The 202284-nt window shown below is 34.9% G+C and overlaps 4 protein-coding genes across 8 annotated transcripts; 1 reads left to right on the top strand and 3 right to left on the bottom strand.

Annotated features, from left to right (window-relative positions):
- Positions 1-2890: 2890 nt before the first annotated feature.
- On the bottom strand, positions 2891-38695 carry LOC143252496 (serine/threonine-protein kinase 17B-like). The gene is made up of 8 exons (XM_076504719.1): positions 38337-38695; positions 36587-36735; positions 11496-11708; positions 11065-11203; positions 8278-8404; positions 7937-7985; positions 6041-6220; positions 2891-4249 (listed from the first exon to the last, which is right to left on the bottom strand). The coding sequence occupies exons 1-8, from the start codon at positions 38337-38339 to the stop codon at positions 3823-3825; spliced, it is 1287 nt and encodes a 428-aa protein (XP_076360834.1). The 5' UTR covers positions 38340-38695; the 3' UTR covers positions 2891-3822.
- Positions 38696-46576: 7881 nt separating this feature from the next.
- On the top strand, positions 46577-83223 carry Elp2 (elongator complex protein 2). 3 transcript variants are annotated; one of them, XM_076504716.1, is made up of 19 exons: positions 46577-46752; positions 57129-57216; positions 61185-61249; positions 62250-62397; positions 63603-63683; positions 66115-66249; positions 67169-67333; positions 68219-68314; positions 70278-70378; positions 70649-70771; positions 71533-71685; positions 71887-72078; positions 73276-73429; positions 73529-73659; positions 74737-74917; positions 75122-75246; positions 75969-76108; positions 78476-78580; positions 80512-80818. In XM_076504716.1, the coding sequence occupies exons 1-19, from the start codon at positions 46612-46614 to the stop codon at positions 80672-80674; spliced, it is 2487 nt and encodes an 828-aa protein (XP_076360831.1). In that variant the 5' UTR covers positions 46577-46611; the 3' UTR covers positions 80675-80818. The 3 variants fall into 3 exon arrangements, with proteins under 3 accessions (XP_076360831.1, XP_076360832.1, XP_076360830.1); XM_076504717.1 differs by having other exon boundaries at positions 46578-46752; positions 70281-70378; positions 75119-75246; positions 80512-83223; XM_076504715.1 differs by having other exon boundaries at positions 46578-46752; positions 75119-75246; positions 80512-83223.
- Positions 82486-125981, bottom strand: LOC143252494 (plasma membrane ascorbate-dependent reductase CYBRD1-like). The gene is made up of 5 exons (XM_076504718.1): positions 125839-125981; positions 106287-106510; positions 101092-101297; positions 97308-97477; positions 82486-84718 (listed from the first exon to the last, which is right to left on the bottom strand). Exons 1-5 carry the CDS (start codon positions 125847-125849, stop codon positions 84580-84582), a joined length of 750 nt encoding a protein of 249 aa, XP_076360833.1. The 5' UTR covers positions 125850-125981; the 3' UTR covers positions 82486-84579.
- Positions 125982-138184: 12203 nt separating this feature from the next.
- LOC143252492 (protein Loquacious-like) lies at positions 138185-163236 on the bottom strand. 3 transcript variants are annotated; one of them, XM_076504712.1, is made up of 6 exons: positions 162610-163236; positions 161635-161926; positions 157509-157723; positions 151174-151283; positions 147362-147599; positions 138185-139399 (listed from the first exon to the last, which is right to left on the bottom strand). In XM_076504712.1, exons 2-6 carry the CDS (start codon positions 161919-161921, stop codon positions 139263-139265), a joined length of 987 nt encoding a protein of 328 aa, XP_076360827.1. In that variant the 5' UTR covers positions 161922-161926; positions 162610-163236; the 3' UTR covers positions 138185-139262. The 3 variants fall into 3 exon arrangements, with proteins under 3 accessions (XP_076360827.1, XP_076360828.1, XP_076360829.1); XM_076504713.1 differs by having other exon boundaries at positions 161635-161923; positions 162610-162851; XM_076504714.1 differs by lacking the exon at positions 162610-163236 and adding an exon at positions 162341-162532.
- Between the last annotated feature and the right edge of the window lie 39048 nt (positions 163237-202284).

Genomic DNA, 202284 nt, shown 5'->3' with positions numbered 1-202284 from the left:
CCTTCATGTACTCGACCTGTCATTTCTGTACAGAGAAAACTGCCGAATGGAGACAGTATCAGCAGTTTTGAGAAATGTTTCTTGTAAAGAAAGACAAACAGGATGGTAGGAAGCAATCAGCGTTTTGATATCATCCAGATTAGAACGTAAACCTCGACAGTTCCATTGTATCAAGGTGGCCATTTTTAAGAACGGGGGTAGGCGAAGTGGCTGGAGAACCCTTCTGTTTACGACCACGTCTTTTTTCTTTACTGTCTTTAGTCGGAGGAGGTCTATCAACCTCCATGGATCCTGCTCTGGGTCGGGTGGGCAGGTTTTTGTTATTGGAAGGGGAATCCAGTGACTGAGGACGCGAACGAATAATTGTTTTGTCTCTTGTGGTGGGAGAAAAAGATGTATCAGAAGAAATGCCTGTATTTGAAACTGAAGGACGTGGATCTTGAGGTTTGTTGGAAGGTATGGGAAGAACAGAGATGGGTGTAGAAGTCGATTCATCAACCTTTTTAACCACGGAGGTCAAAAGGCTTTTCATTTGTTTTGAAAACGATTCTCTTGGAGGCACAGAGATCTGTCTGCACTCCCACTGTAGTTGTGGAATGAAGTGCAGCAGCATATGTCCGAGATGGAGTTGTGGACAGCAATTTCCGAGCCTCAGGATAACTAATGTCATGTGTCGTTTTCAAACGCTGCACCTCTTTTTCCTCCAACCATTTTGGGCAAGAATGAAAGTAAGAGGGGTGAGAACCATTGCAGTTTACGCAATGTGGGTTCATGTCACAGTCATAGGCATCGTGGTCCTTGCCTCCACAACGAGCACATGTCAGGGAACCACGACAAGATGTCTTTGAGTGGCCGAATCTCTGACATTGGAAACATCGAAGAGGGTTTGGTATGTATGGCCGAACCCTGCAATTGAGATAACCTGCCTTGATGGTGGCAGGTGCAGGTAGTGAAGTAAATGTTAAAACGAGGGTATTTGTTGGCAGTGTAACTCCATCTTTGCGACTGGAGATGCGCCTCACTGCAGAGGAGTTCAGTGTTGGGATGTGGATGTTTCAACCAATATGTCACCAGATCGAAGTTTCTTTACTGACTTTGGAGAGCCAGCAAGTCCCTCTAGTCCCTTTTGAATAAAAAAAAGGGGACACTTGCCCTAAAGGTTTTTCCAAAAGAGAATGTAATATAAGAAAATGAGGTACGTGTGTTACTGATGTTGAAGATTGCTGTTCTGAGTATTCAAGACGTGGTCGCTTACCCATTGACTGTTTTTTTTCAATTTTATTTAAATTTTTTGGAGGATCCATAGGAAAAAGAAAAAATTTCGGTACCCACTGACCCCACCCACCATGGAGCCCTACAAGGGGACGCACTACAAAGTCATGCAAGGACAATGCAGCAACGCCAGGGTTTCGTGAGCACTATACCCAAACACCAGCATCAGGCACAATGTCCACAACACCCGTTGAGAACTTCCAACACTGGTACTTGGTTCACTCTAGCCCAAGTGGACCAGCCGATTGACCCAAGGGGGGCCACCCAAAGGCCGCCCGTCTACAGGAATTCGAGGCCAAAGTGGTGTGTTAGGGTCCTCTCCTCCCCTTCACGGGTCGCCACGCACGGCAAACACGTGGGTGGATGTTTAGATCCCAGAGAAGGTAACCAGATAGAACAGAACCTTCCCTGGGAGGTCCCCTCACCACGTACAGGAATCCACACCGAGGGGCGAAGCTACATGAGGGGGTATCTGGTACAGATACAACAACAGGAATCGAGATCTGGATTTCAGAGTTATAAGCCTTCAGATTTATCCCTAAGTCACCAGATAGAACTAGCTAAGTAGAGGAATGTTTTGATGCAGCCATGTTTATCTGTATCTGGTCTGATAAAGGACAACATACATGTTCAAAGTTGTTTCTTATACTAACACATTCTCTCCTTCCTTACCAACTTTAGAGTGAGCTTTTGACCACTTCAAAAATATAATCTTGAAAAAAGTGAATTTATGAAATAGAACTATAGTAATAGTTGCAAGTATAATTTAAAGGATTTTTCAATGTGAAATAAAAATGCATTATCATAGTAGATAAAAGAATTTTGATTATTTCGTTTCTCTGGTAGCTGAGCCAGAAATATGTAGGGTTATAATTCCAAATATCAGGTTTTGATAGCCACACAGTGGTTAAAGCACAGATGTCCCTTTGCAGGGTTTTGAATAATCAACAAGCCAATTACATTCCTGGTTAAACTTACCATTATATATAGACACACATACCTTGCATTCCACTAAGATCATTCATAATCCAAACACTCACTGACTGTTTAATAAATTTCTCGAGAGTTTATAGTAAAATGTATAGCATTATTTGTTTGAGAGAAGTTTTAATATATTTAAAACAAAATGAATCTTTTTGTAAGAATATACACATTTCTATATATTGAGTAATTACAATAAAAACACGAGACCACAATTTTTTCACAATTCTCTTTACCCAGTTAATTGCAGATTTTAAATTAGAAGCATATAAAGACATTTTAAATATAGCTGTTGTCTGCCCAGGTGGCACTTTCCTTTACACCAAATTGCTTTTAATGTATGGGTAACTCTTAAGCATATAACATGAAGAAAACTTTCGAAAAAGTCACTATACTCAGATTCACTGCTTAAAAGAGTTGAGAAAAAAAACATGAAGCCACTTATCTGGTAATTTATGTAACATCAAATATTCTGCATTTTACCATTGAAACAGGTGAAACTTCTGAGTGTTATGTCACAATATTACTGTACCACTTTCACACTTAATAAGTGCTGCTAAAATCTGTGCATGTGTGATAACAATTTGACAAGCAAAAACAACTGGGAAGTTTCCTTAAGTAATATTACCAATAGATCTATTTTTACAAACTGTTTATTCACAGAACCAAAAAGATTACAAAGACACACAAGTCGGAGGGAAATATCTAATAAATTAAGACTAACTGCTTATTTCGTATTATTTTTACAGCTTAGAAACTGATAAATATAAAGATATTATCACACTATCATACTAGTCTAGATAATAAACTAATAAAGCAACAGAAGAAAAGGATATTAAATTTTATCTTCACTTTCTACAGAACTAGCCACAGGCTCTTCATGACAGTTATTTACAATATATTTACACACCGTGACCTCTTGTTTTAACCGCAAGTTTTATAAATGCTGTGTCAAAATCTTAATTATTACTTCTTTTATATCAAACTTCAGAGGAATAAATATGCCATTATAAATTCACTTAATATTATTGGTACATCAGTTTTTTCCTCTGTGAAATATACTGTCTTTCAGAATGGTATACTAATGAACAGCTACTAAATACATGCACAAAGTTACATTTATTTCAAATAACAGGTTTGTCTGTTCAAAATAAATGTACAAGAGTTTATTTTGAAACTAAAAATATAATATTTTGCAGAAATTCACTTCTTTCAACTAAAGTGAACTAACTGGATCTAAATATTTTTTTTCATACTACAATGCTGGTCCCTTAAGATGGATGAAATGAACACACACGCTTCACATTTTCCTCTTGATTCAACCCACTATATCTACGATCATAAAAGAACTAGCTAACACTGCACACATATTTAACCATCTACTTCAATGATAACACTAAACTAGCTAATCTTGCCTACATATTACCCAATTACCCATCTACTTGAATAATGATAATACCGTTTTATTAAACTGAAGGATTACCTGATGAAAAACTACAAACTTGGGCAGTGGGTAGCTTTTGAATAAAACACCAAATTAAGTTACATGATGTCTTTCAAACTGACACTTCAGTACACCATACTCATCCTATCACCCCCAATAATGATATGTTTACTTATATTTAGTCCTTCCAATTCAACTATTCTCTCTTCTACTTCAGAAACAACCCTATTTTTAGTGGGAGTTCGACTAGCTAAAGATGGGCACGTTTTTTCAGAACCCCTCTCATTTTTAGACTGGTAATAATTTACTGGAAGCAGATGTGTGTGAGATTGAAATGTTCCCTCTACAACGTTTACAGAGATTGCTTCTTCGCACTGCTGTAACAGAGGCATGACTTCTTGTCCAGTAGTCATTTCTTCTGCAACTTCTACAGAGAAAACAGAAACATTGGCATTCCTTGATGACAGTGCTACGTCAGACCAGGAGTTCTCCGAGTTACCGCCACATCTGATCCAGGAATGTTGGAGACATTCTTTGACTGTCATTCGCTCACTAAAAGAAAAACGATATTTGTAGTTAATAATTAAAATTATCTCACATTTTAATCAGTATCAGACGAGAAAAACTCACTACATCAAATTATTTCACCATTTATCACTAGTACATGGTTTTCATAATGTACAGAAAAGGCTAACTATGTTTATCCCAATATCAAATGTTCCATTTTATCTAGAATAAAATAATATATTACTGTCATTAAAGAAACTTTGGGTGATGCCTTTGTGTTATAAAATCATCTTCTAGACAAGAAAGCTTAATGACATAAATGATTGCTACATACCTTCCATATACAAGTTAACACATAAATGACTGCCACAATATTTTCAATACATAATTCAATACATAGTTTTCATTAACTAATTAATTAACTAATTAGCCTGTAGTTCTTGTACATCCATCAACTGGGAACAAATGAGATTATTTTTCTAAGTTTAATATTAGTTTACATAAACCTTTTGAGTTCCTAAAAATAAATCATGTTCTGGTCATGGATTTTATAAATGTTCATCAACAGTATCCTAACTTGAAAATAATGTTTTTAAAAAGTATACAAAGTTTAAAATATTTTAGATTTTTGAGATGACATGAATTAATCAATGTGGTTTATACTAATTATATCAGCTTGGTTTTATGAACACAGTTCATGCCAGATATACTGATAGGAACAAATCTACTTAACTTGCTCTCAAACCAGTTTTGATGACTTGGTTCAATGAATGTGGTTTATGCAGTTTCTTATCATGCTGGATATACTAACTTGTTGCTGTCAGTATGGTTGGTACAACTAGTTCTTATGCTGGATATACTGACTTATTGCTGTCAGTAGGGTTGGTACAACTAGTTCTTACGCTGGATATACTAACTTGTTGCTGTCAGTATGGTTGGTACAACTAGTTCTTATGCTGGATATACTGACTTATTGTTGTCAGTAGGGTTGGTACAACTAGTTCTTACGCTGGATATACTAACTTGTTGCTGTCAGTATAGTTGGTACAACTAGTTCTTACGCTGGATATACTAACTTGTTGCTGTCAGTATGGTTGGTACAACTAGTTCTTATGCTGGATATACTGACTTATTGTTGTCACTATGGTTGGTACAACTAGTTCTTACGCTGGATATACTAACTTGTTGCTGCCAGTGAGGTTGGTACAACTAGTTCTTACGCTGGATATACTAACTTGTTGCTGTCAGTTAGGTTGGTACAACTAGTTCTTACGCTGGATATACTAACTTGTTGCTGTCAGTTAGGTTGGTACAACTAGTTCTTACGCTGGATATACTAACTTGTTGCTGTCAGTTAGGTTGGTACAACTAGTTCTTACGCTGGATATACTAACTTGTTGCTGTCAGTTAGGTTGGTACAACTAGTTCTTATGCTGGATATACTAACTTGTTGCTGTCAGTTAGGTTGGTACAACTAGTTCTTACGCTAGATATACTGACTTGTTGCTGTCAGTAGGGTTGGTACTAATTCTTTTGATGGATATACTGACTTGTAACTGTTAGTAAGGTTGGCTCAATTTGTCCTTATGCTGGATATACTGACTTGTAACTGTTAGTAAGGTTGTCCTTATGCTGGATATATTGACTTGTTGCTATCAGTTTATTTAGTACACCTTATTTTTATGCTAGACATACTGAATTATTGGTTTCAGTAGGTTTGGCACAACGTATGTTGGTAAAGAAATCAATCTACACAAATTTAACTTAGGGCTAACTCATCACAATAACCAGATCAATATGCCAACTGACATAGCTTTAAGGGTATCTAATGCTTACCTTGGTTCAGTAATCAATAACCTCTGAATGAAATCTTTTGCATCATTTGATACACCACCAAATAATTCTCCTGGGAAGTCCAGTATTCCACTAGTGATATTCCAAAATGTCTCTTGCTTGGTCTCACCAGTGAAAGGTGTATGTCCTGACAAAAGAACATATGCTAGGACACCTATGCTCCTGAAAAAGAATGATTATTGGTTGTGTAATGTACATTTATAAAAACTTCTAAACATCTGACTTAGGACTTAAACACTTCCATGAAATAAAGCCCAAATTCTAAAATTGAGCACCATATAATTTAGTCTATGTTTGAATTGTTAAAAAGAAATGTTACCACTGTTCCCTCTAAGTTGCATGACTGTACAACAACCAGTCAAGTACCATTTACTTTTTTATTCCAGCCACTCAAATTACCGAGGATTTTCAACATGCGGACTGACTTAATAATCCTGGCATTTGATAGGCCTAAAGCCCAAATAATCAGCTAGTAGCATTGCAAAATGGTCTGATGATCCAATAGGATCAATGGTCTGAAAATATTCCCCCCCACACTAAATAAAGAAATGGTAGTGCACATCTGCATGTTGCCTTTACACTGGTGCACATGAAAAAATTCATTCTTCACATGAATAGAAAAATATTAGAAGAAACATTCATCATTACTGCTAAAACTGACTCAAGCTTGATTTTTTTTATAAACCCTTGACAAAGACTAAATGAAACAGACTACAATAATAATAAGTTTACTATTAGATTTGTTACTTTTTCAAAAATAAATTTTACCTAATACACAACACATTATTGAGGCTGGAACATAATAAAGATATAATAATGTGATAACATCACAGTATGTTGTTTATGCAATACATTAACAAAACAGATCAGTCCTATTACTCTGTATATAAATTACATGGTGCACTGCTCTGTAGAGGGTTTATAAAGATTACATACCATTACAGATAGCCTGTTGAAGTCAAGATGTCATAACTGATTTTCAAAGTAGAATGATTATTACATCAAAATCTGTGATCCGTGTGTGTGTGTGTGTGTGTGTGTGTGTGTGTGTGTGTGTGTCAGCCTGCCTAGTCTCATAAAATACACTTTAAGTATCATACTGAGAAAGAGATAAGAGTAATGGTTCACACACTTAATATCAAGCAGTGTTTTGCCACTCAAAACTATGAAACATATTGTTTCAGACAAGTAATGAAGTGTAGTGAGGTACACTAGTTTGGGCCTAGAAGTGAAGTATTGTAGGTTAGTCCAAGCTTCTGGCCCTAACAGTGAAGTATAGCAGATTACTCTGAGTTTCTGGTCCTAACAGCAAAGTGTAGCAGGTTAGTATGATTGTTTAAGCCCAACAGTGAAATGTAGCAGGTTAGTATCATTGCATGGACCTAATAGTAAAGTATAATTAGATGTTACAATTGTTTGGGCTTAGTAGTTAAGTATGACAAGATAATTCTTGGGCCTAATTTACATATTCAATTAATTGTTGGTGGCCAAGGTAACCATTTGGTGACACTATACACAATGCCCCATTACCTGCATCAGAGGAATTCTGTGTGAATGGGTCATGTTTCTTTCAGCAAACTGATATGGCAATGGTTGGTTTGGAATGTTGCCTCATGGACAAACTATGAAATCTAAATAAATTTTAAAGTGGAATGGATGTCTGTTTCATCAAGAGTGTATCAATGGTTAGTGAGAAAATTTAGTAAAAGATCCATGTTGGTTACATTTAACACTAGTCCAATACTTATTAATATGGGTCCTAGCGGGTAAAACATGACATCTCCTTCTGGGAAGGATGCCTCGCTACTTCAGGTAATTAAATGTGTAAGGAATTTCTATTAAAATATTAACTTAAAATAAACAAGTCACCAAACTTACCACATATCTGTAGCTAGAGAAATAGGTTCATACTGAAGTATTTCTGGTGCTGAAAAAGCAAAAGATATAATTAGGAATCACATAATCTGATTAGTGCATAAAGTAAATGAAAAAAAACTGTAGCAAAACAGTGTCATAACTGATTCTACAGAACACAATTTATGTTTTAGTAGGCTTAAGCACAAAGAAGTAATATTTCTGTTATCAGTAGTTTTTAATAAAAAAAATTTAAACCATAAAAAAATTCAGTACTTTATTACAGTGGCAAAAATATTAATGGTGAAAGCCTTAACAAGATATTTTTTAAAAAGGTATTAAATATCAGTAAATATTCAACTTACAAACATAATCAGGTGTTCCAAGAATCTCTCGAATCTCGGTTCCTTTTGATATCAAGCGAGAAATTCCAAAATCACACAATTTCACATCACACTGAGGAAACGTATTTGTAAGCAATAAATTCTGTGGCTGAAATAACAAATGAATGTTTACACTTATTGAACACAAATGTGTAAAGTGTTTGTACACAAATAATATTCATCTAATACGTTGTAAGTTGTGCAAGAAAACAAATGAGCAAAAGAACAAAGGTTAATTGAGGAACTGGTAAATGGTTCCTTATTAATTGCAATAATGGTTTCAGAATTTTAAATAAACAATAATATACAAATCAGCTTTAATTAAAAGATACGCTGTTGTTTTAAAATTTTAAAAAATGTATTGTTATGCACTCATATCAGGTACAAAAGAATATCCTCGAGATCTGAATCGCATTTCACGAAGTGTTCCTGGAAGATATTACAAGTTACAGCTTTTAAATTGAAAGTGTACAGGTTTAATGTTCTTACACACATAACCATAGCAGCTAAGCCTAATACCAGCGCAACAATACCATGATATAAGCCATGTAAACATATATAAAATAACTGCAGTACTTTAAAGTAAGTAATAATAAAAAATATTTTTACATTAAATAAATATGCTATATATATATATTGCATTAGTCATGAAATACTGCTATATTAAATACGTATAGGCATGATACAGTAAAGTATAATAACCAAAAATTGTTGTATTGAATTAAGCAAGTATAGGATAACTGATAGGTTAAATAATAAAAAATATCATTCTATTAAATATGAGAAAATAAACGAAAAATTTAAGGCAGGAAGTCTGTTATACGACAAAAACAATTGACATTATTTTTACAGCGCTTGCAGGCCTAAGTCTTCAAGTCTACATTCCACCACGTGCCCCATCTCGTGATTCGTGTACCTAATGTACATAAACAAGGGCCTCATTGATGAGAAACTTCTTGTATTCAAAACAACAACAAAAAAGAGAAACGACCAACTTCCATCCGCTCATGACAAGCATCTTAGGCCCACGTGACCGACCAAAGTGTGGAAACAAGTTATACAGTGTTTTCTAAGCAGTAATTCTTAAATAGGTTGGCGCCAAGGCTAATGGTGTTGCTTGGAGCCGATTAATTAACTCTTGCAATATGAAATCACACGAAAACCAAAAACGATTAATGTTCATGTTGTATAGCACATCTAATGAAAATTAACTCCCTACAAACTATGCAAATAACAATATTCAATGAAAAATTCCAGAAAGATGAAATGCACTAACTAATAGATGCTTAACAATATTTGTACAGTAGAAAACAAAATTGTCTATGCTATCTTTCATTAGCCTAACTATCGAGGTAAATATCCAGTCTTTTATTAGTATCGTGCAAAAACGACAAACTTCAAACAAATAAGACACTTTATAAGTATTTCTAGACTCTTTATTGTATAAAATTAATTTCACCACTCTACACGTTGTGTAAAAGACTATTAATTAGTCCGTTTGTTGTATAGAATTAATTAACAGGCTTGGTATTAGCCCTCGCCTATACGGTTTACTTATCGTTAGGCCTAACACATAAAAAGGGGAGAGAGACTAGTGCCCACTATTGATAAAGAAAGAAAAAAAGATAAGATTCAAAACAAGAAATCGTATAACCCACGGTTTATCTTCATGGGTTGAGTGACGAAAAAACTTTAACGTGTCACTAGCATAATTTCTCTACAGTGATTTAGCCAGTTTGACAGAGTGGAAATGTAGGGCCATGAAATTCTCTTACGGAGAATTTCGTTGGTAAGTGTGTCAAGAGAAGAAACCCTTCCACGCACTAAATCGGTATGGTACGTTTCGTAATCCCCCGACACCACGCACGTTGTTATTTTGTTTATTTTCGTGTTGAGCTATGAATAATGCAACAGAAATAATGAAAACTAAAAATACACATGCGAATATGAATAATTCTATCAATGAATATTTACAAATATGTATTTTGTTGACACGAGTTAAAAACTCAAGTGTACCTTGAGCACAACGGTACTCGCGTTAGCAGGGAGAACACCCCTGAAATCTCCCCCCAACTAATATTATCCATTAATAAACAAATTTAGATTTGGCCCCATTATCATCATGTGTCTTATTGCCCCACCCATCCCACTTAAAAAAAAGTTGAGACATACCGTGTTTCTCCGATAATAAGACCTACCAATAAAATAAGACCTAGTGTGATTTATGGGGATAGTTTTAATATAAGCCCTACCCTTAAAATAAGCCCTAGTTAAGAGTGGCAGGAAGAGGAAAGAAATAAAAAAATTAATTTATTAATTAGTTTAATAGTTAGTTAATTAGTTTGTTTAAGTATTAATCAGTTAGTTTAATAGTTTAATAATAGTTTATTTTAAATGGTAAATTTAATAGTTTTACTTTGTAACTTCATTTTTTTAATACATCAAAATAAGACATCCGCGAAAATAAGGCCTAGTGTCATATTTTGGAGTGAAAATTAATATAAGCCCTGTCTTATTTTCGGAGAAACACGGTAGACCTGTGTACAAACTTTATGACCAATCCCAAAGTGCAATATATGTATCATAAAAATATAATAACCCAGAAAAAAACTACCATAAAAAGAGTGAAATGTAACAATAAACCTTAACTTTTTAATGCATTTTACTCGCTGTTGAGGTTGTAAAATTAATGTTAGGTGTTTGAACAAAACACCACACAATTCCATGTAAAATGGAGTTTGTTTCGATTATTAAGTTTGAAAATCCTACCTTAATATCTAAATGTGCTATATTACGTTCGTGCAGAAAGGTCACGCCCTCAAGAATTTGGCGCATCAAACGAGCTGCCTCCTTTTCAGATATCACTTCATGGTCTTCCAAAACCCGATGAAGTTCGCCACCTATTGCCCTAAAAAAATAATCCAAACGTGGTTTGTAGTTTCGGAAAAATATTAATATTTTTGCACTTAAAAAGTCATTCAACTAAACACACTGAATTTGCATATAAAAACAGTGTGTTAATTATTATAATACTAACTGTTTTATTATTTTAATGGGCAAGTGTCAAGGTAGGGCTTAACAATACAATATATTTCAAATAATAATCGAGTTAAAAGTCCATATCCTATTAAAACACAATTTATAGTTATTTTAACGAGTAATCCTGTTAAAAGTCCATATCTCGTTGAAACACAACTTACATTTCCAATACAAGAATAACTTCCGTCGATGATTCATACACTTCGTGAAGACGTATGATACGTGGACAGTGTTCACTCTGTTTTAATACAAACATTTCGTGCATTATTTCGTGTCGAACATCTGTTGTTCTTCGTCGTTTCCGTATACACTTCGCTGCGTATTCCACACCAGTTTCATTGTTTCTGCAGCGACGAACAGTTGCAAACTTACCCCTAGGACGAACACAATCAGACATTAGAAAAAAACTTGTTATCAATTCTTGCCTAGAAGTATTATTTTTAAACGACTTAAATTTAAATAAAGAGTAGGTCACTATTATCTGTCTCATCCCAGCCACCCCAATGAGTTCTGGTACTGAGCAAAATGCTCCTTGGGCATTAAATACAGTAGAGGTAATATAGTGAGTTTAATTCTTTATTTTCACTCATGTCTTTAGACTCAACTTCAAAATATGGCATCTAATACTGCTACATAACTGTTCAGAAATCTTTTGAAGATTGTGGGCGTGGACACAGTCTGGGTCTGTAAAGTTACGAATTATTTGGTGACTGCTTGAAAACTTTCACGTGTAAAAAGAGTTTGAAAATACTGAGTACCTCACAAATGTCAACAGATCAAACCTCTCTGTATAAACGGCCTGAAACTGTATGAAAATCCTACATATCTTATCTCAGTGTTAAGATACCTCTACGTAATTTGTAACAACAGTGTGTTTAACTCTTAAACAAGGTACCTGTACAGAAACATGAGCAAACATCGATATCCCAGCCTTTCACTGATACACGCATTTTCAAGACAACCATAGGTAATAGCAGAAGGATGGTCACGAATAAAATATACATGCATAAGACATTTGTTTAATATCCATAATAACTTAGCACACAAACCAACGTGCAGTTGTAATAATAATGATGAAGCCACACATAAGTGGAAAGGTACAAGGAAAAGCTCCAGAAAGGTGGAATTTGAAGATGGAACGCATTTATAGTTTCTAAGCCAACCTACAAGACAATGAACCTTATGATTAAGACGTGTTATAACAGTGTTCTAGATACTTTAGTAGCTACAATATCAAACATGTAACGTAAGAGTACCAGCTTGGCCATTGCCCTAGGACATTTCCAATAATGACCCAACGGGTCACGAGCAGGGGACGGGTCCTTTGGCAAAAGTCAGGTCGTGGACAGAAGGATTTCAAGCAACACCTGCACGTACACGCGCTGCACGATCTTTCCTAGAGGAGGCTGGCTAACTTTCACCAGGAACACCGGAGACGTGAGGACCCTTAGGGTTGCTCACGAGAATTTTTTTTTTTTTTTTTGGGGGGGGGTCTACTTTATACCATACTGCAATAGACAAACAATTATTTTTACAAAAAACACAACTGAATACAACATTTTTATACACGTCGTCTACTCTAGTGAGAGTAAGGGTTCAGTAAATTTGTAGTGACCGTCGACAATTCCATATTTTGAACAATCCTGTCCAAAAGACTAGTGTTAAGAAACCAGCGGCTTAAGCAATCCTCTTGATACTAATGATTTATAGGCTTAATATTCACTCGTTATAAAAAGGATCTTATATCAGTCAATATCATTTTTGGAATTGGAAGAAAAAAGTGTTGCCATGAAATTGAAACTATCAAGACTGAAGGGTATTTAAAATTCATACTCATGTAACACACATGTATATATAATATCCAGCTGACACTGAATATTATACGTTTGTACAATTCGAGAAAACGAGCTCGTAATTAACTGATAAAATGATTATATGCCTTCTTCAACACAGATATATCTAACAAAGGCTCTTCATGAGTGTATTTCCTGGTTTTGGTTATTTTCATGAATATGTTAAAAAAGGTAGTTTCTTCAACCAAGTTCTTTAAATCGGAAGAATGGGGATATTTTTGACATAAAATATCTCAGTAAAATAAGTTTCCTCCAGATTTATCCTTGCCGATCTTTAATTGTTTGCAATGAGAGAATAAACAGTGCAGTGTTAAGTATCTAACTCGGTTCATTTAGGTTTGTTTATTGTCAAGTTTAGCACAATGGGGTATCGGTATTTCTGCTCACAGCGGGTATTGAAACCCACTTTTTAACGTAAGCTCTTAAACGTACCGTTGAACAACTAGGGTACGTGCACTGAAGAGTAGTTTGCAATGAATGGATCTGTTAGGATGACAATTACTCCTGATGGACATCCATTTACAGACTAGAAGAAAATGGCACCAGATAAATATGGCAAGTGAAGTAAATAAAAAAAATAATGTTGTGACGAATTTATGATTGCAACGGGCTTCATAAAATATGTTTGTTGTGTGCCCTTGGAGGGCACGGGATAATGAAAACAGCGACTACTGGTGAAAGGTGAAAGAGTACTCAGGAAGTACTGTTATCATCTAGTGAGGGCTGGACAAGGGTTGTCATCACTCTGAGCTATTTTAATCTTAAAGATGTTAAAATAACAAGTTTTTCGTGCTAACCAACCGCTTTTATATTTTAGTACAATAAGAACGGTATGTATTAATGGAGAATGTTTTAGGCTTCAGTGTATAACTTTGAAACATTGAATCGTTGCAGAGATATGAACAAACATGATTTAAACCACAGATCTCTGTCTTCTTCTAAGCCTCCACCATTGCAAATCATCCTCAACACTCCATGTTGTCCCATGCACACCGAGTCTTCTGTTTTCTTCCTCCTACTTTAAATAAAAGGCCTCCGATAACCAGTCTTCTTCACTGTCCCTTTATTGCACCCGTTGTTAAAATATATTCTTGATGTTGGAGCTTCCCAAAGGAGTAGAGCTTCTGACGCGCTTTTCCTTTAGCCAATTCTGGGTCCAATTTCGTTACTACAATCGCATCCTGCTGTGACTTTGTGCCCCAACTATGGGAAAATGTCCACTCCATCCTTTATCATTTTCTTTGACTTCAGGTGGCAACTGATTAAGCACAAATATGGTAAAAAAAAAAAACCGTAAATATTCTTGCACTATCACTTTCTGTAGTGAGACGACCATTCTAATTTGAAATCTCACGAGATCAGCGAGTATAGTAATAATTAAATATTTCTCACTCCCAATACAACACTGCCTCTAACTCGTTATTTTCAACCATAAAAGCAATATGTGGGACACGTCACACAGGAGAGGGTCGTTCACATCGGTTAATCAGGTCATCGTCGAAAATTTCTACTTTAAAATCGAGAAAACGATCACAAGAAAATCATTAACCTCAAAATTTCAACCAAATTTTCAAGCGCCCCCGTTCGGAATTTGTAGTGAACTAGAATACTAGTGGGCATTCTTAATGTAGTTGTTAACTAGCACGTTTACGAACAGAGACTCGTGAACAAGCATTTCTTAAACAAACGTAATTAATAATCAAGAAAATACCCAACGGTTACACCAGATATTAACGACTATACTGCACAAATCTCTAATCCATCTTAAACTGGATTTGAAACTTATTGGTATCAAGTGTCATGTGTGACAGCATTTTGTAAAAAGCCACGGAGCATAGTATTACTGCAATTTCTTCTATGCTTGAAGGGTAAAAATATTTTAATGTCAGTACAAGTATAGTGTTTATCGGATTACACACAGTGTAAAAGAAAATCCGTGAGGAGTTTATGTTTTGTTTAATTTTATAAATGAACACGATTCCTTATTTTGTGGAACTGACGGTATCTATATTGAATACTAAAAAATTATGTGAATACTCTTTGCAGGAAAATCAAACTTCATAATTACGAAACTTGATGAAAAGATGAACAACTGATTCACAGTTTGGGGGATATGTACACCCACGTCAGCAACGCGTATTGGTGTAAACAGTTCAGTGTGTTCGTAGTCCTGGGGATAGGTATACCAACGTCATTAAAGCGTTGTATTGGTAAACAGTTTAACGTGTTAACAGTCTTGGGGATGCACGTATCTATTTACATAAAGTTAAAACCGATTCTTATAGCTTCCTAATAAACGTTTCAGTGCTTTTGAAAGTAACACGACGACTCCACCTTGTGACACCCATTTCTTAGGGAGTTCCCACTGATCATTCACCCACCAAACCCAAACAACTATACGTAGGTTTGATTACAGATGTATCTGTATTCCAATTATACTACTAATATACCAGCATAGAAGTACGAATTTCTTTGGAAAGCCGTTTATAGAAAATTAGGCCAACAATCACTGTGACCAACAGATTTTCTTCTGGTAATATTGCTCAGTACATATCATTTAAACCATGCTCGTGCAATGGTCCATGACAATAAAACCAGAACGGCAAATCATGTTTCCAAATATTCCATTACAACGTGAAACGTTTTAATACGAGCTAAACTACTAACTCTATCACACGAGCTCGTTAAGTGATAAGTATCGCTGTGTGTGTCAAGCCTAACATTTAAGTGATTCAATAATATGAAACAAATATAGGGAAATAAAACTAGTTATGCTAACATTTCAAGACGAACTTTGCCTAAAAAATATTTTTGTAACGTTTTTGTAATTCGATACCCGAGTTATACAACGCAAATATCTAACCGATTAGGCTTATGCTAAGCTAGAAACAATGGTTCATACTGCATAATGTATGCATTAACTTCTATGTATGTGTTTATTCTAGAAGCAAAGCCACACTGTGTCCACCGTGGAGAATTGAACCACGGATTTTAATGTTGAAGGTACATAAATTTATCACTGTTCCACCGGGGGCCAAAAAGCACGACCAGACTTTCCAACCTTTAAATCATTATTAATTTTATGCAAAGAGACAAACAAAGGGGTCTCTGTCATTCAACTTAATCTATAAAGCACTGTTTATTCACGAATAAAATATTACATCCGAGAAATTCAGGCCTTCTTTCATTAATTACTAAGTATGTGGAATATAAAAACTGAAACATCGTAGTTTTTTCCTTTATCTGGAGACGTTGCTTTCTACACTTACTTGATGGATGAAATGAAATTTCGAGAAAAAGAAATATATATGTTTGTTGACCCGCGCTCAACACCACTGCAGAGCGGATGCTTGGGTTTTTGTTTTGTTTTCACGAGTTTCTTGTATCGAATCACGTGGTCGCATGAATAACTTGCGATATTCAGTAGTTTGGTTTGCGACAAGAAAGTTTTAAACGGTTCGTTTCTCAAGTCCGTATTTTAATATCTGGTGACCAGTATACAAGCTTCTATACACAGTGTCTTGACCATATCTAAAACGTTTAATTGACGTTTAATCTAAAATCCATATTCCTATAGTTTACGTAGGTCAAGTTGATGTTTTTTAATCGTTGTTTCTCTTACAGAATTCACGGTTCCAGGATATTTCATGTATGGAACAAAAGTATAAATGTATATATTTTTTCAAGTGTTACTTTTATTTCTTTTAGTTTGATTAACGTTGTGGCAAAAAGTTACACTAGAGACTTATTTTAGTACTTGTAATGTAAACAGTAAGACATTAAATATCCTCTTTAGGATCTTTGTACCTTTAACGACATTGTTTATTATAAAACACAAAAAGTGTTTTAAAAAGTCGTAAACAGTGTCGTTACTCTTACGTCACTTAAAGACCTTCGTTTCTTGAAGTGAGTAAAAGCTTAAATTAAAGCACAGGAAGTGTTCAGTCCATCAAATGTAAAGAGTTTGTTTCTGAACACTGGAAAAATAATAGTTGTTCGTTCCAGTAACAAGACGTGTGCGCTTCGTATGTAACGTTTCAAAATATGATGCATACCGGACACCCTTATTTTTAAGGAACATTCACTAGGCGCACCTCTTCAAAAAATAGATCTTTAAAAACAGCTAGACCAAAACGCTGTTGGCGCCATCTCTGTTGGAGATCTTCAGTTATGTAAATAACTGGCCACCACATCTGTCGCTGTCCTGATTGGGGTCAGTAAAAAATAAAACCTGGAATGTGAGAAACGAAGGAATGCAATGGTGTGGTTTACACGTAACTGATTTAGTGACACGTTTGATTGGTCATATGGTTCGCGATTAAGTACTGGTCTTCTAGATGTCAGCTATGGAACGAATATCTTCCATAACCCTAAATACAAGTGCACTTCATATCTTCATATTCTTCTTTAAAATACTGACGTCAGCAACTTAAACATCTTACGATAAAATTCGGATAATTATACCTCCAGTTATTTAATATGTTCTAGTGTATGTAGTCAATTTGATAGATCGTTTTGATGTGCAAGTTGATCAGTAGTTCCATTTATATACACATAAGAAATCACATTAACACCAAATATACATCCAGTCAACAACTCCTTTGTTTAAAAGAAGCGACAAGACCTAGAGTTAAGTTGATACTCGATTGTTATTTAGAACGTTATAAGCATTTACCTTCCCACCCACGAAATCATTCATTCCAACCAAGTACTGTGAACAATGTAAAGTGTGTAGGTATGTTTCAAGAGACAAGTAAACCTACTTAACACAGCCAAGATCGTAAATTCATAATTTAGTTCTTTCTTTCAAAGTCCAATATTAACACGCGTGCTACAGTCACGTGACACGAGCATATTTTGTAAATAAGAACCACATGTTGCCACAAATATGTCCCACTTTGTGAACAATGGAAAAATAAAACAGTATTATTAACCACGTTCTTTCAAGTGTCATTTTTATACCTACAAATAAAACGTCATTTTAGCCTCTTAAACCTAAATGTGCACCTTTAGCTAATATCATCCCAGCTTTGCCACGTGTCCTTTGTTCAAACATTATACCAGTGTCAGTAAGGTAGGAACAAACAACTAGGCCAACACTTAAGTACTATGACAAGATGTATTAGATATTCCAGTTTTCCTTTATGCGTCATTACCTAAGACACTACTCTCATCTCGCCCATTGGAACATGCAAGAACATATCTTAGTGTTGTCTAATATGGGATTGATCTTGTGATCTGTTTCACCCCACCTATTAATTACAAATGAGTAAAATCTGGCCTTTGCGAATATACATGTATTTACCGCTACAGAAAGGAAAGTACATACATTAAAACATTATCAGAGCTCTAAGTTTATCTCGTCAATTGCCACGAGTATGTGACACAAAATTTCGCTAATAATATCCTAACAGCCTTCTTCCATGTCATCACGACTTACTTGGCAAACGTCTGTTTGTTTTTACAAAGCTATACGAGAGATATCTGCGCTAGCTGTCCCTAATTTAACAGTGTAAAACTAGAGAGAAGGCAGTTAGTCATTACCACCCACTGCAAACTCTTGAGCTACTCTTTTAACAACGAATAGTGGGATTGACCGTCACATTATAACGCTCCCACCGCTGAAAGGACAAGAGTGTTTGTGACATGGATTCGAACCCGCACCACTCAGATTACGTATCGAGCGGCCTAATCACCTGGCCGTGCTGCGCCTACTTCGCAAACAACTGATTTCGTGTAAAAAGACATATCGAGACGAACAGATATTTTGAATAACATTGAATGAACAAAACTATACAATACTTCGTGATTTTAATGTTTCTCATGTCTTTCTTTGGTTCGCGGTGTTTACATTTTGGTTTCTTCACTTTCAGTATAATAATAACCCTTCAAAAATGATTCCCCGCCTACACCAAACCACATGTATTTTCAGCTAATAACAACCGTCGCACCAATCTCTTATCGTTTAAACCAGTATAAATCTTCCTGCGACCTTGAAACTTGCATATAACCGGTACAAATCGCCAAACAAAAAATCAGTATCATGGATTTTTCTAGCCTCTCCCTCGAAGGTGTGGTTAAAGGGAGGGAGTGTGGAAAGTCTATGCAAAGTAATTTCCTTTTCATCTAACTATTATACATGCGACTATGAAAAAAAAAATGTTTTTTTAAGTTATCAGTTCACAAAGGGTGTCCTCGATTATACATTTTTTTTATATAAAAATCAACAAACACACTTGGAAGAAATAATATAATTACATCAAATTGTAAAACAATAATAATAAAGAAATACGAGTAGAATGAAGTACCAGCGAAACAAATTACGTGGAAAAAATCAACGGGAAGTAATTTTAAAAATGTTCATAACTAGTTGATGGTGAACAATGTCTTGTCAAATATCAAGGAAATGCGTGGAGCGACTCTTGAGAGCTCTAAGAATCTAAGTGTACGCATTGTGGAGGACTTTTGCAATGTTAGTTTTCATGTCCAAACAGTCACTCTCCCTCCAAAACTTCACTGTCCCCAACCGTCAGTGCTCAAACATCAAAAATAAATACCTGAATTTAGTCATATTTTTAGGAAATGATTTTCAAACTTCTTCCTCTGTTAACCATTTAGCTGGGGTAAAAGACCCCACAGACTACTTCCTGATCTACCCCACCCACTTTCCCTTGCCACCACAAAAATATTCATCTGGATTAACATGAGAATGGCCTTAGTTTGAACGAAACTTAAATTTTTGAACAGCCTATGAACCACTTAGAGGATCTTTGCAGGACACCACTGGGCTTAGAACCATCAATCATCACATGCTAATGAAACATTTTGCCAACTCGAGGGCTCATAGTTTACAGCCACACACAAAACACTTCGCACTTAGGGGCTGTGTGTGTGTCTATTATCAGACTGACGGACAAATCCCACTGACCATTCAGACAAGAGAATCCTAAGAGTTAGCGGTGGATGTTTATGGTTATCACCCTTCCCTCATCTTTAAGTTCAGTATTATACACGGCTATGCGCAGATGGACCTTTATAAGACTTTGCACGAAAGATATGAAACAGATCCTTGCGGTGGTGATATAGACATGAATTTTCGTATGCGGAAAAAAAAAAAGCGAACTATGACAATTCTGAAACGACCTCTTGCGGTGTTCATATAGGTGCCTATTTCCAAACGAAGTGACATCAAACAACGCCAAAGACTTACCACTTAAGTCGCCGACTTAATATACAGATACTTCATAGAATGCCAAACAACCAAATCAGCGTACACGCGTCAGATAAAAATCTTTGTTCCTGGGGTACATTAATGAAGTACTTCTCACCCTTATCACATACAGATCGTTTTACAAATTGTATTAAATACAACTGTATTTGGTGACGTCGTCGGTTACATTTTTCTCTTTACAGTCAGCAACAACTAATAACTTAAATAGTTACTGTTGGCCTTGCATTGTATTGTTTGTTTGTTTTGGAATTTCGCACAAAGCAACTCGAGGGCTATCTGTGCTAGCCGTCCTTAATTTAGCAGTGCAAGACTAGAGGGAAAGCAGCTAGTCATCACCACCCACCGCCAACTCTTGGGCTACTCTTTTACCAAAGAATAGTGGGATTGACCATCACATTATAACGCCCCCCACGGCTGGGAGGGCGAGCATGTTTGGCGCGACGCGGGCGCGAACCCGCGACCCTCAGATTACGAAGTGCACGCCTTAACGCGCTAGGCCATGCCAGGCCCCCTTGCATTGTTACTACTTAAATAATTATTTACAATGTACTATACTCCCTAAAACCAAATATCTTTAACATGTTCTAGCCTCTCCCTCCACTTATTTAAAGAAACATAATTTTATGTGCGAGATGCGTAATTTATACTTACATATGTAGACAACTTTACTTGGTTGTTGTTAAGGTCACCTAACGAAACACTTAAGAATTTTAGCAACAATGCTACTATACAAGAACATAGTTCTAAAATAGTGAATCGGGCTAAAACAGTACTTCAGTAACAAAACACATTTCACTAACAATGGTGTTAGTATACATATACCATAAGTACTGTTTGTTTGTTTGGAATTAAGCACAAAGCTGCACAATAGGTTATCTGTGCTCTGCACACCACGGGTATTGAAACCTGATTTCTAGTTGTGTGAGCCCGCAGACTTTCCGCTGTGTGCACTAAGGGGCTACCATGAGCATAATCTAAGAATCAAAGAGTGAAAGTATCGTTTGTTTATTTTTGAATTTCGCGCAAAGTTACACGAGGGTTATCTGCGCTAGCCGTCCCTAATTTAGCAGTGTAAGATTAGAGGAAAGGCAGCTAGTCATCACCACCCACCGCCAACCCTTGGGTTACTCTTTTACCAACGAACAGTGGGATTGACCGTCACATTATAATGCCTTCACGACTGAAAGGGCGAGCATGTTTGGTGCGACCAGGATTCGAACCCACGACCCTCAGATTACAAGTTGAGCGCCTTAACCACCTGGCCACGCTGGGCTTGAATGTCAGTAAAGAAACATGTTATATCTGATATGTCTAATGAAGGCGAGGCTTTTCGCCCAATCCCCGCCCTCAGCTGGTCAAATTACCTGTACCACAGATATTACAACGAATATTAAGCTTACACTTTCATAATGAAAAGTAAAATATTGATATATACAGTAGTCCTTAATGACCCCATAACAATCGCCCGTTCAAAAAACACCTTTAAAATGTCTGAACACTAACAATAACTATTTCACAGTATTGACTAAACAAAACAAACCTATTGTACTTAAAAAACCGCCTAAATTGCTGCGTGTGTGTTTATAGAGTAGCTCAAAATCTCAAAGAATTTTCATCCGAGTAGATAAACGGACTTTTCTATGTAAGAGTGGAGAAAAAAAAAGATTAATGTTGTAGCTTTAATTCTTTCACAGAACTGTTGTATAGTTATAAAACGAACGGTGCACTATTATGTACATAATTAGATTTGAGGGTAGGATGACAGAGATACAGTTTAGATATAAAAGTTTGGTATTTATTGCTAGTCCATAAAATACACCTAATACAAAAGAAACAACCAAGTATAATAAAACAATGTGATCGATACGATACAAACTTTACCTAGTTAGCTGTCGTAATATAAAAACATTAATGCTACAAAGTATAGAAACAAGAAAGCCAAAACCACAGAAACTTATTTAAGATTTAATTTTTTTTATGTTATACTTATTATTAGTTAGAGAAGACTAGTATAGGTGACACAATAACCGTCATCAGGGCTAGTGTCTACAATGTAGCTGATGACGGTGTTACCGAAACTGATCGGTTCTGAGTAAAACTAAATATTTTGCCTTCAATCGTGGCAAAAAAAACAAAAAACTGTTTGTTTTCTACTCTTAACATAGTAACACAATGCCCCTTAAAAGAAATCATTAAGCCTAAACATTTGAGTCGTAAAAAATTGTTATTGTTATTGTGAACAAACCTTTTTGTATTAAATTAATAAAACTTGTACGATAAATTACTACTCTAAAAATGTGCCCACACAACTGTAGCAGACACTATATAACAAAAAAGAAAGAAAAAAGAAGTGACTGGGGCTAAACAGGAAATCCCTGTCTAACTGAACAACTAAACGACATTCCAAAGATAAACAATGAAGACAGCTACTAGCTGTGACGAATTCTTCCAACAAATACGACGTTCTTTAGTTATGTATGATAATTGTATATTTTTACGAAACTTCTTTACATTGGTTCAACGAAGGTATATAAAATGTATTATTTAACACATTTTTCAAACTAAGATTAACTTTCACGAATACAGTCGAGATAAAGAGGGGGAATTTGAAACATAAATGTCAATGAACTGAGTACACACGTGATTACTGTTGTTAAGATAATCAAACAGAACTGATATGAACCACAGTACACAATGGTTAATGTTCGTAAAACAGCCAACAGAAATAACTGATGTGGTTAGGTTGGGTTTGAATATCGCGCAAAGCTACTCGAGGGATATTTGAGCTAACCATATCTGCATTTAGCAGTGATAGGCTGAAGGGAAGACAACTAGTTAACACCACCCACTGTCAGCTTTTTTTTTACTAACAACTAGTGGGTTTAATCATCCCGTCATAACGTTTTTACTGCTGAAAGGATAACTATGTTCAGTGATGGGTATTCGAACTTGCGACCCGCAGATTGAGAATCGATTACTCTAACCATTAGAACTGATTAGAACTAAAGTACATGCACTATGATTACACACACACACGCAGTCGACACCTTTATTAATAGTAATTCTACAGGGTGTTCGGAAAGTCACTGTGCAGTTTTGTCTGTTAATAAATATATAAGCGCACAGTGACTTTCCGAACACCCTGTATAACTTAAAGGATTCAGTCAACTCTGTATAAACAATACGACTAGTATTCTCAAACCTCGGGTAATAACCAGCAGATGTTGAGTTTATAATCTTGTGCGTGACACAAAAAGTTGTTTTAAAATTTTATATATGTATATATATATTTATTCAATCTACAGGTCGATCATTCTGGAGTAGAATAAACCAAGCTGGTTTATATATAGCAGAAAAAAAGCGTGAGTCAAGGGGCCAATCTTCCCTGAAGTAATGTAGGTCAGTTGCTAGGCGGAACTCGATTATCTTCATTTTTCATCACAGGGGCAGAATTCTTGCCAAGATACAAGGTCGACTGACAGTACAACCTTCATGTTGATAACACCGGTTATATATACAAACACTAGAGTTTTCAATGTGGTGAACCAATGTTGATAACACCGGTTTTACACACAGACACACACTAGAGTTTCCAGTGTGGTGAAACAAAGTAACCTTCATGCTGATAACACCAGTTTTATATATACAGTGGTACCTCAGTTCTCGAACGACTCCCTTCTCGAACAATTCGGTTTTCGAACATATTGTTTGTGAAAAAAATGTCTCGGTTGTCGAACATAAATTCGGTTCCCGAACCAAGCTGTCGTGGCCCGAACCCCCGAAATAATCCGACTGATGACCCGAACGACACTTCAACCGTTTTCGGCCCACTCCAAGCTTGCCCAAAACATTTTACCCGCACCTGTCGCTCAGTCCACACCCCCGCTAAAATCTGATGTGAACGTTCTCGTTTTTCTAAATATTCTGATTAAATAAGCCACTATGGGGTCAAAGAAGGATAATGAAAGCAGCACACCAAAAATAAAAGTTGTTAGAGCCACAATAGAGGTGAAAAAAGATCTCATAGCGAAGTATGAGAGTGGTGTTCGCGTGTCTGACCTTCCTACACAGTTTGGTATGGCAAAGTCTACAGTCTGCAGCATACTGAAAAATAAAGAGGTCATCAAAGGAGCTGATGTTGCAAAAGGAGTGACAGTGCTTACGAAACAAAGATCACAAACAATGGAAGAGGTAGAAAAACTGTTGTTGATTTGGGTAAACGAAAAACAGTTAGCTGGTGATAGCATTACTGAGACCATCATTTGTGAGAAAGCAAAGCAGTTGCATGCTGACCTCCTGAAAAACACCCCTGGAACGAGTGCTGATACAAGTGATGCCTTTAAGGCTAGTAGGGGGTGGTTTGAAAATTTTAGGAAGAGAAGTGGCATACATAGTGTGGTGAGACATGGGGAGGGTGCCAGTTCTAACAAAGACGCTGCTGATAAATTTGTTAGAGTATTTAAGGACTATGTAGAAGCTGAGGGTTTTATTCCCCAACAAGTGTTCAACTGTGATGAGACAGGCCTTTTTTGGAAGAAAATGACAAAGAGGGCCTACATCACCAAGGAGGAGAAGTCACTGCTAGGACACAAGCCAATGAAGGGCAGGCTAACTGTTGTTATGTAGTAATGCAAGTGGGGACTTAAAACTTAAACCTTTACTTGTGTACCATTCTGAGAACCCGAGGATTTTTAAGAAAAATAATGTCCTGAAAAGTAAACTAAATGTCATGTGGAGGGCTAATAGTAAAGCATGGGTAACCAGGCAATTGTTTATGGAGTGGGTACATAAAGTGTTTGCCCCAAGTGTAAAGAATTACCTCACGGAAAAACAGTTGTCACTCAAGGCCCTTCTTGTGATGGACAATGCACATGCTCACCTACCAGGCTTGGAGGACGGGCTGATTTGTTCCTTTATTATTCACCTCATCCTTACCCATTAGTTTCCTTACAACTCACCATATTTTGACCTATCGGGTTGCAATAACGCCCCGCAACTATCACATGATCAATAGCAAATACTGGAGGTTTCCATATCCGGGGTGGGCACAGCATAGATTACCCAGTATGTTGCTCTCTGCTTAAAAACAAACTTTAGAGTCACCACAGCAGGATGAAGAGAAAAGATTTATCTACTAAACATGTTTTGGAAGCTTCAAATACTTAAGTCATCTTGGTGCATTCAAGCATGGATTAGTTTAATAACAAAAAGGTAATATTTTATAATTTTATAAAAGTCCAAAACAAAGTAGTTATACATTATTTGAAACATACAGATACCATGTTTGGCACGGAAGCATTAAGCTTATCAAAAACATTTTTAAAACAGTCTATTCGTAATATCGTACGTGCAGGGTCCCCAATAAGCAAGTAGTGTGTCAGACAACATGAAGAATAGAGGGTGCTATTTAGGAACACCAGGTAGCGCTGCCTCTACAGTAATTGTTTAGTGATGCCACTACCAATTTCGTTAAATTGTCCATTCTGGTAATGGTATAAGATGAGCAAGATTTCTCCGAACCTCTTTCACAATGACATCTTTCAGTTGAGAAACAATTGCTAAGTTATGGCCAGACCTTTAAAAACCTTATAAGCACTAGTTATTGTACTTAAAGTGAAACTTAAGATCAAGCTAGCCATCAACATTGCTAATAGGTACACTCTTCTTGTTTTTCTGCTTATAAACGTTAGAATGTAATGTTTCATCAGACGGTTACCAACTTTGCTGTTGATGACATTATTGGCCGCAATCCTAATAATATCTCACAAGGGTGGGCCAACTTAGAGGATTTTGGTCAGTCATGAACTCTATGCTAATAATGCAAAACAATCTTTATAATAAAAGTAAGAAAATTAGAAGTGGTATGCTCTGTCTGTGACTCCTTGCGCATGCGTGAGAAATACTCCATCCATAAGTTACACGGTTCGCCCTCTACTGACTGTTCTTAATACCAATGCTGGCATAAAAAAAACACTTATGGTGTTCTGAACTATTTTACAAATATCTTACTTTATTAAGTTCAACAAAAAAATTAACAATCATAAGTGGCAAATAAGAGGAAATTAGTTTAACAAAGAAATGCCTATTTAAAATTTATTCAGTCGTAAGAAATTTACATTACTAACCACAAAAGGTCATGTGTGTTTCACCTCAATGTGCAAAATGATGTTTTATTAAGTGTTCAATGACCTTCGAGACAGCGGCTTTATAATTAACTTATTTTTTTTAGACAAACGCAAAGTTTGTTCCTTTGTAATTAACTGTAGTATTATGACATGAAACGTTTGTACTGTACCCTTGTGGATAAAGGGTTGTTTAAGAAGACGCGGAGAAAAAAACGGGTACAATTAAGACCAACTTGTCTGCGGCGTTCATATATCCCTTTTAAACATATTTTACTAATCAAAACTCATATTTTATTATACTATAAAAATAATACGATCGTTGTTAAACGTTTAGGGATCAAATCCGTGTTTTGATTAGTCCATAATTTTTCATGTTAACGTGCAAGCAGTTTCAAATACTATGGATTTTACTTTGAGTTGTATATGCAGTTTTTACCTCTCACGCACGCACACACACCAACGAATAATTAAATTAACTGTCACATAACACTCCACTGCAGATTGAATAGGCATCTTCATTTACAAGTAAATTTCTAGGAAGCTCGATTTAGTTATAACTTTACTTTCTCTCCCATATAGCCTGGCATGGCCAGGCGGATAAGGCAATCGACTCGTAATCCGAGAGTCGCGGGTTCGAATCCCCGTCACACCAAACATACCCGCCCCCTCAGCCGTGAGAGCGTCATAATGTTATGATCAATCCCAATTTTCGCTGTTAAAAAAGGAGCCCAAGAGTTGGCGGTGGGTGGTGATGACAAGCTGCTTTCCCTCTAGTCTTACACTGCTAAATTAAGGACGTCTAGCAGAGATAGACCTCGTGTAGCTTTGAGCAAAAATTCAAAACAGATAAACATCGCAACAGAATAATAATATCAAACTATACTGAACAAGTTAGTACAACTGTTAAAAAAACGAATACTTATTACCCATAAAAACCTATCTCACGTAAAAATTATTCTAACTTTCCCCCACCCCACTAGCTTGTTTTCCCAACAGTACTTTGCAGACAGCAACCAACAGAGAAGGAAAAAAAAGCTCTTAAAGAAACCGAATCCAACTGAATGCAAATTAAAAATAGATACAATGCTAACAGCAGAACGAAGACATGAAAACAGATATTTACTGACTGTTAGACACTTGTCTGTGGGGGTTCCCCTCTTACTTATCTCGATGGTAAGAGAACAGTCCTACACCCTTGACCTCGAGCCCGTGTATAACATTTTTCTCAGCCCTAAATGTCCTGGAATAATGATGTCATTTAGGCACGTTCCAACGGAAAAACTGCAAACCATATATGAGCATGACGTAATACGGGATTTTATAAAACGGATCCGGTTATTTCACCATCAAAACCAACATGGGTAAAACTGTTCAACAAGCGCCGAAATCAATCACACACATACACACACGCACGCACGCACAAATACGAAACGTTTTCGTTGTTACGTTTTAGTGTAATCTACGCGATGTCCTCATCTACACTCTGTTCATCGCGAGGAATTGAGCCCTGGATCGTAACCCTGTACGGCTGTAAACTTACCAGACTCGGAGATTTGTACCTTTACTGCATTAAAGTACAGACACGTATCTTGTTTTTAAAAAAGTCCATATTTCATGTTTCTTTTCGAACATTCCTACTGCTTCTCAGCTTATGAACCGTATGAAATGAAGATAATAGAATAAACAGCCGTTATTACAGCAAAGTACTCCGATTAAATGGTTTTATTGTTATTTATATCACGTGATAAAAATAATGAAGAAAAATTCAAGTAAAGTAAAACGGCACACTTCACTTCAAACACTTACAAGCATTTAAAAACTTAATTACACTTCCGTTCTTAAACCCCAGATACTTGTTGGAGAAAGTAAAGACGAATGCGCTGTTACATCTCGTGATGTCGATCGGTAAAATTCCTAAGATACGTAGGAATACTTAAGGCTTTATTGAAGTGCTTAGAGAGATCATCTAAGGCCAGTTCCTGTACTAGAAAAAAAAAATCTACAACAGTGTTGAACTGGGAGATTGTACAGGGGAACTTCTCCCTATCCAACCCCCCGTAGAGTCAAGTAGTTTTAACTAAAGTACAGTATTTTCCATTTTGTCGCACTTGAATTTTAATTCAACTCCCCACCAGGTTAAAAGGTCCAGTTCAGTACATAGTTTTCACAGTCCATTGGACACACTTTATTTTGGTGATATAAGATTAAGGTAAGTTTCTTTCGCACTAGTTACTATACATATTGATGTACATGTTTATATTTTCTATTACCTAATACGAAACGCTTAATTTCAACTACTAATAATATACTAATATATATCATATATAAAACAGAAGTTTGTAACACAAAGACATAGCGACAGGAAACACTGTTATTTTGGGCTGGGATGTGAAACTTTTCGTGGGACAGGTTCATCATGTTTGCTCGTGTGCACTGCACATTCATGTCAATGGAATTAAAAGGTAATACCAGCGTCATACCTAATCCTAGGACGCTGCACCCAGCCTCGTGCCACGTGCATACCACTGTACGGTACGTGTAGGTGCAATTACAACAGATTTTGTGGAACGGCGGCAGGGTGGCGTTCGGTACTTCCGGTTTCAGTGGCCTCTGGTGCACAGAACGAACGAACTACCCATCTAAAAAGCGACAGTAGTATTACATTTCCGACGTTCTGGGTCTCTTATGATAAATATACTCGCAATTAGACTGGTAAAGGTTCATTCACTCATCGATTTTATTTATTCATATATACAATACTGAGGGCCTCGGGATAAAACATTGTCAATTTTCTCACACTAAGATAAACCTTTTCACGTGTTGATAATGTAATCCGTTCAATTCTCGGTATTTTAAAAGGAGACGCTTTACATTGTTTTATATAATAAGGTTCATGTTCTAGGGCCTAGACTTATACACTGTAACCCCACTAACAATGCGAGCACGTGTTTTTAAATTACAAACACCTTAGCATCCGAGATTGAAGTAGAGTCTACATATATAGTGTGTGTGTGTGTGTGTGTGTGTGTGTGTGTGTGTGTGTGTGTGTGTAAAATCAGTTTTGGACATCACAACGTTATTATAATCCATGTCATCACGTTCGATCACGATCTATCTGATGAAGACTATCACGTTTAAAGCATATCACTCTTCCGTGTTAGCTTTCCATAATTCGTCTAGGGTATCAGGACAGTGATTTCATAGCGCTTGTTTAAACTTCAACAATCACAACGGAATTCATAAACGTGTCTTTATGAAGAACAGTATAAATGCATCTCATTATTCAGCTAACTGATGTATGCGACAGTTGAACATACGCCACGTGGAAGCAACATGTATATAGGTTAATTAAGTTGCTTTTGTAGGTGGAGATCCATTTTGGTTATTTTGCATCTGGTTGTCAGGGGAACGTAGACGGCTTTTGCCTCTTACACAAGACACTTTATTCTGTTTAGAACGGCTGAGTTACGACTTGCTGCACGTTCGCAAATCCATTAATATTCCTTTGTTATACATTACTATTAAGTAAACAGAAATATCTCTCTCCTTGGAATTTCTAAATGTCCATCATAAATACATCATTATCATTTTAGTATATGACTATTTTGTGTGGAAAAACAGCTATTATCAACCATTTCCATAAGCAATTCATTTTCGGTGACGTCACACTAACACAAAACGCTTAACGTCAAAACGTAGTTCTGATATTTTCCGTTCACAGCGACTTTGGATCACCTATAATTTTCCTGCTGGTTAATATATTCACCAGTGTTGTAATACAATATACTCGTACACAAAATTGTTTACGCTCATTTGTTTTAGATACCCTGGTCACAAACGAAACACGTATAGAAAAATATGAAGAACATTCCAACTGCCCCACTACTGACTTTACACTTTTTTTCTTTTGCACTTTGCGTTTTAGCAGCAAAAACTCTACCATTCCCATTCTATACTACAGGTTTTCGGTGGTTTATAAATTCTTAAAATTTTAAAGGGACATAAAGATGTCCCTTTCAACTCCCAACTGTAACCACTCCTTACTACTCACGTATTTATACAATCTTTTGTTGAACTCCGTTAAATTTTCTGCCTCCACCACTCTTGAAGGCAGCTCATTCCAAAACCCAACCACACTGTTTGAAAAGTAATACTGTCTAAACTGTAGACGACTCCCACACTGCTAAAATTTGAACTTATGCCCCATTGTCCCGTTATTTTCACTGCTAAACACAAACGAATTTCATGTGTCTAAAATTTGAACTTATACCCCTTGTCCCGTTATTTTCACTGCTAAACACAAACGAATTTCATGTGTCTAGATTATCGATACCCCTAATACAGTAAAACCTGTCTAAGGCGGAATCGTACGGAACCGAGTAAAATATATTTAACCAATACTTTCTGTAACAAGATGTCCGACAATTTATTAATATTTAATAAAATTATTAATTAAATAATAATTTATTAATATCTAAACAAATAATTAATTAAATGAGAAATTAATATTTAATCAAAAACATTTTTCCGCCTTACTCAGGTTCTAATCCTACTTGTTGATAGATGAGGTAGGTGAAAAATAGTTTTCCGTCCACGTTACGCAGGTTCTGACATAGAGGGCCTTTTATTAGAGAAATCTTAAGATAATGCTACCAAATATTGATATTTCCGGCTTAGACAGGTTTTACTGTAATATTAAACACCTCACCAAATATTCTCTAATACTTCTCTAAATAAAAGTTTAAATGTTTTAGCTCTGCCATCCCAGATATCATTGTGATGACTATTTATCTAAATTAGACTATCTGGTCGCAGAAGTTTCACATAAAACCAAGTTGTTAAGTTTCAAAATATTTTCCAAATATCAAAAATTTTAAAGCTATGTAATTCAATATACGGAGACAAAAAACTCCATAACTTAGATCTTTCATGGCCCAGCATGGCCAAGCGTGTTAAGGCGTGCGACTCGTAATCCGAGGGTCGCGGGTTCGCATCCCCGTCGTGGAGGCGTTATAATGTGACGGTCAATCCCACTTCGTTGGTAAAAGAGTAGCCCAAGAGTTGGCGGTGGGTGGTGATGACTAGCTGTCTTCCCTCTGGTCTTACACTGCTAAATTAGTGACGGCTAGCGCAGATAGCCCTCGAGTAGCTTTATGCGAAATTCAAAAAAACAAACAAATAGATCTTTCATTACGTATAACATTCAGAGTACAATAACACATATGTATTAAATTCAGTGACAAAACTTTTTCTGGGCCCCCTGTCGTTCTTAAGATTCAACTGTTTATCAGCTCATCTTTAAATTCAGCACAAAGACATGATAAAAAATGAAATTTAATCTTGTAAACTGAAGTCATATCCAGATATTTTACAAATTCGCCATTTCATACGCAAACTAACCTACACAAACAGTGACTGTGGTATCACATAGTTATGCACATAAATCATCAACCCACCCAGTCTCGTTAACATAACTCCGTATCGGCTATTGTACCATTGCTTTCACAATATCAACGTGGGCCTGGAAGGAATTAAGGTGTGGCTAATTTGTGACGTAGTTACCAAACAATGAAGTACAATAAAACAGCGGTAAAATGGTTGTTAATAACATGCAGTATAAAACATTTTAATGATATCAATGCTTGCGTATTCTGTTGTTAGAATGACTAGGTATCGACAACAGTAGCATCTATTGAAGCGTGTATGTCCCTAAATTGAGTTGTTTCTTTCTCTAGCATAGGCTATAGATCGCTACATAGAAAAATATATACAAAAGAACATGTGACAAACCTGTATATTTAAATAATGATAAAATGCACGATTGAAACGGGATTATTGTACTGTACTTACGACGAATGTGGGTCTTTTTCGAGGGTGAAAAGTAAGCTTTTTTTTTAAAAGGGAAATAACAGTTATCAGTAGAATGTTTTCAGGGCAAATTCTGCTGATGTACTCTCGCTGGATTGAGAGGGGGCCCCTTTTCAAAGTACTTGCCCTTGGTACCAAAATTCCCGGCCGCGACCTTGACCCAAGTTCTATGATAACACTTACTATTTCAACTCAATACTGATATGTATATCGTTTGTTTTAGAGCAAAGCCACTTTGGGCTACCTGCTGTGCCCACCGTAAAGAATCGAACCTTGGAATTTATCGTTGTAAATTTATAATCATATCGTTGTCACACCGGGGACTGCCTTACACGCAAACATACAACTTCGAAATATTTTCTGTACCACTATTTCTATTGAAAGTTCTATCAAAACAAATATATTTATGAACTTCCTTTAACAATAAAAATATTCAATGTTTGGAACTGTGTTATTTATGCAAATACAAAGACGGCCTTTAACTTATACACGACAACCGACATGCACGAAACATTAACTAGCGGTATTCTCATCAAATGAACTAAGTTCTGTCAAAAAACAATTACTATAATAATCGATTTATCCCATACCATCACGATTCTTCTCGCTTCAACCCATTTTATTATCAATTATTAGTAAACAATTAGAATTACATATTTAGTCATAACGTTTTTCGGTTCTCGATATTACAAATAGCAGTCTTGATTCTTATTTGCTTTTGCGGTAATACAACGTGCGCTGATGCCAGTCTTGTGTCTTGTTTTCCCATCATTGCATCATATTTGTTCGTCACTTGCAGAATTTCATCATCCATGTCGCCCCAAGTTGGCACCACCATCATTTATCACGAGCCAATCTGAACCGGAAAAACATACAAACTGAGCTAGCATTTCGGATCTGGTTCATGAACAACCATTCTACTCTGAACAACAACAACAAAATATTTCGTGAACTTTTTCTTTTATTTTCAAATCACATAGAGCTTAGTCATACCGGTCACATTTTGTTTTGTCCACTGCAGTCGGATAAACTAATTACAAATACGTACCGATGGCATTAGGTGTATGCACGTGTTAAAATTATGCTACAAAAAAAAAAAGCAAGTAAACAGGGCAGGTGTTCCACAGGCATTCCAAAGAATGACCTTACAGCAGCCAGGTCACGTCCTTGCCCCAGGGCGCTTTTGCATACAGACTCCTTTGTTACTGACGTGTCACGTGACAATCGAATTCTCAGCTAGGATAGCCTACAATCGTTCTTAGACAGGTCACCTAGCAACATGAGTCACTGACACTACACTGTTAAAAACTTGTTACTCCAGGCCATATAGCGTCTGTGGTTGGAACAAGGCTTTGTTTTAACTTAATTTGGATTAAAGTGTAAATGAAAGACTGCCAAGACTTGGCCTTATTTGGTTTCTATTATTCTACGTGTAATTGTTTTGTTTGGGGACAAAAATGAGCTCCTTTAATAGGCATTAGGGCTATCCTCCTGGAAAAAGAAACGTAATTCAATCAAGAGTTCGATTTCCCTCGGTGGACACAGCAAATAGCCCGATGTGAATTCGCTACAAATACACACACACACACACACACTAAACCTGTTATACTGAGGCCATCGTAACACCAACAAACATTTTAATTTCGTATCTTGGGGCTAAATGTAACAGGTAGTGAATACGTTTAAAGGTATTTCAAGTGGACAGTGTAACCGGGTAGGTTTCGAACCAACGACTTTCCCCTGCCAGTAAGTTTTAACCAACAAAGAAAGCTACATTACATCCTGATGCATATATTACCAGATTATACATTGTTAATACACATAGCATGGAGTTACAGAACACTATAACGTGAGAAGTGTACTTTCACATTATCTACTTTATAGAAAAACAAAACCAAACTTAACTCAACATGGAATCCAAAACGTTATCAGGAACATCGCGGAAAGAGTTTAAGAAAACACCTGTTTATATCAGTGTAGAGTCAAATAAAACTGTTTATATCAGTGTGTAACACTGTAGGTGAATCTACACTGGTACACTTTTTGGAGCAGGTTATTGGAAAAATTTAAAGATAAGAAAAAAAAACAGGGTGAAATTGTGTACCAATTTTATATCAGTTACATATTACCAAGTATCATCACAACCCACCGCCAACTCTTGGGCTACTCTAACCAGCGAATAATGGGATTGGTCGAACAACACAACATCTCCACTGCTGAAATGGCAAGCATGTTTGTTGTGACGAGGATTCTAACCCACGACCGTCAGACAACGAGTCCAGCACCCTAACCACCAGGCCATTCAGGGGCCCCAGTCGTTTTTGTTTCAATAGTTGTTGTCACTCAGACAATTATACTTCGCCAATCTATTGTCACTGGACTTGTGAAACGTTAAATGTAAACCTGTGATATGTATACAGATGTTTAAAAGTGATTAAGACAATACGTGCCAGTCATTTATCTGTACCGAGGATTATCATACACAGACAAACAGCTACTATATAAGCTGTCCAATAAAATACAGCTTATCCAATGGCGTCCAAAGAGCGCCTAATAATGTTAAAAATTTAGCGTCAGATGAAGATTTAATACATGTACATATTTGCGGTTTACTATTAACCAAATAAAACTTCAAGACAAACACACCAATAACAGCGTGTTTAATTAGTCCACCCAACGCCCCCCATCCCCAGTATGCGACCTTTTTCGTGTTCGTTACATTTTGTTTCATGGTGATTACTGTTTGCTCACTTAATACTCTGGTTCTAAATTTATCTAACAACAATAACAATTGTGAGATAAGTTCAGGAATAATTAATATTGCAAGAAATCACATGATCTGTATATATGAATTTACAATATTTGTCTTTTAAGAATTTCCTTAAACCATTCTTTCCAAAGGTAAACTTTCACAGGGTTAGTATTTCAATATGAATTATTCTGTACTTGAACTTCTTAAAACAAAGTCGAACAAAAAGAATAACAGACCAACATCTGTAAGTTGCACCTTCAGTACATCCGGGTTTGTAAGAAGCATTAGAACTTTACATCTGATAACACCATTCCAGTACTTCAGATAGTCTCCGCCCACTCGTACTTGTTATAGATACCCAGCAGTAAACCTTTCTTGAAAGATCACAATCGAGAAACCAGGTGACGAGTAATATAAAAATATTCCTTTTTTTATTTTGTATATAATGTTCACATATTAGTGCTCCCCCCCAGTGGCTCAGCAATATGTCTGCTGACTTACAACGCTAAAAACCGGGTTTAGATACCCGTGGTGGGCAGGGCACAGATAGCACATTGCGTAACTTTGTGCTTAATTCAAAACAACAACGACACATATTAGTTGAAACCTAAATTAATGTAAACTAGTAACATTTTATCCAACGAATCCAAAAGTTTGTATTACCAAAGCTTTGCATTCCGTTACTTATATTCCCAATAAAATACACTAAGTTATCCTTATCTGGGTGTTGATTTAGGATGGTTAGACAACAGACGCCCCACCTTTCCTAAGTAAGGAAAATCAAATAACAAGGGGGTTATTATAATAAATAAATAAGGGATATTAAAATATGCTTCCAAGCCCTGTCATATCCGTAAGTTTTGGAATCAGTTTGGTAGTACAGTTGAAAATGTTTTCCAAAAAAGCATGTCCCAAATTGCATCAAGTACAGCGCCCCTTCCTTTCTCAATAAAATCCTGGATCAGCTGGTGCTAATTCACTGCGTTCAAACGTATCCTAAATCAGTTGATCAGTTGTTTCTTATTATACTGCCTTTCGTACGATTGAACGACTCTGGGACGTACGCATCACTCTCCGAAGACAGCTGTCACAGAGCGAGATTACTTACTTACCAGAAATTCAAGAAAAACTCATTAGTAAAGATTTAAAATTAATGAAGTTTAATATATGTAGAAATATCATACATCTATACCTTAGAATGACACATACACACGCAAGAGAGTTACTGGTCATTGTGTTACTTTAAATACTACAGTCTACAAATCCTCAATTTGGCAACTCCGCGATCAAAAATTATTTATAAAGCATACTCAACTTAATACTTAGGACAATGAAAAGTGACTTATAAGACTGTGAAACTAAAGTATTTATGTCCCAATTAGAGAAAATCCAGAAATATACGTACAACAAAACATTTATTTACCTTGCAAATGGTTTAGGATCGACCGTATAAGTATCTGTAAGGGGCTGTAAACGGACTGGTACAGTCAAAGGACAGTGATCCTTGGTGATGAAACCATTTTGATAACCCACCTTTTCATTCATTTCAGGTCTCTGACCTGCTGCTAAGATCTGAAAATGAAGAATTTCACATGTGAATTGTCAAACAAAGATTCTTAGCCACTTGTTCGCTTCAGGAATGAACCAATACAATAATTCGAGTCATTAAAACGATGTTTAAGTGTTTCTTCTTTACTGCTTCCCTCTACAATGAAAGAAAATTTAGGCTTAGCGAAAATCGGGTGTTTTAAAAAAACAGATAATTTTAGATACCAAACTTACTGTTAACTATCCGATTACTTGAAAACTAATTAAATAACTTGTAGATATTACAAATTTGACAGTTTCAACTAATGTTTATCAGTATATATTTATTAATGTCTTAACATTTTGTCTACTAAATCTCAAAATGTTTTACTATAAAAGCAAAATAAATCCAAACATTGCAATAATCGCTATTAAATATAAGTTTTACAGTAAATATTCTACATAGCTTGATCAAAAGTGTTTTCCTTACAAGAACATATCTTACGTAAATTACACTACTGGAATTAAACAGTATATTTACTACTTATAATATTTCACTACAGAATTATGGTTACTATGGTGATATCTATGTTTACATTCGCAATTACCATATTAATATTTGCGGCCAAAAAACTCGACAATACTAAACTGACAATTATTAACAGTATTTTTTAATAACCAACACGAGTGGGTGGATTCTTGCTCGTCCTATTTTAACTCATAGATGCTATAAACTATAAATAGCGCCATTCATGTCTGCATTTACTAAAATGTACAACTTTTATTAAACTTCGATTCTATTTTAGAATTAAATCCACTCAAGTGTTTTATTTGCTTATGAGCTTATGCCGATTTGAAATGTGTTCTGAATTTTTTTCCAGAAAATGTGCCATATTATTTTGTAACACTAACAAAATACCTAAAAATTATATCATAAAAATGTATTATTCAACCGAAAATTTAAAAAATGTAGTCAGTTCTCATATGAAACAAATTACAAGGCTCGTTTATATATATAAATCCTGCTGACCAAGATTTAGTTAGTAACACGGAATTAAATTACAGCGCTTAGTTAGTTTTGATGATATATAAATCTGCATTTGTCACGAATACATGCCAATATTGTCAAAAGTCAAACACGGCTGGTATGTCATACGAACACCAAAGAATTTAGACATAACATATAATATATATATTAACCTGAAACATTAGAATCTAGATAAATAGGTTATACACTTGAAACGCAATTAAATGGTTTAATCAGATTAATCTACTTCTTAATTATCTCTACAAATTACATTCATCAACCTAAAATCTACACATCAAACATTTGAATATGCTTCTCGATTAGACCACATTACAACCATAAATTACTTATAAGTCTAAGACCAACTAAAATTTTCTTTGAATTAATGAACTAGTCACAATAGTTTTTTTCTATAAAAACAATTTACTGTTAATTCTCTGCTATCAACATCAGGGTAAATTTAGAGCAGAACTAAGCTTAATTGAAACATGACATTTCGATAAGGAGTCAAAATGCTCATAAATAAATGTTAAAATTAGTCTATTCATGATTTTAGCCTTAACACTTTCTTATATAACATGTTGTACGAAACAAAAACATCAGATTTCAATATTCCTACCATAAACGTGCAGAACACACAAGCACTGTGACCGGCTCGTTTCCAAATTCTTCTGTTCCAACGGGAATAACCAAGGAAAATCCTACGTTGCTTTTACAAATATATCAGTGTAGTTATGTGACACCGAATCTTTTAAAAATAAGATATGCACACAATATGTCACAAACATATACAAACTTTGTACAGTAAGCCGAGTAAGACACTATTAATGGATAATAGTCATGTTATCTATTGTCAAATGTTAGGCTTAAAGACTACAGGAGTATCTAAGCCTCCAACCGTTACAATCACATCAACCGACTGCAAGCTATCCAAACACTGTCAGGAAAAGAACCGCTCCACAAACCTAGTATCAGTACTATAGAACCTAATTGGCAAAATATCGCGATTACAGTGACATCTATAGGTAAAACAATATCATTTATTTCATGTCTGTGTAAATCCGTGAAATAATTTTTGTAATTTAATATAAAAAGCACATATAATTTAGGAAGTTATGTCTGTTTTATTAAAAAGATTCAGAGTGAATTTATCCAAAAGTTGTTTTTTTTTTCAAATATAATATATATTTCAGCATTTCTGTTTCTCTTGATGACGAGAAACCCCACTTGAAATAAAAATGTGTCTCAGAACGGTTGGTATGGGTATAAATACTTTTACTAATCAAGTAGATAACAACGTTTCAAACTTCCTACGTCACCTTCATGTTAACTTTAGCATTTCAGTTTCTTTCGCCCTTTAAGCCGTGGGGCCGTTATAATGTTCAGTCAATCCCATTATTCGTTGGTATAAGAGCTGGCGGTGGGTGGTAATGACTAGCTTGCCTTTCCTCTAGTCTTACACTGTTAAATTAGGGACGGCTAGCGCACATAGCCCTAGAGTAGCTTTGCGCTAAATTCAAAACAACCAAACCAAAACTTACGTTTCAAGGATTTTAGTGTCGTATGTTCATGTATTTATCACTCATCCACTTGGGGACGTTTGACGAAAACTTGTTTTTATCTTTGAATTTGGAACAATAATGGGAGTGAGACCACAAAATGTAAAGGTCAGAAATATCACCGGGAGGCTATGATAATAGTAAATATGATATAGTCAAGGTCACAAGTAGACGCCGTTAAAATTTCAAACCCTTATTTGTTGCGATCCACAATAAATGTTTCGTTAGGTCTGTAAAACTTTGAAAAGCTCAAAATTTCACTTATTTTGTGTGTGTGGGTCTGTTTCCTTTTGGTTACAATTACTAAAATGTTGATATCTCGGTAATGCCAATAAGGATTTAGAAATCAATCACAAATTAGTTGCCATTGTTGTAATGTTCATTCCATTGATGGGTGAGTGTTTTTTTGTTTTTTTTTGGGGTGGTATTTTGTAAAATAATGCAAGTTAGATAGACAAACATAATGAAATAATTTATTTCTTTTACAACATTTCTACAAGTTACATTCTCTGTGACAATTTCTCAGTTGAAAAAGAACATTTCAACAAAAAATCCTTGCTAATCGTAATTGATCTAACATAAAAATAAACATACATGTAGAAATTCTACTGAACTTTGTATAACTATAAAAATCGTGACATCATCATATCTGAAAATACACCGCTACCATTTTGTTAAGGGGCCGGTTAATGTTGTAGGTGTGTGTTAATCTGCCTTGACACGCTTAGAAAGTACGTAGATTTATATGTCTGTTGTGTTGAACTTTACGTTTGAGAGATGATTATAATAAGAAACGTACTCTTGAAAAGTGAATTTTCGGTTGACTAAAGTTGAAACATTTTATTTGCCATTTGAAAGAGGAGAATAGAAATGTCTTAAAGTGAGGCAATATTACTTAGATTTGAAAATAATAACAATGTATTACCTCTGTTAGGCTTACAAACTGTGAAGCGGATTTTATCGAGGCTATCACTTCATTGGCATTAAAGTTTAATGTTTGTGACAGTTTTGAAATTATTGTTATTATTGTTTGTTTGTTTTTTAAGTTTCACGTAGCTATTCAGTTCTTACTTTGTAGCGTTAATTCAGTTTTTCAATGCCTTTATTTCGCCACATGCCCATTAAATAATCAATTATTACATATTCTTTTAGTTAGCTTCCTCAGGTTTTGCCCCCCAGTGGCTCAGCGGTATGTCTGCGGACTTATAATGCTAAAATCCGGGTTTCGATACCTGTGGTGGGCAGAGCACAGATAGCCCATTGTGTAGCTTTATGCTTAATTCAAAACAACAACAATCCTCAGGTTTTAGGAACAGTTATAATTTAGTGTTATATCAAACGATACTTCTCTTGAATATCTTTTTTTTTAAAAGTTTATACATAAGCATCAGTCATTCGGTGTTATGCAGCAGTCTTTTCTCACCAAAAGCAATAAAAGACACTGCACAAAACCAAACCAAATGGATCAGGTTTCTGTAGCTGGTTAGTAAATTTTTATTTATGCTGTGTTTGTTTGTTTTTTGGAAAAAGACACTGGACAATATATATATATATATTACATTTTTTTATATATATATATATATTCTTTTATGAGTTTCAGTAGTTAAATTATTGCTTCTACCAAAAGAAATAGTCACTCACCACAATTAGCCATATAGCTATGATTATTTAGCATTATTTTCCATAGAAAATATAATTTTATTACCACAGTATTTTTACTTTAAGGTGTTATTTCGTATATTATTGTTAATTAATGTAAAAAATTGGTTGTCTTGTTACAAAGTTTATTTTGTTTGATCTAAAGAGTTTAAGTACTGCATAAAACACCACATTAGTTCTTATTTAGGTAAAATAACATTTATTTTGGATTTCAAAGAATTAATATCAGAGAAATATGGGAGAAATAAGTTAATATTCAACGCCAAACTTGGAAATCAAACAACGGCCGAATGTGTTCAGTTTGTTTTCAGGTAGGCCCAGCATGGCCAGGTGGGTTAAGGCAATTGACTCGTAATCTGAGGGTCGCGGGTTCGAATCCCGGTCGCACCAAACATGCTCGCCCTTTCAGCCGTGTGGCTGTAATAATATTACGGTCAATACCACTATACGTTGGTAAAAGAGTAGCCCAAAAGTTGGCGGTGGGTGGTGATGACTAGCTGCCTTCTCTCTAGTCTTACACTACTAAATTAGGAACGGCTAGCGCAGATAGCCCTCGAGTAGCTTTGCGCGAAATTCCAAACAAACAAACAAATCGTTTTTAGGTGCCTTGATTTGATAGAAGTGGACGAATCGCGAGGCTTGAGGAAGACAACTGTTCCTGAGAGGCCACTAACCGTTTTGATTGAAGTGTACAAACTGTGTGAATTAAAAAAGACAGCTGATCTCGAGTGGCCACTAGCCCAGTTTGATAGAAATGTACAAACTGTGAGACTTGAGAAAGACAGCTGATCCCGAGTGCCCACTAGCCCAATTTGATAGAAATGTATAAACTGTGAAACTTGAGAAAGACAGCTGATCCCCACTAGCCCAGTGGCCTGTGACTTGAGAAAGACAGCTGATCCCGAGTGGCCACTAGCCCAATTTGATAGAAATGTACAAACTTTGAGACTTGAGAAAGACAGCTGATTCCGAGTGGCCACAACCCGTTTTGATAAAAGTAGATATACTATGAGGCTTGAGAAAGACAACTGATCTTGAAAGGCCGCTAGGTCACTTTGTTCAATATATATATGTATATATACTGAGGGATTTGTATCTTAGTCTTTGATAATAAAATTATCACATGAAATTTGTAAAGAATCGCTGTGTGGTAGGAATCAACATTTCACTGAAATACACTCTGATGAGACGTCATGCAAAAAAACAACAACAACAATGAATTGTTAAAATTATCAGTAGATGTAATAAAGATATATAAAACATCTCAAATATATTTTCCTTAATTTATGTATCAACAACCAAGACCTCCATTGAATAAAAACCCAAAAGGTGATCTTGTTGTTCTCTTGCATCTGATAAAAAGCGAGCTATTCATATGCTTACGTTATCATATGTCAGATTCAGTAGCATTTAACTCTCATCATTTCTCATTGGTAAACAGTACCATGAAGTACTTACTTGGTTGTTTTACTATAGACAAGACAAGATCTTTGTTGAATAAAAGTGTTGTTTTAAAAGGCAGTGACACCAATTATAATCGTAGTAGACCATAGACAGTTGAAATCAATGAACTTAACAAGTTTAACCTAACCATCTTCAATATTTTGTCTGTAAGTAAAAGCCTTGTCGGTTTGTTTTCCTTTCTACTATGTTAAAATAAACTCTTTACAGTTTTTATCGTGTAAATTGTTTAAGCCAAATCGACATATAAAAAAAAATAAGTATTGTAAATTATTACAACTTGAGTAACAAATCGTTATAAAATATGAATTAGAAATTAAAATTGAGTACTTATATAATTGAAACCTTTGTAGTTAGTATGCAAACATAAAGTATTGTTTTGAAAACAACTATAGATGTGAATATCTGTGCAATTAAAGCTTGAGACAAGTAGGGGGAGCAGTTTAAACACGAATTCATTTTGTTGTTGTTGTTTTGAATTAAGCACAAAGCTACACAATGAGCTATCTGTGCTCTGCCTGCCACGGGTATCGAAACCCGGTTTTAGCGTTGTAAGTCCGCAGACATACTGCTGAGCCACTGGGAGGCAGTTCATTTTGAAACAAAAGCAATCAGAGAGATTGAATAATTTGACCAGCTGTTCCTTTTCAAATTTGTAGTTGTTTATTTTCGATAATATCAAATTTCTTTTTCGAAAGCACAGATAATCTTTTTCAGAAAAAGAATGACTGAAGATCCGGATCGATTTTTTTTGTGATGTGAAGAGAAGACTCAACCTTAATGTGTCTATAAAATTTGATGCAAATCCAATCACACTTTGCAGAGTTATTAACCCCAAACCGCGTAAATGTCCTAGCTGCCCATCATAAAAATGCTTCAAGATGATCCAGAATCTGGATCCGGATTTGGATTCTGACCAAATTTCTGGGTGACTGTTCCATACTGGCTTCCCATTTTGTGTAAAATTTTCGTTTATATCGGTCTTTTAGTTTTCGAGGTATGTGCGAATAAACACAGATAAACACATATACACAATTATTAAATTGCAATACCCATCCCCAACATTAAAAAAGTTTGCATGACAATTGTATATTTATATATTTGCACAATCAATATAATTAATATTTATGTAAACTAAACTTCTACTTATAAAAGAAATATTCTAAAAGTTACACTTTCTTCATTATTCAAAAATATAGTGATGTATTTTTTCAACGTTTATCGCTGACTTTACTACCGTGAGATACCGTCAGCAATCCACCCTTAAAGATGCAGACATACTAAACCTTTGAAAATGTTAAACTGTAGAATAATTTATTGAAAACACTATTAAATGTACTTGGTATCTTCTGGAAGAGAATAGCTTTATCGGTGCAAATGTTACTTGTACACAGATTAATGAAAATTACTGGATTGCAGGGTCCGACATGGCTAGGTGGTTAAGGCACTCGACTCGTAATCCGAGGAACGCGGGTTCGAATCCTTGTCACACCAAACATACTCGCCCTTTCAGCTGTGGGGGCTTCATAATGTAATGGTCAATCCCACTATTCATTGGTAAAAGAAAAACTCAAGGGTTGGCGGTGGGTGGTGATGACTAGCTGCCTTTCATCTAGTCTTACACTACTAAATTAGGGACGGCTAGCGCAGATAGCTCTCGTGTAGCTTTGCGCGAAATTAAAAAACGACATCAAACCAAACTGAATTGCAGTGTCTATTCTTAACTACAATTAATTTATATTATGTCAAAATAACAGTTTGTACAACATTTTCAGGTATTTAATGCCATTATGTGTATTCTAGTAATACTAACACTACAATAAAAGACTGATAAGTAACGTGTCATTATAAAGGGTCCCAGCTTGGCTAGCTTTCAGTAAAATGGCTGTGATTTTGCTTCACTTAAGCCTGTGTTAGGAATGATGCCATGCTGTTTCCACTTATACAGACTTCATCGGAGAATTCCATAGCTAAATAATGGAATACCTGAATAGATTTGATAGCTGTCACTACTGTTACAAGCTATATTTTTAATGTCTTAATTTATTTGTTTGTTAGAGGGAACTACGGGTTGTAATAATATTGTTACGATTGAAAAGTTGGTTATTTAGGCCTAGAACGTCTAGAAAGTCCTAAAAGTTTAATGTCAAGTTTTATTGTAAATTCGATAATAGGTTATTATTAGAAGTAGTTGTAAATATTGTAGCTTTATTTCAATAAGATGCAGAGTTATCTCTAATTGATAGAATGAATCAGTTAGTTTGTTTTTAGTGAAATTTGTGTTAACTATCCAGTATATTGGTTAACTGTGTAGAAGTTGATCATTTTACGCCACTGTAATATAATTAGCATGACTATAAACGTGGTCTAAAACGCACTTCAATGTTTTAAGATTGTATAAACACTAGAAGACAACATAAACTTATTAAAGGAGAAATAAAACTTCTACAATGCTTGTGTGTTTGTGATATTTTCAGGTAAAGTAAACATATTTTTGGTTTTATTGGATAAGTCCGCCAAAAAGAGATTCAAGGAGAACTTCAGATCAGTGTTATAGAACAATGCTCAATGCTTTTCAGTTGGATTTAAGCTAAATAAATAGCAAACATACTAGTCACAATGTGTGATATATATGAAGGAGATTGGCCAGTAATGTTCATTGTTAGGTAATGAATACCTTTTATTCATGCGTTACATGATTTCATTCTTGCCAGAATCAGTATAAGTTATTGATTACGAATATGCTTGAAACTTGGTAATACTGAATGGTATAATAATTTTGTGTTTGCTTTGAGGGGTTATTCTTAACTTTAACAATTAATTTTAAAAAAAAAGTATATTATTAATATCTAGTGTAAAATTGTTATAGTGTGTTTGAGTATAATATTTTAAAACGATTTCTTGTCTGTTGTTATGGTCCGTGTCACATTGTCCGGCAATGTTCAATCTGATGACCATTCTTTCTAACAATAAAATTGCAGTAAAACTTTCCATTGTGAAAGGCTCCATTTTAAGACAGCCATACTGAATGTATAACTTTCTTCTCGCTACTTTTCATAGACCTTTTAGTATAAGAAGATAACAGTTTCTCAGATATTGTTTCAAGATTCTGACAGCATAGATATTCATAGATATCTACACTGGAATCAATTTGTGTGGTATAACATAAATGCTTATTTCGTTATCTAGTTGCATAAAGTATTCGACAGTTGAAGTGATACGTTTTGGAAGTTAGTTACTTACAAGTGACTTACGTCGCTTTTTCAGATGAAGATTCTTTTTATCCATGTTGTGCAACTGTTGCTAGCGACTTTTGTGTTCATAGATTTTTCATCTGTTACAAAAGACTTAACACTGCTTATATCAAATGAGTACAACTTATTGCCAACTTCTTTTTTAGAGCCTCGAGTTGATCCATATTACTTTATTTTTCAATGCCCTTTAGTAAAAAAATATGTGTCTTGTTTTAGAAATCCACGATCTGTTAAAATCTTCATTATTTGAATGTATGAATATTTTGTGTTGAAAGGGTTGTGCATGAATTTCTTAAAAGGGTCAATTTTCTATGGGATTATACTGTTTGAAAATGCCAAAAAATGCCGCATGTAATTTGGATTCATTCCGTTTCACAGAGATTTTCTGATTTGAATATTCAACGTTGTTTCAATATAACTCATTCAACCACCTATTACAATTTGGTGTTAGTAATTATAATTTAACATCAGGTTGAATTAATACCAAAATAAATAATTTTTTTTTTTGCCTATATCAAGTAGAACTTTGTAGTTATCTAAAATTGGTATGTGTGACACAATAATTATAATGTTAATGCTCATTTATGCTGTAATTATTCTGTATGGATGATATGGAGAACAATATAAGATAATTGTTTTAGTTGAAATTCATAAACGTGTTATTCCTTTAAAAATTGATCCTTGTACTATACACTAAATATCCTCACACTATTTTTATTCCTTAAGAATCTTTGCTTTTTATGTAAAGAAGGCTTTTTAGATAATTTATTTTACCGTAAAAAGTGTCGTACAAGACGTCAGTTAATAATTTGTTTTCTTATCGAAGTAGTAGAAAAATTAAGAAATACTATACTATGTTAGTGTACATCCTTCGTATACATTAATAACACGAAAACTGACGAACGTAATTATCACTCTTTAATAGCCATGAGGGTGCTGTTGTAGCTTTGTTTAGTAACAAATGAACATGGAGTTTGTTGTGGAGGTAGAACACGTGAGTTCGTCGTGTAACCGTTGTTCAAATTCATTAGATTGGGGTAGAAATGGTTTAATTTGTTATGGATCTGGAAGCTCTATTGTTTTATTAAATCCACGGAAAAGTGTAAGTATCTTGTATGTTGCACTTATACACATGATACAGGATACTTTTATCATGATATCTGAATTCTGAAGACATTTGAAGTAGGCTAAAGGACCATTACTGTATTAGTAATAATCCCATTTTCGTAGTGATATAATACTAATATTACTTCCATTATTGAGATTTGGGAGAAATTTTAACTCTGTAAAGATTGAGATTACTACTTACTGCCTTCCATTACAAACAGTACCAACGTTTGTTTAAAATTAAACAGAATCCAAATCACTAGGCAAAGAAGCAATTTAAGATTTACCCTTATTTTCTTCAGGCGACACAAAGCATTTTCATCTAATTAAGGTTGTAAATATTTGTTTTAACATGTTTAAAAAATGTGAAAGCTACATTAGGTTATACTTTGCTGTAATGAATTCTGACAGGTTGTGAGGTAGATGTATTTACTTAGTAATTTAGTAACAAACTCTTTTAAATCTCACTGTTCAGCAAGTCCATTGACTTTGTGAAACAGAAAGAATATTGTAACCTCTTCATCTTATAGTATTGAAAGGTTTATAATATTCAAAACTGTATTATTGATTATAATAAGGGTTTACACCTTTTGTTTTATTAATTTATTCTTGTGCACGTATTTTTATGTCACCTAGAAGGCATGCTATATAATTTCAAAACAGTTTAATAAAATTATTGAATTATTAAATGCCTAATGTTGTAACAGTGTGAAAAAGGTCAAAATGAATATCTCAAACTGTGTTTGAACCCATATCCCCTTATTCATAGTGTGTAATGATTCATAGTAGAATTTGAAAAGGAAAATAATGGAAAAGTGCTTTAAAATCTTTTATTTATTTCATTTTAAAATTTCCAAATAGCTGTTTCATATCACCACCATGTAATTACAGATTTATTCATCATATACATTTAGTAATATCATAGTGTATATCTGTCATTTCTATCAGTGTATCACAGTATACATATTTTTAAATTTTATTTTATATGCCTATTTAGTGCACTCATAATATCACAGTCAGTATGTCTGAAACTTTACAAAACTATAATATTATTTTCAAATTTTTATTTCAACAATTTAAAATTAAATTAAAGCAATGTACTCCAAGAAGGGATTAAAGCCATTATACCAAGCCCACTCCTGTGGCTTCAGGCTGATGTGTTACCAGGGATTAAAGCCATTATACCAAGCTCACTCCTGTGGTTTCAGGAGTGGTTTCACAGGGTTTAAACTCATTATACTTAGCCCACTCCTATGGCTTCAGACTGATGTTTTACCATGGTTTTAACCAATTATACCAAGCCCCCTCCTGTGATTTCAGGCTGATGTGTTACTAATTTGAACCACCAGGGTCTTTAGCATTAAGTAGCTAATTCTACATATATGATCATTAGTACTTAAGTACTAATGCATCAGAATGACATGTTTGACTATATTTTCTTCTGAACTTAGGACAAGATCTAAAATTACATTTTCTTTAGTGGTATCTTTGACATTCAGTATGAGAAGACAGTTTCCTGTTTGTCAAAATATTCTGGTACCTTGCATAAAAAAAAGCAACTTTCATTATGTTTGTATGATATTAAATTATCTTATTACAATAAGCCTATATTTTTTGGAAGTATTACTAATTTGCCTGTTTTCACTCCTGTTGGTTGTAATACCTTAGTTCAGAGGCCACAATTATTTTAGCTTCCTTAATGTGATATCAAAGCTTCAGTTATTTTACACAAACTCAGTGTGTGTTTTTTTATTTTTGCAGTCTCCATGGAAACACTTAAAAACTATAGCAAAATCTTAATGACCTTAACTTAATCAAGAATCAAGGCTTAACAGTATCAAGGACAACTAGAATATTTTTTGTTGTCATTAAAAATTTGTAGTCCATACTGGAAGGATTTACATGATTTGATTAAAGTTGAGAAAAAAACACCATTTACATTCCAGATATACAAATATATTTGTTAATATTGTAACCAATGTTTCACTTTTGTAGCTTTTTTAACCAAAAAAAAAAGTTTTAAAACCAAGTTTTAACCAAAACTTGCTAGAATTAACCTATTCTAGGTTAATATATGCAACTGTTTGATTTTAGAATAATCATTAAATTATAAAACTGCTTGTAATGTTTATTTCTTGAGCTCTAATGTGGGTCTAACAATGTATACAATATTATCATTGTACTACTTTTACACATCTTGATAAAAGTATAGAAATGTGGCAACCTGAATATGTGCAAGAAAACCTCTACATCACTGTCAGTTTAATTATTGAATACATTAGCCTTACATCTTCCAAAATCCAAGATATCATTTTCAAAGAACTGTGCTCACTCAGCCCCCATCCAAACTTTGTTTGAGTATTACCCCTAATAAAGTTATTTAATTTATCCCTTCCCCCCTCGGTGTGGATTCCTGTACGTGGTGAGGGGACCTCTCAGGGAAGGTACTGTTCTTTCAGTTTATCTCCTCTGGGATCTAAACATCCACCCCCAAGTTTGACGTGCGTGTAGCAACCCGTGAAGGGGAGGAGAGGATCCTGGTGGTTGAGAGATCCAACCCTAATACACCACTTTGGCTTTGAATTCCTGTAAACGGACAGCCTTGGATCAGTCAGTTGGTCCACTTGGGCTATGGTCAACCAAGTACCAGTGTTGGAAGTTCTCAACAGGTGTTGTGGATATTGTGTCTGATGCTGGAGTTTAGTATAGTGCTCACAAAACCCTGGTGTTGCTGCAGTGTCCTTGCTTGACATTGTAGTGCATCCCCTTGTAGGGCTCCATGGTGGTTGGGGTCAGTGGGCACCAAAATTTCCTTTTTTTCCTCCTGTTGGTGTGGATTTCTGTACTTGGTGAGGGGACCTCCCAGGGAAGGTTCTGTTCTTTAAGTTTACCTTCTCTGGGATCTAAACATCCACCAATATGTTTGCCGTGCGTGGTGACCCGTGAAGGGGAGGAGAGTATCCTGGTGGTTGAGGGGTCCAACCCTAACACACCACTTTGGCCTTGAATTTCTGTAGATAAACAGTCTTTGGGTAAACCCCCTTGGGTCAATCGGCTGGTCCACTTTGGCTAGAGTCAACCAAGTACTAGTGTTGGAAGTTCTCCCTGGTGTTGTGGACATTGTGTCTGATGCTGGTGTTTGGGTATAGTGCTCATGAAACCCTGGCATTGCTGCAATGTCCTTGCATGATATTGTAGTGCATCCCCTTGTAGGGTTCCATGGTAGGTGGGGTCAGTGGGTACTGAAATTTTCCTTTTTTCCTGTGGATCCTCCAACAAAAAATTTAAATAAAATAGTGAAAAAGAGTCAATAGGTAAATGACCACGTCTTGAAGACTCTGAGCAGCAATCTTCAACATCTGTAACACCTGTACCCCATTTTCTTATATTACATTCTCTTTCAGAAAAAAACTTTAGGGCAAATGTCCCCCCTTTTTATTCAGAAGGGACTAGAGGGACTTGCTGGCTCTCCAAAGTCAGTAAAGAAGCTTCGATCTGGAGACATATTGGTTGAAACATCCACATCCCAACACAGTGAACTCCTCTTGAATTCAAAGGCAATTGGGGATGTACCTATTGAGGTTACCCCTCATGCTACCTTGAATTCATCACGAGGAATTATTGTTGAGAGGGATTTGAAGAATGTCCCCGAGTCAGAGATTCTTGCTGGTCTCTCCACTCAAGGAGTTTCTGCAGTAAAGTTCATCTCCACTCACAAAGATGGAGTTACACTGCTGACAAATATCCTTGTTTTGACATTTACATCACCACGTGCACCTGCCACCATCAAGGCAGGTTATCTAATTTGCAGGGTATGGCCATTAATTCCAAACCCTCTCCGATGTTTCCAATGTCAGAGGTATGGCAACTCAAAGACGTCCTGTCGTGGTTCCCTGACATGTGCTCGTTGTGGTGGCAAGAACCACAATGCTTATGAGTGTCACTTGAACCCACATTGTGTCAACTGCAATGGTTCCCACCCTTTCTACTTTCCTTCTTGCCCAAAATGGTTGGAGGAAAAAGAGGTGCAGAGTTTGAAAACGACTCATAACATTAGTTATCCTGAGGTTCAGAAATTGCTGTCCGCCACTCCACCTTGGACATATGCTGCTGCACTTCATTTCACAACTACAGTGGGAATGCAGACAGATCACTCTGTGCCCCCAAGAGAATCATTCTCAAAACAAATGAAAAGTCTTTTGACCTCCATGGTTAAAAAAGTTGAGGAATCCACTTCTACACCCATCTCTGTCCCTTTCATACATTTCAACAAACCCCAAGATCCACATCCTTTTGTTGCAGGTACAGGCATTTCTTTGGATACATCTTTTTCTCCTACCCCAAGATGCAAAACAATCATTTGTTTGTGTCACCAGTCACTGGAATCCCCTTCCAACAACAAAGTCCTGCCAAATCGACCCAGGGCAAGATCCACGGAGGTTGATAGACCTCTCTCAAATAAGGACAGTAACGGAAAAAGACGTGGTTGTAAACAGAAGGGTACTCCAGCCAATTCACCTGCACGTCATTAAAAATGGCCACTGTGATACAATGGAACTGTCGAGGTTTACGTTCTAATCTGGATGACATCAAAACACTGATTGCTTCCTACCATCCTGTATGTGTTTTCTTACAGGAAACATTTCTGAAACCTGCTAATACAGTCATCTTTCAGCAGTTTTCATTGTACAGAAATGACAGGCTGTATGATGGACGAGTGCATGGAAGGGTGGCACTGTTGGTTGATCACCATGTGCCCACCCTGTCTTTGTCACTCAACACATTCTTGGAGGCCTTAGCCATCCGTGTTTCCTTGGGTCATACCATCACTGTTTGTTCTCTCTACCTCTCACCTGGAGAGAGATGTGATCAATCAGGCCTTGATGTTCTCATTGAACAGTTGCCTTTTTATTCCTGTGGGACTTTAATGGACATCATCCCCTCTGGGAAAGTGCTGTTATTGATAGGAGGGTTGCTCTGAAGAGCATACACTCTCTGATCACAATCTTTCTATTTTCAATACTGGTTTTCTACTCATTTTCATGCACCTAGTCAGTCGTTTACTGCTATTAATCTCTCTGTTTGCTCCCCTTCATTATTCTCCCATTTTTCATAGAGGGTTGACAATAATCCATGAGGTAGTGATCATTTTCCTATAATTTTGAGAGAGATTGGCTGTGGTTGATGCCACCCAAACCATGTGCCCCAGTGGAAGCTGGATCAGGCAGACTGGCCCACTTTCACTGCTCTTGCAGAACTTGATTTTGCCATTGTCTGTCAGCCATCAATAGATGACTGTGTGGCAGCAGTAACTGACTGTATTATAGAAGCAGCTGCTCAATGTATTCCTAAAAGTCGACATGTTTTCCACTATATCCTCGTCTGTGCTGGAATCCTGCCTGCCACGTGGCATGGAAGGCTCAAAATGGGCCTGGGATACTTTCTGCAGATATCCCATACTTTCAAACCACATCACTTTCCCATTCTTTCCTACAGGAACTTGGAGTCCCTTAGGGCTATGTTCTGAGTGTCACATTTTTCAGTATAAAGATTTATGCCATCACTGAACAACTCCCTCTCACTGTTGCAAGCGGGCTCTATGTTGACAACTTTTACATCTCATGTCAGTTGTCGAACACGAGATATAGTGAGTTGCAGCTACAAACTGCTCTCAATTGTTTACTGAAGTGGACCACAGCAAACGGCTTTACCTTCTCTCTTTCTAAAACCATTTGTATGCACTTTTGCTGCCAACAGGGTATTCACCCTGATCCTGAACTCCATATCAGTGAAGTTGTGCTGCCTGTGGTCCCTGAAACCAGGTTCTTGGGGCTTATCTTTGATCGTAAGCTGGCCTTTATACCACACATCAAGCAGCTATGGGTCAAATGTACAAGAGCAATGAACATCCTCCATGTCCTCTCTTCCACTACTTGGGAAGCGGATCGATGTTCTATGCTAAAGATATATTGTACTCTTATTTGACCAAGACTTGATTATGGATCACTGGTCTGTGGCTCTGCCAGATCTTTGGCCTTAAAGATGCTGGACCCCATTCATCATCAAGGAATTTGGCTCTGCACTGGGGCTTTCTGCACTTCTTCAGTTTAGAGCTCATACATAGAGTCTCATGAACCTTCTTTAAACCTTTGCCATTTGCAACTGTCTTTACTATATGCTTCGAAACGTTGTTCCATATCAAAGCAACCCTTTGTGTTTTCCTTTCTCGGTGGGCCTTACTTTTTCAGAACAAATGATCTGTCATTGCTAATTTTGGCCTTTGTATCCAGGCACAGTTGGATGAATTTGGTCTGTCCTTGGATAACATTGTAGTATCCACTGGTCAGCCCATCCCACCATGGCTTATTACAGTCCCAAAATGTGACCTTTCTTTAAGTCATCTGGGAAAAGTAGATACTCCCAATTGGAAGTACCTTCTTTTATTTACTGAACATCTTTTGAACAATCTTACCATTCCTATTTATACGGATGGTTCAAAATCAGGTGACTCTGTGGGCTCTGCCATGGTTTGTTGCGGTTTGGTGGTTGCAAACAGAATCTCCTCTACAGCTTCTGTGTTCACTGCTGAACTGTATGCTATTTCTCTTGCCCTGGATTGCACTACTTATACTGACTGGGTTAGTTCTCTACTGGCCCTGGAATTTCTTCATGTTGGTTCACACCCTGTTCTCGCTGCTATTCAAAACTGACTGGCCCATTTCTGTTTAACATCTACTTCTATCCGGTTTTTTTGGATACCGGGCCACGTTGGTATTCACGGGAACAAGCTCACAGACATGGCAGCCAAATCTATCTGCTCTGGCACAATCACCACTGTGCTTATTCCATACATGGACTATGGTCCTGTATTCAAGGCTCAGTTCCATGCCAGCTGGCAATCGATTTGGAGTGAGCAATGCTAAAACAAGCTTTTCCAAATAAAACCCTCTATTGGACTTTGGCCACTTGCTTCCATAAGGATTGGAAGGGGGAAGTTGTTCTAACTGGACTCTGCATTGGCCACAACTTTTCAACTCATCGTTTTCTTTTATCTGGAACTGATGCACCAGTGTGTAGTCTGTGTAACACTCAGATCACAATAAGCCACATTTTACTTTCTTGCAGTTGTTCTGACTCTCAATGACAGCACCATATTAAACATGTCCCAAGGTTTGTCCCTTAAGTTAGACAGTGTTATTGGTGATTGTGACACTGTCCACCTTGATTAAGAGTTTGGTTTTTTAATGGCCATTAATCTTTTTAATGTCATTTAAGTTTTTTAATTTATGTATTACACCTCTTTTAATGTGGTTCCCTTTCAAGAATCACAGTTTCTCTAGTTCGATTTAAAATTAGAAAATGGCCGTAATATTAAATAACTCGACACCAGGACTGGAAAGGCCAACTTCAGGTGACTAATGCTGCTGTTTGAACTACCCATTAATTAACCTAGCAAGTTATTATTACAATTTTGCTGCATGTCTTTTAAAACTTGTATTACTTTACCTTTTGATAATGGCCATAATGACACAACACCTGGAACCAGGACTGGAAAGGCCAACTTCAGGTTCTTGGGCTTACCTGTTAGTCTTTCTGGCGGGTTATGATAATTACCCTTATGCTACAGAAAGCCCTTTTCAACTTTTCTTTCTGTAGTTTCTCTCTTATTGTTGTAGACTAGATGTCAACATTGGTTTTATGCTATTTATGTTTTTAAACTTAGTTTTGTGTTACCTTTATTTCCTTTTATGAATTTTACTACAGTTTACTTTACTTTTACCTTTTCACCAGATGTTTGGTGCTGATAGCCTAGTTGCTATGGGCCATAAAACACTAAATCAACCAACCAACCAACCAACTTATCCCTTCCTCAAGCTTTTCATAAATTCCTAAGTGGAACCAATTTGTGTAAATGTCTCAGCTTTCATGTTCATCAAGATGTATTTCTCACATTCTTAAATCCTGAAGATAACTATTTGTGCCTGATTGATAAGTTGTTTCACCAACATTATAAGCTACAGTGTACACAATAAAAACAACATTATTCTTTGTTTATATCACAATATTTTTTTTATCCTTTCTCTACTTGTGAATATTACTATACATAATACGTTAGTCCTGTTAACCTTCAAAATAGTGAAGAACTATCCAAAAGTATATTAGGTATAACATATATACCTCATATTACTTGGGACAAATTGAAATTTTTGTCATTTTTAAAACAAAGATCGTGTTGTGCTTAATACCTATATAATGTGTTCTGAACAATAAAAAAATTGATACAATATAAGGATATATAAATACGTACACAATAACTTTTTTTAAACACAATTATGAGTTAAAACACCAAGTTTATGAAAAGTGCAAGGGCTGAAATAAATAAATTGAGAGGACAACCAGTAGGTAATATTGTGAGGCATGGTGAGACAAAGTAAGGACAACTTAATCAGTATTATCGACTACCTATAAGTAGTGACTATTCCAGTTATTATCACATAAAGTAATGATTAATTGAAATTACAATGAAATTCATTAATTGTAATTAGTGTATGAAATATAAAATTCTATTTTTATTTTTTTTTGGTTTTGTTCGTTGTTACTTCTATCATTTCATTTAAATCCTGCTTTAGTTTCTTACAAACATTTCCAGTTACTGTATTTGCCTGAATATGATGCACTTTTTTCCCTCCATATATCTCCCAAAATATTGATTGGGTCTTATATTCACACACATTCAATTTTATTGGATATGTTAATAGAAGCTACCACCAAAAATCAATGAAACATCATTAAAGGTTTCAAAAAATGTTGCCGTGCAATGGACGGGACAGATGGTGTCACGTTGTGGAAATGAGAAAACAATGAAGTTAAAGTTAAAGGAAGGAAATCTGATTAATGCAAATGAAGTGACAGTTCTAGCAATGGCAAAGATTTATGTGAAGATGAATTATCAGCTTAGTGTATTACCACACATATTTTTGTAAAATTGACACACACAATTTAAAATTTCAGTGCAAGGTTTCCCAAAATGATTTGTTTACTATATGAGGAAACTGTTTAATACATTTTGTAGAACTGTATGTCAGAACAGCTGGAATGGGTATTAACAGATTAACCTGAAGATGACCTAGGAAGGTCAAAACATTGTTCTCTGCTCATCAATAAAAGTGTTACTACCCATACCAGCCATTCTGAGATGTACTTTTGTTTCAAGTGGGTTTCCAGTCATCAAGAATTTTGTACAATTGAAATGTGAAAAAAAAAAAATCTTCAATTTAACCTTTCAAAATTAGGTGTACTTTGTATTCAAGCAAATAAAGTATTACTGATTTCAGTTATTCCAACAGTTGAGTAATCAATATTCTGATTATTTTTACTTTTAGGACAATAATCAACTGGCTTAAATTAAAGCTGGGCAGTCAGTGATATTTTCTAATACTTGATGGACCTATTTGTTGATTAAACAGTCAAGAAGGAAATAAAAAACATTGCCTTTCTTCTAGCTAGTAGTTTGGACATACTGACAGACATTATTTTTGGCTTTGTCATAATAGGATGGGTGAATGCATCATATTTATGCTTTATGAAAGTTCTTTTATATGGTATCAAGAGCCATTAAAGACAGATATTATATATAAAACACTGAATGCGTCTGGCTATATTTATCAAGACTCAATTTTAGTTTTATGTAGAATTAGTTAGAAAAGTGTTTACATTAAAAGGTCACAGTTTGCCACTAGTTAAACTAATGAACCATGTGTGCTAAATTTAATCAGTTGACTGCTTGGTGACAAGAACTTCATCATAGTTAGAAGTAGTTTACTGTAGAAAAATATTTTCATATAAGTATTTGAAACACTAGTGGTTATGTTTCATATCATATTTTTTCTACTTTTGATGAAACAATTAACTCAGAGTGTATATGTTTGTATTTTATCTGTCTTTTGAAACATTGCCCTGTTACAATTCAGACTGATAAATCACATGTTAAAGCTGAATAATTTATTAAACTACAGTAAATTTTATAGTTTTGTGGTCATGTATTGAGGATTTCATTTTGATCAATAAATAAATTAAATTTTGAAAGGGAAGTAAAATTTTCTGTGAGAGAATAGATGTCGAAAATATACAGCTATCTCATTTGAAGGTTAATATTGACATAATTAGCTACTGTATAACACGTAAATCCTTACACACTTTAAGTATCCAGACATGCAAGGTTACTTATTGATGTGTAGTAATTGGAGCATTCTAGATTATACCACAATAAAAATCACTGAAATTAAGTTTGTTGTGAATATTTTTTGTTCCAATGTAAAAACATATTTTGGTTGAGTAGCAGATGAATACTTATCTTTTTTTTTTCCTTAGTTTTCAAGCACCACAGGGCAGCCTATTCAGACTGCTGCAATACATACAAATCAAGTAACTTCAGTTAGGTGGATACAGCATGATCAAGGTACTTTACGGTTAATTTTTATGTCAGTATTTTACCAAACATGAAATTCTTGTGTAAGACAATATTGTTGTTATTATATAATGGCATTTAGTTCTGTTCCAGTTAAATAACTGATAATTATTTATATTTATGGTAAAATTAGTATCTTGGAATTCTTGGTGAGGAACTTTTGTTTCAAATTAGTACATTAGTGTCAATAAAAGATTATAAAAGTAGGGAAGTTCATAATGTGTCATTTGATCACTCAGAATCATCTATAATTCATACAAAAGTTAAGATAGAAAGTATAAGCAAACAGCTCGTACTGAATTTAGCTCTTCAGATTCATATTTTTATTAAAACAGTGTGCATTTAGTTAAACATAACAATATATAATTTCAGATAGTACATTTTATATTTAGAACTGTCACAGGTAACTAATTTTACCAAATAAAAATTATGTTTGTGCTTTCCAAGTTTTTATCAATGGTCTCTGTTGAAACCTTGTAATGTATTTCACAGAACCAAAAAGATAGGAGGTCTGAAGACCACCAGAGGTTTCTAATAAGCTTCAGGCATATCCTCCTTTCTTATTAGGTTGATGGTTGAAGCCAATCTCCCAGGTCTTTAATGTTATATATGGAAATCAATAGCTTCCTTATGGTTACTTTTGAAGTTTATGAGAGATTTTGCTATCAAAATTGTTCTCTCTACAAAATGAAATTCTGAAAGTCATCAAGCAGAGCAAATAAAAGGTTCACCAAAGACCATTTCTACTCAAATGGTCAAGTCAACTGTTTTTTGAAAAAAAATTACTTCAAGTACATTTTCCTATTGTTACTGTTTTTTTGCAAGTAACAAGGTGTAAACTATTTTAAAAATTAGTTATGGATTAAGGTCATAAACAGTTTTGTGTTTAGTTTGTTATGATGACAATCATTCATTATTGAGTTTATAAATATTTGACAAAAATGTATTTCAAGATATATATTTTGTTTAAGCTATACATTCCTACCCCAATCACTCATTAATTGTATTTAAAACAAAAGGTGTAAGGTGTGAAACAGCTGTTTTCTTCATGGATCTTGGTCTGACAGAAAAAAACTTGTGTATAAACCCAAGTTGCTTGTGTTTTACAATAATGAGGGGAAGGCATCAAGAGTAATGTGACAAAGAAATTCATTATAAAACACACTAAAGATACTTTGATTTTACTAAAGCATTTTGGGTAAAATAATAGTGCATCATTTCATGATAGTTTAGTGAGCTTTGTGTTTGTGTCTATAACTACAAATAATTTATTTTTCCAATCATGTTTCACTTCACTTGTCTTATATGTTGAACCATGCTCTAGTCAAATGTCTCAGAACAGCTGGTATGGGTATTAATACTTTTATTGATCAGCAGAGAACAACATTTCGACCTTCCTAGGTCATCTTCACCTAATGATGACCTAGGAGGGTTGAAACATTGTTCTCTGCTTTATTGGTAAAAGTATTAATACCCATACCAGCCATTTTGAGATACATTTTTATTTCAAGTTTGTTTCTTGTCATCAAACTTTCTAATCCCATAGATATCACATTATTTTATTTTTTCAATATTGAAACTTATGACTTCTTGCTTAAGCCTAGACATTAAGCCTAGTCAAAGCTCCTCTAAGCAAGAGAAATTTCTCAGCACCTCCAACCATTTTCAATATCAAGAGATGTAGATTTGTCATTGTGTGATACATTACCCAAACTGTTAACCCATTCACTATAGCTGGTACATGTGTGGCCTCTAAATGTTTTTTATGTTTGCTACATCAATTTATCAGTCAGTGCTATGTAGTAAATCTTATGATTCATAAGAACCAACAGTGTTACAGTTTTCATGGTGGGCAAATCTGTTGGAATGCCAGAAAAATGTCTAGCACAATTTGAGAGTCCTGGAAATATGATTATGATTTGTGAAAAAGTCATGGAATTTTATTTTGTAACGTGTGTTTGAGCCCTACTTTTTCATTTGCTATCTTCTTTTTACTTTTTGATATTTAGTAAATGTTTAATCCAACTTGCTGATTAATCCTTCAGAAGCTTAAATACCTGTTTAACACTTTTTTAGGGAAGACATAAGGACTCCTAGGAGGATACAACTGACGACATAGAACTCTTGGGAGGGGTGGGTGTGGAGGTTAAGGTTACCTTCATTAATTCCAAAATGAAATGATATAAAAAACTAAGATGATGATGAGAGAATCTTTCTGAGCCAAGAACTGCAATGAGTAAGATAGAGACCTATTGATCTGGGTGGTTACTCAATTTTTATGCATGTTAAATCTGTTTCAAAATTTCAGACTTGCTGATTTTTATTCAACATTATCAACATTAAAAAGAAAGCTCTTTTGATGTTGAATAAAACATGCATTGGCCAGCATGGCCTAGTGGGTAAGGTGCTCAATTTACAATCTGAGGTTTTCAGGTTTGATTCCCCATCATGAGAAACATGCTTGCCCTTTCATCTGTCGGGGATTATATTGTGATGGTCAGTCTTATTATTCATTATTAAAAGAATACCCAAAGATCTCCCAGTGGGTGGTGATGACAAGCTGCCTTTCCTCTAGTCTTATACTGCTAAATCAGGGATGACTAATGCAGGTAGTCCTTGTGTAGCTTTGCACAAAATTTGAAACAAACAAACATGCATTGTGGATAACATACATTTTATCTGCAACAGTACAATGTTAAGGTTTTATTATAATAAAAAAGGCCATATACCAAAATCTCAGTTCAATACATTGTTTTAAAGAAATTTCACAGCACACCTATTTTCTCAAAGGGCTGATAAATGTCACTAGGAATACAAGAAATAAAGCAATATAATCATTGAGAATGGTACACTTTAAGGGGCAATATCAGAATAGAATAATTAATAATGACTGAAAGCAAGAATGAGAAAAATGAAATGAGTGAAAAAAACAATTATATTAGTACAAGTCTTGTGGTATTGACGTGTCTCTACAGGAAGTTGTTGCGATAAAGAAACAAAATATTCAACTGAAACTTTTGTAATATAAATAGAAACAAGTAACATGATGATTTAAGTGTTTTGTGCAATTAACAACAGAGGCACAATAAATGATCACTGAAAAATTGATAAAGACATTCATTATATGCATCTCTATGTAACAGGCCCTGAGAATGTTTTAGATATGGGAAAATTAGGAGTAGATTTGTGTAAATTAAAAAAAAAGAATGGTTGTATAGCAATAGAAGGATGCAAGGACCAAATAAACCTGAGCCTACTGAGTTCTACTTCTCAAATCCTAAAACTGAGAGAAGCAATAAAATATTGTTTCTTCTTACAAGGGGACTCTGATGCATCTTTTCACCTCTACCCCAAAATTTTTTGTGATGCTGGATGAAAAACTGAAAAACAGAAGTGGGTGTGGCTCTTACAACCAAAATATTATACAGGGGAAGTCACCTTTAAAGTGCTGTTTACTCATAGGTCTTACCCAATGTTTGTATGAATGCTTCTCTGAAAATCTTTGAATATAATTGGCTGGACCACAGCTGTGCAGTTGGGTATCTAGTGACTGCGCTAGGCTTGAGTATGCTTACCCTCTCAGGTGGGCCTGGGAAATCAAGTGGGTGCTATATTAGTATGTATAAAAATACCCTCATCCCATGTTGCTAAAGTCTTACTTATTAACTGTTTAATCTATACTGTTAAATATCTTTTCAATCTCAGAATTTATTAGTTGAATTTATTATTTTTGGCATTATGTGTTTGTTTCAATACTTTAAGTTGAAATTACATGTACGAGTAATTCTTAACATTTCACACAGTTGTTTTTTTGATAGTTTAGTCAAACATGGTTTTAGTTTATTTTTATATAAATTCTTATCAAATTTGTGATATACTGTATATACATGTAATGAAATTTATATTTGACATGTTATGTCTTATACACGTTTATTATAAGATCATTTTTCCTTATATAGAATTTTACGTTCTGTCCACATCAGTTGATAAGACTGCTATGTTATCTAAACTGAAAGATCACACTGTAAGTAGTTCTGTTACATAACTGAATGTTAGTAAGTTAGTGTATATTTTATATACAAGTGTCATTTGTAAATATTTGTATATAAAGACTTAAAATAACTGTATAAACAATTACCTTCCAATTTTATGGTTCTTTGCAAGATAGATGATGGACAAGGTCCGTAACTTCAAAGAAAGGATCCAATTTTATGTGGAAATGATAAATCTTTGACTTGTTTACAAACATTCTAGTAATACAAGTTTTGATTTGTCAAACCATGGATTTCAAACATAAAACTCATCTTAAACTAGAAGCAATCACACATGCTGGCTAAATCAAAAAATTGGTTAATTTACATTTTTTCTGTATTTTTTTTAAAAAAAGAAAGTTAATTCTGTTTTTGATAGGGAACTTTTTGTGTATCCAGAATCAATATAATATATATGGTTGAAGCTTTAAATGATGCTGTTTTTGTTTTCCATTGCTAATGATTATAAAAAAACATTGTTTACGAGGGTTAGCAACATAATGTAATATAACTTCACAAAGAGTTAAATTAGCCCTTCTGTTAGTTTTTAACTTTCTCCTCTTGTAACTTCAAAGTTACTTTTCAGTTAGATTTAGAGTTTCTTCTCAGATAATTTCTAAACTTATCTTTAGATAGTTTCAAATTAGGCCTTTAGGTATATTGCAACTTCTTCAATTAAATCCAGTTTCTTCTCAGCTTTAAATTTGCTTCTCTGATAGATTCAGACTTACCCAGTCATTTAAGGTACAATAAGTCATAGGTAACATGGACAAAAAAATATTCAGTCAGGTTTTGTTTTACTTTTTAAATTACTCAGTAGAGGTGAAAATTATTTTCTTACCAGCAAGTTTTTATAAACATGAAATCAAGAAGATAGCTTTGTTATGAGCTAGTTGAAGTATGAATAAGCTTTTCAGATAGTGAAGAAGTGAATATCATTGAAACTGTTATAATTGCATGAATTAAAATAATTGCTCATAATTTTTTTCCCAGCTTCAGTGTGAAGTAATATTTAGTGGTCACTCTAGTGTGGTGTCTACTGCTGATGCAGTTTGGTTGCCAGGAGATCCAGAAATTTTGTTCGTGGTGACAACCTCAGCTGATTCAACAATGAAAATCTGGAAGAGAACTGAACAAACTGGTAATCAGTATAGTAATTTATGGTATTTTAATGTTGCACTATGTTCTTTAAAGAAAATAACTTTTAAGTACTTGTTTTAGTCATATTCACAAAATGTTTTATAACTTTCTATAAACGGTATTAACAAATTACATTATTGCCTGAAAGTAATTATTTCAAGATGAATACAAGGAACATGTAAATAAGCATGCATAAAAAGAGTGAAAGTTAATCTGAACTGCATTCAAAGCTTAACAGAAATGACAATTTACACACCTAGTAGCTCAGTCTTCCACTGTGATGATGAGTGGCCTAAATCATTTTTTGCTAGTTCTTTCATGTGTTGTCCTTGAAGGAAAGTGAACATGTCAGCATTAGTAGTCCTTGCTACTCGGTTACTGAAACCTAAATTCAACTACTGAATGTTATTATATCACACTTGTGCCTACCCTGGCCTGGTGATTAGAGTATTTCACATGCAGGCCTTGTGGTAAGAATAATTGACTTGCAAAACAAATCAACCAATCCAGATTATATTATATTTAATACATTGATAGCACTGGTCATTTCTGCTGTAGTTATAAACTGAAAACGACTATTTTTTTTTAATATGTTGCCTGTAATTGTAAAGTGCATATGATTGTCCCTTCCATACGTAAACATGAAGGACAGAAATTTGTTCAATCTTGGTGTTATTCAATGTTTGTTTATTGTCCAAGTGACTGTGAGTTATACTGGAATTTGGTGCTAAATGTTGAATTATGGAAAAACTTTTAATCACAAATTTATGATATGTGATATTAATTTAAAATGAAAATATTAAACCTTATTAAACCAATCATTAAAAAAATATATCCCTTTTTTGTTCAGGGGCAAACTGTAAACCCCTTATTAGGATTTCTCTGCATACAGCAGCAAATCAGAAGCTAAAATGTAGTATGTAAAGTAATCAGTTACTAGTATTTAATAACCAAAATGTGTTGTTATTATATTTGTATTATTGGAAATAATTATAAAATAGTGAATAAATTGAGTGACAAAAAGTAACTATTATTGAGTCAACTCCCCCATTGTTGTATGAAAACAGACGTAAACTGTTATAAAATATTAATTCACAAAATAAAATGATAATAACTACACTAAATAGTCTTTACATATCATAACAGTATTGATATTATATGTTTTGTTTGTGTTTGAAAGTGACTAAAGAGCATTTTTTCTTCCAGAACCAGACTGTTTACAGACAGTGTCATTTGGAAATGCATTTGCTTTAAATGTTAAATTAACATTATTGCCTGGAACTACAGGTGAGAAAACATGTTTATAGAATGAAAAGTTGTTTTTGAGATTTTAGTCTTTTTAGCATAATAATGTATGTATGTGTATGCATGTGTATAATGTGTGTGTGTGTGTGTGTGTATCTTATCAAAGCAAGCTTTAACAACTAATACAAAAGTGCTGTATACTTTAAAAAGCTTGGTGGGACACAAGATATAATGTGGGAGTTGGAGTTAACTGTGGAAGTAGGACCCACATAGAGGTGGGGATACACTATTTACCAGTCTTAATTTCCATTTGCTAGTTGCACATGTTTAAGAAAGAAGAAAAAACAAAATAATTAAAAAGTATATATAAGAGTAAATTAAGATTAATTTCGGAGATCCAGATGTAGGTGCTGAAGCCCCCCAACATCCTACATTTATATCACTGTACACCACCTGCAGACTTTTGTTGGAAAGTGGCTGCTCTCCAAATAAATATAAAATGAAAGAAAGAAAATTAATAATGTCCCACTACTGGAGATAATTAAGTAATCTTACCTCCTGACATTGACGTTTCAGCTCCAATTATACAGTAAAAACTGAAATTAATTAGTAGTAAAGTAGATAGATTATTCCAATATAAGAGTATAAAAAAAACCTACCCAGTTACCCAACTAATATAACTCCCAACCTCCACCCATTAACATTACCTATACAATCCAATGTAATTAACAATTTCCGAACTGGTAGTTTTCACCCAAATCTGTCTCAATCCTGGTTTGTCCTCTAAGCATTGTTAAAACATTTTAGCTTACAGTGTACTAGCCTTTCATACCTCTTTTGTGCTATTTCTGAGCATATGACTACCCTCCACCAGTCGTACAGAACCATCTATACTTGTGCAGCTAGCTCCTTCTACTGTTTTAGCACATTCCTAACTTTCTTAGTTGGCATTCTTGTGTATATACATGTGACTACAAAATTTTGATTGTTTCAACCATAAATTTTGATATTTTACTGACACTTGTTAAGAACTGAAAATGTTTATTAAAAGTTTTAAGCTAAAGGTTTTTAGTTCTTACTTCCTTATATTTATGTAATACATTTTGTTGTATTTACCACAAAATATTTTAATAATTTTATTTGATGTTTTTCTATCAAAAATCCATTAAATATTAGTGTTTATGTCAATATTTTCACATTAATAATGATATGTGGTAATTTATTGGAATTTTTACAGAATTTGAGTAACTATCAATTTATAATAGGCTCTTTTTTTCTGTTACGAGTACAAGATAGTTTGCATGTTTTTACATATGTGATGAAAGTAAATAACATTTGTTTGGGGTTCAAATCCTTCACATTCTTTGTCACAGTAAGTTTCAAGTGATTGTAATGATGTTTTTAGATTTACTCATTTAGTTTAAAAGTTATTTTTTGGAAGATTATTTCTACTATTTTGTAAATAGAAAGATTGTTTTTAATTACCCATGGCGTCAGTGCATTAGATCCACGTGTGACATTTTCATGACATCATACCTGCACCCTGAAAATGGAGAAAAAGTTCTCTGTGGTGAGAAATGGAAGTGAAACGGGGAAATTGTGATCCCTATTGCAAATCTACATGCACGTAGGATAAAAATTTCTCAAAGTTTGGGAGTGCACAAATTTATAATAAAAATTTTTCCAGTATCATATGAGTTCCATTACAGTATGATTATAAGTTCACAGTTACTCAGATTCTATTACATTTGTAATAAATATTACAGTATTTAATTACTAATATGGAAGTATTGAAAGAAAAATATATGTATGTACATATAAATAAATACAGGTGATGCTTAGATATGTTTACTGCAGATACAATATATTAAAAATTTAATATAGTGGAAGAAAGAAATTTATAATAAAAACAGAAGGAACCATAAAAAATACTTTGAAACTTCTGAGGGTAAAGTTTAATATTATTTATTAAAGTGTGTCTCATGTTTAATTTGTATTTTTAGCCCTATTAATAGTTTGATGGAAAGTTTGTTTTTTACTGGAGCATTGCATTGTGTTTTTACCACAGATATGATAATTATATTTACAAACCTCAATTATCTATGAGTTTTAAATATATTCTGGAACACTCATCTCCCACCAATGTTAAGCAGAAGCTAAATTCCTTAACCCAAGTGAACTGCAATCAATAATTTTGATTTATTCTGTGTTTTAATAGTGTTTTCAGTCCAAATTCATCAAACAATTGTAAGGAATACTAACATTACAAAATGTTAATTTCTAATTTACACAGGTGATGAGTCATAACTCTGAGGGTTCTAAGTGTGTTAAGAATTCATATTGGAACCAAGAACCATTACAGCTTTTCAATTCTAACTACTTAATTATTATATTTTTACCTGTTAAAGAAGTTTTGTGTGTGTGTATCATGTACCAGAGTAACCAAACTTGTACATAATTATACATTTTGCAGCACCATTGCTGGCTGTGGCAAGGGATACCGGGCAAATACAGCTGTTTGTTCAAGATAGCAAAGAATTGTTTTCTTGTGTACATTCACTAATTGGTCATGAAGACTGGGTCAGGGGTCTAGATTTCTGTATCGATGGTAAGGTGCTTTAAGTTTCAAGACACTGAGTTATCAAATAATCTTGAGAAATACACGATATTTTTCTCTTGTATTAGACTAGGATGAAAATGGCCTAATCTAATCAGAAATGACAGTTTTAAGAGAGTTAACTATAAGACTAGTCTTTTGATCTGATTAATGTTAAAAGTATGTACTTCAATACAATACCATTATTTCAGTATTTAGGCAGATCTTAATTGTTTATTAATTTTTAAAGTTCCATATTCCTTTATGTGTTCTTCTGTTACTTTGTACTGTTCATCAGTATATTCTCTATTGATAATATTGTAACTTCAGTATTGTGGTGGTGGTTCTGGTGGTTGAGATTAAGAAGATGGTGATTAAATCACTTCACCAAAACCATTTGAATATTGTTTTTTCTCTAGCACCTGTTAATGTATAAAGAGTTTTATAACTTTTTTATTCTTGTACTTTATACAAAACTGTCTTCTCACAGCAGTCGTTTCAATTTTGTAAAAGCTGTATGTTTTGTGTACAGAATATAATGACTGTTTCTAATCTTTCTGACAAATCTTATGGATTCCAGTCATTATTGATATTAATAAAATTTGGTAAGCCAAGTTTCTCCGTACCTCAACCTCAAAGCATGTTTGTAGTAAACTTGTTAAACAAATTACATTTTCACGAATAATAAAAAAAAAAGTGAATTTTCATATTTATAATAATGTGATGATTTGCTGTGTTACACATAGAACGACACATTTTTTGTCACAATTAATTATACTTGTGTTTCAAGGGTTATTTCCGTAGTTAAACAACTATGAAACTGAAAGAAACAATCTGAAAACTAGGAGAGTTGATGTGTTACCATGGAACATTTTGTAATTCATTTATGCTTTATAACTATGCACTAACGTAGTTTAGGTTTCCTTTCTAGAAATGGGTGATCTCCTTCTATCATCCTGCTCACAAGATTGCTTTCTTAGAATATGGAGAGTCTCTCCAAGGCAACCTGGTTTTCAAGATGTTTCTTCTTCTAATACTGTACATGCAATACAGGAAATAAAACTGAAGGAAAACTTGCTGTGGGCATATAGTGCAGGTGGGTATTTGGCTCAGAAGAGGTTTAAAAGTCATTTATCACAATGCTGATGATTAACTATCACTGAAACACTGACACATTTTTAAAAGAACACTTAACACTCACCAAAGTGACTGGAATATGCCTTATAAATAAAATAACATTAATGAAGAGGGAATTTTCTAAATTTTGTATTACTTACATTTCTTTTTCATAGTTATTACACTTTTTATAGACAGAAAATTTATATTGAAGTGTGCTTCTTGAGCTGATTAATTAATTGGTGATGAATATTGTACCATCAGTTCTTTAGTACTTCATGTTTGTTTGTTATTTTTACATTTTAATGCAATGTGCTCGTTGTTCAGCTGTGTTTTTATCATAGGTGATAACTAATGTATTGTGAGAGTCATTTTCTCTGCAATTCGTTTTAGAATGTGAATAAACCAATTAATAGAATGGTCTTTCAAGTATTGTTCATTCATGTATTTAGTGAATTGAAGTTTTCTCCATATGATTGTTAAAGCACATGAAAGCAATTCTTTTGTTTATAATATATACAAAGGGTTTAAAATAAATGTATAATCCACTTTCGAAGTCCACACTTAAGACATAATACATTTTATATATTAAACCATAACTATACTTGCATTGTTGTTATTAAGATTTATTGTGTTATATTTCATGAGTGTGTGATATTTATGGTAGATTGTAAAGTTGTATTTGATAATATTTATGTTTTATGTAATATGGGAAACATAATTGATAAAAGAGGACTATTTGAAGTGAATTATCATAGATGACTTTTAACTGAAACTGACTAATTGTAATTTTGTTTTAATGGAGTTTTTGGAGGTGGGTCAAATAAGAATGTTAATTAATTTGGATCATGTTTGTGAATTCCAGGGAAAGAATACTTGTTTGCAGTTTCCCTAGAATCTGTTCTTACAGGACACGAAGACTGGGTATACAGTGTACACTGGCAACTTCCACAACAGGCTGGTAAGGAATAAGGAGCTTTATGACAGCATTTTCATATAAGTGATACTTCTGTTTGGCATGTGGTGTAAATTTATTGTTCTATGTGTATGTTTTTGAATATGCAAATTGAGTTCTGTTTTTTATCAACATCTTAAAATGAATTCTAGAACAAATTACTTATTTCTTCAGTTACTATGGGATCAGTTACAACTGGTTCAGTATAATATACATGAGTTCGTATACACATGTTAAGTATTTATAACGTTTGATAGAGCAACTGTATTTTCACAAAACTTGTAATGTTTACTAAAACTCTACCACTAAATATCAGATTCCTTATCAAAGTACTTTCACTAAAGATGTGTTTGTGAAAATTTCGAGTCTGTTTTGTTATTAGTCTAAGTGTGAAGTGATTTCAAGTTATGATTAAAAAACCCAAAATCTTAAATATTATTTGTGTAATCTATAAAACCTCCTAAACACATTTCAAACGTTTGTTTTAAGTAAGACTTTATATTTTTTCTATTATTTTCTCTACCCTAACTATGTAGGGTCTGTCAGTTTGACTGACTTTGTAATCATCATAAAAAAATTTAGGAAAAAATTATAAATTATACTTCTTTTTGTGCTAGAATGACTACAAATTGTTACACAAAATAGAAATGTTTAACATTACATAACTTTTATTGATGTGGTGCATGTGAATTCATGTTACCGTACCTAGTAATACAAGACTGACCTTTAATCTTTACAAAGTGACCCTGTAGGCTGTGGACTAGTATTTTATAAAATGCAGTCACATTTCAATTATTGTACATTGTATATGAATACAGATTATTGTAATTTAGAAATGTGTCATTAAACTTGTTTTTCATGAAATATAGAATGATAAATAAAGAAAACAGTTATCTCATCTAGCTACAACATTTAAACTTGGTTGCAAAGGCTTTTAAAATTTTGCAGAGGATATGAAACAAAATATTTTTTAGATTGTTTATTTATGCAGTCAACTAACCAAAAAAGTCATAAATTACTCGATCAATACAATAGAATTCCACTATAATTTATCAAGCTTAGTAACTAAATTGTGTTTAGGTTTAAAAAATATGAAACTTTGAGTAAACTAAAGACACAACCTACTTCCATGAAACCTTGGTTTGAAAGAACAAGTTAACTTTTTGACAGGTTAAAACGGCTGAGAAAACCACTAGGGGACATTAGAAGCTGTCAATTTGTCATTCTCATCTCATATATTAAAATAAGTGTATGTGAGGGACAGTTTCCAAAAATTGAAAGAAGTGAACTGGGCCATTGTGTTTGATTCAGTACACAAGACATATCTCAACAAAATAAAGAGATATGAGGTTCTTATTTTATATTTTAATTTGCTAATATTAGGAATTTGAATTTGTATACAAAGCTATAGACCTAGTATTTTGACACTGCAAACATCTGACATAAACCAGGAGTGCATTCAACATATCACATGACTCACAAAAATCTATATTTAGGTGTGTTATTTTAATATTTACTTTCAAATTAAGAAATTAACTCCAATAGAATATTAAACTTAGAATTTTAATCTACAGTTTTATACCAAACTTAATGACATAAATTCCTAAAATAATAGTTTAATAAAATTTTGAATGCAAGCCAACAGACATGATGACATACAGGTTTTTGTCTTTGACCTTTCACGAATGGGTTAAAAGTAAACAGGAACCTGTTGCAAATGTTAACAATTTTAGCTACATTACTGTAAGTTTTAATTCAGTTTTTACTATGTACAGAATGTGCTACCAGTTATAAGGAAAATAAATAGTACAACATTATGAGAATGTTTTACCATCATTAGGTTGTAGTAGGATTTTTGTAGAAGAACTTTCAATTGACACTTCTGCTATATGCAACCTAAACTAGAAAGTTTATGAATAGAAAGGAGCACTTTTCTTTGGCAATTCATACAGAGGTAATGATTTTTCAGAAGATCGGACATTTCAACCGATGAGACTGCTGTCATCATCAATGGATAAAACAATGATTTTGTGGGAACCTGATGAAGAATCTGGAGTGTGGCTGGAAAAGGTAAGAAACTACTAGAACATGTTGTGTAAGGAATAGTAACCTGAGTTATGGTGAGGTAAAGGAATTGTAATTCCATATAATTAGTGCAGTTTTTTTGTACAGCAATTGCAAAATGTCTCAGTTCTCTCTGTAAACATTGTTTACAGTGTCATTAATGGTTACTAAACTGCAGCTAAAATGGTCTTAATGGATATATATATATATATGTATAAAGTGTTGGATAAAAGCATTTAGGATTTCTCTGGAAGTCTGTATGTTTCTGTGTTCCAGGTGAGGGTAGGGGAAGTGGGTGGAAACACACTAGGGTTCTATGGAGGAGTCTTCAGTCCTGATGGAAACTCAATTCTTGCTCACGGCTACCATGGAGCTTTTCACTTGTGGCATTACAATTCAGTAAGTTGTGGCTATCAGCCTTTCTACATTTCTGGTAGAAGACTCACTATACCTTTTCACAATGATCATGAACATTACACTTTATTATTATAAGGCAATAATTATGTTTCAGTATCATATGTATGCATCATTTTCCTAAATTTTTATATTATAATACCTAGGTGTATTTCAGTTTAAGCATGTGTGAAATGAAAAGCTACAGTGGAGAAATTTAGAAATACAAATCAAGTAACAATTAAAATAAATACAGTCTTTGTCATTGTAATGTCTTGTTCCTCATAAGGTTGTTAGTCATGTGTTTTAGTTAAGAAGATGTTAATTATTCTATGAACCATCACTTTGTATGGAAGTTTTCTGTGCAACAAAGGAATGATGTATAAATTTTAAACTTTTAGAATCATCAAGATAAAAGGGCCTGGCTTGGCCAGGTGGTTATGGTGCTCAACTCACAATCTGCAGGTCATAGGTTTGAATCCCCATCCCACCAAACATGTTTGCTCTTTCAGCTGTGGAGGCATTTTAATGTGATAGCCAATCCCACTATTCACTGATAAAAGAGTAGCCCAATTAGCTAAATTAGGGACAGACAGCCCTTGCATTGCTTTGGACAAAATTCAGAACAAACCGAATCTTAACACTATTAAGGTTATTAAACTTAGCCATCAAATGTTATTGTAAAGTATTTGTGTCCCACACCTTGCTGATCAGTATTAAACTATATGAAAGGTTATTACTAGTTTATGGTAATATATTTTCTGTAGGAAAGTGACAGTTGGGATCCAGGAGTTGTCTGGGGTGGTCATTTTAGTGCAGTTCAAGATTTAGTCTGGGATCCAGAGGGGGAATACCTGTTGAGCTGTAGCAGTGACCAAACTACACGACTTCATGGCCCTTGGGTTCAAGAGTCTGGAGAGGTAAGCTGTTGTAAATGCTTAGTTAATCTTGTTATTAGTTTTTAACACCTTGGTGACTAGACAATTTTATATGTGTTTATTAGTAATGAAGTATGTTATTATCAGAGTATAAGACATATATAATTACTAGGTTTTAATCATGTTTAAAGATTAGTTTTCTATACTACATGATTTATTTAATCCTTATTCATTATTTTGTAGTTGAGTTGGTACGAGATTGCAAGGCCACAAGTCCATGGCTATGACCTCAGTTGTATAGCTGTTGTTAACAGGTACAAGTTTGTATCTGGGGCTGATGAAAAAGTTCTTCGTATATTGGAAGCACCAAGAAACTTTCTAGAAAATTTTTATCAGATTTGTAATGTTGATGTTTCAGCTGATACGTGTACTGAGGTAACACTTAAACATTTGAGTTTTGAGTCTAAATGATTCTACACTTTCACTGTAGTCTTATAGGTTTTAATATCTGTTCAAGTATATTTAAAACATTTCTGTTGTCAGCTCTCTCTCATTGAAATATATATATATATATATATATATAGGTAGCTGAGCTTTTTACTCTGTTAAAGAACTGATCTAATAAAAATACATTTCTGGTTTTTATCTCTCTTAACAGTTGTTAAATATCAAAGAACTTGAGAATATAGGTTTGGCTACTACTATTTTATGTATCAGAATTCTATAAAATAATTGCATTTAACAAAATATTAATCAGTTTTAATGATACAATAGTAATCAGGAATCAAAGAATTATTTTTTTCTCTAAAATAGTCATATGTGAACTTTTCTGTGATAAAAGCATATAACCATTGTAATACAACAAAACATATGAGACTAATCAAAATTTTAACTAGTTTTAATGCTTCAGCACAAAATCAAACTAAACTAGATGATAAAACATGGCAACCAATCTTTATTCAGTCATTTAATTATTCAAGTTACTATACATTACACAACCAACATGAAAACTGTTTTCATTAATTAGTCTTCAGCCATTTCAAATAATTTAGCTTGCAAATAAAAGATAAAAAATATGGTTAATATTTCTGCCAAACGGTAGAAGTTATTTGGTTGAAATGTTGTTCTCCATGGTTTTAACAATTTTTTTCTAGTTTCAGGCTTTATTACACTTTGGCTCCATTTACTTACCTTATGTGTTACTCCTCACTGTTCAGGCTGCTTTTTGCCTTGTTTCAGTCTTTAAGACATGAACATAAAAGGAATGTTGCTTGAACATAAGAAAAACAATTACAAGCAGCTAATAAGAGTTTCATATTTTGTCACACATTTCTCTCAGACTTTTGTCCATCAACAATGTATAAAATTATAAAAATATTTCACTTTTGACTTCCTAGGTTTATCTGTAAATAAATTATTGAATCTTTGTAATTCTTGCTTTACAAATTTTGTTGTTGTTGTATTCACTTCACAATCTCAGAGGGTTAAATTTTTTACCATACTTTAATATTCCAGTTTCTTAAAACTGTAGAATTTGATTTCACATTTACAAATAGTTTAAGAAGCTATGTTATAAAGTTTGTTTGTTTTTTTACATGGGCTTTCCATCATTTATAAACACTTATTTTGCAGCTTTCTAACCTGCCCAAAGGGGCAAATGTTCCATCACTGGGGCTTTCAAATAAAGCTGTCTTTGAACAAGATCTTATTACAAGTACTAACCAAGAAAAGAAACACCCAAAAGACCAGTATCCTGACAGCTACTTTACACCATTGAGTCTTAAAGGTAAGATTGTAATAATTGAAATTTACTGAAAATTACTTTTCACACAGCTATCCTTGATAAAAACATTTAAATACCATTTTTTTACCATATGTACTTCAGCTCCACCCAGTGAGGAACACTTGTTACAGAATACACTGTGGCCAGAAGTTCAGAAGTTGTATGGTCATGGTTTTGAAGTATTTGCTGTAGCCTGCAGTCACACAGGGACCATCATAGCATCAGCTTGTAAAGTAAGATTATCATTTGATAGTATCATATCTTACTGTCATATAAAACTTGTGTTGGAAGAAGTAATCTAATTCATACATTTTGAATTTTTCTTCAGTATACTTGTTTGTTGTTGAATGCAAATCAAATAAGTTACTTGTATTTGTTCATTATGTATATCTAAACTTAATCTTTATAAACTGACATACTTACTGTTGATTCACCACATAAACTGAATGTTATATATAGTACACTTCAGAAATTTAGTATTTTTATACTTGTAGCAGAATATAAATCTATACTTATCCCTGCAGAGAACATAATGCAAATGGATGTGTTGATGTACTCAGGCACATATCAGTATTTCCCCCATAATTTTAAACCACCCTTTCTTTGTTTGTTTGAGTAAAATGAATTTTAATGTACAGGAAAATAATTTTATAGTTTTTGTTCCTACAAACAAAAAGTAGTTGTTTACCTTTTTGTGTAATACCAAACTGTTAGAAAATTATCTCTTTTATTAACATGAATCAAGTGAATTAAAATTAAATTACCACATTTACTACTTTTTATTTGCTTGGCAGAAAAAGTATTTTTGGTAAGTTACCTGAAACTTTTTTTATTTAACTTATCTGCATCTTATGTGCATCATGCTGTCTTGTAGAATGTTAGTATTAATTTACAATGTTACGTTACTGATCAAACTGTATTGAGATGTTAGGATGGAATAACTAAGTTAAAACTTTATTAAATAGTTCTTATAAAGAAATCTAGAATATTGTCAAGTGTATAAAAACTGTATAATAAAAGATGTTTATACAGTAACTGCAACTCTTATTTGATTTGGTGTAAATTTTCTTAGAAACATAAATAAAGAAGTTTGTGTCCTTCACCTCAATCTGTAAGTTACTTGTAGGTGTTGTCATTTATAAAAGTTGGGGAGCAACGTATGAAACTTGTTAGCCATCCTGAATAGGCTTACCTGTTTGTTAGTATCACTTAGTTTATAGCTTATAAAAACAATTAAAATTCATGTAGCCTTTTTTTTTTTTTTTCACTCCTAACATTCTAATAAGAGTGTGGATTAAAATTATATTTAGGCAAATAAACCAGAACATGCTTGTATTATATTGTGGAACACGTTGACGTGGAAACAACAGGGACAACTGTATAGTCATTCTCTGACCGTAACTCAACTTGCTTTTTCACCAAATGACCAGTACTTGCTGGCTGTTTCTAGAGACAGGACTTGGTCCCTGTTTGAACAAAAACTGGATAAGAGTAAGTCCTTGTTGAACAGTGTTTATAACTTAGGAAACCAGTTTGTGCTTTGTTTCTGAATACTTTAAAGTAGAGACAAGATTTACATAACTTTTACAAATATCTGAAAAATTAAACACTTTCCATTGTGAGTAACATTAAGAAAAAAATAAGTATTAACATGAACATTATTGAGTTATAAACCTGATATTATTGTTATAGTAGTAGGTACAGTTTATGAAAGAGTTGCTTACTCTGATAAGAAGACTGGAATTCATGGACGTATTATATGGGGCTGTGCCTGGTCGCATGATGGTCTATTCTTTGCTACTGCTTCCCGTGATAAGAAGGTAAAACAAACTTCTTTTGTTCTGTAGTGCAGTGCTTGATAGTACTAATATTTCGTTAACATTTTTTTTCCAATTACAATTGGATAAATCAGTGTTTAACTTAAAAATAATAATAATTTATGGTCTTAATTTCTTTTTCTTTCTGTATAATAGAGGATGTCAAAAATAAAAACTTGTAATGGGAATGTTGTATGAACAATGAAAATGTGTTTTGGTTCCAATCATTTGTACACAGTATGATTGGTTATACACTTTATAAAGGCACTGGGTGGGATTAATAACTAACATTTATCTGGGAGTATATAGTGTTTGTTTCAAGTGTGCCTTAAAGTAATACAAACAAAAAGTTTACATTTTACAGTAAAACAAGTAGAAGCCTCTGAGACTCAACACTTTATTTTTGTTAGTTAGCAGACTTAGAAATGTTTCATTTTAAACAGGTTAGCTTATAACTTTTTTTTACAACATTTCAAGATTATGTATCTCCACAAACAGTACATGGTTTGATTCCATTATCAGATGTAGCTTATAACTGTTGCAACAATCACAGACTGATAACAGCATGCTTCTACTTTTTTATTCTTCCTTTAATTTGGGATTATAGCCCAAGATACCATCAGAAATACCTTCTCCCATTATAACTTGTAAATGTCACTTGTTTAATACAGAGTTTGTTTTATAATAACGCATCAGTTGAAAATCGAATAATTTTGTTTCATTAGGTCATTTTGTGGGGAGAAAAAACTGACAAAGAGCAACAAAAGAGTTGTTTAGGAAGATTTGGAACTCGGTCGTCTGTCCTAGGGTTAGAAGATGCTGTGACAGCTGTTGATTTTTGCCCTGTTTCTATCCAGAATTCCAGGTATTTAAAATTAGTAATATAACCACAAAAATCCGTGATGACAAGAAAACCCACTTGTAGAAAAAGATACATACATAAAAACAGCTCTTCTACACAGTGCTTTCTTTACCCATACCAACCGTTTTTACATATATATTTTTCTCTACAAGTGGGTTTTCTCGTCATCACGGATTATTATTTCATCATGGCGATTCTACAAGAAGTGTAAGTCTTTGTGTTTTCTTTATGTATTTGTACTTATCTATGTAATCATTATGTCTGAATTAACATACCTTACACCACTATTAACAGTACACGCTCATACAATCATAAAGAAACTAAGAAACTTAAACCAAAAAATTATCAACAGAAAAATGACATTTATTTCATTCAACAATGTAGAAAGGAACAACTAACCCCTAACTTTGTAAAGGTAAAACTATCAAAAAATTTTAATCAATGCACAAACATTATCCAAAATTTACAGAAAAACTATTTAAAGCCATGTTGAACACGAAATACAAAAAACTACAAGACTTACAGAAACAAAAAATAAACCTAGACCATCAACTGCCATGCTGCATTAAACAAGAGATTTATGGACTTGTACAACGAAACATAAACCAAATCAACACTAGGAGCAACAGGGACAAAATGATCTGCCACAACAAAAAAACTAGAGAAACTAAGATGCAAACAACAGAAAGACACCAACACAATAAACCATTAACTAACCTCATAATTAACAGATCCGACCGACAATTAAACACATACGAGATACATCTACTTAACAAAAGACTGAACTTTGCAATAGCACCTAGGTACATTACAACCTTAGAAATTAAAGCATGTTTAGAAGACCTAGCCAAGAGACTTGTAATACTTTCCACAGAAAGCAAAAACAACAAGAAAACAGCCAACAGAAAGAAGACAACTTCGACAATTCTGTTGATATACAACAGCCAAACTTCCTAGAAAAAAATTAAAAATTTATATTTTCTAGAAACATCTAAAAACATCTTAAACAATTTTTTCAAAGAATTTTCTCACAAAACCATCAACATAATTTCACAAAACAGAAAACTAAAAAACAGCCTTACAAAAAGAGACATTAGTTCCATTAAAAACCTAAAACAAGACAAAAACATTAAAATTCTAAAAGCAGATAATGGAAAAGCTATAGTTGTAATGAACATGAATGAGTACATCCAAAAAATGAAGAACATCCAATCAGACACAAACAAATTTAAACCAATACACATAAATCCAACAAAGACACATAAAATGCAACTAAACAAAATACTACTAAAAATGAAAAAAGCCAACATAATTTCAAAAAACACTTTATTCCTACCTATGCAAGACTGAATCATGCACACCACAAATATATGGCATCCCCAAACCTTGTAAGGTTTCTCTTCTACATAGTACTTTCCCTGCCTATATCAACTGTTTTTACATGTATATATAACCATGAAAATGTCAAGTTGTAGCTAGTTTTAAACAATGGATTTTACACCAAACATTTTAAACTATTTCACAATTATATAGACTGGTACCTTTTAGTAAGTATTTATGAACTTATTTGAGAAACTTTAAGAAATATTGAAAAGCCTTGGACTAGTTATGAGACTCGTTTTTTATTGTCTGCTTTTATAATTTCAGTATGTCTAATTATGAGAAGTGATACCCTTGTTCCTGTACATAAAGATTCCTTTCTTTTGTCAATCAAGCAGTTATTGCACAATTAATAAAGTTAGAAATGAAAATATTGCCACATAGATTTCTGTGCAAGTGTTTGGAAGCATCTAAATCACCAGTGTAATAACTGCATGTGTTTTACTTTATGATCATTTTGTAATTGTTTTATTTTTCTGTCTTGAAGAACATAATATAAACGTGATTACAGCGATCTTCAAAATGAAATTAAGTACATCTGTATTTTGGTATTTGTGATCTAAAATGTACTTTTACTGCCATCATGGCTAAAACATATTCAAACATTATATTTATATATTTTATTCTGTAAGTGAAATGTTACTAGCTTAATATAATGTAAGCTCTGCACATGGTAAATTAATTAATTTTTATAGTTTGCATTTAATTAATTATCATAGAAAAATATATATTAATTCCTTTAGAAGTGGACTTGATTTCTTGCAGAAACAATAACAAAAGGAAACTTTGGTAATGTTTTAAAACAACCTGCAAGCTAGTAAGGTTGTTTAAAGTAGAAAATCTATAAATTAAAAATTAAAATTCCTGAAAGTTGATAAATACAATTTAGGCTTAGAGCTCATTCCTATTATTTATAGCTTTGAGTGTGGATAAAACATGGTAAGCTGACAATAATGTTTGTGTACTTAAATTATTATTTTTTTACATTAGGTATCTGTTGGCTGTAGGTCTGGACAGTGGCTTAATTTATTTGTACAAGTGGTGTGGACATCAGGGAGGTGACCAATGGCTGTGTGTTACAAAGCTTGATAAATGGTATCCTTTACATATATGTTTCAGTAAAGTAATCCATAACTGTAATTGTTAGCTTAATCACATTAAAACAGTTTGTGGTATAGGTATTGTGAGTGTAATATCACTCTCAAAATGACACAAGGGGACCACATTTAAATAGACCTTCTTACAAACTTTTCTCAAAAACATTTGAATTAGAACCTGAAGTTTTCATTAGTTACTCATGTTTTTGTCCTAGCTAATGCAGTATTTTCCTAATTACAAGGAGTTTCATTAATTACTAACACAAATATAGTGAAAAAATATGTTAGTTATGTGACAAAGAAATGTAGTTTGCAAAGATTTTCAAATACTCGTATACTGTTTGAAACACAATACAAAACACTGATAAGTTTGGAAAAAGATTTAACATGAGTGAGACAGGTCTCCTAGACCCCATAAAATGGAGAAAAAATGGGTTTCAAGTTATTCAGAAATTTTTAAAATCATGTAACTTATGCTAAGTTTAATTACACCACAACCTTGCTGGAATAGTAAATCTCTATTCTAGTCTAGAATAAACAATAGTCTAGAAGAAAATAAACATCTACTTCCAAGAAACATATGTTAATTATTATAACAAATGCTTTTATGAATCACATGAGGCATTTAAGCAAAATTGAAAACTTTCTAAACATTTGATTTATATAATTCTCCATAAGAGGTTTGCACAAAGTCATGAAAAATTTATTGGCTGAGATGTATATAGTACCCCTCTGATAGCATTTACTAATAACTTAAAGAATTATTTAAAATGTATTATGTTAAAATTATAGATTTAGAGGAATTTGGCCTTCATCTCATTAGATATCCTTATGTTGAGTGACCAGATGATCTAATTTCACCTGGATAGTCCTGTTTTTCTGGTACTTTGTCCCAGTGTCCCAACAACATTTCTTGTGATACACAAAACATCTTAGTTTTATTATAAAGACATCAAATGTCAGTCACATTAAACCATAAATGTGACTGACATAAATGTAAGAGTCCTACTTGACTTCATTATAATAACATGTGTTCTCAAGCCACAAAGATCTCTCAGAAGTTTCGTCTGTGTATGGTGTGAAACCCAGGTATGCTCAGGGTCTTTAGTTATTAGTATTGTAATAGACATATAGCACTTACTAAATGTGTAGTGGACAATCAAACATCAGGGACCATTCTCTAAGTTATTTATACTATTGAAAATGTTTAACCCATCACAGTGTCAAAATACCACAAAGAAATTTTCTTTTTCAGATACTTTGAAGACAGGTTTCACTGTTTTTAAAGGCAAATGGCTTGGATAACAAAAATTGAGTGTATTATTCATAAAGTTGTGTTTTCAATAACACCTGGTCGCAGATCAGACTTTACTGATCACACTAACAAGAAAAACACACAATAACTATTTTTAAATTAGGGACAAAGGTGACCCCATGAACCTGTAAACTTCATACTGACATGAAATTTAACTCTATTTTGAATTTTTTTTTTTTTCCTACCATTATTTATATCAGAATTTCTCTACTTTCTCAGTACCAGAGACTGGCTCACTGCCTCCCAAGACTGTTGTAATCACTAAAATGCAAATACAATGAAAACTATTATAATTTACACATTAATATTCAGTCATTTTTTGTGAGAAATCCCATGATTGTTCAGAAACACTGATTTATATAACCCAAAATTCCTGGCATGCATTAAACTAGAAGTATCAATATGCAGGTTAGAATTCTTTCAAAGGTTCTCTCCACAAGTGATGAAGCTGACATCTAGTGTGAACTTATTTCTTTTAGATTTTGTAACTTTTTTTAAAAATATTTGTTATTCATATTTAGTTTTTTATCCTGTTATACCAACACTTAGAATGAATTTATATCAGTTTTATACCAAAGAAACAAAGTTGAAATACCCTTGACAATGTGCTGTAGCATGGGTCACCACTCAACAGTGAAACGTTTGAAGTTCTCGCCTAAACTGGGAAAAGCCGGCTGCCGAGGAAAAACTGGCACTGATCAGGATGTAGTGCAACTGGCCAGTTGTAGTACTGACGATACTGTTAAAGTGTACAATGTTAAGCTTTCTGCTTTGTGAGGAATGTTTACTGTGTCAGTTTGTTGTACAAATATTCATGAGATATTCAACAGTAGAGCTTCTGTCCAGGTTAAACAGTCTGGAAGTCTATTACATAACTTCCTCAGTTAACTATTTACTGTCGTCAAAGTGTGTTGTATACACTAACGTAAGGAATAGTTGCAGTTTTCATTGTCAGGGGAGTATGTATTTCATCAATGGTTGCATTCAATAATTATGGGGGGATCTGTTGGCTCAAAAATGTTATTTTTTTAAAATGTTTCTTTTGTTTAATATTTTACTTATCATGTGAGCTGTTTTTTATTTCATAAAATAGTTTGAGTTTTCTGCTGAAAAACTGTACATGATGAAGTAGCTTTAGGGCAGACTTTAAAGTTGAGCAATGTAACTTTTCTGTTTTATTTAATTATTTATTTGAAATAACAGAAAAAACGTGCATCATATAAACAATGTTTGTGGGAAACCAAATGAAGTATGTTTAGTGTTCATTTCAATTATCAATTTTAGCTGTTTTTACTCATGTTTCAGTGTAATAACAGAAAACTTAAATTACATCGTACAGTACTTCAAAGATAGTATTTGTAAAAGTTTTCAGCACCTAGGAAATAAATATATTTAAATACTTTGTTCATATTCTAAAATGAAAAATAAACATATAGTTAGAGGTAACTGTAAACTTCATTTCATATTCTCCCCTCTCCCTTTTTTGTAATGATGTGCAGAGTTGTAAGGAATCTGGAGGAATTATACTGTATGTGCACGTAAAAACCATTTTTCAAAACTATGCTAAGTATTAATATACCTTAAAATAAACTTGGCTTATGGTAGTATATTTGTATTGTTCTGATAATTATCAAATCATAACATTTTATGATAGGTTAGATCAGTTGTTTTATTATAAATAAAAATTAATTTAGAAATATTTCTCAAAATGGGAGTATGAATGTTCTGAAGTCTTTATTGCTCCTTACAACCAGAATATAAACTACAGTGGTTTTAATTAGGTAGCATTTGGTAAGAAAAGCTGAATGTCCTACAAATGTGTGTGGGTCTGTAAAGTCGCAGGGAAAAAATGTGGCCACTCTATTTTTATTTTAACTACACAAGTCTTCCAAAACAACAACAGAAAAACAATTCCTGGTATTATATAGTTCTGGGAAAGATGATTTAATATTTTCTCCCTTAGTTAAGCTGTTTTTAATTGGATACTTAAATCTGTTGTGGTCAGTACCACTTGTAAATGTTTCTCTTGGTTAAACAATTTCAATCACTCATTTACAGTTGAAATTGGCAAATTTAACAGCTAGGACCATAGTTATTGCAGTTCTTTTCCAGCCCTTTTTAGTGTATTGGCACAGATACATTTTCCTGTGCAAAGCTATGCTAAAATATGTGCCTAATGGATGGTTTAACAAGTAACTGCACTCATAATGAGCTTTTAACCATGTATAAACTGTTGGGAACATGAGAGTGTTGTTTTCCCCATGTACTGAAAATAGTTTACACTGTTTATATGCATCTACCCCAAAAATACCCAATAAGCACTCAACATTGTGCACACACTAGTTCATGGGATTTTTAACACCATATTTTCAGCCCTGAACCAAGTGCACTTACTTTGCTTGTACATCCAGCATCCTGCAAAACGTTTGTAGCATTGGACTGAGAAACTTGCAATAAATGTTCTGAACAGACAAATGCAAGTGTATTATTTATATAGATTGCAGGGTTTTACTTTTTGGGGGGTGAACACTGATTATGCCACATTAAGAACTGTAACAAAAATATGCACACTGGTACAGTGGACATAATACAGAATTAAAATAAACATTTATTGACCAAGTGCTTACAAAAATATATCCTTCAAAAAACAGTCTAAAAGCCAGTGCCAGCTGGTGGCATTTTAAGAAAGGTACACTTTTTTGAGGTTTAACTTTAAGACCATACATCAGTAACTCTTCAGTAAAGAAAACAAATGAAGCCCTTTGTCCCTATAACATCAAAACATCTCTAAAATAAAACCATATACATAGCTGTGATAGAATATCTCATTAAGTGGACTCCATTAAAATTGCATGCATAAAATACTATAAAAAGAATGTGCACTTTAAAAGCTAATTAAAAATAATTTTGAGATAATATGAATTTATTTCATATTTTGGACAAACGATGTTTGTAATAAAGTTATGTATATATCTGAGCAACTGTTAGGTTAGTTAATATAAACTACAGTGAACGTGTGATTAAGAAATTATCCACAATCAATCTTTGATGTTGGAATAAATTTTAAAACATTTACGTCTTGAAATTGTGTGTATAAAGTAGTAGAATCTTACACGATAATTACAAATACTTACCAGTTAGTTAAAGAAATTAACCAATAAAGTCTGTACAGTACATGCAAGTTTTATTTAAGCTTTAATCTCTGAAAATAGGGATGTTTTTATGGGGGAAAAATATTGTTATGAATTAAGTATTCACTGTGTAATAATAAAGAAAATAACTAAATCTTATTTACAGAAGATGAATAAATAGAAATTTGTAGAATATTTTAGGTGAGAAACTATCTTGTAACACGGACCTTTAACAAGGCATCTTAACGTTATTATAATTCGTACACATTAAAACACATATTTGAACATATATATATGCAGTGTATGTGCTAATTTATTTTCTTCTTACGTCATCAAATCAAATATAATATCTGTATATAGTTATTTAAGTATCAAGATGAGATTAAAGACAACTTACCCATAATTAATAATCTATAACTACACCTTGAAATAAGAAATCATTATTGTTTATATATATATATATAAACAAATACTTTCTCAAAACACAACACTTATATATACAAATATTATTTGAGTGGAGAGTTATCGACAAGTATATCGTTAAAAGAAATAATTTTATAAAACGATGGTGTTAATGCAGTATTTAGATTAAAACAAATGCACACTTAATCACTTAAACCTCAATTTCACATTGCCCATTGTTCACGGTTGAAAAGCAACACTAAGCTGAGATATATTATTAGTAGAAAATACTATTTGAAATGAAGTAATTAATATATTCTAGAAATTACTTAAATGCAGTATTTCATCTTAGAATTCGTTATTTCATATTATTTAGTAATTTCAATTTTTGTAAATAGATGTTTGTGTTCTAAGTACTTAAACTTTTTTTTTTTACCAGTGGTAAAACACGCTTACAGTTTAAAAATATTTGTCAGGTATTCACATTATTTTCTTTATTAATTAATGCAATAACATTTATTTAAAAAGACTTAGCGTTTTTCTAATTTTAGTGTCTTAAAAAACTTTTAGGCTTAGGTTATTCTAACTGGTTATATTCAGAAGGAAGTAAATTAGCCTTTTTTGAAAGTTATACGATTAAAGAGATGTCATTAAAATAACCCCTTTCTTCTCTCTCGTAAAACTCACTTCAGTGTTAAAACTATTAATCTTTGTGAATTCTAAAAGGCCTGTTCAACTCATTAGCTTTAATAGAGTAAAAACTTGATGTATCATTATATTAAAACTGGATTTTAATCAGTACGTCTTTTAAAACCTGATACAAATTTATAAAGTTTAAATAAATATTTCAACAACACCTTTTCTGCGATATACTGCAACTAACAAGTTTTATATTGTAGTGTTAGATGCTGTGTCTCACAATGTTGAAACTCTTTTGTTACTTTTATCAGTTTGGACAGCGAAATATACCTCGTCAGCAGAAGTGTACAAACGGAGCGGAGTTGACACTTAAAACCCGTGTAAAAAGAGATATAGAGAAAAAAACTGTGTGTTTAAAATGGTTCACACTGTTATATAATTTCACACTTATTACTCGCTTAGGTATAAAGCTTCTCCATCATAAGCGTTATATTCCGACATAAGATGAAGTTAATTAACTAAGACAGTGGTGTACCGCTTAAATCTGATGGTGTAGATGAAGTAAGGCATCAGAATTCCTAGTGCTATGATCGTCATTCCAAATACATTAATGACTATGGCCTGCTCAGGTAGGTCCTTGTAGGAGTCACTAAGATGGAAAAATGATGTTTATATATATGAAAGAAACAATATTTAAAAAAATGATTAAATTATTCGACTTAATGTTTAAATATAATAGTTGCATATTACAATAGCATTATAATATTGCTATTTACTAGGCGTCTTATTTCTGATTTGTTTATATTCTCAATTTATGTAAAGTGTAATTATAGTAGCAGGATAACATTTCATATTAATGAAATAAATTATTTTAGCAGAAAATCATATAAGCTAAGTTACGTAATAAACCAATACAATAACTAAATAATAGATGATGTTTCGAACGAACAATTAGTCTCACAGCTACGTCATTAGTACACATTGTATCAACACGTAACATTTTAACATTCAACTTCTCAACTACAATTTATATCTGAAATATCAACTTTGTGAAGATAACCTTCACAGTAATAATACTGTATTTATTTTAGCATCGCTCTAAATACATAGCGTGTTCTGATTGGAAGTTACCTATGTTTTATATCTAAATGATTTTATTAAGGTCTTACCTATTAATTAATGATAACAACGGTTGGCGACCTAGTTTTTGTCCCTATATAATAATATAATAAATAATACTGTAATTTTTTGTGCCCTATATAATACATTAATAAACAATCACTGTTATAACAAACCACTACCAGAGGTAACTTAACTTAGGCAAAGGTTTTATAAGAATATCTTTGTGACAATTGAATAACAAAATTAGCGGTAGCGTTGTGCTCGTATGTTTACATCGAAACTGATTTGCTCTTAGTGTGAAACACAAGATGATTGAAGCTACACTACCCACTCGTTAAATATCTTCTGTAGTATTACTGAAATAGATATTTCGTTTAGTTTTCATAAAGCTAATGTCATGTTCAGTTACTGCATTTTACTATTTGTTTTTTTTTCTGTAAGTCCGAAGATGATCAAATTTGATAGTAATTTTTTCTTTCGTTTTCCAATTTTGTATCTTTCATTCAATGGGCTCAAGTTGTACCAGTTACCGACATAATAATAATAATGCTATAGTAGGTTGGTTAATTGTAGTAAAAGACACCTGTAAGAATTTAAAAAACTGGGTGGAACAGATTCAGTTACTAAATTGTCTACGTAGTAAAATAATTATTATATTACTTGTACTTCCACGTTAAGACTATCTAGGCATGTTTCCATGAGGAGTTAACCCTATCAAACATGACTATTAGAAAACTGGTTGTACCATCTATTAACATATATGAAGAATGTTACAAACAAAAGATAAAGAAGCAAAGACTTAGTAATATGCGAATTGCAAATTCAAATTTCGTCAACGAACACAGGTACCCTTTCACCCTAAGGATATTCATTATTCTACAATAGTAAAAAAGTACCCTCCAAAATTGGCAGTAAGTGGTGTTGACAAGTTACTTCTCCTCCAATGGTGAATCAATGAGAGAGCAAACGGAGCTGCTGCCCACGTTCCCTAAGGCAAATAGCGCCCAAAAAATTGAGGCCAAGGTACTGTATGAAGTGTTTCAACTGAACAAAGAGAGAATTGCTAGTAAAGTAATTATAAATTATTTAACTTCTGCAGACTAACATCGGATTTAAATATCTTTACATAGACATTATATAACTTCAGCGGTGAAAAACTCGGGTGTGATCAGGGAAGAGCTAGCTAGCTCTCCGTTAAGTGAATTATGCCTATATCAACTCAAACTCAATTCACTCGTCCTGAATCCTCCATAACATATAAAGGAAGTTCCGGTTCGGATCGAAGACTCAGTATTGTTTGTAAAACTTTTGTATATAAAAGCATTATTTATAATTACTATTTGTAATGACCGTTATTATGAATTGTATTGTTTGTATACTAAAATACATTTCTATCAAAAAAGAAAATTGTGTGTCAATCTTGTTGGGAAACAATATAAATTTGATATTTCTCTACATTTAATTAACTTGTAAATTCAAATTACAATTTAACTCGTTTTCGAGCTGTTCGAAATTGTAAAACGTAACATTACATATGCTTCCTTATCGCTAGGGGCCCGGTGTGGCCAAGCGTGTCAAGGCGTTCGACTCGTAATCCGAGGATCGTGGGTTCGAATCCCAGTCGCACCAAACATGCTCGCCCTTTTAACCGTGGGGGCGTTATAATGTGACGGTCAATCCCACTATTCGTTGGTAAAAGAATAGCCCAAAAGTTAGCGGTGGGTGGTGATGACTAGCTGCGTTCCCTCTAGTGTTACACTGCTAAATTAGGGACGGCTAGCGCAGATAGCCCTCGAGTAGTTTTGCGCGAAATTCAAAAACAAACAAAGCTTATCGATAGAAGAAACTATAATTTAAAAAGGTCTGAATATTTTCCCAAATAGTAAAATACAACAATAACTAAACCATATATTTGCTCATTTTATATTTTAAACAGCGATAGTGTTTGTTAAGTGTTACTTGAGATTATAATATAAATTAAACAGACACAATTTAGTTTTTTCATAAGAAAGCTATCTTTCTATCAACAAGCCTGAGCTGTGAGTTTGTACAAAGAGACGTATGACAAGAAAAGTGCAAGCCAAAAATGTAGTAGCAAATGGTGAGAAAGTTAACCACAGTGTAGATGTAGGCTGTTACTTGTTTTATGAAAGAACTATAGAGAAGTAGTACTTAATTACATGCAGGGCGTGAGACCGTATCATCCAATTGTATTCGCAGCAGCCACAGTCAACAATTAAATAGTATAATATAATCTCGTCGTCTTAGCGGGAAGTTCTTTGTGAAATTAACTAAATGTATGATGTGTGGATTAACAATATCCGAGTAAATTCCCTGAACAACCAACTTCCTTATGTCATTTAATTATTAACAAGAACTTCCGAGTAAAAGTAAATAATAATGTTTTATAACATGATATAGTCATTACTAACGAAGCCTAATGAAGTTACGCCTAATAGCAGCGCTCTTCAAACCGGCTAGGATATGACAGATAGATAATTTAAGTTAATCGCTTGACAACAGCTGTTACGGCATGAACTAGATTAAGTTAGTGATTTTTCTTTACAAGTTTACTTTTATCACAATACATCAAACTAGGGTAAAGAATATTTAACTACGAATTAGTGAACTTCAATTTTAAACAAGTTTACCAAAGTTCGACAACAGGTGCATATTTAAGTATTTATTATATGTGTTAAACCGGTTATGTACAAGATCTCTTGATCTTGGACTTGACTCCTGAAAAACGTGTTCAACGTCTATGCCCACCCTGCTTCTATTGAAGCCATAGCAACTAAAGGCGTGGTACCATTACTGTTGACCACGTGCGTAACACTTAACAGTATTACATATGTGCGATGAGGTGGTTGTTGTTTTTTACACGAGAAAGTTGGACAACAAAATATAATAAATATCAGTTTAAATAAAATAAAATATAACATTTTCATGTTTCAGTTAAAGATTGCAAATTATTTGGAACAGCCATCAAGAATATCACATTGGTCTTTATACAATGATTTATCATTTCAGTAATAAGTTTTAATACGTCTGTCCGCCAGGGCTGATTATCAAAAGTCCATTACTTTTTAAAAATTTAGTGTTACTCTTCTTATATCAAATTAATTACGTTACTTTGCAAATTACAAACTAATATGTTACAGGATTTATTTCATTTTTACCTAAGTTCGTGTAAAAATGAGTATCGACTATATTTAAAAATATGTTTCGCATATTACTGAATACCCATCACAGTTCAAATTCAACTTCAGTATACCTAATAAACAAAAACATTTAAACTTCTCTATAATTGCAAAAAGAGAGCGTACAATTTCAGTTATACCCATTTTAAGTACTATTGTAAGTTATGCTCAATGTTATAATTTCTTTAATTTTCTGATAGCTAGAAGGTACATAATGTTCAAGGGGCTCGGCATGGCCAGGTGGTTAAGGCGCTTGACTCGTAATATGAGGGTCGCGGTTCGAATTCCCCTTGCACCAAACATGTTCGCCCTTTCAGCCGTGGGGGCGTTATAAGTGCGCTCAATCCCACTATTCGCTGGTAAAAAAGTAACCCAAGAATTGGCGGTGAGTGGTGATGACTAGCTGCCTTCCTTCTAGTCTTACACTGCTAAATTAGGGACTGCTAGTGCATATAACCTTCGTGTAGCTTTGCGCGATATTCAAACCAAACCTACAAATACATAGAATAAGTTCAGGTTATAAGTTGTTCATGAAACGCCGAAGGATTAGTCTAGAGATTGTATTTTTTACTGTGTGTGCAGTAATAGAATATGCACTTTCTATTGTGTGTGTATTTGTGGATTGAATTATACGCTTAAAGCAATTTACTACAGTACATACTGAAGACACGTTAATTTAACGGAAAAAATAAACTTACTCGCTGTAGTTTACGTCGAACTGACTTTCGATTAATTTTACTGAATAGTTTAAAATAATCCGACAACAAAAGAACAAAGATATAACTTTACCTGAAGTGTAACGTTTCGATTTGAAAAACGTGCTATTTAATTGTACTGATGTAATCGTATACTGAATACGCGAACTAATTCGTCATTTCTACCATCATATTTACACTTCGAGCTTATTTTCCCTTTTTACCACAACCATACATTTTAAAGAATAAAGGATACAGTGTACAGATAAAGATGATTCTATTACATGTACACCGTTTATAATCATTATGTAAATATTGGTTGATGAGTCAAATTTTTGTTAATGTGTAGTCGTGTTTGTTCGTACTTCTAGCTGTAGCATTGTATTGTAGGTAAAGACGGTGCCTTTTCCATAAGACATAAGATAAAAGGCTCGCTATAATCACGAATAAATTCTTAGACATATCTGTGTTAAGTAATACACTACCTAGGCCTTGTGCCAACAAGCTATAAACAGTTGAGGAAGAGGTTAATTGTGTTATATACCTTATCGTTCATGCCAGTATTAACTTGTGTCTTTACTCTGTTGAAAGTCTTTATATTTTTTCCTTATGTTGCATACTGCTTTAGTTATATTTTAAATGTTTTCACTTAGATTTTTGATAGAGTTCACACGAGATTAAGGCCTAGTAAATTCCACCAAAATTTAGATGTATATATTTGTTATAATTACGAATAAGCCAGTCAATTAGTAAGCAAGCAGTGAATTGAGTGAGTAGTGCGTGAATTAGTTCTGTGCGAAAGGTCGTGAGAATGGGAATCAAAGTGAAATATTTAATGATAGGTATGTTCTGTCATTTATATACTTAGAGAGTAACATGCTTAATGACCAGAGCTAAGCTAGTGAAGTTCGGTGTCAGTCTCGCAGTTTATATAGAAACATTGTATTTGAAGTTTGGCCTGGATTTAGTTCCGAACTTAAAGCGTGGTTTGTTGTAGTATTAGGCCTACATCTGTGTAGCCTTTTGAAACGTAATAAAAACTAAGTTAATTTGTTAAGTGGAGTAGACTTCGTATAATTTTTACTAAGTAGTTTAAAGTACTGGTTCCCAATCTTTACGAAGAGCTGGAACATTTTTGTATACTTATTCTGTCATTATATTGTAGAATTACTTTACACGGTACATCATACACTAAAACGGTTCTTTTCAAGCTGAGGGAAGAACATACCTTGTTTCCCTTCACAAAGGAAAATAGATATCCGTTAAAATGGGCACCGTTCATTTGGATGAAAATGGAAACAATAATTGTAATGTCTTAGTAATACTGACTAATTATATATAAACAGTCTATCCACCAATACTGATTTTATATTCCCCATGGAACACAGTTTGGGAACCACTGATTTAAAGGAGTCCACCACACTTGAAGTGACAGAACAATAAATATATAATTTACATACCGCTTTGTTGTGTCTGTTATGTGGTACATTTTTATGATAGTCGTTTTACTGTTGTTAGCAATTAAATATGATAATAATAAAAACTAACAATTTTCAGTACAATATACTAAGATTATTTAAATAAAGTGGTCGTAGAACTTCATTTAGCTACCTCTTTTAAGATCTATGTATATATATTCGTTTTTTACATTCGAGAATATTCAAAGCTGTGTTAGATAAAAATGGATAAGGTTTTAAGCGCCTCTGTGATCCAATAAAAGCAATAATATATAAATTACAATATAAATTTAAAATATTTTTTTCTTTAATTATAACTTCTTAGCTTTAGCATTTAAGTTACACAATAAAACCAACTTTTTTCTTCTGAGACTAACAAAATCAGGGGGAACTAATCTCCTTTTGGGCCACAAATAAAGAGTACTTTCACAAACCACCACTATAAATGGGTAAGTACCATATCGTACTGACCAGCAAAACAGAATACTGTGAAATCACTATTTTCATTTTGTGTTGAAACAACTTCATACGCTTCACCATATAACAACTCATTTGGACCCAGTACGTTTATGGTACCTTGTATTATATAATAAGGTGAAAAACGGTATTAAATGTGAACTTACACGAGATTCAATTCAATACGTGATGAGGAGATAATTATCAGTTGATTCAATACGTAATGAGGAGATAATTATCAGTTGATTCAATACGTGATGAGGAGATAATTATCAGTTGATTCAATACGTGATGAGGAGATAATTATCAGTTGATTCAATACGTGATGAGGAGATAATTATCAGTTGATTCAATACGTGATGAGGAGATAATTATCAGTTGATTTTTTAAAACTTTGATGAAAATTTATTTTACCATAGATTATCATCGAATTCCTGTTACTAAATATGCAGTTACTATACATACGTGTACAATATATACATAAGAAAGATGTATTACAAAAAGAAAAGAACTCTCAAGGCCCCTTCTCTTGATACTTTAATCGTGGCGAATAAAGTACGTAATGAAAGCTGTGTACTAAAAGCTTTATAGATAAAACTTCCAGATGTCCTTTTCAGAACCACCAACTGTAGTAGTAGTAATTAGTTCTCTCTCTTTATACACCACCTTGTGGTAAAATGAAAGGTGCTTCCATGACTAAATGAAGGTTCCTAGCATTAAGTGTATACAGCGATGTTTGTGGTATATAGCTAATCAAATTATCCAGTTCACTACATCACGCACGAAAAAATAATGTTTTAAATGTAAAAATCAGAGTAACCTACTGAATCGCTAACTTCCAAGTATCTACTTGTATAAACCAACTAATAAATGTACGTTTTGTAACTGTAACAGTTAAAAGGTTATAAGTATCAACCAGTGAACGTATGTTTTATGACATTAAAATATCTCGTTGTATTCATCACATATTTTCATGTATTCTTTTTCACCACAAACATTACCATTATGAAACTAGTCTTTATTATAATGTATTCACACCAAATACTAATTCCAGGTTTAAAGTTAAATATTGAAACCAATTTGGTACCAATAATGGTAGCAAAAAAATATTTAACATCTTGACCTCACCAACAAAGCGGTAAACAATGTTTAACACATTGACCTTACCCACAAGCAGTAAATAATGTCTAATACCTTGATCTTACAAACAAAACGATAAACAATGTCTGACACCTTGACCTTACCAACAAAGAGGTAAACAATGTGACCTTACCAACAAAGCGGTAAAATAATGTATAACACCTTGATTTCATGCAGTTAATTATGTAGATGTAAGGTTATTATCATTGGTGGTCTAGTGAAACAAAGTTCCAAACTTGTTTCTCAAGGGCGAAAAGGAGTGACAAGTATTTCAGATACTTTGGAACCCGTATGTATCGTTTATGTCGGTATTACTTACGTTACTGCGTTGTAGTATCTCGGACACTGCCTACGATGAAATTCAAATATACTGTATATCTTATGTAAACTTTTTTTTTTTTCGTTTGTGGGAAAATGAAAAAGTTTGTGGATTTTTTATTCAAGTACAGACTGCTAGCGCCTGATAACAGCCCCAGTAAAGCTATCAAAACGTCTCTCTGATAACAACAACAAAAAGTACTATTTCAGAACGATTAAACTTGTTTGAATATATGTACGTATTATTGATTTCAATATAGTTAACTAACATGTATATGAGCAGAAATTCAGTTATATAGCTTATTCCCCAAAGCCTACGTAACGTGATAAATAATCAGCAATTCTCAGCAAATAAACAGTACTATAGAGCCCCGAGTATCATATTATATGAAACACTTGATCAATTGCCCAGAGTGGCCTAGTTTGGTTTGGTTTATTTTGAATTTCGCGCAAAGCTGCACGAGGGTTATCTGTGCTAACCACCCCTAATTTAGCAGTGTAAAACTAGAGGGAAGGTCGCTAGTCATCACCACCCAACGTCAACTCTTGGGCTACTCATTTACCAACGAATAGTGGAATTGACCGTTGGTTATAACGTTCCTACAGCTGAAAAGACTCGCATGTTTGGTGTAATGTGGTTTGGCCTAGCAAATCAGGCCAACAAATCGCATCAATGTTGCCCGGTTGTCAAGGCCATTGCCTTTTATGAATGACGTCCCAGCTGAACTTTTCAAACGATATATTGTTGTTGTTTTTTTGTTTTGTTTTCCATTACAGTGAAAACAAAAACCTGTGAAATGAACGTTAACACATTTTATGGCGCAAGATTTCAGTTACTCAGAGACATGAGTCTCTCATGGCAGATAAGGAACGTATAATATAAATAATCAAAGGATTAATAAAAATATTTGAAAAATACTGTATCGTACGAAAAAAAAAAACTGTTTCAAACCTCACCAGCATTTCAAGCACATTTTATGCCAAAGTCAGACAGGTGTGTACTGTTTACCTTTATTGTAATTTGTAAGTACGTGAAGGTACAATCCTGTCTGCGATCTGACACTTAGGAGAAACAGTTATTGATTTAGTTAGGCCTAACCTTCGGTTAAATTAATTATTTCTGACAAATTGTTTGTTTACTAAACACAAAGACACAAAATAGATCATTTGTGCTCTGTCCGATGTGGGTACTAATCCACTAATTTTAAGGGTTATAAATGTTAAACCTTAATTATTGCTCATATAAAAATATAATAATCTACAGTCATGTAAGCCTGTGTATTTGTGTAACATTTTTGGATATATAGATATTTAATCTCAATTTCAACAATACTGAGAGATTATAGGAATATAACTAAACAATTAAAACTGAAGAAAAGACTTTTCAAGATCTTCTGTAAATGTAATTCTACAAAAATGCATATTCTAAGTGAGGAAAAAGTAAGGACACCCTACCCCCTAATAGCTAGTGTTACCCCTTTTGGCTGAAATAACTGCAGTGAAACGCTTCTGGTAGCCATCTACCAGTCTCTGACATCGCTCTGAAGAAAGTTTGTCCCACTCCTCAATGCAGAATTCTTTCAGCTGTGATATGTTTGAGGGGTTTCTTGCATGTACAGCCCGTTTCAAGTCACCCCACAGCATCTCAATGGGATTAAGATCTGGGCTTTGACTTGGCCATTCCAGAACTCTCCATTTCTTAGTTTTCAGACAGTCCTTGATGGATTTACTGGTATATTTTGGGTCATTGTCGTGTTGCAGGGTCCAGTTCCGCTTCAGCTTTAATTTTCGTACAGATGGTCTCACATGATCCTCAAGCACCCTCTGATACACAGTAGAATTCATGGTGGATTTTAGGATTGTGAGCTGTCCAGGTCCTGCTGCAGCAAAGCAGCCCCAAACTATGACACTTCCACCTCCATGCTTCACAGATGGTATGAGGTTCTTTTCCTGGAATGCTGTATTTGGTTTATGCCACACATGTCCTCTGTTCTGGTGTCCAAATAATTCAATTTTGGACTCATCTGTCCAAAGAACATTATTCCAGAAGTCCTGATCTTTGTCTACATTCTCTCTGGCAAACTTCAGTCTGGCTTTGATGTTTCTCTTAGAGAGCAAATGTTTCCTCCTTGCACACCTCTCATGCAAGTTAAACTTGTACAGTCTCTTTCTGATTGTAGAGGCATACACTTTCACATCAACAGTAGCCAGAGCCTGATGTAGGTCCCATGATAATATGTTAGGGTGTTTGGAGACCTACCTCTTTTAGCATCTTGCGGTCTGCTCTCGGAGTGAATTTGCTTGGACGACCAGACTTGGGCTGATTTCAACATCTTTTGGGATATTTTTAAATCCCTTACCAGACTCATAAGCTGCTACAATTTTCTTTCTGAAGGCCTCAGACAGCTCTTTTGCTCTCACCATGGTGCTCAATCTCACTTCAACAGTTGGGAGTACACCAAACTAAATGCCTGAGGTCTAAATCGAGCAAGCCTTATTCAAAATGCTGAGTAACAATCTTCTAGTCATGTGCACCTGGTGTGATACACCTGTGTGTGAGTTGAGCCATTTTAAGTGGGAACAAATGTGGGGATGTCCTAACTTTTCCTCAGTTATAATATGCATTTTTGTAGAATTACATTTACAGAAGATCTTGAAAAGTCTTTTCTTCAATTTTAATTGTTTAGTTATATTCCTATAATCTCTCAGTATTGTTAAAATTGAGATTAAATATCTATATATCAAAAAATGTTACAAAAGTACACAGGCTTTCATGGGGTGTCCTAACCTTTTCATGTGACTGTATATAATGAAATACACACTTTATAGCCATGTAACCAGTAGTAGCATGTACGAACGAATAGGCATATGAATTTAAAACTGCTATCATTAAGACAATAAAACATAATCCGGATAAATCTTATTGATTCTTGATATGATATTAAAATGTTAGAGTTTAATGTTTTCATGTCAGCTAAATAAACTGTATGTCAAGATAAGTAATCAAATTTTAGTAAAACTTAAAAAAGAGCATGGAAGCGATTCTCAAGTTGGGGGCTGCGACTTATTTTTTTTATTGGGGAGGGGAATGAGAAGCGTCTGGAAAATGTTTCGTTCTTCGCTTTTTTTTAAAGCGATGTGTGTCGTTGTCATCAGTGATTATATATACATATATATATAAAGATTTAAATGAGTTGTACGTTTTTATTGTATTCAGAGACAAAAATGGACACGACCTAAAACGTTTCAGAAACACCGATTCATGATTTCTTTTAATAAATTATCTGTTGCCCACATAACCAGTCTGTAATTATTACACGTTCTATAATCGTCTCGTCTCTTTGTAAATATTTTCGATTATTGGCATGCGGCACGTTTGGTCAATAAAGCGATCATATGATGTCATTACTTAATAAAATATTCATAGTTTAATATTATTTCGAACGTCTAAAATACATAAAAAAGGAACCTTCAAAACAGAAACGGATATTTAGTGAAGGGCCAAATTCAACCGTTAGGGTTTAATATCTTCTGTGAAATAAGCTTAGTTTGTATCACTTTTTACTAAAGTAGCGTAAGAATAAACCTACTAACGAAAATTCTGGAGTGAACACATTATTTTAAAAATGCGATTATACATCAGGTAAACGGAGGAACTCACCACTGTTCTTATCTATCTGAATTGGCATAACTAAATAATTTTTGCCTCAGTGGCAACAGTCATAATGATAATTAATGTTGAGCGTTTGTTCCTTGGATATCACTATTAAATTCCACCCTTTCCTTTAACGTATGCTACAAAATATACTAACACATGCTAAATGAATTGTTAAGAAGTTCTATTCACGCACACTAACATAACGCCTCTACGCTTTTATCTTTCTCAAAACAAGCACAGTGTGTGTGTGTCTCCTGCAGTTAACAACTAACAAATGCATGCGCTCTGCATGTTTTACATGACAGAAAAGCTTCTGCTATTTTTTCCACCTCAGTTCGTTACAAACTGATATGTTTTTGAACTACAGTCATTGAAAATATTTTTCTTTTGCAACTGAATACAATATGGAAAACAAAATCACTTGAAAATTAAGAATAATAACAAATAAACATCTCCTTTTATTGCTCTGCTCAAACTCAAAAGTCTTGCCCATAAGGGAACTACTATGCGTTTGGTTTATGGAAATAATACAATTGGTATTTATTCAAGGCGAGGGGACTCCAATGGGCTAACACCACCTCTGCTGGTAATAAATAAAAAACACAAATATTGTTTTTAAGACTTGGTATAATGATAAATCAAACTCTCAAGGATAAGGATAGAGGTAAATGAGGTGATAATAAGTCTATGTTGGAGAAAATACGCTTTTATTTTTTCATGCATTACTTCTTTTATTAAATTTTTCTGACCCAGAATAATCTGTTGGAAGGTCGATACGTTATTCACCATTTTAGAATTCAGAGTGGATATGCAAATTTTGAATATTCACTTAATATTGGATAATATTATGTAAGTAATTTTCCAAATTGTTTTTATACTCAATAAATTTCCATTGAAAAGACTGCCCGGAAGGGAGGGTGGGTGGTTCAGGTTCCTGTACCAAATATAAAACAACTAGAAGGTCCCTTCTCGACGTATCAAGCCATATACATTTCACCAATCAGATATCAGAGTAACAGAACGAAGATGTGACGTGTACCTTATGGATAAAAACGGTACCAGACGTGTATTAAGATATCCATTTGTGAGGAAGATCTTACGTTTCGACTAAATTATTTTATTTGAATTATTACTACTATAGTTCGATCGCTACCATTTTGTTATTCCATTACAACTAAACACAACATCCAACCTGAGTCTGTGATGACCTGTCTGTGTTAAGCCTGTAACACATGCAGCCACAGCCATACTGAATATGATCAGTCCAAAAGTCACATGGGTTGGCAGAAGCTGTTGACGAAACTTGGCTGTTCTTGTATCACAACACAACAGTACTAAAAAGGAAGTGAATCCAACGATGAACTGTAAAACAAAAAGCAATGGTTCAGTTGGAGACCAAAATTACAACTTCTATATAAATTACTCTCTTTATAATACATCTTACTTAGTTTGGTTTGAATTTCGCCTAAAGCTACACGAGGGCTATTTGCGGTAGTCGTCCCTAGGAGGACAACTAAATTAAAAAAGCTGAAATTGATCTAACTTTCCAATAAAATGGTCATTAAGAAAAATCAAATCAAATGTGTGTGTGTGTTTTCTTACAGCAAAACCGCATCGAGCTATTTGCTGAGCCCACTGAGTGGAATCGAACTCTGATTTTAGCGCTGTAAATCCGTGGACTTACCGCTGTGCTAGCGAGGGCAAATCAAATGTAAGTGTTGACAAAAATTTATTTCTTCATTAAATAATACAAAACTAATTTATTATATATAAAAACTCAAAATAATATGTGATCAGTGTGCCTAGATTTCCACGTTACGCCTCTGCTACCGGGAGGGCAGCTGGTCATCAACACCCACCGCCAACTCTTGGGCTACTCTTGTATCAACGAATAATGGGTTTGACCACACATTATTGTACAGTCTCTTAGGTGTGAAAAAAAAAAGTTGTGGCCAAAAATGGACTGACTGTGCAACTTAAAGAAATGAACTTACAATTGGCGGCCAAACTGGTAGCTAAATCTATAGCATTGATAAGAATTTTACTGTGTATTCTCCACACACACACACACAACGTGCCCTGGCTAACTAATGAATGAATATTAAAATTAATGCTACAAGTTTAGCTACCAGTTTGGCCCCCACTTTTGAGCTCATTCATTTAACTCAATGTTCAATACTCAAGACTTTTGTTTTTTGGCCTCATCTTTTTATCAAACCTATGGGTCCCCCTCTGATTTTAGCGTTGTAAATCCGTAGACTTATCGCTGTACCAGCTGAACTCAGCAGATAGCCCAATGTGGCTTTGCAATAAGAAAACACACACACACACCTACGATATTTTTTATTAGGTCTTGTACAAAAACGTTGCACGACAAAACAGTCACCAGATCACGGTCTATAATGTATTTAGATACCAAATCTCATACCTAACATTACAGCCCGTGCCCTGGTAGCTGTTTTTGGGTGCAATGTGTTTTGTTAACATATATTTACCCAATCTTAATTTGTTACATAAATCTTACAATAAATGTTTATTTTTACTATATTCTTGACTTTTTTGATAAACAACTGTTATAATTCTGAACACAAACTGTAGGGGGCCTGGAGTGATATTTAAAGTATGAAACCTGGACAGTGTTAAAACGTAGACATATCTCATCTGCACCTCACTAAACGTTTCGTCTGTAATGGTTAATATCTAGAATAAATATACAATGTACGCTTGGCATTGCCCATGCTGGCGTATTACATCACTTTGTTCTGGTAGCAACTTTCTCCGCAATTTTCTTGAAGGACCAACTACAAACCAGTAGGTAACTTACATTATTTTAATAGCACTATCTACACTTATTAATTTTATTACAGCTATTTTTTTTGCATCTACATATTTATTTGTTATTACTATTTTCACAGTTACATGTATCCTATTTTTAGTTGTTATGAATACTCAGTATCACAAGGGAAGGAAATTGCATCACAAGTTTTTAAAGCCAAGTTCCTGCCAGGTTTTTACTCACATTTTTTTTATCTACAATTATCTCATAATTAATAAAATAATGTTAGTGTTTTAACTAATTATTTATTTTTTATCATATACGTAAATAGTAAAACTGCTTCCCAAAGCTATCAGGTTATTCAGATAAAACATTTTATTATGCGTTGGTATATTATGTGAAACAACGCATTTTGTAATATATTCTGGAGGTGCTATAGTTAAACTAACAATACGAGGGGAAAATATATACAAGCATATATAGTAGTGTAAAAGGTTTCTAAATTCAACGTTTAGCCCGTCTTCAGATATCGTGGGTCTAATGTGAAATGTTTGTATTCATAAAACAAATAAACGATGTATGCACCAAACATGGTTATATTCAGAGTTGGGGTGACGCGTTACTTAAGCAACTTGTTACTGTAACACGTTCTCCGCTGGTACAGCGGTAAGTCTACGAATTTACAACGATAAAATCAGCGGTTCGATTCCCCTCGGTGGACTCAGCAGATAACCCAATGTGGCTTTGCTATAAAGAAAACACAATATTGTAACACAAACGACTAACAGAATAGGAATGTACCTCTCACACACACAAACTTTACAACAACGTAGGCAGTCGTGCACTGTAATATTACTACCTTTTTCAATTATTATCTACTGTAACATGCTCATTTCTAACAGGTGTAAATAAATTACTCTTATTTCTAGCACAAATAGTAAAATGTCCCGTTACTTTCACACTGTCCCTGTTCTTTTCGTTTTTTAAACCTGAAGTGAATTTTATTTTCCAAATCTTAAACCCATGTAAATCATGCGTCAAACACTATTCTAGTTAAGTAACTTCCAATACTAGTTTCAGGACGCTGCTTGCAAAATGATAAAGAGGTTTTAGTCTCGCTTTTATATGGCCAATTTCGCGCAGGCGCACTGTGCAGTAAGACTGGGATACGCTTGATAAAGTATTTTCCAGAAAGGATTAGTCACAACAGCTGTTTCGTAGGGTGCGACTAAAGAATTGTAACGATTAATGTAATATAACATTCTAAATTATTTATTATCTAATATGTGAGACCATTACAGTACTGGGTGACAAGTTACTTTTTAATAATGATACTAAAAACTAGCCCCATTGTAAAGAGATATTTCAGTTTTGTTTTGAATAATTAAAAATAAAGTTTCAAATATTATCTGCAGCCAATAAACCAGCGTTTCTCAAACTGTCATCCATGGTTTCTTATGAGCCCCTCTTTTTTTTTAAGTCACTGAGCTAAGTGACTAGTTGTAACACATAAACATTAAAATACTTTATGTGTTATCGTAATTACTTATTATTTTTTAATAATAAAAATAAAACGCTTAATTTTGCATTAATGCACTTTTGACTCACCCTCCAGTGACACAGCGGTAAGTCTGTGTAGTTATAATGCTAGAAACCGGGTTTCGATACCCTTGGTGTACACAGCACAGATAGTTCATTCTGTAGCTTTGCTCGAAAATTCAAAACAAACAAACTACCCTACTCTCTTGCGACTCCTCCCCTGGCGGCGCATCACTTTGTGATATGATGAACTAAAAATCTATTAGCGAGATCAATAAATTGTTATAAAACACTTTAATTACTTATATGTTAATGTAGAAGAGATTTGGTTTGGTTTTGAATTTCGCGCAAAGCTACTCGAGGACTATCTGCGCTAACCGTTCCTAATTTAGCAGTGTAATACTAGAGAGAAGACAGCTAGTCATCACCACCCACCGCCAACTCTTGGGCTACTCGTTTACTAACGAATAATGGGAATGACCGTCACATTATAACGCCCCCATGGCTGAAAGAGCAAGCGTGTTTGGTGTGACGGGGATTTAAACCCGCGACCCTCAAATTACGAGTCGAGTGTGTTAACCACCTGGCCTTGCTGGACCAATGTAGCAGAGAAGCATAAAAAATTATATATTTGAATACAACTCCTTCGAACAAGGCTTACCTGAAGAGCAAATAGACCCATGGTTGCCAGTCCAATCCAGGAGTGAAGGCTGTAAAAATGCCTAGGGTTTTGACTGTTGTTGTGAGCCTGAATGGCTGAAACTGTGCCGATAGTGATGGCCGAGATGGACAATACGAAGAAGATGGTGTGTATCACTTTGTTATATATCTTCTTGCAGCAGGCAAATTTTCTGTAGACTAGAATAGCTAAATTTAAGTAAATAAAAACAAACAGAATTTAGTATGAGCATCATAATTCCAGTGAAGTTCTTTATATTTATCAACTAAATTTGTAAAACAATAAAAAATATATTATGATTGACTTTAGATAATACTATAACCAGAAACAACACACAGGAGATTTCAGTTGGCTCAAATATTACTCTATAATACACTGGAAAACAAGTTGAAATAGGTTAGCTCAAGTATTGTATTAATAATACAACGGAAAATGAGTTGAAAAACTTTGATCTGGCTAAAATTCCGTTATTAATACAACGGAAAACAAGTGGAAAGAGGTTTGAGTTGGCTCAAATGTTACATTATAATACAATGAATATCAAGTTGAAAGAGGTTTGAGTTGGCTCAGATATTACATTTCAATACAATGTAAAACAAGTGACAAAGGTTTGAGTTGGCTCAAGTGTTGTATTATAATACAACAGAAAAACAAGTAGAAAAAGACTTGATTTGGCTAAAATTCCATTATTAATACAACGGAAAACAAGTTGAAAGAGGTTTGAGTTGACTCAAGTGTTTATTATAATACAACGAAAAACGAGTTGAAAAAGATTTGATTTGGCTAAAATTCCATTATTAATACAACGAAAAACAAGTTGAAAAAGGTTCGAGTTGGATCAAATGCTATCATACCAAGGAAAAAAAATGGCACGATCAAAATAAATCGTTTCATATCACTTCAAATGATAACATTTCGATTAACTTAATTAATTCTTCTCGAATGAGGATATTCTTAGAAACAAAATTTGCTGCGATACAAGTCACAAAATGATGTTTTTAACAAAGTGAATATGTTGAACGTATTACTTGTTTATTGGTAGCCAAGCACAAACCTACACAAAAACTGTGCTTGTTTCAATGTTCGCGTCTTGTTTTAAAGCAGAGAACCAAAACTAATTATTTTATTCAGAGTCGAATATGAAACCATTGATTTACCCTAACACTCAATCAAACTTCACTCTCTTGAAAACATTAAAAGCAGGTATTTGTTTGTTTGTTTTGAATACAAAAATACACAAAGGGCTATTTGCGTTGACAATCCCTAATTTTAAACTGTTATACTAAAGGGAAGGAAGCTAGTCAACAGCACACGCCGCCAAATTTTAGGCTTCTTTAATCGAATATTGAGATTTGACTGTCGCTCTTATAAAGCACACAAGGCCTTAAACTGCGACAATGGGACCCAAACCGTGGGCCCTCTGATTCACAATGGGGCACACTAACCACTGGACTGCTTTCAGCCGTTAGAAACGAGTACACTTGGAGCATCCACGTGCATTGTGATAAATAACAGAAAAACAAACAATTTTTCATGTTTGACTTTAAACGAAATATAAGGAATATTCTTACACTGCTAGGTCAGTGGACTCAACAGATAGCCTGATGTGGTTTTGCTATGAGAAAAACCCACATACAAGAAACAATTCCCATAATAAACTGTAGTGTTATTTTCTGAAACGCCGCAAAGTAATCGTATAAAGTACCAACAAAAATGAATAATACAAATTTTGTCTTATATCTATACGTTAAATGTATTCAACAAGTGGTATTTGTCTAAATAACTTCAATCGATGTTCCAATAAAGTTGTTTTTTCTTTACAGAAATACAGCTTTTCATGCTGTGACTACAAATGTTTTGACAATTAAAGAGCCGTGTAAGCAACTACAACAAGGCTTAGCCGCCCAACTTAACTGATTCTTCTTCACGATAATTAATTAGTTTACAAAGTTCTAACTTGCTTTAATTAATTCAAACTATTTGATACGTAAACCAGTTCCAGACTCCAAAACATCTGGACAAATATCACAACTTACACTTGCCACTTGGAATGTGTATATGACCTCCGGTATCATCAGGAACATTACTTGCCAAACTCCAATAAAAGATACAGCAACGAACATACTTTACCAGCTGTAGTTTATAGCGAAACGTCCTAAAGAATTATGATTTAAGTTTCTTTTTATAATCAAGGCAAAAAGTTTTCGCTTAATACATGTGTATTTTCGCCCTTAATTACCGTCATTTATAACCCACGTTCTTGTATCATTCTTTCTTCTCTGACCTTTCAGTTAGTTGCTTCCTGTTACAGTTTCATACGAACGATTCAACGGAAACCAGAATAAACAGGCAGTACAGAATGGTTTAAAACGGACGGATGGAGTAGAGCTCTAACGCTCTAACGTCAACCAGAAATGTGTTTTGTTTGAACTAAACATTTTTTCCCGTTATTATCCCTGCTGTTACCAAGTTATGAAATTGATGTGAGTGGTCAACTTGATTTATCAAGTTATGAAATTTATGTGTATGGTCAACATGATTTATCAAGTTATGAAATTTATGTGTATGGTCAACATGATTTATCAAGTTATGAAATTTATGTGTATGGTCAACTTGAGTTATCAAGTCATGAAATTTATGTGTATGGTCAACATGATTTATCAAGTCATGAAATTTATGTGTATGGTCAACTTGATTTAGCAAGTCATGAAATTTATGTGTATGGTCAACTTGATTTATCAAGTCATGAAATTTATGTGTATGGTCAACTTGAGTTATCAAGTTATGAAATTTATGTGTATGGTCAACATGGTTTATCAGGCTTTGAAACTGATTATATTGTTGGACTAAAACGTTTCAACGTTTGTAAAAAATATTTCACACAAAAACTGCACAGTGTACTCCTTGGGAGTGAAAAGAGTTTCGTAGAAAGGTACTTAACGTTTAATGATTTGTGACCTTTGATCTAAGAATGATATTAACTGTAGGATAAAGTAACATGTGTAATAAAAGAAAGAAAACCGTTATACTCATTGTTACACAGTCACACAGTCCGACATAAAAATGGCAAACCGACCATCGACTCATCTCAGCCTCATTAGACGGCATTTTTAATATGTTTACGTGTACTAAAGAAACCACAGGTTAAGTACTAAAATGTGTTCGTATTGTCATATAATGATGATACTAATAATTCATATTGAAAGTAAAATACCAGATTCAAAGTTACTAACACCTTCCATTAAGTTCACGCTCATTACTTGAACTCAATCAGGAACATTTCTTCCTTTTTACGATTCGATCATATTTTGACCACTTAGTGAAGAACACCTGCTGTAACCTCTTGGGCTATTCTAATTCAGTAGTCTGATCTGTCTGTCACTGCAATATATACATGTAATTTAAGGACAACTAGAAATTGTTGCTCCATCTAGGCCATCCCATTCATTAAATTAAATGTAAAAAAAAAGATTTCAAAGCCAGTCTTTATCATTCAAATATTTATCAAGATTTCCCTTAAATAAAAGACAACACATTCCAAAAGCCAACCACTCTTAAAGAAAATAAAGCTGTCTTATTTCAAAATTATTAAAGAAAATAAAGCTGTCTTATTCCAAAATTATTAAAGAAAGTAAAGCTGTCTTATTCCAAAATTATTAAAGAAAATAAAGCTGTCTTATTCCAAAATGCGTGTCCTATAGTCTTATCCCTTTCACCATTAAATACAAGAAGTTGATCCATCAACACTATCAATTCCTTTAACGATCTTAAACACCTCAATCAGGATTCTCTCTAACACTTCTTTTTAAAGAGATAACCATGTCAGAGATATTAACCTCTTCTTATATGACAACTTTTCCATCATCCAAGCAGTCCTCCTCTGAAACGTTTCCAACAACTCAATGTCCTTTCTAAGGTAAGGCACCCCTGAATGAACTCAGTACTACAAATGTGGCTTAAATAATGACCTCTACAGCGACATCCTAATCTCCGTAGACTTATATTCAGTATTAGCTCTATAATTGCTGGGACAAGAGGAATAACATTAGCCAACCTGCAATCTTCTGACGCCTATCAATTATACAAGTGAGGAAATACCGTTTGAACAAAAAGTTTTATTAATATTTAAGCTTCCCTTTGTTTCTCTTAATAAGCTCTTGTTCGATCTTGTATCCTTCTAGTGACAGCAGATAACTCAATGTGCTTTACCAAATTACATTATTTGTTGATATTAGAGTAAAGCCACATTGAGTTATCTGCTGTGTCATCCGCAGGGAATCGAATTCCGGACTTTATATGAGTGAACTGACAGCTAGTGGTGAAAACTATGCTATTCTTCGCTAGATTTTTAAAATGCAAACTGTCTTTCTACCGATTAATAATACGTTTTTGAAATAAACCATGTATGCATATGTACTCATGGGTCTAGAGTGTAAACTTAATTGGATCCTTGTGAAGTTCTATATTTACACCCACATATACCTCTGTTCTGTTGTACTATCTTTCTGTCATAAAACACAGCAGATAACTCAATGTGGCTTTACTCTAATATCAACAAATAATGCAATTTGGTAAAGCACAAACTAATTACGGATTGTATACTTAATCAATTATCATACAGCGCTGTACAAAACTTCATCCTCGATAGAAAAAAAACCTGTGTTTCTGCACGTAACATGCCACGGTGGGCAGATGTGTGTTAACTTGCCATTAGCATGGTCTTTCTGGTAAGTATAGTGCATACTGCCAGGAAAACGAACAATTTGTGCCAGAGAATTAGGATAAGATCTCACTAATAACATTACAACAGATACTTTGTGTCCATTCTAGAGAATTCCTCTGGATTAATACCCACTCTAGAGAACTCCTCTGGATTAATACCCACCCTAGAGAACTCCTCTGGATTAATACCCACCCTAGAGAACTCCTCTGGATTTCACAGCCGAGTTCGAATATGTGTGAGGAAACAAAATGTTTTTCACATCCTTGTAGTTCAGCGGTAACTCTGAGGCTATAAAACACTAAAACCGTGTCTCAACCCAAATGGTAGGTGCAGCAGTACAGATAGCTCCTTGTGTTTAACAAACAAACGAACTATGAATTTCCTTGTCTTCAAAAACGAGTGTTTTTGTATTTCGTGGCAAGCATCCCAAACTGTCAAAAGGTACAATACTTACATTCTCCGTTCAAGAAGATGAATCCTCCAGTCATGAGAACATAGTGCAAGTTAAACTGTTTGGAAGTATCGTTGGCCCAGGCCACGCCGCCTCCATAGTAAACGATCCAAAAGATGCAGAGCCCCAGAGCACCAAACAACAGGACCTCCACAAGAAACATTAACCAGCCGAATCCACATCGCATCGACAGCGAATCCTGGTGTTCAGTCGCGCTCTGTTTGTTCCTGAAGGGAAAATAATATTTTATATATTATTTGCCTGTTACTTTATATAGTTAACAATTTCTTCTTGCATAGAGCTCTATTAGTTTGACATATCAGGAAAAATATACACAATTTTTGTTTTACAGTTTTTTTTCCTGTTATTCTCTTTTAATTTGACTGAAAGAAAAGACCACAGTTTACTCTTGTTCTTCAGTGAAATGATTATCACGTTCAATTAATGTTAGAATATAGTCAGTTATTAAGCATAACGTTTGTATCGTCTGGAGATACCTTTTTATTTTATTTTATAGTACACTATAAGAAAGTCGTGTTGTCCTTGTTCGAACACTAGAAAGTAGAGCTTTTGTTCGCTAGCAACTTTCTTAGATTTTTATGACGAAAAAACAAAACAGGTGTTCCTCACTACAGCTTGGCTATCAATGTTGAAAATAGTTTTTTTTTTTCTTGAGATAACAAAATCTTGTTTCATCGTGATCTCACTTTGTTAACCCTAATGAAAGAGTTGTGGGATGACATATTAGTAATTTTACGAATATGTGAGTGTGGGGAGACGCTAACTACTCGGATACTAATTTTTTCTGCTCTGTAATTGGTTGAACTTATTAATAATTCAGTTACGAACGACTTACTAGTGTCCCCTCTCCCCAGTGCGGACTTATACTGCAATAAACCGGGTTACGATACCCGTGGTAGATAAAGCACTGATAGCTATCTCTTTGTGAAGCTTTGTGCTTAATAACAAATAACAACAGCGACATACAGGTAGATACTGCACTTGTGTACTCCAAGAGAACGGGGAAGCTGGGAAATGTATAGGAGCTCACTGCTTCGAAGACAGGGAAATCCATTCTCGGCGTCCCTGATTGTTTCTTTGTTTTGAATTTCGCGCAAAGCTACACGATGTAAGACTAGCGAGAAGGCAGCTAGCCATTATCACCCACCGCTAACTCTTGAGCTACTCTTTTACCAACGAAAAATGGATATACTGCCACATTATAACATCCCCACGGCTGAAAGAGCGAGCATGTTTAAAAGAACTTGGATTCGAACTCGCGACCCTAAAATTGCGAGTCAAAAACTCTAACCACCTGGCTATGCCAGTTGGGTCTCCTAGGTCCATGGAAGGTCTTAGTAGCCCCCTATATGCATAATAAGTCTGCTTTCTCCCTTTCTTTTCATAATAAAACTCAGAGGAGCTGTGCCGGAATTTATATACAAGTCATTACTTCACCATTTATTGAAAGGATTAAGTTGTGTAGAAAGTAGTTTGCACGGGTTTGCATATAAAAATTACGTCATCGCTGGTTTGAAACTATTTTGTATATTCTGGTACTGTTTTACATATAAGATTGTTGAATTATTTAAGTGAAGAACACTAAATATAGAATAAATGTCATATTATTTTGGATTTGTTGTTTCTGCTGTTATAGTTTTTATTAGTAAGAGACTACAAATAGAAAAAACTGTTTGATGTATTTTAAAACGAACTGAAGGTCTCAAAATGCTCCAAAAAGGTTTCAAAATGAGAAATTTCATTTTCATTAATTTTCAAGAACAAAACAATAATATTTAAGTTAAGAACAAAAATATTACAACAATGAGAGCAAACAACAAGGACTAGAATCGGTTTAAACTAGAATATTCTTTAACTGCCGAACTGAGACATCAACAAAGACTGATAGCTGACCAATGTTAACAGTAAACACAAGTTACGAGGTTACGCCCTCCACTGGACAAAGAAAGCGAGTTGATGTTATAAATTCAGGCACGCTGTATATGTTCTGTTCTACTTGGTTTTCATCGAGCTTGTGGGTTTGCCAGTATGTTACTTGTCGCGAAGTCAGTTTGAACCTTAAATATCCATGGAAAAAAGAGAAATTCCCGTTTTGGGTCGACATTTTGACCGAACAGATTTCTTTGGGATCTATAAAAAGTCATTTGGCCTAAGTGATAATCATTTATTTATCTCGTCTTTACAATGATCTTTGTTACTTTACCACTTAGCATTCGTTATCCGTGTAACTTTGTATATGAACTAACCACATGGTGGCGTTTACTTCATAAGGGAAGTGGGGTAAACAGTCAAATCACCATGCGTCTGTATCAAAAAATGCTGTGTGTTAGTGGCCTGGGTGTGGCCCAATGCTTAGTGTGCCTAGAGTGCGAATCTAAGGGTTCGTGGCTCGTTACTGCAAAATTTGTCACTAAGGAAGTTAACAACGGCTATAAGTTTTATCATAACACGTGCACCAGACAAGCGATCACGTGTTAAAATTCAAGATGTACACACTTATAAATCAGTGTAGCAGCTCCAATATCACATTTTTAATACTCTCGTACTCATCTCCCGCCACGCTAAAAAAATGCAGTAATTTCTTCAGCAATACGTCACCTTCTACTTATTTTCATCAAAGTTATTACTTTCTTAAACCCATCATTCCTCATCCTTCAGTGTCCAGAACTTTATTTTTCATTTTTTTTCCCTGTGCTAATATTTTGTCATCAACATATTAGTTACGTTTGCACATGCTCTATTCAGATTCAATAGTCTTTCCGTATTTGGGACCTTATAGTTACGTCGCAACTCGCAACTGCGTCAACGAACAAATTCGTTCTTTCAACTGTCAGAGCATTATAAAGTGAGGGTTAATTCCACTGTTTGTTCGTAAGAGTATCCCAAGAGTTTCCGGATTAAAATTGTTGGTTTTGCCTGGAGCAGTTAACTTCAAAAGATGAATATTTGAAACAGTTTCAAATAATGTTATTAATCTAACTAAAACACGAACCATTGTAGGTAGTAGGGGACCTCTTATACCTCTTCCCTGTTTGTGTGTGTTTTCTTATAGCAAAGCCACATCGGGTTATCTATCTGCAGAGTCCACTCATTTCCATTTTCAAAAGTTGAGAGACTTGTGATATAAGGCTATAAACGTAGTTTATTATTTAAACAAAGATTAAATAAAAGTGGAAACTTGGGAAAATGATGTTTCTGTATTTGGTTCTCCTCAGATATTCTAAATTTCTGTAACTTTAGTTTGTAGTTAATGGGATAACTACAACAAAAACCGAACATAATTGAGAAATTTAAGAATTAAATGACTAGCTTTTATAGGTTATATCAAAATTCATTTTTTGTGACCGGCATACTGGATTAAACTAAATTATTTGCCCCCTCAAGTAAAATATACAGAAAATAAAACGTTTCATCTCTAGTTACGGTAACCAACACAATGTAAGATATTCCGCTATTTGTTTATATTTTCTGAGTTCAGAATTTTGTGGCACGCTTATTGCTTTACTTTCTCAATTTAAACGAAAAGCAAACAAACAAGTTTCTCACTTTGCAACATATAAATAAAAACTCGGCAAACAAAAGCAGTTAAAGCTATCTTCTTTTTCCCAACGGTTCACCTAACTCACTATGCAACCGGAAACTCGTCACGACTTTTTGTGCGTCCATGCACGACTATGATGAATTATTTCACAGTAAAATATGAATGAAGGCAGCAGTTGTCCACGTTCATAATACAGCGAAAGGATATTCACGACTTACTAAAAAAGAAGTGAATATTTCAGGATAGCTTTTGGTCACGACGAAGAAGAAGATGGCAGTGATGTGAAGTTTTACTTCGGGTCATGCTATCCTTTGCCAGTCTTCATGAACACGAGACAATATTTTAATATACGTATTTTATAATGATACACAAAAACAGACACAGTAAACTATAAATTATTAGTAGAGCTAAAATTAAGCGTGTGTACGTTTCTGGTGATATTATTAATTTCCCCACTAAAGCAATTGGTTCATACGCCGATATATCGTAACAATTATTATTAAAAGTGAGTACTTCATCGTGATCTTGGTTTATGATATTAAACTGCAGGCGTCGCCACGATTTTCATGGAGAGATCATTTCTGTTGTTTGTGCATGTTCCTTGCATATGTGTACATTAGTGCTACCAAATTTCGTGAGAAATATTCAAAATAAATGGCACTGCTGTTTTATGGTGACTGGCGAGGCGGCTTAATTAGAATGTAGAATATGTCAAGTGGGCGGGCCGGAAAGATGACGATGGTGGGTGTGCTTTTTTATTGAAAAGGAGCGGGGATAGGATGATTCTAAAATTGTTATATGGCTCATTCATTGACCCAATCAATCACTGAAACCACTCCCACAATAATTTTTTCTAGTTTGGAGTAATCTATTATAAAAAATAAAACAAATAAGCTATCGCAAATAAGTAAAAAAAAACAACAAAAACAGCGCGGAACTCTCGAAAAACTAAAACGACTTAAGCATACAAATAAATAAAAACGACCCAATTTCACTTGTTATAAGCGAACTTGGTGACTCTGGACTGTACGGTACACACACACACTTAGGTAAAACCATGCGCATTGTGATGAGAACACGGTGATGAACGTGTTATATGGAAATAAATATTCATTTCCATGTTTTAATAATACATTCACTATCTTCCAGTCATTTGTTATAAATGTCTAGGTAGTACACAATTACTACCTAGACGTTGTAACGCAAGTATTTACGTTGTAACAACGAGTACGAATAACTGGAATCGATTCCAAATTCCGAAGGTTCATAGTTTCGAATGAGATTTGGTGAATAAGAATAACGTACTGGAAGTTCATCTAATGGGACATGACCCATAACATAAAAGGACAAATATGAGTTTTGGAAACACCAGCTAAAAGGGTTTACACTGTTAACGTTGGGAATATCTCTATTTAAAGTAATTAAATGTTAAAATAAGCGTCACCTATTGAAAAGAACAGTCAAACTTTCATGTAATTCTTGAACCACACTGGAAATGAACTTCTCAAGTCGAAAATTATCATTGAAGAGAAAAACTACACACCCCCAGTGATGGGAAAAGTTTAGGTTCATCTATCAATTTAAATTATTTCATGGACTTTAATAAGGTTAATTTTGTTGTTCTCGGTTTCACTCAGAGTCAAAACTCTGAACTACTTAGAGCGCTCACTGCTTAGAGTAATTGTTGAGCATTTCAGTCATGCTGAGAACCGTTCAACACTAACATGTGGTAAATCTACATTTTCATTGTTTATGTTACGTCACATTTTGATATGTAAATAATTGTGTGATTAAGTCCTAACAATTAGGTGAAGAATATCCTGTTTGTGAAATAATATTTGCCATTAATATTATTAGTGTCTGTTCTGACGTCATTTCGAAAATGAATGTTGAGCTTTGTCTGCTTTTCAAACGGGAAGTGATCGCTGTAAATGGGAGGCAGGTGAACACCCGGACAGACACCATGGTTCGCAATATGTTTAAGATGTACAGTTAGAACCCCGACAATAAGAGCACCTTCCTGACTGCATACAAATTCCATTTATAACAAGATATCCTTAATATTAAAGCCTCACAAAGCTGGTTTCTATATTAATCATACATTTCTGTAAGCCCCTCGATCACAAAGCTGGTTTCAACAGGTCTCAGAGGGTTTGGTTTGTTTTTTCGAATTTATCTGCGCTAACTGTCCCTAAAAACTCTTGACTTTCAAAATTTCACATCAGAAGGTGATTCGAGTCCGCGATTACTTGTGTCCTTTAGTCTTTAGTACTGGTCTCAAAGTTTCAAAGTAAAACTTTCAGAGTTTGAACTACTAAACATTTTACATTTATTTACTGTGCTTATTTTACTACCAACGACTGAAGCAGAAATAGTTTAAAATATAACAACAACAAATCACCACTTGTGTCATTAAACTGTTAACGTAACATTCTAATACAATACTCTAGACAGCAACAAAAACTGTGCACAGAAAAAACCGATTTGACCCCTGGAACTACAACACTATATGGAATTCGTAATGGAGAGAAATCGACTTGAAGTAAAAATGCATCTCAAGAGGGCTGGTATGGGTATTAATACTTTTACCAAATAAAGCAGAGAACAACGTTTCGACGTTCTTAGGTTATCTTCAGGTTAACAAAAGATGTTAACCCAAAGATGACATAAGAAGGTCGAAACGTTGTTCTCTGCTCTATTTGGTAAAAAGTATTATTACCAATACCAGCCGTCCTGAGATACACTATATGGAATTTGTCAACTTTTATATCATACAGTGTTTACAACAAGAATTCCCCAGGGTAATAAGGTTGCACTTTGAATATGTGAAAACATTCATTACAATATTTGGTTCAGAGCTGAACCAATAAAGAACGCAAGTGTTTGAATATCCGTTATTCTTTCAGTGGGATGTTTTCAATTTAGTGGTTACCTCATACAAAAATAACTGCCCACATTATCCAGTGCCCATATAGAGAACGAGACTAAGGACACTGCCTTTAAGCCCGAATATCGAGATGCCCATTACTGCAGTACTTACTTTGGTTACAAATAGCAGTAAAAAATAAAGATACTTAAATGGTTTGCCCGTTAATTGAGGTTCTAGTTTACATTGTATATAATAAATTAAAGTCATGGGTTCGAATCCTTGTCACACCAAGCATGCTCACCCTTTCGCCATGGGAGCATTTTACAATAAATCCCACTATTCGTTGGTAAAAGTAGCACAATGGTTGGCGGTGGGAGGGGATGACTAGCTGCCTTCCCTCTGGTCTTACACTGCTAAATTAGGGACGGCTAGTGCAGATAGCCCTCGTGCAGCTTTGCGCGAAATTCAAACAATAAATTAAAATCACTTTCATCTTTTTAGTGTAAGCAAAGACCTCTTCTTTAAAAGCTATTGCCTTCAGATAAATAATTTCCTACGAAAATTGGTAGTTCTAGATTTCAGGTGATTTTATAGATAAATGTTTGATATTGTTGTTGTAATTAATGTGTTTACTTGTTAAAAATATTCTGTTTGATCATCACATCTGTAAATCTGATTTCCAAGGGAAGTATTTTCAGCTGATAATTTTATTAACGTGCCATTTATGAGCTGCTTGTTTTTTGAGTTAGTAAGAAATGACCTTCTATTGTGGTAATAAGAAGAGCATAGGTTTAGTTATGAATTTCGCGCAAAGCTACACGAGGCCTATCTGCGCTAGCCGTCCCTAATTTTGCAGCTACTCATCACCACCCACCGCTAACTCTTGGGCTACCTTTTTACCAACGAATAGGGGGATTGACCGTCAGATTATAACGCCCCCACTGGTGATGTGACGGGGATTAGAAACCCGCGACCCTCAGATTGCAAGTCGAACGCCATAACTGCCTGGCCATGCTGGGCCCAGCAAAGTATATCTTGTCATTTAAAAGTGGCACAGCATAAGCAGGTGATTAGAGCGCTCGACTCGTAATCTGAGGATCGGGTGTTCGAATCCCCGTCACACCAAACATGCTCACCCTTTCAACTATGGGGACGTTATACTGTGATGGCTAATCCCTCTATTCGTTGTAAAAGAGTAGCCCAAGGATTGGCAGTGGATGGTCATGACTAGTTCCCTTCCCTCCAGTATAAAAAAAATATGGTTGCAGTTTTTAATGTTCAGGGTTAGTGATAATTGAAATCCCAAAACCTGGTATAATTCGGTGACAAGTAGTAAATCAAATGATACGATGGGCTTCATATGTATTTTAAATACTTCAAACAGCTTGTCTGACGAATAATTCTGAAGAATAGATTATTAGCATAAATTCTTTAAATCCTATATAAGTACAGGTTCACTGGGGTGATTAAAAAAAACAAACAACAAAACACTATACATATGATATACACTCCAAAAATATATATGTTTTACTCAGGGCATTAGAGCACTTGACTTCTAATTTTGGGACCTGAAGTTCCAATTCAGACTCCAAACATGCTCGCTCTTTGATCCAAAAAAGCATTATGAGATGACAGTCAATACTGATATTCTTTGGTGGTAGGTGATGTTGACTAGCTGCCCTCCCTGTTGTCCTGTGACTTCAAAATTAGGAACTGTTAATGCATATAGCACTCAAGTAGCTTTGTGTGAAATTAAAAACATACAAATATCTAGGGTTACTGATGAGAAGTGAAATTCCTTTAACTCGATTATAAATAATGAATAGGACAACAGACTGGGCAGCATTTGTGTTTCTTGTATTTTAAAAGGCTTATTTACTGAAGAATTCGTAAAAATAAATTAGTTTTCTGAATTTCACCAAAGTATTTTGGGTAGTATCTGCATCTTGAGAAGTACTACATTATTATTTTTGTGCAAATAATGTCATACTGTCTCAATCCAAAAACATAGTTTCTTCACCTTAAGACAGCAGAGTGTCTTTCCGTAATCTCGAAGCGACCTTCCTTTGTTTAACATTGAATCCAGTCTCCTTTCTCCAGCTCATTCAAGTAAAATTTATTTTTGTTGACCTCACCCTGACCATTCCTTCTCATATTTGTTGTTATAGTCCGAAATGTAAAGTGAATGTTAGAATACCACATCTATTGGGTTAAGGAATAATTCGTGAGCGTTTTTTCAAGTTAAAAAAATATATCCATAAATGAAACGCTTTCGCAAAATATTTCATGTCATTTGGTAGATAATTTTTTGCTCTAATAGATGGTGTGTTTGATTTTCATGTGTCTTTAATTTTTGCTTTCATTTTTCAGCTCATTAAATGGAATGTCAAGTGGACAAAATCGAGCATTTTCGACACCATCTGCTTTTCGCATTTAATTTCTGGCAATTTCGTTTAAAACAGTGCATACTATATACCTAGGTATTACATGAAATAACGTATCATAATAAATGTTTTGGGTGTAATGTGTTCATGCATTGAAGTATTGTATAGTCTTGCATGTAATGCTTGAATGAAATTATTTAAAAACGCTCACGAATTATTCCTCAACCTAATATATGAACCCAACCTCAATAAAAGTTACCTGGTTCTTATACCACGAAAATCATGGAGAGAGATCTACTGATCTCTGAATATCCCTAGAATTTTGCCAAAACATCTACCAAGGATCAAACAAATGATCATGATATTCTGGTCGTAAAAATGCTTTTAACTCTAGAGTTATTAAGAGTGAGTGGATCCGATCGTTATTTTAAAATACATTATTCTAAACTATTTATACCTGAATAAGGTATACAAATTATAAAGAGAAAAAAAGGCGTAATTTTTACGGTGGACTGGGGAATATGACCTCTGCACACTTCTCCTATGCCGATACATCTTTTTCTGGAGGGTTATTTCAAGGTCAAATATCTCCTGTGCCGATATGCACTTGGGAAACCCTCACCAGCGTCTTGTTCAAGCAAGGTTACAAGAGCACGATGCGAGCCAACCTCAAACACAAAACTATCTGACAACGAGTCTAAAGCGCGAGCCCACGTGGCACCTTGCTTACCCTGAGGGTTATTTATTGTCGGCAAAATACCTAGATTACACACAGTGTGGCTAGCTTCAACAAATAAAACCAATCTGACACAGAGCGATATAAAACCACTGCTCAAGATCTAATAAAAATCTACCTGTATTTACTGTTGAGGAATACGTGCACCCTGATCTCGCCCCTTTCAAGTGTTATTACTATTGGTTACATCTGAAATGTTCATTTGGGAATTTTTCTACAGCAACTAGTCTCCATATAAGGTCGTTCTATAAACACAAGCTTAACCCTCCTTTCTAGAAAAAGACACTCATCCACATTTAAATTTATGTCATTAACACAAAAAAATCCTTACTCCAATCCATTTTGATCCATGTAATTAACACAAAAACATCCTCCCTTCAATCCATTTTGATCCATATCATTAACACAAAAAAATCCTTACTTCAATCCATTTTGATCCATGTAATTAACACAAAAACATCCTCCCTTCAATCCATTTTGATCCATATCATTAACATAAAAAATCCTCACTTCAATCATTTTGATCCAAAAAAAACATCCTCCCTTCAATCTATTTTGATCCATATCATTAACACAAACAAATCCTCACTTCAATCCATTTTGATCCATGTCATTAACATATTTATACTAGAATTTCGTACAATTACCACAATTTCCATCTTATATCAACATTGTGCTTGGACTTGTACACGTGGTTTTTCTTGCCTACAGTTTAGTTACCTACTCATACTAGCACAAGAAAAGGCGGTGATGTAACTAAAACAATTAAACTATTGTTTAATTATTACACATATACTTTGTATTTTGTTTTAATGATACGAAAGTTAATTGGTTACAGACGAACGTTTGAAATGAGTTACGTCTTAGAACCCACGGGTAAATATTATGAGTTACCCATCATAATTACTAGTTCAGTATAATTCAATAAAAATTAAAGTGGAAGAAAGAATGGGTCTGGTATTCATGACTAATTTATAGAAGCATAAAAACTATTATAGCCTAAGTAATAATTTATATTCTTCTAAACCACCTTTGAGTTATTTATCATTAATTTTATCAAAATCCCTTGATTAACAAACATAAACGATGCTGTTACCCAGGGTAATATATTTTACTCAATCAACTAATATAACTATCAACATACAGTAGCAACAAAAAATGTCCATCCGGTTTTATCATGTGAAGCCATTTATCAACATTCCACGCTTTCGAACTGCAGTAAAAACAATAAAGGTATAGCCTAATTAATGTAAGCCGGGGTGTCCGTGACGCGAATTCCATTCACAGCTGTGACGAATAAACACGAGTTTTGTGTGCTCCTGCTGTTTGTTCGTCTTCCGTCAGAATCAACACACACGTTTTATTTAGCAACGTATGTGTTGATATTTTTATATTTACGTCAACACTCGAGATTCGACTAACAAAGCAGAAGCTCTGGTTGTTCGTGAAAACTTTGTTGTTGTTTTTTTTTTTTAAGTTTAGTTCGACTTTGAAAAACAGCCACGAATTAAAAGTACACATATGTCAATCTGTACAACAGGTTCACTTATACAAAACACACATCTGACGTGAGTTATCCATGGAAGAAAATGAATGAAGTATTACACAACGCCCTACAAAGTCAGAACACTTATGAAGAAAGACCAAGCCTCAAAATATACTACATGATGTCTCAAAATCGCAAGAAAAAATCAAATGTCATTTAAAAACCGATATAAAGTACAAGGTATGTACGAACCTTAAGCAGGACTATACAACAGGTATACAGTGCAGGATATTTACGGACTTGTTGTAAGCCTAACTTCCTACTTTTCTCTTAAACATGGTTGACAACCATTTATGTAAAATTAGAATAAATTATTTGTTTGTTTGTTTGTTTGTTTGTTTTGAATTTCGAGCAAAGCTACTCGAGGGCTATCTGTGCTAGCCGTCCCTAATTTAGCAGTGTAAGACTAGAGGGAAGGCAGCTAGTCATCACCACCCACCGCCAACTCTTGGGCTACTCTTTTACCAACGAATAGTGGGATTAAACGTAACATTATAACGCTCCCATGGCTGAAAGGGCGAGCATGTTTGGCGCGACGGGGAATTAGAATAAATAAAAGAGCAAAAATGAAATTTAATATTTGATAGTTTTTATTCAAAGATTACAGCAATATAAGAATTAAATACTCAGTTTCGTTCAAGAGCAATAAGCAACAAAAAGTAAAATCCGGTGTAACGTAGAAGGAAGGAAATACTGGTATTAATATGGAAATCGCGGTGTGTGGCTCTGTGGTAAATAATTTAATTAAACTAAATTTTTGATCCACGTGCATTTTAGATTAGAAAATGCATGTTTCCTTTTTTTTCCCCTATTAATTCTGTGGAATCCAAGATGTCCACCAAAATAGGATTGGTTTGTTTGTTTTGAATTTCGCGCAAAGCTACTCGAGGGCTATCTGCGCTAGCCGTCTCTAATTCCCGTCAACTCTTGGGCTACTCTTTTACCAACGAAATAGTGGGATTGACCGTCACATTATAACGCCCCCACAGCTGAAAGGGTAAGCATGTTTGGTGTGACGGAGATTCAAACCCGCGACCTTCAGATTACGAATCGAGTGCCTTAACCACCTGCCCATCCCAGACCTACCACAACAGGAAGCAGATCTAAGTATCTACTTGGAGGAGTTTGTAAAGTAACATCGTGGAATACAAAAGAAATGTGTCCTTGCAGCCACTTAGTGCAGAAAGCTCTGCGCTGCTTTCAGATACAGACACTATTAGATTTCAGACGTGTAATACATGAAACCATTATTGAAATAATTCTTCGCTCAAGAGAAGCAGAACTGTACAGGACTTCTATTGGTTTTCGACGAGATGAGAGAATTGGAAACGAAGGATCAGCAGATATGGCAGGAGTCTTAAACAGGAAACTTTACTGTCCACAATAACTGCATATAACTGTACTACTGGAACTGGCCATGCGATACAGAACTAAAACGAATGGATGAAACAGTATAGGTGACATTAAGCTGAATCCAAGTGCATAAGATCATATCTTTCTGACAGCCAGTGAACTGGCAAGACTAAAGATATATGCCCAATGAAATATAGGTTTAAATCGTATCAAAGAGGTATTCAGAGGAATGACCACGACATCACATCAATTTCACCTCATCAGTCAATCATATGTGCTAAAAATGATGACATCGTCAGCATAACAATATATGTGGTGAGACTGGAGGATATCAAACATATCTGCAAATGTTATGAGACAGATCAAGCAATATATATCCAGCTCACCATTCAACGAATCAGCACTGCTACTATCAACATATGGAACCAATGGCAAAACTATAGCTTCAGACATGGACATTGTCAAGTACAGTACTGAAACATAAGACACAAACTAGAAACACGAGTGATTGGCTGCTTTTTGATTGTTGCTTCTTTCTGACCCAAAGCCGATCTGAAAGACTCTTTTGGCTATTAAAGTTTAGCACAATGCTTTGAGTCTTATTCATTTGATCATTAACTCATCACAGCAACAAATAAACTCAAACTTATAAGGATTCTTGAATGTTTGTCAAGAGAAAATAAGATTCGAGGTATAAGGACATCTCTTACAGCTGGAAGTACCACAAAGTCAACGAAAATGGCAATCATAGACGTCAGTGTTCCCTGTAAGCTCTCTTTCATTACAACGACCAATCAGGTGCTGCACACTTTATTATTCTAGATACATAGATACTCAGTAATAGTCAGGGGTCTTAACATGATGACGACCTTAATGATCCTGGTAGTCAATAGGCCGAAACCCCAAATAACCAACTGATAACATTGCAAAGAGGTCTAGTAATCCAACAGAGTAGATGGGCTAAAATTCCCCCCCCCAAAAAAAAAAACAAAACACACAAACAACAAACTAGTAGCGCACATTTACATATTGCCTTGATACTGGAGCACATGAAGTCATTCTACACTCAGACTGAAAATAATAGAAAGGCCATTGATAGATGCCATAGGTTTTCTACATTCTCCTGGGAAAGTGCAAGGTGTAAAGATATGTCTAGATCTGGCTAATAAATTTATAAAATCATAATACAATCTGGTTATTATAAACTACGCCTAATTTGGCAGGTAAACGTTTAAAGACACATTGAACTACTGCCATGATGATAGGCAGGCTTGAGAGTTCGCATTGCATTTGGCTCGTGTTAGCTTTCTTGTTGCTTGTATGTAAGTGATCTAGGCATTTCTGGGCTAACTATACTGTTAATTCAACCAACAAGACATTTCTAGTAATCTCATAGCACAGAGTCTCCTCGAACACGTAAAAAGCAAGCCATCTAAAGAGCTGTGGTAATTAAAACTATAACAAAGGGAGCAACAGAAATGCACATGCATTCTTTGGACATCAGTATCCTAGTTTTGGCTTGGAGGTAATTCACTCAGCTCTGTAAAACATCTCATTCATCAGTGGTATAGGAAACAAGAGTAGGACACTTCAACTCCCAACAACACAGTGCTGGTGAAAAAGACATCCGATGCATCAATGGGAGAAGATCTGATATGGAAAACGTCAGGAAGAGCATTGCTTACATCAGCAGTTGATGTCATTTATGGCTTTCACATGGCTGGGAAAAGCCAATGTCATATTAGACATGAGAGAGTTATAGCTTGAAAAGTTTGCCTACCAACTAACTGTATAACGTAAGATGTGAGCTTAGGAATAATCTTTTGGCAGATGTTACAGACAATTTGTTTGAGGGGGAGAAACTCCTACTTGCAAAAGGTACATTGCACCCGAGGGTAATGAAGAAACATCTCAAAATAACTATGGGCACAGGGTCAATAAACCCGTCTTCAACTGTCACTCCCTATTGACTTTGGATGGGCAAAGATTGATGCCATGTTGCATGTTTGTTCCTACACCAACACCACTACCATCTGTTCCTGATGGAATTGCAACTCTTGTTATTCGCAGTTGCAAGTAAAGTAACCAAAAACCATTCTGTTTTTGTCAATCTAATCAATTTGCATGTGGATGGGATGCAGAAGATGTTGACGGCTCAAATATCGTTATTGGGAAGTTGAATGGACTCAATGATCATGACGGCTCTCGTTATAGTCTGGTTATACGAATATAGTATTACGAGAATAAATACTGTTTCTCTATATTATCGTAATGTGTTACAATCACAAGTTAGTTTGTTATTTTCCACAGTTGGATATGACCTAGTTATATTGATAGTGTGTATTTAATTATAATATACGCGCACCATCGTATTTGCTGCACGACTACCAGCAGAACTCCATGTTTAACGTTCCAACTGTTATCAGTATGCTACAACTGTACTATAGCAGCCTATGAAAAGCATGTACCACCTGTATTTGACCAAATGAAATAGCGTACAAAACCACATTAGACTTATCTGTAAAATTCGTGCATTTTAACTTTTTATTCAACTTAATTTACTTTTGATGATGGGTTCTGTCTCGAAACCGCAACTATATCGATATAATCACTGATGAAGAGATAATTTTTGTTAACGAGTTTCGATAATTGATTAAAGCTGTGACATGTAAAGCATTTGCACTTTTCGGTTTCTGTCAGTGGTCTCTTCGTGATTTCTACCTACATACATCAAACATTTTAAAGCGAATTTAAAATATAATATAGGCATTTAGATTTCGTTAGTTTTTTTAGAAGACAATCTTTCTTTAATCTAGCAAAATATGCTGTATAATATGTTTTTCATTCGAATATACAAAACACATTTTTGAAGCAGTAAATAAAAATCTAGTCTACAAACTCAAATTAAACGTGATATAGATATCCGCTTCACGAGCCCATTTCTGTGCATATTGACCCGAAAAACACACACATTCAGGCCACTATTATATCTTTCATAGTGATGTTCATATACTTCCAGATTTTGGCAGCCATGTTAAGTTAATACTTTATAAACATGTGAGAAAAAAAAATGACAGTATTTATTTTCTCATTATCGGAGACTAATAATAGCTACTGTGCCACATTTTTAACACGCGATGCATACGGGATCCCATTTTCAAGACTGTCTCATATATACTGATAAATAACATCTACAACTTACAGGCGTGTTGACATGTATCCTGCTTCGTTAATTAACGTGTGAACGTTTTTCTACAATGTTCTGGTTTACTTCGGGTTCGATTCCCCTCGGTGGGCTGAGCAGATAGCCCAATGTGGCTTTGCTAAGAAAAACACACACAAACACTGGTTTACTTCGTCAGCGCCCCCAAAAATATCCGAGATCAAACGACGCCATGACGAAGATCTAGGTAACGATAAGTCGGGAAGTGAAAAAAAAAGTGAAGTTGACACGTGTAAAAAGTTTTGTAACTGTACATTACCATCCTTGAAATGAACGATAGAGCGTAAAATTTGTTTATTCAGCATAAAAAAAAAGGTTTTTCCTATGCGTTACTAGCAATTAAAGATAAAATAATAATATCATCTGATGACTGCATAATTTAGCCTAAATAGTGATGACGTGAAGAAACCCACTTGAAATAAAAACGTGTCTTGTATGGATATCAAAACTTTTATTGAAAATAAAAAGTAGAGAACAACGTTTCAACCACCTGAAGATGACCTAAGAAGGTCGAAACGTTCTTCTCTACTTTATTTCAATAAAAGTTTTATACCCATACCACCCGCCTTGAGATACAAGTTAGTATTAACTGCTTAGAACACGTCCTAGATATACTCAGAGCATAACTACTAGAATTAGTTATTATGAACATCGCGGTATCATTTCGGGAATTCATTCATACTTATGTTGTTGTTTTTCTGTCCTTGAAAAATATTAGCCAACTTAAAAAACATTGTTATAAATTTAAATCTCGTTGGCATTTAGTAAGAGTTTGTACAGTTGTCGCAATGAATATGTCCATTATTTCACAATATCGCCTGGCAAAACGCCAACTTTCGCGTTCTTGTCGTCCATTTGACACTTCTTGTTTGTTTGTTTTTTGAATTTCGCGCAAAGCTACTCGAGAGATATCTGCGCTAGCCGTCCCTAATTTAGCAGTATGAGACTAGAGGGAAGGCAGCTAGTCATCACCACCCACCGCCAACTCTTGGGCTACTCTTTTACCAACGAATAGTGGGATTGACCGTAACATTATAACGCCCCCACGGCTGAAAGGGGGGCATGTTTGGTGCGGCCGGGATTCGAACCCGCGACCCTCCGATTACGAGTCGAACACCTTAATCCACCTGGCCATGCCGGGCCTTGACACTTCTTACAATGTCGTTTGACTTTACCTAGGAATATTAAAAATTTCGTTCGGTCAAACACAAATATAATAACAAATGTTTTGTATTTCGTTTTTCACAGACTAAGAGCTATTAATATATTCTAAAGATGTGAAAATAAGCCACGGGTGTTGAATGATTAATAACTGTCAATTTTTTTATTAACCCTTTCGCGGTGTTGTGAGTATTGTGCCCTTGAGTCTGAGGCAAAACATCTTTTTCTACTTCTTGGTTGTGCTGTAGAATCTATGCATTCCCACCCAAGACATATCTAATTGTAATATGTACAGCAGCTGTACATTACTATTTAGCAATGAGTAACTACGAAAAGGTTAACTCCGGTTTCTCTCTATATATCATCTCAGATTTATCCAAAGTAGGCAACAGTTGAATACCAGAGTGCATGACATATACTTGTATCGAGAATAATATATTATTTAAAAGTAGTCCTTAAAACAAATAGCATAATCCTAGGGTCACGGGTTTGAATCCCTGTCACGCCAAACATGCTAGCCCTTTCAGCCGTGGGAGCGTTATAATGTTACGGTCAATCCCACTATTCGCTGGTAAAAGAGTAGCCCAATAGTTAGCGGTGGGTGGTGATGACGAGCGGCCTTCCCTTTAGTCTTACACTACTAAATTAGGGATGAATAGCGCAAGTAGTCCTCGATTAGCTTTTTCGCGAAATTCAAAACAAGTAAGTCACGCAACGATTTTTGACGCTTGTACAAGATAAACGAATATTGCGTTACAAAGGATTCTACCATAAACTATGTAACAAAAACCGTAACATTATAACAAAATTAATTTCATTACAGTGAAGTAATTAATAGTAATAGAAATTATCATAATTTGAGTAAAACTTAACCCTATTTAAGATTATTTATGTAACATTGTATAGCAAGAAACTTGTCCCACGTGTCATGAAGGCAATCATGAAAGGCGAGGCCTCACGTTTTCTCGTTGATTCAAACATTATTCTGTTTAAATAACATGTATTTTCGCAACATGACAGCTACGACATTTTCAACATTTTCAGCTGCTAATAACATTAACATGTACGCACCAACAAATGTTCAGATAAATTAACTTATCAACTATACAGAAGTTTAACTAATTGTTCTTAAGCGTCGAGCTGACGACGACGAAATATAATCGAGGCTTCCTGACCGAAACAGCTGTATAACTGAAGACTGGTCAAAGATGAGGACAGTAGGAATGAGGTTCGCACATAGTTATCACGAAATAAAAGAAACGCACTCTATACTTTGGGTCGCAAGTCCATTCCAATAGAGACGATCAAGTCTCACTAGTAACAGTATAGTAGCCCATGAGTTGACGACAGTGATGTTGATAGTAGTGGGGGGGATGGCATGGAAAACCTGCCTTCCCTCTGTTTTTCACTTCAAAATTTAGGGACGGTTAGCGCGGATAGCCCTCGAGTAGTTTTGCACAGAAACAAAACTGAAAGCAACATTAAATCAGCGACAATATCTCTCCTACACATTTCATTACTGTTGGTTAACTAAAACATACCTAACTTATATCTGAAACTACCTTATCTCGTGGATATAGAATTAAAATTTTAATCCTCGCTGTAGGAGAATATGCTGCCTATGTAACAATGACGATGATAGGAAAGATATGCACGAAAAATAGATGACGGGACAAACATGCTATGACGTCACAATTAAAGATGTCTGAAGTTTTTGTTGTTGCTGTGTCTCATCTTTCCACTAGTGCTTTCGAAATATGGACCTTTCTTCTTCAGGTGTAAATTGGGAATGGTCGTGTAATCGAATGAGGGATATATATATATATAGGGACAGTGGAAAGACCTTGATAAACTTAGAATTTTTAAGGGTGTCACACTAGAGGTTGGTTGAGAAAAAACACAGCCGGAGAGATTAGCGAGGGACAAATTGGGTTGCATAGTAGTTGGATGAATAAAATCAAAAGCTGACAGAATAAGCTTTACTTAATATACGTACTGATTACAAGCCAAAAGAGGTAATCATCTCTTTATACTCTCAATTTATTAGTTACGTCTAATTTGAAATACCATATGAAGTTTTGGTATGCTTATTTAAGAAAAGACACTGATTTCCTGGAAAGGGTTCTTGGAAAGGCAATATATTGGCATGATTTTAGGAATGAAAGGGTTATCTTACAGGACTAGGTTAATATATTTTAAATTATTTTATCCAGTGAAATGAAAGGTAAGAGGTGGCATTACAAAATTATCTGGTCGATCCCTACAATTAAAGCTATCTATTCCTTTGTTCTGTATTCTGTAGAATACAGTTTTAAGATATGTAAAGGGCATGTTGTGTTCCAGCTGAAACAATCTTATTTATCGAACAGGATGACTGACCCACTGTTTGGTTTGTCGTCAGCTGTAGTGGAGGCTAGCACTTTACAAGAGTTTAAGAAGGAAATTGATGTGATTTCCTGAAAAGTAAAGGATGGATTCAGACTTTTAACTTTTCTAAAGGGTGGTGTGCAAGGATAACCTTGAAGGGTTTTAATGGTCTCTTGTTGTCCTTAAATTACTTTCTTTACTGAACATGAAAAGTTCTGTATTTACCAAGAATTTTACTGATTCTAAATTTACTGATTTAATGTTACGTCTAATGTCAAACTTTTTCTAAAAATTCAACAGTGAGACATTAGATTTGATACAAAGCAAGTAACAATATTATTTTAAAATACTCACTTTGACCCCATTTTTTTTGTCACGAATTGGCGATTACAAGCTAGACTTCAACCCGGGTGAGCCACGAGAGCTCTGAACAGACCCTTCGTTTTAACACAAACTCAAATAGTGGCGTCTTTATAACACTTACAAAGAAACACCCTGCTAACACGCAGAATTTCCAAGCACGTGATAAAACGTAGACTCTTCATTGGATAAAAAGTACGCCATCCTGGAAAAGCATCGAGAGGCAACGAGCGTAAATAACACTTCACTGAGGGCTTCTCGTTGCTTATGTACGCCTCAGGTCTTAGGTTAAAGTTCGTAAAACAACAACAAAAATTGGCTCAACGTGTTCGTGTCGCATATCAGACATAAACTAGCATCCTGGCGGAAGCACGTTACCATCAACCTGTTTAACTCTAGTTGGTTCTTATACCTTGATATGAAAGGTTTATAGTAAAGTCACGTGTCATGGAGACCTTTACAAATTATTCAAGGTTTGCGCTGCAGTAGATTTTACTTAATTCACAATGATCAGATTATTTATTATCACGGTACATCTAAAGAATCGCATCCGATGTATGTATACAGGGAAATACTTCAAAGAAGGATAAAGAATCCACTGACTTTATTCATCTATAAACATTTTAGTTGTAGCACATGTTATTAACTGGGGTATCCAGATATGGATATAAAAACTACTAATGCGTATGGACCAGTCTAAACAAAATCCTTTCCAACCCTAAAATTGATAAGATTGATAAAGTTTTGTATTAATTCAATTTAATGTACTTCGATAACTATATCTATGATAATCGTTTTACATGTGATACAAAATCGTAAGCCTCGTGCAGAATTGTCTGTATCATGCTGGAACACAACAGACGGAAAATGGCAGTTAAAAGACTTGACCGTAGAAATGCGATGTTCATTTTCTGATGGTTACGTATGGCTAGGTGGTTAAGGCACTCGACTCGTAATTCGAGGGTCGCGGGTTCGAATCCCCGTCACATCAAACATGCTCACCCTTTCAGCCATGGGGCATTATAATGGTACAGTCAATCCCACTATTCGCTGGTAAAAGAGTAGCCCAAGAGTTGGCGGTGGGTGATGATGACTAGCTGCCTTCACTCTAGTCTTACACTGCTAAATTATGGATGGCTAGCGCCTATTGTTTTTAACCCCATAATTACCGATGAGTTTCTATTCGATTGTTAAACACATTTTTCTGCATTTATGCATCAGGCGGAGCAGTTATTGGATGGGTTACATGATTCCTAGTTAAATGTTACGTACATCGGTATTGGTTTGTTTTGTTCTTTGGAATTAAGCAGAAAGCTACACAATGGGCTATCTGTGTTCTGCCCACTACGGGTATCGAAACCCGGTTTCTAGCGATGTGCGTCCACAGACACATCGCTGTGCCACTGGGAAGCATCAATATTGGTGTTGATTTTACTAATAACCACTGGAAATATTTTGTCTGACATGGAAAATGAGTGATTTCACTCTGCTCCGTTCTCTCAGCAAAATGTTTTGACCGACAAAAACAAAATAAATTAAAACTATGACACATGGAGATCCAATCGACTAGTAAACGGTATGTAAACAAGCCGTTAATTTGATGGGCCTGGCATAGCCACGTGGTTAGGGCGCTCGCTTCATGCTCTGTAGGTTCGAATCCTCGTCTCACCTAACATATTCACCCTTTTCAGCCGTGGGACGTTGTAAAGTCACGGTCAATCCCACTATTCGTTAATACAAAAATAGCCCAAGAATTGTCGGTAGGTGATAATGACTAGCTGTCTTTTCTCTAGTCTTTCACTGCTGTAATAGGGACGGTTCCCTGGAGAGGATATGGATGCTACCAGGTAATTTTTTTCCGATAATCACAGATTATGCATCAGTATGTTCAACGTGCCCTAACGGTTGTAAAAAGATACTTCGTTCTGTTTAAACATTCTATCGTAACGTTCACACGTCGAATTTTTCTGGAACTCAGTGAGTTGTTGTTTTTCTTCAGAAAGTTGACACAGAGGCGAGTTATTATTGTTGTGAGTTTGTATGGGTAGTGTGCTGTTAGAACAGGTCTACTAACCTGTATTTCTTTATGACACAATAGCAGCTGATTTGGGGAAACTGTAATTGTGTATATAGTAGAGGAACAGCAATTTTGAACACAAATGGCAACTTTTGTACACATGGGTTGACCAGAGAAAGGAGGACAGACAGACAGCCAGAAACATCCATTTCCAAAAGGGCTTTGTCCAACTCTTTGGGCCAAATAGTAGGATAAAATAATACTTTTATGACATGTTGACAGCTAAAAATGTGGATTGTATTGCATCGCGTCTTTAATCTTTCAATATGTAGGTCAGCGGGTTAATCATGGGTCCATTTCTGGTCCAATAGCATAATGAAGTGTGGTTTAAATGAAAAAAAAAATCATATACATTTCATTTGAACATTTATTGATTTTAGGACCATGATAATAAATATCGAATGGGGAGAACTTATTAATTCCCGATTTCAACGAATTATTTTCATAAGCCACTGGAAACCTAATAATTAGCATATTCTTGGCATGGTTCCAGTTTGAAAACTATACTAAGAAGCTACGAATCTGTTATGCGATTGATAAATGATACTCAATATGGCCACTGAAAAGAAATCTTGACATCTAGTCTAGGAATAGAAAAGGTTTCAAACATCCAGCATAGTAGTGCAAAGGAACATTCTTGTTTTACAATTTGTGAAATTCTTTGTTAAAGCCTCTGGTTTCTTGAATGGAGGCATTCTTCTGAACGACATCGTAACTTCTAGAAACCTTCTGATATAATACATAACTTTTATGACATTAAGAGAAATAAAAACAAAACTGAATCAAAGTTAACGTGACAACAGAAGGCAAAACATGAGGTTTCGTAAGGTCATTTAGTAATTTTACTTATATAATATTAATAGCAGCATAAACAGTGAAACAGGTAATTAAACTGATATGCTATTTGGGTATTTTGTTATTTTCAACCCGGATGTTTGCATCAACTCAACTGTCAGGTCAATAAACAAACAACCCAAAATTTGTGACCACTGACCAGAGGGAGGTTAACAAGTTAGGAATAAACACACAAGAACGTTGTTTACTTATTACAGTTAAATAATAGATTTGTCTGTCACTTTGATGTGCAAATTATCATGCTCAAACTGCGAAATGTAAAATACCAAATACGCAAATAACGAAGCAACAACAAAAAGCTAAACTACCTGTTTATGTGAGACGCTTCCAATAAACTGTAGTAGGTTCAAGCACAATTTAAGAAAATGCCGAAACAACGTTTATATCAGTCTTCAAAATATTTTAGATGTCCAAAATGGCGAAATGGTTAGTTTCTGTGGTCGATGGCCGAATCCTCAAGATTGGAACGTTGCAAATATGTTACGACATTACAGTCAACGTTTTTGAAACTTCATCAAATAAGTAATGTTTTACGCCCTGCATGGCCACGTGTTTAGGGCGCTCGATTTATAATTTGAGCCTCGTCGCACCAAACATGTTCGCTCTTTCAGCCATGAGGGCTTTGTAATGTAACAGTTGGTAAAAGAGTTAGCCCAAGAGTTAGAGGTGAGTGGTCATGACTAGTTGCCTTCTCTCTACTCTTACACTGCTCAGTTGGGGTGGCAAGCGCAGATAATCTTCGCGTAGCTTTACGCAAATTCAAAAACAAACAGATGCTTTATGAGTAGCAGTAACCACCAACAGTGTGTATGTATACAAGTTAAATGTTCACTCTGATTCCCGACATCCCTCCATGCCCTTCTGAAACTCTGTAGTCAGAAATAGTTATATCAGTGACGTCACTGAATATTTGGGGATTAGGTCCAGTTCCTCAATAAATGTCGTTTTATAATTGTCAGAGATCACCAACATCATTTCATGTGAGAAAGGATTCCGTCCCACTTCCTCATGCAACTATAACTCTCTTTACAGCTGTGGTTTAAGTAAGATAAAATCAAATTATCGGCGACTTTCTTACATTTTCTCTCTCCTCCCACAAAGTTAATCTTACTGAAAGCTAGTTCTTATGACCCATTGCGTTGTAACAACAGCATAATGACTGTTTTATAAGTTTGTGATGAAACCGTAACGCTAGTTTATTTGATTATAAATCTCCAACTGATTCTTGTGTGTATTTCTCTGTAACTCGCCCTAAAGTAGTCGGGGACAATTCAAGCTCTATATCCGACAGCCAGTAATTAATGAAAACACAAGGAGTGACCTTACTTAACAGCCTACAACTAAAGAAGGTGTCACTTGAACATTAATTTATAGCCTATAACCAAAAAAACAAGCTGTTACCTGAACAGAAGGTGGAGCATTTTCAGAACCAGGCGAATAGTTTTCCTTGCAAAATAACGTTTTATATTTAGACGTAATTCCTCAATATTAGAAGACGGAAATCAGCTGAGCATTTTGCAGACTTAGGAACATAAATATATATTAGTTTACTTATTAAACTAGACACAGTATGAATCCAAGAATAGTTATGTTCATGAAATCCTTTAATGTGTATTCTATTATATTTATCATATAGTACTCTCAATCTTACAGGACCATAGATAAATATAAAAGAGGTTTTTAAAAGTAAAATGTTAACTTTATAATTTTCTTGTTCAATCTCTAATATATTATTTAACCTTATGGAAAAATATAAAAACTGCTATAACACAATAACATGAGACTTCTGAACATCAAGTCATCATTAATGAAAATGTATTTTCAAAATGTACTCTTCCTCTTCTCACAATATTAATTTCGTCGTTTTGTGTTGTCCTCTGTTTCAGAACTATTTGAATGCATGCCACGAGCCTTGAACCCCCACCCCTACCTTCTGTTGGAATCCAAAGTTCCAGCACGTCTATAATGTAAAAAATGCGTCACCTCTCCACCAATTAGGCTGGCTCTGACATCAAATTCACTAAGTCTATAAATTTCATAGGAATCACCTTTAGCAGGTCACTATACTGGACGGATCACATTGGAAGGACTTGTAAATCTGTTAACCAACGCATCACTTCTCTTAGGTGAATCGGAGACGCTCACAAAGGATGCTCGCTCGATTTCATTTATAAATCATATATCAGACCACTTATTGGTTGCATGATCACATAAAACGTGTCTAATAAATAACCTTATGAAAAAACTCAAAGCTTTACAGTATCAAGTAATTCGCACAGTTTACCGATTACCAAGGTACACTCCCCCGAGTTACCTAGATTCACTCGATATATTACCTACACTCAGAGAGAGAATTCAAACTTTCGCCGGAAAATATTATGAAACAGTCAGCACAAGAACCAAGTTAACAATTTTCAATTTTAACTGTAACACCCGGCACATGGCACACCCACCAGTCTCCTCACTTTATCTGCAACATGTAGTGCGTTGACCATCAATTTTTCCAGTTATCATTTCAGGTACACAGATCCGACACTTCCCGGATAGGTAATCCGGTGTCCAGGGAATGAAAGTAGGTTTCCTCGAGGTTCTCCCGTTTCCCCTACAACCAATTCTTGACATAGGATCCATTGATTCCGTGCCGCCCTTAATCGCATTATCGAACATTAATTTTGTGATAGCCGCCTGTGCCTGTCGTCAGTTTTTCTGCCGCAACTTACTTGTTTACTAAATCAAATTATCTACATAGTAATTAAAAACTCTTTACCTCAAAATTTCTCCTGCGTCACACACACATATCGTTGTGCATGTATGTGTATATATATATATACACACACTTTTTTTTTTTTTTTTCACGAAGCCCAACTTAACTTACAAATCATAAGTACGGGGGAAAGAGAAAGAAAATTTCTGAGCAACCCTGTTATTTCTGCTCCACGAGCTGAATGTCGTCGGTGTTTGGGTAATAAATGTTCATACCCTGGAGGGTCAGGTTCTCTATGACCTCTTCCTCCTCCCCGTACTTGTATTCTTGGCTGATTGATATTTATAACTGTGAACTGAATATTATTTGGTCCTTTTCAGGACAATGTCCATGTATTTTGGCTCGTATACAGTTATTATTTTATTCTATTAGCAGAATGTCAAGTTTGCTGGTGGCATTTAGTTTTTATATATTTTGTTTTAATTTTATATTTGAAATATAAGTTAACTGGGGAGAGATATTTGGGACTAGCTTCATCATGTATGAGGTACCTGTCTAGTTCGCATAGTAATTCGTTTTTCATCCAATTCTTATTAAAGTACATTATTGTAATATGTAGGAGTCTATCTGGTATGGTTGGTATGTTCGAGTATTTGTGAATGAATTGAGATGATATTGTTCTTGTAACTCTGTATGCAGTTGTGAGGAGTCTCATGGTGTAATGGTTATCTCCACGAGCTCCGACTTGGGGAATTTTAAACCGAAATACCCGCCATGTTCTCTGTCTCTTCACCAATAGGAAAGCACTACTATCACGTGACGCATGTGATCCTACGCGCTACCACCAAACTATTACTTCTCGTTGGAGTGCTCATTTAACACTTTCTTGAAGTTCGTTCAAATTAACTTTAATTTCAATTTTCTCCAAGAGTGTTCGATTTACTTGCCTTCCCCGCACGTATTTCTTTGTTTTCATATCACGCATGAATTCCGAAGTCACTATTATCATTTCGGGTACATATGACTCGTCTGTTCCAACAATTTCGGTCACAGATGCGAGCGACCCCTCAAGGGATTTCACGGCCTTTGTTCACGTGGGGATGAAGCACAATATGGAACGCACATTGTCTCCTATTCTTATTCTTCCTCTACTACTCGAACCTTTACAAGCATAAGCTGACAGTAATGACTTCCTTCCCTGTGGTTCGCCGTGCCTTCCCACCCCTTCCTGAGAATTCTGTTTAGCTCTCGTCTGTTTTCTAGGAGCTTACATCTCGGATATGTATTTTTTTGTTTCGTGATCTTGTTTTTGTTTCTCCATTCCCCTTTCTTAAAGTTCACGCTGTGCTTTTTCATCTCGTTTGGTGACGGCATTAAGAGGCTTGTTCCCCGCGGGAGAATTTTCAGGTAGATTCCTACATTCTGGAGTACCAGTTATAGGCTCAATTTATTTATTAGGAAGAAATGTGTTCCTAATTTTCTGTTTGCCTCTGCCCCGTTTTCTCGCCTTGGACTTCCTCTTCTTGTCTGGGCTTTTTTGCAGGAGCCCTAAGGAGTTTCTGGGGGTATTTCCTCCCTTTTCTCGTCTACTGTCGGCCGTGTATTGTCTTCAGCTCTGGCCCTATTTACGCGGTTCACTTTTCTTTTGAGCTACGATGCTATATTGTCGCGGATTCGTTGCCTGTCTCCGTGTAAGGGGTCATTCTTATGACCCTGTTTTTATGGTATTTCGAGTGTGGCACGATTACTGTCTCCTTGTCCCGAGTGGCTTCTGTCTAGTAGTGTTCTGCTTTTCCTTGGTAGAGACTTACTGTTTTCCATCGAAGCCAGGTGTGGCTCCCTGTTCTTTTTCCCGACCTTTACCATTTTCAGCCACGTTTGTCACTGTTTGCCGTTTTTCGCGACAATACATGGTGTTTCCTACCTCCTCAGGATCCTTGGTCATTCCAGTGTCTATTCAAGACAGTCCCTGACCTCCTAACTCAAACAGGCTGTCACACCTGCTCTATGTACATTTTACTCCCGCCAGTCCGTCCGTCGTTATGGTATACCGTTTAGGGCTCTGTCATTTGATCTTGCTTCTGCACTTATGTTTTTATCGAGTGGTTTGCTTCTTTGTTTAACATATTCATACGCTAGAGACTGTGCTTCCACAAGTTGGTAAGTGACTGGCTTTTTCTTGCCATTTTCGAACGGGAGTCGGCCGATTCTACTTGTCGATTCATTCTACACTGTGCAGTGAGATGATTACTCAATTACTCACATTAGTAGGGTATTTTCTTCCTCCTCACCAATGCTTTGTACATCTTTTTATTCAACACCCCTCTATGAAGCTAGCTATTTGGACGGTGCCATCTACTCCTTTATTTCCTAATGGTAAGTTCCTACAGTTTTTGGGATGGTGGTTGCCTCTAACACCTGTTATACCCCTTGACAAGGCTTGTATGCTTTTGCTTCAGTGACTCCTTGGATGTTCTTGTTCACCTTCCAACCTTCTTGATTGTCGATCTTATTTGGTATTTGGCAAGGTCTTTATTTTGGCGAGAGTCCCACTTCCTCCTCCATTGTCTGTGTTACATCTGTTTAGATGTTTCTCTTCAGGGCTGGGATGTATGGATCAGTTACCAAAGAGTTTGGGATCATCAGTCGATGAAAATTTCTCTTCATATCACTATTCTCGAAGTTCTGGTTATTTGTATGGATTTGGAACATTTTCCCCTGACAACCATCAGCAGGTTACCATTTGTTCTGACATTTCTACAAGGTGGCTTTTATCAATTGCATAGAGGGCACCAGGTCTTGATCCCTGTGTTTTTGCAAGATGGATCTTCTTCGCTGGACTCGCACACACTGAATTCTTTCATTGGTGTACACTCTTGTTCAATTGTCTGTACAATTTGGATCTAATTTATCCCATTGTGTGATCTTCCTGTATCCTTCCGTTTTCGGGTAGTTCTGTCTGCATTTGGCATACTTCTTTTTGTTGCCTTTGCCACCCTTTGTTCATATTATTTCGGTTTTGGTACCTGGTTCCCCATTCTCAAGCCTTGGTTGTTGATACTTTCAGCCAGGATTGGTCTTATCTATTCTTATATTTTCTCTGCCATCCATTTACTTTGGGTGTCTCCTTCATTGACGATCCTTCTGATTGTTCTTTCTTAGCCCACTGAACCTTCATTCTTCAAACTAAGGTGGTCTTTCCCTTTCCATCCTGACTGTTCCATTAACCCACTTACCAGTGCTTCATTATGCCATCCATCCTCCATTTTCACAACTGGTTTTTATCAGATCCTTGGCAAGGTATCCAGTTTTCTTCAGAGAATAGCCTGTTCCATTCACCTTTCTTCTATGACCACCTGACTACACAAATGGGGCACTGACTCGGGATTTCCAGGTTTCTCGCTCAACAGTGTCTCACGTGGATTTTGCTTACCTTCCTACAGTCTCTGCAGATCATGATGCCCAGTTTCCTTTTTTCTATCTGCCTATCCTTAATTTTTCATTTCAGCCATACTCCTCTGTCCTGTCTGTACGCTCCATTATTATCTTGATCACGTGGCTTCCTTCCAGAGTACTTTTTTCCCCACCCTTTTTCTTTTAGTGGTCATTCACTGGTAAGTCTAACAACTTGGGTTCAACATTTGATCTAGGTGGCTTATTCCTGACCTGATCTCTTTCACGTTTCTCCACATAAGCTACATAACCTTCCTTTCTCCCTTGCTCTATCTTGGAGATTCTACTATAGGGCACATGGAGGATTTCATACACATTCATCTCCACTGTCTTCACCACATTGTGGTTGGTGCTTCCTCAGGGTATTAATCTGCCACTTGTTGCTTTACTCACGACTTCGGCACGACTGTGACATGACGAAAGTCTTACTAATGCCATCTTTTCTTTCAGGACACCTGTTTCATTTTCATGTTGAATCCCACTCTATGGTGATGGTGCCTGACCAGGTATTCTGTCTGTACTGTGAATGGGTTCCACTTATCAAGCCAACACTATAAACCATGTTAATTCCTATAATTTTATGGTTATTTATACTCATCCTTGAGAGGGATTATTTCACAAGATTATGCGAGTATAAATTCCTCGTGATACTTGCGTCATATGTCCATCCCAGACTGCACCACCCACGAATGAAATGGGTAAAGCATTAAGGGATTTACTGCCCATCTGTTGACTGAATAGATCAGTGGTGTGAATTTTAAACAAGGTTTAGTGAACAACCATTGTACTGTCTTGGATATTGCATTCCCTTCGAACTCCAATGCACTCCCCTTTGTTTTTCAGTGTAACAAGGGAGTTCTTACCACTTACCTGTTGCAAGCAACTGGAGTGTATGATCATAGAGGAAACCTGCTGGATGGGTTCCACAAAGATGGCTATAAGCAATCACTCTAAAATAAGGCAGTTTTGTTCTGCCAGTGTAGAGGGAGTTACAAGATCCTCCAGATGCGTTTTTCCCAAAGTTGAGATGCCCAAATACAGTTCATCCCTCAGATTGGGTGCCCTCCTCCTGTCCTTGCGTGGATGTCAGTAACCAGTGAGTGAAGTTTTGGAGATTGAGTGAACCAGTCACTAAGTCCTTACACAGGTTTCATTTTTTCCATCTTTTCCTCTCGATTGCTCTTCCATGTAGTGGGTCACAGAAGGTCTTTGTGGTATGTTTCTGCTTCTGTTCTGGATTTTTCCTCGTTAATAAGGTTGTTGACAACCTGTGCTGTGTCGGGCGTTTTCACGGTCGCGGGGGTTGAATGCATGCAATGAAATTCTAGGTCCGTGAAATTAGGCCACTCTGAAAGTTCTTAGGATCTTCTTCTAGGTTTCCTCTGGACTCTAGAACTTGAGGTGAAATTGGTAAGATCCTCATCTTAACCTCGCTATGAAGTTGGTACCAAGTGAATGACGACGTTTAGGATGTAGTTGACTTGTCAAGTGCAGTCCATCACACTCTACCCACTATACACCTAGGGTACATCATCTCTTTCCCACCTTTCAGCATGAGATTGATTAATTCTGCTTCTTTTATGTCTGTTGCTCCATCCTATCCCACGCGGATGCGCTCACTTCTTATTCCACTGTCTGGTTCTTTTGACTTTTTAATCATAGCAAGAGATACGACTCAGAAGTGGCACCCTTCTTAAATCTTCTGATCTGTTCCTCTTAATTAACGGGTGTCCTCTGAACACTCCCGGGTAATATGCCTGTGATTCCTTTGCAGTGGTTCTTCTTCCAATTCAGTGTGGGATTCAAGCTAATCGTGTGAGTGGAGGAAGAGTACCTCATTGGAAATTATAAATTTTCCTGAATAAAAATGAATGATTTTTCAATGTGCACTTCCATCCACTCACACTATTCCGGTGTTCGCGTCTTCTGCCAAACTTAAAAGTGATAGTTTAGTGGTGACACGTAGAGAGAGTCACGTGAGTAGTACTCTTATATGAATAACTATGCATTAACTCTCCACCAATAGAAGAGACGTGTAAGAACTTTGGATCGCAACAGAGGAAGAGTTGAAGGCTTGTATGCATTCAAAAAAGGGTAGCACAAAACGAGAAAAGCTAATCTTATGAGGAGACGCAGAGTACGGTATTGGAAATCATGGATTGTAAAACATTACCGCTTTTACCTTACATCACAGAGTAAATAATACGACTTGAAATTTTGAATATGATTCTAGTTTCAAAACTTTGTAACATTTACAAGTGTAATTAAAGCAAAAACCATCTAATTGACATCCAAAATTGACTGTTAGCCCAGTGATTTGACAATTTTATTTTCTATACAATTGATTCTCTATGTAGTAAATATTGGTCACCAAAAAATACGATGATTTGAAAGCCGAATCACTCTTGTGATTAGGTTTTCTATTCACAGTATGGCAAATGTTTGAGAGAGAAAATAATACAATGCCATTGACACACTATCCTACTGATACGAATTAGGTAAAAATAAGTCAAGGTTATGGTGATGAACAGAATTTCCATTACAACAAGCAACTGAGTCACATAGACACACCAAAGTAACGTAATCGACATGTTTACACCAGCAGTAACAAATCTATTAAGGATTATTGTGTGGATAGCGAAACTCTTGATGTCTCGATCTCAAGTTGAACCAGAGATCATAGAGCTTTAGTGACGTTTAGATAGAGCAGCTTTTTACATAAGTCTGTTTAAACCTTTCGATTTTCTAAGTTTAAAAGAAGCATTAACAGTTAATAAGTCATAATGATTTAGAACTAATCACAACTCATAATGGCGACTTAATTCAACTGATACTGATATATGTATAAATACTAGAGTACTAAATACATTAAAAAGAAGATTTGGACTGAAGGTAACATATGTAAATTCCATCCACAGTTATGGTTTTATCGTCCTTGGTTCTCACGAAAGAAGTATTGTGTAGATTGTGTTCTAAACGTAGACGTTCAGCCACATACGTATACACCAGGTAATTAAAAAAACGTCACATAATTATCACTGAATTTATGAAATAATGCACATCGCATAACATATAACACAGAAGCATAAAGAAAAAAAAGTCGATCATGGCGTCTCCATTTAATCCAAAAGAACTTCATTTGTCAAATGACAATGATGATACTGAAGATAATACTTAAAAGTTTCACCAACACAGTTTGTTGGATCAGCTCGTGTTCAGGTAAAACAGAATAAAGAATGAACTAAAACATGTTTATACACTGTTTTACACGTCAACCTGACAAAATATCTACTTTTTTTTAATACGTTTTACCAAAAATATACATTTTTTTTCATAAATGAAAGTGTTACAAGCTTTGATTGTTATTTATTACTTTAAAAAAGGTAAGTTTTTAATCATTTCGGGAAATGACATTTTAAGTCAGACGTCTTCACAGCGATCATCACCTCATTTATAACTTGTATGGAAAATGCTAAGATGGATGTCAAACACAAAGTTTCTTTGCAAACTTTTGTAGATAACACTTGATACTACTAAATCTATTCCACTAAGATTATAATCATTACACACTTTTTACAAAACAGATCTTAATGTATCAAACCAAAAAAATTAAAACTTGCTAAGGCTAACTGTCTGTTGAACTGATGATGCCAGGCAAAGAAGTGTGTTCAGTAACACTTTAATGTTATATTTATAATGAGTTTGTTTTCTTCAAAATGAAATAGTATTTCCTCATGTTTTATTCAACTATCAAGTATATTATTATACATGTGATGCCATCTATGCATAAGCTTAATTACTTTAATTAGAACCAAATAACCTTACGCGATTTTGTTACTAGAGCCTATGTAGAGAAGGGTTTCAATTTAATAAAACGATTGCTGTACTCTAAAACATTTAGTATACATTTACAATATGATTAGAAAGAATTTCTACTACAGTATTATCACAGTAACCGTGCGACTAAATGTTATGTAGTCTTGTGTGGACACAACATACACATTAATTCTGGCATTCAGTTAGTCTGATTTTCATCTATTATTACTTCACTTAGATAACAAGACAAATGTACGAGTATAAAAGACTGAAAACACGATTTACAAAACTAAAATATACTATAGGTCATTTTAACTTTAATCCTATTTCACCTTTTCTGTGCATTTTTTTTTTTTTACCACAAAATTCCCCACACTAGATGTACATCAAACTTTACTAGCATTACGTGTTATTCTGAAAATCTCAGGTAACATGTAACGTTAAGTAAACTACACGAGCACCTGTTCACCCAACCTTCACACTGTCTGAAGTATCAACATTGGCAAAGTGTATTCACGTTCTTGTGATGATTTCTAAAAATTGCAGAGTATTTCTAGCTGCGTCTTCCTTGGCCTCATCAGAGGACTTTCCCATTCCAAAACATACCATTGCAGGGAGAGAATCAAGGTGAACTAAACATCGCTGATTTCCTGAAATGTTTAATCAAATGGTTCACCATCGTCACGTTACGACACAAGCTTGCTTTCATGTTAACTTCATTTGTAGTATAGTTGGTTTTTTTCAACTTACCCATTACATCAAAATAAGCAGGTTAAAACCAAAAACACAAAATCATTAAAGTTCAGCTTACGATTTTTTAGTTAGCCCACAACTTTGATAGTGGGACTGCTACTTAGTATATTACTTCTTGAAACTTCATTTAATTTCAATATATACAAAATTTGAAATGAACGTGCATAGGGTTAGTCCTGTATTGGTGAAGGAATGCTGATTTACTAAGTACATCTGTACTGGCAAGTTCATAGTCAAACTTACAAATTAAAAAAAAAAATTTTTATGCCAATGGCTTACAGATGAGAGCATGATCGAGTCCTGAGAGAGCAATGAAAGAGGGTCAGTAAGCCTATTCCACCTTCCAATGTGGCATGTGCGTTGGGTGACATCAAACACGGCCAGTCTCTCTCAAAATGATAGAAAAATGATCACTGCCCCATGGGTTACTGTCAACCCTCCATGAGAAGTGAGAGAAATGCAAAGGCAGCAGTCACAGAGATGAATAGCAGTAAAACACTGACTAGGTGCATGAAAATAAGTATAAACGCTAGTACTGAAGAGAGAAAGGTTGTGATCCAAAAGCATACTCTATTTGGAGCGACTCTTCACATGAATGCCAACACCTCTCCAGAGTGGATTATGTACATTAAAAGTCCCCAGGATTAAAAAGGGAGATGACAAATGTTCAGTAAGAGCATCAAGGTCTGATTGATCATAGGCCTCTCCAGGAGACAGGTAGAGAGAACAGACAGTGATGGTATGATCCAAGGAAACAGATAGCAATGGCCTCCAATGGTGTATCAAGTGATACATGCTGGTGGAATAGCAGTGCCACACCTCCATGCACTTGCCCTTCACACAACCTGTCATTTCCGTAAAAAGAAAACTGCCAAAGGGTGAGTGCATTAGTAAGTTGTTCCAGAAATATTTCCTGTAAGTAAAGACATGCAGAATGATAACTATCAATCAGCATCTTGATGTGATTGAAATTAGAATGGAAGCTTCAATTCTTCTGCTGTATCAATGTGGCCATTTTTATTTAGGTGGAGGAAAATTGGGTGGAGAACCCTTCTGTTTCTGACCACGTTTTTTTTTCTTTATTTGAAAGAGATCTATCAACCTTTATGGATCCTGTCCTGGATTGAGAGGACAGGTCTCTGTTGTCAGAAGACTGCAGTGACTGAGAGCATGAATGAATAATTGTTCTGCATTTTGGGACCAGAGAAAATGGACCTAAGGAAACACCCAAACCTGGAACTAAAGTAAATGAATCCAAGGAGCTGCTGGAAGGAATGGTGGAAACAGAGATGGATGTTTATGTAGATTCATCAACTTTCTTAACCATGAAAGGCAAAAGACTTCATGTGGTTTGCACACTGCTCTTCAGGAGGCACAGAGAGACTGGTTGGCTGGTTGATTTAGTGTTTTATGGCACAAAGCAGCTAGACTATCTGCACCAAACATTCAGTAAAAAAAGTAAAAGTAAAGTAAATGTAGTAAGATTCATAAAAGGAAATGAAGGTAAAACAAAGCAGAGATTAAAAACCTAAATAGCATAAAACCAATGTTAACATCTAGTATACGACATTAAAAGAGAAACTGCAGTAAAAGAAGTTGTAAAGAACTTTCTATAGTATAATGGTAATTATCATAACCTGCCAGGAAGACTAACAGGTAAGTACAAGAACCACTGTCAGTCAGAGCCAGAAGAGAACTAAGCAAGTCAGTATAAATGGTGCAGTTGGAGTACTGCGTAGCTTCTATGTGATCCAGAGCAAGAGAAATGGCATACAGTTCAACAGTGAACACAGACGCTGTAGAGGGGATTCTGTGCGCAACCACTGAACATCAACAAACCATGGCAGAACCCACAGAGTCACCTGATTTTGAACCATCTGTAAAAATAGGAACGGAAAGATTGTCCAAAAGATGTTCAGTAAATAAAAGAAGGTACTTCCAATTGGGAGTATCTATTTTTCTCAGATGAATTAAAGAAAGGTCCCATTTGGGGACTGTAATAGGCCAAAATCCACTGGCTGACCAGTGGATACCACAATGTTCAGGATCAGGGCAAATATCTCATTGGCAACAAAAGTGCATGCAAACAGTTTTAGAGAGAGAGAAATTAAACCTGTTTGCCATGATGCACTTCAATACACGATTAAGAGCAGTTTGTAGCTGCCACTCAATATATCTCATGTTCGACGACTGACATGAAATGTGAAAGTAGTCAACATAGAGCCCGCTTGCAACGTTGTTCAGTGATGGCATTAATCTTTACACTGAAAAGTGTGACACTCAAAAACACAGCCCTGATGGACTACGTGTTCCTGTAGAAAAGAATGGGATTGTGTCGAACCCACACGATCTTGGAATCTCCTGTCCATTACAAAATTAATAAAAATGGGCAAATGGCCATGTAACCCATATATATGGAGGTCTCGCAGAATGCTATACCTCCATGTTGTGTCATAAGTCTTCTCAATGTCAAAGAATATTGATACAAGATGTTGTCGTTTGAGAAAAGCTTCTCTGATTGACATTTCAAGTCAAATCAGGTGGTTCATGGTGGAGCGCTGCTGTTGGAACTCACACTGGGTGGGCAAGAGGAGGTCATTTAATTCAAGGAACCAAACAAGATGAGCATTAACCATCTAAGGTCTTAGAGAGACAGCTTGTCAAAGCAACTGGACAATAATTTGAAGGAATATTGGGATCTTACCCAGGCTTAGAGAAAGGTAGGACAATAGCCTGGCACCAGGCATCAGGAAAACATTCTCCTACCAGATCTGAATAAAAACAATTAGAAAAATATCATGAGAAGCAGGAGATAAATGGCACAGCATGTCATAGTGTACATCATCTGGTCCAACCAGTACTGCCAGACTGATGAAGGGCCAGTTTCAATTCCACCAGTGTAAAGGGACAATTATAGTCATAGAGACAATCAGCTTGTAAGGAAAGAGGTGATTGCTCTGCCCAAGTCTTAATGGCTAAGAAGGTGGAGAAAGAAACAGAAGTGCAAGATACCCAGCAAAAGTTTCACCTAGAGTATCGGCCATGCTCTGTATATCAGCTACTTCCTGGCCATCAGAGAGTAAGATCGAGAGGGGGGCAGAATTATATTGCCCACTGACCTTTCAAATCTTGTCCCATATGACTTTGGAACTGATGGTATAAGATATGCCAGTTGTAAACTTAATCCAAGATTCCTTTTGGCTTTGATGTCTTATCCACTGAGCATGTCCACAGCCCGCTGGAAAGCGATGCAGTTTGAAAATGTGGGATATTTATGGAAAGTATCCCACGCCCGTTTTTTGAGCCTTCTGTGCCATGTGGCAGGCAGGATTCCACCATGGACAAGGATATAGTGGAAAACGTGTCAATGTTTTAGGAATACACTGAGCAGCTGCTTGTATAATACAGTCAGTTACTGCTGCCACACAGTCGTCTATTGATGGCTGACAAAAAATGGCAGGATCAAGTTCTGCAAGAGCAGTAAAAGTGGGCCAGTCTGCCTGATCCAGCTTCCACCGGGGCACGTGGGTTTGGTGACATTGACCACTGCTAGTCTCTCTCAAAATTATAGGAAAATGATCATTGCCTCGTGGATTGTTGTCACCCCTCCAGGACAAATGGGAAAATAATGAAGGGGAGCAAACTGAGAGATCAATAGCAGTAAAGGACTGATAGTCACATGGAAATAAGTAGAAAAACCAGTATTGAAAAGAGAAAGGTTGTGATCAGGGAGCATATGCTCTACAGAGCAACCCCTCCTATCAGTATCAGTACTTCTTCAGAGGGGATGATGTCCATTAAAGTCCCCCAGAATTAAAAAGGGAGACAACAATTGTTCAATGAGGGCATCAAGGTGTGATTGATCATATATCTCTACAGGTAACAGGTAGAGAGAACAAACAGTGATGGTATGACCCAAGGAAACATGGATGGCTACGGCCTCCAAGGATGTGTTGAGTGACAAAGACAGGGTGGGCACATGCTGATCAACCAACTGTGCCACCCCTCCATGTAGTCTGTCATTTCTGTACAGAGAAAACTGCCGAAAAGTGACTATCAGCAGGTTTCAGAAATGTTTCCTGTAAGGAAAGACATACAGGATGGTAGGAAGCAATAGGTGTTTTGATGTCATCCAGATTAGATCGTAAACCACGACAGTTCCTTTGTATCAAGGTGGCCATTTTTAATGATGTGTCTGCGAATTGGCTGAAGGACTCTTCTGGTTAAGACGTCTTTTTCCCTTACTGTCCTTATTTGAGGGAGGTCTATCAACCTCCGTGGATCTTGCCCTGGGTCGATTGGGCAGGTCTTTGTTGTTGGAAGAGGATTCCAGTGACTGATGACACAAATGAATGATTGTTTTGCATCTTGGGGTAGGAGAAGATGTATCCAAAGAAATGCCTGTACCTGGAACCAAAGGATGTGGATCTTGGGGTTTGTTGGAATGTATCGAAGGGACAGCAATGGGTGTAGAAGTTGATTCATCAACTTTTTCAACCATGGAGGTCAAAAGGCTTTCCATTTGTTTTGGAAACGATTCTCTTGGAAGCACAGAGATCTATCTGCACTCCCACTGTAGTTGTGGAACAAAGTGCAGCAGCATATGTCTGATAGGAAGTGGTGGACAGCAATTTTTGGGCATCAGGATAAGTACTGTTATGAATTATTTTCAAATGCTGCACCTCTTTTCCTTCCAACCATTAAGGGCAAGAAGAAAAGTAGGACAAGTGAGAGCCATTGCAATTGACACAATGTGGCTCAGTTTCACACTCATAGGCATCACGGTCCTTGCCACCACGAGTGCACGTCAGGGAACCACGACATGACGGCTTTGAATGACCAAACCTCTAACACTGGAAACATCGGAGAGGGTTTGGAATGTACGCCCATACCCTGCAATTAAGATAACCTGCCTTGATGGTGGCAGGTGCATGTGTCGATGTAAATGTCAGAACGAGGATATTGGTTGGCAATGTAACTCCATCTTTGTGAGTGGAGATACGCTTCACTGCAGAAACTCCTTGAGTGGAGAAACCAGTGAGAATCTCTGACTCAGGGATGTTCTTCAAATCCCTCTCAACAATAACTCCTCGTGAAGAATTCAAAGTAGCATGAAGTGTAACCTCAATAGGTATATCCCCAATTGCTTTTCAATTCAAGAGAAGTTCACTATGTTGAAATGTGGATGTTTCAACCAATGTCTCCAGATCGAAGCTTCTTTACTACCTTTGGAGAGCCAGCAAGTTTCTCCAGTCTCTTCTGAATAAAAAAGGAGGACATTTGCCCTAAAGGTTTCTCTGAAAGAGAATATAGGATAAGAAAATGAGGTACAACAGGGTGTACAGATGTTGAAGATTGCTGCTCAAAAACTTCAAGACATGGTCATTTACCTATTGACTGTTTTTTCAGTATTGTATTTAAATTATTATTTGGAGGATCCATAGGAAAAAAGGAAATTTCGGTGCCCACTGACCCCACCCACCATGAAGCCCTACAAGGAGATGCACTACAATGTCAAGCAAGAACACTGCACCAATGCTAGGGTTTCGTGAGCACTATACTCAAACACCAGCACCAGACACAATGTTCACAACACCTGATGAGAACTTCCAACACTGGTACCCTAGCCCAAGTGGACCAGCCAACTGACACAAGGGGGGCCACTCAAAGCCATACATCTACAGGAATTCAAGGCCAAAGTAGTGTGTTAGGGTTGGACCCCTCAACCGCCAGGATCCTCTCCTCCCCTTCACGGGTCACCACGCACGGCAAACACGTGGGTGGATGTTTAGATCCCAGAGGAGGTAAACCGAAAGAACAGAACCTTCCCTTGGAGTTCCCTCACCACGTACAGGAATCTACACTAAAGAAGGCACAGAGAGATCTGTCTACACTCCAACTGCTGCAGTGGAATGGATTGCAGCAGTATATGTCCAAGATGGAGTAGGGTACAATAATTTCTGTTCCTCTGGGTAGGAGATATTATTTAGTCTTCAAGCATTGCACCTCTTTCTCCTTCACTCCCTTAGGACAAGAAATAGAGTAAGAGGGGTTTAAACCACTACAGTTAACAATGTGGTTCCAGTTCATACTTGTAGGCATCATGGTCCTCGGGCACTATAATGAGCACGTTAAAGAACCATGACACAATGTCTTTGAGTGACTGAACCACCAGCACTGGAAACAGCTGAGAGGGTTAGCAATGTACAGCTGCATGTAAACATTAATATCAGAACATTAGTAGGCATCATAATTCTGTCTCTGCGAGTGGAGATTGAGTGCACCACAGAAACACCTTAGCTGGAGAAAACGAGGATCTCCGACATAGGAATGTTATTTAAATCTCTTTCATCTGTAACTTCTCCAGAAGAATTCAAAGGTATATCTCAATAGGTATATCCCCAATAGCCTGCAATTTCAAGAGGAGTTTGGTTTATTGGCTCTAGAGCACAATTTCTTTACTTCTTTAGTCCCTTTTGAGTGAAAAATAGGGACATTTGCACTAAGGATTTCTCAAATAAAGAATGGATAATTAGGAATCGAGGTACAGAATCTGACCGTGCAACAGTCATCCATGCATGGTCATTTTCTGATAATCTGTTGTTTTTTCTATTTTTTTTCCACAGATGGGGATATCCATAATAAATGCATTACATTTTAGTGCCCACTAACCCCACCCACCATACAGCCCTATGAGAGGACACATTACAATGCCAAATAAGGATACTGCAGCAACACCAAGGTTTCTTGAGCATTATATGCAAAATCAGCATCAGACACAATGTTCACAGCACATATTGAGAATGTCCAACACTAGTACTTGGCTGACCTTAGCCCAAGTGGACCAGCCAACAGACCCTGGAGGGACTGCCCGTCTACAGGAATTCGACACCAAAGTGGTGTGTTAGGGTTGAACCCCTCAACAACTGGGATCCTCTCCTCCCCTTCACAGGCCGCCACATACAGCAAATATGTGGGTGGATGTTTAGATCCCAAAGAAGTTTCTGTGCTTTCAGTTTAACTTCCATAGAAGTTAAACTGAAAGCACAGAAACTTCTTTGGGAGGTCCCCTCACCACATACAGGAATCCACACCAAGAGGATTTGTCATGGAAACTGTGTGTATCTCAGGACAGGTTGTATGGGTATTAACACTTTTACTAGTAAAACAGAGAACAATGTTTCTAAGAAGGTCTGTATTAGTTATCACTTGGGAGTTGTCAATGGTGGTTAGCTCTTTCTAAAGGCAATATCATCTGTACAATTGCTACAGGTAACTAGAAACATTTTACTCAATGTTTTCTCATGATTGTTATTAAGTACACAATTGTTTCCTGGTTAAATGTTACATGAATTTCTATGGCTCTATATTGAAAGCTGAGAGAAGAAAATTTGGGCATGGTCAGTAGCCAAGATCCTTCTTTACTCTACTGACCAGCATTGTTTTTAAAAGTTCTTTATTACCACTAATTGTATTTCAATTTTAAACATCAGTTAAATTTAGTTAGTTTAATTTGTTTTACTTTATTAGAATCCAGACTTGTTTTGATTTATTCATTCAGTGTGTTAAAATTATTTTAGTATTAGTGGATCATTAGAAGATAAATTCCCACAGCTACTAAACTGAAATACATATCTAGTAAATAAACTCAATATATAAAAAAGTAAACCTATGTGGATACAGAAAAATAACAAGTTTGTATTGAGAAGTAGAACATATTAAAGCTTAGCACAATAAGTACAAAATATGCATGCATATTAGACTAGTTTTTACTTGTTATAATCTCGCATATCATCTAAATTGGACTGCCCTGTTAGCAAATTTTACTTTTACTGACCAGAGGTGTAACCAGTACATACCATCAGAACTACAGGTTTCCAACATACAATATTTGTTTTGAAAGTTTTGTTCATCAGCAATATCTTGTAAAAGACCAATATAATCTGTGGTTGATTTGCTCAAATCAGTCACATGTAAGGAAGCCAATGTTTTCCCAGGTGAATTCTGAAGTATTTCAAAGAACTTCCGCACTTTATGGCCATAGTCTGGAATTGGTATTGATGATTTCTGTGTTACTGTTCTCGTCTGGATTTGTGCCTGAAACAAATTATGATAAATAATTTTACCTAAAAGCACAGTTTATGAAATTATAGTGCGAAAGACATATTTGTCACCAAGAGCTTTGTGAGAATTCAACTGTATTTGCAGTGAAAAGGAGGTGGTTGGCATCAAGCATTCACTGGAAATTCAACTGTATGTACAGTGGGAGGAAGGTATTTGACCTTATACCAGAACTTGATAGGAATTCACCTGTATTTTATCTTCTTGAAGTTTAGATATATTTTTAATAAATAAAGGCTAATAAAAAATACCTATATAGGTGTAGGGGATAATTCTGCAAATTGGATAGAAAAGTGGCTTAATGGCAGAAAGCAGGGGGGTTGTACAAATGAAGTTCAGTCAAACTGAATTGATGCCACAAGTGGAGTACCTCATGGCTCTGTCTAAGGACCATTGTTCTAATTGATTTACAACAATGACACAGATGAAGGAACAGTCAATAAATTACTTAAATTTGCTGATGATATTAAGGTCTTGGATATTTCTAGCTGTAAAAAGGATGCTGCTGATTTGCAAACGAATTTTGATCATTTAGTCAGTTGGGCAAATAAATGGTAAATGGGTTTGAATTCAAATGAATTATATATTAAACTATAATAAATGCAATATAATACATTAGGGTTATATTTTTAATTATAATTTGGATAGGAATAGTCTTAATGTCATGAAGGAAAGGTACCTTGATGTAATGGTTGATCAGTCTCTGAAGCCATCCAAGCAGTGAATTGTTGCTAGTGGTAAGGCAAATATGATTGTAGATTGTATGTACAGAAATACTGAATACATGTCTAAAGAGGTTATAATTTCACTGTACAGGTCATTGATTAGACCACATTTTGAGTATTGTGTTCAATCTTGGGTTCCTTATCTAAGGAAGGACATTAAATTGTTGGAAAAGGTTCAAAGAAGAATTACTAGAATGGTGCATGGGGTGGAGGGACTGTCACGTGAGAAGAGAGAAATCTCTCAATTATTTTCTATTGAAAAAGAAGGGTTAAGAAGAGTTTGACTGAGGCAATTAAGATTGTAAAGGGTATTGATATTGTTGATGCATATTTAAAAATGAGAATAGTAAGACTAAGGGATATAAATAGAAGTTTTGGCAAGGTAGGAGTCACCTTCAGTTAAGACAGTTTTATTTTTCTAACAGAGGGGGTGGTCCTTTTGAATGGGTTGTCATCAGATGTTGTATAAGCAGTAAACCTGAGTTTAAAAAAATCTTGATAAGCATATGAATGATGAGGACTGACTAAGATTTTTTTAAATAATTAGTTTTCTTCAAAGTATAGAACAACTGGGATGGAACAACAGGTTCCATGTTGTCCCAAAACATTGTTATGTTAATAAGCTTAATTACGTAATAGGTGCAATTAAAAGACCATGGGAATCTCCAACTATGATCTCACTCAGTCACCCAAGTCAGTTAAATAAACAGACTAAATGAGCACTGATTAGCAGCCATCTAAAATAACCAATGAATGACAAACTTGATGTGGTGAAAATCACACAAGCCTGGTACTGCTGCAGCAAGTGAAAAATTTTCTAGTTTTGGTCTGCAGGGCATTTAATGGTCCAAGAAATGGGCCATATTAGCCCCCTAATTTATATATTGTATACACCATTGACATTCAAACAGAATTAAAATCAAAGGTTGATTTTTATAAGCATTTTAGTAATGGTTCTAAGAAAAATTAAAAGTATACTTTTCAATTATTTTGAATATGATTGAAACCCATTTGTTATTTTACAAATTCAACCAAAATTATAAAAATGATATTTCACACAATACTGTTGTTTTTTAACCCAGTATCTGATGTAAAACAATTTCCCTTGGAGACCTAAAAGTAATTTCAATACATCCAACAAGATTAATCAAAGAGACCATCAATTCATGTTTTACAAATTTTGTTTAGTTATAAAACCAAACAGACCAGCCAACTATCAAACAAACAATAAATGAAATTTTTCATGATAAAGAACAGATTAATTAGCACAATAAATGGTTTCATAATGTAATGTGTGTGTGTTATATGCAGCACATGATACAGAAACACAAAGGCAGATCATATAATAATACATCACAAGCAGTTTGCTTCTAAACTCTTTTGATTTCAAAGTTATACATAATTACCAGTAATTTCGCAAGTAACTAAAAATGTCACCACTAGACAAATATACATCTGCTGATCTCACATAATGAAACATGTCAATGTAACAGACCTCGTGATTTTACATCTTGACACATGACACCCACCCACACATACACAGACATTGCTTTTACACACAAATAATAATCTCAAGAAAAGACATAGACACACTGATTTTTACACAACATTGAAGGACAACAAAGAATCTTTTGGTCTGCCTAGGTTATCCCAACCACTAAATTAAACACTAAAAACTCAAAGCCAATCCTCATCATTCAAACACAAAGGTCTCCACATTATACTCCTTTAAATCAGTTGCATTTATAATATTTAAGGTAATCCATTCTAAATGCCAACGATACAACTGGAAAAACAAAGCTGACCTAACTGAAGATGACTCCTACCCAGCCAAAATGTATCTTTGTGTCTCATTGTCAATTTCACTAATAAATATAAAAATAAAAACAATTATGTAGCAACACTTTCTATTTCCTTAAACATCTTAAACACCTCAATTTAAAAAAGATAAAGATCTTAACCTATCATTGCATCACAACTTTTCCATGCTGGGTATCATCCACGTGGGCTACCCTGGGATCCTTTCCAAGGTAAGGAGCCCAAGACTGAACACAGTAGGTCAACTCTAGATTTGGTCTAACCAATGATCTATGCAATAACATTACAACCTCTTCAGGCTTGTATTCAATATTTCAGTAGCTACAACGTAAAACCCAACTTGTCCTGTCACTAGCAACTGTGCATTGCTCGGATGGCGCAAGAGACTGATGAGCCAGAACACCAGGATATCTTTCTTCCATAACACTCGTGGTTATCCCCATAAAGGTTACCTTCCTAAAATTGAAATGGTGGTATCTCACATGCATTATCTTGCATTTATTATAGTTAAAATCCCTCAGCTATATATTTGCCCAACTTCCCAAATAATAAAAACCTTTTTGTAAAGCAGCAGTATTCTTCTCACACCAACACCCACAACTTTAAGATTATCAGCAAATTTAAGTAGTGCACTGACCAATCCTTCAGCTACATTCCTAATGTGTCCCTAAACATTATGTTATGTTAAATTTTCAGTGAAAATATGTAATTAGAAAACCTTACTCTTTGTGTACAAAATAGTTGTAATGTTTAACAAAAGGCTGCCAAATTTCGTAAAGACAGACTGAGTACTTTGTAGTATGTAAATCTCTATGGTTCCATGGTGGTTAAAAGATCATGTAAGTTACACAAGCCTGTATCCATAAGGTTAACTATCTCAATACTTAACACAGACTCATGGCCTTCAAACACAACTAACAATTTTGACACTTAGCACAGGTACACTTTTCTTGCACAAACTCATTTTAAAATAATTCAGCCTTTAAAGTCTAATGGTATGTACTTACCATGACAAGTTTAACGGGAGGTTTCTCATCACAAATATCCACTCCTCCTAGGGCCTGTATAACCTTGTATGCAGCTTGATGCTTTGCTATCCGTTTTGTTCTTCCAAAACCTGCCAGACAGCAGACAAATTTCATAAATAAATTGAAATATAAATTAAATTTTCAACTAGGCTTTGAATTGAAAAAACATTTTAATGACAAAACTGCATTTCAAAGTTACTAAAGGTTTGTCAATGCAGTCTGATTAAATTAAACACAAAACAGTTTTACTGCTCTTAGAACAAATTAAGTCATAATTAGAATGCTCATGTAAACCCACAAATAACAATAAAAGTTCAAGATACAAATTTTCCTTCATATAAAATATTTGTCATTGTTTTCTACCAAGAGTAGAAATGACAGGGACTAAAATGCAGATTTTTACAATTATTTATTAATAGATCATATATTAAAAAACAATCAACATAATGCACCATTTCTGGTTTCAATTTTAAAACTTTCCGAGAGTAGGTCCCCCAGTCCCCACCAACGTGAGAGATACTCCTAAATATTAAAACACAAATTACACTTACCTATCACAAGAGATATATTTAATATTCTGACCTAATAAGTAAAAAAAAGGCAAAAAAAAACTTTAATCTAAAGAAATATAAAAGGTTTTAAATTACATCTATTATAATTATTCTCTTATAGAGTTTTTAATGTGTAATTCAATATCGTAATTCATTGTTACATAAAGAGTGTTCAATTTCATGTTATCAAAATTCTTACCTCTGTGTGTAATTTTCTTAATACCTTACAAAAGTGTACTGTTAGATAATAACAAGCATTTTGTTGAAATATTACAGTTTCTTATAACTGTTTAACACCCCAACTATTGATACATAAAGTGATTTTACTTAGTTTAACACTAACCCAACATCTAGATATAGACTAATAAATGAAAAAAAATTATTCTAGAAATGTCTTGGGACAAAATAGAAAACATTTGGAACTGTTCTCAAGGTCTGTGTTGTTGGATCAGATCTGTGACCTGACCCAAGAGCCAACATGGATAAGTTGACTTGTACATATGAAGTAAAATGATGTAGCAATAAAGCATGCTTGAAATGTTCAGATTCATCACCCAGCTATTCCATTGCTAGAAAAACAAAGTTGTGGACAATAACAGTATCATTATCTTCAAATAAGGGGATTGGCACTACAAAAAAAAAATAATTTGTTTCAATACTGTGTGAAACTAACAACACAATAAAGCCCAAAGTTTATGTTGAAGTAGATACACTATGTAACAGAAGATGATTCCCCTTGCAAATTTCAAATTAAAAATGTCATTTCAGGAATGAAGGGTAAATAGAAAAAAGATGGTATAATGCCCAATAGAACCATCATAGTACAATCCATGTAGATTTCATCATGTCAGATTTTCATTAATATTTAGTTATTTGTTTGTTTTTTTATTTTAGAAGTTGTGTCAAGTTTCATTCATACAGATTTATTGAAATAACCCTAAATTATCAACTTACAGAATGGACCCCTTCTTGACCACCCTAGGATCAGCACTAAAAGATGCTTTGCAGGCTCAGGTGGCAAGCATTAAGTTAAATTCTGTTTTGAATATTTCATATAAATCACTTGAGGATGTTGTGTGAATCATTCTGAAATGTTACTCTGAAAATTCACAAAAGATCTAAATAAAATGTAAAGCCATCATCCGTCCCTTGTTCACTTGCACATTTCTTGATCAACCAGCACTAAACTTTACATAGTAATATGTGGAAAGTCATGAAGTGAGGGTTGGATCCCTCCCAATCTTCTATATAAATAAATGTCCATGTGTGTGTGTGTTCCTTGTATATTTCCATATTTCTTGATCAGTCAGCAACTAGCTTGGCACAGTGATAAGGATAGCATGAAGAAAGTTGTGGGTGGGTGTGTGTGGGGTATTTGTACCTCATCATTTAATTTGATATCTAAGTTAGGAGAAAAACTATGAAATCACTACAACTTGATACTGTGATACAGAATGACATAAGAAAGGTAATGAAGGGGTACTGCACCCCATGTAACTTCATATTGACAAAATTCTTGAAAACAGTACACTTTTTTTTAATCAATACTGGTACCTTTGTCTATTTTTATTGTACTTTTAATGCTTATTATGTTAAAAAAGTACATAACACTAAAATAAATCACGATTAAAAATATTTAATTCAGGCCACTCTGTGGGCTTGTAAAATGTTGAATATATATGCATCAATGTTTTCCACATCATTACCAGAACCTACTTCAAACATCTTATTGTGTAATGGAAGACTTGTTATAACCGAAACACTAGTGTTATTGTATACCTGTACCAGTAAATCACTAAATATTGGTATCGGCTTCCAACACAGCCTTTCTACCTATCACATTAAAATAAGTTTCAGTGTTCATTAAGTGCTACAAAAGCTGATAATATTATAATGTCACTGTATATTTCCTTTGTAATCTTCTACAAACATCATCAGTGAGCAACAGTTTTTTTGTTTACTACTGTCACAGTTGTCTTTAAACAAGATAGTGTCAAGATAACATTGTACATTTTTGTGTTACATCTTCTCCTGTGAAAGTAATAAATTTAATATATTTCATCGATGTTCACTACATTAAAATTGTTTGTGTACATGTAAGGGATAGAACCTAGAGGCATAAAAATATAAAATGAACCAGCATAATTTATCACGTGTTTATAAAATATAAATACCTGTGATACAAACCTTTAACATCAACTGTAATTTAAAACTTTAATTTTAAAAAAAAAATCAAATAACACTTTCAATTACTCTACATAATGTATTGATTGGATTTAAAGTTTTCTTAATATGATATCACACTTGCATAAGCCTTACAACTGCAGAGATGCCAACTATTTCAAATGACTAAGTGTAATGATTGTAGACAGAGCCCTTTATCACTTGCAGCTACTAGGCCTGACCAATGTCTCTAAGCTGTTTATTATTATATTATTACTATTATTATTTATTGGTGAGATGCCGATTTTGTATGTCTGGAACAATCGTTTATCCTGCCATACGCCACAGAAAAATTGATGTGGCAAACTGTACCAAACGCATGACTGTCACAGACTTTTGATGCAATGACTGGATATTTTGCACTATACTCTTTCCCAAATTCTTGATTCACAGTTTTAGTCCATTTAGATTTGCCAGAAACAAGACAATCTGGAGAATGAGGCCTTTTTTTTTCATCTTGTGAATGATCGCATTGGTGTTTCTATGCTGTTTAGAAAACGAGAAAAACCATCTACACAAGCACTGATTGGCTGACAAGCACCGATGGCGTAACTATGGATTCACCCACATACCCAGTATGGAGAAGCACCGCACTCAAGCTATTGGTAGACATTGGAGATACAAATATTTTTTATTATTTCAAGCACAAACATGATTATTGCAAGTAGCCATTTGGACTATGGATCATTCTATGTCAAATCATCCAGGGAACTGCAGGTGACCCCAAAAAATGCCTTGAAAAAATTCACATGTGCTCATCTACCCATACAATGAAAAATTGCCAAAGATTAGATCAATATCTCTAATAGTTTCTGATTTACAGCCCTGTAAAATATAATTAATTTTTTGTTATTTTTCGCAAATTCATTAAAGCTGCAAGAGTAATGGTGGTAGAAGGCTGAAATTTGCTACACTGACTGAATTAATCTCACAGAAGTCAAAAATGGTCTCAAACCAAGTTTATCTCTCTTAGGATTTTCATAGTGAGGCTGTAAAATCACCTGAAAACACAAAATTGTAAAAAACATTGGTTTATTTAACAAGCCATAGCTCTAAAACTTATCATACAAAGCTGAATTTTGTTTTCAAATTTCTGATAACATATCAGTTGATAAATCAGCAACTGTTGTAAATAAAAGTCTGTTAGATCTCCTGTAAAAAAATTTTGCTGCATGCAACTTATGATTTAGCTAAAAATAGCCCTACCTAAGGCCACAGTTTGACCATGTCACCAGTTATTCAGCCTTTTCAGATTTTTACCATATATTCTTACATCTCTGAATATGATCCACAAAAAAATCAGGATGGTGTTCAACTTACCTTTTTAGTTATAATTTTTTAAAGTGTCCTCTGACCATACATTTACTTGAAAAAAACAACAAAAAAAACTTCAATTTAGGTGTGTTACTGTGTGCAAATATATCCATTCAATTTTGAAATAATTTATAAATCCCATTGAAATATTCTAATCACCTTTACCATATATTCTTACATCTCTGAACATGATCTTCAAAAACATCAAGATTGTGTAAAATAATAAATTATCAAATTTTAAGTGTATCTTATATGTACCACTGGGCAAAGGACCACATTCAGGGTATTCAGTTCTTTCTTGTCAATCAGAAATCAGTCCTGCAGAATTGTGTAAAGTTTGATCTACTTGAGCGCTACAGAAAATGCAAAACTGTGGCAGGTATTATGTCACATCATAGCTTTATTCTACCAACAAATTGTATATGAGAAGGCTATCAGATGCCGATGTGTACACAGTTGTAACTGTTGGTAGTAACAGTGAAAGTGATGCTACAGCAGCTTAAATAGGGTCTAATGATAGCAATGACAACTATCAGCCATGGAAATATGTGGCATGCTTATATGATCATGAATGGTATGTGGGAAACATAAAAGATAGATCAGATGAACATTCCGATGTGTTGGTGTCATTTATGAAGAAATCAAGAAACAAACTGTTCTCGTGGCCTGCAAGGTCATGTACAGATGAAAGCTGGATTCTTTCCAACATATTCTTTGTCTGATAAGTGCACCTACCTTGCAAGGCAGTAGTGCTTGCCACTATGTTCTAAGTCAAAGTGATCTCAACATAATCAAATTTATTCAAGCTGTCTGAACAAAGCATTGTTTATTTGATGTTGTTGAGGCTAATTTATCACCAAAGCAGTTTTTGAAACATTTCATTGTTACAATTATTGCAGTTTGGTGTGACCATAATCTTTCTCAGTTATCCCCTGTTGTAGCACTGTGCTTTTTGTGTCTGATTTACCTTTGTATTTATTATATTATGAATCTTAAACTCAGCCATATCTGCATAACTGTAATGCATACACAATATATTTGCATTGCCATGTGATCTAACTAGTTATGCCAATAAACTTGTTCAGAAATGAATTAATTCTTTCTTGTTTCTCACAACTTCATTATTTAACATTGTGAAAGACTGGTTAGAATATTTTAGTGGCATTCATAATATTCTGACAGGTATTTTTCAAAATTGTGTGGATATATTTGAACACAGTAACACATCTGAATTGAAGTTTTTTTTTGTCAAGTAAACAATGTATGGTCAGAGGATATTTAAAAAATTATAACTTTAAAAGTAGGTTGAACACCATCCTGATTTTTTTGTAAATCATATTCAAATATGTAAGAATATATGGTAAAAATCTGAAAGGCTGAATAACTGGTGACATGGTCAAACTGTGGCCTGAAGTAAGGCTATTTTTAGCTAAATCATAAAAAGTTGCATGCAACTTAATTTTTTTTACAGAAGATCTAATAAATTTTAATTACAACAATTGCTGATTTATCAACTGATATATTATAGGAAATTTGAAAACAAAATTCAGCTCTGTATCATATTAAGTCTTAGAGCTATGGCTTCTTAAATAAACCAATGTTTTTTACACTTTTGTGTTTTCAGGTGATTTTACTACCTCACTATGCAAATCCTAAAAGAGATAAACTTGGTTTGAGACCATTTTTGAATTCTGCGAGATTAATTCAGTTGTGTAGCAAATTTCAGCCTTCTACCACCATTACTTTTGCTGCTTTAAGCAGCCAAAGTTGCCTGAAAATGAATTCACCAAAGATAACAAAAATTAATTCAATTTTACAGGACTATAAATCAGAAACTATTAAAGATATTGATCTAATCTTTGGCAATTTTTCATTGTATGGGTAGATGAGCCCATGTGAATTTTTTCAAGGCATTCTGAGTGGGTCACCTGGAAAATTTTCCAAAATCTGGATGATTTGACATGGAATGACCCCTATGTCTTTTATTTATTATCAAAATTTAGTTGTATCTCACTGGAAATTTTCTTTTCACCCCTTTCAAGCCCTGGGGGAACAATTTATCACTTTCCATTATAGGCCTATATAATATATAATAATTTGGGAGTTGAACAAGTCATAATATTTGTCTGTATGAGCGTATAGTTGTAATGTATACACCAAAATCATAATAATTGCCATCTCTGCAACTGTTTATTGTACTTACTTCTAAGTATGAATGAACTGTACCTGTTTTTTTTATTTCTTGATCTTCTGAAACTCCTTGACCATACATTTTCACCTGACATTCGATTCCAAAGACTCGATCATGAGGCAATCCTTCTTCTAGAACAGTTTTATAGTACGGTGGCTCCCACTGCCTTTTCATACAAAGTTCCTGCAGTGCTCCTACATGATTTCCAGATAGTTTATCTCCTTCAGAAGAGTCATCTTTCTGATCATTTCTGAAAAAAACCTTTCAATAAGAATATATTAAATTAAGTCTATACAAACTACAAGTACAAATTTCCATTCAACTTATCAGCAACATAAAAATATCCCCTTTCTCAATATGTGCACACACACACACAAAACTGATTCTAAAGTAATTGAACTCTAATAGACCTATAAATAAAAAAAAAATATTTTTCTGACAGCATTCTCTTCCCAGATAACAAAACGCACACACGCTCCAGGTCAGTCCATAGGCAGCAATTTGATATTTGACAGAAATGTGGAACAACCCAGCAGAAACAAGAACTTTTTTCTCCACAATAAGGAAACTTTTTTTTTAAAGACCAATTCAGGTAGCTAATAAGCTTCTATTTCTCATCTGTGCTAAATCAATTCTATAAGTGAGGACTCAGTCATTGATAAAGATTTTTGAAACTTTTATTAGGACTCATGAGTATCAAGTATGAAATGTAGGCAGGCCTTGCTACTTACTTCAACTATGTTTCCTAAAAACAAATAATTGCAACATCCAAGTCTAAGTTTTAGTTTGACCTAATGTTTATCCATTAACTACACTTTATGAGGAATGGATACAATGAAATAAGCCTAAAGTTATAATTTTTCTATACTGAAAATGTATTTATGATAGGTACTGTTCCTTTTTCACAGAAATAGTTAAAAGAAAGACTGTAAACAAAATGTCAAGAATGATCTACATCACCTGTTCCAATCTCAGATAAAAACACAGAGCCAGAACAAAATGATGAGGGACTGGAGACCAAAACTAAGACAATTTGTGGGTAAATTACACAGCAAAAGCTTCAACTTGAGGAGTACCTCATTGAAAAACAAAAGGACCAAAAGACCACTCTCTCTGATAGATTTTCTCTAGACAGAAATCCAATCCACAACAAGAGCATAAGCATCTGGAACATGACACACAATTATATATATATATCTTTATTTTTACCATGTTGGCCCAAAAAGAAGATTCAACATATGAATACAGAGGGATCAAGAATGGATGCCAAAACACAGCTTAAAACAAAAAATGCTCCAAGTCATTGATCTAATAAAACCTATTGGCTACAAACCAAAATCCTTAAGATTCCTGTTGATTGAAGAAAGAAAAAGTGATAAAGAAATCCCATATTTTGAATTAAACTATTAAATCATGAAAGTAATTCACATAAAAAGTAACAAATGAAAAAAAAAAGACATGAGAATTGCAAAATGAAAAGTCACAGTTTGGTAGAACTGAATAAAGGGCATCACATATGTCATGACAGTATGTTGCACTCTTACTGGTTGAGGGTTGATGTAACTGGATCAGTCAATTTCAATGTCAGTAAACTAAAAAAGGATTGTGACATGTGTATAATATTATTTTGCATATAGAAGGAAGCATTGAATAAGAACAAGTATTTTTGTAAGTGGAAATAATGTACCATGTTGGAACTAGATCTTTAACAAACTTATCAGTGAGGCCAAACTGGCAAAATAATGAAATTCATTGGGAAGAATTTAAACCAACTTCCAGATATCAGCTTTTTTTGTTTTAAAAAAAAAGTTTCATTTTATTTTAGTGTTTTAAAGTGAATTACAAATATTACAGTTTTATCAGTTAATTACAGAATAAAATATCCACTTTTATAACTTGTTTATCACTTGGCACAGACCTATGTTAAGGTAATGGTTCAAAGGGGGAAAGGTACACTATGTTTCAATCAATGCTCCATCTTACCATGTAAACAGAATTACCAAACAATTAAAAGAAAATAAACAAAAGTTGAATTACCAATACCAAATATTGAACCTTTAGCACTGGAGTGATCATTGATTTTGCAGTTTATATACCACAAATGTACTGATATGCCAAAAGTTGTATATTATGAACCACTGCTGACAACTCTAACAAACAAATGAAAATGAAACAAGACACTTCAAAATGCAAAGAGTAAGAAAAGCATATATCACTATTATAATCCATGAACCATATTTATGGAAATAGGTGGTCTTATCTGTTATGGAACTGGGCATTGTCTGGAGAATTACATATGGAGAGGCCCCAGTGCTATGCCATTTAATCTATTTCCAAGTTTTATTATCAATATAGGGCCCCCATTTGCTGAATTCTGTCCAGAACTCCAGATTGACTAAGACTGCCCCTGCTCATGAACCAGTCTGTACACTGTATTTCACACCTATTAAAAAGCTAAATGTTTCATTTCAACAATTACTGACTTGTTTCAGGCTTCCTAATCATGGTTAGATACAAATCTAATCATATTCATTAAACAATCTTACCACAGAATTATCTAGACATCCACTTTCCTGCTGTTTTTTTTTTTTTAAATGCAAGAAATAAGAAATTCATCAACAATTAAGACAATTCAACTAAATTTAAAAAAATATTCAATGAAATTAACTTTTGATACTGAGTGTTGGAAGTATTAAACAGTGAGAGTTCGCTGCTCATCTTACCAGTTTTGTATTATACAAACAAAAATGGCTTCCTACTGATTTATAAATTATCACAAAAAAACAACAACAAAAGAGGTGGAATTTATATATTTTCACACCAAACAATTAGTGTGTGTGCATTCTTATAGCAAAGCCACATTGGGCTTTCTGCTGTGTCCACCAAGAGAAACTGAACCCCTGATTGCACCATTCTTAAACTGTAAACTTACTGCTGTCCCTGAAGGGAGACCAAAACAATTTGTTCTTAACCATTATAACAAACTGGTATTTCTTTAGTACATGGTAAAGGTTTTTACCCCACTACTTAAAGTGGCATTTGCTGTCTTTGATATCTGAGTTTTTTGTTGTTTTTTTTCTTTACAAATCCACCAATCAAAATGTATATAACCATTCTTCAGTAATTAGTCAGTAAAATAGACAAAAAGTCAAAGTTTTTTGTTATTATACTGTCTAGACATGAAAATAACAAAAAAAAACTTATCACTGAAAGAGGTTTCATTTTCAAAGCAGAAGTAATTATAAAACTGGTACAAATATAATGATACATATTAACCACAAAATTCATCTCTCCACTACAAACCTTTAGACCCCCTTTCAATAGTACCATTCCTACAAATTCTTGCTTATAGCATGCATCTTACATACTTAAATGAATGTTTCATGTTATATAGAAGTGAACATTTTGATAAAAACAGTTTTACATTTTATTTAAATAAAAAGCTTGAGTGTGAAAAAAAACAAAAACACAACTATGAAAATAATTATATGCATTTCATTAATCTAAAGTTACATTGTGTCATTAATTTTGGATAAGGTAGATCCACCAATCAAAGTTAAATTGTTTTATTATTTTTTAACATGATTCTACAATTGTAGAACAACAGTATAAAAAGATATGGAACATATAATTTCACATTAAAGTAAAGTAAAAAATAATTGATAAAGTTGGTGAAAATGGTTTTTCAAAACTGAAATATATTGTTGTATGACTTAATATCATAAAGACTATCCTTGCAGCTTTCCTCATCACCCTAGCATATAATGAATTTTCATTGATTTAAGAGTTACTTTCAACACTACTAAGCTACACTATATCTTAAGAGATTTCTACAAGAAAGCAAATATGAAACAAAATTCATACATAACTAATGGCAGTATGAGTATTTGGAAGAGCAGAGGTATGATGAAGTAAATTTTTGATTGTTACTTCTGTTGCACTGATTTTATAATACAAAAAACAAAGGTGCAATTTATGAAACTAGTTTGAGTATATAAACTTGTAAACTGACAACTCAAAATCTTACACTAAGAAGAAACTGTTTTTCCATCTTCAAGACTTTAAGAGAATATGTGAAATAATACATTAAGTTATGGTTTTAGTATAAGAAAGCACTAAAAAATATTGCGAGACTTCTGCTGCAATTTTGTTTTCACTTACTCTTTTGCATCACATGCTAATGACAAGTTTTGCAGTAATTTTAAGCTTGAATCAATCAACTTATCACTAGCTTGTAGCTTATCAAGAAGGGACTTAGCAGCAGCATGTTTAGCTTTCTTCTTGCTCTGACCAATGCCTATAGCAAACTCATGGTCAACTTCCACCCTGAATGTGAATGTTGGTTCATGTACTTGTCCTTCAACAGAAATGAGTGTGTAGTCTGCTGTCAGTCCACGATACACGCAAAACTCTTGCAAAATGCTAACAGGAGTTTTTGTTTGTTCCATATCTACTGTAAAAAAACAAATTTTTTTCAGGTTCAAGATACTTGTGACATAATGCATCTTCTCTAGAGCACTGTTTCTTGACAACCAGGCTGTAGATTGGTGCCAGTCCATCACAACTTGTCAGTGCATGGGATTTCACGAAAATAAACAGAAAATGATAGCATCTGAATTTATAAATCATAAAAAAGGTTTTTCACTGTTCTTGCACTTTTAGAGACCCATTACAGTTTGAAAAGGAAGTCAGAGATAGTCTTTTTATCAAAAAGGTTGTGAGAAACATTGCTCCAGACTGTTGAATGAATACACATATTTTTAATAGTGAACTTGAAAGTATTTTTAAACGAGGTTATCAAACAAGTACAATATGATGTAGAGTTTCAAAACGGCTTAAAAATGAAGAATAAATGGTGATTAGTTACTTTTTCATAACTTTGATTGAGAGACAATGATTAACCCTAGAAACACACTACTGTACTACTAAATTTGTTTTGGGTCTTTCTTCGTTGTTTATTAACTATGGCAGTGTTAAGGACGATATTACTTAAATAAACAGTATTTCATATTTAATGATTGCATTAAGATCTCATCTACCGCAAAGCTCAAGTACACGTTCAAAAAATTAAAATTCCCCCAATTTCAAAATACTGTTACTCATGATAGTAATAAGGCAAAAGAAAAATATACTTACCCACTTAATGAAGCATTTATATGCTGTAAATTTATTTATTCATTAATCAGCCACTAATTTTGAATCAAACTGTTATTTAACAATAGCTCTGCAGAATAAAAACCTTAAAAGCTTTATAATATTTTATTTTGTGACCATAACGGAATTACGAACAATACGAAACTAAAACTACTATAGCAGTCAGCGTGCATTTGATATTACATCACTAGTATACACTGCTGGCCAAAATCTCAAGGCCAATGAACATAAAGAAAAATATGCATTTTGCATTGTTAGACTCAACCACCTATTTGAGTAGAGCTTCGAAAGATGAAAATAAGAGAAGATAAAATAAAATTAAAAACCTTTTTAGCATTTAATAGGAAAAATGTGAACACTATGAAATTAGCCTAAATACTAGCTGGTCAAAAGTTTAAGACCATACTAAAACGAAGCGTTAATCGGTAAACACGTAACGAAATTTAGTCATTTGTGTTCAAGCATTAGCGTTATCAACATCTCCCACTGACATCTCCTGTGTTACATTGGGTGAAAACATGGCAAAGGCTAAAAAGTTGACAGAGTTTGAACGTGGCAGAATTGTCGAGTTGCAAAAGCAAGGTCTCTCTCAACGTGCCATCACTGGTGAGATTGGGCGTAGTAAAACTGCTGTTGCAAATTTCTTAAAAGACCCTGAGGGGTACGGAATGAGAATTTCAAGTGGTCGGCTCAAGAAAATTTCGACGGCGTTGAGCAGGAGAATTCGACGGGTTGTCCGGCAAGATACCAGAGAATCGTCGAACCAGATTAAGACAATTTGAAATTTATTTACAATGTAAAACAGTACAGATAAGTAAAAACAATGAAAGACGGACAATGAATTCTGTACAAAATTCTGTATATATACATGATGGACATAATACACACAATTTACAGGAAAAAATCAAGGAATGAGAGTTAAACAAAGCAAAAATTCTCGAAAGTAAAATATAGCACAAATTTACAGAAGGCAAAAATTTCAAAAGCAAACTAAAAACTACAAAGGTTAACTAAAACATGACAAAGTTAAAAAACAAAAATGTCAAAGCAAAAATTCCAAGTGAAACAAAGCAAAATATTACAATGTGAACATAGCAAAATATTTCAATAATAAACAAAGCAAAAAGCACAAAGTTAAACAAAGTAAAAATGACAAAATGAAACAACGCAAGAATTACAAAGTTTAACAATTACTGTCCCATTTGTCCCATTGCTTTGACGAGTTGTCTCAGTAAGACCTTAGAGAGAAGGATTAATGCTCGTCTTGTTCAGTTTCTTGAATCAAACAACCTTCTCACACTCACTTAGTGTGGGTTCCAAAGACAATGCTCCACAATATACCACTTGATTTGCCTTGAAACATCAGTCAGAAAAGCGTTTTTGTAAGCAACAGCATCTTGTTTCTAATTTTGATTTAGAGAAAGCTTATGATACAATATAGAGATATGGCATCTTGAGATACCTTTACTCGTATGGATTGCATGACAACTTGCCACTTTTTATTAAGCATTTTTAATGAACCGCCGATTCCACGTCCGTGTGGGCTCAACACTTTCATATGCTCTGGCTCTATCACCACCATCTCTGTTCCATACATGAACTTTGGTCCAGTTATACTACATCTTGTTTGGCACAGATAGCCTAGTAGCTTTGTGCCAATAAACATACCTACCTTACTATTATTGCCTCATTTTTTAGCTGCAGCAGGAAGGCTGTCCTATTTGGTAAACAATATAAAAGTAAAAAAATTGTTCCTGGCTAAGTACGGAAACACATTATATGGCAAAAAGTGTAAACAATGGCAATAGTCTGAAAAATTGTGCAAAAAATGAAGTAAACTAAATTGTATACAACTGTAGAAGAGAAAAAAACCAAGTTTTTAATGAAATAAGGTTAGTTATGTTTTTTAACATTGAAAATTCAAGAATTTTTGGTAAATTTTAGGAAATTATTTGGTAAAATTCAATAAAATCATCTGTTAAACTGTCATTTCTTGGTTGGCAGTGTTTGTGTTGATGTCTATTTAGAATAATTATTACTATAGAAATGGTTTAACTTTCTTCAAATTAACTTTTAATTTCATAAGAGTTTTCTATGAAAGCATTTGATTTACCCATGTTTTGCTGTACATCTTTCACTTTTTCATATTGCGCATGAATTCTGAAGTCACTATTACCACTCTGGCCACATTTCGCTCATCTGTTCCTGCACTTTGTGGCACAGTCGACTCGTCGATGGATTTAGATTCCTTTTGTTCTCAGGTAGGTGTAAGTTTCATGAAGTCTCCTCCTCATGTCTTTATTCATCCTGTAGTTTTCATACTTTTTTATAGGCATATTCTGACTTTATTTTTGATCCCTACTTCCAGGAGTTTGTATGCCTTCTTGCTTCTTCTTGTATTACCTGAGTTACATCTGTTTACAGATACTTCTCTTCGGAGCTAGAGTGCATGGGTTGAGTACTGAGGGGTTTTATTCATTAGTCTGTGGATATTTTCTTTCATATCAATGTTCTCAAACTCCTGGCTGCTTTTTGAGCTCTGGACAATTTCTTTTTCTCTTGCTAGCCACCAGCAGTTATGATTCATTACAACATCTCTACTATGTGGTTTCTATCAATCACCCAGGAAGTACAAGATCCCATTGTGTTCCTTGTGTTTTTGGGTGTGGGATGTCATCATCCCCTACCTTCTGTTTTCCCATTTTTACATTGTCCTTGCTTTCCCTGTACTTTTCATGTTGATCCATTTCTTCTGGCTTTGTTTGCCACTGAGGCATACATCACTTATAGTCTGGGATATTATCATGGTCCTCCAGGCCCTCACCTTACTTCCATTTGCACCTCTGTGTATATGTTCTTTGTTTCACCTCTCTTTGGCATATTTCATTCTCCTACCAGCTTGCAGTTGTTATAGGTCAGATAATTTTTGCTTTTAACGTTACCAGGCCCTTGTACCAGCCCTTCTCCCTTATCATTTATCTGGATTGTGCTATTCTTCCTGCAGCCTTTGCAGATTGTGATGTTTAGGTCTTTTTCCTATCTGCTTATCATCAGTTTCTCATTTTCCATACTCCTGATCCAAATGGATTCCTCTGTTCTGTCTTTGCCCTCCATTGTTACATTGCTTGCTTGGATTGCATACAGGATCCTTATTTCCACCTGGTTCTCCCTTTTGAAACTTTATTTTTCGTGTGATATTTCTCCAATTAGCCTAACCACTTGAGTTTAATGTTTAATCCAGATGGCTTAATCCTCCTTGTCTTTTTAGTGTTCTCCTTCACGTTTCCTCACAAACTATATTACCTTTCTTTCCCCCTTGCCTAATTCTTTTGTAATACTTGCATTGTCATATGCCTGTCCTGGACTACGCCACCCATGGACAGTGTAGATAGAGCAGAAGAAGATTGCTGCCTATCCCTGCTATGCTTTGACTGAATAAATTAGTGTGGTCTGCTTTTAAAACTCCGATTTTATTATCACTCATTGGGACTGTCTCAGGTGTTGCAGACCCTCCAAATTCTCCAACACACCTTTACCCACTTTTTTCCATTGAAGTATGGGAGTCCTTATCATTACCAATCTGTTAGGCCTGTTGACCATAGAGGCAGCTTGTTAGATGAGTTTCACAAAGATTACTATAACTACCCAGTCCAGAATAAAGCTGTTTTGTTCTGCCAGTGTAGAGGGAGTTAAAAGATCCTGCAGATGGGTGATTTTTTGTGGAGGTGAGATGCTCAAATGCAATTTATACCCCCATTTGGGTGCCCTTCTCCTACCTTAATGAGGATGTCAGCACCCAGCGAGTGAGGTTTTAGAGATCAAATGAAGCAGTCACATTTCCTCACATGGGTTTTAGGTTATTCATTTTCCTCTTTGATTGCTCTTAGTAGTAGTGGGTCGCAGAAATTCTTTGTGGCATGCTTCACTTCTGTTCTGGCTTTTCCATCATTATGAAGTTGTTGATGATCTGGGTCATTTTGGGCTTGTTGAGGGTTAAGTGCAAGCAATAGATTTTCTTTTTTTTTTAAGATTCCAGATGACAAATTCCTGGGTCCCTGGAATTAGGCCATCCTGTTTGTTTGTGGAATCTTCTGGTATGTTTTCTCTGGAATTTAAGACTTGAAATGAAGACAATATAGATCTTTATTCCACGTCACTTCTCATGATAAAGAGATAAATGGCTCAGATGTGGTGCAGTACTCCTCAGATTTTCTGTTCTCCTCTCAATTAAGTGGTGTTCTTCAGATGCCTCTGAGACACATGCCTGTGCTTCCCTTATGCTGGTCCTTCTTCCAGTGTATTTCCTAAAGGTACTTCCTTTCTTTCATACTTCCAACCCTTTTACGCTATTTTCCAATGCTCTTGTCTTCTGCGTGGTACTGATAATTCAGTGGTGGTGTATAGATGGAGTAGTACTTTTGTATTGATGGAGAAGTGACCCATAGTGATTTACATGAGAGATGTGTTGGAACTTCCAATTCCAACAAAGGGAGAGTTAAAGACTTGTGTCATTTGTTCAAAAGTGTTCCTAAACAGATGGCAGCACATTATGAGAAGAACTAATCTTGAGGAAGTATTTTTATTTCGAAATTGTAACATTAAGTTTCATTCTGAAGAAATGCAATCATGTCTTTCCCCTCTAGTACAAAAGTCTGTCTATTTGGCTCTTATACAACTAATTACTCCTAGTCATGATAGTTTGTGGCAAGGAGCATTGAGCATATATTGTATTGGGTTGAGGAATAATTCGTAAGCGTTTTATCAAGTTAAAAAATATATTCATAAATGAAACGCTTTCGCAAAATATTTCATGTCATTTGGTAGATACTTTTTTGCTCTAATAGATGGTGTGTTTGATTTTCACATGTCTTTAATTTTTGCTTTCATTTTCAGCTCATTAAATGGAATGTCAAGTGGACAAAATCGAGCATTTTCGATACCATCTGCTTTTCGCATTTAATTTCTTGCAATTTCGTTTAAAACAATGCATACTATATACCTATGTATTACATGAAATAAAGTATCATAATAAATGTTTTGGGTGTAATGTGTTCATGCATTGAAGTATTGTATAGCCTTGCATGTAATGCTTGAATGAAATTATTTACAAACGCTCACGAATTATTCCTCAACCTAATACTTAACATTAACTACATTCATAGATGATACTACAAACATAAAATGTAAATTTTCCATAACAGTATACACATAATGAAGGGAGGTAAGGCATGTCTCAGAGAAGGCACTAGCACTTTCTATGGAGGAATGCAATAACAAAAACTTGCTGTTACTTCGAACTAATACTTCAATCAGATTAAGTTTATACTATAGCTGCCATCACAACACTGATATGAAGAGCCACTTCTCGTGTGATACTGCTATTTGCTTTGGCTATAATAACATAAAGCAGTATGGAAGGACATTAAGAGTTGAGCACTGAAAGCAAGTAACAGAAAGCACCTCCTATTGCCATTACCATTTTGTACAAAAAGGAGGTCCTCCAGGAAACACTAAACATTTACAGAGCATTAGGTCAGCCATAGAATATGCTTGTATAATGTGGATAAATAGATATCAACAAAGTACAGCAAATTTAAAACTATACTTGAATGAAAGCATATAGCTCTGCAATCAACAAACTTGGAATTTCCACACAACTATTCAAATATGCCAAACATGAACTGTCGAGCAAACTAGAGTTGTTTAATACGTGATGAACCTAACCCTAAGTACATTTCCCCTCTAAAGATCATAAATACGTAACTTGCAGCTTTAAAACAATCTTATGATAACTGAATCCTAGACACAAAAGTAGTTTTTATCTTAAAAAGGTTTTTATGTAAAAATAGGATTGTGTTTGTGTGACTGTTAAGCAGAACTGTCTTGTTAACAAAGGACTAATAGTATGATCATACACAAGGGAAATAAGTGAAGATAGAAGTTAATATTGCCCAATGAACTGGACATGGAAGAAAAAGGTATGTTAATTGAAACTGTGGACAGTTAATAATCAGTGATGTCGAGAAAACCCACTTGTAGAGAATTATATATGCAAAAACGGCTCCTTTGGGTTGAGAAAATATGTTCGCTCTTCTACGTAAAATATTTTCTCAACCCAAACGAGCCGTTTTTGCATATATATGAGGACAGTTAACAAAATGTAACATACCATAAGTAATGCAACAACAGTGTAACAAGAATTACCACTCATAATTCAGTAAGAGTTCAAACAAGGTTACAATTCCTCAGAGGGAGGAAGAGGTCTATGCTGAATCTGATCTGTTATAAATTGTGTGAAAGTTGGGATTTTATAGTTATCATAACATCAAACCCATACATTTTATGTTCATAATCTGAACAAAGGACAAATGCCTCAGCGTGTTAATAATAAAGAACAGTTATTTCTTCAAAACAACTATTAAAATCTGTCCAACAAGGTTTCATACTTTTAGCTACAAGTAATAAAAATGACAGTTGATCCCATTATTTAGTTTAAAGACCCTTGTGGTAGAGGGTGTTGCTGATAGCCTTCTTTCTGATCAGTAGTCCATAATTAGAGATAACTAATCCACTTTTTATTTTGACTATTTAACTTAAGAGGCTATTCAGATTTGGCTGGGTATGATACAGTGGTTAGTTTGTTCAAATTACAATTGTTGTGATTTTCATCCAGATATTCTATAACATTAATAGCAGTAGATAAGTCCCAGTATTTTGTCAGATAAGAATATTCCAAGAGTCAGTGGTTGGTACTGTTGACTAACAGCCTTTTATTCTATCAGTTAAAAATTAAGGATAATTATCCTGTGAATAGTTTTCAATGAAACTTCCAACATAATAAAGTTCAAATAGCCATATGAAGTCCTTTCAGGAGAAAACTGCTTGGTGGGTGTCTTTCTTCCAGTTCCAGTCAGTAGCTCAAAATTAAGATAACATCTCAACCAATTGGTATTTATCTCTTTCACAGAGTTTTCTGTTGAAGTCGAAAATTGCACTTCAATTATTCCCCCCCTCCCCCGAAAACTGGCTTCTGGTACTGTGGTTGGTAGATAGCTTGTTGTATCTTTTTACCTAACAGCAAAATAAAAATAGCTTGAATTTTTAGAACTTGCTATAGAGTGTGAGGCAAAAAGTCAGTTTCATGTATGTTATTTGTATTAATTCGCAAAGTTTTGTTAACGTTTCATCGTCATGTTTTACTTTGTTACATAATTTCAAATATTTACCTTTTGTTGTAGGTTTTAAGTTAATGATTTGTATATCTTCCTACGTTATCCTCAAACTTTTCATAGTTCTTTTGATGGTTCAGCAGTAAGCTTGCAACATTAAAAATCAAGTTTTACTTCTCCTGTGATATGGCACATATAGTTTTTGTATAGGTTTTACTTAAAAACAACTAAACTTTTCCATAAAGATTTTATATAAAAAAATTTTTATGCGTGACATGATGTTGTCTTATGTAAAATTATTTTAGTACTCCTACATCATATTATTGCATGAAAAACATTTATTTTACCATCATATACTAACATCATATTTCAAATGAAATGATAAAGCAAGCATATGAAAACCGTCTCAACTCTAATTGTGGTGCAAATTGTTCCGAAACATATTAATAAACTGAATTCTGATCTGTTTACATCACCAGGCTATGGTTTCTAAAAGTTCAAATATTGGTAATAGCAATACATTATGAGAAGTGAAGTGACCAATAAAATCAGTACAACTATAACTGTATCCAGTTTATGATTCGTTAGCATTACTTTGTTCAAAGCTATTATGCCTTTATTCCTATGGAGTTCAGGGTTATGAGTGCTTTATTATCTCCAAGAAAGATTTTGGAAATTTACAGCCATTGATTATTCTTCCTGAATGCACAGAAATTGAATTAAAATCTACATTTGTGATTCAGGAAAAAACACTTTAATGAATAAAACTTATTGAACCCATTTCAACTTTGGAGCTTTTTAATCTATGGAAGAATTACTATAAGTATTTTTCTATATTTTTGGAAAGCTAGTAGCATAATTTATCCTCGGGTTGAGATGCATCCACCAAAGGGTTTGGTAGAGTTATACCTCAAGATGGATTCCTGTACATGGTAAGGGGACCTCTATGAGAAGGTTCTGTACTTTCAGTGTACTTCATCTGGGATCTAAACATCCACCCACGTGTTTGCCATGCATGGCAACCTGCAAAGGGGAGAAAAGAGTCTTTATGGTTAAAGGCTTCAACTCTAACATGCCACTTTGGCTTAGAATTCCTTGTGACGGGCAGTGTTGGGGTGGCCCCCATGAGTCATTTGGCTGGTCCAATTGTAGACAGTCTCTGATGTTGGTGTTCAGATATGGTGCTTATGCAACCATGGTGTTGCTGCAGTGTTTTTTTGCTTGGAATTGTAATGTCTTCTGGGTGGGATCAGTGGACACTGAAATGTAGCATCTTAATTATGGATACCCACATTTATGAAAAATAAAAAAATGAAAAACAGATAATTGGAAAACAATTGTGCACAGACAACTCTGTTGTACAGCCGACATCGCAGTCAGATTCTGTACCTCAATTTCTAATTAACCATTCCTTATCCAAGAAATCCTTAGGGCAGATGCCTCCCTTTTTTACTCAAAAGGGATTAGAGGGGTTTGCTAACTCTCCCAATTTAGAAAAGAAGTTGTGCTCTGGAGACATTTTGGTGGAAAAATCTTCACAACAACATATCAAACTGTTCTTGAAATTGAAGGCCATTGGTGATATACCCATTATGGTTACTCCTCATCCAACTTTAAAGTATTTCAGAGGAGTTATATTTGAGAGGATTTAAAGAACATTCCTGAGTCAGAGATCCTCGTTGGTTTCTCCAGCTAAGGCTTTTCTGCGGTGCACTGAATCTTTATTCCCAGAGACAAAATTATGATTCCTACTAATGTTCTGATATTAACATTTACATCATCATGTCCTCCTGCCAAAGTCAAAGCAGGTTATCTGAACTGTAAGATATGGCCACACATTCCCAATCCTCTTATATATTTCCAGTGCCAACGAATTGGTCACTCGAAACATCATGTCGTGGTTCTTTAACAAGTGCTCATTGTGGTGGCAAAGATCACGATGTTTATGAATGCAAATTAGAACCAAGCTGTGTTAACTGCAGTTAACACCTAAAAGGGTGGAGGAGAAAGGTGCAATGTTTGAAGATTATAAATATCGAGGAAATTATTTTCCTCAACTTCATCTTGGACATATGCTGCTGCACATTGTTGATAGATGATTGTATGGAAGCAGAGATTGACTGTATATAGCTTCTCAGTATGTTCCTAAAACCTTGACACATTTCCCACAGTATCCTCATCCTTGGTGGAACACTGCTGCCTGCCACATGAAAAGGAAAGCTCAAAAACAGGCTTGGGATGTCTCTTGTTGGTATCCCACACTTTGAAACAATTTTACATTTCAGCAGGCCTATTCACATGCTTGGCAAGTCAGATGTCCAAGTAAAAAATGATCTTGGATTAAATATACTTTTAGCATCTTTTCTACCACCAGTTTTAAAGCCATGTGAGACAAGATTCGAAAAATTAGTGGACAGTATACTTTTGCCTCTTTAGATCTTAGTTTCTGATGGCCAGGAAGTTGTTGATGCCTAGAGCATTACCAATATGCTTTACAAAAGCTGTTGCCAGGTGTCTAGCATTTCTGATTTGTCCTGCCCAGTCTTAGTTGTCAAAATATAGGCAGAGCGATCACTTTATCCCTTTTAGGCTGATCGTCTCTATGACTAATTGCCCGTTTATGCTGGTTAAACTTGAGCTTGCTCTTCATTGGTCAAACCAGATATTCATTACACGATGCTGTGCCATCTCTCTCCTGCCTCTCTTGCTATTCTTCTGGTTGTTTTTCACAGGATCTGGCAGAATAATGTTTTCCAAATACTTGGCATCATGTTGTTGCACTCCATTTTCCTAAGCCTGGAAAAGATCCCAAAACTCCTTCAAACTATCATCTAATTGCTTTGAGCTGTTTATGTAAGATCTTAGAGATGATGATTAATGGTCGTCTTGTTTGGTTCATCGAATCAAGCAACTTCCTCTCCCTCGGTCAGTGTAAGTTACAATGACAGCACTCCACCATGGACCACTTGATTTGATTTGAAACTTTAATCAAGTAAGCCTTTCTCAAATGACATCTTGTTTCTCTATTTTTTAATCTTGAGAAAGCTTATGATTCACAAGATCCCATACCCCCACGTTGTCACTTCACTCGTACAGGTTGTTTGGCCATTTATTCATTTTTATTAAACATTTTTTAATGAACTGGAGATTCCCCATCTGTGTGGGTTCGACAGTCCCCCAGAGTTGTGTACTGAGTTTTACACTTTTCATTATAAAGATCGCTACAGTTGCAAACAATCTGTCAGACTTCCACATTTCGTGTCAGTTGTCAAACCTAAGGTTTATTGAATGGTAGCTAGACTCTCCTCAGCTACTTACTGAAGTGGACCACAGGAAACAGTTTTACCTTTATCATGTTCCAAAATTGTTTGCATGCATTTCTGCTGCCAACAGGGTATTTACTCTGATTCTGAGCTCCGTCTTGGAGAAGTTGTGTTTCACATGGTTCCTAAGGCAAAGTTCTTAGGGCTTATGTTTGACTGTGAGCTGATCTTTACTCCACACGTCAAGCAGCTACATGTAAAGTTTACAAGGGCACTGAATATTCTCTGTATTCTCTCTTCTATATTTTTGGGAGCGGGTCAGTGTTCTATGCTAAAAATCAATCATGCCCTTATTCAATCAAAACTGGACTATGGGTGTCTGTAGTTCTACACCTCTCCAGTTCAGAGTTTGTATACTGAGTCTCATGAGCATCCTCTGTATCTTTTGCCATTTGTAACTGTCTTTACTCTTTGCTTTAAACTTCAATCCCTACAACAGCATCTCATTTGTGGTTGTTGTCTTCCTTCCTCAGTGAGCCATGCTTTTTTCAGAATAGACAGTTTGCCATTGTTCCTTTTGACCTTCGTATTCAGGCACAACTGGTTAGATTGGGCCTGTCCTTGAATGACATTGCTGTTTTCACTAGTTGACCCATCTCGCCATGGCTAATTACCATCCTCCAGTGTGACTTTTTTTTTAGTCATCTGAAAAAGGCAGATATTCCCAATTGGATGTATTGCCTTCTATTTGCCAAAAACCTTTTGAACCATCCTTCCATTTCCATTTATACAGACGGTTTGAAATCAGGTAATTCTGTGGGCTTTGCCGTAGTTTGTTGTGATTCAGTTGTTGCACATAGAATCCCCTCTACAGTTTGTGTTCACTGCTGAATTGTATGCCATTTCTCTTATCTTGGATCACATAGAAGCTATGCAGTACATGAATTGTACTATTTATACTGATTTGCTTAGCTCTCTATTGGCCCTGGAATAGCTTCACGTTAGTTCTTACTCTGCTCTCATCGATATTCAAAACTGACTGGCCCATTTCTCTATCATATATTTCTATCCAGTTTTTCTGGATACCAGGCCATGTCAGTATTTGCTGGAACAAGCTCATTGACATTGCAGCTAAGTCAGTCTGCTCTGGTACTGACACTGCCGTGCCTGTTCCATAAATGGACTATAGTCCAAGCAAGAAGGAGCTGGAGCACTCGTCTACCTCACTGCTGTCTTAGAGTACATGGCTGCTGAAGTTTTGGAGGTAGAACATTCGGCACCTGTCCTGTGAAAGTGGGTTTTCTCGGGGCACTCCTGTTTCCTCCCCCACAACAAATTCTAAGGCTCTTGGATTTATAGATCCCAGCCACTCCATGGCTCTGATCATCGGATGTTCCACTGATTATACAGGGTTGGTCTGCAGCTTGCTTCTTTTCTGTCGGCTGGTTCCGGATTTGTCCACTTCCTTTTTGCTGCCTTTATCTTGCTCATTGTTCTTTTAACATTTTCGTACTGCCCCACCTCACTTCATTGCCTCAAACAACCCAAATTAAAATACAGGAAATATCACTCGTACAGATAATCTTCAGTGATCGGGAACGAAGAGGAACTAAAATGTTCCTGAACACCCCCATTGGGTAGAATTCTTCAATCTTCTCCCACTAAACTAAACCCCTGCCAACGTTTTGTCCCTTTTCGTTCATTCAAGGCTTGGCTCCATGTCAGTCGGCAGTTGACTTGAATTGAGTAATATTATAACAAGCTTTTCCAGATCGAATCTTTTATTGATCTTTGGCCGTTTTGTTTTGGTAAGGATTTAAAGTGGGAAGTTGTTTTGACTAGGCTATGCATTGGTTACAGTTTAACTAATCTCTTTCTTTTATCTGGTACTGATGCACCAATGTGTTGTCTGTGTGACACTCATGTTGCAACAGCCCTTATTTTAGTGTCATGCCATTATTGCGATCAAAAGGGACGGCACCATTGTAAACATATTTTAACCAGGGTTTCACCCTTAATGTTGGACAGTGTCATTGGCGATCGTAATAATGTCCATTACCATTATGTTTTTAAATTGTTAAGGGCCATTGATCTTTTAAATTGGACTATGTTTTGTTTTAGCATGATTCCTTTTTTAGATTTTTAATGATTTTACTTTTTACGAGTTACTTGGTGCAGATGGCCCAGTTGCTTTGACCCAATAAATGCTAAACAACCAGTCAACTAGTAGTTAAATTTAAAACATTTGTACATTTCTACATTGCTATGAAAACATTTCATGTTTTTAAGTTAAAATGTCTGCTAATCATGTTTTCATGTATAAACGTAAATTTACATGTAATTCTCCACTACTTACACGTGGTTCTTCCCACTAACAAACTTTTCCTTAGTAGTTTACTTCCCTACATTTGCTATAATGTTAAACTTTTGCATTTTAAAGTTTTTTTAATGATATTCTACTAAAATTAATTTCAATTAATTTAGGACTCTTCCGAGATAATATAACAATTATTGTAAACTGTAGTAACTTTTCTTATAACATTTGTATCATAAAATATCTTTTGAAGCAGAATTAAGACAAGCTGTTTATTAACAATGGTTTGTTCAGTTAAAACTGTGTTATAATACACATTTATTTTATATCTTATTGGATTACTGATATAGCTGGCCCGGCATGGCCAAGCGCGTAAGGCGCGCGACTCGTAATCCGAGGGTCGCGGGTACGCGCCCGCGTCGCGCCAAACGAGCTCGCCCTCCCAGCCGTAGGGACGTTATAATTTAACGATCAATCCCACTATTCGTTGGTAAAAGAATAGCCCAAGAGTTGGCGGTGGGTGATAATGACTAGTTGCTTTCCCTCTAGTCTTACACTGCTAAATTAGGGACGGCTATCGCAGATAGCCCTCGAGTAGCTTTGTGCGAAATTCTAAAACAAACAAATTAATATAGTATTCTGAATGTATTGATTATCTTATAGATTTGTGCAATTTTCATGTAACCCCTGGTAAAAGTTTTGTTAGATTTCATGTGGTTTTATTCTAGCAACCATACTGGTGATGATCACACCTGTTTTGCTGAAGGGAAAATAGTTGTAATATTATATTTTGTGGAAAAATGTAGACAGTAGTGTCCTTCAACAGAATATCTTCTCCATGTACATGATCTCAGACTGACCAGATGGGTAGAATATTGTCACTTGTAAACAACAGACCACTCACTCTAAGTATACACATTGAGTTTTGTAACGTTATATATCCAGTATTGTTTTATTCCAACAAACACAGAAGACTGTTACTTCAAAATAAATATCTTGCTGAAATGTCATTAAAAGGGAAGTTGGTTTTACTAGAATATACCACGTTTTACTTTTACCAACAGTGTATTTAGTTTGAAGAATGCGAGAAAGTTCATCTCTATAATTTCCTAAAGCAGGTAACTTGGACAGATCTATGCTAGAACGTCAACAATATTACAGGAAGAAAGTTGTTGCCTTTATTCTGAAGGAGTTGTTGTCACTTATACTTCAAAAATACTATCTGTAATGAATTTTATTAAATACTAGGTTTGTTTTCATGATTTAAAACAACGTGAAGTTACTAAAACAAATATCAAAAATTAATCCTACTGTAAAAAATATCACTCTATTCCAATAAATATAAATAAATAGAAACACCGATTTAATACCAATATAAATATTATTTTTCTGACTCACTGTAGTGTAAAAAGAATAATTTCGTATTTAAGTTTTACCAAGAAGGTAGCAACACAACATTTTTTATCATTACAATTTACAGTATATAAACATACAACTCATCTATAATAAAATGGATAAATTATAAAACACAGCAGTTAGTAACATAAAATATTTACATGTGTGACAATTCTCAAACTATAAATTACATATTTACTAGCCTTTATAATAAAAATAGCAGTTAAATGTCAGTAACCAAATTTTAATGTTTACAATTTTTCATTAAACTTCCATATTAACATCTTTCCTTAGTGTAATAGAAATTTTTCTGAAAAAAACTTATTACTTGGTATATTTTTTACTGTTTAATAAGAACCAAAAGTACTTAAATGATGGACAAGCAATTTACTTGAATATGAACCAATGATCAAATATTTATGGAATGTGTTGCTATTTCAGTAGTATTCCCAATGGTATTATATACTCTAGATCAAATTATTTTTCCAAGTTTTTAACCTAGTTTACTAAACTGAAACAGTAAAAGATTTTAAGTTTTTCTGGTATCTGTAATTATGTCTGCAAAACATAACCTGAAAAAGTACTACACTTTAAGTTTTTCCTTTTAAGACAGGATTTCTATATCAAATACTTGGTGAAATCATAAGTTGTAAAAATCTGAAGAAATACAGGAATCTAGTAGAAAATATCTTGCAAATTTGTTTTTATTTTTGTACAAAAAAGATCTAGAAATACGAACAAAAATAAATTACTGCACATAACTGAAAGAAAAATATTATGCGTTGATAATAAACATATATTTTAACTATTACGTGTTTGTCTTTCAAATCTTAAATAAAAATATCAGTCGGTTGTTTTGATATTCAGATAAATTCCCATACGTATAATTTCAACACAGTTTTATATCTCCAGTCTTGCATGTGTGAGTGATGTCTTCACATTAAAATCACTTTTATTTTGTCCATTTTAATAATTAATACTTGAAAACAATGAGAAATGTTTTTTCCAGATTTTCTGAAAACATTTAAATCTCTTCGTTTCTCTTAGAAACTAATACACTAGTAAAACATTCAGTATCATGCTCGGCAAGTGGCAAGGAAGTGGATTTAAGATTAAATAATAAGTTATATTATTGGATATAACAAGTATTAAAAAAGTCTTAAATTGAAGATTCTGAACTTTAGACAGTAATAAATAACATTCATTCTTTGAAAGGGGGGAAAAATTTAAAATATTTCAGAATCTTATGTTTGTTGTACAACTATCAATATCTCTTGAATGTTCTACTGTGGAGGATACCAAATACTCATATGGTACCCACACTACTAACTATGTGTAACCACTGATCAACAGCTTAGATTTTGCTGTTTTAAATAAGTTTCTTTCAAGATTATTCTTATCAGCTGTGGGACTTGGCATTATTCTTCCATCAGAAACAAGCGAGTGACTTCTAAACCTGAAGATACGTGTATAATTTTTTTCTCTCTTCAAAAACAAATAGAAAGCCCATCAGGCAGCTTAAATTAAAGTAGTTGTGGTGCTGGCTTATGGGTTTATAATTGTCAGAGGAATCAAATCTGAGTGAATTGTATTCAGACTGTCATCAGGTTGGCAGACTTTAGTCTGGAGATTCTGAATGTAGCTCTGTAATAAAATAATTGATCACCATGGCAGCAGAAAAGAAACTTATGAAATCATATTAGTTGTGTTGATGGTGTTGGCTGAATGATGGCACACGTTTTAAAGAGTAATATATAAAGAGAGCTGAGCAAGACACCTGTTCTGGGCACAACCTAGAGAGAGAAGCAAAGTTCCAACTGTCTTAACAGAGATTTGAGAACTAAATCTGATATGAGTTTAAGGAACATGTTCTATGTACTGTTCTGTTATGATAAGATTTTTTATGTTATTTTATAAACTGTGGAGGAGGGCAATTTGTCAAAAAGGTTTTTTTCATTTTGTTCTTTGTCGATCACTCGAGCTGAGTAGACGTCTCTTCTTTAGCTCCCAAGACATAGTGTGATGTTTGCATTGTTTTAACTCTTGATAAACAGTCCTTATTAGGACTTCGACTAGTGCTATGAAGCAGCAAAAATGTCTCCAGACAGACGATGCAGCTGTTCCACCGTTTTCAGCAGTACAAAGACTGCGTATATGCTGCCTGACTGCAATGAAATCTCTCAACAAATCTGTTGACACTGCAGACCGTAGTCTAAACTTGTCGTTATCTTTCACAGACGATCCCATCTCTGTAGACTCCTAACAAGCCCCAGGCCACTTTTTCATCACCTTGTCGTCCAGCCTTAGCTCCCTCCACTCCTAGCAAGACTTCATCACCAAAGTCTGAGTCTTCATCAACCCGTCCAGTCGCCAACAAACAAGTCCCCAGTCAGGCCTGCCAATCCTAAAACTCCCGCTGCTATCATCATTGAAAATGTTCCAGCTTCTTACCACCAGCTCGACATCGCTCAAGAGATCTTAAAAACCTTTCCAAACATTCAATTCACAGAAATAAGAAGACTCCCGAAGGGGAGTATAGTCATAAAGTGTTCTCATCCGAGACACTATGCCAAATTATTATCTCCATGGCCTGGATCCCCATTTAAAGGATCCAAAATCTCGATGCACGTTCCTTGTGCCCCTCAGAATAAGTTTTATGTGATTGTGCATGACATCCCTTCAGACATAACCACAGATGAAGTAAAACTTGAACTTGTTGCCACCAATATTAATGCACTCAGTGTAGAAAGGATTAAATCTTTCAAGACCGGCCTCCCTACCCCTCTTGTGAAACTTGCCCTTGAAGATCAAGTTATAGCCAACAGCCTCGTTGCCAACATTATAACTCTCTGGTTTGCTAATTACCCTGTTGAGACAGCTAAAACCTCGTCAGTGAATGCTGTCCGCCAGTGTTACAACTGTCAACGTTTTGGTCCCACTCGTACCACTTGTAAAGCTTCTCTATGGTGTGTTCGTTGTGGAGGTCTCCATCACGTAAGTAACTGCCAGAAGCCCCATCTGAAAAACCACTTGCAGCAACTGTAATGGTAATCATGCTGCATCCTACCATGGCTACCCCAAATATCAATAAGTATTAGAACTGAAAAAGTTGAAGTTCTGTAAACCAGCACCCTTGGCTGGACCTTCTAGTGATTTCCCCAGCCTTCCTGCGACCAATACCAAGCCCGTCCAGGCGCAGCATGTCGACTATGCAGCAGCCCTGAAATCACAAAGCCCAAATGCCAATATGGCTGGAGCACAACAAACCTTGGAGACTACCCCAAGGAATCCCAGGGGTCTCGATAATGCTTTCCTCGAGTGGCTGGCTACTTTTGTAACTGATGTTGCTGCCATGGTACTCGAAAAATAATTCGAGTAATCGTACCAACTATTTTCCTGGATAGCCCAATCTTGCAAGTTCTTTCTAGATATCAAAAATCCAGATCCATATGCCATACATCACTGGATTGAAACAAGAAGGACCAAGGCCACCCCCAGGTAAGTATAATGGTTTATTTTCTACATATAAATATCCAAGATGGTCTTTATTTTAAAAAATATGAGCTTTTTACTTCTGTAATACCCTGATATCATCTTCATTAATGAAACCCTTTTAAGTAGCAATCATTCTCTCACCCTCCCTGGTTGTAAAATTTTCTCTATTCCCTATTTTGCCCCCACTAGAGGCATCACCCTTCTTTTTAAACCTAACACAAATATTAAAATTCTGAAGCCTCCCTCTCAGCCCCTTAACGAAATTATTTTAGCTGAATTAACCCCCTTTAACTTCCCCCCATCACTCTAGTTTTAATTTATGTCAGACCCACTCAGCCTCCTGACTCTGTTTTTTACAATATGCCCTTTCTCTCAACAAACACTCCATAATCATAGGTGATTTTAAATTCCAAGCATAGAGAATTTTTTGCTGCACCAACAATCGCAATAGACTTATTATTCATAATTTTATACGTTCGAACAATTTAACACGTATCAATAGCAATCATTCAACACATACACATGTTAACGGTTCCCAGGACATCCTTGATCTGGTTATACAAGGTGTTCGGAAAGTCACTGTGCACTTATATATTTATTAACAGACATGTTTCAATATAGAATACAGGAGGTAAATACAGGGTGTTCGGAAAGCAACTGTGCAGTTTTGTCTGTTAATAAATATATAAGAGCACAATGACTTTCCAAACACCCTGTATGAATGACAATTATAAACAATGTTGAAAGTGATCCCCATTGGCATCAATACAGGCTTGGATCCTTCTTATTTTGTTTCTAAACACCACTATCAGTTGCTTGCTTGAAATAGACTGAATGAATGCTATTATCGCTGCTTTCAAGTCATCCAGAGTGCGTGAACGATCTCGATACACTGCAGATTTTGCTGCTTCCCATAGATAAAAGTCTTGTGGATTAAGATCTGGTGAGCGTGGGGGCCACACGTCTTTGGAAATAATGCGGTCTCCAAAACATTCCTTTAATAACCGCATAGATCTGTCAGATGTGTGGACAGTAGCACCGTCCTGTTGAAACCATGAGTAATTGATTTCATCACTTGTCATCTGACCGATGAAGGTGTGAAGAATCTCCAAACAATAGCGCTCGCTGTTTTTTGTGTTCATAAAGAAAATAGGGCCAACAATTCGACGTTTGGAAATCGCAACCCACACACCAACCTTGAAATCATGTAGGGGTGTTTCGTGCAAACTGTGAGGATTATCGAATGACCACAATCTTGAATTTTGTGAATTAACGTAATCCGAGAGATGGAACCATGCTTCGTCGGTGAAAAAGGTCACATCCAACACATTAGCTGTATTCTCTTCGCTAAATCGGTTAAACCATCTACAATAGCGTATTCGTTTTTTCATTAACAGTTGCTTCCAGTTCTTGTACCACCATAATTTTGTATGGGAAGAGCTTTAATTTCTTTCTGACGGCCTTATGAGCTGTTCCAAAACCAATATCATGCTGCTGAGCTAACTTTCGTAATGATTTTGATGGACTCTGCATCACACTGTCAGAAACATCCAACAGCTTCTCCTCCGACAGCTTTGCTGGCCTTTCACAACGTTTGGCATCATCCACTGATCCTGTTTACCGAAACTTATCAACAAGGTTACGAACTGCATTGTGATATGGAACAGGTGTATCTGGGAATTGTACAGCAAATCGCTGTCGCACCACATCTGTGTATCTACCACCTTCTCGGAATACGTGTTCGACGAGCCATACACGTTCTTCAGTTGTTAAAACCGTATTGGGATCAAAATCTGAAATCTAATTAAATATTATTACAAAACAGTGACTTTCCGAACACCCTGTAGTTACTCCTAACCTTCTGTCTCATACTTCTGACTTTCAAGTTAATGATCACATTGGTGGTGATCACCTTCCTGTTTTATTTCATCTTTTTGATAATTCTACTCGCTCTCCCCCTCCCACATCCCCTACCCTTAACTTTTCTAATACCAACCGGAATGCTATCAACTCTATTCTATCTAACACCCCCCTTCTATGTTCCTCCCTTAATCTTTAGTTCCCAAGTCCTAGACGATCTTGTTCTTAAATTCACTAAATATATTACTGATGCTCTCCATTCTCTCACTCCCACTAAGGCCCACCCTCTGCCGTTAAACCATTGGACCTTAACCCCTGAAATTCATAGTCATATTACCGAAAGACGTCGCCTACGCAGACTTTTTATCTCTACATGCAACCAACATCTTAAAACATTAATCAATCAATCAAATAATACCATTAAACGACTAATAAAAAAACAACAAATAATTAAGTGGGAAAATTTCTGTGCCACAGTAGACAATTCCCGCAACCAGCCTAGAGAATTCTGGAAGAAATTTAAATTTCTTTGTAAAACATCATTGAACCTTAACTCTCATAATTTGGTACCTAACAACCGGACGGCCTCTAATGATAAAGATAAATGCACCATTTTTTGCCGAAGTCCTCAAGAAATCCTTCACTATGCCTAACATTCCCACTTTTGAGAGCACTCACCTCCTCAAAATAATTTCATATCCCAACATCACGAATTATTAAATCCCAACTTTAGATTAGACCTTCCCATCCATAGCTCCTATATCACCAAACCGCTCACGTTAGCCGAACTCAAAAAATTTCCATTAAACGACTCAAAATCAATAGCGCCCAAAGTGAAGATGGCATAAATAACCGTGCTATTAAACATCTACCTTTAAACTTTCTAACTAATTTACTTTCTATTTACAATCACTCCTTTTTGCATGTCTACTATCCTAATTGTTAGAAAACAACCACTATAACTGTCATCCCCAAGTCTTCAACTAACTTGTCTGATCCTTCTAATTACAGACCTATTAGCCTTATCAACACCTTAGCCAAAGTACTAGAGAAAGTCATTACTAATAGACTTATTTTCTTCGCTAAGTCTAATAATCTCCTATAAAATCTTTAGAATGCCTACCGGCAAAAACGTCTAACTGTTGACCACCTCGTTAGACTTTCCGGATCCAGGTAGCCGTGGACATATTCCTTGATGTCAGGCGAGCTTTTGATTCAGTGTGGCATAATGCTCTCCTCTATAAGCTATTCTCCATGAACATTCTGTATACCTTTATCCATTGGATAGCTAGCTTTTTTAAATAACTGTCTCGTCAGAGTTAAAGTTAATAATGATCTCTCTCACTCGTTCCCCTTATTAGCAGGAGTCCCACAAGGTTCCGTGCTCAGCCCTTTGCAATACATTCTCTTTGTAAATGACATTCCTTTTCCTGCCATTACTCACACTCATGCCTCACAATACTCCGATGACATAGCTGTTTGGAGTACGTCTACTAACCCGATTAGAGCCGCTTATCGTGTTCAGACTACCATCAACGCCATCACGCAATGGTGTGACAAATGATGGGTGGTACTCAATCCTCACAAATCTCAAGCCATTTTATTTTATTGGTGCTTTAAAAAGAAAAAGAAAAGAATGTCCAAGGTACAAATTAAAATCCATGATACTGTGATCTCCCTCTCAAAATGTGTTAAATTTTTTACGTGTCCATTTTAATTCTAAACTTACCTGGTCAACCCATATTAACATAATTGCATCACGTATTAGTCAACGCATCTCCTTCCTTCGGAAGATTAGCAGTATAAACAAAGTATGTACCCCTCAAACTATTATGTTCATATACAAAGTGTACATTATACCTCAAGTCGAATATGGTTGCATGCTACTCTCTAACATGTCCGACTCTCTCACCAAAAAAATTACAAGCATTACAATACACGGCTATCAGGACTACTTTCTGTTTACCCTGCTACACTCCCCATTGCTACCTAGATAAAACATATAATATACCACCTATTAAAACACGTTTACGTCAACCAGCCACTAAATTTTATATATATAAAAAAAGCAGTAAACCGTAACTCACAGTTCAGTTTACTGATTTATCAGGTACCCCCTTCTCTTGGTAAAAGCACATTTCAGCCTTTAATACACTCAATTCCATTTGCTTTTTTTTTTCTTTAGTTATGATTGTCTTGTCTAATTATCTTTTTTGTTTACAGCTCAGGCACTAACCAGACATATTTCTTTCGGCATCTGGTTAGTGAAAGTAGACTTTTCTCAGGGTACTCCTGTTTTCCTCTCACAGCTAAATTACCGTGTGTTAGGATTTACAGATCCCTACCCTCGTGTTTTCTTTTTTTATGGAGTCAATACTTAACCTCTCGTGAAACACCAACGAACCTTTACCACCAGTTGACTGCATAATCTCGTTAACTTTAAATTTTGTAGGTATAGCTATTAATCATCAGTTCAGCTAAATCTAACTTCGCATGTAGGGCGAAGAGAAGGTGTCTTCTGAGTGCTCTCGATTGCTTTGCATCTCTTCTTGAGATGCAAAGTGTTAAATCAAAATACCTGCCACAAATTTTATTATTTATTTATTTGCCAAACGCAGAGTTATATCATTGGTCTCAAACTTAAGATTAAGAGTTTTAGAAGGTTTGAAAATTGGTAAATGTTAAATTAAGTAACACAATGTGACTTTGCTATAACACGCACACACACACTATTTAAAGTTCTATCAAGTTAATTATCATGTAAAAATAACTAATATTTTGACAGAGTTTTTTTCTAAAAAAAAACAGTAAATTAGCAGTTTTTTCATTTTTTAATTTGTTTAAGTGTAAGAATGGAAGAGTATCTTCAAAGCATGTTTAAAGAAAATCAAAACTTAAACCAATTTGTATGAAACATTGTATGTCGGAGAACTGTAAACTGACTCAATAAAGATGGTTTAGCCTCAAGGGTCAGGCACTGAGCATAACAAAGCTAATGTGTAGAGGAATTAGTTACTGATTAGTGTACAAACAACTACTGAAAAAAAAAAATTTAGTAGTTCATCAGTGTACAAACTACTCAATAAAAGATAATTATTGATCATACTTTACAAAATATTAATGAAATAAAACATATCCAGTTACATTATATAGGTTAATTACACTTGCTTGACTCCAGTGTAAAGTTTTCTTCATCTGAACATACAGTTATACATCTTTCTACAAAACAGAGAGCTATTTACCTTGCACCTGTCCTCCATTCCAATGGGCCTGTGGTAAGTTTTTGGATTTACAACACTAAAATCAGGGGCTCGATTCCCCTCAGTGAACACAGCAGACAACACAATGTGGTTTAGCTACGAAACACATACGTACCTTATACCACTGCCTTTAGTGAGCCTCCTATCCCTGTAAGTGTTAATATGCATTTTAGAAGCTTATGATGTAATCATTATATTATAGCTCTCTTCTAACAGGAAACAGAAGTATTTCCTGTGAGGCATAACTAGCCACTTGGTGAGTTCCACCATTTCTAGTACATATACACCGATATATCATAATGTCAATGAGAGCGTTTAAAAAAGAAAACCATCAAAATAGTTAACATTCACATTACTAAAGTCTTGGAAGATTGTAGAGTGATGAATGGTAAAAGAAAAAAAAATGATGTAATTGTCTACAAACATGTTGGAGGGAACATCAGTGGTGAGAGGGAAAAGAAACCAGGAGATAATGAACATGATGGAAGGTTATTTGATAAAGTTGGATATTCTGTTGCTTGTGGAAGAAGAAACAAGTTGGAAGAGTCTGGCTAGTCAAAGTGGAAGGTACAAATCTGAAGATGATACATACTTGCAAGAAGAAAAGATTTCGGAAATTGTCAAGAATGGAAATAGTGTAACATTGAATTGTCCAGATAGGACATAGAACACGACTGGGGTTGGAATAACTGTATCAAGGAGAAAACATCTGATCACCTTCTACACCATCCCAAGTTTTCTGGGAGAAAAGTGCTGCCTGAAATAAAATCATCCTATCCCTGTGATAAAGTGTGTTAGGGGCATCTAAGGCAGATATCAGAATAGTGTCTCCCAGAAGCAAGAAGAAGGAAATAATATATGTGAGGTCCTGGGGTAACAAAAGAGAGGTTCCAGTATGGAAGAGAGACTAAATGATGAAGGTAACTGATTAGAAAAGCTTGGAAATGGTCCATAAGGACTGTTGAAAGGAAACAAAACTGAAGATTGTTGATACTGTAATTGTTAGTCATCGAAAGTGATAAATTATTATCAATCCTAGCTCAGAACATTTAATGCTAGAGGTGCAGAGTCTAGAAATGATGATTAGAAAAGAGTTAACTTGGTATCAAGAGGAGTTGCAAAAGCATTGATGAGAGAAAATTCAAAGTTGGAACAATTCCACTGAAACATCAATGGGACAAAAGGGATTGATTTCAAGCAAAACAATCAATCCATAACCAGGTTCATGAACTTCTGAGATGTGAGAACTCTAACTGAATTGGGTGGTCATAGGTCCGAAACAAAACATTTAGAGCCAGAAAGTAGATTAATACATCCCTGTCAGTTGATATAAGACACAACAATAGGGATAATTAAGCAAATATTTCCACAGCTTGGTAAGTTTGACTGAAGTCTCATCCTTCCTCCTAATTTTGTTTCAGAAACTTTACTATGATGTAACACTCCAAATCTATTTAATAAGACTACCATCATTATGCCTGGTAGTTTTATATCTTTCTATTGGAAGGTTGCTTAATGTTGTTAATCCTCATTCTTTTAAATCAGCAGCAAGATAAGCAGGTTAGTGTTAACTTCTCAATCCATCCCTTTGAACATTATTTAAAACTGTCCCTAATTCTCCTCATGGTACTTCTCTGTCATGGTCTCTTGATTTCTCTGGTGGGCAGCATTGTTGATCTGACATGATAAATTCGATAATTTGTATTGTTTATTGATGTTTGTATCTAGTTCTTGTCAGACATAGTTTTTACTGACCGTTTTTTTTTTGCAAGTGTTAACATTTCTATCCTAGTTGTTTCAAAATTATTTTTTTATTTTTGTTTTTATATTTAATAAATTGTTTATTTTACCTTGGTTGCAGCAATCTTTTGATTAATCTGTTATATAAAGAGGGGTATTGTTGATTTGATTTTAACTTGTGCCAGTTGAGTTTTCAGATGTTTCATCATAACATTAAAGTTTATTTTTGCTTTGTTCATGTCTTTTTGTACTTTGTTGATTTTATATTTTCTTCAATACATATCTTGTGGATTTTTCTGCTTAGGTTTGTACGTTTTCTTTGCTGTCTTCCATCAGATTTATTTTTCATTGTGCATTTTTGTAAATATTTTGTTCTTGTATTTCTTTTTATACTTCTGTCTTTTTAATTTTTTCTCTTTGGTATAGGTAGTATTATTATCATCTTTATCTTTCTATTTGTTTCATCATTTCAGCAAATTTTCAATCTCTTTGTACAGTTGGTTGACATTTATTGATGCAGAGCAACTAGACTTTCTGTGTCAAATAACCAATAAAAAAGCTGCAAGTAAAACAGCAAAATAGAAAAAATAAGTTTAAAATGAAGCAAAGCCCAGAAATTAGGTTAAAATTTAAATAGATGTAAAATGGCAAAGTGCCTGTAAAAAAACTAAAACAGTATTCAAACTACACAGTGTCACCATTGCTAATGACATTGTCTAATGTCAGTAAACTCTTAGAGATGAAAAAGAAAACACAGCATGTTCAATGCCCTTGTACACTTTACTCAAAGCTGCTTAATATGAGATACGAAAGTAAGCTTACAACCAAGCAGCCACTAAAATAATAAGATTGTCCTATGAGGAGATGTTGAAATATCTGAGCTTGTTTTCTCTGAATAGAAGGTCAGAGTGGATTTGATTGAGGTGTTTAAGATTATTAAAGATATTGGTAATATAACTTCATCACACATTTTGTAAGCAGTGAAAACAATAGGCCAAGGGGACATAAATTCAACTTTTGGCAGTATAGGAGTTGTTTGCAGTTTAGACAATACTACTCTTCAAACAGCATGGTTAGCTTTCAAAATGAGCTGCCTTCAAGAGTGGTGAAAGCAAAAAATTCAACTGAATTCAAGAAAATTCACCAGAAACAAGATGCTCTCTCTTGAGGAAGACTTCCCTTATTGAGAATTTGAGATGAATTATGTGGTCCATAATGGAATGCTGTCGACAAGAACCGCATCAGGTGGGCAAGAGGATGTTTGATTCAAGAAACCAAACAAAAGGCGCATTAACCATTCTCTCCAAAACCTTAGAGACAGCTAGTCAAAGGCATTGGATAATAATTAGAAGAAATCTTTGGATCTTTTCTTGGCTTTGAAGAAGAGAGAACAATAACCCTGTGCTGAGCATCTGGATAAACATTCTTCTGGTCAGATCTGGTTAAAAACACCCAGATAAAGAGCAAGAGAGGTATGAGAGATGTTGAATCATCTCACAGTGAATACAACTGTGTCTGACTGATGTGCTGTCAAACTGATGAAGAGTAAGCTTACGTTTCACCAGCATAAATAAGTGATTACAATCATACAAATGATCAGCCCAAAAGGAAATGGGTAATTGCTCAGCCCAAGACTTTATGACCAAGAAGGTGAAAGAAGAGAGAGAAGTGATGGAAAGGTGGAAAAAGCACATTCCAAGAGTGTCGGCGATGTTCTGTACATTAGTAACTTTCTGGTCATTAGAGAATAAGATCGAAAGGTACTGATAAGAACACTTCCCAACGTCTGAGCTGCTGGAAGTAAACATGGTTAGAAAGAGTGGGATTCTTGTGAAAGGTATTCTAGGCCAATTTCTGAACCTTCTGTGCCTGTTGGCAGACAGGAGACCATGATGAATGAGGATACTTTCGTTCAGTCATTAATAGATTGGAAACCAATGACATCAGGATCAAATTCCAAGAAAGAAGGGGTGGAGAGCCAGTAAAGCCTGCTCCAACTTCACTGGGGCACTCAGATTATGTGGCACTAGCCACAGCCAATCTTCCACAAAATGATAGGAAAATGATTACTGCCATGTGGGTCACTGTCAACCATCCATGAAAAATGAGAAGAAAAGTGAAGGAGAACAGAGAGATAGGTCAATAGCAGTAAAAGACTGACTGGGTGCATGACAATAGGTAAAAGAACTGATATTGAAGAGAAACCTGTTGTGATCTAAAAGCATATGCTTCACAGAATGACTCATCCAATCAATATCAACACTACTCCCAAGCAGGTAATGTTCATTAAAATATTTTAAGACGAAACAGAGGTGGAAAATGTTCTACGAGAGTATCAAGGTCTGATTGATCATAACTCTCATGGAAACAGATAAAGAGAACATAAAATATGGGTACATGCTGGTCAAGCAAAAATGCCACACCTTCAGGAATTTTAACATCACCCAAACTGTTATTCTGGTAAAAAAGAAAATCGCCAAAACGTGACAGTGTAAGCAGGTATGAGAAATCTTTCATGTAAAGAGAGATACATGAGATGATAGAAATCGATTGAGGTCTTAATCTAATCCGAATCAGAATAGAAACCCTGACAATTCACTGTATCAAAGTGGCCATTTTTATTTGGGCAGAAAACCCTTCTGTTTGTAACCACGACGTTTTTCTTTAATAGAAAGAGGCTTGTCGACCTTCATGTGATCTGCCTGGGATGAATATTGTGCAGATCTTTGTCAGAAGATGAAGAAAGACCCAAGAAACTAAGAGCATGACCAAATAATGGTTCTTCCTCTCAGGGTTGAAGGAGATGGGCCTGGGCAGTCACTGGAAACGATGGTGGGGACAGAAACAAGCGTATACATAAACTTGTCAACTTGTGCGAGAATGGAGAGAAAAATTCTCACATTGTAAAAAGATTTGTCTGCACTCCCATTGTAGTAGGGGAATGTAAAGTAGCAGAATGTGTCCAAGATTGAACAGGGAACAACTGAGAGGATTAGGAATAGGAGGCTATATACCTTACAATCTAGAAAACCTGCCTTGACAGTGGCAGGCAGATGTGACAATGTAGACGTAAAAAAGCCAGAACATTGGTTGACAGCATAATTCCTTCTTTACTAATGGAAATATACCACAGAGCAAAAACTTCTTGGCTGAAGAAACTGGTGAAAATATCCGACTCTGGAATTTTTGTAAATCTCTCACAACAATACTTGCTCGGGAAGAATACAAAGTAGCATGGGAATAATCTCAATACGTATATCCCCAATGGTCTTTGAATTCAGGAGAAGTTTACCGTGTTTTGGTGTAAATGTTTCCACCAAGATTTCCCTAGAACGTAGCTTTTTAACTTATTTTAGAGAGTGAACAAACCTCTCAATCCCTTCTTAACGGAAAAGAGAGACATTTAACCTAAAGATTTGTCAGATGTAGAAAGTACAATTAGAAATCAAGGTACAGAAATAAGTTTGGTTAGTTACTGCTGTTCAAAATAGTCTAATTGTGGTTGCTTTCTTATTAATAAGTGTTTTTTATCTCGAAGTGCAGAATCCATACAAAAGAGAAACTTCAGTGCCACCTGACTACACCTATTATAGAGTCCTAGAAAGAGATGCACTACAATGCAAAAGCAGTTTATTGTAGAGATACCAGGGTTTTGTGGGAACTATACCCAAACACCAGCATCAAAAGCAATATCTGCAACACCTGTTGAGGACATTTAACACTGGTGCTTATTTGACTCTATCTAACAGGACCAGCGATTAATTCAAGGCTAAAGTGCCACTCACATAAACTGACCCATCAGTGACACTCCTCAACTATTAGGATCTCTCCTTCACAGGATTCCGTGCAATGCAAACATGTGAATGAATGTTCATATTTCAGCGGAGGTAAACTGAAGATATAGAACTTTCCTGAGAGGTCTCCTTACCACATATAGGAATCCACCTAGAGGGGTTTCGAATGTTTGATTTTGATTATTTTAACTAAAATAATCCAACTTAATTCTGACACCAGTCTTGTATGTTTTATTTTGTTTCTGTTGATTATTTGCTAAAGAAATAAGAATTTGAAATTCAATTCACTTTATAAAAAGTAAAATGTTTTCATTTCTTTGACTACATGTTCTAAATTTAACCACTGTTTTCTTATAAGATTAAGTTCACTGTAGATGATAATGTAACAATTTCACTTAATTGCAAACTTCTCTTTTATCTATCTCTTTCTCGATATATAAACTCAATATTCCCAAAACTGTTTGTTTTTAATTTTGCACAAAGCTACACGAGAGCTATCTGCGCTAGCCGTTCCTAATTTAGCAGTGTAAGACTGGAGGGAACACAGCTAGTATCACCACTCGCCGCCATCTCTTGGGCCACTCTCTTGTCAACGAATAGTGGGATATACCGTCACATTATAACGCCCTCACGGCTGAAATGGCGAGTATCTTTGTGACGAGGATTCGAACCCGCAACCCTCAGATTACAATTCGAGTGTCTTAACCGCTGGGCGTCGCAAAATGGAACTACTTCACTGGCTCACTGAAATTACAGACTAAATGAATAAGGAATCTTCTTAATTTAATAACTCCCACTTCCCAGACACACTGATAAGTATGAAGGCTTATGATGTTAAAAATTCAGGTTTTGGTTCTGGTGGTGGTTACAGCTTTGTGCTTAACCACAAACAAACAATTTAATAACCAAGCACCAACTAATCCTCGGTGGACTCAGCAGATAGCCTAATGTGACTTTGCTATAAGAAAACACACACCAATTGTAATAATTCGCAAATAAATAATCATCTACTCTAACCTATATTATGTTTGATACTACTCAACTTGTATTCTAAACTTTCGGGAAGATTCTACTTATTTAGCCACTCCTATTGCATGATGTCAAGGTCCCCTCTGGCTAAACAGCAATACAAGTGTCAGTATTAAATCCATGAAATAATAATTTAAGAACCAAGTGAGAACACTAGTCATGATAAAATCAAGAATGAGCACAGAGAATCGTCCAAAAATTCATGAGGAGTTCGAAATGTCCAAGAAGATCTATCTTTTGAATAGTTGGCTCTTCTTCAAGAACGAAAATAGGAATGGCCAAATATTTGAAGGCATTGAAGCTTTTGGATTTTTATAGATCAATGGTTAACACATAAATTATTTTAATTAAAATTATTGATATAAAATCATATCAATTTTGTCAAATATAGAAAGAAAGAACTTTAAAAAAAATGTTTCAATGTATGACGCTAGAAAGTTTAAATTTTTTCTTATTACATTTAATTGAAATAAGATTTTTAATTGTTTTCTCTATTATGACAAAAATGTAGCCTACGTAGATAAGTAATATTAATTCAAGGGCAGCAAATAATCTTTATAGAAAAGTTTCAAGAAAAACAGTGACAGTATTGTATCTGATTCTCCAACCTGATAAGTTATACCTCTGTCATCAGAAAAACCCTGCAAACAGTTTTACGTACTAACTGTTTTTTACATATTTTTTTTCCAGAAATACCTCTGTAAACAGTACTATAATAGGCTATCCCCCACCTGACATTACATCTCCATGTGCTGTTCTCACTTGATACAAATAACGATATTTTCTTTGTCTTTGCTCTGCTTGATATTATTCTTGTCTAATTCGCTGAAGATTTACCTGGAGGGTTTTCCTATTGGGTTGCATTAGAGAAAGAAAAGACAATTTTTAGACTTCGTGCATTATTTGTCAAAACAAATGTAGCTAGAAAATACTAAGCAGTGAAGAATTATTACACAACTAAGATGTGTGTTCACAAAATTCTGTGTCTGACAGTATACAGAAAGAAGTACTTATTTATTATCACGTATATACAATGTAAATATTAGAATCCAGTGTTATGTGATAAGAAAAGAAAGCCACATTTATTTTCTGATGCCTCATCTGACTATATAGATTTAGAGTGAGCACATAATGTCAACGCATTTTTAAACTGTATGAGTTGAATGTGCACCGGGTCATTAAAACATATGGAGGAGGACCTGTAATTCTACATAGGTTTATATAAAGGTTGACATATTTTTAGTAAAATGTACAAGTAGGTTGTACATAAAAAACAAATCCAAGTATAGGGTAAGGTTCATGTAGAGAATAAAAATATTTGTGTACATTGTATAGTTTGCATTAGATGTGTCGCAAAATTATTTGGACTCAAGATCAAATAAATGGACTGTATGTTTGTTTTAATGTTGAAATGTATCGCCAACAAGTCACAGTCACTTACTGTGTATTGAACATTTGTATATATATTTGACTTGTTTTAATATATTATTTGAAAATAAATGGACTGTATGTTTGTTTTAATGTTGAAATGTATCGCCAACAAGTCACAGTCACTTACTGTAAAAATTCCAGGCCACAGATCCATGTAACACCTTGACACTCATTTTAATGTATGTATTTTGTATGTGGTATTTGCTTTCCTCAACCGTAACCTGTCATTAAATCAGTAAAGTTGGGTAAAATAAAAAGTTGGAAACTCTAGTATCATATATAATACCAAGTTGAATAGCACTTTGTCTCCATGCACATAGAGAACCAAGTGTCCTTATATATGTATAAACCAAGTTAAACAAGTATTCTTATACACATGTTTAACATGATGAAAATATAACAATTTTTACACATGTTTAATATGATACACAAAAATAATTCTGTACATGACTGTAATATAGCGTTAGAGCGTTGAATCAAAATCAAACTATAATGTTACGTTATAGCATTTAATCAGAATGAGGTTATAGTTGGGTAAGAGCATTGAATCAAAATCAGACTGTAATGTTCAAAATATATAACGTTCCAAGTCAAATTCTGAACTTTTCCGGTTAATAGGCGTTAATTACAATTATAGCTTCCTAGATCTATTGTACATTGACTGTAGATCACCAATAATAATCTTATTCTGCTCTCAGCGCGTCGGTTTTTATAGGAATCACGCGAGTTGGTAGAAATTTCAACAATGTTCAAGCATGTTTTCGTAAAAAAATATTGTTGATTCTTACTTTCAAGAATCTTCTACAAATTTCGAGAAGAGGCAGGACTTTGCAATACCCAGTCAACAATATACGTCACAGGCAAAAAAGAGAACTATAGCGAAACAAACGTAGGCACTAAAACAAATGTACAACAGTAGATCTGTTACACAGCTCAGGATATTGTGAGAATTTACAGTAATATTAGTTTCTTTTAATACAAAATCTGAGCATTTATAACATTTTTGGCATAGTAAAACTAATTCCATTTTAATCATGAATTGTTTTTCTTTAAACCTCTGGTCATGTTCTTCCATCTTTAAATTGTTTATCGAATGTTCGCGATCGGTGATTTGGAAAGAATGTATCGAAATGTGAGTAAAACCCAAGCAGTCTTAAAATACAGAACATTGTGAGGGGCATCCGAATTTGTACACAGGTTTGACACATAGAAACCCGAGGTTGGCTCACATAAAATTAACCATCAAAAAAACATATAAGCCCTTACGACACATCTGAATGAAAAACCAAATTCTAAGACATTCAGTTCTGAACTCTGGCCATGTGAGACCTTACCCCTAGAATAATAACAACTAATATTGGAATGTCTTCCTGGCAGGGGAGACTTTTCAAGCAGATGGTCCAGGCAGCAGAATGAATCATCATTCACGCACCTGTCCTCTCACAAGACGCTAGCATCTCTAATTCAGTCGTGATTACTTGAAAAATACCAGCTTCTTGCTCGAAATGTCCTTTCATAATTCACCAGGAAGTAACTGTTTCATTGTATTTTAGTATTTCGTAAGTACAGCACTTCTAACGATGAGTAAAAATATATTGACGATAATGCCTTTCAATATTCATTACATAACGATGATATCTGAGGCTACCGTGTAACCTTAAATGTTCCATAATTTATTTACGTCGTTATTTAATAAAGAAACCAATGTAACAATGGGCGGTATATTGAATATTTCTTGATTCAACCTTTCACCCACGAATGTGGAAATGTTTATGCTTTCACCATATATCAACTAAGGACCAAAGGTCATGCAAATTTGACCATAATTGATTAACTGCCGGTTATAACAATGCCAAATTGAATGGCATCAAAGTATTGTCACGTGCTATGTATCGAGGCTCACGTGGGTTAGACATGTACAAAGCATACATATATATTATAAACGCTCGTACAAACAAACATCTGTACTATGAAACACCAGTGTGACGTAGTATCGCAGAAGGGATCTCTATGGTTACACAAGGCTTAAAATAATGGTTCCGAAAGTAATAAAACTGTATAATATTCGTTTTACAGCTTGGTTTGTTTCTTTGTTTTTAAAGTAAAACTACATTAGGCTGTCTGCTTGTTCATCATGAGAAATTAAAACCTGTATCTTAACGTTGTGAGTATGGGGGTTCTTAAAGCTTGGAGAAAGAGAATTATTTAAAATGTTTGAGTTACTTTCGTATAAAAATTCAACTAGTGGGAGTTCCTACAAAGCTGATAAAATTCAAATGAAAGATACAGACACAGAGAAGATGGTTTATTTGGAAAGTTAACATAAAAATATTAACTTTTAATAAACTACATTTAGTAGAATAATCGCCTCTTTTCCATAATCTAAGAATTATATTTAACGTTCTTAAAAACAAAGGGTGGAAATCTATAAGTACTGGTTCTGGTTCTTTTTTGGAATAATCGACCCAATTATTACGGTGTTCGACTTCCAATCTGTGGGTCACGGGTTCGAATTGCTGTCATCGAAGATGCTCACCCTTTCAGTCACGTGAACGGTATAAATTTATAGTTTATTCGTTGGTAAAAAAATAGCTGAAGCTTTGGCGTTGTTTACTAGATACCTTACCTTTGATCTTTCAATGCTAAGTTATTGACGGTTACCTGGAAAGGATATAGGCACTGCCTGCTAAAATTTCGCCGAGAATTACTTATAATGCATAGACATCTAATGTGCCCCAGTGGTCGTAAGCCAAAATAAACTTTTCGGGATTCCAAGCTGGGAATCTCTCTTTTTTATTTGGTGGAGGGGTCCGGTAGGGATGTTCAGTTGTTGTTTTATTCTTTAAAGCTTACTTTTAATAGTACCGTACTTTGATACACTACACGCTGTATTGCCATATCGCGTTTAATGAAAGATAATTTTAACATTTACATTAAATTCGTAAAATGTTCTTGAAACTGCAGGAAATTAAATCTGACAAACAGAAAGAGTAACAGCAGTTACCATTGTTACAGAACATGTATGATCCATAATGAGTTCATTCGTGTTATGTAATTCAATTATATCAACACATTAAAAGTTTCTACAATCCCATACTACGGGAAGAACGTTTTTTAATCATTGAAAATGAGTTCATCGTTTCACTGCATCAAACAACCTCATTTCGTTTAATGTAGTACCAACCAACACATACAACTTGACTGATTTCTTTTCACTTACTTTCTTACACTTAGGTCAGATAAAGAGTATTATGTTGTACGTGTATGTCCAAGTTAACTCAGTGCATGAAACAATACAAAAACGCCGATTAATCTACACCATTAGCAGTAAGTTTGAGTATTGAGTTCACGTAAGTTTTGAATTTCTATTTCAGCAAACTACTACAGTACTGGAACCATGAAATAAGTTGGCACATAAGTGACTAATATTATTTATTTAAGAATATGGGTCTATAACTTAGTTACGTTCAAGAAATTATGTGAAATTTGTAGAATTTCCAGTTGAAGAAATAAAACGCTTTCTTTTCATTACGTTTACTGACAGGACTTTGCAGTATTTTTACCAAATAATCAACGATACAAATGGTTACAACCAGGGGCGTAGATTTTTTACACCCGATGGGGGGATGATTTTTGCAACCACTTATGTGGACTGTTCAATTTGCAAATTGGTAATCTCTGATTACGTGAACCTGAAAGCTGTAAACATGCAGTCACAGAGTAATCTTGTTGCCACGATACTTGCATGTATACTTAGGCCTACTGACTGATACAAATTATCGCTTAGATCGAAAAGCTTAGAAGCACGCTTATATTAAAGATGTACATTTCGGCTACTGAAAAAGCCTACATCTAGGCCTAATTATGTAATTTGATTGGTAAGAACACGAGAATAACAAGAACAAACACACAATTTGTAGGCCTGTGATGCAATAAAACAATTCAACAGACCAAACTGTAGGGGGGATGATTGTATGCACCATACCCCACCACCTAAAACGAAGTGGGGATGTATACCCCCATCCCCCCAGGATCTACTCTCCTGGTTACAACAGTATACATATATATAGACACCTTACCAGGGCTATTGTCGCAATATTAAATTAAACAAAAGATGGTAATGCGAATTAATGAAACCTACATTTTTTAAAGCCCGTTCCCACATATTTAACACTGGTGCGTTAATTGCATGTCAAATAATTCTTATCCACAATTGAAAGATATTAACAACAAAAACTTTGGTTTAATTAAAGGCTATTAATAATGGCTAGGACATAATCATGTTACTGTTTGTTGTTGTTTTGTGATAAAACCCAAATTAACACAATAAACCAATGAAAGCTTGCGTATAGAGGTATGCGGTGCCACCTCAATGCAATTGTAAACTATCATTAGATAATAAATGGGTAAATAAATATGGTGAAGCGAGTATAATTAACCAAGAGTTGTGTAATTATGAAATATTGAACCAAATACTAATACTAAACATATTTACTGCAGTTGCCCTTTGTCAAGGCGAAAACATTCTAAGACAGCCTAGTCGGTTAATGTAAAGCTTGTAAGGGCTAAATTTTCACTTTATCTCTTTCTTACTTATAAAACTGTTTATTATTATTGGTTTCTGAAATATTTATTGTATTTCTGGCTGGAATGCCTGTTCCCTGGACGGAACTTATGTAAGTTTACGATTAATGAAAGGTTTTCTTAGGCCATGAGAAGCTGCTTTCTTAATATGTAATTATAAAAAAACGCCCAAAGAAATAGTAGAACACAAAATCTGAAACTGCAAATTTGCAAGTATCTCCACGTGGACCTAATAAACCTCCATACCCATTTTGGTGAAGATCCATCAAAACTCTGTGAAGTAGTTATATGGACAAGACAACAGAGAGTATGTTATATTGATATAGATATCAACTAGCAGAAAACTTCTCTATATGAACTTTTATCTGACCTGTCACATCCTGGTCGTTAGAGTGCTAGGCTCTCAAGTTGTGGGTGAAGAATTCAAATCTCATTTATATGTAAAAACGGCTCGTTTGGGTTGAGAAAATATTTTACATAGAAGAGCGAACCCAAACGAGCCGTTTTTGCATATAAATTTCTCAACAAGTGGGTTTCTCGACATCGCTGAATTCAAATCTCATTTCCGAACATGTTTGTCCTTTCAGTTGCGAGTGCGACAAAATGTGACGATAAGCTCCATTTTTCGTCGCTAAAAGAGTAGTCCAAGAATAGGCGGTGGTTGTTGACCAGTTGTCTTCCATCTATAACTTCCTAATGAAGAACTGTTAACGCATATATTTGAGCGAAATTTCATTATTCCTTCCTGTTTAAAATCTCTGCACGAAGTGTGCCGCTATAGTTCAATTTTAATTTAATATCAGCCGAAACTCAAGTGCGCCAGTAAACTTACACCACCTACCAAGAAAAAAAAGAGTTTTTTTTATTTGTTAATTTACTTAATTGTTTTATGTGGAAAACTTTTAAAATGTATTATTATTTTTTAGGTACTTGATGATTATTCCTTATAAATAGGTGTTAGAAGAGTAAACTACTGGTGAAAAAAATGTATAACTGTGATCAGTAAATTATTCACAGACCAAGCACTAGGCTACAAGTGATGGGTTTAACAATCAAAACAAACCCATATAATTAAATATTTGTAGTCCATGTAATTCCATTGATGTCTCTATGTTAGTCAAAGTAAGTTAACGTATTTAAAACCTTGCGACAGACTGCACAGACGGCCCGGCATGGCCAAGCGTGTTGAGGCGTTCAACTCGTAATCCGAGGGTCGCGGTTCGAATCCGGCCGCACCAAACATGCGCTACTTTTCAGCCTTGGGGCGTTATAATCTGACGGTCAATCCCCTATTCGTTGGTAAAAGAGTAGCGCAAGAGTTGGCGGTGGGCGGTGATGACTAGCTGCCTTCCCCCTAGTCTTACACTGCTAAATTAGAGACGGCTAGCGCAGATAGCCTTCGAGTAGCTTTGCGCGAAATTCAAAACAAACAAACACTGCACAGAGTGCAAATAGCCATGCATGGATTTTCGCTAAAACAAACCATAATAGAGGACACTTGAGTCACTCGAATTGCAATTGAGAAATCTGAGGTAAGAAAAATCTAACGACTGAATTACTCAGGTTATAGTACTTTTGAGTTGTTAGATTTCGGGAACTTTTTTAGGTTTTTTATTCTTTTACGATTCAATAATTCACTGCAATTTTCTGAAAAGTCTGGGACTTAAAACAATATTATTAGATTATATTTCGAATATGTAAACATAAATAACTAAATGAAGAACACTATTTGTTTTGTAAGGAAAAGCATGATAGGAGGAGGCAATGCTATTGCGGTCCAACTAATTTTGAAGATGCAAAAAAGCTTGACACCAAAAGAATGTTAGTTACTGAATTATCTTGTTTATCTCATTTTTAAACGAATTAACAACAAAAGATTCTTCTTGCCCATAAGAAAATGTATTTTCTCAAAGGTTAAAAAAGTAACAGATAATTCAACCATATTGGCACCTATGTTTAATCATGCCTTTTGTACAATATAAATTTTTATGAACTATTACCACAAATAAATATATTAAAAACAAAACCTTAATGACTCAGTGAGAGTTTTTCTTTCTATGTTTATGTTTTGAGGTATAAATTACGATGACTTTTGCTACTGGAAATAAGATTAATAAGATAGAACTCCCACTGGAAAGTTGGATCTCAGGACATTCCAGCATCATTTAGTTACATTAGCAGATAAGTTATTGTTAAAATAATATAATACATCAGAAGTACAGATTTATAAGCCATTCTTTAGAAACTTTAGGAACTCTGATTACGAGTCAAGTGCTTTTACCATTTGCCCATGCAAGGCCTATTCACAAAACAAGAAAAAATATGAAAAAAAGTTAGTCTGAACTATTTTTACTTTAAATATTAGGCTTATCGGGTTGTAATTCTTCGTCACCTTTCGCTCGTTTAAACCGCAATTTTGCTGAGATTAGTTATCGTTTCTTTGTTGTTGTTTTTTCAGATAAATATCATGTAGTTGCATCTGAGAATTTAATTGAAATCATTACATAGTTGTGTTTGATGGTGAAAAAATAAGGAAAAATGAAATGTTATAAAACAGTACACAAAAGAGTGGTGCTGGTTTCTTTTTCCACTATTCAACGAAACAATCATGTATTTCACATTTAAAATTTTTTAATTACACCATTGTAACAAACTTAATACTTAACGATACTTTTAGCTACTGGTATTAATGTAATTTATTTTTATATTCTATATTTACAGTGAAGCGATTAAGGATATCCAATACCGACCAGATGGAAGACAACCAATACCATCTATGTTAAATGACTGAGTATCACTTTTCTAATGCACCCACATATTTTGCGTAGAATATTTTGTGGTGTCGAACGCTGCTCTTTATCTCGGGAATTATCTCTCTACCACAAGGCTACCCCACGTTCGTGTAGTTTAAATAAAAATGTGTAGAATGTATTAAATGAAGTCTACATGTACGCTCAATAGAAACTAAGCCCCTTATTCGTTGCCGATACGTTCTGTATGGCAGACCATTTAATTACCACTTTCTTCGAAAATGCCTCAGAAAGGCACAGTATATATAATTATTTTACAAATTAATAGTATTTTTTAAATGTGCTGTAGAAATTTTTGTTAAATGTTTTATATTCTATAATAACAGTAGATTTAGAGTTAGTAGTTGCGTATAAGATGCTCACAAAACTTTCTTTGGAATTCTTAACAGATAAAATGAGATTTACTTCATTAACTCAGATATTTTTATGTTGTTGTTGTTGTTTTTCAACAGGGAAGCCACCCAGTGATTATGTCTTCAGAAAGCCCATTGTACAGCTTTGTGCTTAACTATAGCAGAGAGATGGGTTGTTGTGTAAATGCTTGTTTTGAATTTCGCGCAAGGCTACACGAGGGATATCTGCGCTAGCCGTCCCTAATTTAACAGCGTAATACTAGAGGGAAAGCAGCTAATCATCATCATCCACCGCCAACTGTTGGGATACTCTTTTACTAACGAATAGTGGGACTGATCGTAACATTATAACATCTTCACGGCTAAAAGGGCGAGGATGTATGGTGTGACGGGTATCCGAACGCGCGATTCTCGGGTTTCGAGTCGAGTGCCTTAACCATCTGGCCAAGAGTTGGCGGTGGGTGGTGATGACCAGCTGCCTTCCCTCTAGTCTTACACTGCAAAATTAGGGACGGCTAGCGGAGATAGCCCTCGTGTAGCTTTGTGCGAAATTAAAAAAAAAACTAAACCAATCTTATTTATTATCTACACAGTTTCGATATTTTTTATTAAACTTACGTTGATTGCATTTTATAATTTATATTAAATTATTTTCTTATTATATCCTTTAAGTCATAACTTTTTGCAAGTTTTACAATTACCACAACCGAAATGTAAAGTTTTATAGTATATATGCAAAAACGGCTCGTTTGGGTTGAGAAAATATTTTACATAGAAGAGCGAGCAACGTATCGACATCACTAAAAGTTTTATAGTATTCACATTTTCCAACAATTATCGAATGAAAATTCTTCATAATTATTATATCCAAATATTATAAGATTTAGAACGTAAATTTCCTAAATACTATCACCTTGTTCTGGAAAAAATACCAGTTTATTTTGCTTTGACAGCAGCATTACTAGAATTAAGTTTAATCACTTATTTGTTTTCCATTTATAATCAACTCTACGGTGACATGCAATGTTCCTTCAAAACAAATTGGATACAAAACATAGTTTAGTGCAGGCAAATTTCAAACCAGAAATCAATACTTCAATTAAGACATCAGGGGTTCGATTCCCCTCGGTGGGCTGAGCAGATAGCCTTTGTGGCTTTGC

The sequence above is a fragment of the Tachypleus tridentatus genome, chromosome 6, assembly GCF_004210375.1.
Source record: "Tachypleus tridentatus isolate NWPU-2018 chromosome 6, ASM421037v1, whole genome shotgun sequence".
Lineage (NCBI taxonomy): Eukaryota > Metazoa > Arthropoda > Merostomata > Xiphosura > Limulidae > Tachypleus > Tachypleus tridentatus.
The sequence above is the reverse complement of the archived record's forward strand: the minus strand, read 5'-3'. Positions and strand labels throughout refer to the sequence as shown.

What these genes read in the sequence shown, in the direction of transcription:
- LOC143252496 (XM_076504719.1), bottom strand. An exon ending in GATCCTAAACCATTTGCAAG is followed by an intron (nt 11,709 to 36,586) that starts GTAAATAAATGT and finishes TGTTCGTCCTAG; the next exon opens with GGGTAAGTTTGCAACTGTTC. An exon ending in TTATTGATTACTGAACCAAG is followed by an intron (nt 4,250 to 6,040) that starts GTAAGCATTAGA and finishes TTTTTCTTTTAG; the next exon opens with TGAGCGAATGACAGTCAAAG.
- Elp2 (XM_076504715.1), top strand. Translation starts at nt 46,612, where the DNA reads ATGAACATGGAGTTTGTTGTGGAGGTAGAACACGTGAGTTCGTCGTGT. An exon ending in GCTGTGGGCATATAGTGCAG is followed by an intron (nt 67,334 to 68,218) that starts GTGGGTATTTGG and finishes TGTGAATTCCAG; the next exon opens with GGAAAGAATACTTGTTTGCA. An exon ending in GGGTTCAAGAGTCTGGAGAG is followed by an intron (nt 71,686 to 71,886) that starts GTAAGCTGTTGT and finishes ATTATTTTGTAG; the next exon opens with TTGAGTTGGTACGAGATTGC.
- LOC143252494 (XM_076504718.1), bottom strand. An exon ending in TGGGTCTATTTGCTCTTCAG is followed by an intron (nt 97,478 to 101,091) that starts GTAAGCCTTGTT and finishes TTTGTTTTACAG; the next exon opens with TTCATCGTTGGATTCACTTC. An exon ending in ACAGGTCATCACAGACTCAG is followed by an intron (nt 84,719 to 97,307) that starts GTTGGATGTTGT and finishes TTTCCATCTTAG; the next exon opens with TGACTCCTACAAGGACCTAC.
- LOC143252492 (XM_076504712.1), bottom strand. Translation starts at nt 161,921, where the DNA reads ATGGAACAAACAAAAACTCCTGTTAGCATTTTGCAAGAGTTTTGCGTG. An exon ending in TCAAGAAATAAAAAAAACAG is followed by an intron (nt 151,284 to 157,508) that starts GTACAGTTCATT and finishes GCTGTCTGGCAG; the next exon opens with GTTTTGGAAGAACAAAACGG. An exon ending in GGAAACCTGTAGTTCTGATG is followed by an intron (nt 139,400 to 147,361) that starts GTATGTACTGGT and finishes TAAACATTTCAG; the next exon opens with GAAATCAGCGATGTTTAGTT.